The 262,197-nt window shown below is 44.7% G+C and overlaps 10 protein-coding genes and 186 non-coding genes across 200 annotated transcripts in view; 65 read left to right on the top strand and 131 right to left on the bottom strand.

Moving 5' to 3' along the window:
* The window catches only part of cept1b (choline/ethanolamine phosphotransferase 1b), a 9,025-nt gene extending 4,253 nt beyond the window's left edge, over positions 1-4,772 (top strand). The window contains exons 6-10 of the mRNA XM_070848102.1: positions 1,165-1,249; positions 1,959-2,090; positions 2,767-2,925; positions 3,263-3,388; positions 4,195-4,772. Coding sequence (XP_070704203.1) covers positions 1,165-1,249; positions 1,959-2,090; positions 2,767-2,925; positions 3,263-3,388; positions 4,195-4,317 — 625 coding nt within the window. The 3' untranslated portion in view covers positions 4,318-4,772. The remainder of the gene's footprint in view (positions 1-1,164; positions 1,250-1,958; positions 2,091-2,766; positions 2,926-3,262; positions 3,389-4,194) is intronic.
* A 3,954-nt stretch (positions 4,773-8,726) lies between these two features.
* On the top strand, positions 8,727-14,805 carry dram2b (DNA-damage regulated autophagy modulator 2b). The gene is made up of 8 exons (XM_070843542.1): positions 8,727-8,911; positions 10,087-10,299; positions 10,876-10,943; positions 11,791-11,933; positions 12,026-12,203; positions 13,125-13,207; positions 13,312-13,404; positions 13,574-14,805. The coding sequence occupies exons 2-8, from the start codon at positions 10,169-10,171 to the stop codon at positions 13,706-13,708; spliced, it is 831 nt and encodes a 276-aa protein (XP_070699643.1). The 5' UTR covers positions 8,727-8,911; positions 10,087-10,168; the 3' UTR covers positions 13,709-14,805.
* Positions 14,806-15,609: 804 nt separating this feature from the next.
* c2h6orf89 (chromosome 2 C6orf89 homolog) lies at positions 15,610-21,103 on the bottom strand. Its single transcript, XM_070851023.1, has 7 exons — positions 20,805-21,103; positions 20,416-20,581; positions 20,115-20,263; positions 19,361-19,512; positions 18,894-19,029; positions 18,406-18,529; positions 15,610-17,784 (listed from the first exon to the last, which is right to left on the bottom strand). The coding sequence occupies exons 1-7, from the start codon at positions 20,991-20,993 to the stop codon at positions 17,702-17,704; spliced, it is 999 nt and encodes a 332-aa protein (XP_070707124.1). The 5' UTR covers positions 20,994-21,103; the 3' UTR covers positions 15,610-17,701.
* A 3,122-nt stretch (positions 21,104-24,225) lies between these two features.
* nfs1 (NFS1 cysteine desulfurase) lies at positions 24,226-31,263 on the top strand. Its single transcript, XM_070847226.1, has 13 exons — positions 24,226-24,572; positions 25,993-26,069; positions 26,182-26,298; positions 26,489-26,572; positions 27,006-27,158; positions 27,259-27,352; positions 27,570-27,704; positions 27,937-28,094; positions 28,186-28,291; positions 28,525-28,606; positions 28,864-28,947; positions 29,442-29,531; positions 29,718-31,263. The coding sequence occupies exons 1-13, from the start codon at positions 24,467-24,469 to the stop codon at positions 29,779-29,781; spliced, it is 1,350 nt and encodes a 449-aa protein (XP_070703327.1). The 5' UTR covers positions 24,226-24,466; the 3' UTR covers positions 29,782-31,263.
* A 542-nt stretch (positions 31,264-31,805) lies between these two features.
* cpne1 (copine I) lies at positions 31,806-56,484 on the top strand. Of its 3 annotated transcripts, none has more exons than XM_070846898.1 (16): positions 31,806-31,897; positions 47,306-47,434; positions 47,543-47,722; positions 48,692-48,766; positions 48,997-49,068; positions 49,877-49,960; positions 50,497-50,586; positions 50,674-50,763; positions 50,857-50,943; positions 51,621-51,680; positions 51,981-52,114; positions 52,460-52,514; positions 52,761-52,815; positions 53,279-53,412; positions 53,496-53,732; positions 53,891-56,484. In XM_070846898.1, the coding sequence occupies exons 2-16, from the start codon at positions 47,306-47,308 to the stop codon at positions 54,008-54,010; spliced, it is 1,602 nt and encodes a 533-aa protein (XP_070702999.1). In that variant the 5' UTR covers positions 31,806-31,897; the 3' UTR covers positions 54,011-56,484. The 3 variants fall into 3 exon arrangements, with proteins under 3 accessions (XP_070702999.1, XP_070702986.1, XP_070702994.1); XM_070846893.1 differs by lacking the exon at positions 31,806-31,897 and adding an exon at positions 44,987-45,229; XM_070846885.1 differs by lacking the exons at positions 47,306-47,434; positions 47,543-47,722; positions 48,692-48,766; ... (10 more) ...; positions 53,496-53,732; positions 53,891-56,484 and adding an exon at positions 36,535-40,571.
* Positions 56,485-59,857: 3,373 nt separating this feature from the next.
* fer1l4 (fer-1 like family member 4) lies at positions 59,858-94,907 on the top strand. The gene is made up of 49 exons (XM_070839498.1): positions 59,858-59,961; positions 61,185-61,240; positions 64,103-64,191; positions 64,311-64,410; positions 64,499-64,593; positions 65,312-65,356; positions 66,989-67,147; positions 67,277-67,337; positions 68,127-68,258; positions 68,407-68,469; positions 68,573-68,657; positions 68,738-68,906; positions 69,154-69,334; positions 70,224-70,410; positions 72,076-72,155; positions 72,403-72,528; positions 72,803-72,869; positions 73,198-73,301; positions 73,784-73,892; positions 74,575-74,803; positions 75,606-75,738; positions 75,840-75,940; positions 76,079-76,166; positions 76,515-76,631; positions 76,742-76,894; positions 77,057-77,252; positions 77,405-77,529; positions 78,090-78,224; positions 78,324-78,497; positions 79,983-80,093; positions 80,230-80,391; positions 80,554-80,728; positions 81,848-81,960; positions 82,044-82,160; positions 82,920-82,959; positions 84,024-84,124; positions 85,070-85,204; positions 85,283-85,402; positions 86,473-86,600; positions 86,689-86,859; positions 88,213-88,367; positions 88,633-88,814; positions 88,929-89,014; positions 89,116-89,214; positions 90,105-90,222; positions 90,969-91,092; positions 91,783-92,081; positions 93,156-93,256; positions 94,299-94,907. Exons 1-49 carry the CDS (start codon positions 59,883-59,885, stop codon positions 94,477-94,479), a joined length of 6,156 nt encoding a protein of 2,051 aa, XP_070695599.1. The 5' UTR covers positions 59,858-59,882; the 3' UTR covers positions 94,480-94,907.
* A 2,380-nt stretch (positions 94,908-97,287) lies between these two features.
* trnav-cac (transfer RNA valine (anticodon CAC)) lies at positions 97,288-97,360 on the bottom strand. Its single transcript has one exon. It is a non-coding gene; the product is annotated as a tRNA-Val (tRNA).
* A 372-nt stretch (positions 97,361-97,732) lies between these two features.
* Positions 97,733-97,805, bottom strand: trnav-aac (transfer RNA valine (anticodon AAC)). The gene has a single exon. It is a non-coding gene; the product is annotated as a tRNA-Val (tRNA).
* Positions 97,806-98,229: 424 nt separating this feature from the next.
* trnad-guc (transfer RNA aspartic acid (anticodon GUC)) lies at positions 98,230-98,301 on the top strand. The gene has a single exon. It is a non-coding gene; the product is annotated as a tRNA-Asp (tRNA).
* Positions 98,302-98,632: 331 nt separating this feature from the next.
* On the bottom strand, positions 98,633-98,705 carry trnav-cac (transfer RNA valine (anticodon CAC)). Its single transcript has one exon. It is a non-coding gene; the product is annotated as a tRNA-Val (tRNA).
* A 372-nt stretch (positions 98,706-99,077) lies between these two features.
* On the bottom strand, positions 99,078-99,150 carry trnav-aac (transfer RNA valine (anticodon AAC)). The gene has a single exon. It is a non-coding gene; the product is annotated as a tRNA-Val (tRNA).
* Positions 99,151-99,574: 424 nt separating this feature from the next.
* Positions 99,575-99,646, top strand: trnad-guc (transfer RNA aspartic acid (anticodon GUC)). Its single transcript has one exon. It is a non-coding gene; the product is annotated as a tRNA-Asp (tRNA).
* Positions 99,647-99,961: 315 nt separating this feature from the next.
* Positions 99,962-100,034, bottom strand: trnav-cac (transfer RNA valine (anticodon CAC)). The gene has a single exon. It is a non-coding gene; the product is annotated as a tRNA-Val (tRNA).
* Positions 100,035-100,406: 372 nt separating this feature from the next.
* On the bottom strand, positions 100,407-100,479 carry trnav-aac (transfer RNA valine (anticodon AAC)). Its single transcript has one exon. It is a non-coding gene; the product is annotated as a tRNA-Val (tRNA).
* Positions 100,480-100,903: 424 nt separating this feature from the next.
* trnad-guc (transfer RNA aspartic acid (anticodon GUC)) lies at positions 100,904-100,975 on the top strand. The gene has a single exon. It is a non-coding gene; the product is annotated as a tRNA-Asp (tRNA).
* A 315-nt stretch (positions 100,976-101,290) lies between these two features.
* On the bottom strand, positions 101,291-101,363 carry trnav-cac (transfer RNA valine (anticodon CAC)). The gene has a single exon. It is a non-coding gene; the product is annotated as a tRNA-Val (tRNA).
* A 382-nt stretch (positions 101,364-101,745) lies between these two features.
* trnav-aac (transfer RNA valine (anticodon AAC)) lies at positions 101,746-101,818 on the bottom strand. The gene has a single exon. It is a non-coding gene; the product is annotated as a tRNA-Val (tRNA).
* A 424-nt stretch (positions 101,819-102,242) lies between these two features.
* Positions 102,243-102,314, top strand: trnad-guc (transfer RNA aspartic acid (anticodon GUC)). Its single transcript has one exon. It is a non-coding gene; the product is annotated as a tRNA-Asp (tRNA).
* Positions 102,315-102,629: 315 nt separating this feature from the next.
* trnav-cac (transfer RNA valine (anticodon CAC)) lies at positions 102,630-102,702 on the bottom strand. Its single transcript has one exon. It is a non-coding gene; the product is annotated as a tRNA-Val (tRNA).
* Positions 102,703-103,084: 382 nt separating this feature from the next.
* Positions 103,085-103,157, bottom strand: trnav-aac (transfer RNA valine (anticodon AAC)). Its single transcript has one exon. It is a non-coding gene; the product is annotated as a tRNA-Val (tRNA).
* A 424-nt stretch (positions 103,158-103,581) lies between these two features.
* On the top strand, positions 103,582-103,653 carry trnad-guc (transfer RNA aspartic acid (anticodon GUC)). The gene has a single exon. It is a non-coding gene; the product is annotated as a tRNA-Asp (tRNA).
* Positions 103,654-103,968: 315 nt separating this feature from the next.
* trnav-cac (transfer RNA valine (anticodon CAC)) lies at positions 103,969-104,041 on the bottom strand. The gene has a single exon. It is a non-coding gene; the product is annotated as a tRNA-Val (tRNA).
* Positions 104,042-104,423: 382 nt separating this feature from the next.
* On the bottom strand, positions 104,424-104,496 carry trnav-aac (transfer RNA valine (anticodon AAC)). Its single transcript has one exon. It is a non-coding gene; the product is annotated as a tRNA-Val (tRNA).
* A 424-nt stretch (positions 104,497-104,920) lies between these two features.
* Positions 104,921-104,992, top strand: trnad-guc (transfer RNA aspartic acid (anticodon GUC)). Its single transcript has one exon. It is a non-coding gene; the product is annotated as a tRNA-Asp (tRNA).
* Positions 104,993-105,307: 315 nt separating this feature from the next.
* trnav-cac (transfer RNA valine (anticodon CAC)) lies at positions 105,308-105,380 on the bottom strand. The gene has a single exon. It is a non-coding gene; the product is annotated as a tRNA-Val (tRNA).
* A 382-nt stretch (positions 105,381-105,762) lies between these two features.
* trnav-aac (transfer RNA valine (anticodon AAC)) lies at positions 105,763-105,835 on the bottom strand. Its single transcript has one exon. It is a non-coding gene; the product is annotated as a tRNA-Val (tRNA).
* Positions 105,836-106,259: 424 nt separating this feature from the next.
* On the top strand, positions 106,260-106,331 carry trnad-guc (transfer RNA aspartic acid (anticodon GUC)). The gene has a single exon. It is a non-coding gene; the product is annotated as a tRNA-Asp (tRNA).
* A 315-nt stretch (positions 106,332-106,646) lies between these two features.
* On the bottom strand, positions 106,647-106,719 carry trnav-cac (transfer RNA valine (anticodon CAC)). Its single transcript has one exon. It is a non-coding gene; the product is annotated as a tRNA-Val (tRNA).
* A 382-nt stretch (positions 106,720-107,101) lies between these two features.
* Positions 107,102-107,174, bottom strand: trnav-aac (transfer RNA valine (anticodon AAC)). Its single transcript has one exon. It is a non-coding gene; the product is annotated as a tRNA-Val (tRNA).
* Positions 107,175-107,985: 811 nt separating this feature from the next.
* Positions 107,986-108,058, bottom strand: trnav-cac (transfer RNA valine (anticodon CAC)). Its single transcript has one exon. It is a non-coding gene; the product is annotated as a tRNA-Val (tRNA).
* Positions 108,059-108,440: 382 nt separating this feature from the next.
* On the bottom strand, positions 108,441-108,513 carry trnav-aac (transfer RNA valine (anticodon AAC)). The gene has a single exon. It is a non-coding gene; the product is annotated as a tRNA-Val (tRNA).
* A 1,266-nt stretch (positions 108,514-109,779) lies between these two features.
* On the bottom strand, positions 109,780-109,852 carry trnav-aac (transfer RNA valine (anticodon AAC)). Its single transcript has one exon. It is a non-coding gene; the product is annotated as a tRNA-Val (tRNA).
* A 424-nt stretch (positions 109,853-110,276) lies between these two features.
* trnad-guc (transfer RNA aspartic acid (anticodon GUC)) lies at positions 110,277-110,348 on the top strand. Its single transcript has one exon. It is a non-coding gene; the product is annotated as a tRNA-Asp (tRNA).
* A 315-nt stretch (positions 110,349-110,663) lies between these two features.
* trnav-cac (transfer RNA valine (anticodon CAC)) lies at positions 110,664-110,736 on the bottom strand. The gene has a single exon. It is a non-coding gene; the product is annotated as a tRNA-Val (tRNA).
* Positions 110,737-111,118: 382 nt separating this feature from the next.
* On the bottom strand, positions 111,119-111,191 carry trnav-aac (transfer RNA valine (anticodon AAC)). The gene has a single exon. It is a non-coding gene; the product is annotated as a tRNA-Val (tRNA).
* Positions 111,192-111,615: 424 nt separating this feature from the next.
* trnad-guc (transfer RNA aspartic acid (anticodon GUC)) lies at positions 111,616-111,687 on the top strand. Its single transcript has one exon. It is a non-coding gene; the product is annotated as a tRNA-Asp (tRNA).
* A 315-nt stretch (positions 111,688-112,002) lies between these two features.
* trnav-cac (transfer RNA valine (anticodon CAC)) lies at positions 112,003-112,075 on the bottom strand. The gene has a single exon. It is a non-coding gene; the product is annotated as a tRNA-Val (tRNA).
* Positions 112,076-112,457: 382 nt separating this feature from the next.
* trnav-aac (transfer RNA valine (anticodon AAC)) lies at positions 112,458-112,530 on the bottom strand. Its single transcript has one exon. It is a non-coding gene; the product is annotated as a tRNA-Val (tRNA).
* Positions 112,531-112,954: 424 nt separating this feature from the next.
* Positions 112,955-113,026, top strand: trnad-guc (transfer RNA aspartic acid (anticodon GUC)). The gene has a single exon. It is a non-coding gene; the product is annotated as a tRNA-Asp (tRNA).
* A 770-nt stretch (positions 113,027-113,796) lies between these two features.
* Positions 113,797-113,869, bottom strand: trnav-aac (transfer RNA valine (anticodon AAC)). Its single transcript has one exon. It is a non-coding gene; the product is annotated as a tRNA-Val (tRNA).
* Positions 113,870-114,293: 424 nt separating this feature from the next.
* trnad-guc (transfer RNA aspartic acid (anticodon GUC)) lies at positions 114,294-114,365 on the top strand. Its single transcript has one exon. It is a non-coding gene; the product is annotated as a tRNA-Asp (tRNA).
* Positions 114,366-114,680: 315 nt separating this feature from the next.
* trnav-cac (transfer RNA valine (anticodon CAC)) lies at positions 114,681-114,753 on the bottom strand. Its single transcript has one exon. It is a non-coding gene; the product is annotated as a tRNA-Val (tRNA).
* Positions 114,754-115,135: 382 nt separating this feature from the next.
* Positions 115,136-115,208, bottom strand: trnav-aac (transfer RNA valine (anticodon AAC)). Its single transcript has one exon. It is a non-coding gene; the product is annotated as a tRNA-Val (tRNA).
* A 424-nt stretch (positions 115,209-115,632) lies between these two features.
* Positions 115,633-115,704, top strand: trnad-guc (transfer RNA aspartic acid (anticodon GUC)). Its single transcript has one exon. It is a non-coding gene; the product is annotated as a tRNA-Asp (tRNA).
* Positions 115,705-116,019: 315 nt separating this feature from the next.
* On the bottom strand, positions 116,020-116,092 carry trnav-cac (transfer RNA valine (anticodon CAC)). Its single transcript has one exon. It is a non-coding gene; the product is annotated as a tRNA-Val (tRNA).
* A 382-nt stretch (positions 116,093-116,474) lies between these two features.
* On the bottom strand, positions 116,475-116,547 carry trnav-aac (transfer RNA valine (anticodon AAC)). Its single transcript has one exon. It is a non-coding gene; the product is annotated as a tRNA-Val (tRNA).
* A 424-nt stretch (positions 116,548-116,971) lies between these two features.
* On the top strand, positions 116,972-117,043 carry trnad-guc (transfer RNA aspartic acid (anticodon GUC)). Its single transcript has one exon. It is a non-coding gene; the product is annotated as a tRNA-Asp (tRNA).
* Positions 117,044-117,813: 770 nt separating this feature from the next.
* trnav-aac (transfer RNA valine (anticodon AAC)) lies at positions 117,814-117,886 on the bottom strand. Its single transcript has one exon. It is a non-coding gene; the product is annotated as a tRNA-Val (tRNA).
* A 424-nt stretch (positions 117,887-118,310) lies between these two features.
* trnad-guc (transfer RNA aspartic acid (anticodon GUC)) lies at positions 118,311-118,382 on the top strand. The gene has a single exon. It is a non-coding gene; the product is annotated as a tRNA-Asp (tRNA).
* Positions 118,383-118,697: 315 nt separating this feature from the next.
* On the bottom strand, positions 118,698-118,770 carry trnav-cac (transfer RNA valine (anticodon CAC)). Its single transcript has one exon. It is a non-coding gene; the product is annotated as a tRNA-Val (tRNA).
* Positions 118,771-119,152: 382 nt separating this feature from the next.
* trnav-aac (transfer RNA valine (anticodon AAC)) lies at positions 119,153-119,225 on the bottom strand. Its single transcript has one exon. It is a non-coding gene; the product is annotated as a tRNA-Val (tRNA).
* Positions 119,226-119,649: 424 nt separating this feature from the next.
* trnad-guc (transfer RNA aspartic acid (anticodon GUC)) lies at positions 119,650-119,721 on the top strand. Its single transcript has one exon. It is a non-coding gene; the product is annotated as a tRNA-Asp (tRNA).
* Positions 119,722-120,036: 315 nt separating this feature from the next.
* On the bottom strand, positions 120,037-120,109 carry trnav-cac (transfer RNA valine (anticodon CAC)). The gene has a single exon. It is a non-coding gene; the product is annotated as a tRNA-Val (tRNA).
* An 879-nt stretch (positions 120,110-120,988) lies between these two features.
* Positions 120,989-121,060, top strand: trnad-guc (transfer RNA aspartic acid (anticodon GUC)). Its single transcript has one exon. It is a non-coding gene; the product is annotated as a tRNA-Asp (tRNA).
* A 315-nt stretch (positions 121,061-121,375) lies between these two features.
* Positions 121,376-121,448, bottom strand: trnav-cac (transfer RNA valine (anticodon CAC)). The gene has a single exon. It is a non-coding gene; the product is annotated as a tRNA-Val (tRNA).
* A 382-nt stretch (positions 121,449-121,830) lies between these two features.
* Positions 121,831-121,903, bottom strand: trnav-aac (transfer RNA valine (anticodon AAC)). The gene has a single exon. It is a non-coding gene; the product is annotated as a tRNA-Val (tRNA).
* Positions 121,904-122,327: 424 nt separating this feature from the next.
* trnad-guc (transfer RNA aspartic acid (anticodon GUC)) lies at positions 122,328-122,399 on the top strand. Its single transcript has one exon. It is a non-coding gene; the product is annotated as a tRNA-Asp (tRNA).
* A 315-nt stretch (positions 122,400-122,714) lies between these two features.
* On the bottom strand, positions 122,715-122,787 carry trnav-cac (transfer RNA valine (anticodon CAC)). The gene has a single exon. It is a non-coding gene; the product is annotated as a tRNA-Val (tRNA).
* Positions 122,788-123,169: 382 nt separating this feature from the next.
* On the bottom strand, positions 123,170-123,242 carry trnav-aac (transfer RNA valine (anticodon AAC)). Its single transcript has one exon. It is a non-coding gene; the product is annotated as a tRNA-Val (tRNA).
* Positions 123,243-123,666: 424 nt separating this feature from the next.
* trnad-guc (transfer RNA aspartic acid (anticodon GUC)) lies at positions 123,667-123,738 on the top strand. Its single transcript has one exon. It is a non-coding gene; the product is annotated as a tRNA-Asp (tRNA).
* A 315-nt stretch (positions 123,739-124,053) lies between these two features.
* Positions 124,054-124,126, bottom strand: trnav-cac (transfer RNA valine (anticodon CAC)). The gene has a single exon. It is a non-coding gene; the product is annotated as a tRNA-Val (tRNA).
* An 879-nt stretch (positions 124,127-125,005) lies between these two features.
* trnad-guc (transfer RNA aspartic acid (anticodon GUC)) lies at positions 125,006-125,077 on the top strand. The gene has a single exon. It is a non-coding gene; the product is annotated as a tRNA-Asp (tRNA).
* A 315-nt stretch (positions 125,078-125,392) lies between these two features.
* trnav-cac (transfer RNA valine (anticodon CAC)) lies at positions 125,393-125,465 on the bottom strand. Its single transcript has one exon. It is a non-coding gene; the product is annotated as a tRNA-Val (tRNA).
* An 879-nt stretch (positions 125,466-126,344) lies between these two features.
* Positions 126,345-126,416, top strand: trnad-guc (transfer RNA aspartic acid (anticodon GUC)). The gene has a single exon. It is a non-coding gene; the product is annotated as a tRNA-Asp (tRNA).
* A 315-nt stretch (positions 126,417-126,731) lies between these two features.
* Positions 126,732-126,804, bottom strand: trnav-cac (transfer RNA valine (anticodon CAC)). The gene has a single exon. It is a non-coding gene; the product is annotated as a tRNA-Val (tRNA).
* Positions 126,805-127,186: 382 nt separating this feature from the next.
* On the bottom strand, positions 127,187-127,259 carry trnav-aac (transfer RNA valine (anticodon AAC)). Its single transcript has one exon. It is a non-coding gene; the product is annotated as a tRNA-Val (tRNA).
* A 424-nt stretch (positions 127,260-127,683) lies between these two features.
* On the top strand, positions 127,684-127,755 carry trnad-guc (transfer RNA aspartic acid (anticodon GUC)). Its single transcript has one exon. It is a non-coding gene; the product is annotated as a tRNA-Asp (tRNA).
* A 315-nt stretch (positions 127,756-128,070) lies between these two features.
* On the bottom strand, positions 128,071-128,143 carry trnav-cac (transfer RNA valine (anticodon CAC)). Its single transcript has one exon. It is a non-coding gene; the product is annotated as a tRNA-Val (tRNA).
* A 382-nt stretch (positions 128,144-128,525) lies between these two features.
* trnav-aac (transfer RNA valine (anticodon AAC)) lies at positions 128,526-128,598 on the bottom strand. The gene has a single exon. It is a non-coding gene; the product is annotated as a tRNA-Val (tRNA).
* Positions 128,599-129,022: 424 nt separating this feature from the next.
* trnad-guc (transfer RNA aspartic acid (anticodon GUC)) lies at positions 129,023-129,094 on the top strand. Its single transcript has one exon. It is a non-coding gene; the product is annotated as a tRNA-Asp (tRNA).
* Positions 129,095-129,409: 315 nt separating this feature from the next.
* trnav-cac (transfer RNA valine (anticodon CAC)) lies at positions 129,410-129,482 on the bottom strand. The gene has a single exon. It is a non-coding gene; the product is annotated as a tRNA-Val (tRNA).
* A 382-nt stretch (positions 129,483-129,864) lies between these two features.
* On the bottom strand, positions 129,865-129,937 carry trnav-aac (transfer RNA valine (anticodon AAC)). Its single transcript has one exon. It is a non-coding gene; the product is annotated as a tRNA-Val (tRNA).
* Positions 129,938-130,361: 424 nt separating this feature from the next.
* Positions 130,362-130,433, top strand: trnad-guc (transfer RNA aspartic acid (anticodon GUC)). The gene has a single exon. It is a non-coding gene; the product is annotated as a tRNA-Asp (tRNA).
* Positions 130,434-130,748: 315 nt separating this feature from the next.
* trnav-cac (transfer RNA valine (anticodon CAC)) lies at positions 130,749-130,821 on the bottom strand. The gene has a single exon. It is a non-coding gene; the product is annotated as a tRNA-Val (tRNA).
* A 382-nt stretch (positions 130,822-131,203) lies between these two features.
* Positions 131,204-131,276, bottom strand: trnav-aac (transfer RNA valine (anticodon AAC)). The gene has a single exon. It is a non-coding gene; the product is annotated as a tRNA-Val (tRNA).
* A 424-nt stretch (positions 131,277-131,700) lies between these two features.
* Positions 131,701-131,772, top strand: trnad-guc (transfer RNA aspartic acid (anticodon GUC)). Its single transcript has one exon. It is a non-coding gene; the product is annotated as a tRNA-Asp (tRNA).
* A 315-nt stretch (positions 131,773-132,087) lies between these two features.
* On the bottom strand, positions 132,088-132,160 carry trnav-cac (transfer RNA valine (anticodon CAC)). Its single transcript has one exon. It is a non-coding gene; the product is annotated as a tRNA-Val (tRNA).
* Positions 132,161-132,542: 382 nt separating this feature from the next.
* trnav-aac (transfer RNA valine (anticodon AAC)) lies at positions 132,543-132,615 on the bottom strand. The gene has a single exon. It is a non-coding gene; the product is annotated as a tRNA-Val (tRNA).
* A 424-nt stretch (positions 132,616-133,039) lies between these two features.
* trnad-guc (transfer RNA aspartic acid (anticodon GUC)) lies at positions 133,040-133,111 on the top strand. The gene has a single exon. It is a non-coding gene; the product is annotated as a tRNA-Asp (tRNA).
* Positions 133,112-133,426: 315 nt separating this feature from the next.
* On the bottom strand, positions 133,427-133,499 carry trnav-cac (transfer RNA valine (anticodon CAC)). The gene has a single exon. It is a non-coding gene; the product is annotated as a tRNA-Val (tRNA).
* A 382-nt stretch (positions 133,500-133,881) lies between these two features.
* Positions 133,882-133,954, bottom strand: trnav-aac (transfer RNA valine (anticodon AAC)). The gene has a single exon. It is a non-coding gene; the product is annotated as a tRNA-Val (tRNA).
* Positions 133,955-134,765: 811 nt separating this feature from the next.
* trnav-cac (transfer RNA valine (anticodon CAC)) lies at positions 134,766-134,838 on the bottom strand. Its single transcript has one exon. It is a non-coding gene; the product is annotated as a tRNA-Val (tRNA).
* Positions 134,839-135,220: 382 nt separating this feature from the next.
* trnav-aac (transfer RNA valine (anticodon AAC)) lies at positions 135,221-135,293 on the bottom strand. The gene has a single exon. It is a non-coding gene; the product is annotated as a tRNA-Val (tRNA).
* Positions 135,294-135,717: 424 nt separating this feature from the next.
* trnad-guc (transfer RNA aspartic acid (anticodon GUC)) lies at positions 135,718-135,789 on the top strand. The gene has a single exon. It is a non-coding gene; the product is annotated as a tRNA-Asp (tRNA).
* Positions 135,790-136,104: 315 nt separating this feature from the next.
* trnav-cac (transfer RNA valine (anticodon CAC)) lies at positions 136,105-136,177 on the bottom strand. Its single transcript has one exon. It is a non-coding gene; the product is annotated as a tRNA-Val (tRNA).
* Positions 136,178-136,559: 382 nt separating this feature from the next.
* trnav-aac (transfer RNA valine (anticodon AAC)) lies at positions 136,560-136,632 on the bottom strand. The gene has a single exon. It is a non-coding gene; the product is annotated as a tRNA-Val (tRNA).
* A 424-nt stretch (positions 136,633-137,056) lies between these two features.
* trnad-guc (transfer RNA aspartic acid (anticodon GUC)) lies at positions 137,057-137,128 on the top strand. Its single transcript has one exon. It is a non-coding gene; the product is annotated as a tRNA-Asp (tRNA).
* A 315-nt stretch (positions 137,129-137,443) lies between these two features.
* On the bottom strand, positions 137,444-137,516 carry trnav-cac (transfer RNA valine (anticodon CAC)). The gene has a single exon. It is a non-coding gene; the product is annotated as a tRNA-Val (tRNA).
* A 382-nt stretch (positions 137,517-137,898) lies between these two features.
* Positions 137,899-137,971, bottom strand: trnav-aac (transfer RNA valine (anticodon AAC)). The gene has a single exon. It is a non-coding gene; the product is annotated as a tRNA-Val (tRNA).
* A 424-nt stretch (positions 137,972-138,395) lies between these two features.
* On the top strand, positions 138,396-138,467 carry trnad-guc (transfer RNA aspartic acid (anticodon GUC)). The gene has a single exon. It is a non-coding gene; the product is annotated as a tRNA-Asp (tRNA).
* A 315-nt stretch (positions 138,468-138,782) lies between these two features.
* Positions 138,783-138,855, bottom strand: trnav-cac (transfer RNA valine (anticodon CAC)). The gene has a single exon. It is a non-coding gene; the product is annotated as a tRNA-Val (tRNA).
* Positions 138,856-139,237: 382 nt separating this feature from the next.
* Positions 139,238-139,310, bottom strand: trnav-aac (transfer RNA valine (anticodon AAC)). The gene has a single exon. It is a non-coding gene; the product is annotated as a tRNA-Val (tRNA).
* A 424-nt stretch (positions 139,311-139,734) lies between these two features.
* trnad-guc (transfer RNA aspartic acid (anticodon GUC)) lies at positions 139,735-139,806 on the top strand. Its single transcript has one exon. It is a non-coding gene; the product is annotated as a tRNA-Asp (tRNA).
* A 315-nt stretch (positions 139,807-140,121) lies between these two features.
* trnav-cac (transfer RNA valine (anticodon CAC)) lies at positions 140,122-140,194 on the bottom strand. Its single transcript has one exon. It is a non-coding gene; the product is annotated as a tRNA-Val (tRNA).
* A 382-nt stretch (positions 140,195-140,576) lies between these two features.
* trnav-aac (transfer RNA valine (anticodon AAC)) lies at positions 140,577-140,649 on the bottom strand. The gene has a single exon. It is a non-coding gene; the product is annotated as a tRNA-Val (tRNA).
* A 424-nt stretch (positions 140,650-141,073) lies between these two features.
* trnad-guc (transfer RNA aspartic acid (anticodon GUC)) lies at positions 141,074-141,145 on the top strand. The gene has a single exon. It is a non-coding gene; the product is annotated as a tRNA-Asp (tRNA).
* A 315-nt stretch (positions 141,146-141,460) lies between these two features.
* On the bottom strand, positions 141,461-141,533 carry trnav-cac (transfer RNA valine (anticodon CAC)). The gene has a single exon. It is a non-coding gene; the product is annotated as a tRNA-Val (tRNA).
* Positions 141,534-141,915: 382 nt separating this feature from the next.
* trnav-aac (transfer RNA valine (anticodon AAC)) lies at positions 141,916-141,988 on the bottom strand. The gene has a single exon. It is a non-coding gene; the product is annotated as a tRNA-Val (tRNA).
* Positions 141,989-142,412: 424 nt separating this feature from the next.
* Positions 142,413-142,484, top strand: trnad-guc (transfer RNA aspartic acid (anticodon GUC)). The gene has a single exon. It is a non-coding gene; the product is annotated as a tRNA-Asp (tRNA).
* Positions 142,485-142,799: 315 nt separating this feature from the next.
* Positions 142,800-142,872, bottom strand: trnav-cac (transfer RNA valine (anticodon CAC)). The gene has a single exon. It is a non-coding gene; the product is annotated as a tRNA-Val (tRNA).
* A 382-nt stretch (positions 142,873-143,254) lies between these two features.
* On the bottom strand, positions 143,255-143,327 carry trnav-aac (transfer RNA valine (anticodon AAC)). The gene has a single exon. It is a non-coding gene; the product is annotated as a tRNA-Val (tRNA).
* A 424-nt stretch (positions 143,328-143,751) lies between these two features.
* On the top strand, positions 143,752-143,823 carry trnad-guc (transfer RNA aspartic acid (anticodon GUC)). The gene has a single exon. It is a non-coding gene; the product is annotated as a tRNA-Asp (tRNA).
* A 315-nt stretch (positions 143,824-144,138) lies between these two features.
* On the bottom strand, positions 144,139-144,211 carry trnav-cac (transfer RNA valine (anticodon CAC)). Its single transcript has one exon. It is a non-coding gene; the product is annotated as a tRNA-Val (tRNA).
* A 382-nt stretch (positions 144,212-144,593) lies between these two features.
* On the bottom strand, positions 144,594-144,666 carry trnav-aac (transfer RNA valine (anticodon AAC)). The gene has a single exon. It is a non-coding gene; the product is annotated as a tRNA-Val (tRNA).
* Positions 144,667-145,090: 424 nt separating this feature from the next.
* On the top strand, positions 145,091-145,162 carry trnad-guc (transfer RNA aspartic acid (anticodon GUC)). Its single transcript has one exon. It is a non-coding gene; the product is annotated as a tRNA-Asp (tRNA).
* Positions 145,163-145,477: 315 nt separating this feature from the next.
* On the bottom strand, positions 145,478-145,550 carry trnav-cac (transfer RNA valine (anticodon CAC)). Its single transcript has one exon. It is a non-coding gene; the product is annotated as a tRNA-Val (tRNA).
* Positions 145,551-145,932: 382 nt separating this feature from the next.
* trnav-aac (transfer RNA valine (anticodon AAC)) lies at positions 145,933-146,005 on the bottom strand. The gene has a single exon. It is a non-coding gene; the product is annotated as a tRNA-Val (tRNA).
* Positions 146,006-146,429: 424 nt separating this feature from the next.
* On the top strand, positions 146,430-146,501 carry trnad-guc (transfer RNA aspartic acid (anticodon GUC)). The gene has a single exon. It is a non-coding gene; the product is annotated as a tRNA-Asp (tRNA).
* A 315-nt stretch (positions 146,502-146,816) lies between these two features.
* trnav-cac (transfer RNA valine (anticodon CAC)) lies at positions 146,817-146,889 on the bottom strand. The gene has a single exon. It is a non-coding gene; the product is annotated as a tRNA-Val (tRNA).
* A 382-nt stretch (positions 146,890-147,271) lies between these two features.
* On the bottom strand, positions 147,272-147,344 carry trnav-aac (transfer RNA valine (anticodon AAC)). Its single transcript has one exon. It is a non-coding gene; the product is annotated as a tRNA-Val (tRNA).
* Positions 147,345-148,156: 812 nt separating this feature from the next.
* On the bottom strand, positions 148,157-148,229 carry trnav-cac (transfer RNA valine (anticodon CAC)). The gene has a single exon. It is a non-coding gene; the product is annotated as a tRNA-Val (tRNA).
* A 382-nt stretch (positions 148,230-148,611) lies between these two features.
* Positions 148,612-148,684, bottom strand: trnav-aac (transfer RNA valine (anticodon AAC)). Its single transcript has one exon. It is a non-coding gene; the product is annotated as a tRNA-Val (tRNA).
* Positions 148,685-149,108: 424 nt separating this feature from the next.
* On the top strand, positions 149,109-149,180 carry trnad-guc (transfer RNA aspartic acid (anticodon GUC)). Its single transcript has one exon. It is a non-coding gene; the product is annotated as a tRNA-Asp (tRNA).
* Positions 149,181-149,495: 315 nt separating this feature from the next.
* trnav-cac (transfer RNA valine (anticodon CAC)) lies at positions 149,496-149,568 on the bottom strand. The gene has a single exon. It is a non-coding gene; the product is annotated as a tRNA-Val (tRNA).
* A 382-nt stretch (positions 149,569-149,950) lies between these two features.
* On the bottom strand, positions 149,951-150,023 carry trnav-aac (transfer RNA valine (anticodon AAC)). The gene has a single exon. It is a non-coding gene; the product is annotated as a tRNA-Val (tRNA).
* Positions 150,024-150,447: 424 nt separating this feature from the next.
* trnad-guc (transfer RNA aspartic acid (anticodon GUC)) lies at positions 150,448-150,519 on the top strand. Its single transcript has one exon. It is a non-coding gene; the product is annotated as a tRNA-Asp (tRNA).
* A 315-nt stretch (positions 150,520-150,834) lies between these two features.
* Positions 150,835-150,907, bottom strand: trnav-cac (transfer RNA valine (anticodon CAC)). Its single transcript has one exon. It is a non-coding gene; the product is annotated as a tRNA-Val (tRNA).
* A 382-nt stretch (positions 150,908-151,289) lies between these two features.
* trnav-aac (transfer RNA valine (anticodon AAC)) lies at positions 151,290-151,362 on the bottom strand. Its single transcript has one exon. It is a non-coding gene; the product is annotated as a tRNA-Val (tRNA).
* Positions 151,363-151,786: 424 nt separating this feature from the next.
* trnad-guc (transfer RNA aspartic acid (anticodon GUC)) lies at positions 151,787-151,858 on the top strand. Its single transcript has one exon. It is a non-coding gene; the product is annotated as a tRNA-Asp (tRNA).
* Positions 151,859-152,173: 315 nt separating this feature from the next.
* Positions 152,174-152,246, bottom strand: trnav-cac (transfer RNA valine (anticodon CAC)). Its single transcript has one exon. It is a non-coding gene; the product is annotated as a tRNA-Val (tRNA).
* Positions 152,247-152,628: 382 nt separating this feature from the next.
* Positions 152,629-152,701, bottom strand: trnav-aac (transfer RNA valine (anticodon AAC)). Its single transcript has one exon. It is a non-coding gene; the product is annotated as a tRNA-Val (tRNA).
* Positions 152,702-153,513: 812 nt separating this feature from the next.
* On the bottom strand, positions 153,514-153,586 carry trnav-cac (transfer RNA valine (anticodon CAC)). Its single transcript has one exon. It is a non-coding gene; the product is annotated as a tRNA-Val (tRNA).
* A 382-nt stretch (positions 153,587-153,968) lies between these two features.
* trnav-aac (transfer RNA valine (anticodon AAC)) lies at positions 153,969-154,041 on the bottom strand. The gene has a single exon. It is a non-coding gene; the product is annotated as a tRNA-Val (tRNA).
* Positions 154,042-154,465: 424 nt separating this feature from the next.
* trnad-guc (transfer RNA aspartic acid (anticodon GUC)) lies at positions 154,466-154,537 on the top strand. The gene has a single exon. It is a non-coding gene; the product is annotated as a tRNA-Asp (tRNA).
* Positions 154,538-154,852: 315 nt separating this feature from the next.
* On the bottom strand, positions 154,853-154,925 carry trnav-cac (transfer RNA valine (anticodon CAC)). Its single transcript has one exon. It is a non-coding gene; the product is annotated as a tRNA-Val (tRNA).
* Positions 154,926-155,307: 382 nt separating this feature from the next.
* Positions 155,308-155,380, bottom strand: trnav-aac (transfer RNA valine (anticodon AAC)). Its single transcript has one exon. It is a non-coding gene; the product is annotated as a tRNA-Val (tRNA).
* Positions 155,381-155,804: 424 nt separating this feature from the next.
* trnad-guc (transfer RNA aspartic acid (anticodon GUC)) lies at positions 155,805-155,876 on the top strand. Its single transcript has one exon. It is a non-coding gene; the product is annotated as a tRNA-Asp (tRNA).
* Positions 155,877-156,190: 314 nt separating this feature from the next.
* Positions 156,191-156,263, bottom strand: trnav-cac (transfer RNA valine (anticodon CAC)). Its single transcript has one exon. It is a non-coding gene; the product is annotated as a tRNA-Val (tRNA).
* A 382-nt stretch (positions 156,264-156,645) lies between these two features.
* trnav-aac (transfer RNA valine (anticodon AAC)) lies at positions 156,646-156,718 on the bottom strand. Its single transcript has one exon. It is a non-coding gene; the product is annotated as a tRNA-Val (tRNA).
* A 424-nt stretch (positions 156,719-157,142) lies between these two features.
* Positions 157,143-157,214, top strand: trnad-guc (transfer RNA aspartic acid (anticodon GUC)). The gene has a single exon. It is a non-coding gene; the product is annotated as a tRNA-Asp (tRNA).
* Positions 157,215-157,529: 315 nt separating this feature from the next.
* Positions 157,530-157,602, bottom strand: trnav-cac (transfer RNA valine (anticodon CAC)). Its single transcript has one exon. It is a non-coding gene; the product is annotated as a tRNA-Val (tRNA).
* Positions 157,603-157,984: 382 nt separating this feature from the next.
* On the bottom strand, positions 157,985-158,057 carry trnav-aac (transfer RNA valine (anticodon AAC)). Its single transcript has one exon. It is a non-coding gene; the product is annotated as a tRNA-Val (tRNA).
* A 418-nt stretch (positions 158,058-158,475) lies between these two features.
* trnad-guc (transfer RNA aspartic acid (anticodon GUC)) lies at positions 158,476-158,547 on the top strand. Its single transcript has one exon. It is a non-coding gene; the product is annotated as a tRNA-Asp (tRNA).
* Positions 158,548-158,862: 315 nt separating this feature from the next.
* Positions 158,863-158,935, bottom strand: trnav-cac (transfer RNA valine (anticodon CAC)). Its single transcript has one exon. It is a non-coding gene; the product is annotated as a tRNA-Val (tRNA).
* A 382-nt stretch (positions 158,936-159,317) lies between these two features.
* Positions 159,318-159,390, bottom strand: trnav-aac (transfer RNA valine (anticodon AAC)). The gene has a single exon. It is a non-coding gene; the product is annotated as a tRNA-Val (tRNA).
* Positions 159,391-159,814: 424 nt separating this feature from the next.
* On the top strand, positions 159,815-159,886 carry trnad-guc (transfer RNA aspartic acid (anticodon GUC)). Its single transcript has one exon. It is a non-coding gene; the product is annotated as a tRNA-Asp (tRNA).
* Positions 159,887-160,200: 314 nt separating this feature from the next.
* On the bottom strand, positions 160,201-160,273 carry trnav-cac (transfer RNA valine (anticodon CAC)). The gene has a single exon. It is a non-coding gene; the product is annotated as a tRNA-Val (tRNA).
* A 382-nt stretch (positions 160,274-160,655) lies between these two features.
* Positions 160,656-160,728, bottom strand: trnav-aac (transfer RNA valine (anticodon AAC)). Its single transcript has one exon. It is a non-coding gene; the product is annotated as a tRNA-Val (tRNA).
* A 424-nt stretch (positions 160,729-161,152) lies between these two features.
* trnad-guc (transfer RNA aspartic acid (anticodon GUC)) lies at positions 161,153-161,224 on the top strand. Its single transcript has one exon. It is a non-coding gene; the product is annotated as a tRNA-Asp (tRNA).
* Positions 161,225-161,539: 315 nt separating this feature from the next.
* On the bottom strand, positions 161,540-161,612 carry trnav-cac (transfer RNA valine (anticodon CAC)). The gene has a single exon. It is a non-coding gene; the product is annotated as a tRNA-Val (tRNA).
* Positions 161,613-161,994: 382 nt separating this feature from the next.
* trnav-aac (transfer RNA valine (anticodon AAC)) lies at positions 161,995-162,067 on the bottom strand. The gene has a single exon. It is a non-coding gene; the product is annotated as a tRNA-Val (tRNA).
* An 810-nt stretch (positions 162,068-162,877) lies between these two features.
* Positions 162,878-162,950, bottom strand: trnav-cac (transfer RNA valine (anticodon CAC)). The gene has a single exon. It is a non-coding gene; the product is annotated as a tRNA-Val (tRNA).
* Positions 162,951-163,332: 382 nt separating this feature from the next.
* trnav-aac (transfer RNA valine (anticodon AAC)) lies at positions 163,333-163,405 on the bottom strand. Its single transcript has one exon. It is a non-coding gene; the product is annotated as a tRNA-Val (tRNA).
* A 424-nt stretch (positions 163,406-163,829) lies between these two features.
* Positions 163,830-163,901, top strand: trnad-guc (transfer RNA aspartic acid (anticodon GUC)). Its single transcript has one exon. It is a non-coding gene; the product is annotated as a tRNA-Asp (tRNA).
* Positions 163,902-164,216: 315 nt separating this feature from the next.
* trnav-cac (transfer RNA valine (anticodon CAC)) lies at positions 164,217-164,289 on the bottom strand. The gene has a single exon. It is a non-coding gene; the product is annotated as a tRNA-Val (tRNA).
* A 382-nt stretch (positions 164,290-164,671) lies between these two features.
* On the bottom strand, positions 164,672-164,744 carry trnav-aac (transfer RNA valine (anticodon AAC)). The gene has a single exon. It is a non-coding gene; the product is annotated as a tRNA-Val (tRNA).
* A 424-nt stretch (positions 164,745-165,168) lies between these two features.
* Positions 165,169-165,240, top strand: trnad-guc (transfer RNA aspartic acid (anticodon GUC)). The gene has a single exon. It is a non-coding gene; the product is annotated as a tRNA-Asp (tRNA).
* Positions 165,241-165,555: 315 nt separating this feature from the next.
* trnav-cac (transfer RNA valine (anticodon CAC)) lies at positions 165,556-165,628 on the bottom strand. Its single transcript has one exon. It is a non-coding gene; the product is annotated as a tRNA-Val (tRNA).
* A 382-nt stretch (positions 165,629-166,010) lies between these two features.
* Positions 166,011-166,083, bottom strand: trnav-aac (transfer RNA valine (anticodon AAC)). Its single transcript has one exon. It is a non-coding gene; the product is annotated as a tRNA-Val (tRNA).
* A 424-nt stretch (positions 166,084-166,507) lies between these two features.
* trnad-guc (transfer RNA aspartic acid (anticodon GUC)) lies at positions 166,508-166,579 on the top strand. The gene has a single exon. It is a non-coding gene; the product is annotated as a tRNA-Asp (tRNA).
* A 315-nt stretch (positions 166,580-166,894) lies between these two features.
* Positions 166,895-166,967, bottom strand: trnav-cac (transfer RNA valine (anticodon CAC)). Its single transcript has one exon. It is a non-coding gene; the product is annotated as a tRNA-Val (tRNA).
* A 382-nt stretch (positions 166,968-167,349) lies between these two features.
* Positions 167,350-167,422, bottom strand: trnav-aac (transfer RNA valine (anticodon AAC)). Its single transcript has one exon. It is a non-coding gene; the product is annotated as a tRNA-Val (tRNA).
* A 424-nt stretch (positions 167,423-167,846) lies between these two features.
* Positions 167,847-167,918, top strand: trnad-guc (transfer RNA aspartic acid (anticodon GUC)). Its single transcript has one exon. It is a non-coding gene; the product is annotated as a tRNA-Asp (tRNA).
* A 315-nt stretch (positions 167,919-168,233) lies between these two features.
* On the bottom strand, positions 168,234-168,306 carry trnav-cac (transfer RNA valine (anticodon CAC)). Its single transcript has one exon. It is a non-coding gene; the product is annotated as a tRNA-Val (tRNA).
* A 382-nt stretch (positions 168,307-168,688) lies between these two features.
* On the bottom strand, positions 168,689-168,761 carry trnav-aac (transfer RNA valine (anticodon AAC)). The gene has a single exon. It is a non-coding gene; the product is annotated as a tRNA-Val (tRNA).
* An 811-nt stretch (positions 168,762-169,572) lies between these two features.
* Positions 169,573-169,645, bottom strand: trnav-cac (transfer RNA valine (anticodon CAC)). Its single transcript has one exon. It is a non-coding gene; the product is annotated as a tRNA-Val (tRNA).
* A 382-nt stretch (positions 169,646-170,027) lies between these two features.
* Positions 170,028-170,100, bottom strand: trnav-aac (transfer RNA valine (anticodon AAC)). The gene has a single exon. It is a non-coding gene; the product is annotated as a tRNA-Val (tRNA).
* Positions 170,101-170,524: 424 nt separating this feature from the next.
* On the top strand, positions 170,525-170,596 carry trnad-guc (transfer RNA aspartic acid (anticodon GUC)). The gene has a single exon. It is a non-coding gene; the product is annotated as a tRNA-Asp (tRNA).
* Positions 170,597-170,911: 315 nt separating this feature from the next.
* On the bottom strand, positions 170,912-170,984 carry trnav-cac (transfer RNA valine (anticodon CAC)). The gene has a single exon. It is a non-coding gene; the product is annotated as a tRNA-Val (tRNA).
* Positions 170,985-171,366: 382 nt separating this feature from the next.
* On the bottom strand, positions 171,367-171,439 carry trnav-aac (transfer RNA valine (anticodon AAC)). Its single transcript has one exon. It is a non-coding gene; the product is annotated as a tRNA-Val (tRNA).
* An 811-nt stretch (positions 171,440-172,250) lies between these two features.
* trnav-cac (transfer RNA valine (anticodon CAC)) lies at positions 172,251-172,323 on the bottom strand. Its single transcript has one exon. It is a non-coding gene; the product is annotated as a tRNA-Val (tRNA).
* A 382-nt stretch (positions 172,324-172,705) lies between these two features.
* trnav-aac (transfer RNA valine (anticodon AAC)) lies at positions 172,706-172,778 on the bottom strand. Its single transcript has one exon. It is a non-coding gene; the product is annotated as a tRNA-Val (tRNA).
* Positions 172,779-173,202: 424 nt separating this feature from the next.
* Positions 173,203-173,274, top strand: trnad-guc (transfer RNA aspartic acid (anticodon GUC)). Its single transcript has one exon. It is a non-coding gene; the product is annotated as a tRNA-Asp (tRNA).
* Positions 173,275-173,589: 315 nt separating this feature from the next.
* Positions 173,590-173,662, bottom strand: trnav-cac (transfer RNA valine (anticodon CAC)). Its single transcript has one exon. It is a non-coding gene; the product is annotated as a tRNA-Val (tRNA).
* A 382-nt stretch (positions 173,663-174,044) lies between these two features.
* Positions 174,045-174,117, bottom strand: trnav-aac (transfer RNA valine (anticodon AAC)). The gene has a single exon. It is a non-coding gene; the product is annotated as a tRNA-Val (tRNA).
* A 424-nt stretch (positions 174,118-174,541) lies between these two features.
* On the top strand, positions 174,542-174,613 carry trnad-guc (transfer RNA aspartic acid (anticodon GUC)). The gene has a single exon. It is a non-coding gene; the product is annotated as a tRNA-Asp (tRNA).
* Positions 174,614-174,928: 315 nt separating this feature from the next.
* Positions 174,929-175,001, bottom strand: trnav-cac (transfer RNA valine (anticodon CAC)). Its single transcript has one exon. It is a non-coding gene; the product is annotated as a tRNA-Val (tRNA).
* A 382-nt stretch (positions 175,002-175,383) lies between these two features.
* Positions 175,384-175,456, bottom strand: trnav-aac (transfer RNA valine (anticodon AAC)). Its single transcript has one exon. It is a non-coding gene; the product is annotated as a tRNA-Val (tRNA).
* A 424-nt stretch (positions 175,457-175,880) lies between these two features.
* Positions 175,881-175,952, top strand: trnad-guc (transfer RNA aspartic acid (anticodon GUC)). The gene has a single exon. It is a non-coding gene; the product is annotated as a tRNA-Asp (tRNA).
* A 315-nt stretch (positions 175,953-176,267) lies between these two features.
* On the bottom strand, positions 176,268-176,340 carry trnav-cac (transfer RNA valine (anticodon CAC)). The gene has a single exon. It is a non-coding gene; the product is annotated as a tRNA-Val (tRNA).
* Positions 176,341-176,722: 382 nt separating this feature from the next.
* Positions 176,723-176,795, bottom strand: trnav-aac (transfer RNA valine (anticodon AAC)). Its single transcript has one exon. It is a non-coding gene; the product is annotated as a tRNA-Val (tRNA).
* A 424-nt stretch (positions 176,796-177,219) lies between these two features.
* Positions 177,220-177,291, top strand: trnad-guc (transfer RNA aspartic acid (anticodon GUC)). The gene has a single exon. It is a non-coding gene; the product is annotated as a tRNA-Asp (tRNA).
* A 770-nt stretch (positions 177,292-178,061) lies between these two features.
* Positions 178,062-178,134, bottom strand: trnav-aac (transfer RNA valine (anticodon AAC)). Its single transcript has one exon. It is a non-coding gene; the product is annotated as a tRNA-Val (tRNA).
* Positions 178,135-178,558: 424 nt separating this feature from the next.
* On the top strand, positions 178,559-178,630 carry trnad-guc (transfer RNA aspartic acid (anticodon GUC)). The gene has a single exon. It is a non-coding gene; the product is annotated as a tRNA-Asp (tRNA).
* Positions 178,631-178,945: 315 nt separating this feature from the next.
* trnav-cac (transfer RNA valine (anticodon CAC)) lies at positions 178,946-179,018 on the bottom strand. Its single transcript has one exon. It is a non-coding gene; the product is annotated as a tRNA-Val (tRNA).
* A 382-nt stretch (positions 179,019-179,400) lies between these two features.
* Positions 179,401-179,473, bottom strand: trnav-aac (transfer RNA valine (anticodon AAC)). Its single transcript has one exon. It is a non-coding gene; the product is annotated as a tRNA-Val (tRNA).
* Positions 179,474-179,897: 424 nt separating this feature from the next.
* trnad-guc (transfer RNA aspartic acid (anticodon GUC)) lies at positions 179,898-179,969 on the top strand. The gene has a single exon. It is a non-coding gene; the product is annotated as a tRNA-Asp (tRNA).
* Positions 179,970-180,284: 315 nt separating this feature from the next.
* On the bottom strand, positions 180,285-180,357 carry trnav-cac (transfer RNA valine (anticodon CAC)). The gene has a single exon. It is a non-coding gene; the product is annotated as a tRNA-Val (tRNA).
* Positions 180,358-180,739: 382 nt separating this feature from the next.
* Positions 180,740-180,812, bottom strand: trnav-aac (transfer RNA valine (anticodon AAC)). Its single transcript has one exon. It is a non-coding gene; the product is annotated as a tRNA-Val (tRNA).
* A 424-nt stretch (positions 180,813-181,236) lies between these two features.
* Positions 181,237-181,308, top strand: trnad-guc (transfer RNA aspartic acid (anticodon GUC)). Its single transcript has one exon. It is a non-coding gene; the product is annotated as a tRNA-Asp (tRNA).
* A 315-nt stretch (positions 181,309-181,623) lies between these two features.
* Positions 181,624-181,696, bottom strand: trnav-cac (transfer RNA valine (anticodon CAC)). The gene has a single exon. It is a non-coding gene; the product is annotated as a tRNA-Val (tRNA).
* Positions 181,697-182,078: 382 nt separating this feature from the next.
* trnav-aac (transfer RNA valine (anticodon AAC)) lies at positions 182,079-182,151 on the bottom strand. The gene has a single exon. It is a non-coding gene; the product is annotated as a tRNA-Val (tRNA).
* Positions 182,152-182,575: 424 nt separating this feature from the next.
* trnad-guc (transfer RNA aspartic acid (anticodon GUC)) lies at positions 182,576-182,647 on the top strand. Its single transcript has one exon. It is a non-coding gene; the product is annotated as a tRNA-Asp (tRNA).
* Positions 182,648-182,962: 315 nt separating this feature from the next.
* trnav-cac (transfer RNA valine (anticodon CAC)) lies at positions 182,963-183,035 on the bottom strand. The gene has a single exon. It is a non-coding gene; the product is annotated as a tRNA-Val (tRNA).
* Positions 183,036-183,914: 879 nt separating this feature from the next.
* trnad-guc (transfer RNA aspartic acid (anticodon GUC)) lies at positions 183,915-183,986 on the top strand. The gene has a single exon. It is a non-coding gene; the product is annotated as a tRNA-Asp (tRNA).
* Positions 183,987-184,301: 315 nt separating this feature from the next.
* Positions 184,302-184,374, bottom strand: trnav-cac (transfer RNA valine (anticodon CAC)). The gene has a single exon. It is a non-coding gene; the product is annotated as a tRNA-Val (tRNA).
* An 879-nt stretch (positions 184,375-185,253) lies between these two features.
* trnad-guc (transfer RNA aspartic acid (anticodon GUC)) lies at positions 185,254-185,325 on the top strand. Its single transcript has one exon. It is a non-coding gene; the product is annotated as a tRNA-Asp (tRNA).
* Positions 185,326-185,640: 315 nt separating this feature from the next.
* trnav-cac (transfer RNA valine (anticodon CAC)) lies at positions 185,641-185,713 on the bottom strand. Its single transcript has one exon. It is a non-coding gene; the product is annotated as a tRNA-Val (tRNA).
* A 382-nt stretch (positions 185,714-186,095) lies between these two features.
* Positions 186,096-186,168, bottom strand: trnav-aac (transfer RNA valine (anticodon AAC)). Its single transcript has one exon. It is a non-coding gene; the product is annotated as a tRNA-Val (tRNA).
* A 424-nt stretch (positions 186,169-186,592) lies between these two features.
* On the top strand, positions 186,593-186,664 carry trnad-guc (transfer RNA aspartic acid (anticodon GUC)). Its single transcript has one exon. It is a non-coding gene; the product is annotated as a tRNA-Asp (tRNA).
* Positions 186,665-186,979: 315 nt separating this feature from the next.
* Positions 186,980-187,052, bottom strand: trnav-cac (transfer RNA valine (anticodon CAC)). Its single transcript has one exon. It is a non-coding gene; the product is annotated as a tRNA-Val (tRNA).
* A 380-nt stretch (positions 187,053-187,432) lies between these two features.
* trnav-aac (transfer RNA valine (anticodon AAC)) lies at positions 187,433-187,505 on the bottom strand. The gene has a single exon. It is a non-coding gene; the product is annotated as a tRNA-Val (tRNA).
* Positions 187,506-191,860: 4,355 nt separating this feature from the next.
* On the top strand, positions 191,861-210,246 carry unm_sa1614 (un-named sa1614). Its single transcript, XM_070842091.1, has 28 exons — positions 191,861-191,989; positions 195,340-195,412; positions 195,491-195,636; positions 197,115-197,189; positions 197,509-197,558; positions 199,611-199,740; positions 199,966-200,051; positions 200,142-200,217; positions 200,729-200,812; positions 200,893-200,990; positions 201,085-201,154; positions 201,454-201,541; positions 202,311-202,359; positions 202,497-202,669; positions 202,793-202,926; positions 203,013-203,104; positions 203,206-203,392; positions 203,660-203,745; positions 203,845-203,960; positions 204,275-204,342; positions 204,429-204,536; positions 204,985-205,252; positions 205,757-205,927; positions 206,002-206,065; positions 207,271-207,314; positions 208,091-208,245; positions 208,543-208,668; positions 209,917-210,246. Exons 1-28 carry the CDS (start codon positions 191,864-191,866, stop codon positions 209,989-209,991), a joined length of 3,018 nt encoding a protein of 1,005 aa, XP_070698192.1. The 5' UTR covers positions 191,861-191,863; the 3' UTR covers positions 209,992-210,246.
* Positions 210,247-211,227: 981 nt separating this feature from the next.
* st3gal8 (ST3 beta-galactoside alpha-2,3-sialyltransferase 8) lies at positions 211,228-231,027 on the bottom strand. Of its 2 annotated transcripts, none has more exons than XM_070841871.1 (9): positions 230,988-231,027; positions 218,713-219,085; positions 217,470-217,605; positions 217,247-217,385; positions 216,422-216,615; positions 216,154-216,333; positions 215,878-215,923; positions 215,408-215,527; positions 211,228-215,136 (listed from the first exon to the last, which is right to left on the bottom strand). In XM_070841871.1, exons 2-9 carry the CDS (start codon positions 218,861-218,863, stop codon positions 214,969-214,971), a joined length of 1,134 nt encoding a protein of 377 aa, XP_070697972.1. In that variant the 5' UTR covers positions 218,864-219,085; positions 230,988-231,027; the 3' UTR covers positions 211,228-214,968. The 2 variants fall into 2 exon arrangements, with proteins under 2 accessions (XP_070697972.1, XP_070697981.1); XM_070841880.1 differs by lacking the exon at positions 230,988-231,027 and adding an exon at positions 225,582-225,618.
* A 3,846-nt stretch (positions 231,028-234,873) lies between these two features.
* Positions 234,874-247,529, bottom strand: LOC139213548 (protein SSUH2 homolog). Of its 2 annotated transcripts, none has more exons than XM_070844279.1 (12): positions 247,434-247,529; positions 246,573-246,653; positions 246,417-246,492; positions 246,159-246,288; positions 243,214-243,274; positions 242,570-242,691; positions 241,197-241,259; positions 240,981-241,063; positions 240,069-240,161; positions 238,778-238,883; positions 238,248-238,355; positions 234,874-237,042 (listed from the first exon to the last, which is right to left on the bottom strand). In XM_070844279.1, the coding sequence occupies exons 1-12, from the start codon at positions 247,444-247,446 to the stop codon at positions 236,905-236,907; spliced, it is 1,074 nt and encodes a 357-aa protein (XP_070700380.1). In that variant the 5' UTR covers positions 247,447-247,529; the 3' UTR covers positions 234,874-236,904. The 2 variants fall into 2 exon arrangements, with proteins under 2 accessions (XP_070700380.1, XP_070700388.1); XM_070844287.1 differs by having other exon boundaries at positions 246,417-246,489.
* An 8,697-nt stretch (positions 247,530-256,226) lies between these two features.
* Positions 256,227-262,197, bottom strand: part of rem1 (RAS (RAD and GEM)-like GTP-binding 1) — a 6,082-nt gene continuing 111 nt past the window's right edge. The window contains exons 1-5 of the mRNA XM_070847371.1: positions 262,126-262,197; positions 259,373-259,773; positions 258,033-258,115; positions 256,975-257,182; positions 256,227-256,871 (exon numbers count right to left, since the gene is read on the bottom strand). The exon at positions 262,126-262,197 is cut by the window's right edge and continues 111 nt beyond it. Coding sequence (XP_070703472.1) covers positions 256,594-256,871; positions 256,975-257,182; positions 258,033-258,115; positions 259,373-259,739 — 936 coding nt within the window. The 5' untranslated portion in view covers positions 259,740-259,773; positions 262,126-262,197 and the 3' untranslated portion in view covers positions 256,227-256,593. The remainder of the gene's footprint in view (positions 256,872-256,974; positions 257,183-258,032; positions 258,116-259,372; positions 259,774-262,125) is intronic.

The following is a 262,197-nucleotide window of genomic DNA, read 5'->3' as shown; positions in this document are numbered from 1 at the left end:
GCAGATCTGTCTAACAGGACTACAGATGCTCACAGCTACTGTGGGTCCCTGCCTGTGGAACACGGATGGTAAACCTCCTGGCTGTTGCCGTATTGCTCACTGCTGCCGCCATGACTGCTGACTCCGTCACATGGAGAATTTACATTCTGTTCTGCTTGAAACACGGCTCCTCAGTAACATCACCTGAAGGAAACTTCATAAACTTCATAATCTTTTACACACCCCCCATTGTTTTTTGCAAATTCTAAATTGGGATTGGATTTATTATATATGGATTAGAAAATGTAACTCTGACAAACATCAATGTCACTGAGCGCAGACTGCAACAGGTGACTTCAGCAAACTAAAGCAGCAAGACTATATTTCAGCTTGCTTTTAATTCCAAACATCACCAAGACAGGGCACCATGAGACATCTGCTGAATGTTTGTAAAATGTGAACAAGACGCCGTGGAAATCTGAAATCTACTACATTACATCGCTTAGCTAGATCGCCCCCCTCATCCAAACAGGATGATTTGCTGCTTTACTTTGTTTTATATCATTGTAAACTGAATATACTAAGATTATGGACTCCTCCTCAGACATAGCATTGGAAAACTTTTTTCATTCACCAATTCTGACTCATTAAAATACCAGTTAATTCAAAAAATTATAAAAATATTTATTGATATTGAAATTATTTGTTAGGTGCAGCTCTAGGAAACATGCGTGTCTGTTCAGAAAGCGTTATTTGGAGCGTTCCGCATTTTGGCAAATACACTCAAGACTGGAAGTGGGGGGGGGGCGTCTAACCTGGCTCTGTTTAAAGTTCAGAATTACATCTACCAACACCTCCAAAGCTTCATTTGTTTAATCAATGCACAAACACAAATGTTAAAACAACAACTTGTGGTTTGAAGGGGAGTTATGTGCTAGAACAAATGGTGACCTGAGACCAGCGATGACAAGACTCTAAAGTATATCCGCAGTCATTGAGGGAACAGAGGAGTGAGTTAAATGTTAGTGATGTTGAATCTTTTACCTCTAAATGAAACTTGAGATGTGCAGGAGAACACAGCAGTGTCCATAATGCAGCAGTGTGTGGAAGGAGGCTGTAGGATGACTGTGCTGGTAGATGTCACTAATCCTCCATGTAAACTTTCTGCTTTCTCCTCCCACTCAGCATTGATGTGACTGAGGTGCAAATCTTCATAATAATCATGTATTTGCTGGCCGCCGTGGGAGGATCTGCTTTTTGGCAGTCACTGGTAATTGTGATCGATTTTAATTCCTACAAATTGAGATTAATGAGATTGATGATGCCATAATTATGTAATCATGTTTATGTTGGTACTTAAAATGCTGCTCTAACATTCTTGTCTTGACTGTTGCACTTGCCATAATTGTGTAGCCTGACATCTCCAGACCAATGTGCTAACGCTAATTAGCGTGGAACCTCTCAGTTCTTTTTCGATTTTCCAACGGAAATTTAAATTTTAACGGGAGTTTAGATTAAACATACCGTACACTTTGTGTAATACTGACGCGACAGCACACTCGACAGAACATTCCACATCAGAGGCAGCTATCTTGGTTGTTTATGAAAATGAGTTATCGGCGCTCCTCTGTACAGTTATCGTATCAAACCGGCCCGACCCTGGTCCAGGTCTGCTGGAAATCTGTCTGAACCAGAGGGCGACCAGACGCATCTGCCACAGCAAACAAAATATGAACTCACACATTTGTCTGACTCCCAGACTAATCAGAAATACAAAGAATGTCACTGAACATTTTTACTATTCTCTAATATTACTCATAATGCTTTCATCGTGCATCATAAAGGATGATGTACTCACAAATGACAAAAATGGCTCTGAAATTACAGTATGACCAAAGCATCTGTTTGTCTGTGATGTATTACCATTCCTTAATTTAATTGTTTAATTGTAAATTAATTGTTTTAATGTCGTTTCCTAGATCCCGATCCTAAATATCCAGATGAAAATGGTCCCTGCCATCTGCACTTTTTTAGGAGCCATCTTCTCCTGCACCAATTACTTCAGAGTTATTTTTACGGGAGGTGTGGGCAAAAACGGATCCACGATAGCAGTAAGTCTGGAAACTTCTCCTGATAAATTAGTAATGAAAGAACTGATTGCTGTCTTTGCTCTCGGAGCCGGACATGTCTGAGGGTTCATCAGTGGAAAAATGTTTCATTGTGAGATGTTCGCACTTTGCTGGAAGTAGAAAACAAACCAGCATTACACATTTTAAATGTAATGGGTGGGAGAGAGTGTTATAAGAGTGTATAATTGGTTAATAGCATCACATGATGGTGGTGGATGGCTAAACTGGTGAGGAAGAGTACATTTCTCTCTCCCCGTCAAACTAACTTTGTGTGGTCTCATCGTATTACTGCTACCAGCTGATATTTCTCGCTGGACTTCCATTTATCATGTTAGCTAGCCAGAGCCAACTCTTCTTTTATCAGTGTGTATTTTTACTGGTTACAGATACCATTTTCCATTCCATCCAGTCTTTATCTATATATTATGATATATAGAATGTCATTCAATGGGTCCATTTACTCTTAACGGTATAAAGATTTATGCTTGAGTTAATTAAAAAACACACTTTTTATAGTTTTAATACTTTTAGTCCCGATACCGGAAGAAAAGTAGCAGAAAAAGTAGATGGCTGTACCGTCAGCATCAGACTACAGGTTCTGTCAGAGCAGCTCTACTGTGTTTCTACTGACACTAACCATCTGTGTCTCTGTCCTCAGGGAACCAGCGTCCTCTCTCCAGTCTTACACATTGGTTCTGTTATCATTTTGGCCATGATGATATACAAGAAGTCTGCTGTTCAGCTTTTCGAGAAACACCCATGTCTTTATATCCTGGCGTTTGGCTTCGTCTCGGCCAAAATCACCAATAAATTAGTTGTAAGTCAAACCTACTTTTGATAAGAGGGAGGATTAAACATAACATTGTGATCACATAATGAATAGTGTTATACTTTAAAAAAACCTGAATTTGGATTTTAAAATGTAAAAGTTAAAGGAGCATTCTTAATTTTTTGAGTGTCATTTCTATGTATCCTGAACATGTTTATTGTAATTTAGTACAAATACTGGATGCAGAGAAGCTGCTCACTCAGAAAAAACCTTCCAACAGATTTAGACTTCTAGATAATATGGAAGTGGAAGAGCAGCGATTTATATTTAAACATTTGTGTTTGCCGCTGACTGTGTGTGTGTTTTTCTGTCTGTCTGTCCACAGGTAGCACATATGACAAAAAGTGAGATGCATCTCCATGATTTAGCCTTCCTGGGGCCAGGACTACTGTTCCTGGATCAGTATTTCAATAGTTTTATCGATGAGTACCTGGTGCTGTGGATTGCATTGGTAAGTACACACATGATGCTAGTGTTGGATAAATGTACTCTGTGATGATGTATATAGTCAGTAGTCAGTTATCAATCAATCAATCTTTATTTATATAGCGCCAATTCATAACAGCGTTATCTCAAGACGCTTTACATAAAGAGCAGGTCTAGACCAAACTCTTTAATTAGAGAGAGAACCAACGATTCAGGAATTCAAAATTAAGGATTCAAGAATCCCCACATGAGCAGCATCAGATGTTATATTGAGCAACAGTGGCAGGAAAAACTCCCCTTTAACTGGAAGAAACCTCGAACAGACCCAGGCTCAATGTGGGCGGATTTCTGTAGGGGTCCATGTTGGGTGGAGTTTGGACAGAGAGAGAGAGAGTTATGTCTAATGATTGGTGATGGTATTTACTCATCATGGTTGCTCGCCTGTGTGGTACGGTGGCCTGTTTCTGTCATGAAAGGAAAATAATACTTGCAGTGTTTGGAATAAGAAAAATGAAAATACTCCTCATCAAGACATGAGACACAAAGTTATGAGTTAATAAGTAACAATTATTAAACTACAAGATACTAAGTCCCAATCATGAGGTAGTGAGTTAAACTTTCATGAAACACTGTAAAAATAACGTCAAAAGAATGAGAAGAGTGAACATGTGACGTGTGTCTAAATTCTGAGATAACAAGTCAAACATTTTGACTCAGTGCCTCTTACAATTTTATCAAACTTTTCATCAGTTTCTTTTCCTGTGTGTAATGTGTTTCCAGCTGCGGTTTTTCTGCTTGAAAAGAGTGACGGCGTTTCTTTCTCTCCCGCAGATCATTTCCTTCTTTGACTTGGTGCGTTACTGTGTCAGTGTTTGCAACCAGATTGCCTGCCATCTTCACATTTTTGTTTTCAAAATCAAGCCTTGTTCAGTGCTCAGCTCAGCTCCTCACTGAGGACACGCCGGCCATTACTGACTCTGTCCCTTCCTGTTAGTCGCACTCATCTTTTCTTCCCTGATTTCCACGTAGAGATGCAGGGGATGACATGGTGTAAAGTATGTGCTTCTGCCAACTGAATGTGAGGACAAATAATATATATTACGATACTGGAGTATTACTGTCATTGTTTTTTTGTTTTTTTTCACCAGTGCAGAACTGAATTTGTACCAGTTTCATCTTCTGCCCCCGTAATAAGAAAACTTCTGACAAACTCATGGTAACACAGAGCAAATATTTCAGGAGAGTACAGGTGCTACTCAGTGTGTTGGAGGACAGAAACTTAAACTTAAGTGTGTTTTAACTGTTCATGTGCAACGAAAATGTATAGGAAAAGGAATCACGCTCACGATTATAAGTTTTGTAATATTTGCATAACGTTACCGTTTGCTATTGTAAATATCAAACTGTTATGGTGTCTGTGCTTCTGTTTTAAGTTAAAAGCCCTGCTTTGGCACATTTATAAACCCTTCATGTATATGATTTTTAAATAACGATCTCCTGCACATCACACGAAACTTGTGCTACTGTTTCACCTCAGCAAAATGCGGTTTTGGAGGAAACTTAATGTTGACTTTATTACATTTTCTTTTACATATCTGAATGTTCTGCAAAATATTTACTGCCAATTTTTTCGTTTAGTTGAAACCACTCGCTTAAAGCTACGCATGGGATTTGTTTGGGTATCCTCACGTCTGGGCAGGGATTTATGTGTATTTATTGTCATATATAATGTTATTTGCTAATATTCACAAAGACGCTGGTGGAGTTTAGCTTCCTCTACACTTTATTCTTTTTACTGTAAATACATGATGACACATCAGGCACAAGACGAAAAGACACGGTCAGATTATTTAACACGTAACTAAAATAAACTCACAGGTCCACTACCAGCATCTCGAGTGATACAGAGCGATACCTCTGAAAGCTAGTAGGCAGGCCTTTCAGGTCAAGAATGAATTTTTGCCACATTTTGCAGCTGGCAGGAACAGAGCTGAAGAAGTGTTACAAAGTGAAGCGGCACGATGTAGACTCGTCTGTCCTCCCTCCTTCTGGCACAACTCATTTCAGCTCTGCTCAACTTTATTCATCTTTGCTGCTGTTGTTGAGTTAGAGATCACTTCACCAGCCATCACTTTCCGTCACCTCTCACCCGTCGTCTTCACTCGATATTATCATTCTATACTTTTCTTATTGTCAGTAAATCCCATGAAAGGACCAATACAGCTGACCAAATGAAAGAGGAGGGCATGACCCATTGGTAGGGACTATTACCCACTATGAATGTGGGATTGAGGCACTGATGTGTTTTTATTTGGTTTTGGACTTCAGTTGAGCTTAATGGCACAGAAGAATAAGATATCAGACTTTGTATGCACAGACAAAAAACTTGTTAGCAGAGCGATTCATTGTTGCTGGTTTGGGTCTATTCATGGGGTTTGATGACAGTAAGAATAACACAGAGTTTCAAAATTAACAACTTCCTGCCGCCATGACGGTTATCTATGTAAACATCATGCTCATCTGGTCGACATTGTGTTTCCCTCCCAAAACACTCGTGCTGAAGCAGAACAGGCGCACATGAACGGAGTGTGTAGGAGACTAAGTCACACAATGACGTCACAGTTTTAAAGGTAGTGACTGACGAGAATCAGATCAAACGTTTGTCCCTGACAGTTAATAAAAACCTGTTTATTTGAAGTGGCTGCTGCTCACTCCGCCTCCACATCCACCAACATCGTGTCATAGTGTTACAGCACCTCGTGCTGAGTGGGTGTTTAATGTTGCTGCTTCTGAAGACAACGTGTAGAAGATGGCCTGTATTAATGCGAAGAACATAGTTTCTTGCTTTTGCATATTGTGCCTGTTTTATTTATATTTAGTCTAAAAGTTCTATCTGCAAATACTGTACTAAAGCGCTAAAATTGGTTTAAAATGTTGGTCTACAATGCGAAGGGTTGACTGTAGTGATAGTCATTAATGTACACAAGCTTCAGAACAATGTCGCTGTCCTGACTGGATGAGTTCAGGTTCAGTTATCTGTTGAGAAAAAAGTCTGTCGGTCTGATTCATAGAAACAAAGCCTGCACAAGTGTTTCAGAGTCACTTCACTCAAATCACAAAACCTCAGCCCCCGAATGCCTTGTGGTATTTTAAGATGCAATATTATAAGAGTAATATTAGAAATATTATACAGTATATGGAATAAAGATGTCATATTCTGAGGAAAAGGTTGTATATCTTTTTTTTTTTTAAGAATAAATTAATTGTAATAGTAAGGTTTATGATTATAATTTGAGAATGTTAATTGTCAATGTCAATCATTTCTAATTAGTCACAATAGTAATGTTGTATATTATGAACAGAGAAAATATTACAAATGGTACGAGAAAGAAAATTGTAATATTTTGAGGTTGGCAAATCATAATTTAATGAGAAAAATGCTTCTGTTTCTTCTATTTCCTTTAATATCACAATTTGAGAGGGATTAAGACGTGTAACTATAGGTGTGATTCGTAATATGAAATCTTGTACAAGAGAAAGTTGCAACACTTCCGCAATTAAGCCATGATATTTTAGGAAAAAGACGTCTTCAGAATAAAGTTTTAACTTTGTGAAATTAAATAATAGAAAACTAAAGTAGCAATTATTATGATCATGCAACAATATTTCAAGAATTACGTTGAAATAATTTAAGATAAAATCTTAGTGCTATGAGTGCAAAGAGAAATTTTTCTGAAAAGACATTGCTGCTGAGTTTTTACCAGCTGGGGTTTAGTGGGAAAGTTATTTTTGTGATTTGTGTGAACTGCACCTTTAAGGAACAAATTCTGTCAAAAAAACATTTAAAGAGAAATTGACCTTTACTTATGTCCACGTTGAGCTCAATTTCTCTACGTGTTTTTTTGACAGAGGATGTGATTGTAAAAAGTACATTATACATCAAAAACAGCGTCGACTACAAACAGTCGTTCCTTGAATGTCACATTAGGAGTTTTTACCTTTGCTTTTCTACAGTGCTTCTGTTCACACTGGGTGTTACAGGATAAAATGGGAAACAAATGGATACCCTTACCTGCATGTGTCCAATACTGGTGTACAGTTTGTACTATAGCTGGAGATTCTTTGTATAAGCCTCTACCTGAAACCTACAACTGAACAACTTTTCATAATAACTATAAATCATCAGCTCATGTGCATATAGTTACTGATGTCGGGTCAACTCTCATTGTGGCTAGTAAAAGTTTGCCTTAAACGATTTTGCTTTCCATTGATTTGTACAGAGATGAAGCCTTTTCATGATGAGCATCTCGTCATCAATGTGTGCGTCTCTACTCTGGGATGCTTGTGTAAAAGTTTGTCTTCTGTTGGCCAGACTGGCAAGCTCAGGTATATCAACCAGTGTGCAGAACAGTGTGCTCTTAGATAAATACGGTACACAAGATCACCTGACAATCTCTCCTTCACCTACCAATGCAAATAAATTTCATACTCCCACCTGGAACCAGGTTTCTACTCGTGTTTTACTGGAAGGATTCGTGTCCTCCTTCCTGCACCTGTGTGGAAAAACAGAGTATGGAGCTCCTCAAGGTCCAAACATGGTATGTTTCTTACAGGAACAGTTCAGTAGTTTTGGAAATACACAAATGCGATTAACACGCTATATTTTCTTTGTTTATTCCAAATTAAAACCAAAGGGTAAAAATGCTACTTGGTTGTGGCAGAGGGACTACATGTCCCAAACATAAACTGAGTAATTCTTGGCCAAGGTTGGTAGCTTCCTGGTTCTCTGCCGGTTGCCTGGCAACTGTGCAGAGCCATATAATAGAACCTCATTGGATTCTGTTGGGATTAAACTAATTAAATGTAGCGTTAGATTTTATTATGCTGGATGGAACCAGGCTGTTTCCCCTCTGTTTCAAGTCTTCATGCTAAACTAAGCTAAAATGTTGCTGGCAGTAGCTTCATATTTATCAAAAAGTTAGTATGTGTGTTTTCCAAAAAAAAAAATTAACCTTACGCTTTGCTCGAAAACCACTATACATGACAAATGTATAAAATACTACAGTGATATTGACGATTATTAATGTAATATGGCTTTTACATATAACCAAGATTTAGGAGAAATGCTGCCTTATTTACTGTCTCTGCTGACTACCCCCTAATGATCAGTATAAGTACACCAAATGATGCTTTCTCAACACTTTAGAGGATCTTCGCTCACCTGCAGTCTGTACTGAGGGCACACCTGTCGCCTCCCCAGCTGTTCTCTCCTGACAGACCGTCCTCAGGACTCACTAATCCCTCGGATTTAGCCTGTTCATGTTTGGCGCATGCGTACTTCACCCGTGACTGGTCCACCACAACGACGGTGTGACAACTTTTAAACTTAATTTTGTTTAGATGGAAAGGTGGTGCATGACCACTGCAGCACAGCCAGGATCAGTGACATTTGAGCGGGGTCCGTGTACCAGAGTCAGGTTTGGGAATTGGTGATTTAAGGAGTTTTTCTGCCACAGGAAGATTATGGACGCTGGAGGACTGGAATAACGTGAGTGTCATTATGTTGAGTTAAAAAGTGACTTTCTGTCAGTGGGCTTGGCTCATGTGACCGCAGCTGCTCAGCCTGGCTGCTGTGTGCTGGTAAAACTGTAAAAACGCTTAAATATATGTTAACAGTGTCCGGTTAGGGCTATCAGGCGTAGCTAGCGGTATTTAGCTAACTGTTAGCTAGTGATAGTATTTGTTAAGGTGATGATCCGGAGTCGTTAACCATTTAGGGTAATGTGACTTTATGTTTGGTGTGTGACTATGTAAATCTTGTGTATTCAGGGTGGGCCCTTGTGTGTAAGCTTAGCGAAATAAAAACAATAACCTCAAACTGTCAGATTTGTCTAATGGGGTTTGGTGAGAGCAGTAAAACAGCTAATGTTACTCACTTCTGTCTGACTTTCTGTTTCACTTCCTCCCTGAGGACATTTCCTGCACGGTGCTTTACGCGATCCCTGAACATTTTTATCACATTAAGTCCCAGGTGAGGCTGTGGATGGAGGAGCTCCTCATCAGGCTCGTTTCAGATTAATTCCACTTGTCAGAAAGTCCCATAAATAGATCCCAGACTTAATTTACTGGTCTAATCTGTCCTTTTACCTACTAACAGGAGTTTTAACTGATGATGTGAGTTGGATCAGGGTATTAAAATGGCAGATAGTGATAATCATGACAGCACACGCTCATTGTCCTTCATATTTCTTATTGTAGGCTGTGAATCAACAAATTTGTGGCTAATTTTCTCAATTAATTACTTTGTCTGTTAAATAATAAAACATGACCATTGATGATCAAAATAGCTGCTGACTTTGTTGTTTCAGCTCTATTACATTATTTCAAACAGTGAAATAGTGAATGTTTGTCTTGTGTCATGTGTTGGTCATATGTTATATTTTGGTGATTATTACCAAAATGTCTTTTGTCCGTCCAACAGTTCAAAACTCAAAGATATTCAGGTTACTATGATATAAAATGGAGAAAAGCAGCAAATCCCCACACTGGAGAAACAGCAGCCTGATAATGGATGGTGTAATAAGACATTCTGCTTAAATGGAAAATAAACATTAATTAGCATCAATAATATTTAATAAATACAATAAAGCAGCAATGCGGATGATTATGGCCACTGTGTGCTGTATATCAATGCGTTTATCACTGTTTGTGTTTTGTCTACAGGGCAGAGGACCAGCAGCAGCGCACTCGCACACACACACACACACACACACACACACACACACACACACACAGTGAGGAGGACATGTGGTGGTTCCAGCAGGGTCTTTGCTTCTTGCCCGCAGCGCTGGTCATCTGGACAGCAGCGTCCTTTGTCTTCGCTTACATAACAGCGGTGGTGTTGAGACATGTGGATCCTCTGGTGCCTTATATCAGGTCTGGTCTGTCTGTCTGTCTGTCTCTCTCTCTTTCACACACACTCACACACATCAGTCAAAATAATCAAATTCCAATAGCCATAGATCACATGCCTCTCTATTTTTTGTTACATAAACATTTTAGCAGAAATCTTTCAAATTCAATTATATGATTAACTCTGTAAATCTGTAATTGTGTAAAAAGGTGATAAATTGGCAGGTTGTGTAGTCAAATAAAAAAATAAAAATGTACACTAATTTCTTTGTGAAACCTCACCACCTTAGTTACTGTTGCTATGCCTATCAATCTGTCAGTACCATCACACAGCACACGTGCAGTTTACACTGACAATATGATGAAATAATACATTTCTGAAACAAGTAGACAAAAGCTCTCAGTTTTTAGGATGTCACATGAATGTATTTGGACACTAGTGCCAGTCTGTGGTGTGAGATTCAGCACTGATGCCAGAATGAACCTTTCTCCATGTCTTACACGTCTGACAATAAACATGTTTTGTTTTTTTTGGTTTTTTTTGGCTATTTAACAAAATAAACCAAACTTCTCTTTAATTAACTTTGTTGTGTGTTACAGCGACACAGGAACTATGGCACCAGAGAGGTGTGTGTTTGGCATCATGCTGGATGTGTCAGCCTTTTTAGGTACAACACAAACACACACAGTGTGACACTACAATGTGTAAACGGTCTCATTCAGTGTTCTGGCTGTGATATTATTTGCTTCCTTCAGTGTCTTGTCAAGGTTCAGCCTCTTAATTTGTCAAATGCACTAAAAATGATGGTGTGGTAGTCAATGAAAGCTTTTTCACAACACTGCATAAGATTGAAAAAGTAATGAGTAATTATAATTAATATAATTCATATTCTAACAATGTAAACAGAGTGAACATTTAATCCATGTTGTATTTATCAATAGTTTAATTTTAAAAATTATTTTAAAAAGTACTCATAACTGGTATCTTACAGTTTACCGGAGCATAATGATTGGTGTACCAACCATTGAGAAATAGTTTTAATTGATTAGCAGAGAATTAATTGTAAACAGTTTTGATAAATGGTGAATTGGTCTCAGCATGTATGTTAAATGTGAGGGTTTTCTGAGGCTGATTACATTTTGGACTGATGACTGACAGACAAAACAAGACATTTGAGGATATCATCAGCAGATTATATTTTTACCCTCTTTTTCTGTTAGTTTTGTACATGTTTTTAGTTATCGATTGTAATAGCTTAATTTAATATCTGTCGTGGGTATTTTATTGTACAGCTATGGAATATTCTGTCTTGAAACTTGTCGTTATAACTGAATTTTAAAAAGTTTTGCCAAAATGTTTACATAACAAAAAAAATAGAGTGATATGTAATATATGGTTATTGGACTTTGACTATCTTGGCGTGTGTGTGTGTGTGTGTGTGTGTGTGTGTGTGTGTGTGTGTGTGTGTGTGTGTGTGTGTGTGTGTGTGTGCGCGCGCGTGTGCGCGTGTGCAGGTATGGCCACAGTTTACGTGCGTTACAAACAGGTGGAGGCTCTGACAGGTGAGGACGAGCTCAGACTCAACCGACTGAACCGCCTCGGGCTGCTGCTCGGCTTGATGAGCTCCTTTGGGATGTGCGTGGTCGCCAACTTCCAGGTGAGCGCTGCTGGTCCTGGATCAGTGCACACCTGTACAGTGTCTGAAGTGTTGAGCATGTCTGCAGTGAACGTGTTTGTTTGTCCGAGCAGAAGACCACACTGTTCTCCATGCACCTGGTCGGGGCGGTGCTGACCTTCGGGGTCGGGGCTCTCTACATCCTGGTTCAGACGCTACTCTCGCGCTACATGCAGCCTCATGTCCACAGCAAGACCACCTACCTGGTCCGCCTCGGCATCGGAGTCTGGACCCTGGGCAGCATCATCAGCAGTATCCTCCAACATGGTGACAGCCAGAAACTCAAGAGTCCAGATATGATGGGGTTGATTAATACTAGAGGTAGTAGGGTAGTAGTAGGTAGGGTTGTAGTGAGACCATAATTATTCGAAGAGAACGGTTTTACGGTTTTTAAGTCAAACCAGTTCTGTAACTGTATACATAGTCAGTGGGAAGATACACGTAGACCTACAAGTGAAAAGATTTTTAATAGCTATTTTCCTCAAAGGGAACTAAACCCATAACCCTGAGTTTCCTATAACCTGAACTTTTACAGGTGACGTTGCGCTAATTTTCAGGTTCATATTTGGGGATCCTACTGGAATAGTTTTACATCCTGTAATGTTAATGTAAATCATGTTTTTCCTCATGCTGCATGTGGCTCTTTTCACCCAGTTTTCACACTCTTTAAAGCCCCCTCCTGAAAAAGCCAAGTCTTCTCTGATTGGTCAGCACAACAGGCCTGAGCAGGTACCGCCCACCAATTCCTGCTTCAGCCCTGCCGGGATCCACATTATCTTCACTAACACCAAGTTAAACAAGTTAACCTGCTAAATAAACAGAAAAAAAATATCAAAAAACACAAGGACAGCTGGTATTAATCCATTCATGAGTTTATACCATCATCGGTCCTCTTTTAGAAGTAGTCCCCAGTAAAATCATGTTACACACACACACACACATTTCAGTTTTGCAGTCATGGTGGGAACATTTCCGTCACATTCACTTCACACAGTTTACATACACAAGGCAGCAAAACATGCATGTTGGATATTTTGAACCAGAATCTCACCTGTATATTAAAACACACCGTCCCTGCAGTGCTCAGCTTAACACACATCCTGTTTAATTAGCGGCGTTGCCGGTGTTGCCGAGCAGTGAGCTGTGATCCTTAACAGCGTCCTCTCCTGTCAGTGTTCGTATCATCAGTCATCATGTACAGCAGTCTGCCGGGAGTGGACGTGCCTCACAAACTGCACTGGACCCCTGGAGAGACGGTCAGTGTGTGTGTGTGATATATTGTATTATAATGGGGTAAAGGTTTTGATGCTGCTCTTTGCATCATCACTACAGCATTTAAGTCCCTATGTATCTTCTTCAGGGCTACACGGCTCACATCATCAGCACCGTGTCTGAGTGGTCTCTGGCCTTCTCCTTCATCAGCTTCTTCCTCACCTACATCAGAGATTTTCAGGTACTCACTCAGTCTTAATGCTAAGCTTCTAAACACAGACATGAGATCAATATCAATTTGAACATCGAGAATGAGACTATTTCCTTAAACGAGTCCTTTAAGATCTGGGTTGAGAAACGATGAACATTTCCTAACTTTTCATGGTCTTTCTCTTTTTTTTTTTATGAAGAAAATTAACTTGCGAGCAGAAGCAGATTTGCAGAGCAGCCACCTGTACGACTGGCCTCACGGTGGCATCGCAGCTTCACATAACAACAAGTTTGATGCCTCAGAGTCGTCGCCACTGCTGGCAGGAAGAACATGACCAGCAGCAGAGCATCCTGCTCCCAAGAACTGCTTTCATACAGCTTTTTATGGGGACTTTCTTAAAGTTGGAGTGGTTGGCTGTTAACACTCCCAAACTTATTCATCTAGTCAGACAGTCTCTCAGATAATACAAGAGAGAGAGATTTTTATATTTTTTTGTAGCTTGGTTGAACTGACCCTTTAATGCTTTGCACTTGACCCTCAAACTACATCGGTTCCACTTAGTGGCTCTGTCTACTTCAGTGCTCCAGTTTATATCACTTACACTTAATATTAAAACACTGCACTGTTTTACTTCCTATGAATGTGAGGGAAAGAATATTTATTGGAGCACCGAGATAATCAGTTATCAGTCTGATTTCATTTTACTGCATTATACTCATTTTTAAGGGTGTTTTTAGTAAATACCACTGAATATTGTGCATATTCCAGATGCTTTACTTCAAACCAAATTATAATCAATTAATATGAAGTATTATAAAGGTATTCAGTTTGTTTCTAAATGATGCAAAGCTTGAGACCTAACCAATGTACTAAATGCATTTTTTTCCCTCAAAATACTTGCAAAGTTGTTGTTTTTAAAGTATTTATAAAGTTTTTACGTTTACTGGTGAGAAATCTTCTTCACTGCCCTTGTTGGCTCATCGCTGCCACTTAGAGGAACAGCATGAACCTATTGGCAGAAATGTGTATCATGTCACGACAAAACAATGACATATACCTCATAAAAACACGGATCCCAAAAACTCCACAGGGGACCTTTAATGTAAAGACCAAGCAGCTCTGATTGGTCAGACTCCTGCTAACACACACACAGCTGGCCAATCAGAGCTGCTGCAGCCCCACATTGTTGTTTAGGTTGAAATACACTTAATCTTTAGGCTCACTGCTGGCACCTGGTTTCCTCACATTGTAAAGACGATGGTCTACAGATCATTGTATTCATTATTATCACACAGGCTATGATTATTCTGGTGGCACACTGCAGACCCCACAGGACCTGCTGTCTGGTAAATAATCTTACATTAATCGATTAAACCTACCAATAGACCCACTGTACACTGTTCACAGACTAATAAAGATTTATTTCTTGTTCATAGGGTACTGTGGTCATACTTTGTTTACTTCAGACCACAGCCAAGACTGTTGGACATCCATTCATCAGGTAGACACAAACACACCAACAATGTGATGCTAACGTTGCTCTGCGTCTGCAGGATAATATCAAAATCAGAACTGTTTGGCTTAGGTTGAGATTTACTCACAGCATTAACACGTGGAGCTCCTTCAGGTTTGTTGTCGGCTGTTCTCTGATCAGCTGCTCCCGACTCCTGCTGATTCTCACCTGAAAACATCTTACATTTAACAGATACACGGATCTCTAAGTGACATGAATGCAAAATATTAAGTATGTTCACTTACCAAAGCGTTCATCCTCCTCCAGTGTTTATTCATCTTCATCCAGGGCTATAGCCATAATTATACTAATACTGCGGTCAAATTATATTATAGTTTACACTGATTCAACTCTTAAGAGTTTAATCTTGGGACCTTGAGAGTCATTACAAAATACAAATTCAGGTGGTCCCTCCAGTATCCAACAAACTGGCAGGTGTCAAGGACAAAATAAGCTAATTAGTGGATTATTAATTTGATAAGATTTGTCAGCAATAACACAACGTTGTTTAACCCAAATTCACTCAGCCTACGATGACAGACATTCACGCTGGAGTCAGTAATCAGTCACACAGTAAAAAAATGTGCCAAAAGTTGGGTGAGGACTCCTATGGAAGCCCAGAGCTTCAGATTTTTCCTGTTAAACAACATTATGTTACTTTTGAAATCCCAAACAAGACTTCTTAACGAGCTTAAAAGAATCAATACGCCGGTGGAAGCAAATACATGACCAGTTTTAATTTTCTCATAAAACTATGACATTTCTATGCAAAGCAAACATCTTTGAGGATTCACTTCTAATTTTGTTTGAGCGCCCCGAACTGGTGATGTTTGGAAATTTGGAGATTTTTACAGCACCAAAACAAAAACACTGAACCTCAGATTTGACAGGCGTTGACTTTGGCAAACTGATTTAATATCATTCAGACTCTGTAAGGACCCACGGAAACCCTGATAACGCACAGAATAAATCCTCCACACGTTCATGGATGTTTGGATGCTTTGAGGAGAAGAAACCTCCCAATGCGTTGAAGACGATTTGATGTTAACTTCTGTCTGTACTGACAATCACAACAGATCAAGGTATAATAATATCATAACACCATTATTATCATTAAAATGGATGACGTGACCATATATACATACAATCATAATAAATAACGACGCAGCTCTGTCAGTTAAATCCAAAAATTAAGGATGAAAATAAATTAAAATCTTTTCTGCCCATGAGGTTGTGGTAGTGACTGTTTTTAAAGGGTCAGTTCACCCAAAATACAAAGATACATTTTCTCTCCAGTTAGATAATGTAGGTTTTTTACTTAAGAACTCATTTAGAAAAAGGGGTCTGGATAATCCACAGAATTTCAATTTCAATTTAAATAGTCAATTTAATCAGCTGTTAATTATGTTCGCGCCAAGGTGAAATTCTCAGCTGATGTCTGTAGAATTTACACTAAACGGATGATTTTCAAGAAACACAACTCTATCAGTGGACTGTTTTTTTCCACTGTTCAGAAACACCAGAGGGAAGATCTTAGCCTACATAAAATAGAAAAATGCTTTTACATTGTTATTTTTGTAAATTATTGGGTAGCAATGTCAAGTACAGGCACGAATGTCATAAACAGCATATAATTTTCACCGTTTTCTTCTTTGTCTTTCTAAGTACAAATGAGTTTGATTATTTTGGTGCAAACTTATCTTGTTTAGTAATATACAGAAAACCAAACTATTATTGTTAACTCCTAACGTAAACTGTTGATTGTTGTTGTGTTCTAGACACCACCAGAGATAACTGTGACTCTGAGAAAACTAACTTGGGTGATCTGGCCCTTTAAACTGGGGAGAAAGTGAAGGTGCAGGTGCGTCTCGCGGCTCAGAACAGGATGTATCAAATGACCAGCTACTTCTGACACCTAAATCATTCAATTACAGGAAAGTTCCCACAATGCACAGCAGAAAGAAGTGATGAGGATATGAGCAGGTGCTGGTTTGACTTGGGGTCTGGGGCGAAAGGTGAGCTGTGGGGCCTTTTAGAGCTCCCTATGGTCCTAAACTTAGTTTGGTTGATTAAATGCAGGAAGAATATGCACCATGTAAGCACAATATCAGCGGCTGAAGGAGCCCTGGTGATCACACTGAATGTCTACTTGGTTTCTCTGGTAGCAGAAAACATCTCGATATTTCACTCACTCTGTCCCAAAAAGATGACGTTCCCTACTCTTACCACCTATAAAGTTCTGATGGACTCGATTTTTGAACAGAGGAAAACAGCTGTTGATGAGACTCATCTTTGAATCACTGAACATATCGGAGATGTGGACTGTGACTCGGACGTCTGCAACCAGGTCAGCGGTGTTTCAGTACCTTCTGAAACAGAGACACAGCCAGTGGGTTCATGTTTCATGATGTTGTGTTTTTAATGCTAGAGATCTGCTTGAAGCTATGGCACGAGGACATCCAGAACATCTGAGAGCTGCGGAGAGTTTAAAGCCTGATGATGCTCCGCTGTTATACACGAGGACAAAGTCAAAAAGGCATTCCTCAATCCTCTGACCGCGACCCTCAAAACCTGCAGGAGATTCCTTTTTCCAAACTGTGCAGTGGTTTCCAGTCCTCAGAGGTGGAAGGATTATTAGATTTGCGGGGCGTCAGCAAAAAAGGCCGGAGAGTCATAAGGCATCAGTGGGCGGGGCCCCAGAAAGGCCGACGAGCTCTGAAAGCGCCTCAGCAGGAAGTGAAACAGTCACAGACGAACTGCACGTTGCCATCGGGTCCTAAACTCCGTCCTCCTGCGCACGGCTCCACCTGAAGGCTAAAAGGCCGATCCGTCACAGATGATGTTCTGGCCTCGCCCTGGGAACAGCTCCATCTGCCAGTACCGGGGGTCGGCATACACTACACAGGTCAGAGGTCAGAGGGGACAACCGTCAGACCGCACAACTTCAACAGCCACATATGACATTCACCTGACCTCACACATCAGGAGAGCAGATGCAGCATGCAAACACCTCAGAGACCATGAGGTACAGGCTAAACAGCAGCTAAATTTATTCATCAGTTATGCTTTTCTGGCGACAGTCGGTCTCCTGTTAATCAAACTTTTTTTTATTTTCTGTTTGATGTTATGGTAAAAAAAAAAATATATAAAACATATATACTCTATGTGCACACAAGATCATAACTTGCTTAGTTATGTAGACGAGGTAACTGCATTAATTAGTGTAGGGCGGCAGTGCAAAATCCTTAGCGTTGGCAAAAAATTCCTAAATCTTTTTTTTTTTTTTTTAAACACAAATTACTATTTTGTGCTCAAAAGATAATATCTGCCGTGAACAAGATAAAAATCTCTAGGTGCTCCATATAAAACACACATGGTGCACACAGGATACTTTATTCATATAAATGTTAATTCATTTAGAGGACAGTGGTGGGAAAGTATTTATTTGAACTGTCTAAAGATGTCGTTCTGTCCTGATAAATGTGTTTGTGGATAAAATTGGGCGCGGCGGGTGTTACCCATGTCTCCAGGTGTCAGCCACAAGTTGAAGGAGCTGCAGTGTTTCTGACAGCGTTGAACAGGCAGAACTCGAACTGTTGGCAGCCCCTCGCCCACCACCAGCCAGCCGAACACCCCGACACCCTGAAACACAGACAACGACTAAAGAGTTACGGCGGAGGCTGAGGGCTCATTTGTGGTGAATAACAGCACGCTACAGTTTTATCTACTAATCTCCACCCACAATTAGAGCAAAACTGCAATAAAGTGAGGAGAAGATTTTAATTTACTACACAACACCTGTCTGTATCTGTACTGATCAAACTTCACTACATCAACACACAAGTTTAAAATACATTTAGGAAAAAGTAATTGCACTTGACCCCCTCTAGGAGATGGTTTGTTATTTAGCCTTTTATTCTTTGAGTATTTCCATTTTCATCACTCAGTAAAAATAAATTTCCTGTCTGGTCCTCCAGTCCCTCTGTGCGGGGGCGTCTGGACTGACCTTGCTCTGAGAGTTTGTGCTGTGTGTGACCAGGCAGCGCTGCACGATGGTGCCGGCACTGTCCAGCAGGGGGCAGAGCTCAGCCTTCGGGAAGAGCCACCTCAACACCTTCTCCCTGGTCCCAGAGCTGAACCTCCTGCACAGACAACAGGACACACACCGCCGATCACTCATCACAATCAGTGAACACCACTTTTGGTGCATATACCAAGGTCGGTACCAGCTCAGATAGTGACCTGCTTAAGTGGATTATTTATCAGCCAAAAATACAGTTTTCTGTTCAGAAAATGACGCTTAAAGCTGCAAATGACACTGACACACTAAATGCATATTAATAGGAAGGCAGAGGTACGTCATTACTGTGGCAAACTGGCAGTGTTGACAAGAACTTTGGCATTATGCAATGACTCAGGTCCCAGGTCAGGCCTGTGCATGTCAGGACGTGTACTTTGAACACAGATGTGTACCAGAGCAGAGTGAAGTTTGCAGGTCCCTGTGGGAGGCCGAGGTTGTGGTTCTGCAGGCCGTCGTCCTCCTCCAGCAGAATGGACATTGAGCCTGAATGGGCCAAGTAGAGCTCCTCCAGCTGCTGCCGCTGCACACTGAGGGACTCCCCGCCCTGCAGAGACCAGTATGAACAAACAGGAACCAGTTCAAATAAACAGAAAAGGGTTGGATGGGGGCATTTGTCACCCAGTACTGCTCAACATCATGTCACTGTTGTCTGGCAACATTGCAAACAGACTAGAAAAGTCTAACAATGATGAAATTCTGATCACAATAAATCAATCATGATTCTTGGCATCTGACTCTGGAAAGATGACAACCAAATGTATTTTATAAAATGCTGTGCTGTTCCTTTAAAAGCTCATACTTATCTTGTCCAGTCTACACTGCCTAAGGACTGGACATCAAATATTCACATTAAAAGACGTTGATAAAACAGCCATTTAAATCACTTAGGGGTGAATTCAGTAACCATGGTCTTCTTCTCCATAGCAATGGCAGCTGAGACTTATCAGTGTCGCACTAATCGAGCCATCCACTAACCTGGCAGGAAAAACCTGATTTGTCGGAGACAACATGGAAACAATTCAAACTGATGGTTTTATATAATCAAGCAACCTCCTGTGGTGAAGAGCATGGAGGAGATCACTACAAGAAAACTAGTAACCTATGGGTGTTACAGGGAGGCCCATCCTGACTGTGTTGATCTCTGACCTTCAGCAGGACGAGCTGTGGCCCACGCCGCAGAGTGACCGTCCCCCTGAGGCTCTCTGGGACTTCCAGCACCGAGGAGATCTCCGCACAGCCCGAACAGTTGACCAGATTCTGCCTGAGAGAGCCGGCACTCCACCATTCATGAAAACCTGCAGCACACACACACATTTTTATGTTTCACTTAAGTTACAGGCCGTTAAATGTTTACATATGTTGTGTTTTCTCAGAACAGAACTGTTCAGGCACATTGTGTGTGTTTGTGAGAAAGCAGAAAGTGGGACACTGCGATCACGCTTCACACCTTGCAGGTTGTACTTCTTGGCGATGGGCAGGGACAGCAGGCGGACGTGGCTGAGGGGGGATGACCAGTTGTAACAGCCCAGATTGACCAGGCCCAGCTGGGGGGCACTCTGGGGGTAGGTGAAGGCCAGCACCACCACCAGCAGGAAGCCCACTGCCACCACAAACTGCAGAGACAACACCAACATTGAGAGCTGTGTCTCTCCTCTGGGCACACAAAGCATGAATGACCCTTTACACTCTTTTGCACTGTATTAGCTATGTATAGGCGATTTATTTCAGATGCTGTTATCTGCATGTTTTGTACTTTTACACAATTATTGATTCATGGATGTCATTCTCTGTCGACTCTTTCTGTTTTAGCAGTGTAATAATGTTGCTGGGCTTGACCTTTATGGTGGCTCTCAAGATGGGGAACTGGGGGGGCTCTCTCCTGGGCTCATTGGTCTCCAGGACCTGCTTGATGAACCTCTCTATCTCCCTCTCCGACATGCCATAGCGGTAGCCCGACTGGCGGAGGATGTCGATGCTCTCGGACAGCTTGTCGTAGATGCACGGCTCACTCATCGTCGTCCCCATGATGGCAGCAAGACGGCGGCCTCTCTGTCACACAAGTGGGTGGTGATCTGCGGCGGGCTGCAGGAGCATGGTGTCAGCTATGGAGTCACGGGCCCATGACTGTGACTTGACCGCTGAGCAGGGGATCACCAGATATCTGTATGACCACAGGGAGACGTGTAGAGTACATTAGCGGACTCAGTAAAGGAAAGTAGTTTCATTCTCTTCCTGCTTCGTTAAGTAGACACAGCAGACATCGGTCCATCTGTAGCCAAGACCCACCAGTCACTTTACATATTAGTGTCACTACGGGAGCAGAGACGGCAAATTCACCATAATTAAAGAAATGTGACATAACATTAGCGAAGGCTAAAACTTACTGAGTTGACACCGCATAGCAAACATTACCAACCAGCACTGACATGCTAGCTTGTGTTTTGCTAGCCTTGGCTAACACTTTAATCTAACATCGCTTGAAAATAAAACAGAAAACTGAGAGTTTCACCTTAATGTGAGATCTACCGCCGCAATGGGTGCCTCTTCTTCCTGGCGCTGTGCTCGAAAATAAATGTATTTTTTTTAAAAGAATAAGTGGCTGGCTAGTTATTGGGCATTGCTGCGACAACCTATAGCCATAGAAACGTAGGTGCCGCGGTCGTTCACGTGACCTGCGTCTGCGCCTCGCCATGTTTGTGAGGTCAAGATCCGGAAGTATAAACATCAGGAGATGAGGAGTTTACTACAAAATCAACTCCCAACACACCGAATACTGAACCGATTGTCTTGGAATTTGATTTGTAATAAATGTGAGGAATTGAACATGATACTGGTTATTTGTTGGAATCAAATTTAGTTACTGTGGGTGGATCTGATCAACTCTAAGCCAAATTAAACTCGCAACTAGCCACAACTTTCATGGGACATGCAGGATTATATTATATTATATTATATATATTATATTATATTATATTATATTATATGGGGAGAAAAAAATACCCTTATATATTGTGCATATATTCTGGCGGTTTTATAAGACTATCATAGATGCATAAATCTAAATTCTTGGAGAAACTCATAAAAGCAGACATTTTGGATAATTTACACATGATGTTGCCTGAGACCAGAGTTTACATGTCCCAGTATAAGTTGTGGCTACTCAGAGGGTTAGTACTACATATAATTAATTAATACATATAAGCAGCTGAATTTCTCATGTTTATGACGAACCTAATTTCATGAAAGTTGGCACAGAATTAAACGAGTTGGGGTCGTTTTTGTGGTGAAGTCCGCATTTATCAATACACATACCAATGGATCTTGACCTCCCCAATATGGCGGACACGTAGACACATATCGGCGACGTACAGCAGCGGCTAATAAGATATCAACAGTTCTATGGATGCGATCTGTGGCCACAAACAGGCCTGATACACTTTTCTTCTTCTGGTCGTTTTACAAATTCGCGCATTACCGCCACCAACTGGTCCAGAATATATATGACACGCAGTGAAGGACTCGGTCTCGACACAATTTCAGGAAGAGAAGCAGCTTTTCTGGCCAAATATGTGAACATGGAAATGGTAAAAAAAAAAAAAGAGGACAACAGTGCAAAGATGCTAAAATAAATATGAAATGATTTATGTAACAGGTTAATTTCTATACATGAGGTGGGTTGTGTTTAGATTTATATTTGACAGTGAGGATATATCTACCTGGTGAAAGAAAACTGCATTTAAACTACAATACAATGTAGAACTTGTAGGTACAGTAGGTGATTAGAGTTATATGACATCTGGGTTGTATTAGATGCTATAAGACTTATTGCTCATATGAGTTCATCAGTGAAGGTCTGTGGGGGGAAACTGTTCTTGTGTTGGCGTACAGTGCTCTGCAGTGCCTGCCAGACGGGAGGAGTTGGCAAAAGGTGTGTCCAGCGTTGGGTCTAAATGGGTCTATAGCGATGTTTCTTTCTCATTTCCTGGCTGTGCAGTCCTGAATGTCCATTGCAATCTGTCCCCGTCGTGTTTGGTGGCCGATCCAAATGCTTGCAGGTGCTGGATATGATTTTCTCCAGCTTCACCTGCTGCCTCCTGTCTGTCTGGGAGTTTGTGATCCACTGGCAGGTGAAGACTGGTGTAAGAACCCGCATTCTTTCATGGACAGCCCACGATTATTCACAGATCAGCCGGAGGGTTCAGTCGGGTCTCAGAAGCGCCTTTAATTCAGGTTCACAGGTGAAATACAATGCAATACAATGCTGGGGTTCAGGCAGCACTGGGCTCATGACAGACCTTGGGGCGGGGTGCTTGTCAGAGGAGCCCTGAGCTGAGTTAGCCAACAGATCTTAAAGGGTCCTGAGAGGATATCACACACAACCATGTTCAGCATCAGTCTCCACCAGCCGTCAGCGTTGTCTGCGTAGGCATGTATCTAGAAGGAATATGTTTACTAAACAAGCACTTTTGGTTTCTCACAATCAAAGATATTACATCTTTATCTATCTGCTTCTCAAAACAATAGAAGAGACACTAGTCTGTCAGGTCAGACTGACCTTTACATTTCCCATCTTCACCCTCACAAAGCAGTTTCAACGTTTGAGAAACATATAAAAACACTTTATGGAGATATTTAAAGTTCTAATTAACATTGCAAAACATTTTGTTGTAATATTCAATTCTAATGTAACACTGGCACAAGATTAAGTTTCATAACTGCACACAATGTTTATGAAAGCTTACTTCTACTGAATGAGTCACACATGAGACTGAAACCACGTTTCATAAACCCTGGGCTGTAACCAATCAGAGGGCAGAGAAAGGTCTTGGCCCCGCCTCCAACCAGACCAAAACAACGCTTGTTGGCCAATGAGAGCGCAGCATGTCCAGAGGAAGTCCTGCCCCCTGTTTCCGCTATTGTAAAACAGTGAAACAGCAGCGCCAGCGACCTGTGTCAAGCTGCAGAGAGTCACCGGATCAAGCAAGTAACAGGATAAATAAGACATGTTCGAAAAATGTTATGTATGTTTCGATTAGTGTCACTTCGGGAACAGAGAGACAGCACATTCACCACAATTAATTAATGAAATGTGATTTTAATTTCGATCACAAAATTTGAATTTCATTCAAAATAACATTCTAAAATAAAAATAAAAAATTTAATCTTACATAAACGTAAAAAACTTTCGCAATAGTCATTAGGACGACTTTATTTTGAAAGTCCCTATCGGAAGTGCTCTTTGTTAGTGTGTCTACTTTGACTAACTGAGTCTGCTACAACTCGGATACACTGACAGGCGGCAACGTTGCTCAAACCAAACCAAGCTTCGCACACACTTAAAACTCAGTCTTAGATCGTGAAGCATCTTCATTTTCCTCCACAGAAACCTCCAGGATAAGCTGGTTAGAGCCGGTTTACAGAGGAGTTTTGTTAGCAGGCAGCGTGTTGTTGTTATCGGAGGTCAGCGGGTCTCCAGGTGAAGCCAGCACACCGTCCAGATGCTTTCTCCGGGCAGGACCGTCTCCTCCCGGCTGCTCAGGCCGGCCTCGTGGATCCCTCTCGGGCTGGGCTCTGACCGGAGAACCGCCAGCACTTTGCATAAAGGTAACATCGGTGTGGAGTAAGTTAACCGGATGCCTGACCCTGAGCTGCTAGCATGAGGCTAGCTAATCCCAAAATGACGCAGTTTAGTGTTGAGACTGGAAACTTCAGCAGACCTGTGAGCTGGCTGATGAAATCTGACACAGTGACATGTGAGAGCCGTCTGTAACATCACAGTAGCACTATGAAATCAATTTAAACCTGTAGCTCCTCAGGAACTATTGATAAATAATTTATGTCAATTGTCAGGTGTATGGTTCCTGCTCTGCTTAGATTTAAAAAAAATAACTTTAAACTACCTGAATCTATTTTATGTGTTATTTGTTTTACCTTCATGTATGCCTTTCTTATATTATTTATTCTTTAAAATGTTTGTTGTTTCTCTTAATATTCTTTAGCTTTTGGACAGTTGGTCACTCAAAACAAGAAGTTTGAACATTATATATCATAAAGAGATAGATATTTTAGGTCTAATGTAAAAGCTTCTAATGAACCACAGTATGGATCCTCATCACTGCATGAGTGTTCACACTGTCAATGTATTAAAGTGTATTCAATCTTTTGATATATCGTTATGGTTTTTTAAATTCTGAAATATTAAAACTGGCCTCATAGTTCCAGTATTAGTCAGGCTGTAGGCTAAAACCACCACACTAATAAAGAAGCTGGAAGCAGCTCAAAGTTGCAGTTGAAATATCAAGGTCAAGGTAGAAAGTATTGTTGTGTGTGTAGGAGAAGGAAATTGCATTGATTCATTGCTCCAGTGAACACAATAGAAAAACAAACATGAAAGTAGGTGCAAGAATAACAATAGTTTGTGTATGAAAGGTTTCCTGTGGAATTTTTCTATCAGTTGGTCATCTGGTCCCCTGGCAGGTGGAGATTACATGTTAAAGTATGCTGCAATCTACCTGCAATGGCAGGGAAGAAGAAGAGTGCAGGCCAGGATGTAATATATTCTCGGTTTAAAATACCTCAAAAGTCACCTTTTGGTAATACGGACGTACACTTAACACACATGTAAGAGGATACATACAGAGTGTTTTGGTGAGGAACACAGAATGTAAAAAGATTTGTCTGTTGCAACACAGAAAACTGATGGGAAGATTGTAGTTTGCTGAAATTTGTACTAATGTTGTGCAATCTCGCATATAAAGATGTGCATTGTGTTTGTTAATATGTAAGAGAATTGACAACAAAAAGTATATTAATAAAACAAATATATTAATAATACATCGTTATGTTTTGATACTAACATGACTACCTCAAACTGTGTTCAACTTTCAGAACTCGGCTCTTTAGACATAGTTGCCGAATGACTCAACAAGCACTGGCCCATTGTTTCACTTCAGGATTGTAGGGATCTGATTAAACTCAGAGTGAAACCAGCTGACTGTCTGCCTGTTGTTGTTTTGTGCTGCAGAGTTGATAAAGAAGCAAGAACTGGAGAAAGATGACCTCCGACCCCTTTACATGGACTTCCAGGCCACCACACCCATGGTAACCTTTACCAGCCACGTAGTCATGGTTACAGGCTTTACCAGCTGATGTCAGAGAGAAAGTTATTTCCAAGTACACTTCATAACATTTACAGTTTCGTGTGTGTGTGTAGGATCCCCGGGTGTTGGATGCCATGTTGCCCTACCAGGTGAATTACTATGGTAACCCTCACTCCAGAACACACGCCTACGGCTGGGAGAGCGAGACCGCCATGGAAACAGCCAGGAAGGTAGAGAGATATTTGTGTACAGCGTGTAATGTGTAGTAACATGTAAACATTAAGTCGTCTTTTTTCTTATACTTTCTGAGTTTTTATTTCCTCATTGTAAACCTTATACAAGGTGCTGTGTGTTCATCATTCCTAAATTCTGAATTAGAGAGAGAGACACTGACTGTGTGTTGTGTCTCTCTCCGAGCAGCAGGTGGCTGATCTGATTGGAGCAGACCCGAGAGAGATCATCTTCACCAGCGGAGCCACCGAGTCCAACAACATGGCCATCAAGGTCACTCTCTCCTCCCCGTATTCATCACTCCCTCTTTGTCTCCCTCCTTTCATTACACCTTCTCTTCTCTTCCTCTCACCACTACCTCCTCCTGTTTTTGTTCACAATGAGAACAGATATGGGGACATAGTGAGAACTATCTGCTAATGTGCTTGTCAGTCACAATAGCTCCCTGAGCTTCTCCCTATTTTCTCGGTGCTGTTTACTCCCCCCTAGCGTTTTCTTTACCACTTACATTCCCTTTTGTTCAATCAAAAGTTATTGAAGAGGGAGTAGAAAATGATGAGACTTGCTTTACGTCTGTGAGCAGATCCACTGGTGGCACTTAATCTGTTGAATTTAATTGATGTTTTGAAAAGGTGCAGATTATAAAACCATGAGAAAACCAGTTTGTGATCAGTCAGTAGTGACCCCACCTCTCCCTCTCTTGCAGGGCGTGGCTAGGTTTTACCGGGCCAAGAAGCGTCATGTGATCACCACGCAGACGGAGCATAAATGTGTTCTTGACTCATGTCGAGTTCTGGAGGCCGAAGGATTCGACATCACGTACCTGCCAGTCCAGAAGAATGGACTGCTGGACCTGGAGGTACACATGCTGTGATCGCTGGCAGAGTGGACATGTGTGGCTCACATAGAACTCATTGTATGTATTAAAACTCGGTGTGTGGTTATGTGTGTGTGCTCAGATGTTGGAGGCCTCCATCCGCCCCGACACCTCTCTGTTGTCGGTGATGACCGTCAACAACGAGATCGGAGTCAAGCAGCCCATCAAAGAGATTGGTAACCATGCCAACTGAAACATGTTATTTACTTCCAGCGTTCAGAAATCCCATTTCTGAAACATCTGTGTATACGTAATTCAGAATAAAGCAGATCACCGTGACCATATACAGCCTTCACCAAGTTTCTGATGTTTATTTTGTCACTGGGACTCTCTGATCTGATGTTCTGATCTCTGAAGCATTAATGAATTGAGCTTTACCCTTCCTGTCCACAGGTCAGATTTGTCGTTCTAAGGGAATCTTTCTCCACACTGACGCCGCTCAGGCTGTCGGAAAGATTCCCATCAACGTCATGGACTGGAAGGTTGATCTGATGTCCATCAGTGGTCACAAGATCTATGGACCCAAAGGTTAGCTGTAACATTACTGTAGATATGACCTTCACTCTTAAGGTCAGAGCTCATTAGGCAAGACAATAGTTTCATAATGGGTTTTGGTTTTGACCCTTGTGGTACAAGGAGGTTATGCTGACCTGCTTGGAAGTTAAATTGACTGTGTGTGTGTGTGTGTGTGTGTGTGTGTGTGTGTGTGTGTGTGTGTGTGTGTGTGTGTGTGTGTGTGTGTGTGTGTACACGTGTACAGGTGTGGGCGCTTTGTACGTGCGCCGCCGGCCCAGGGTGCGGATGGAGCCGCTGCAGAACGGGGGCGGGCAGGAAAGAGGGCTGCGCTCCGGTACCGTCCCCACCCCGCTGGCTGTTGGTCTGGGAGCTGCCTGCAGCATCGCCCAGCAAGAGATGGAGGTAAAACAAACGTACCCAAACATCTGGAGACTCAACAAATGCACCCAAACTTCCTGGGACTTATTATGTGTGTATATATGCGTGTGTGCAGTATGATCATCAAAGAGTGTCCATGCTGGCTAATCGTCTGGTCCAGAGGATCATGTCTGCGATTCCTGACGTCATCATGAATGGAGATTTGCAACAACGCTACCATGGTACACACACACACACACACACACACACACACAGAAGTGAAACTCTTGTACAACAACACATTACTGTCAAATTCTTGAATTTCAACCAACAAGAACTTGAAGTGAACCTGTCAGTGAAACCCTATGAAGAGTTTGAGGTTTCTACACTCCTGTCTTATATTGACAAAATAACAGATGATGAGGCAGAGGCAGATGAATTTATCTGACTGTGTGTGTGTGTGTGTCCATTTCAGGCTGTGTTAACCTTTCCTTTGCCTATGTGGAGGGAGAGAGTCTGCTGATGGCGCTGAAGGATGTCGCTCTGTCATCTGGGAGGTCAGACACACACTTGTACTAAAATTGTTGTAAATGAAGAAGACTATTAGTTAGCAAACATTGATGCACACAATGCATGCCATGATTTATAACATCCGCAAAATGAAGGAAATGTATTTAACATATTTGTTAGACCTCAAGGATACACACAATGTGTGTTATTATGAGAAACAACGTTGTTAAATTAAACAAAGTTAAATCCATTGGGGAATTTGAACTTGTATATAAAAGATGAATGTCTGTGTGTGTTCTCACAGTGCATGTACGTCAGCTTCTCTGGAGCCATCGTACGTCCTCAGAGCGATCGGAGCAGATGAAGACCTGGCTCACTCCTCCATCAGGTAGGAACACACTTCATCCTCACTCACATCCTCAAGTTTAACTTAATTTTTTATTTCAATTTAATAACATTTCTTCAGGAGTATATTGGATCCTGTTAATAGTCCTGATTCTAATGTTAATTTGAAGCAGGATTTATTTGTTTAGTTAAAAAAAAAAAACTAGATTGAGTTTAAATGCATTCTTCAAGATTACAGTTTTAATTATAATAAGGAGAATGCCTTTAATTTTTTCTATGATCTCATAGATGATTCTCATTTATTGCTGAAGTATGTTGACACCAGACTGTATATTCTGACATTTCAGTGACAGACTGAGCAGCAGAGATTCACAAATAGGAAGACATACCTTATCACAAACTCAGCAGACTGAAGCACCAGTCTAAACATCTGCAGCTGGAGATGGTTCTCTGCAGCCTTTCTGTTCTCTGGTTTGGCTTCAGGTGATTCACATGTAGGTTAATGTAAACCTTTGTGTGTCTGTGTGTGTGTATTAGGTTTGGTATCGGCAGATTCACCACAGAAGAAGAGGTGGATTACACAGCAGATAAGTGTATCCAGCAGGTCCACAGACTCAGGGAGATGAGGTCAGTTCAGCTACACTGATAACTCTGCTCTTATTTTGGTAGTTCTTTTCCATTATTTCTATTATGTCAAGTTTAAGTTTATTTGTTTACATTAATGGGTGATGGTGCTACTATCTGTGATGTGTCCTATATGGTAATGGTTTGATGGGTAACACCCAATAACCTGTCCGTCTGTCTGTCTGTCAGTCCTCTGTGGGAGATGGTTCAAGATGGCATCGACCTGAAGAGCATCAAGTGGACGCAGCACTAGACCCCTCCTACTTCCTATTCGCTCACTTCCTGGCTGACGACAACGATGATTCCCAGGGATTTATGGGAGTAGACCAGCTTTTCCTTCCTGTACACAAACACGCACAAACTTCCTGTCTGACTTGAAGTCTGTTTGTAGTCTTGGCTCTGTGTCCCTGTAGAAGCACCTCTAGTTGCTCTATCAGGAGATGTTGCTCAGAGAGTTGGCCGATGCACGGCAACCTCTGCATGTTGTGTTTGGTCACTTGTTCATCAGTTGGCTTCTGCTGGCCAACGAGGTTCTTCTGTGTCTCCACTGAGAAGTCACCAGAGGCTGTGACACCTGGGTCCTGTATCACAAAGTCAGATCCTTTTAGTCTGGCTCTCTTTGGGCACATTAAAAGAGGAGTTTTTTAATTATAGCCAGTCACATGTAACCTCATAAGAACTGTGAAGGACCTTATATAAGGTGATTTACTGCAACAGAAAATAAACATAATCACACGGTGAGATTAAATTTGAGGCTGTTGTAGGATTAATGTTCAAATATTTAAAGAAGGGTAAGACGGTCTCATTACTTGTTACTTTATTCTTAACTCAGTACTTTTGGCCCTGTCAGGATCCTGTTGGACTCAATTCTTCCAGTGATCTGATTGGGCCGTCGCCAGGTTTTGATCTGATCTTGTGAAGTGAACTTGCTCTGGATCATGCCAGCCCTGCAGAGAAAGTTACCACGGAGATCTATCTAAGTTACAATGGTGATCTAACCCCCACAAAAGTGAAACAGTTTTGTCAGTAAAATGCAAAGACAGCTGGCTAAACTGCTAATCTTGCTGTGTGCTATGAGGCAACGACCACAGTGACTGCAAACAAAATAGGAGCTTTAGCGAGACTGGGGACGACACCTGAAGGCAGCAGACCTAAACTCACTGGGTTTATTTGATGATTCGCTAATAACTCTTTGTGTGACAACCTTTTCCTTGATTATTCACAGATCACCTCCTGCTCTGTTCACAGATGATGCACTGTCCTCTCCATCTCAGATCTCACTCTTTCAGTTTTTCCTCCCGTGTCAGTGATCAGTATTCAGCAAATCAGCAGCATTGTGTCAGTGTTAGCAGCCACAGTTTGATTATTTTGTTACAGTCTGGAACACTCTACAAGCTTCGATTTGACCACGATGGCTGAATTGCAAAATGTTGGAGAGTAACAACAGATCAGATCCAGAGTGTCACATATTTGTGTCTGAGGTTGTTGACGGGACAGGAATCTGAAGGCAATCCTGAAAGTAAAAAAAAAAAACATTTACAAAATTCAGTTGATCAACGTGGATCTCTGTCCTCGCAGTCTGAGAGGATTTTTAAAGTATTGTATTGTGTTCCTGGATGTAGTCAGCTGACGTATAAGGGTCATATTTATTAGACTCCAGCATCTACTGTCTATCACTGTTACTCTCATCATAAACATTACCCAATAAACTTCTGCTTCATTGTTATGCAATAAACCTTTGTTTTGTTTTACTTTTTTATTATCAAATCCTTGTTTTTATCAGGATGATTACATTTAATAAACAAATGCTACATACCACAGCATTTATAGCCTGAACTCATTTGCATTGTCCATCCATAGTGGTGGTCTTTACCCAAACACACAACAAACAGAACAACAGAGAATGAATAAAAAAATATCATAAACACTTAATAAATATCACATTGGTGTTAATAATAACATATAACATGAGCACCTATCAGAGAAAAAACTGCATTTTTTTCAAAGTAACTTTTTACAAAGTACAACTTAGTTAACGGATCCCTTTAATCGACGAGCATCATTGAGATCCAACACCGATGGTGGGCGTTAAGGCCGAAGGGTGCTGGATGGGATGGAGTTGAGGTCAGGCCGCTGCGTCCACTTACTTTTGGACATACAGTGTAAATATCTAGTTTCATTATCACAGTTCATCCGGTAGGGGGCAGTGTCGCTCTGACGCATGTTTGGCCGTAGTATCGCGTCATCACGTCGGGTAACTCGGTGGTTGCGCCGACATTTCGTGCAGCAGCAATCTGCAGAGAAGAGAGGAGAAGAAAAGAGCTTCGTTCATGAGTTAAACCTCAGTGTGTTTGTTGACTAATTTCTCGGTAAGAATCCAGCAGCGGCAGTCCGCTCAGTAACACATTCACACCGCGAGCCGAGCGCGAGAGGAGCCGATAAAAACGCGCATCCTGCTCGCTTCTCCGCCCCAACACACACACACACACACACACAAAGCAAGGCTCGGCTAGGTTAGCTAGGTGGCTAATTAATGCAGCGTTGGCCTGCTCAGGTAGCTAAGCTAAACTAGCTACGTTCGGTATTTCAGTTGTAAGCTAGCTAGTCAGCCATGACTGGACTATGCTGTAGGTGCTTCATGTCGGACATGTGTTTAATAGTAACCGCTTGAGTAAAACGTTCAGGCAGGTTTGTTCAAAATTGTGTCATGTACGTAGCTGCTAGCTGCCGTTAGCTAGCTAACCGACACATGAATTTTTAATATGGGCAATGTATAGTAATCACTGCATGAATGAGCTGAAATTAGAGGAGGGAGGAGCAGTATGAATTTTCTGCTCTGAATTGTGTATATTAGCTCAGTTTTGTTCGGGTGCGCTACGGACATTGTGTCTTCAGCCCCTTTCAGACATGGAATCTGTTAATGTGTTGGTACTTCAAAATTTGGGTCTCTGTTATTGAAATGAAGGAAATGCTTCTGTTCAGTCATGACAGAACCATTACAGATAGAGCTGCAATGCTTTATATCAAACATGTCTGGTTATTGTATGTTGATACTTTATTTATGGAAAAGAAGTTACTGTCAGCTGAAATATATAATCTTTTTTGATCTACAAATAAATTGTTGCATAAACTGTATAATTTATAAGGTAGACCACATAATTCTGCTGCATTTTATAGGTACAAACTCAAGAGTCTGCGGTTGTGACTTCTACAAAAGTAACTAGAGTTTCTACAAACATGAGACTGACTATGTAAGGACATGCATATCTGAAAGGGGCTATAGTTAAGTCGGTGAATCACACCTCATACGGTGAATCTGTATGGAAAATGGGCTAATCACCTCAGTACAGTGTTTTGTCCTGTGCAGGTTAGTGGAGTTGTATACAAACAGTCATTCTGAAAATAGGTGGAGGAACAAGGTCTCGAGAACTGAGCTGTAGTTTAAGGTTTAATAACGAGCATCAAAAGGCTGTGTGGTCAAGGCTTCATCACGGCAGATCCTGTCTCACTGGCTCTTCTATTGAGATTTGAGCTCCAACTTGGCTGATGTGTGGAGATTCCCTCATCCTTGTTTTGAAATAGACTGTGCCTTTGTGTTCAAGTTATTTCGTTCATGGATGGCGTTCCACTCTTCTCGTTCAGTTCCCTTCTTTTTGCTGTGTCTAAAGGTTGATGACACCATGTTGACAATTATGTATTCCATCTTTAATCTGAGAAATCAAGGCAGTGTTTTGCTCTTAAATTCTGAATTTTCCGTATTGAAAATCTCTTTCTGATGTTAATTTCTGTCTCCTTACAGCTGCAATTTGTTTCTTGGTTTATGTGAGTGCAAACTGCAGCCTCGGTTGAATCTTCTCACCTCACTGTGGATGCTCTGGTTGTCTCTGACACCATTAGCTGGTGCAGTTTTCCTCTCCTGCTTTGTTTTATCTTCTTTCTACTGTTGATGCTTCACATAGACTTTTAGCAGGTTGACACCCAAAAGTAACAGGAGGAGTGGATGTCCTTTAAACTTAAATCTGGGAAAAACCATTTGGTGAACTGCAAACCGTCATATGTCAGTGTTGTTTGATTTGTCTGTGCTGAGGTTGAGCACTGAAATCATTGATGATGTAGATGATGCCTGGCATCATGTTGAAAGCTGTGGTGAGCTGCACCCAGACCAATACCATATGCACATTTTCCACTGCATGGTAGTCCTCGGCTCGACTCTGCTTGTTTGGATCCATATTGGATGGATTATATATTTGTGGTTTTCCTCTGGGAAAACGTTGTGGATAATAGCTGTTACGTTTCATGTGACCACTGCTGTCAAGGTTCGGAGCAAGCTGATTCGATACTAAAAGGTGGAATGAAAACACTGCAGACTGATGGTCAGAGAATTGTCACTTGCCTGACCCAGATTTGGCAGCGAAAACATGCCGTGGTCAACTGAAGAAGTGTAGATGTATCACGAACACAGTCCCTTAATATCACCTGTTAAAAAGTAGCATAGCCTCTTTATAGTCTAAGGCAATGCGTAAGGTGTGTGTATGCAGCGAGTGAGACACAACAATTGTAGGAGTAAGACAATGAATAGAAGTAGATCTGAGGGAAAGGTTTGCAGTGAAGTCTGTTCGACTTGAGCTGATGTAAAAAAAAAAAAAAAAAAATGTGTTCACAAGTCAGATGCTGAAAACAAAGATCAGTACTCAGACCCTAGTGGCTCAATTTAAAGCCTAAACAAACAGGCAATCAGGAAACCCACCCAACCCTTGGTCCTGACAACCAAAGTAAAGCTCCTGCGTACTCTTTCCCAACTGCTGGAAAAGTTGTGTTGAAGATGATGTCATGGCAGTTTTCAGCAACGTCCATCTGAGAGGGGGTCCCTACGTTGAGGGGGTTCTATCTGCAGTGGAAAACAAAATCAAGAAGTACCTGGTGCCCAAAGCGAGTCAAGCCAAGCTGAGCTGCACCACATACTGGAAACACAGTAATGGTGTATAGTGTGACAGTCCAGGATCAGGGTTTGTTACAGCACAGAAAATTGAAGATGTGTGCGAGGATCCAGAGGCAATTGTGAAGCAGAAGATCATGGAAGCAGAGAGCATTGCTCCACGTGCTGTTGCTCAGTTTGACATGTTTTTATCAGTGTTAGGTAACATGTTGCTCTGCACCTCACTTCTGCTGGCTTTCTCTTCTGATCAGCTGCCGTCTATGGTGCTGTGCTACAATCAGCTGCTGATGTTGCTCTGGTTGATATACTGCCAATGTTGCTCTGGTTGACATGATGCCAATGTTGCTCTGGTTCACATGTACCTGTCATTGCTTTTTTTGAACATCTCTCTTACTGCTCTGGTTGATAAGCTACTGCTGTTGCTCCTGTTAACTTGATTATAATGTTTTGTTGACAATGTATTTCAGGTTTGCTGGTTGACATGCTGCTTGTGTGGTGGTGATCTACAACCAGTTGCTCACATGATGCCTGTCGACTTGGTGCTGCTTGAGAAATCAGGAGGCAGCAGGATCCATCCTGCTCACCTCCATATTGTCACTGGATGCCTAATTGGAAAAGTCCCAGGTTGTTGCTTGGTGTTTGCAGGATGTTGCTGGCTGGTTGCCAGGTGGTTGTAGCTCAGTAGGTCCTAATTTGGGCCGCTGCTGTACTTGTTCTAAAGGAGAGTAGTGTAATATCTGGTGTACACTGCCGGCTGTAGTCATGATCGATTTGGGTTTTGGACTGGTGTGTGTCTCCGCTGAAGTCATACATCTCACAATGCTTTGTTCGTATTCGACACTTTGTCCAATCTGAATGAGAGCCCGTTATTGACATTGATTAAGCGCAAGATACCAAGTGCTGAAAGCACACGTCAGTCACTGGAAGCTAACGTGTCTTCTGTGAATCATTGAATTCCATCAAATTGCTTTGGACAGGAATATTTTTCTGTCCTTTTCACCACGTTTCAGTGAAAGTCTCAACAGTTAGTTGCATTGGTGAGTTGCAGGTTGCATGAAATATTTCAGACGTACCTGAAACTACAAGTAATATCTTTGTTCTGCATGGTAGACAACAGTAAAGAAACAAGTTGCACTCAACTTCTCAGTTACATACTTGGGCTGATACAAAGAACACCTGTATTGAGATCTAATGTCCTCAGTAATCTTCAAATAGATTGGGTTGTATGATATGCATCTGACATTTTATCTGCTTGAAGTTACAAAAGATGTGGCCAAAAAAAAATCACATTTGGAAATGAGGTTTCAGGTAATTATAGATCATTAGGATGAAAGGATCTAACTATAACAAACCATGAGGTCCATCAAAGTCAGCATCAGTTGGATCAGACAGTCACCGTGGGGAGGAGAGAATGTGATATGGTCCTGATGCATTTAGCTAGCTAGTAAAAGTCTTGGCCAGACTCCGCAATGACTGATATCACATTATGGCAAATGTTTCAGTGTGTTTTGCACAGTGAAACACATTTTACCCTGTTTAAATTGGTGCGAATTTACAATACGCAATTAACACAGTTGCGGAGAGAATGTATGTTAATGCGTGCCATTCTTTACTTACTTGACATGTATTTCTTTTACAATACTTTACCAGCCAAGTTAATGCTTAAAATTGTTTCTGTGGGGGTATGACATTAAGTTTGATGTGCAGCCTGATCTTATATATTTTTAAAGATCTGAAATTGATGATCTGTTTATCAAACTTATTAAAAGCTGCAGATGGCTGGTGACTGTTTCTGTTTAGCTTTTGTGACAGTTTGCTGCAAATTTTGCAAATATCTCACCCACATCCCCCCCAAATCCCTTTCACCACTGGTTTCCAAATGTCAGGGCCCAAAAAATAGGCCATAACATTTCACATCTCTGGACTATTCTGAACAAACTGAGATGTAAGCATTGGCTAAGCCTTTATTGGCGTGCGAAGTCAAACCTGAGTTTCCTGGTGAAACATCTGGAAACCACTGGTCACCCTCTTTCTGCTCCTCATCTGACAGTAGTGTTGCTTTCTCCCCAGGTTGTAGGGCTGTTGTTTAGCAGTCAGTATGGCAGTAGTCATCAGGCTGCAGGGTCTGCCCATAGTGGCCGGCACCATGGACATCAGACACTTCTTCTCTGGCCTCACCATCCCTGACGGGGGAGTGCACATCGTGGGGGGTGAGCATGGCGAGGCCTTCATCGTCTTTGCCACTGACGAGGACGCTCGACTGGGGATGATGCGTACAGGGGGGTCCATTAAGGGCTCCAAAGTGTCACTGTTGCTTAGCAGCAAGACAGAAATGCAGAACATGATTGAACTTAGCCGCCGCAGGTTTGAGGCTGGGGCAGGCGCTGTGGAGACGGCTGCACCTACAGCAGGAAATGCCAACCGACAAGCAGCTGCTCCAATACCCACAGTGCAGCCAGGGGCAGGTGGGAGAAGTGGTAGTCATGGTAATCAGGGTTTCACTAACACCCCTGCCTCAGTGACAGCAGCAAGCTCATCTCAGGAGCCACCAAGCAACAAGGCAGCAGCCAGCGTAGTACCCAGCTTCCCCAACAGCTACAGCTCTGCCCCCACAATTACCACAGCACTGGCAGCACTCAATGCAGGCCCCCCACCCATTCCTCCACTTCCCAGCATGCCTTCCATGCCCCCCATGCCCACACTACCCACCATTCCAGTTCCTCCCCCAGTGTCTTCACTCCCACCTGTCCCTACAGTCTCTCCGCTGTCGCAAGGACCTCCAGTGCCTCCCATGTCCCACCTCCCTCACATGTCTTCCTTGCCTCCCTTCAACCCTTCCCTACCTCCCCCAGCAGGACTGGGCTCCGGCCTACCTCTAGGAACTCCCAACCCCATGCTGTTTAATCCTCTCTCCCCCCTGGCCTCTCTTGGCCTCCAGGCCCATATGAAGGCTGCTGCTGCTGCAGCCACTGGGGCAGGAGTGGCCAATCCCGATGAGTTTTTTGTTCTCTTGCAGAATCTTCCATTCTCCTGCACAGAGGTTGAGATCAGGGGTTTTTTCCGGGGTCTGGGGGTGGATGGAGTACGTTTCCTGAGGGATGTGCAGGGTCGGCCAACTGGCAGGGCTATGGTCAAGTTCTTCTCTCCTCAGGACAGCTTTGAAGCTGTGAAGCGAGGAGGTGGTATGATGGGCCAACGGTTCATCGAGATTAGCCCAGGCTCTGAGCGGCAATGGGCCAGCCTCAATGACAACACAACAAGCCATGCTCCTCACAATAGCAGTAAATCAATTAATGAGTCACAGGACCAGCAGCACCGCCGTGGTAATATTGGGTCAGGGGTAGGAGGCAGAGATCAGCGAGGAAGGTCACGATCTCCCCACAGGCAGGAGTACTGTGTCTACCTGAAGGGACTTCCCTACGAGGCCGACAAGAAACAGATAAAGGAGTTCTTTAACAATTTGGCCATCATAGAGGACAGCATCTATATTGCCTACGGGCCCAACGGACGAGCCACAGGAGAGGGCTTCCTTGAGTTCAAAACAGAACAGGACCACAAGACTGCTCTGGGTGCTCACATGCAATACATGGGTACACGCTTCATCCAGGTGCACCCAATCAGCCGGAAAGGAATGTTGGAAAAAATTGACAGCATCCGCAAACGTGAAGCAGCACAGGGTGATGGCAAGAACCAGGATGGCTTGAAAGCTCCTAGGAATTGTGCCCACATCACCAACATCCCTTACAATGTCTCCAAAAAGGATGTACGTGCCTTCCTGGAGGGTGTGGGGCTTTATGAGGACACCCTTAAAGTTCTGACAGATAGCCATGGAAATGGTTTAGGTCAAGCTATCTTTCAGCTGCGTACTGAGGAAGATGCCCGCAAAGCTGAAAGGCTGCACCGTCAAAAACTCAATGGCCGCGATGCATTTGTCCACCTGGTGACCTTTGAGCAGATGAAGGAGATCGAGAGGAATCCTCCTCCCCAAAACAAGAGGGGTCAACGCAACCAGAACCAGCTGAACCAAAATCAGAACCAGCACCACCAAGCACAGCCTACTCCCCAGCAACCCCAGATCAACCCTTTTGCTGGAATTAGTGGGGAGGAGTTTAACTTTCTTAGAAACACCATGGGGAACCTCAACACTGCCCCCTTTGTAACTCCATTCTCAGCCCCAGGGAACGGGCTGGCAGGCCCACCTCCTCTTCCACCTCTGGCAGCGGGGCTGGGGGATGTGAATTTGGGCGTGGCCCCCCCACTTGTTGCTGGCCTTCCTGGAGCTCCGATTCTGGAACCACCAGGCTTTAGGCCTGGAGCTGCAGGAGGTGCCGCGTTCAGCCAGGATGGATTGAGGGGGTTGGTACCCTTTGACAATGCCAACAGAAAAGGAGGAGGAGGAGGACAGAACAGAGGGGGAGGAGCTAACAACAATCAAGGACGTCCAGGGACCGGGGCTGCTGGTGGGCAGCAGGTGTTCACTCCAGGCGCAGATGGTCTCCGTAACCAGCCAACTCCTGGAGGATCTAGCAATCCCAACAGTCAACGCGGTGCTGCTGGCCCGACAATTGTAAAGCTTCAGAACATGCCGTTCACTGTAACAGTGGATGAGATCATGGACTTCTTCTATGGCTACCAGGTGCTGCCTGGCTCAGTCTGCCTGCAGTTCAGTGAGAAAGGCCTACCAACCGGCGAGGCCATGGTGGCTTTCCAGAACCATGACGAGGCCGCTGCTGCAGTCATGGACCTCAATGACCGACCTATTGGAGCACGCAAGGTCAAGATAAGCCTGGGTTAAAACTCCACCCAAAATAGATTCTGTAGATACAAGATTTTACATCTACCTGGATCAACCACCCAGGTCTAACAAAGCCAACGTATAACATACCTGATTCTGGGCTCAAAGTCAACTGTTTGAGCAGTGCAGCTTAGCCCTCACCCTGCCCGGTCACCGTCAGTCATTACTGAAGCCCCTCCTTCTGTGTGTAGATAATGGCAGGTATACCCTGCCCCCCACTGCCTGTCCAGTAGACTCTGATCCAGACTTGGCTCTTTTCTGCAGCTCCCTCACTGACTGGTAGCACAAACTGATGATGATGGTGATGCTAATGGTGATTCTGATATTGCAATTGGCAGGATTTTGTTCTTTATTACCCTGTTTCAAATGCAGCTGTTTGTCAAGTCATGTCCAGAGTTGACACAGTGAACATTCTCACCTATTCTGTTGCCAGGGAAACATGATGATTATAATGAGGCTGACAAACATTGTTGCTGTATGCGCTTAATGTGCTGTGCTGCTGTGGTTTAAAATGTACATGCTCTGGTATGGTAAGCTACGGTTATATCTTAACATGCTCTGTTGCTATGGTAAAATGATGATGATGAAAAGCCACAGTATGTTGCCATGATAAAATGTTTATGCTCTGTTGCTATGGTAAAGTCTTTACATGCTCTGTTGCTACGCTAAAATCTTGACATGCTCTGTTGCTATGGTAAAACCTGTTGCTGTGGTACAACATGCTGTAAATGAAAAGCTTTTCTACCACAGTGAAATGTTGTTGCTCTGTTGCTGTGGTGCAGTCTTCACATTCTCTGTTGCTATGGTAAAATTATGATAAGAAGCTATATTGCTATGATCAAACGTCTATGCTCTGTTGCTATGGTGAAATGTTGTTGTTGCTATGGTAAAAGTTATACTGACATCAAGCTCTGTTGCCATTGTAAAAGGCTGACACTGACACAATTTTGTGTTGCAGCAGTGCTATGCAGAGGGTGTGGGATGGACTGATTGTTGACTGGTGTTTTATTTTGTAAATAATGACTTTGGGCCGCTGATTCCTTTTCCTCTGTCACCCTTTTTTCTGATGTTGCTGTGTTTGAACCCCAATCTCTCCCTTTTCGCAGGACATTCTCTCAATAGGTGTTTGGACTATAGAGTACTGAGATGAAGTTAGTAGCGTTTTTAGTTTGGTAGCTTTTTGTTGTATGTATGTTTTGATAATGTTTTGGATGTTTTCATCTTAAAACTCATTTTTGTTTCTATTGTCAGTGTGAACAAACTTGTATGACCGTATAACCATACATGATGTGGAGTCTCCTTTGCTTTGGCTAATAAAAGGATGTTCCTGATGCTCCCCTGCGATCAGCTCTCTATGACTATCTGCTCTTCACTGTTTAATGATGGAAATGTATCTGATCAGTGGATTCATTTGAGCTACTGAGCTTCTTTACTTTGCAAAATCTGAATGGAAGACTGAGTTGGTTTTGCTAGAAATACAGATGACCTTCATGTCGACATCTTCAATGCACTTAAAAAGGTACTTTTAAGTAGCTTAAAGGTACTTCAAATGAAAGTGATCCTGAAAATGGCTCCAGGTTGTGCCTCAAGTAATCTTCGCTTTTATATTTGAGAGTGAGCCATAGATTTGATCAAAATTAAATCAAAACAAGACTACCATCTTGGCTAGCAGTTCAGCCCGATTAACTTATCTTGATGTTTAACTGAAACTGTGGCTGATGTCTCTTCTGTAAGATCTTGATTGAAGCCTTTTTTTTTTTTTGTATTTCTACAGTGACTGTAAATCAAACAATTAGTTTCTGTTGCGTTCACTCTGTGAATCCAGGCAAATTTAGCATTACCAACCCAGTTGAGCAGTTTCACCTGCGCTATTTCCCAGCATTGGTGATCCCCTCCACTCTGATGTGAACAGCTAGGCTAGTGTGCAGGCAGTTAATCTAGCAGGGAAACTAATGGCTGGCAGGCCAACATGGAGTCAAAGCTAGCACATATTCATTGGCTTCATTTGGCACGGTTTAGTGTTTCATGTTATGGGATGGGATTGCTAATGCGTCCTTTAGATCCCTTGCATTAATGATAGAGATTTGTATGTGAAATTTGTTTGTGAACTACCTTTCAGTTGGATTTAATGGTTAGGTTTATTTAAACATAACTGAATTGCTGTCAAAACAAATGTCATGATCTCATGATCTCTGTCCTTGATGTTCTAAGGGGGATTCGTCGTGGGGTCTTTTCCTTGACATCCAAACAAAGAGAGTGAAGCAAAAGTGATGAAAGAGAAAGACAGCGCTGCATAGAATGTAACTAACAGCATAATTCATCCACAGATAAAGATATTGACATTTATATGCACCCATTAGTCTTAAAAGTAACTATCCCAAGTAGTATCACAAATATGCCGACATCAATGGCCCAAATCTTACCAGTCACTGCAGCTGCTCTCAGCTTCTGTGATGCTTCATGCCGAAATAAAGCCTCACTTATTTCTGTTTAGTCCACACATGTAGTCTTTATGTGAATGTTGTAGCACTGAACCTAACTAGCATAAAGCATCAGTGAATGTAGTTGCACTGAAGAGGGGACCGTCTGCCGCTTTCAGGAAATGGTTAACCTCCAAACAGGTACTCTGTTGACTATGTTCACCTGGTTGTGCATGCAGTTTTGAAGTGTGCGTGTGTGAGAGAGAAAAGGAGAAACAGGCCTTAATAAAGTGAAGTGAAACACCATGTAGACTAATGGTCGGTAAAGATTATTGTTTTTGTGGAGATGAGGAAAAAATGTATTGGAATAAAAGCAAGATGACGACGGACTTGTCTTCTGCAAACGATGGGAGTGGGGGGTGATGGGGGTGTGGGACAGGGCTAAAATTATGGCTGAATGACACTGAGCCCCCTCCCCCTCAGACTGATCAGTAGACAGTCAGAGGGCAGGATTTGCAGGTGAGTGACAGACACAAAGATGCTTCATTCAAAACACGACTGATACGGTACAACAATGGCCTGTTAACATTCACTTGTAACTTGTCCTCATCATCAACAATCCTAGATTCACTTTGAAGGACCACAGAGCATAGATCTTATTTACAACAATACTGAGTGACAAAAAGGAGACGGTAGCCTGTACATGGTAGTCGTTAGGTGGTGGCCAGTAGATGTAGCATTTAGAATACAAGCATTAGCCTGTAGATGGTAGTGTTGAGGTGCTATGTGGTGGTCAGTAAATGGTAGATGTGGACCTATAGATGGTCACCTAAAGATGGTGATGAGAAATTGTGTCCTATAGATAATATACAATAGCCAGGAGATGGTCAACTATCTATGATTTAGCAATATATCAGTTTATCTATCAATCTGTTAGTTGTTTGTGCTGCTTTCGCAATATAGGTTTCTAAACGCTCATGCCTATAAAGCTTATTTCAATTAGAATTGTTCACAGCAGTGTTTAGGCAGTAGATAAGTAAGCGTTGTTGATTCCCAAAGGAGAAAATCAGTTGCTGCAGCAGCACAATGATAGAATAAGTAAAGTGAAATAGAGAAAGTAAAGAAATAAAAAGTATTGAAAACTAAGATAAGAACTGAAGTAAGAAAAAACACTAAACAAAAGCAATTAAAGACAATTACCAGGTGAAGTGACAGAGGTGTGATACTTGTATTTTTTCTGTATTAATACAGAAATATATTAGGTATACAATGTAATGAGACACTGTACATAATATTGTATAATATAGTATGGAATATAAGATAGTACAAGGTGAAATTGTAGTATAATATAACAATAGTACAGTAATAGAACATAGAATATTGAATATAATATGCTATAGTGTGAGTATCGTAATGCAATGGAGATAAATCCGCATGTGGTTGTATTTTTATTAGTTTGACTTTTTATGGTCCATTCTTAAAATCTTCTCACCATAGCTTTAGTCCTAGTGTGCAGCAATAGTGTAATTTGAGTAATAAACCCAGTTCTAATTACAGACTTGCTGTTTGAGGAAGTAGATTATTTGATAATTCCTCTTTACCTTTCCCCATAGATCTAACGGTAGTTCCTCTTAATGCACTCTGCCTTACAGGATTATATTAGTATGTTATGTGGAAACTTGTTCCAGCTCTTCATTGAAGCTGTAGCCCCAAGACTGCATGGTTTTAGACACATCTCCCTAAAATTCAGTCTGACGCATTTGGGAATTTGGCAATCGCTACCAGTAAAGCTCTGTGGGTTGGAGTGAAGTTTCACAAACAGCTTGAGTTTGAGCAGATGGAGACGGTGGAGGGCTGAGCAGAACTGAGGGGTTCTTTAAAGGGTGTGAGCATCTTTTTTCCAGGGCGGCAGATGAGGATGATTCGATGGTGTCAAAGAGGAGTTGTGTGTGTTGTGTGTGTGCGGATATGACTTGCATGTTTTAACAGAGCAGGATGGGTCTGTACATTATGCACTTTTTCTCTCTCAGGACTGTATACTTTTCTATGTTTGGGTCTTTTGGACTCTGTCCTGTTTCTCATGTGTGTTGTCACGCTCTGCTGCTTTTCCTGACTGCAGAAGATGAATAAAATTAATCTGTATTGCTCTCTGTGAGGAAGCTGGCTCATGCTGTGTTCAGTTTATTATGTTCCCCCCTCTGCTGTTACCTTTGACCACCACAGTACAGCTCATCATCACAGTTATCACACACAGAGTGCTTTTTGCTTCAGCAACAGTACTTCCGACTTGAGTGCATGCCCTTCAACATAAAAGCACAGAAAAGTACTTTGTGTAGTAGTAGTTTGACTATATGTTTATGAAATACCATTTTTAAAATGTAAAAGCTGCAGTTGATAGAGTGCCAATCATTTAGCCAGAACAACTTTTAAATGAAACTGTACAATTCATCTTGATTTCTTAATGCACTGTATGGATCCGACAAATGCGGCTCAATGAGTTGTACTAACCTGTGTTTATTTAGCTAAAAGTATTTTGGACATTTGGATAATGGCACTCAACTTTTTATCTGTTAAATAGGTCATATTATTGTACTGGGAAGCACAGACACCTGCATGTTTTAGCCTGGAATAATGGCTTAATGGAGTGGAGAGAGCAATCACAGTTTTACAAACAACATACAACAAGAACTATGAACAATAGCTAAATCTTGTTCTAATCCTACTTATTTTGGACCCTCTCTTGTTTTTTTGGCTCTCCTCCTTGTGTTACTTGCTTTATGGAAATATAGTGGGAATATGTGGCACAACTTCCCCTCCCGTCCAAGGTGCATGGAAAAGGAGTATTAGTGAAGATGTTCTTAATACTATAAGCGATGCTACAGTTTGGACCTCTTCTTATTGGCGTTAAGGCTCAGGCAACTTGAGGTTTAATTCATAAGCTAATGAAAAAGGTTGTTGTTATTTTTTATTTGGTATTAGTTGTCACACTGCAGAGTTTGTCTTGAAACTGTCAGTATATGATTGTGTGTATCAATGATCAAAGGTTGCAAAGCACTTGCTCCAAGGTGACTAATTACAGCCAATCCTGTTGCACGGTTTCGTTGTGATGCTGCTTTTATTCTGAAAGAGTCGGATCGGAAGTTTTGGCTTTTGTTTTGCTAACTGTACAGAAGCTAGAAACGTCACCCAGTTTCCCTGGAACCAGGGGGCGTGCCTGGCAGTCGTGTTGTCCAATCAGAGCGCGGTATTTTCGCTGCCTGTCCAATCAGAGTGCAGTCTGTCTGTCAGCCGCTCCCTGTTAGCTAAAACTGCTAAGCGGAGATAAACGCCCGTCTTCTGTCTCTGTTACAGACAAAATACGAACTACAGCTGTGGTTAATCTTAGTAGAGTCTTAACTAGTCTAACAGAGAGGTCAGGTAACCGTCAGTGCTCTCTCAGCTGTGTTGACTCTCACTAACAAGGTGTCGCTTCCTGTTCCTGACTAGTTTTCTTCGCCTTGCAGTTTCTTCCTGTGGTCTGAAGAAGATAAAATACAACTGCTCTGATAAGGTGATATACAAAATCTATATTGACACCGTGACGCGTGTGAGTGTGTGAGAGAGAAAGAGAGAGAACTGGTGTGTGTTTACTGTGCTGTTTTTTACAACCTCAGATAATCTCCATTCAGTCTAACGCTCGCGTTGCCTTCAGGTGCAGCTCGCTCAGTTAAAAAAAAAAGTAACAAACGTACAAATTCAAGCTCCTTATTGTCATATGCACAACAATTAGAGGAAGCAGCCAGTTGCAGGGAAATTGCTGAATCTCAGGCTCCTTACATAGTGGGGATTTGCTTCTTTTCTCTGTTTTTTTTATTTTTGTAAACTGATCACATTTGGGACTGTTGGCCAGACAAAACAAGACATGTGAAGGCATCACTTTTGACTCCAAGAAATTATGATGGACATTTTTTAATTAATTAATTAGGAAAATATTTGTTAAGATTGATAGTAAAAAAAAAAAAAAAAAAGGATAATGGCAGAAGCATGACTTGGACATAACAAAAAGAGACGGAATCCCCTCTAATGGTCCATCCTCAGATTGTAAGTGCTGTTGGAGGCTTCAGGTTCAGCTGTGGTTCAGTCTATTCAGTGTTTGCTTAAGAACTGACAGGATGAACAGTCATACAGCATTATCTCAACAGACTGTCACAGAGCGCTTGTGATGTAATGTAAGGTACATTTTATGCAAAACAGAGAGGTAGATAATGTGGCAGGAGCCTGTCAGCAGAAGTCATTATCTACCTGACTCCAGAATGACTTTCTTTCTGTGAAAAAGTGAAACTATGTGACACGAATTGCTTTGGTACAGAATGAGGTTTAAAGAAACTGTTGATTATATTTTTTGGGTGGTGTTGTGTGGGGCTGCCTCATTTATTAACATTATCACTTAATCCTCCATTAATTGTCATGATTACGCAATTCATCGTTTGGTCTGGCGACAAATGTCTGTCACGGTTCCGTGAAGCTCACTGCTTGTTTTGTGTGACCCGAGGAACGACTAATTGATTTATCGTCTCAGCTCTAATCCCCTGGTCTGCGTATTTGTCTCTAACTCTGATGTCCTGATGTGGCATTAAATGGTGGTTTGTGTTGGTTGTAGTTCTTATTATGACATGACTGTAGAAGATGCTAAGAAATCAGGATCCTTTACCTGAGCATAGCCACAAGCTGCGTCTGTAGTCTGTTCTGTCACTAGGAGACTGCCAAAAGTTTACTCAAAACATTAGTATGCAGGCAAAAATGTAGCATTTAGAAGCAGTATATAAACATTTGAATAATTGTGTAAAACACACTATGATTTAGCTGTAAGCAGATACAGCATATATCATTTATAGGTATTTATTAACTGCAACTCCTTTGGTGGTCACCCATAAATGGATAATTAATGACAAAATAGTAAGATATAGTTGAAATGTACATTTTGTCTTCATATTATTATATTTGTAGTTTGATCTGTTGTGTGAAATTCACTGACATTTGTATATTTGACTTCACTTTATATGTAAAAGTGCAACTAGGGACAAGAGTTGAAAATTAACAATAGCAATAAACTCTCTGCATCCCATCAGTGCCAAGCTTTGTATTGGATCTATGTTGAATTGCATCATACCTAGCAAGTCAGTCAGTCAGTAAGTAAGTGATTAAATAGGACAAGTAATAATTTCTTATATACTCATAATTACAGAATCAGTGTACATATAGCTCTGTTACACAGTGCAATATCTCTGTTAGTGCAAAACAGACATGCATACATACAATACATGATTTTTTTGTATACTAACTACAAAAACTGTATACTGTGAATGAATAAATACTCTCTCAGGGGATTACATAGAAACAGTGACTGCATATTGTGTTTCCTGCAGTAAAAGAATGAGTCTGACTGTTTGATCTCAGCTGTCTGTCAAATTTAAGCTTTTCCTAAAAGAGAATGTATTTAGGTAATCACTGAGACCTGCAGTTTTCTAACCTTGCTTGTTTTTTATTTACAGATTTTAACATGTACAGTCTGCTCTGACGTTTCCAACAATATTATATTGATGTGAACTGAATCCTGATCTGACGGTCTCTCTTTGTTCCCCCACAGATGGCGGACTGTGTCTCCAAGGTGGAGCTGAGTGTCTCCTGTTCTGACCTGCTAGATAAAGATGTCGGATCAAAGTCGGACCCTCTGTGCGTGCTGCTGCAGAGCTCAGGAGGAGACCACTGGACTGAGGTAACACGGAGGTCCCACTACAAGGCTCTTTGTTTTATTTTATTTGTAATTTTATGTGAGATAAATAAAACCAGCCCCACCTCCCCTCTCTGTCTGTCTCTCTGTCAGCTCGGACGTACCGAGCGTTTGAAGAACAACTCCAGCCCGTCCTTCAGTCAGCGTCTTAGGCTGGATTATCACTTTGAGACAGTCCAGAACCTGAAGCTGGGGATCTATGATATCGACAACTCCAGCGTTGACCTTGGGGATGATGACTACCTGGGAGGGGTGGAGCTAACACTGGGACAGGTAAACGCAAGACCAGGCCAGGAGAGGAAGCTGATTTGCTGTTTTGCACTAACGATGCTTTTCATTATTGACAATAGTAGTGATTAACATATTTGGCAAATGGTCCTGTAACTCAACCAGTTACTTTCACTTTGCTTTACTTATCATTTTAAACTGACTGTATATTTATTCAGAAGAGTACGCCTATGTTTTCACTTTTGATGGTTATTTAAGATGCACAATTAGCCTCAAATTTAATTAAATGGTGGCTTTAAATAGTCTTAAAGTCTTACATTTAACTTCCTGACTCATGTAGACACCCTGAAAATGAAAACAACCTGTGTAATTTCTCTAAGTCTAAGGTGACGTCTTCAGATTTTTGTTTTATCCGAAAACAGTCCGAAATCCTGACATTCGATAGGCTGAAATCAGAAAATGTTTGGGACGTTTGCTTGAAAAATGACTGAATCATTTAATCAAGATAGTTTTCAATGAACTTTCTGTCAGTCACCTAATTATTTAATTGTTTCAGCTCTTCAATATGTTGGAGATAATTTCAGCTGCTTCTTGAGCATGTTGTCCAGTGGAGCGTTAGCTCCCTCTGGAGGCCATATGGAGTCACGACTCTCACTAATATTTCAGATCATTGACCTGATTTGCTACCTCTTAAAATAGGTCTTTGGTGCAGGAGGTTCTTTTTACCATCGTAACAATTGAAAACCGAGTCAGACTGATGCTGCAGGTTGGAGGCAAATATCAACAATGGAGTTTAAAACGGATCATTTGATATTCAGGTCACAAAGTCATGAGGAATGTTTTTGCCAGACATCCTTTAAAACTGTTCAATTACAGAGTTGTTATCCAGAGGCAGAAAGTTTCTCAGGGGCACATAGTGTTTGTCCACAGCCCTCTGATGAACAGACTGTGATCAAAACATGATCTCTTGTCATGGGGTCAGCTGAAGACCGACCTCCTCTGTGTGTATTTCAGATAGTTTCCAGTAAAACGGTGACCAGACCTCTGCAGCTGAAGAAAGGCAAACCTGCAGGGAAAGGAACCATCACTGTAAGTAATGTAACTTTTAAGACATTTGTTTTAATGTAATGTGAGCTAAATGTAATATTACATCGTGGAGCATCAAAACAATCGTGATTATCAAAACAATATTCAGATTATTGTGACTACTAGTTAAAGACTCTTTGTGTGTGTGTGTGTGTGTGTGTGTGTGTGTGTGTGTGTGTGTGTGTGTGTGTGTGTGTGTGTGTGTGTGTGTGTGTGTGTGTGTGTGTGTGTAGATCACAGCAGAGGAAATAAAGGACAATAGAGCCATTGAGTTGGAGTTGGAGGCTAAAAACCTTGACAAGAAGGTAACTTCTCTTCCTCATTTCCTCACTTTACTTCATTGTCTTCCCTCTTATCTTATTCTTCCTCTTCCCATTTCGCATCTTCCTCTTCTCCACCACCAGCCCGTCAGAAAGCACTAAATTTGTGTGTGAAGGCTTTCGTTAGCTCTTGGTCTTTTAGCTCTCCATTGAAACTTAAGGACTGTTTTCTATCTAGGGAAGCTCACCTCTGAGCTTTTCTCTGGGGGGCAAACACCACTAATTACCATAACAATTAGGAAGTCACCACTTAGTTAACACTAATTATAACAAGGTCAAATTTAAACTTGTGAACAGCTGGTGTGACTGGCTGCTGATTATCCTGCCTGCACTTCCCTTCCTCCGCTTCATTGTACTTAAAGAATTAGTTCATGTACATGCACCCAAGAAATAACAGGTTACTCAGAAAAATCAGGTGATCTGGGAAAAATGTTCACATTCACTGTATGGATCTGGTTTCTGTAAACTCACATATACATGCAGCTGATCAGTAAGCAGATTTCTCCCATATCACAAACCTTATTTTGGAAGCATTTCTTATATTTATACTCGTGATAGAGGTACATTTTACAGTCAGGTGCTCAGTGGTGGAAACAGACATATTTAGACATCTACAGGAAACTTCATGTGAGTTTCAGTTGCACTCAGACTATATATATATATGACATTTTCAGAAATCAGAAACAAAAAAATCAGAAAGTTTTCAGAAACAAGACTTTAAACAAGACAGCTATTTTGATTACATTGAAACAGACTGAATAAGATGGCTGCACGTTGTCTTTTCTCTGTTCAGGATATGTTTGGGAAATCTGATCCGTTCCTGGAGATTTTTAAACAAGGAGACGATGGAAAGTGGCAGCTGGTCCACAGAACAGAGGTACACACACACAACACACACACACAACACACACACACACACACTATGTAGTGGATACATTAATGCACTCAGAATTCGGACACTCAAATAAAATGACGGACAGTAAATGTATTGCACAATATAAAAAATGACGGAGTGATTTCCGACTCAACAAGTAAATAATACCTCAGGATGTTTTTTTTTTTTGTTTGTTTTTTTAAACGTTAAAACATACATACAGTTTCCTGATCTGCTCAACCAATGCCGTAAACACTAGAAAAGCTGCGCCGGTTAAAATAGAAGCGTCTCATCAAAATTTAAAATTCCCTTATAATTTATTGATAATAGGTCCGGGTCCGTATAGGATGGCGTCTGGGTCCGGACCCGGACCTATTAGTGACCTATGTTATAGAGAAATAAGAAGTTAAGATTATAAACCATGTCTAAATCTGTAATTTATCTAATTGGAAAATACACACACAGAGGATGATGTCATTGTGATGAACATGATGGTAAACATTATGACTATGATGCAGTTTGTGTGTGTATGTGTGTAGGTGGTGAAGAACAATCTGAGTCCCAGCTGGAAGAAGTTTACTGTTCCTCTACAGACGTTCTGCTGCAGCGACCTCGACAGACCGCTGAAGGTTCCACCAATCAGAACCCACCTCCATTCAAAACAACCAATACAAATTTCAGCAGTTACATGAAATCTCCTTGTCCTCATCCTGTAGGTGGATTGCTCTGATCATGACAGTGATGGATCTCATGATCTGATTGGTTCTTTCACCACTAAAGCGTCCGAGCTGCAGAAAGCTGCACCGGTGAGCTCACCGATAATAAAATGTTTGAGGTCTATCTGTTTGCTTGTCAAAGGTCATGAGATCATTAAAACTGCCTGATGTGTGGTCCTCCAGGTGGTGTTTGACTGCATCCACCCAGAGAAACAGAAGAAAAAAAAGAGCTATAAGAACTCTGGAGTCGTCTCTGTGAAGAGCTGCAAGGTAGAGACCACATTACGCAGGATTCCCTGCCGGGAGTTGCTGCTTTGTCATTCTGACAGCAGGAAGCTGTTCACAGGCTGAAAGGAAGCTTTGTAACCTGCAGACACTGCTCAGGGCAGAAAAGTACCTCTCTATATGTGGTAATGTTTGATTGACAGGTGATAAGAGTCATAATACAGGTGAAGAAAAAGACACCAGAATTAAACAGAAATGCTGACTGAGGCAGTGAAGTGCGTTAGTGTCACAGTAAGTAAGTCCTTAGTTTTAGAGTGAAATCTAACTGGGACTCCCCACCAATGCAAACAGACCTTTAGGCCACATTAAACTTCGCCACGTGTCTTGAAGCAGGTCAGATATCTGTCTGATATTTGGAAAAAAACAAGTGTAAATCTGGCTCAAATCTGATGATGTCTCTCCATCCAATACACACATGTAATCTGTAAGTCTGTGGAAGGGGACACTAACTAGAAATCTTTCAGTGACCATCTCATGTGCCGTGGCATGTATAACAATTTAGGTGTCGCTCACTCTTCCATGTGTAACAACCACCTGAAGTTTATTTTTACACTTCACATCTATTTTCTTCTGACTCATGCGTGTATATTGGTTGTGTATTTTATGACATAGACATAGATGCATGAATGATTCTTACACTTTGTGTCTCTGTGCGTTTGCAGATAGTGACTCAGTACACCTTCCTGGACTATGTGATGGGTGGCTGCCAGATCAACTTCACTGTATGTCAACATCAACTAACACATACACATTTTGAATGATTTTTTTTTAATGTACCAATCACACTTAAGTATACATGACAGTAATACAATTTAAGATTGTGTTCTTGAGGTACTGAGACAATTGATCTCTGGATCCTTGTGGGCTGGGTTACATGAGTTTTCAGTTATTAATCATAACTTAATCTGTTAAAAACAGACCCGCTCTGGTTGACTAAATGAACTTATAAGCAATGTATTTGAAGAAAGAGTGAATGTTTGGGGATTTATAAATGAACAATACATTTTGTATGAACACTGTAGGTGGGGATCGACTTCACTGGCTCTAATGGCGATCCTCGCTCGCCCAACTCTCTCCACTACATGAGTCAAGATGGGTCGAATCAGTACCTTTCTGCTCTGTGGTCTGTGGGTCAGGTGGTCCAGGACTATGACACGTTAGTACACATGCACTTACACCTGAAAAACTATAATACGCACTAAACCCTAAGATACTTTTTATCATACACCCCACACTCTGAACCCAACAGCCTACACCCAAATACCCACACCCTTAACCATACAACCTACATTTTACAGCCTACATTCTTCATGCTAGATCATACATCATACGCCCTAACCCCCCCACCCCCCCCCCATCCCACCACCTATACCCTAAGCCCTAAACTCCACGACCTGAACCCTACACCCTTATCCCCACTGTCTGCACACTGAATTGTTGTCGAGAGTAAATTTCTATTAGTGTGATTGTAACAGTGATTATTTTGTGTTTCCTGTTTCAGTGATAAACTCTTCCCAGCATTTGGATTTGGAGCCAAACTGCCTCCAGACTACCAGGTCAACTCTCTAACCAATCATAACACGCCATTCTACAGGCTCTGGTGGTCTCCCAAAAGTGACCCCATTTTAAGCCCCGCCCAAAGTCTTTGGTTTAAAATGATCTTCTGATATTGCGATTTGGTTTAGATAAACAACCCTTTACAAAATCTGAAAGATCAAATGGAAGCATCAGTTTTTAGGCGGGCGATCAGCGTAGAGGTTGTAGGATGTCAGGTTTAATGAACTGTTGTGTTTTTCTTACAGGCTGCACACCACGAGTTTGCCCTCAACTTCAACCCCACGAACCCCTACTGCCAAGGTACACACATGCGCACATACACACACACACACACACATACACAATAAAAGTCCTATTGTCAATGTTTCAGTATGTATTTAAGTTTTTAACTTTTCTCTAATTAAGCTTTACTGTGAAATGGAAGTAGATGAAAAATTAAGTCACTGTACTAATGGCAATTTAAGGTAGGATTATGTCTACAAAGGTTGTGCGGTGTTAATGGGGTTGAACACATATGTTATACACTATAAGAACTCACCCGTTTGTGTATCTCACAGGAAACTGGAGCAGATTTTGCTGGAACTTCTAGCAATCTAGAAATTCGAGAATTCTTCAAATCTAGCAATTCTAGAAATCCACCTCATTCCACCCTACTTTGATATCTTGTTTCTCTATTTCCAAACTTGCCTGGATTGTTGCAGGCGCTCAACATATATAAGATGTTTCCGTCTACACTAAACTGTTTCCTCTCTGTCTCTCTCAGGTATTGAGGGGATCATTCAAGCCTACAGGATGGTTTTGCCTCAGCTGAGACTCTCTGGACCCACAAACTTCTCTCCCCTCATCAGTCACGTTGCTTCCCTTGCCGCCAACGGCGCACAGAGCAACAGTGCATCTGTGAGGACCCACACACACAAAACACACAAACCCACACAAAAATTAACCAAGAACACACACTCACACTCAGCATTTCTTTGCAGCAATACTTCATCCTCCTCATTCTCACTGACGGAGAGATCACCGATTTTGACCAAACCCGGGACGCCATCGTACGGGCGTCACGGCTGCCGATGTCGGTCATCATCGTGGGGGTGGGGCCAGCGGACTTTAAGGCCATGGAGCTTCTGGATGGAGACGATGGTGTGCTGAGGTCAACAGTGGGGGAGGCCGTTGCCAGAGACATCGTCCAGTTCGTCCCGTACAGACAGTTCAAAGATGTAAGTGTGTGTGTGTGTGTTTGATAATAGATCACAGCAGCGAATTTTTCTCTTAAAAGTGTAGACTCAGTAATGTGTTGTCCACACTGGTGGACAAGAATTGAAAACAAGTGATGGCACCAGGCACTGACATCATATCTCTCTGTATCTCTCTTTAGGCTCCCAAGTCATCTCTGGCTCAGTCTGTCCTTGCTGAGGTTCCCAACCAGGTGGTTTCTTACTTCAAAATGAGAGGCCTTGAACCATCTAAACCACAAGCGGCCCCCAAAGCTTCCTAAACACCACCCCCAAGTAGCCTATATCGCCCCGTGCACTCCTCAAACCCACCCATAATGCTGAAAGCCCTCCCTCATCTCATTCCAGGCTCAGATCACGCCACTCCACTCTGACCCCACCCACAAAGTTGACCAATCATCAAGGACCAACCTAATGTGTCTTCATGGCCAATTGCAATTCAGCACTGAGCTGTTAGCCAATCAGGATGCCATGGACAAACCTCCCTAGTTTCTTTTTTTAATCAGTTTATAATCACTTTGTTTCCGGAGGTTTCTCCTCAATATGTAGAATGATAATGATGTAGTATAGATAACCGATCACTGATCTCTCCTGCTGCTTCCACACCAACTATGCACATCACGTGTCTACTAACATGTGTTTAACAATCACAGAGCCACACACACTCAAAAAGGAAAAATTTCAGCCAATTTTGGCTCCACACTCTTAATGTTGCCATAGTAATAGACAAAGATCAATTACTTCCTGAGAGCTGAACCTGTGGAAAACTGTACTGACCTTGTATGTGTAGAGGCAAGTCAGGGGTTTGCCCATTCACTTCAATACAGTCAGAGTTTTATCACAGCAGCCTCTAGTGGGCATTAGAGGAACTGCGGCTGCAGGTATTTCACTGTTACCCTGTGGTGTCTGTGTTACCATGGTGACCCGCAGACCAGCTCTGTGTGTTTGTATGGCTCTGATGAGGTATTAATACTTTGCACTTTGCTCTTGCTCTAAATGCTGGAAAAAATATATTATGAATGAAAGCATATATTCTATATCATAGCTTTACTGCTAAAGCCTTACTATAACACTTTGTAATAGCCTTACTGTAGTTGTTAGTGTAACCGTAGTGACTTCAGCACGCTGCTTCAGCTGCTTCATCCTGAATGTCTGCAGACTGTTCTGGACTCTCAGTGGTTTGATAGTGCCGCCATCTTGGCTCCCAGTGTGCAACTAATTTCTACCAACTTGTGTCCTAAAATGAGGCTGACCCATGTTTGACCCCTAAAACAATGAAACTGATCACCTGCGATATTTTATACACAATGTCAGATCAGGCAGCATGCCATGTCATCATCAGTTAGTTGCTCATCACAAACCAACCAGCGTTATTATTATAGTTACATGCCCTGAAGGTTCAGCTGACAGTGCTATAGTATCCATCTGAACACAGCCCACAACAAAATTTACATAAAGCTGACCCTCACCGCCATTTGGGTCTGGAAAGTAGATTTGGGGTTCTGTAGCACAGGCAATGATAAATCTCACTGCAGGAGAAGAAAACTTAACATCATCATCAGAACAATGGCAGTGAAAGACTAAATTAGAGTAAAAAGAGAAAGTAAAAAACAACAACAGTAATCAGAGTGGAGTAAAGTATACAGGACTAGTCAGTTCTAAAAGTAGAGACGATGTCTCAGAGTTAAGTGCCTTCTTGAATAAACAGAAACACTCCTTAGTCTTGAGACTTCTATATTTCCTGGGATCCAACATGGCTGCCTCAGTCATGTTGTTGTGATGCTGTGTTCACGTCATGTGGAAGTCACCATAAATACTGTCAGCATCCAAGTGAGACTTTCTTTTCTAGTTGTAGGTAGATAACGTGTTCATGTCTGAAAAGTAAACAAACACCTTTTAGTTGACAATTCAACGTAGCTAATTTCTGACTTAATTCTGATTTGTTCACGTTTTACTCCCACATGACTTCTGCCTATCATACGTCACGTTATTGTTCATTAAGATGAGGTCAGAGTGATCAAGAGGAGGCCGTAACCATGGCAACCCTCCCACCCTTCGCGATCTGAACACCGCTTCCTCACATGGCTGAGCAGCATCACACTGAGAGCCAGTCTGAACATCTGCAGTGTTTCTTTACCAAAGATTGTCCTCTGATTGACACGACACCTCTCACCTGGGATATTGGAATGACCTTAACACACACACACACACACACACACAGGCTGTCTAAATGTGCTGTTAACAGCAGCAAAGCCACAGTTAATTTTTTTGAAATTCATTGTTAAATAGTTAATGCCAAGGTTTCATCTGCAATCACTTTGAACAACTTTAAAATCACTTTTTTAAACCACTTAAAATCTTTTGTAATGATGTTTGAAGGGTCCATGTTATTAGAGTGAAATATTTGCATTGCATAGCACTGAAATTTGTTTTTACCTTCAGCAAACATGTTTATTTTCCATGTTTTGGGAACAGTCTGTGTAACACAGTGTCTTTATTTGTGCCTTACAACAGCAACTGTGAAGCTCTTTGAATGGGGGAAAAATGTAGTAGTGCAATCCAACCACATCTCACAGTCTTGATCAGCTAATGGAGCTGGTTCAAACTGCTCCTCCAGCTGAGAGGAAGCAAACGTACAGGATGTTTGTTCTAGAGTGTGTATTTCCTCTGTACGTGTACACTTTGGCTGTGTAAGGCATGTTTCCACTGGGAATGGTATATGATCTGTGCTTGTAAAGTGCCCTTCTAGTCTTTTCGACCACACAAAGCGTTTTTACACTACGGTGACATTCGCCCATGCATACAGTGGAAGCAGTGTCACATTGATCAAATCACAATGTAAAGAAAACGTTAAACGTCATTGTTGCTCCTTTGTGAGCCTCTACGACCTTCAGTTAACCATAACTTAAAAATGTTATCGTGGGTCTAATAATTCCAGCTTCAGGCATCATTAAATGTGTTGTTTTTATTATTAACCACTTGACAGCTGCCGGAATGGTGTATGACATCATCATGACATCACATGTGACAGCTGTGGGTAACATTACATCACATGTTGTTGAACAAGTTTCATCTGCCAAAAGACAGAGATGTGGTTGAAAGTTCTGGGGAAAAACATGGAAGTTAAGTAAGTGAGTGAAGATTATTTTGTCAAACATATCAGCTGTGTTTGCTGTCTGCGTCCGTGGTGCCAACAGTGTCTGCTGCTTCAGACTGTGTGTTTGGCTGTTTTTGGGTGAAATTTGTTAAATTTTTCTCTTCAAGCAACAGAAGATAATCTCAGAGTGGCCCAGGAGTCACAAGGGATGGGGTGAAAAGATCCCAGTTTAGAGCATCTCCTTTGTCCTTGTTTTACATTTCTCAAACATCGCACTTTTGTTTTTGAATCTGAGGGTTGGATTTGAGCAGATTTTTATGATTTGACAGAATGTTCAAATCACTTTCCCAGAAAGTAGAGAGGATAAAAGTGTTGTCTGTCTCCTACAGAGTCAGGATTAATGAGAAGTTAAGGAGAATAACGACCTGATAAGGATACTGTCTAGTCGTGGCCAATTCATCCTTTGATTGAACAACATAATTACATACATATGTGCAGCATCAATAGTTGTAATCAGTTCAACCAAAGAATGAATTGCATCTGTTTTATTCAAATACTGTTTAGAGATACTTGGAGCTAAATTATGCTGTAATTCACAAGAAAAAGTAAAGATAGTAGAAAAGTTAAAAAAAGAAAAAAGACCTTTTAGTGACCTGTTTTGTGGAACCACTAGTTTACTTCAGTGTCAAATCTCTCAAGAAAACATTTTTGGCAATAAAAATGTTCAACTTCTCTACTTTCTGGGAAATTGTAAAATGAAAAATTAGAGACCTGCAGTGTTCTGTCACACCATAAAAACAGTTTAATTACGAATTAAATGGACACTTTCTCATTTTTGTTCAGTGATCATCCACTTTGACCATGGAAACTGAGTGAGATGCACTCCAGGAAAAGCTCATCAGGTGGACCATGAGTTGGGTTTTTTGTGTTTGTTTAATCTTTGATGCCAAATTGCAGCAGATTCTATAGATTGGAGTTTCTCCCTCTCGGGCTGCCATGATGTCTTTCTTTGTTTTCATCTTTGTTGCCAATTGTCTGTGCAGGAAATTCTGTTTTCACAAATGTGGTCTAAACATTTTGAACAGAGTTAAAATTTCCAGCCAAAATGGTGCACTTTTCCTTTTAAACAGACTGTCAATCAAGTAACGTGAATATTGTCAAACAAAATCGTTCTCGAAATCTGATCTGTGGCTGGACGGTCAAACCATCACAGGTGCGTTAATCAGCAGTTTGAAAAAGCCTCCGCTCATCTCGATACAGAACTACACCTCCCATAGTGCTTTGCTCCACAGTACTGATCACCAAGTCTCTAATCAGACAGTTTTTATTTCCTTTTACACACATTGTTCTTCACTCTTTAAATGCTTGTCAAACTGGTTGATCCACAGCATCATGTGACTCCACTGCTCACTTATTCAACCTGCTACTATCAACTAACCAGTATAACCAAACCAGTATAACCAGTAACATCATGTCTGTATGAATGCTCCCTGTTAGAATACAATAATAAAACAACTTTGGGAAGGAAAAAAAAAGTTTCTTTATTTCTTTACTGTTTCAGTGGACAGAGTTGCTGCATTTTAAAGGAGCATTCTGCTTGTTTCCAACTTGCATTTTATGTTTGTTGTTTTGACTCATTCCTGTCACCTGATCGTCTGACTGCTGGGGTTTCTCTACATGTGATCTCAGCTTGGTGAGTACAACAGATGCTAACTCTTGTCTCCATCAGATTAAATTTGGTTAATAGATCTATCTGTTTTTTTTTCTGTGTGGCTTTGAGCAGATTTAAACTGACAATCTTCTCCAATGATTAGAGTTCAAAAGGTGGGAGAGATTAGAAAATGTAATGGCTCTGAAATGTAACAGTTAACTGTAAGTGTACAGTTAACTTATTCAGTTGTTTACAGTTAACAGTTAGTTGTTTTTTCTGGGTCCAGTAAAGTAACAAAGTACTTTTACTCTACTACTGTACTTAAGTACAAATTTTAGCTTTACTTTGGATTTTTCTTTTCATGCTACTTTCTGCTCCCACTTCACTAAATATCAGTGGGAAATATTGTGCTTTTTACTCCACTGCAAGTATTTGTCAGCTCAAGTTCCTTTACAAATTGATATTTTTGCTAAATGGATAAATAAACAAACTAGTAGTTGCATTACAGCTTATACGGGTAGAGCTGAAACAGTAATGAGAGGTCATTTTTAATGTAAAAACATTTCATGGTCCCATCTTCACAATTCTGAGGATCTGCTGTTTTTCTTTTTAATAATTGAGGTTTATACTGTTGTTTGAGCAAAACCAGCATTGTGGAGTTGACACTTTGGGCTTTGGGTAATTGTGACGCCATTTCTCACTATTTTCAGACCCCAACAACCCAACAATCAATGAATTAATAAAAATAGATAATATAGTCCAGCATCACATTATTGTATGAGTGATAATAACCTAATGATGTAATAGTATAATGGCCACAGGAGACATTTTCCTGCATTTCCTTTATTTACTTGTAATACTTTTAGTACATTTTCCTGATTATATTGACATACTTTTCTGTAATAACATTTTAATGCAGGAAATTTACTTGGAACAGTATTTTTACAGTGTGATATTAGTACTTTTACTTAAGTAGAGTATCTGAGTACTTCCTCCAGCACTGACTAGTTCTTGTTTTCATGATAAAAAAATTCTTCTATCTTCTATCTAAGTATTTTTTCATTGTTTTACTGAATGAACTGAGTTTTGCTTCCACCTCTCTCTCTCTCTCTTCGTGCGTGCATGTTTTCAGAGAAGGAAACTAGTTGAGCAACTCTATTTGCTTTCTCAAACATTAGCAAGGACCTACCCTAACAGACACACACACATACGCACACTTCAACAAGCCTCCATGTACAGTTATGCGCGCACACACACACACACACACACACACAGGTACCTCCCATCACCCTGTTGGACATAAAACACATACAGCAGTTAGTTTCCAGCAGCTGAAGAGAGAAGGCAGAAGAGAGACACGATGTGAACAGGTGTGTCAGGTATCATCATGTCCATCAGTGTGAATCTCAGGAGGATCTCCAACCTGCCAGGACGGTCTGACAGAAAGGTTGAACTCTGCTTCAGAGGTCAGTAACACACACCGACATGTCTGTATATTCCATGGATAAAAAAAGCCTCCTTGCTTTAACTGGACTCTCTCTGGCCAAAAGTATGTGGACAACCCTGTCTTTAACACAATTTTCCCAGTTTGTTCTGGGACCCTTAATGAAACAACATACGATGATGTTAAAGTAGTGACTGATAGTTTGTATGTAAGCAGTATATGTAAGGAGTTTTCAGATCTTTTAAAAGTAGAAACATCACACTGTGAACTTTCTCCATGGCATGGAAAAGGTCCTGCATTCGGAAATGTACTTGTAGTCGGTTACTATTTCTGATACATTACTGCGTAAGTCACATTTATTGCTGCAGCTGGTCGGTGTGGCGCTCATTTTAACAGCTATATATCCTGTTAGGTAGCTTAATCTGTTAGTAATGAGTCATACTCTCTCAGCCAGTCATATGTTTTGTTTAATCTGAAAAGCTGTAAAATAGATTTTAGTGGAGTAAAAGTGCAAAGTAGCAAAGTAGTTTAAGATAGAAGGCAATGTGTTGTTGTATTCAGCTTTTTCTACTGGACTTTAACTTTAGAGGACATTCAGTTGATCGATTGCCTGGTTTAAGAGGACGTGAAAATACAAGCACGTGTCTCTATTGAGCTCATATCCTTGTTGGTTTTATTTAATTTCCACATAATGAACAATAAGTGGATCAAGCACGTATTACACTTAATAGAGACCTAACATATTAGTTTTCTATCTTTTTGAATTTTTAAAGAATGATCAAATCTCTCAAAATCATATACTGATATAATATTTATACTGACTGTGTCAGTTATGCAATATGTTCATTAGTCTCATCAAGAACAATCTAATATATGAACAACAGATGTTTATCACTTGATATCAAGTCTTTGTGTTGACATGGGACAAACTCACATGGCAACACATCTAAGTTTTCAGTGCTCCACAAGTGTGGGTATTACGATGGATTGTAGTCTCTCTTTCATCCAGTTGAAACATTGGTAAGTTTCTCGGATCCTCAAAGGAAAGCGCCTGTGGTCCCTCTCACTCTCTTTCTTTGCTCTCTGTGTAAATGAATACTGGAAAATTTAAACAATTAAATATTAACAGTCTGTCTGTTATCAAAGATATTTTAAAGTGTGTTTCTTGTCAGTTTAGGTTTAGGCTTGTTTTACCAGCCAGTCCGTTGTTAACACTGTTGCTATGGTTACTTGTCTGTCCTCCAGGTTTCACTCATAAAACCAGAGTCCTGCAGTGTGAGAACGTGGCTGTCTTCAACGAGGTCAGTAAGGCACGTCACTGATGTGATCTGTCCACTGTGGACACCTTCAGACCAATCAGAACAGGGTGGCGATGTCATCTTTACCAGTGTGCACTTCCTCTAATGTCCACCAAGTCTATATTAAAGTGAATGGGAGACAACCTCAACTTCTCCCACGTGAACACAAACTAAATACAGTTTTTAAACAAGGTCGGATCAGTGACATTCTTCTTCTTCAGTCTGAAGTTTATAGATGAGTCATGTTGTGAGGAATATCAGCTGCTGAGATTTAAGATCACGTAATCCTCAACATATTTGTTGTGTGTGTGTGTGTGTGTATTTCCGTGCATCATAGCAGGTAGCAGCAGTCTCCTTCATAATGAAACTATTTTAATAGTGCTGATAGGGAACTGTACCACTCCTACAGAACACACACATGCACACATAGCCGCTCCTTCAACACACACATACACACACGCACACCTACAGTTGACATGATTCTATTTCATTCAGCGGCACTTGACGGGGCCCACCGGGGCTCCCACAGAAGAGAAGAACAAACAAAAGAGAATCTAATTCTCTCTCAAATTAAAAAATCTAATGCAGCACATGTGGCACAGCTCTGTGGATGGCAATGTCTGTTGGTCACTTGATGCACTACTTTGGTCCAGACTGAAATATCTGAATTACTATTTGATGGATTACTACATTTGGTACAGACATTTATCCACAAGATGAATTGCAATAACTTTGTCACCAGCTAGCACTCTCATTAAGTCAAAAGTATCCGTTTTGTCTGATGTCCGTGAGATGGACGACTGAAAAACTGTAAGTCTGTTTCCTTTGGTCACTCATTCTTAACTCACTCTATACCTGACACTCAGTAATTGACCCTAAAGCACTAAATTAAGATTTCAGGCGCTTACTGAAACCATTCAACAGGTGTCTGTGAGAAACACTGATGTCAAACTTTTCATCATTCGACTCAAGATCTTCATCCATTGAAGACCATCTAACCACTTAGCAAACCCATCAAGAAGAACATTCAGCATGACTGCTGAAGACTTGGATGTCAGCCTCACCAATGTATTATGAATTCAGTGAAGCCATTGGCAGATTGATGCCCAGGATATCTACCAGACTGGACAACATCCCTCTGGAACTCATTCAAAATGGAGGTTTACCTTTAAAAACAGAGCTTTTCACTCTCATCCTCTGAATGTGGGAAGCCCAGAGAGTACCTGCTATTACAAAAAAAAATAACTCGCATGATGCAACAATCAGTACTTCAAGAACACATTGCTTTGGACCATCAATATTCAGAAAACCAAAGTACTTGGACAAGCCTCTCCAAGGTCGACCCTTCCAGTTTTCAACATCACCATCTCAAACACCTCTCTGGAAAAGATCGATGTTGTGTCCCAAGAGGGGCATAGAGAGCAGAATTTATAATGCCCATTCTGCTTTTGGAAGACTGTCCCGCCGTGTCTCGTGTCTGTAACACAACACACCAAACTCACGAAGTATCAAGTTGTCATCGCTTTAAGGAGGGCATGAGTGTCTCTAGCAAATTTCATGGCAATCTATCCAATAATTGTTGAGATATTTCACAGGATAAGAGAAAACTGAGATTTGCTGGCAGTGCTGGAGGTAAAGTCAGGATGAACATCTGTAGAGCTCTATGACTGTATCATCATTGAGACATATGAACAACAAACTGTTGAGTGAGGTTGTGTTTGTTTTCCGGCGGGATTTTTAGTCATTTGTGTTACTGTTATATGTCAGTGTGATTTTAAGGTTTTCTTACCTCTGAAACAGTACCTGGTGCCTTCACTTCAGCTTGATGTGGTGTCATGAAGTTAGAGGTTGAGAGTTACCAGACTATGACAGCTGTGAAAGGGACCATCTCCATAGCAACAGCTGCTGAGGCTCATGGGTACTGGAGTTTTTATAACCATGAGGTCGTGAAAAATGTTTACCTTATAATCAGAACAAAACTCTACAGCTTGGCCCAATGATCAGGAGACAAACAACCTTTATTGTGTTATGTTATTGTGTTATTATGTTTTAAGAAGGGAGACAATAATTGAGCCAAATCCCCCACCCACTTCACTACATCACTACCTGTTTGTTGACATAAGCACTGCTGAAGGTTTAGATAATGTAATTATGATGTGAACACAGCAGTAAGCTCTGAGTATCTGAGTTATATTTTTCTGTGCAGCTACTGAGTCAGATTGGTGTTTGTTCTTCAGGTGTGACCAGGTGTGTATGTGTGTGTGTGTGTGTGTGTGTGCGCGTGCCTAAACCTGGCACATGATGATAAATGGTTGAAGTAGAAAATGCTCAGGGTCAATACAGAAACAGTCTCTTCCTCCATGCCCTTGTTTGAGTTTTTTGTTTGCCTGATATTAACATTAATACAGCAGCTGTATCTCAGGATGTACAGTGTGTTGGCCGTTAATCATAGTGTCTGTGGTTCGATCCACAGCTCTAAAATGTCTTTGAGCAAGTCAGTGGACACCAAAAAAAGTTTGGTGAGAGAAGTCCATGACAAGGAGACAGAGATCAAGGAAAAATTGGTTACCATCTCTCCCCACATATAAGTATACAAGTTTTATACTGAGGTCAGAATGACCTACGCACTTGATTTTTCACATCTCTATCATTTTCTATTAATTATGTTGATAGCTGTTTGATCTTAGTTAAGTCACTTGTATTTAGTTTGGGTGGGGTGGGGGAGGAGTGATGTTGTACTTGCGTGTCTGTGTGTGTGGGGGGGGTGTTGCTTGAGCTTGTACTTGTTTTTCTTTTCAGATCATGTTAGAGCATAAATTTTACTAATGAGGTCACCTCTGTGTGTGTGTGTGTGCGCTCATGCAGCATTTCCGTTGGCCTCACTATGGTAAAGTGATCAGAGAAGAGGTTTTGTCCATCAGTGTTTACAACTGCAGTAAATTCTTCTCCAACAGGTGAAACACACACACACACACACACATACAAAACATACTCACAGATCTATTGTTTTCATATCAGCCATGCCAAAAATGTGTGTGTGTGTGTGTGTGTGTGTGTATATATATGTGTGTAGACTGCTTGGTAAGCTGGTTGTCAGTCTTCAGCATGTTGTTACCGCGGGGAGGCTGTTACTACGGGAACCACTCACTGATGCCAACTACAGCCTGACTGATGTAAGGACACACACACACACACACACACACACACTTGTTCCATTAGAGATTACTGTTGTTGGTTGATATCACTCTCTTCTCTCTGTAGATCTATGTAGAACTGGACATTCGATATCATCCAGTTGAGGGAACAGCAGGAAGCTGGGAGGGACTTGACTTCCTGCAAGTTGAAGACACAGATGAGTAAGAAACATCTTTTCCACTAAACCGTAAAATCAGTAGTCTCTGGTTGTAATGTGGGTGTTAAAGGAGCATTCCTTGTCTTCTCCAGAGTCATATGGGAAGACTTCCACTTGCCTAAGTACAGAGATATGGCTGCAGGTTATAGATCTGTTAGACTGGTCTGTCATGTTAAGCCACAGCCTAATGCAAGTTATAAATAAGTTAGACGCCCCAATGCTAACTCAGAACTAAGAAACATGTTTCTATGGTAACAATAAGTGGTGGCTACAGCCTCTCAGCTCTACTACAGATGTGCAGTGCAGTACTCAAAGGTTTTTTTATTGTTACACTGTGAATTTTCCAGTAAAATGTCCTTTAACCTTTGAATTCTTCCACAAGGGCTAAGAGAGAGAAGGGAGCTGAGCAGTTTGATGCTCCTGGTTGGTCAGCTGTGTTTTTTATTTTGAAATTAGTCTTAATTTATCCAGAATTTGTGGAAATTTAGTCTTACTTAAGCAACTGATGGATTTAGATGCCTATCTGAAGTCAGTTCAATGTAAAGCATAGGCAAAATGTATCTTTGTGAAAATGGCCTCAGGGTGTGTTTAGCCTAGCTTAACATAAAGATTTGCAGCAAGGGGAAACTGTTAGCCAAGAGACAAAAATCAACCTTCCTACAAATAGCCACGCTAAAGAAATGATTCTTTTCTCTCATGTAATTTTGTTTCTCTTACTTCAGATCAGCTCTGGTCATCAAGAATCAAGGATTTGATGACCCTGAGAGGTGAGAAGTTACACAATGTTCATTCTCTGATACTGATGTATGATGATACTCAACCTCATCCCCTGTCGCAATTTGAAATTTTGGTGCAATGTGATCAAATAATCTAAGTTTACTCAAAGCCCACAGTGGTTTGATTTTTCCCCTCATTTGCAACTGCTTGTTATCATGTAACCAAAGGTTTGTACTTAAGTACATTTGAGCAAGTACCATTTGCCCAAAAATTCATGGGATACCCCAGAAAAAGTTTGCAATTCAACCTTAAGTGGAAAAATGTAATCACAAAGAGTGATTACTCTGTTACAGTAGTGAGTTCCAGAGGTCAAAGATGAGCCTTCACGCTCAGGTTTGGTAGGCTTGTTCATCTGAAACTCTTGGCAACTTTTCCCTTGTAAATTTACTGCTTTAAATGGGATGTATTATACAAAATACACTTACATTGGGTTTTCACCATAAATGTGTGTCCCAGATGTGTCTAAAGAAAAATACCATCCTGCCTGCTTTTCTCCTGTCCCTAAAAACTCCCTTAAATATGGCCTTGTCTGTGACGTCACACGCAGGGATCTGTTGATCATGTGACCTCAGCAGGGTGACACTCACACCCACCAAATGCTAGCTCTAGTAATAAGATGTCGAAAGTACATGCAAAGCAGGCAAATTGTGAGACTGAGGAAGTGAAGACCCAGTGGATTTACCTTAGTTTTGTTGGAAATATGTTAGAAATGTCCTCATAGCAACAGCAAAACACATCTGCTGTGTCTGTATGCGTGTATGTAACGCTATGTTATTAGGGACTGCTCTCTTAACAAGGGTTGTAGGTTGTACAAGCTCCAGCATGGATCAATACTGGCTGACTTCAGACTTGGGAGATGAGTTTTATGTTGTTTTTTGGTTTATTTAGCAGGTCTAGTCTGTTGAATATGGTGTTAGCATGCCGCTCGGCTGATTCGGCTCCCCTTAGGAGCGGAGACTGTGCTTTGGAGATGACAGAACTGATGAGGGAGTCGATGGGCAGTGCCTGCTCAGGCTTGTGGAGCTGAGCAGTTGGAGGCCACTGGGCTTTTCCTGGAAGGGGGCCTTAAAATTGAGCATTCAGAAAGAATGCAAACATATTCTAGTAGGACCCCAAAATACAAGTATGAACCTAAAAAAGAGCATTATATGTCTTTCTGACTTTTGTCTTCAGAGCTGCTTAATGTGAAAAGATCTCTTAGTGGACTGATTGTATACATCAGACTCTGTTTACAGGTTTTGTGATGTAATAATGGATTTCTAAAAAGTTCTGGATGGATGGAGACCTTATTTCGATACAGCAAATCAAATCTCAAATATAAAGCAGTGATGTCAACGGTCTATCATAGAGCACATGGTCACAGTGCTACATAATACAAGAGCCATAGACTCTGAACAACAATCCACTTTTTTTTCCTGCTAAAGTCTCTTATTTAACTTACATAGATGAACACACCTCCTGCATAGTCAGGAATGTGGGACTCATCAGTGGTACCAACGCAGTGTTGCACATCCCACTTCCAGTAAAAGAAGTTTCAGGTTTCCTTTCAGCAGGTCATAAACTTCAATGCTCTGCAAGAGAGAACATTACTCTCTCTGTCTCATTCTCTGTCTGTCTGTCAGTCCACAGATTATCGATCGTCCAGGTAAACTGGAGAGAGAGGCTCGCCGTCTCGGGCGTAGCCTGGTGGGGACCGGGGATGAAGATGAAGACGATGATGATTTTGATGATGACCTGATGGACATGGACGACTCCAGCATCATCTTCACTCGTCTGCTGAGGTCTAGTTACTGTACTGACCTTTCTTTCTATTTGCCTGAATACTGTCTACTAGATCTACTGTCAACAAAATGTCTGTGTGTGTGTGTGTGTGTGTGTGTGTGTGCGTGCGTGTGTGTATGTGTGTGTAGTCGTAGTAGGCCAATGTTCCGAAGTGTTGCTGGGACAATGCCCAGACTCCAAAGCTTCCAGGTGAGTTCATTCATCCATCCATTTTTGACCACTTATCTAGGTCCATGTTAGAATAGCAACAGGTAGCAAGGTAGCCTAGACATTGTTCCTCCAGATTCCTGGAGGATCTTGAGGTGATATGTTATCCCCCCAGCATGTCCTGGGGTCTCTTCCCACTTGGATGGGCCTGGATACGCTTATATTATATATTCAAATAATTTGTATCTTTATAATCATTTTTACAGTTGAATAAATGACACTTTGTAATGCGAGTGGCATCACTAGTAGTGATGAACCTACAAACAATTATCACACACATCTGCAGCACCTCTTCACTTTATGGAGATTTATACCAACTTTCAGTTCATTGTTAGATCCACAACTTTAGTGCTTTGGTTCACTCTCACAGATCTCATAGTGTAGATTTCAGTTTCAGCATGCAGTTGTCTTTGGCTACGAAGCTCTAAAAACCCACTGTGCACTACCTGCTCAGCACAAACAGCAGACAGACACAGTTAGAGACAAGCTGGTGAACATATTGGAGCCGTTAGTAATTAAAGAGACAGATATTTCCCACTGAGAATGTGCTTTATTTTCAGCCTGAGCATATGGATTACTTTCACTGTGGTTATGTATAAGGACTGTGTGGCTTGTAGCAGTGGTGCTAGCACACTGTAGACGTTCTCCTACAGTAGCCCCACAAGACACCCAAGGCTCAGGGATGACCACATAGCATGCACTCTGGATGGGCAAACTCCCATGAACCCACCAGCAGCGTGTGTGTTTGTGTGTGTGTGTGTACGTGTGCAGGTGAATGTGAACATCCTGGAGGCTCAGAAGTTGGTTGGAGTGAACATCAGCCCTGCAGTTTTCATCAGGGTGGGAAATCAGAAAAAACACACAGCAACGCAGAAATCCACCAACTGCCCCTTCTACAACGAGGTACAGCAGAGACGAAAATACAGCAGAGGACTATACAATACAGTGGAAGACGGCACTTTAAAGTACAGTGGAATACTGTACAGTAGAGTAGAATAAAGTACAGTAAAATACAGTGCAGCTGTTTACCTCCTTTCCTCTCGTTTTTCAGTACTTCCAGTTTGAGTTTCAGGAGCATCCACAAATCCTCTTTGATAAAGTCATAGAGATAAAGGTCAGTTCCACTGTGTTTTTTCACTTCTGTTTCTACTGCTGTTACCATGGTGAGAGACCTTGGCCTGTCCAAAATGAAGATCTGTAATGTCACCTCCTCTCAGGTGTTCCACAGACGGACTCTGGCCTTCCTGATGACCCACATCGGAACCTTTAAGATTGACATCTCCACCGTGTACAACCAGCCAGGTACCAGTACCACTCACACTGCAGTACTCTGATCAAAATACTGCAGCACTCACTGGCCTCTGATCTCTCTGTGTCTCCAGACCACCGCTTCTACCAGAAGTGGGCTCCTCTCACTGACCCATCAGACACCAGGTCAGGGATCAAGGGTTATGTCAAGGCCAGTCTCAGTGTGCTAATGAAGGGAGACACTCTGAGCATGCCCAGTCTGCCACCAACCTCCTCGTCTGCAGCCAGTGATGACATAGAAAAGTCAGTCATAAATATCGTAATGTATCATCGTGTAAATCATTACTGTGATCACAGAAACATTTTCAAAAACACAACTACACATCAGTTAACAAACGACAAATAAAGAAACAGATGTGATGGCAAATGTCATGAATCAACACTGCCACGTTAACATGTTCTGACAAAAATGAGTTGTGGGCCATTGCTGACCTCCCCGAACCCCATTCCTGTGCAATTCGTGGCGACTAAGTCTGAACTTTTCTTGCAGGAACCTGCTGCTTCCTCGTGGTATGGCTTCTGAGCGCCCATGGGCTCGGTTCCGTGTCCGAATCTACAAGGCTGAGGGCCTGCCTACCATGGAGGCGGGGCTAATGGCCAAGATGTCAAAGGTCACTGACCGGACAGTGTTCATCGACCCCTACGTACAAGTGACCTTCGCTGGACAGCAGGTACTCAGACAAGTATATATGTTTGTGACATATAATCTCCTGCAGCAGCCCACATCCAGAAAGGTAACATTGCAATCACTTTAATTTAAGCTGCATAAGTTCTGGCCTAGATGGATTAGACAAGTGATCGTGGAATATTTTGTTATCTAAGTACTGGGTAACTCTCATATTAATGTAGTAATTAATATAGTAATTAATTGATGTCTTTAACCTTAAAGACAAAGTAAGGGTTTGCTCATTAGCAAACATTGTAAAAAAAAAAAAGAGCGACTTTTGTGTTTCTCCAATCATTTTGTGGGGTTTGTGCCAAACGCTCTACTCTTGGAGGCAGAGAACATATGAAAGATGAAAGAAAGACACTGTAATCAATATTATTTTCTCCATAGACATACATTCACTGCTGGTAAAGACAGCACTTTCTGATCCATCACCACGTCACTTTCTTCTTGCCAGTCTTTTGGCAGTTTAGTCTGTTGCAAGGCAATTTTTTTCCCTCATTTGCACCTTTTGCCCCCTCCCTTTGTTTGCTTCACCGGTCAGTGCTGTGTATTGCATGAAATCCTACAAATGCTTGGAAAGTCCCGTAAACAATGAATACAACTACAGCAAACTATGTGTTGCACTGCACAGCTCTCAGTGGGTCTTCAAGGTGACAGCCAGAGAGGGAACGAGAGAAATAGAACCTGTTCATGATTTGAATTGGCTTATCTTTAAGTTTCTTTAGAGGAATCACAAACAAGAATATGCAAAAGGGACTTATTGTTACTCATTTAGTTCTTCTGGTTTCATAATTCTCGAAAAATGCTTATTGCCTTTAAAAACCATGAGCACCCAAATCTGACAAAACTGACATTTTCTAATTGGACTGTGTGTCTGTGCGTGTATGCAGGGTGAGACATCAGTTGCCAGCGCCACCAACTGTCCAGTCTGGAATGAGGAGATCTCCTTCATTGAGCAGTTTCCTCCTCTGGCTCAGCGAATCAAAGTCCAGATTCTTGATGATGCTAAAATGGGAGACATCGCCCTGGCAACCCACTTCCTAGACCTGCAGCAGATTTCTGACCCCACCAGGAACGGTACGGCCTGCATTTCACACATGCTAAGTGGAACCATATACTGTGCACTTGTTTGTCTTTTTAATTTTAATGGTACTAACATCCGACCTTACCTGCTGAAACAAGCAGGTCTTTATCTACATCCATCCATTGTCTATACCGCTTATCCTTAAGGGAGGTTGGAGCCAATCTCAGCTGACACTGGGCGAGAGGTGGGGTGCACCCTGGATTGGTTGCCAATCCAATCAACAGTGCCAACACATCAAGATAGTCCACCGCTCACACTCACACCTACCGGCAATTTAGAGTCACCAATTAACCTGACCTGCATGTCTTTGGAGTGTGGGAGGAACCCGGAGTACCAGGAGAAAACCCATGCAAACACAGGGTGAACAAGCAAACTCCACACAGAACCAGGAAAATTCTTGCTGTGAGGCAACAGTGCTAACCACTGCGCCACCATGCTGCCCAGTCTTTAACTCACACAGGCTTATAATAGAGAGATGCATGTACAGTCAGAGACTGTTTTTGTCGGCTGTTGATGCTGTTTACTGATTCATAAGCTACCATCAAGAACTCAGCACCTCCTGCCCAGATTCACATTAAAAGCCTTTCAGTGTTTCAAATCTCATAATTCCTCCTTTTCCTGGCAGGCTTTTAATGTGAAAAAGAGGTATGGAGTTTATTTGAAAGTAGCTTAACAGTAATCAAAACTGAAAACTGAAAACAGTGAATGAGAACAATGTTAGTATTAAAAATGACAACTGAGTGTTACTGTACATTACTTTGTTGGAATTATGCAATGGAAATGACGTGTGTGCGTGCGTCTACATCATTATCTCCACCAGGTGTAAGCTTTGAGGAGATCTTGCATTTGGTTGTGTGTATGTGTGTGTATCTGTATGTCTGCAGCTAATCACACATCTTACAGGACCGATCAGCCTAATGTGTTTTGCGCACATTTAAGCCTGTATGCTGAACAACCTCTCATGGTTGTGTTGATTCTATTTTATTGAATGTTTTATACTCATTGACTGCTGACTCCTTAGTCCTCTTAAGCAGCCGATAGAGGCTGCAAGTGGTCAATAGGAGCTCCCAGGAAGTGCGCCAGGTTTTGAAGCAAATTTGCATATTGGCCAAATCACTGAATTGCAGCAATGCTATCTGTCGCATGATGCCGATGGGCCCAAATGGCCCAGGAATGTTGTGTATGTATATGTATGTGTAAAATGTATGTATAAAAAAGATCTGGATACAGCGTTGGAGCCAGGGGCCAGTTTGTGCCTTTTTATACATACACGCTAAAAATAAGCCTTAGCTAGTCTGTTGCAGGCCATATTTTGGCCTTTGTCTCAGCTCAAAAACTGACATCTTTAGAATAGCACAATATGAGATGAATCAATCCCTGCCTCTGTTATCTTGCTAACATCTTGACTGTAAGGGAACAGGTGTTAACAGGTGTTTTGGCGAAGTCTCATCTCCCCTCAGATAGTGTTTCCTGTAGCAGTACCCACTGCAGTTGGGCTTGCTACTTATTTAGGGTAGGCTATGGTTAGGCATAGCAGAGACTGCCTGACAGAGATTGTTAGCGCTGAATCTTCATTTTGTGCCTTTAATAAGTCTTTACTTGGTGAAAAGAATTAATTTTGAGAATTTAGTGTAATGATAATATTTGTCTGCCTGCAGGGTTTAACCCCACCTTTGGCCCATGTTGGGTTAATCTGTATGGTTCTCCTCAGAACTCTACCCTTGGAGACATCCACCAGGTAAACCAGACAGGACCAAATCAAACCTGACATTTGATGCAATAATCCAACATTTTAGGAAATACAATAATTTGCTTTCCTTCCAAAAGTTAAATGTTTTCATTGATATTACTCTTTTATCTGTACGGTAAATATGAGGATACCGCCAGCAGCTGGTTTTCTTAGCTTCTTTAAAATTTCAGAATGATTAGAGCAGACTAAACGAATCTGATCCAGACTGGACTAACTAAACCTCTCTCTTCTCCAGACTTTGAATGAGGGTCTGGGTGCAGGAATCTTTTATCGTGGGCGAATCCTCCTTGCTCTCTGCGTTGAGGTTTATACCTCCCCATCCACAGTCACCACGGAGAAAACCTCTGCTGCCTTGGGAAAGGTACCTTCTACTTCTCTAACTCCTGTTTTTCATAAGAGTTGCAGACTCAATGAAGACTTAAAAACATCACAGGATATGTTACAAGAGTCTTTCAACCACGGCAACATGTCAATTTATCAGCAGCAGGAGTCAAGATATTGTTACCTTGGCAACCCAATATCTATTAAAATTTTATGCAACCTTAATGATACTCACTTGATCTCACCAACCACCGTGTTGAATCTCATATGACCTCACTGGCTCTCAGCTGACTCCTTCTTGTGTGTCTTTGAAGGTAAAAGGAGCGCTAGGGAAGCTGGGACTGAGGAAGAAGAGGAGCAGCAAAAAGGAGAAGAAGGAAGGTCAGTCTACTGAGGAGAAGCTGGAGAAATGGAAAACTAAATTTAAAAGGGATGCGTGTAGTTTCCTAATAACACATGAATGATGGTGAAAAGGAGGTGCAGTTCAAAGGTAAAGATGGATACCAGTTTTGTGTGAGTGTCCAGTACTGAGATAGGTCCAAGTGTGCTTAGTACAAAGACTGGAATCAGAGGGAAACTGGTAGTGCTGCTCCATCAAAGGAGACAAAAACCTTAACAACTACAAAGCTTTCTAATTTATTATCTCATGATTGGAGATCTCTACATATATTCGTAATTAATTCATTGGTTTTTCTTTAACTTGCTGTAGCGTCTTCGGCTGCCAGTGGATTGGTTGATGAGTCAGGAGACACGGGAGTTGAGGTACCAGAGGCTGTTACCGTGGAGGTTGAGGAGACCCACCCACTCCCTGAGGTAAGTACCATCACCATCACCATCATCATCATCATCATCATCATCATCATCATCATCATTACTTGGCTATTTTAAACAAACTGTCTCATGTGTGTGGTATCTAATATTTTAGAATATATTATTAGATATTAATTCTGTTCTGCTTTTGGATATTGGGTATCAAAGAATATTTTCTTTGGGTTTCTTCCAGTCTTACTTTTTCTGTGTCCATATGCTTTTCCATCCTACCTTTAATGGAACTCAGTTGAGTTTAATTGAGTTTAGGCAGTTGAATAAAACAGACAACATCATCAGCATAACAATGGCAAGACTTCTAAAACTAAAGGCCATTATCTGCCCAAGTGGAAGGATATACTGTACAATACAAGGCAAACAAAAGGGGACCCAGGAGAGAACCTGACAGAGTTGCAGATGAGGAGTCCCAGGTAAAAAAAAAAAGACAACCTGCACCTCTGATTTTTCTTCATATGTTTCGTCCACAGGGTTTCCTGGGAGAAAGGGAGGATTTTCTGTTGTTTGGGTCTCTCTTTGAGGTCACTATGATGGACCCATCTGTAGGAACCAGACCACTGACCTTTGAGCTCTCCATTGGTAAGCAGTGTATTCTGCTGAATATGACAATTATTGACTTACAAACACATCTGTAATAGCTTACAAACACTTTATCTGTCTGATCCATCATTGCTGAATCATCGCATTTGACTGTGAATTAAATAATTGGATGGCCCCCATGTCTGTCTAACTACATACCTGCCTATGTGCACGCACTTTGTCTGTGCACTTATTGCGTATAACTAGAGTCTTCCACAAGGCTAGGCAGACTAGTCGTGCAAGAATGGCAGACAAAGTGCAGACAAAATTTGGGCTATGGTGCACCGACAGAATCTCACCCAGCACAAAGCACGCACCCGCTGAGCCAAAATGAAAATGAAATGAAAAAATGAGTGAGAGCAGTGGCTCAGCGACAGACAGTTCAGTGAGTTAACTCAGTAAAACACAACCATTCTAGTTGTGGATAATGCTTACATTAATACTATATGATGCTAGTTTTAATGCTTGCAGGGATTTTTTGACATATTTGTAGTAACAGTTGGAATTCAAGCTTTTCAACTTCGTCACTGAGACTGAATCGAAATCTGTAAATTACAATGCTTTTCCAGCACTGGAGGACCAAATGTGTACTTAAGGCCACTACTGAGTCAGACCATTTGGGTTATCTGGAGTTCAGATAGTGAATTGTATTTCGGAACATTAGCTGTTCTTTTTCTGGCAGGGAATTATGGGAAGGCAGTGGGGGTTGGGAGATCCAAGAAGAGCCAGAGCAAGGAGGAGCTGAGGAGGAGCAGGGAAGAGCTGAGGAGGAGCCAAGAGGAACTAAATGATGAGGTGCAAATTCTGCTGGAGTCAGAGGAGGAACTGGACAAAGAGGAGGTGCTGAGTCCTGAACCTGAAAACAGATCAGTGTCTGCTGCCATGAGACCACAGCCCACCGAGTATGACAGGTAAACAACCACTGCACCCACATCGCTAACTGCTACACAATTCATTCATCCATTTTCTGATGCTGCTCCGGCTACTGGTCGTGGTGATCCTAAAACTTTGCCAGATCAGAGGGGATAAATAATATCTCTAGTGTGTTTTGGGACACATTGGCACCCTGCTACGGAAAACCTTCCTCCAAGTTTCCCAACCCTGCCTCCTTCACAGAGGGGAAATCAGTAAGGTTTAAGGCGTTCCTCAAACAGCAGCACTTCTCGCTTCCTGATACTTTTCTGCCCTTCTTCATCTTGGCAGCTTTCTTTACTGTTGCTGTCTAAGTATCTGCCTCCACAGTGGAAGCTTTGATCAAAGCTAACTCCATTTCCATGTCCATGGATGTAGGGAAAATTCCTCTGGATGTGTGGATGAGTAGAAGAACTCACAGAAAAACAGCTATATGTTTGGACTTTGCCCTTAAGGAGAGGGCAGGGGAGCGTCCAGGCCAGGACCCAGACACTCAAAATCCTGATTCATAGATGTTCTTTAATTGCTCTTAGTCTGGCCTCTCACCTGGTACAAGTTTCCTTTAGAGACCCCACCAGGGTGTATTTCCCCCATCAACACATTTCTAATAGTCACAGGGACACACAAATCCTCCCATGGTTGTTGCTCAGCAGGTAGAGCCGGTCTTCCACTAATCACAGGTTCGACAGTTCGATCCCTACATGTCCATATGCCAAAGTGCCCTTGAGCAACACTGAGCTTGCATGGTAGTTTGCTGTTTGTGTAAAGGCAAATGATAAAGTCTGTCTGTCTATCTCTCAGGTCATTCCAGTGTATTCCTCTCCAGCCCCCCTCCATGAAACAGAAGCCTTGTCTGTTTGTTTGGAGTCAGTTTGAAGATCACAGCTTTCGTCTCTATCAGGCTAACTGGCTCAACAAGATGGCTGACAGGCTGGTGAGAGTCAAGTGATCATAAATTTCCGTTCATTAACACAGAGAAGAATTCCCTCACACTGTCACATTCACCCTTTCTTGTGCTCCCCACTCCTCTTTTAGGAGATTGGGCTTGATGAGGTGGAACGTCTCTTGAAGAGGCCAAGGAGTAACGTAAAGGCACGTTTGTTGGAGGTGCTGCTGGAGCTGGTGGCCTCCTGCAAGTAAGTCTCTCAACTTTCGGAAAATTTTATTTTGGATTTGGATTTTCGATTTGACTTCCCCATGCCCATCTCTCCTGGTTCTGGTTATCCTCTCTGTCTGTATGGCTCTGATCCTCCTGTCTGTCTGTCCCTTTGAAGACAGTTTAGTGGTTTCTCAGACAAGAGATCTCAGTCTCGTCCTAACAACCTGGACAGATGCAGGAAGGAGTTTATCAAGAAAAATTTGGTGAGTCTGTTCTAACCCGTGTTTCTTTGTACATGTCTGCCTCTCTGTGTGTCACCATTTACCTGCCTACCTATTACTTGTCTCCCTTAAATATCCTACGGTGTAAATATTTATTTCATTTCATCACAATCCATATATTTATATCTATATTTATATTTATATTTATATTTATATTTGCTATTTTTTGTCTTTTCTATTGCTTTTGTTCTTTCACTGTCCCTGTTTATATTGTTGCTGCTGTAACAAGAAAATTTCCCCCTATGGGGGATAAAATAAAGAAGTCTAAAGTCTAAAGTCTAAAGTCTACCTGACTGTCTCCTGTCTGACATAATGTCTGACTCTCTCCAGGTTTTGCTGGCCAGACAGGCAGTGAGGGCCAGGCGGAGGATTACCAGGCGGACGGCCAAACAGCGGCTGATGGATACCAGAAAACTCCTGAAGAAACTCCGCCTACTGGCTAAAGAGGTCAGAGGTCATAGAGTGTTCACCTTATGTCACCACAATGACGTCAAAAGTTGCAGTTTGTTCAGTATGCTTGAGGTCTGACACCCCCTCCCACACCACCCTCTCTATAGCCCCAGACTACCATCCCAGACACGTTTCTATGGCTACTGAGTGGTAGCAAGCGATTGGCTTATGTCAGGATCCCTGCTTACTCCATCCTCTTCTCATTGGTGGAGGAGCAGAGAGGGCGGGACTGTGGCCGAGTCACTACCCTCTACATGAAGGTAACTGTTCTAACACTGATGTCCATCTCTACGCTTACCATTGTGTCTCTAAGGTCCACCTTTGCCGTTCACTGCTCTGTCTTTAAAATCAGGGATTCAGTCAGGGATAGAGTCCTTCCTGTCTTTGAAATCATCTTTCTGTCTCCCTGTCTATCTTTCCAGTCTCCTGGAGGTTCAGCAAGTGAGATCTTTGCAAAGCTGGAGGTTTACCTGTGGCTCGGTCTAGCCAAGTACAGTAAAGAGGCCACCACCTGCTTGCCGGAGGAGTTTCTGCCAGTCTTTGAAGAGGAGGAGGAGGAGAACAAGAGGCTAGTCCCTACAGGGAAGAGAAAACTTCCTGTCAGTGTATCCTGTCAGGGTGAGTCAACTGACCTTATTCTGCTCGTGGCATTGCCTCTGCACAGGATAAGAAAAGTTTGCCCTTCAAAATAAAAGCCCAGTAATTTGTTATATTTTGACCTATTATACAGGTGAAGGTTGTCTTTTCTCTCTCTCTCTCTCTCTCTGCAGACAGCAGGTACTACCAGCTACGATGTCACTTGTACCAGGGGCGTGGCCTGATGGCTGCTGATGACAACGGCCTATCAAATCCCTTTGCCAAGGTCCTCTTTTCTACACAGTGCCAGGTCACTAGGGTATGTACAACTCTCCCACTGGTCAAAAGGTTACAATTGTTCATTCATTGAATAAGCACATTCATTTCAAATTCGAGTCTCATGCATCTACCTCATCAAGAACAAATCTTGCTTTCAAAATTACACATAGCTGTTTCCTGTCAAACAGTCTTCAGTGTTTGGCATCATATCAACATTAGTATTCGTTTCTTTCAAAACTTTAGCTAATTTTTTATCTTGTAGAAGAAGAATGGAAAGAAGGTTAAATGTTAGTGTGGTGATTCACTTATTAGATTTCTTAGTGGGGGTGAAGCTATAAATACCACTGGATCATATATTTACCATGATGTAACAGGATAGTGTCTTTCTTTAGACCCTGCCTGCCCGCTACATCTTCCTCTCACTCTACATGTCCAATTTGTATGCATACAAAATATTGTACAGCTGTTTTAAAATCCTAAGTATTACTAGCATGACCAATAAAGTGTACTCCATTAGTGAAATTGGTGGAGCGCCCCTTTAACACACCAATTTTTGCACAAATTCTTTGTGTGTGTTTTTGTGTGTGTGTGTGTGTTCAGGTGTTGTCTGAGACACTCTCTCCAGCCTGGTGTGAATGTTTGCTGTTTGACAGAGTTCTGCTGGAGGGAGTGAGGGAGGAGGTCCAACAAGATCCACCCCTCATCATCATCAACATTTACAGCTACGACGTCATGGTAACGCTGCAGTTCTTCTTCTTACTCTCTACATGCTGCTGTCTCTGTACATTTAGGAAGTGAAGTCATAACAGCCCATAAGTGTGTGTTTGTGTGCAGGGCACTCCAAAGCTTCTGGGTCGGGCTTTTGCTGAGCCAGAGTTCAAACCCGTGGAGCAGTTCTATCAAAAGCCCCACCTGAGTTTCTATGACATCAGCATTGGGAAGTCCCTCGTTGGTGAACTGCTGGCTGCCTTTGAGCTCATCGAGCTGGACTACTCTGTGTTTGGAGAGGTGACACCTGTCAATCAATCTGTCAATTTCTCTCCATAGCACTAAAAATATCAAGTACAGTTTAGAACTGTAGTTTTACCCGTCATTTATATCAGTTATAATAACATTGTTTGTTGCTGAGATCTGGGAAAATTGACACCACTAACAGGAAGTTTGACAGATCAAGATCCTACCTGGAAGTTTGACAGGGTTGCTTCTTCCAGGATCAAGCCTGGCAACAGTTCAGTCCTGGGCTCCCTCCGTTTCTCCCACTACACGAAGGACTCTTGGTGCTGTCAGCATGGACATAGCTTCACCTACCACTTCTATGCTGATGACACACACTACTATTCCTCTTTTTCCACTGTGAAAAATGAAGCAGAGACACGGAGAGTGATGTCATCTGTCTGACAGTGGAAACAGATACCATGTTTTGGGTGTGGAGTCAATGGCACAAGAAGTAGACTTAAGAAATGGGACTACTATTTTGAGCAAAATAGTATTAACTTCATTAAAACAGGGAAAGGTACTTGATGGGGGAGGGATAGGTTTGATTTGAACATGATCTGTTTGGTGATTGATAGCCTATCTGATCTAATATTACTCATTTAGTCTGAAAAAGATTAAGGTATGAGATACATCTAGGACGCGACCAACTGTTGAAAATAAAACATGATGAATTTTCCTTGTAATTTGAAACCTAAAAAATAATTTGTAGTCATAGATGCTTGGTGATATAGTGACAATTCTCAGGACTAGTTAGATAAATTCTGTAGCCAGCCAGCTAAAAGCTAACACGCTATCCAGTCTATCACTTGTCACAAGAGCTCTCTGACCACCTGTCTTTTCTCTTGGCAGTTTAATGTCCCATGGCATTTTGCTTTCATGATTTAACATAATTTCATTAAAAAATAAATTTACTCTTCTCCCATTAGCGAACCTAGTAATTGATGCAATTCCACTAGGATTAGCTTATGATAATGAAAATTGTAGTTCTAAATCCAGGTAGGAACAGTCCTTTAGATGCTATTTTTGGAGGGATGCACTTCTAATTTTCAGTGAATTGAGTATAGGTGAATTAGCTTATTTAAAGTCACTTTGAACAAAAGAACCTGCCAAATTGATGTACTATAAGACAGGAAACATGATCAATCAATAAACAACAGGTGAAACAAATGTATTCAAAGAGAAAATTAGAAAGAGAAAACTGCATTCTAAATATCCGTCCAAGTTAAGTTTTTATGTTCAATGAGAGATTGTTAACAACATTTCAGTTGCGCTTACTTTCAGTTTGAAAACCAAGTAAAGTGATTTTAATGATCTGACTAAACTGTTGCTTTGCTTCACACCTGTCAAATCATGACTGCTCATGATTCTTGACTTGTCAAATCACCATTTTCCCAAATCCCAGACAATCCAGAATTATCCTTAAGCAAAAACACACAAAATACAGTATGCATGAATCAGTTCTACCAATGAACTTGAAAATCATTTCACCTGCTGCAGCCCTGTCTCCCCAAAAGTTTGGAGCCGCAGGAACTGACCTACCTTGAGGAGCAGAGCTGTTATATCATCCCAGAAGGAGTCCGACCTGTTCTGAAGACCTTCAGGATCGAGGTCTCACACACACACACACACACACACACTCTCTTGACATGTAGCACATGCATTTATGTATTTATTTCAGGCTGTTGGATCTGTGAAGTAACTAAGTCCTACCTATGCATTTATGTATTTTTGTTTGTGTGTTCAGGTGCTGTTTTGGGGTCTGCGGGAGCTGAAGCGGGTGCAGCTGTTTGAAGTGGAGCGCCCCCTGGTGAGGGTGGAGTGTGCAGGGCAACAGCTGGAGTCTGAAGAGATTGAGAGCTACAAGACACATTCGAACTTCAAAGAGCTGGTCCGCTATATTGATGTGGTCAGTTACCAACATTGATTATGGCTATCAAGGTCCAAAGATCTGGCTTAAAGAAATGCAACTTTCTTTCACTGACTTTGGAGGACACACCTGGTGTTTCCATTGCATGTATATAGAGTAGTGACATGGCTAACACCCTCTTCCTGTGTTTGGTCAAATCAGGAACTGCCAGAACAGGCCTACCTCCACCCTCCTCTGACATTGTTTGTGGTGGAGCATCGGGCGTTTGGCCGGATAGCTCTGGTTGGGTCCCACGTAGTCCAGAGCCTCATGGACTATGCCCCGCCAGAGCTTGGGGGGGAGCCAGAGGAAGAGGAAGAAGAGCCAAAACCAAAAGGCAAGAGCAATGAAAAAAGTGATCATCATATACACAGTGGGAGTGTCCACTAGATAGTTGGGGATAGTGTCTTGGTGAAGACACTTTGATTGGTACTATAGATATTTCTCCACAACATTTTGATTGACCATTTTCTGCATCCCACCCCCCATAGTTAATGTTGCTATACTTGTCAAGCTTTCTGTTCTCACATAGCAAAATCATTAGTAATTGTTAAAGCAATGATTCTTTGACTTCGGGAAGAGGTAGATACGCTTAAAACTTCTCATTTCTATTTAGTGACTACTGATTTTGTCTGCTGATATGTCAACCATCACTGGCAGATTTTCTCAGCTGAAGCTAGCTAGTTAACATTGACTTTTTAATGTTTCCAATTGATTTGTTTTAAACTTGCAAAAAGGTCTCAAATCTACACTTGATTGCTGCATACATTATATCATGCCAAATCAGTGCTATGTAGTAATGGAAAAAGACTGAAGCTAACAGACTCTACTGTTCTTGTAATACATGGTTGCAAGTTGGCCAAGGTATACATTTTCAGATTTTTAAGCAGCGTGTTTCAATTTTACAAAAGAAGGGTTAGGGTTAGTAAGTCTTTGCGGATGAGGACTAACTGATGACAAAGAAATTACTCAAAACTTCCTCAAATCCAATAGCAAGTGGGACAGAGCTGCTAATGTTAATCTAAAATCTGACATAGTACCATCCTGGTCATGCTGTCATGCTGAAAGTATGAGCTATTTGTGACCAGAAGATTCTTTTTTGTAATGTGATCGGTAACCCCACAAAATAATGTATTAACTAATGGAATGACGTTTGAAGTAATTCTTAGCTACGACTGTAAATAGCATGCTAGTTAGCACTATTATGCAATGATTGCAATTGTTGTCTTGGGTAGATTGATGAGTAATTTATGTTTGTATTAACATGTTTATTTTTTCAGGGTTGAACTGATCCAAAATTGTTCTAAAATCCAAATGTGAATTGATTAAAAGTCCTACAAAATCAGTTTCTAACTTCACTTTTCCATTAGCCACACAACAACAGTTCTGTAACTGGACGATCATCACAGCTATACTGTTTCAGATTTTTATGCACTTTCTCTTTGTGTCCCTCCAGTAAAGCAGAATACGAACAAGGTCAACGCTCTGATGTCAGTGAAGAGTATCCAACTCAGCAGCCTGCCAGTTAAACAGTCAAAGATTCCCATCAACCCCATCAAGCTTGTTAATGTACGTATGTCAAATTTCAGATTTCCAGATTTCAACTATAAAGGATTAAATTATGAGTTGATGTTTACACTTTGGCCCCTCAGGATCCTCTAAAGAAGCTGATAAAGATGGGAGAGGAGCTAGAGGAGGAGCAGCCTGAGAAGGAGGAGCTGGATTGGTGGTCCAAATACTACACTTCACTGGAGGAGTTGGAGCGACAAGTGAGACATTGATTTACCTGTTTGTCTGAGCAAATGTGTTCAACGTTAAAGCATAAATGTATTAATACAAGGCAGTCCACAATGTTTACACATCTAGATCAGCTTACTAGTCCAACATAGACTGTGCTGACTAATCCATCACAGAAAGTCTGCTTTACAGAAAGACGTGAGTGTTTACCAGCTAGAAAATGTCTAATAAAAGACACTATGTAGTTGCATTATACAAAATGTGGGATACTACAGACTAAAATGCTGAATACCTCAGCCTCTGCTGCTTCAATTTTGTCAATTCTTCTGTCTCTCACAAGTCCAACACATTTATGGAAGTACAATATTAAATTGCTGGAGGGCACCTTAAAGAACACGTTTTTTTAAAGAAATTAGCTCCATTTGGAGGTCAGTTTCCTTCACTGCATCCACAAGAGAATTAAGCAGAAAAAAATTGGAGATATTTTCTCTTGTCACAAGATCTTTCTCTGTCATTTGTAATTCGGAGAAAATATCTCAATTCTTCATTCTTTTGTGAAAGCAATGTGCTTCCATAGTTCCATCTGTATCAGGACTTTTTTAAAAACGAGTATGTGAAACAAGACAGAATAAGACAGATCCCAGCTCAACAAAAGACGTCAAATGGAAATGTTAAACGTTAAAATGGAATTCCTTTACAGTTACATATGTCAGCTTTAAAGAAGAGAATAACTACAGTAATTAATAAATCAGTTCTTTACTTGACATGTCTGATGAAATCACTGTCTGCAGGCTGCTAAGGAGGAGGAGATGGAGGAACAAGCTGACACAGGTACAGTTTTAGCTCCATTGTCTTTCAGTCAAAATAATATGTATTTTTTTCATATTTGTTTATTTAATAAGAATATAAGGTTTATTATCCAAGTTATTGTAGAGCAACAACACATTTAGTAGCTGTTTCAAATCAGCAGCTGAGTGTTGAAGGCACGGCTGAAGTGTGTTCAGTTGCAGTTCCTTTAATGTTCACTGGATGCTGTTGTGATGACATCTGGCTATTGAAATGAATCGGAAAACCCAAACTTCTGTATACAAATAAAGTCAGTTCAGTTTTTACAGAAATTCAACTCTCAGGAGATCATTTACCTTCTGCTCGCCAGACTGAGGACAGAATTTCAAAATCAGTGTTCCATTAAGAGGTATACTACCGATCCAAGTAGTGTGTCCGATTATGTGAAAATGGGATCATTGCAGCCATATGTAATAGTTGTAAATGTGCAGTAATTCCAAACCCAAAGTCTTGAATCTTCTGCAAGCCAGAGAAGGTTTTGGAACCTGGGTGCAGAGGTTTTCTCTTATTCATTCACATGAGCATTAGTGAGGTCCAGCACTGATGTTGGGATGTTGGACCTGGCTCACAGTCGGCATTCCAGTTCATCCAAAAGGTGTTGGAAGGGGTTGAGGCCAGCACTCTGTGCATGCCAGTCAAGTTCCTCCATACCAAATGGGGAAAACTGGCCCTGGCTGTGTATAAAGGGGCACTGTCATGTTAAAATAGAAAAGGACCTTCACTAACCTGATGACACAGTTGAAGGAACATTATTGTCAAAAAATATAATTGCATTTCAAAAAAATTTTCCTGTATTGAAACTATGGGTCCCTAACCAGAAAAATACAGACCAAAACTACACTAAAGTGTGAGGGGAGGGTAGTACACATACGACATTATGCTAGATATTATACAGATGAAACATGGCTTGATGCATATGAATCAACAACAGTAAAACATTAAACCAAAAAATAACCAGAACCAAACCACAAATGAAAGTATTGACAGGAAAAAACAACTTTAACAGAGTTGTGTTTATTAGTGTTGATGGTGTTTCCTTTTTTGTTCAGATGGAGGGAATCTGACCATGGCGAACATTGAAGAGGAGGAGGATGAAGTCATGGTGGTGGAGGTTGAGCCTCCCAAACGCAAGAAAATTGCCACACTCAAGGTGTGAGGTCACTGTGACTGACACTTTATAGTCCAGTCTGCACCACCTTCAGCAATATAAGAACACTGTTTCACTATTGTTCCTTTTGCTTTTTTGATTTTGGTTTTACAACAGATGTACTTTAAGCAAAAAAGCTCACTCATAAACACACTGTACACTACCTGCACAGCAACACCAACATGAATTGAATGGGATGATAATGCTGTTCTGTGTCTGCTGGATGTGGAAGAAGGCAGCTCTTACCTAACTTTATAAGACACTATTATGTCAGATGTTGTGTTTCTGCAAGCTTGTTCTGAAGCTTTCCTGTATTTTAGAGGTCAGCCAACTATGACGGAGCAAACTAAAACAAAGATATTCTGCTGGAGATAACCTGTTGTGAGGACACTGATGTGAAAACATGAAAATGTTGTTGGCATTGGACTTCACATAGAAATCACTGATTGCCTTTTGCCCTAAAATGAGCCAAAAATACAAAGGAAGCTTCCTGTTTATCATACTGTACCTTACTGAGACTGAACAACACTGAGTCATAGAGGCTATCACAACATAAAGGTTTGCTGTAGAGGTCTTCATGCTTCCACACTTTGAGATGGGCTAATCTCATCTGGTTTTGGATTGCAGAATGTTTGAGCTCATCATCCTGTCCCTGAAACTGAGCCTAGAAATCTGGCTAAGGAAACTCATCTCAGCTTCTTTCATGCTCTCAGGCACTACCCAGAGCTCAGGACCACCTGTGTGGGTCGGAACTTAGATTGACAAAATTACAGATCAGGTCTCAGATACTCTGAGCTGAGAGATGAGAGCTGAGATAAAGACCTTTTAGTTTCCTGTTTAAGAATGAACTTAATTTTCCTGAGAGTCCGAACTATGATGTTGAAGTGAAGACAGAACAGATGTGGTGTAACTGTAGATTTTAATGTTTCTGCCCCTGTTTGTGTTCAGCTGTATGGAGGTGATCTGGAGTCAGAGTTCAGTCAGTTTCAGGACTGGCTGCAGATTTTCCCGCTATATAAAGGGAGAGCAAGTGGTGAGGACGACGAGGAGGATGAAGAGGAGAGGCTGATGGGAAAATTCAAGGTACTGTGGATGGAGAGCTGTTTGTCTGTCTGTTACTTTGCAGAGATGTGTTCATTATTCCATGGTCTCCATTCCCAGGGCTCATTCCTGGTATATCCCATTGAACCAGGAGACGAGGAAGACACCACATGTCAGATCACCAGTGGAATCCCCAAAAATTCACCAATCAAAGTCTTGGTGCGAGTCTACATTGTTAAGGTACCTGTCTTACTTCCTTGAAAAAGTTCAAGTTCCAGGATGCTCAGACATGTGAGGTATGAGAATTTTTCATGCAAAAAAACAATCAAATTCACATTCTGCCTTTTTACAATTCCCCTACTTACAGCTGCATTATGGCCTAACTGGGTATAAAGGGCAGATGCATTCTTTTTGAATTTCTGTAGGTTCACGTTAATATTCCATATGCATTCAATTTTGAAAATTCTAATTTTGGTCTAAGTATGCATGTTTGAGCATTGAATAGTTCCCAAGCACTTCTAAAGACTCTTTCCCATGTGACCTGATGTAGGTTTCTGTATGATGACAGTACTACATATACAGTAAACCCTCTAGCTCACTGCTTGAGCAAGGCGGGTGTGTTATTAATATTCCAAATGAGCTATTTAGCCATTAGATTGTGTTATTGTCCCTCCCCTCCATCTCACTACCAGTTACTCTTTGTTCTTCCCCCTCCCATAACTTTTTTTCTTTTAACTATATTGCTATTGTTTGATTAGCCTTCCACTGGGGACACACAGAGGCAGAAGCACCACAGGACACCATGATTCTCTTTATACATCTTTGGAATATTTCATGAGAGCAGTAGTTTGCCAGCTTGCCAACACATTTCTCTGTGTTAGTCTTCTTGTGTGTGTGTGTGCATGTGTGTGAGCGTGCGTGTGTGTTTATGTGTGTGTGAGTGACAAGCAGACATGGACATGCATATGCAAACAGACAGAGAGGCTGGGAGAGGCAGAGAGATATGTGCTTCTCTTGTGAACAGCCAGGCTGCTGCTTACCTGAGAAATGATATATCATGGCGCTCATGGCTTCTGCCTCCTGTCTGTCCCCACTGTCAGCTAATCACACGTGTGACTGTATGTGGAGGTGCAGTAGCGTAGGGCATCAGGGCTCTCACCTTTGCCACTGTTGAGGTTGAGTGAGCATTTCCAGTTTAAAAAACCCAGAAAAGAATTCAGGTGAAATACCCGTTTGAGCAAATTTAAACCTGGTTGGTACACTGCTTGTATTCTACTATGAGATCTACTATCTCTGGCTGTGTCCCGCAGGCCACCAGTTTGACTCCCACAGATCCAAATGGAAAAGCCGACCCGTATCTGGTCATCCGAGTTGGCCAGCAGAGTCTGGACACCAAAGATCGATACATCCCCAAACAGCTCAACCCCACATTCGGAGAGTCAGTACCTATCTGTCTACCTGTACCAGTCGAACACCTGTCTGTCTGTCTGTCTGTCTGACTCTGTCTGTCTGACACTGTCTTTCAGGGTGTTTGAGTTCACAGTGTCTTTCCCACTGGGGACAGATTTGGTTGTCACAGTTGTGGACCATGATCTTGTGGGGGCTGATGACATCATTGGCGAAACACGGGTTGACTTGGAGAACCGGTTCTACAGCCGCCACAGACCCAGTTGTGGCTTGGCTCTTTACTATGACAAGTTAGTACCACAATTATACAGTTCTAGGACATGTTAGAACCCAAACTATGACACCAGTGGAGGACATGTTAGCACTACTACTATCACACAATAGTATCAATACTGCAATATGTTAGCACTAACACATGTGAGGACCAGAACTTGGGCATGATGGAAACAACACTATGACATTTTAGAAGCAGTGTTGTGACAAGAGATGTGGCCTGTTTTTCCCCATCACATGGGGCTACGGTCCTATAGGGTAGCTCTGTGTATTTTGACGGTGCCAATGTGGCAGTCTAAAATCAGTGGTAAAATCGAACAAAATACTTTTACTCAAGTACTGTACTTAAGTATTGAGTAGTACTGGAGGTAACTTTAAACACAGTGGCTGGTTCCAAATGGTGATTCAAAGCACTGTCCATTTCATCTGCAAAATCCACCAATCCGTAAAAAATCCTAGGGTTCGCTGTGTCACAGCTCTAATGTTGGCCACATAATGTAAATTTTTGCTGTTTACTATTCAAGTTCTTTCGCTAGTGTGGTCCCATATTTTTCACAGTTGGCAATAGCTGGTCTGACGAGCTAGGTGCCGGCTGGCGCCTTCTAACTACTTCAGCAGTCTTGGCAGGTTGGGTCAAAAATGTCAGTGCTTGTCAAAAGAGAATAATAAGAACATTTGGCTCCTGATTAGCTGACGCCATTTCTTGGTGTCAACCAATCGGGGGCCAACAGGAAAAGCCTAACATATTCTACACATAGCACCATTGGACGGAGAGAAGATTGTAGGCAGTGATTTCTCAGTAGTAGTAGTAGTAGTAGTAGTTCAGTAGTATTTATACACACACACAACAGTAACAATCAAATTTTTATTCATCAAAATATGTATTTCACAATTGGAATTGCAGAAGAGACCCAGTGCCCTCAATAGAACACACACCACTGTTTAGTGACAAAACAAAGGCATTTTAATATGTTACTATCACTATGATAGGTTAGTGCCAGAACTACTGCATGTCTACTGCAACTATGACACATAAGTATCAAAAATATGGCACATTACCAACACATTCTTACCAGAACTAAAACGTGTGTAAACTAGAACTTGAACACATTAGAAACAATACTACATGTTAGTACCAGTTTTATGAGACTTTATTACCAGTACTATGACATGTTAGAACCAGTATTCTGGAAAATTTAGTATCAAAACTAAGACTAAGACATTACTACCCCTGCAATCCATAAGTACTAGACTTACAAAATATTAGTACAGAAACTACTGGGTTTTTTTATGTACTTTGTCAGTAGAGTACACGTCTCTTTAAAGGTTTACCTGTCAACCTGTGCATCCTTCTACTTGACTCTCTCCAGTGACGGTTACAATAAGTGGCGTGATGCAAAGAAGCCTTCAACCATTTTGGCTGAGCTCTGCAGGAAGAACGGCATCATGTGCCCAGAGTACAGATCATCTGAGGTCAAAGTCCTCAACAAAATCTTCAAGATCCCACCTGACGCAATACCTGAAGGTAATGCAGACAGACAGCTAGACGTAGCCAGATGCAGTTGGACATTAGGAAGAGATCTGTGTTATAAGTGCTCTTATATATATATCAATTAGTATTGCTACAACTTCTCACATAATACAACACATCCGCTACTTAGGTTATACTGACAAAATAGTATTATTGCTGCTCCTTCCAACCTGCAGTGACCTCCAGTTCTGCCAGCTCACTCGAATAACACTATCAGCAGTGTCAGTATTATATAATACAGCAATGTTGTTGTCGTCAGTTCTGCTAAAGAAAAACCAGCGGACTTTAGAGGAAGAGGCAGAGATGGAGGAGCACGCAGCGTTGAGTGTGCTGCACCGGTGGGGAGAGATGAATGAGTTCCTTCATGGAGCCATTCCTCTGGTCCCCGAGCATGTGGAGATCCGGTCCCTGCTGAACCAGGACAATCCTGGACTGCCACAGGTAACCACAACACAAACAGTAACTACAGTACAAACAGTCAGAACAACAGTGATTGCAGCACATTGCTACTGATAGTACTACTTGTCATCAGCTGTACATGTACGTGTGTTCTAGGGTTACATTCATATGTGGGTAGACATGTTCCCTACTGATGTGCCAGCTCCACCCCCTGTTGACATCAAGCCCCGCCTACCTGAACAGTAGGTCAACACACAGTCGAGTACAGTAGAGTCGAATACAATACAATAGAGTAGAGAAGGAGTTACAGTTATAACATTTGTTGTTGTTTCCATGACGACAGGTATGAGCTGCGTGTCATCATCTGGAACACTGACGATGTGTTTCTGGACGATGTCAACCCGTTCACTGGTGCCCCGTCTTCTGACATCTATGTTAAAGGGTTAGATTCACACGCACACACATACATCTGTTAATAGGCTTCTTTGCAATTACAGTTCTTCTGTACTTTATTCCTTGTTCAGTTCTATTGGTTGTAGATAACTCTGAGTCTGTAAGATGATTAACATGATATTAAAGAGGAAAAATTACACAAAAAACTACACTACTGAACAAGGTTTATTTTTTTCTAACTACTCTCAAATATTAGCTTTTTTCCCAGTTAAAATACACCCACCACTACCACCTATTTCTGCTTCATCAGGACTTTTGGAACAATCAAAATAAATAATTTTGAGACACTGTAGTTATTTTAGATATTCTCACTCTCCAGCAACTCCAGCTGACATTACCTGAGATAGCTTTATGTTTACCAAACAGATGAGTTAGTCATCATCATAAAAGCCTTTTCTCTTGTAATGTTAAAGATGAAAAAAAGGGGTTTGGTCAGAGCAACATAACAGTCTGATCTTAAATTTGTATTTATCATATGTACAATCCGAGGGCTAATTAGCTCTACACTGCCTTACAAGGACCTGTTAGTTTTAGTTTTCAGGCTGTTAGCATAATATCATGTATATACCAATCAAGTGCATATTTAAGTCTTCAACCAAACAAATTGTCAAGCAACCCATGGACCCTGGACAATAGACAGTATGCATTCAAAGCCTCATGTATGAATAATTCCTCCTTTACAACTGCCAGCTACAATTGTCATTTCAACTTTTGTTAACTTCTGTCTGAGATCAAGGAGACATTGTTTGAAAAAATACTGGGAATTTTGATGGTTGATCTTCCTTTATAATTGTAAACTGAATACACAGTAAATATCAATTGTCAATAGCCATTGCTTGGCTATGACCGTTTTACTCTTTAGTCTTGTTCTCTCTGCAGCTGGATAAAGGGAATGGAAGGAGACAAACAGGAGACTGATGTCCACTTCAACTCTCTGACAGGAGAGGGAAACTTTAACTGGAGATTTGTGTTCTGCTTCGACTACCTTCCTACTGAGGTACACACATACACACACCTACATTCACACACCTGGACCTGCTGATGGTCGATGTTTCCACTGATTCCTATATGAAATCTTATATCAAAGTGACTTTCTGACCTTTGCTCTTATGCCTTTAGGGCTACAACTAATGATTATTTTCCCTCTTGATTAATCTATCCATTATTTTATGTTTCGCAATTAATTGTTTAGTCTATGAAATTCCAAAATCAGAGAAAAACGTACATTGCAGTTTCCCAGAATCCATGGAGTTATTTTAGATTTATTTTAGATTTAGATTTTGCATGACTAACAGTCAAAAATCCAAAGACATTCAGTTTACAATGAAATAAAACAGAAAAAGCCAGCAGCCCTCACATCAGAGCTCAGTCAATTAATATTCTGTTGTCAATCTAATCAATTTTTTCAACGCCCTGTGTCACCATTAGGATCACATTTCCATTGTGCACAACAAATATCAATATTTAATCAAAATGTGTCAATGCTCTGATTCTATTCCTGTTTCCCAGAGGGTGCTTCAGCCTGAGCAGACTATGAATTGGTAAACTTGGATCCACAGACAGATATCTCAATATCTACTGGACATCTCTATCATATTATTTGCTGATCACATTCCTGCTCTTCAGAAGATGAACCTTTTAGATTTTAGTGACCACGTGAGCTTTTTCATCCAGCACCTGATCAAGGTGGTGTTTGTTCAAAGTGCAGTTAGTTGGAATAAATCTCCTCCCCATGTCTTGTAGAAAGAAGTGGTGTATAAGAAGAAGGAGTCCATTTTCTCTCTGGAGGCGTCAGAGTTTCGACAGCCAGCTGTTCTGACACTGCAGGTCTGGGACTATGACCGCATCGCCGCCAACGACTTCCTGGGTGAGACACGGATAGGGCTATAAACCCTCAAATATTTACTTTTACTCAAACAGGTTTATAGGAGAGATTGGCCACTGGCTAATTTTCAGCACTTTCTCAATGTTTACATCTTGCAAAATTCAATATATTTTCATATTAATATAACTTATATCCATTACTCTCAAACAAAAATACATACCTTTTCATTTGCTAATTAATTCCATTTGCTTCTACTCATTGTTTTCTAGATGGCTATAAAACTTCTGCCAATAATGTTCTCAGCATTCCCTGCAGATTTTTTACAGTAAAAGCAGCCCAATGTGCATAATCCTTGAGTTCCTAATACACTCTTGAACTGCAACACCTGCTGTGTTGCATTTTATTGGCAGTAACGTAACAGTGATTAGGAAGTCATTTGGACTAGTGGTAGATAGCACTTGCTTTTATCTGAAAATTTAGTTTGTATTTCACAAACCTCACTGTCAGCAATTTAAATTTATTTACTTGGCACTACAACACTACTTCTAAAAAAGTGAATGTTTAAACTTAATTTTTCCAGCACTGTGGGAAGCACAAATTAAAGTCCATTCACCAGGGTAGATATAACAACTTCACCAAAACCACAGTGTATACTCAGTACATCACAACACAAATACTCATGATACCAACATCCACTTAATCATCATCCTTCTTTTGTTCTTCCTCCTTCAGGCTCCATAGAATTACGTCTCAATGACATGGTGCGACCAGCAAAGTCATCCAGTAAATGTACAGTTCAAATGGCAAAGGATCGGGCTGGCCCTCGATTCTCCATCTTTCGTGCCAAGAAGATGAAGGGGTGGTGGCCACTGACACGCCTGAAGACAGCTGAGGACTTCGAGAGGGAGGAGAAGGAGAGGGAGGAGGCCAAGAAGAAAGGACGCAAGAAGAAGAAGAAGGACAAGAGGAGCAAGATGAGGCAGGAGGATATCCAATATACCGATCACAGTGGCAACACTTTCCTTCTAATGGTACAAAATACACCAATGTACTAATGCTAATGCTGTCTGTCAAAAATCAGTAACTGCATATTTGTTGAGATCTGAATCTGACATTTGACATCTGTTTTGCTTTATAAAAATACTATAACCTAATCTATATAAACAAATACCTGCATATGAATGCAGAATTTGTAGGTAATGGACAAGATTTTTTATACCAGAGACATCCTGATTTTCGTTTCCAGTCGGAGTAGTGGCAAAATGGAATCTCGGAACTCAGTGTCTATCTTCTGACAATGATTTAGCTTTTTTTAAATTCTGCATTCATGTGCAGATAACTGTTTATAAAGATTAGCCAAAATGACATCAGGTCATCTGATATTTGTTATTCATTATCCGGTTATCCACTGGCTACACTGGAAGCCCCAAAACATTGCAGTTTCCCCCACAGGCTTAAACCAAACCACACTTACTGCATTCTAGCTGTTTATGCTGCTCAGACTGCAAAAACTACATTATTTGTACACTATTTGGCATTTTTCAGATTGAAAATAGTGTCAAAATACACAATTTCAGTGTTTTGGTTATTTTGCAAAATGAAAAAAAGCAAGTCATAAAAATGCCTTTCAGCAGCTGAAAGAACATAATCCCTCCCTTTCCTTGTAGGCTTTTAATTGAAACAAATGCAAAGGAACTGTTGAATGTCACTGACTTTAGCTTAACAACACAAAAAATTGAAAAGTAGAAAGGACTGGGAATAATCAGAAAGTGAAAACAGTATTAGTGTTAAGCAGAAGAGTGATGAGCATGACATGACTCTGTTGTTGTACTGGTGGAATTAGTGCTGTGGAAATGTACATTAAACAAAATGTATCATGTGAGATGTGGTACAGGTGATTTCACCTCCATTAATATGTTTTATCAGGCCTTTTTAAGGGATTTGCCTGTATTTGTTAATGCTGGTCATTGTTTGAATAACAGCTTCATTTAGAGAATTTACAGTACTAATGTTAATACAAATGTAAATATTAATTTTAATTTAGACTTTAACAAGTTTAAATACTTGTGGTGACATTGAAACTAACACTGAAACTGTGTGTGAAGGGGAAGGTGGAGGCGGAGCTTCAGCTGGTAACACTTGAGCAGGCGGAGGCCAACCCTGTGGGACGGGCCCGCAAAGAGCCAGAGCCTCTGGATAAACCAAAGTACGGCACACACACAAAAACACACATCCACAAATTGGACATTAAACAATCCATTTATAATCAGCTTTCAGTGTTTTTTTGGGGGGGGGTCTACATACTGTGCGAAAATGTAAGTTCGTCTAAAGTTAATAGACTTCAGTAGTCTGAGTTAGACAAACAAAAAGGATATTTTCCAAAGGCATAAAAGCATAAAATGCTGAGCTGTTGTGCAAAGACAGCAAAACAAGGGAGTTACATATTAAATTGTAACTTTGAAGGAAATCAATTTTGATTTGTCTTAATCAGACTGCTGAACCCTTGCGATAACTTAAGATAAACTAATGAGAGTATTTTTGCACAAAACGAAGACTGCGGATTTTGTGCTCCGTATGACCAGCTGGAATGATGACTGCAAGTAAAAACTATTTCATCATTCATAAGGCCTGGTCACATCAAGTACAGTGAAATTCAGCCACACTTCTTTGTGAAATATGTGCTTTTTGCTGAATAGTTGGTAAGGTAATAGCTAACGTTAGCGAGTTGGAAACATTCGAGTGCTAGTTAGTTAATACTATATAACCTATACTATAACTACATTACAATAGTTCTCCAAGCTTCTCTCTGTTTCTCTTTGCTCTGCTGCCCCCTGGCAATTGGTTCTCAGGACTTTACACGGTTATATTCTACAAAGACTTGTTGAAGATGGGAAAAACTATTTGTTAGTTGGTGGGCAAGTTAACAAGTGTGTTACCACAGTTTATTCAGAATATTATGCATTAAGTATATTTATACAGTATATTAAGATGTATTTGTACCACCAACTCCATAAATAATAATAAATGATACTGTCCAACTGTCAGTGCTGTCAAGACTACTTGCCATCAGTCAACAGTGCAAAGTCTTCTGTCAAAGTTCACAAAAGTTAAAATCCATGTAATCCATGTAATGAATCCACAGATTGCAACAATTAATTTACATTGAACTGATTTAGCTTGGAAATTCTACCTTTAAATGCTGGTGTGACCCTCAGTATGCAGTAAACATTCTCCTGTCGTCCATCTAGGCGTCCCACCACTAGCTTCACCTGGTTCATCAACCCGTTGAAGACTTTTGTCTTCCTCATTTGGAAGAAGTACAAGAAATTCATCATTGCTCTGGTCATCCTTGCCATCCTCACACTCTTCCTTGTCCTCATCCTCTACACGCTGCCACAGCAAATCTCCTCCCTTATCATCAAAGGATGAAGAAACTTGCAGGATGTCTCCCTATCCTCTTTCTGGACATCACAAACTGTCTAAGGTCTCTGATTCTGAACTGATCCAGTTCACGACTGATTAAAACCAGATTTAAATTGTTTTCTGCAGTCCTAATCAGTAAAACTTTGAAAGAATTTAATATGTTCACACTGACTGTACAACATCACCCAGCATCATTGTTTATACAAGCACAACCTGTGTCATGGACGCAATAATCAGGGATCTGTTTTACGGATCCATCGGTCACCAGGGGAAATTACTGGACACGTATTACTACAGATTTAGGTCACATATTTATATTGTGTAAATTAATGATTTTTCTGACTCCTGCAGCACTGGATAAATCAGCACCTTTCTAAGGCATACACACTACTCTAATGTGAGTAATTTTGTCGATTAAATATAGCTGTGGTTGCCAAAAGCAAAATAAATAAGTATGTTCATTCTTTTTGTTTCATTTCTCACAGACTGAACAGAAGCTAATATTCACATTTGTACAAGTTTCATCCTTTTTTCAACTGAATAATCAATTATGCTTTTAGCTGTTACATTAATGAATAAAGGCAGTGAACAGACTTTAAAAAAACATCAAGTTTAAGTATCATTTGAAAATAGAGTTGTGCTCAGTACTCTGGGGCACCAATAAATGTTAGGGTTTGCACTATTTCTGGGGCAGTTGGGCTTTGCAAATAATTTACAATTATTAAAGATAATTAATAATTATATGTGGGAAGTGTTAAGTCCACCTCGATTAGGGCACTACCTTGATAAACGAGGAAAAAGATAGCCAATTTAACTGATCTCATAAAATACTAAACTGTCAATTTGGTATTATGATTAATAATTAACTAAAACTAAAACTAATAACTAAAACCAAAATTACCATATTGACAGCTAGTTGCAGGATTTTGGAGTTCTTGACAGAGTATAAAGGTTGGCAGCATTCATTCTTGTACAATATTGAAAAAGGCAGCATGTGGAGTAAAACATTTATTAAACATAACAAAATCAAACATACAAACAATCAAACTAAGTGTGACTAACTAACAAACAATAGGGAGTGTGTGTGTGTGTGTGTGTCTGTGAGGAGGTGTGTACACATGAACATGCAAGGAATGTAACATGGAAGACTAAAAAAGGGTGGGAGAACCAAATGTTGACTCCCTACAAAATGGCCACCAGACCCCCTGGTGTGTGTGTCGGAGGCAGACAAAGGAAAGCCATGTGCTGTAACTGTTAGCTTAGCATCATCTCTTGGTCAAAGCCTGTTTGTAAAACCGCATGTGTGAGTGTGTAGGATAAAGGTGCCAGGTTAGAAAAGGATGGTTAGTTCCATGAAAGACCCTGTGTCTGTGTGAGCAAACTAACTTTATGGCTGCACAGTAAACTACAACACATCACAAATCAAACTCAATGAACATTAAAGAAAATCAAAACCAATACATTCACAAGGTTAAACCATTGGCTAGCCATGTATATAGTTATGCTATGCTACATATACCCAGTTTGAGAGTTTGTTACCAGTCCTCAAAAGGGAAAAAGAAGGGTCCTTCAGTGTGCTGCTTTCTCAGCCTGTTGATGAGCCAGGCTCGAAGAAGGGTTGTGGTTCTTTATCCGTGCTGTCCTGGTTGCAGGCTGTAGGAATCTGATTGCTCCTTTGTTCCTTGCTGACAACTTGCTGGTATACTCCTGTTGCTCTGAAAGTCAACTGGCAGACTTTGGGTCATACCTGCGGGCACTGGCATGAAAAAGGTGGTCTGCTGTGGTACAGACCACACTGAGGCTGAAGCTGGAAGAGCAAGCTGCAGGCCTGTAACTCGAGTTCTCAGGAGGCCCGGTGAGATGAGGTGCAGCACTGAACTGGTCTCCAGCAAAGCCCAAGGTGGAAGAGAGCTGGACCCTCAGGGGGTAGAGGTGAGAGAGATGTTATGTGTGTGGTGACGTAATGCAGCATCAAGCAGATCTTGGAAGTTGCCGGAAAGGCTTTCACGCTCACGCTTGCCGTAATTCATCCGCTTGCTGAACTCCAAAGGTTAGGAATGCGGGATGATGAGTTAATTTTTGACATGGAGAGATGGGATGAGAAATTTTGGACTGGATTCAGCCACAGCTGCTGTGTCCTGGATTTGAGTGACAGTATGTTGTGGAGGCACATAAGCCATGAATGGACGGTCCTGCCACCCTTTGTCCTCACCCTCGACAGCTCAGGCTTGACATGCAAGTCCTGCTCTTGCCAGCTGCAGAAATTCCCTGAAAACTCTTCCATTGCGGGTTACATCAGCGAGGGGACGGAGGCTGAGCAAATGCTGACCTGCGCCTACCTGTAAATTCCCTGCCAATGCTGCAACAGTTCCCCCCACGCGACTCGCATGCCAAGAACCGCACTGCGCGAGTCCTCGTTAGTATAGTGGACAGTATCTCCGCCTGTCACGCGGAAGACCGGGGTTCGATTCCCCAACGGGGAGATTGACCTTTTCTGCCAGCCGCCCATTACTCGCCTGGAAAGACGGGAGTAAGAGGGCAGCATCGAGCGTCTTCCTTCTGTCCAAGGGAAGGCTAGACTAACCTAAACAAGCAGAAAAGAAAGTGGCACAAATACGCCAGGTATTTGCTCGCTACAGCCAAACCAAAGCGCCGACACCAGCGTGCGAGGGAACTCGGAAGTTGCCGTTCACCGTCTTCGTCGTCAACTTCTTTTCCACGGTGTACACGGTGCTACAGCTTGTGCGGTTTTCTGAGATAATGTCACCCAGTGCCTTTTCATCTCGAGACCACAAAAAAGAAGCGAGACACGCTTGTTTCCGCCCAGTTTCGAACTGGGGACCTTTCGCGTGTGAGGCGAACGTGATGACCACTACACTACGGAAACAGACAGCTGGCTGGAGACGGGCGTGCGATCTGCCGAGGGGGAGGTTAGCGCGTTCATCCGCCTGTTACTTGTTCGCCAAGAGAATACAGCAGCATAGCTCATGCTCACCTCATACCTGCACCTGACAAGCAGACGAGTCAAGAAAATGGCTTTAGCAGGAAATGCGCCACATATTTGCTAGGTGAAGAGAAACAGAAACAGTAGGTGAAAGCGTGAAAACAATTGTGTGAGTGAAGTCGCTAGTTGACACGTACCGCCTTTGTTATCCAGGTCTCTTCAATTGTGTGCACAACGCTTCACTTTGTGCAATAGTCTAAGAATGTCACCAAGTACCGTTTCATTTTAATCGTCAGACTAAAGAGCAACCAAACGTGTTTCCGCCCAGTTTCGAGCTGGGGACCTTTCGCGTGTTAGGCGAACGTGATAACCACTACACTACGGAAACTGACGCCAGAAAGGCTTTCACGCTCACGCTTGCCGCAATTCATCCGCTTGCTAAACTCCAAAGGTTTGGAATGCGGGATGATGAGTTAATTTTTGACATGGAGAGATGGGATGAGAAATTTTGGACTGGATTCAGCCACAGCTGCTGTGTCCTGGATTTGAGTGACAGTATGTTGTGGAGGCACATAAGCCATGAATGGACGGTCCTGCCACCCTTTGTCCTCACCCTCGACAGCTCAGGCTTGACATGCAAGTCCTGCTCTTGCCAGCTGCAGAAATTCCCTGAAAACTCTTCCATTGCGGGTTACATCAGCGAGGGGACGGAGGCTGAGCAAATGCTGACCTGCGCCTACCTGTAAATTCCCTGCCAATGCTGCAACAGTTCCCCCCACGCGACTCGCATGCCAAGAACCGCACTGCGCGAGTCCTCGTTAGTATAGTGGACAGTATCTCCGCCTGTCACGCGGAAGACCGGGGTTCGATTCCCCGACGGGGAGATTGACCTTTTCTGCCAGCCGCCCATTACTCGCCTGGAAAGACGGGAGTAAGAGGGCAGCATCGAGCGTCTTCCTTCTGTCCAAGGGAAGGCTAGACTAACCTAAACAAGCAGAAAAGAAAGTGGCACAAATACGCCAGGTATTTGCTCGCTACAGCCAAACCAAAGCGCCGACACCAGCGTGCGAGGGAACTCGGAAGTTGCCGTTCACCGTCTTCGTCGTCAACTTCTTTTCCACGGTGTACACGGTGCTACAGCTTGTGCGGTTTTCTGAGATAATGTCACCGAGTGCCTTTTCATCTCGAGACCACAAAAAAGAAGCGAGACACGCTTGTTTCCGCCCAGTTTCGAACTGGGGACCTTTCGCGTGTGAGGCGAACGTGATGACCACTACACTACGGAAACAGACAGCTGGCTGGAGACGGGCGTGCGATCTGCCGAGGGGGAGGTTAGCGCGTTCATCCGCCTGTTACTTGTTCGCCAAGAGAATACAGCAGCATAGCTCATGCTCACCTCATACCTGCACCTGACAAGCAGACGAGTCAAGAAAATGGCTTTAGCAGGAAATGCGCCACATATTTGCTAGGTGAAGAGAAACAGAAACAGTAGGTGAAAGCGTGAAAACAATTGTGTGAGTGAAGTCGCTAGTTGACACGTACCGCCTTTGTTATCCAGGTCTCTTCAATTGTGTGCACAACGCTTCACTTTGTGCAGTAGTCTAAGAATGTCACCAAGTACCGTTTCATTTTAATCGTCAGACTAAAGAGCAACCAAACGTGTTTCCGCCCAGTTTCGAGCTGGGGACCTTTCGCGTGTTAGGCGAACGTGATAACCACTACACTACGGAAACTGACGCCAGAAAGGCTTTCACGCTCACGCTTGCCGCAATTCATCCGCTTGCTAAACTCCAAAGGTTTGGAATGCGGGATGATGAGTTAATTTTTGACATGGAGAGATGGGATGAGAAACTTTGGACTGGATTCAGCCACAGCTGCTGTGTCCTGGATTTGAGTGACAGTATGTTGTGGAGGCACATAAGCCATGAATGGACGGTCCTGCCACCCTTTGTCCTCACCCTCGACAGCTCAGGCTTGACATGCAAGTCCTGCTCTTGCCAGCTGCAGAAATTCCCTGAAAACTCTTCCATTGCGGGTTACATCAGCGAGGGGACGGAGGCTGAGCAAATGCTGACCTGCGCCTACCTGTAAATTCCCTGCCAATGCTGCAACAGTTCCCCCCACGCGACTCGCATGCCAAGAACCGCACTGCGCAAGTCCTCGTTAGTATAGTGGACAGTATCTCCGCCTGTCACGCGGAAGACCGGGGTTCGATTCCCCGACGGGGAGATTGACCTTTTCTGCCAGCCGCCCATTACTCGCCTGGAAAGACGGGAGTAAGAGGGCAGCATCGAGCGTCTTCCTTCTGTCCAAGGGAAGGCTAGACTAACCTAAACAAGCAGAAAAGAAAGTGGCACAAATACGCCAGGTATTTGCTCGCTACAGCCAAACCAAAGCTCGGGAACTCGGAAGTTGCCGTTCACCGTCTTCATCGTCAACTTCTTTTCCACGGTGTACACGGTGCTACAGCTTGTGCGGTTTTCTGAGATAATGTCACCGAGTGCCTTTTCACCTCGAGACCCAAAAAAAGATGCGAGACACGCTTGTTTCCGCCCAGTTTCGAACTGGGGACCTTTCGCGTGTGAGGCGAACGTGATGACCACTACACTACGGAAACAGACAGCTGGCTGGAGACGGGCGTGCGATCTGCCGAGGGGGAGGTTAGCGCGTTCATCCGCCTGTTACTTGTTCGCCAAGAGAATACAGCAGCATAGCTCATGCTCACCTCATACCTGCACCTGACAAGCAGACGAGTCAAGAAAATGGCTTTAGCAGGAAATGCGCCACATATTTGCTAGGTGAAGAGAAACAGAAACAGTAGGTGAAAGCGTGAAAACAATTGTGTGAGTGAAGTCGCTAGTTGACACGTACCGCCTTTGTTATCCAGGTCTCTTCAATTGTGTGCACAACGCTTCACTTTGTGCAGTAGTCTAAGAATGTCACCAAGTACCGTTTCATTTTAATCGTCAGACTAAAGAGCAACCAAATGTGTTTCCGCCCAGTTTCGAGCTGGGGACCTTTCGCGTGTTAGGCGAACGTGATAACCACTACACTACGGAAACTGACGCCAGAAAGGCTTTCACGCTCACGCTTGCCGCAATTCATCCGCTTGCTAAACTCCAAAGGTTTGGAATGCGGGATGATGAGTTAATTTTTGACATGGACAGATGGGATGAGAAATTTTGGACTGGATTCAGCCACAGCTGCTGTGTCCTGGATTTGAGTGACAGTATGTTGTGGAGGCACATAAGCCATGAATGGACGGTCCTGCCACCCTTTGTCCTCACCCTCGACAGCTCAGGCTTGACATGCAAGTCCTGCTCTTGCCAGCTGCAGAAATTCCCTGAAAACTCTTCCATTGCGGGTTACATCAGCGAGGGGACGGAGGCTGAGCAAATGCTGACCTGCGCCTACCTGTAAATTCCCTGCCAATGCTGCAACAGTTCCCCCCACGCGACTCGCATGCCAAGAACCGCACTGCGCAAGTCCTCGTTAGTATAGTGGACAGTATCTCCGCCTGTCACGCGGAAGACCGGGGTTCGATTCCCCGACGGGGAGATTGACCTTTTCTGCCAGCCGCCCATTACTCGCCTGGAAAGACGGGAGTAAGAGGGCAGCATCGAGCGTCTTCCTTCTGTCCAAGGGAAGGCTAGACTAACCTAAACAAGCAGAAAAGAAAGTGGCACAAATACGCCAGGTATTTGCTCGCTACAGCCAAACCAAAGCTCGGGAACTCGGAAGTTGCCGTTCACCGTCTTCGTCGTCAACTTCTTTTCCACGGTGTACACGGTGCTACAGCTTGTGCGGTTTTCTGAGATAATGTCACCGAGTGCCTTTTCACCTCGAGACCCAAAAAAAGATGCGAGACACGCTTGTTTCCGCCCAGTTTCGAACTGGGGACCTTTCGCGTGTGAGGCGAACGTGATGACCACTACACTACGGAAACAGACAGCTGGCTGGAGACGGGCGTGCGATCCGCCGAGGGGGAGGTTAGCGCGTTCATCCGCCTGTTACTTGTTCGCCAAGAGAGACAAAAGCAATACAGCAGCATAGCTCATGCTCACCTCATACCTGCACCTGACAAGCAGACGAGTCAAGAAAATGGCTTTAGCAGGAAATGCGCCACATATTTGCTAGGTGAAGAGAAACAGAAACAGTAGGTGAAAGCGTGAAAACAATTGTGTGAGTGAAGTCGCTAGTTGACACGTACCGCCTTTGTTATCCAGGTCTCTTCAATTGTGTGCACAACGCTTCACTTTGTGCAGTAGTCTAAGAATGTCACCAAGTACCGTTTCATTTTAATCGTCAGACTAAAGAGCAACCAAATGTGTTTCCGCCCAGTTTCGAGCTGGGGACCTTTCGCGTGTTAGGCGAACGTGATAACCACTACACTACGGAAACTGACGCCAGAAAGGCTTTCACGCTCACGCTTGCCGCAATTCATCCGCTTGCTAAACTCCAAAGGTTTGGAATGCGGGATGATGAGTTAATTTTTGACATGGACAGATGGGATGAGAAATTTTGGACTGGATTCAGCCACAGCTGCTGTGTCCTGGATTTGAGTGACAGTATGTTGTGGAGGCACATAAGCCATGAATGGACGGTCCTGCCACCCTTTGTCCTCACCCTCGACAGCTCAGGCTTGACATGCAAGTCCTGCTCTTGCCAGCTGCAGAAATTCCCTGAAAACTCTTCCATTGCGGGTTACATCAGCGAGGGGACGGAGGCTGAGCAAATGCTGACCTGCGCCTACCTGTAAATTCCCTGCCAATGCTGCAACAGTTCCCCCCACGCGACTCGCATGCCAAGAACTGCACTGCGCAAGTCCTCGTTAGTATAGTGGACAGTATCTCCGCCTGTCACGCGGAAGACCGGGGTTCGATTCCCCGACGGGGAGATTGACCTTTTCTGCCAGCCGCCCATTACTCGCCTGGAAAGACGGGAGTAAGAGGGCAGCATCGAGCGTCTTCCTTCTGTCCAAGGGAAGGCTAGACTAACCTAAACAAGCAGAAAAGAAAGTGGCACAAATACGCCAGGTATTTGCTCGCTACAGCCAAACCAAAGCTCGGGAACTCGGAAGTTGCCGTTCACCGTCTTCGTCGTCAACTTCTTTTCCACGGTGTACACGGTGCTACAGCTTGTGCGGTTTTCTGAGATAATGTCACCGAGTGCCTTTTCACCTCGAGACCCAAAAAAAGATGCGAGACACGCTTGTTTCCGCCCAGTTTCGAACTGGGGACCTTTCGCGTGTGAGGCGAACGTGATGACCACTACACTACGGAAACAGACAGCTGGCTGGAGACGGGCGTGCGATCCGCCGAGGGGGAGGTTAGCGCGTTCATCCGCCTGTTACTTGTTCGCCAAGAGAGACAAAAGCAATACAGCAGCATAGCTCATGCTCACCTCATACCTGCACCTGACAAGCAGACGAGTCAAGAAAATGGCTTTAGCAGGAAATGCGCCACATATTTGCTAGGTGAAGAGAAACAGAAACAGTAGGTGAAAGCGTGAAAACAATTGTGTGAGTGAAGTCGCTAGTTGACACGTACCGCCTTTGTTATCCAGGTCTCTTCAATTGTGTGCACAACGCTTCACTTTGTGCAGTAGTCTAAGAATGTCACCAAGTACCGTTTCATTTTAATCGTCAGACTAAAGAGCAACCAAACGTGTTTCCGCCCAGTTTCGAGCTGGGGACCTTTCGCGTGTTAGGCGAACGTGATAACCACTACACTACGGAAACTGACGCCAGAAAGGCTTTCACGCTCACGCTTGCCGCAATTCATCCGCTTGCTAAACTCCAAAGGTTTGGAATGCGGGATGATGAGTTAATTTTTGACATGGAGAGATGGGATGAGAAACTTTGGACTGGATTCAGCCACAGCTGCTGTGTCCTGGATTTGAGTGACAGTATGTTGTGGAGGCACATAAGCCATGAATGGACGGTCCTGCCACCCTTTGTCCTCACCCTCGACAGCTCAGGCTTGACATGCAAGTCCTGCTCTTGCCAGCTGCAGAAATTCCCTGAAAACTCTTCCATTGCGGGTTACATCAGCGAGGGGACGGAGGCTGAGCAAATGCTGACCTGCGCCTACCTGTAAATTCCCTGCCAATGCTGCAACAGTTCCCCCCACGCGACTCGCATGCCAAGAACCGCACTGCGCAAGTCCTCGTTAGTATAGTGGACAGTATCTCCGCCTGTCACGCGGAAGACCGGGGTTCGATTCCCCGACGGGGAGATTGACCTTCTCTGCCAGCCGCCCATTACTCGCCTGGAAAGACGGGAGTAAGAGGGCAGCATCGAGCGTCTTCCTTCTGTCCAAGGGAAGGCTAGACTAACCTAAACAAGCAGAAAAGAAAGTGGCACAAATACGCCAGGTATTTGCTCGCTACAGCCAAACCAAAGCTCGGGAACTCGGAAGTTGCCGTTCACCGTCTTCGTCGTCAACTTCTTTTCCACGGTGTACACGGTGCTACAGCTTGTGCGGTTTTCTGAGATAATGTCACCGAGTGCCTTTTCACCTCGAGACCCAAAAAAAGATGCGAGACACGCTTGTTTCCGCCCAGTTTCGAACTGGGGACCTTTCGCGTGTGAGGCGAACGTGATGACCACTACACTACGGAAACAGACAGCTGGCTGGAGACGGGCGTGCGATCCGCCGAGGGGGAGGTTAGCGCGTTCATCCGCCTGTTACTTGTTCGCCAAGAGAGACAAAAGCAATACAGCAGCATAGCTCATGCTCACCTCATACCTGCACCTGACAAGCAGACGAGTCAAGAAAATGGCTTTAGCAGGAAATGCGCCACATATTTGCTAGGTGAAGAGAAACAGAAACAGTAGGTGAAAGCGTGAAAACAATTGTGTGAGTGAAGTCGCTAGTTGACACGTACCGCCTTTGTTATCCAGGTCTCTTCAATTGTGTGCACAACGCTTCACTTTGTGCAGTAGTCTAAGAATGTCACCAAGTACCGTTTCATTTTAATCGTCAGACTAAAGAGCAACCAAACGTGTTTCCGCCCAGTTTCGAGCTGGGGACCTTTCGCGTGTTAGGCGAACGTGATAACCACTACACTACGGAAACTGACGCCAGAAAGGCTTTCACGCTCACGCTTGCCGCAATTCATCCGCTTGCTAAACTCCAAAGGTTTGGAATGCGGGATGATGAGTTAATTTTTGACATGGAGAGATGGGATGAGAAACTTTGGACTGGATTCAGCCACAGCTGCTGTGTCCTGGATTTGAGTGACAGTATGTTGTGGAGGCACATAAGCCATGAATGGACGGTCCTGCCACCCTTTGTCCTCACCCTCGACAGCTCAGGCTTGACATGCAAGTCCTGCTCTTGCCAGCTGCAGAAATTCCCTGAAAACTCTTCCATTGCGGGTTACATCAGCGAGGGGACGGAGGCTGAGCAAATGCTGACCTGCGCCTACCTGTAAATTCCCTGCCAATGCTGCAACAGTTCCCCCCACGCGACTCGCATGCCAAGAACCGCACTGCGCAAGTCCTCGTTAGTATAGTGGACAGTATCTCCGCCTGTCACGCGGAAGACCGGGGTTCGATTCCCCGACGGGGAGATTGACCTTTTCTGCCAGCCGCCCATTACTCGCCTGGAAAGACGGGAGTAAGAGGGCAGCATCGAGCGTCTTCCTTCTGTCCAAGGGAAGGCTAGACTAACCTAAACAAGCAGAAAAGAAAGTGGCACAAATACGCCAGGTATTTGCTCGCTACAGCCAAACCAAAGCTCGGGAACTCGGAAGTTGCCGTTCACCGTCTTCGTCGTCAACTTCTTTTCCACGGTGTACACGGTGCTACAGCTTGTGCGGTTTTCTGAGATAATGTCACCGAGTGCCTTTTCACCTCGAGACCCAAAAAAAGATGCGAGACACGCTTGTTTCCGCCCAGTTTCGAACTGGGGACCTTTCGCGTGTGAGGCGAACGTGATGACCACTACACTACGGAAACAGACAGCTGGCTGGAGACGGGCGTGCGATCCGCCGAGGGGGAGGTTAGCGCGTTCATCCGCCTGTTACTTGTTCGCCAAGAGAGACAAAAGCAATACAGCAGCATAGCTCATGCTCACCTCATACCTGCACCTGACAAGCAGACGAGTCAAGAAAATGGCTTTAGCAGGAAATGCGCCACATATTTGCTAGGTGAAGAGAAACAGAAACAGTAGGTGAAAGCGTGAAAACAATTGTGTGAGTGAAGTCGCTAGTTGACACGTACCGCCTTTGTTATCCAGGTCTCTTCAATTGTGTGCACAACGCTTCACTTTGTGCAGTAGTCTAAGAATGTCACCAAGTACCGTTTCATTTTAATCGTCAGACTAAAGAGCAACCAAACGTGTTTCCGCCCAGTTTCGAGCTGGGGACCTTTCGCGTGTTAGGCGAACGTGATAACCACTACACTACGGAAACTGACGCCAGAAAGGCTTTCACGCTCACGCTTGCCGCAATTCATCCGCTTGCTAAACTCCAAAGGTTTGGAATGCGGGATGATGAGTTAATTTTTGACATGGAGAGATGGGATGAGAAACTTTGGACTGGATTCAGCCACAGCTGCTGTGTCCTGGATTTGAGTGACAGTATGTTGTGGAGGCACATAAGCCATGAATGGACGGTCCTGCCACCCTTTGTCCTCACCCTCGACAGCTCAGGCTTGACATGCAAGTCCTGCTCTTGCCAGCTGCAGAAATTCCCTGAAAACTCTTCCATTGCGGGTTACATCAGCGAGGGGACGGAGGCTGAGCAAATGCTGACCTGCGCCTACCTGTAAATTCCCTGCCAATGCTGCAACAGTTCCCCCCACGCGACTCGCATGCCAAGAACCGCACTGCGCAAGTCCTCGTTAGTATAGTGGACAGTATCTCCGCCTGTCACGCGGAAGACCGGGGTTCGATTCCCCGACGGGGAGATTGACCTTTTCTGCCAGCCGCCCATTACTCGCCTGGAAAGACGGGAGTAAGAGGGCAGCATCGAGCGTCTTCCTTCTGTCCAAGGGAAGGCTAGACTAACCTAAACAAGCAGAAAAGAAAGTGGCACAAATACGCCAGGTATTTGCTCGCTACAGCCAAACCAAAGCTCGGGAACTCGGAAGTTGCCGTTCACCGTCTTCGTCGTCAACTTCTTTTCCACGGTGTACACGGTGCTACAGCTTGTGCGGTTTTCTGAGATAATGTCACCGAGTGCCTTTTCACCTCGAGACCCCAAAAAAGATGCGAGACACGCTTGTTTCCGCCCAGTTTCAAACTGGGGACCTTTCGCGTGTGAGGCGAACGTGATGACCACTACACTACGGAAACAGACAGCTGGCTGGAGACGGGCGTGCGATCCGCCGAGGGGGAGGTTAGCGCGTTCATCCGCCTGTTACTTGTTCGCCAAGAGAGACAAAAGCAATACAGCAGCATAGCTCATGCTCACCTCATACCTGCACCTGACAAGCAGACGAGTCAAGAAAATGGCTTTAGCAGGAAATGCGCCACATATTTGCTAGGTGAAGAGAAACAGAAACAGTAGGTGAAAGCGTGAAAACAATTGTGTGAGTGAAGTCGCTAGTTGACACGTACCGCCTTTGTTATCCAGGTCTCTTCAATTGTGTGCACAACGCTTCACTTTGTGCAGTAGTCTAAGAATGTCACCAAGTACCGTTTCATTTTAATCGTCAGACTAAAGAGCAACCAAACGTGTTTCCGCCCAGTTTCGAGCTGGGGACCTTTCGCGTGTTAGGCGAACGTGATAACCACTACACTACGGAAACTGACGCCAGAAAGGCTTTCACGCTCACGCTTGCCGCAATTCATCCGCTTGCTAAACTCCAAAGGTTTGGAATGCGGGATGATGAGTTAATTTTTGACATGGAGAGATGGGATGAGAAACTTTGGACTGGATTCAGCCACAGCTGCTGTGTCCTGGATTTGAGTGACAGTATGTTGTGGAGGCACATAAGCCATGAATGGACGGTCCTGCCACCCTTTGTCCTCACCCTCGACAGCTCAGGCTTGACATGCAAGTCCTGCTCTTGCCAGCTGCAGAAATTCCCTGAAAACTCTTCCATTGCGGGTTACATCAGCGAGGGGACGGAGGCTGAGCAAATGCTGACCTGCGCCTACCTGTAAATTCCCTGCCAATGCTGCAACAGTTCCCCGCACGCGACTCGCATGCCAAGAACCGCACTGCGCAAGTCCTCGTTAGTATAGTGGACAGTTTCTCCGCCTGTCACGCGGAAGACCGGGGTTCGATTCCCCGACGGGGAGATTGACCTTTTCTGCCAGCCGCCCATTACTCGCCTGGAAAGACGGGAGTAAGAGGGCAGCATCGAGCGTCTTCCTTCTGTCCAAGGGAAGGCTAGACTAACCTAAACAAGCAGAAAAGAAAGTGGCACAAATACGCCAGGTATTTGCTCGCTACAGCCAAACCAAAGCTCGGGAACTCGGAAGTTGCCGTTCACCGTCTTCGTCGTCAACTTCTTTTCCACGGTGTACACGGTGCTACAGCTTGTGCGGTTTTCTGAGATAATGTCACCGAGTGCCTTTTCACCTCGAGACCCCAAAAAAGATGCGAGACACGCTTGTTTCCGCCCAGTTTCAAACTGGGGACCTTTCGCGTGTGAGGCGAACGTGATGACCACTACACTACGGAAACAGACAGCTGGCTGGAGACGGGCGTGCGATCCGCCGAGGGGGAGGTTAGCGCGTTCATCCGCCTGTTACTTGTTCGCCAAGAGAGACAAAAGCAATACAGCAGCATAGCTCATGCTCACCTCATACCTGCACCTGACAAGCAGACGAGTCAAGAAAATGGCTTTAGCAGGAAATGCGCCACATATTTGCTAGGTGAAGAGAAACAGAAACAGTAGGTGAAAGCGTGAAAACAATTGTGTGAGTGAAGTCGCTAGTTGACACGTACCGCCTTTGTTATCCAGGTCTCTTCAATTGTGTGCACAACGCTTCACTTTGTGCAGTAGTCTAAGAATGTCACCAAGTACTGTTTCATTTTAATCGTCAGACTAAAGAGCAACCAAACGTGTTTCCGCCCAGTTTCGAGCTGGGGACCTTTCGCGTGTTAGGCGAACGTGATAACCACTACACTACGGAAACTGACGCCAGAAAGGCTTTCACGCTCACGCTTGCCGCAATTCATCCGCTTGCTAAACTCCAAAGGTTTGGAATGCGGGATGATGAGTTAATTTTTGACATGGAGAGATGGGATGAGAAACTTTGGACTGGATTCAGCCACAGCTGCTGTGTCCTGGATTTGAGTGACAGTATGTTGTGGAGGCACATAAGCCATGAATGGACGGTCCTGCCACCCTTTGTCCTCACCCTCGACAGCTCAGGCTTGACATGCAAGTCCTGCTCTTGCCAGCTGCAGAAATTCCCTGAAAACTCTTCCATTGCGGGTTACATCAGCGAGGGGACGGAGGCTGAGCAAATGCTGACCTGCGCCTACCTGTAAATTCCCTGCCAATGCTGCAACAGTTCCCCCCACGCGACTCGCATGCCAAGAACCGCACTGCGCAAGTCCTCGTTAGTATAGTGGACAGTTTCTCCGCCTGTCACGCGGAAGACCGGGGTTCGATTCCCCGACGGGGAGATTGACCTTTTCTGCCAGCCGCCCATTACTCGCCTGGAAAGACGGGAGTAAGAGGGCAGCATCGAGCGTCTTCCTTCTGTCCAAGGGAAGGCTAGACTAACCTAAACAAGCAGAAAAGAAAGTGGCACAAATACGCCAGGTATTTGCTCGCTACAGCCAAACCAAAGCTCGGGAACTCGGAAGTTGCCGTTCACCGTCTTCGTCGTCAACTTCTTTTCCACGGTGTACACGGTGCTACAGCTTGTGCGGTTTTCTGAGATAATGTCACCGAGTGCCTTTTCACCTCGAGACCCCAAAAAAGATGCGAGACACGCTTGTTTCCGCCCAGTTTCAAACTGGGGACCTTTCGCGTGTGAGGCGAACGTGATGACCACTACACTACGGAAACAGACAGCTGGCTGGAGACGGGCGTGCGATCCGCCGAGGGGGAGGTTAGCGCGTTCATCCGCCTGTTACTTGTTCGCCAAGAGAGACAAAAGCAATACAGCAGCATAGCTCATGCTCACCTCATACCTGCACCTGACAAGCAGACGAGTCAAGAAAATGGCTTTAGCAGGAAATGCGCCACATATTTGCTAGGTGAAGAGAAACAGAAACAGTAGGTGAAAGCGTGAAAACAATTGTGTGAGTGAAGTCGCTAGTTGACACGTACCGCCTTTGTTATCCAGGTCTCTTCAATTGTGTGCACAACGCTTCACTTTGTGCAGTAGTCTAAGAATGTCACCAAGTACCGTTTCATTTTAATCGTCAGACTAAAGAGCAACCAAACGTGTTTCCGCCCAGTTTCGAGCTGGGGACCTTTCGCGTGTTAGGCGAACGTGATAACCACTACACTACGGAAACTGACGCCAGAAAGGCTTTCACGCTCACGCTTGCCGCAATTCATCCGCTTGCTAAACTCCAAAGGTTTGGAATGCGGGATGATGAGTTAATTTTTGACATGGACAGATGGGATGAGAAATTTTGGACTGGATTCAGCCACAGCTGCTGTGTCCTGGATTTGAGTGACAGTATGTTGTGGAGGCACATAAGCCATGAATGGACGGTCCTGCCACCCTTTGTCCTCACCCTCGACAGCTCAGGCTTGACATGCAAGTCCTGCTCTTGCCAGCTGCAGAAATTCCCTGAAAACTCTTCCATTGCGGGTTACATCAGCGAGGGGACGGAGGCTGAGCAAATGCTGACCTGCGCCTACCTGTAAATTCCCTGCCAATGCTGCAACAGTTCCCCCCACGCGACTCGCATGCCAAGAACCGCACTGCGCAAGTCCTCGTTAGTATAGTGGACAGTATCTCCGCCTGTCACGCGGAAGACCGGGGTTCGATTCCCCGACGGGGAGATTGACCTTTTCTGCCAGCCGCCCATTACTCGCCTGGAAAGACGGGAGTAAGAGGGCAGCATCGAGCGTCTTCCTTCTGTCCAAGGGAAGGCTAGACTAACCTAAACAAGCAGAAAAGAAAGTGGCACAAATACGCCAGGTATTTGCTCGCTACAGCCAAACCAAAGCTCGGGAACTCGGAAGTTGCCGTTCACCGTCTTCGTCGTCAACTTCTTTTCCACGGTGTACACGGTGCTACAGCTTGTGCGGTTTTCTGAGATAATGTCACCGAGTGCCTTTTCACCTCGAGACCCAAAAAAAGATGCGAGACACGCTTGTTTCCGCCCAGTTTCGAACTGGGGACCTTTCGCGTGTGAGGCGAACGTGATGACCACTACACTACGGAAACAGACAGCTGGCTGGAGACGGGCGTGCAATCCGCCGAGGGGGAGGTTAGCGCGTTCATCCGCCTGTTACTTGTTCGCCAAGAGAGACAAAAGCAATACAGCAGCATAGCTCATGCTCACCTCATACCTGCACCTGACAAGCAGACGAGTCAAGAAAATGGCTTTAGCAGGAAATGCGCCACATATTTGCTAGGTGAAGAGAAACAGAAACAGTAGGTGAAAGCGTGAAAACAATTGTGTGAGTGAAGTCGCTAGTTGACACGTACCGCCTTTGTTATCCAGGTCTCTTCAATTGTGTGCACAACGCTTCACTTTGTGCAGTAGTCTAAGAATGTCACCAAGTACCGTTTCATTTTAATCGTCAGACTAAAGAGCAACCAAACGTGTTTCCGCCCAGTTTCGAGCTGGGGACCTTTCGCGTGTTAGGCGAACGTGATAACCACTACACTACGGAAACTGACGCCAGAAAGGCTTTCACGCTCACGCTTGCCGCAATTCATCCGCTTGCTAAACTCCAAAGGTTTGGAATGCGGGATGATGAGTTAATTTTTGACATGGAGAGATGGGATGAGAAACTTTGGACTGGATTCAGCCACAGCTGCTGTGTCCTGGATTTGAGTGACAGTATGTTGTGGAGGCACATAAGCCATGAATGGACGGTCCTGCCACCCTTTGTCCTCACCCTCGACAGCTCAGGCTTGACATGCAAGTCCTGCTCTTGCCAGCTGCAGAAATTCCCTGAAAACTCTTCCATTGCGGGTTACATCAGCGAGGGGACGGAGGCTGAGCAAATGCTGACCTGCGCCTACCTGTAAATTCCCTGCCAATGCTGCAACAGTTCCCCCCACGCGACTCGCATGCCAAGAACCGCACTGCGCAAGTCCTCGTTAGTATAGTGGACAGTATCTCCGCCTGTCACGCGGAAGACCGGGGTTCGATTCCCCGACGGGGAGATTGACCTTTTCTGCCAGCCGCCCATTACTCGCCTGGAAAGACGGGAGTAAGAGGGCAGCATCGAGCGTCTTCCTTCTGTCCAAGGGAAGGCTAGACTAACCTAAACAAGCAGAAAAGAAAGTGGCACAAATACGCCAGGTATTTGCTCGCTACAGCCAAACCAAAGCTCGGGAACTCGGAAGTTGCCGTTCACCGTCTTCGTCGTCAACTTCTTTTCCACGGTGTACACGGTGCTACAGCTTGTGCGGTTTTCTGAGATAATGTCACCGAGTGCCTTTTCACCTCGAGACCCAAAAAAAGATGCGAGACACGCTTGTTTCCGCCCAGTTTCGAACTGGGGACCTTTCGCGTGTGAGGCGAACGTGATGACCACTACACTACGGAAACAGACAGCTGGCTGGAGACGGGCGTGCGATCCGCCGAGGGGGAGGTTAGCGCGTTCATCCGCCTGTTACTTGTTCGCCAAGAGAGACAAAAGCAATACAGCAGCATAGCTCATGCTCACCTCATACCTGCACCTGACAAGCAGACGAGTCAAGAAAATGGCTTTAGCAGGAAATGCGCCACATATTTGCTAGGTGAAGAGAAACAGAAACAGTAGGTGAAAGCGTGAAAACAATTGTGTGAGTGAAGTCGCTAGTTGACACGTACCGCCTTTGTTATCCAGGTCTCTTCAATTGTGTGCACAACGCTTCACTTTGTGCAGTAGTCTAAGAATGTCACCAAGTACCGTTTCATTTTAATCGTCAGACTAAAGAGCAACCAAACGTGTTTCCGCCCAGTTTCGAGCTGGGGACCTTTCGCGTGTTAGGCGAACGTGATAACCACTACACTACGGAAACTGACGCCAGAAAGGCTTTCACGCTCACGCTTGCCGCAATTCATCCGCTTGCTAAACTCCAAAGGTTTGGAATGCGGGATGATGAGTTAATTTTTGACATGGAGAGATGGGATGAGAAACTTTGGACTGGATTCAGCCACAGCTGCTGTGTCCTGGATTTGAGTGACAGTATGTTGTGGAGGCACATAAGCCATGAATGGACGGTCCTGCCACCCTTTGTCCTCACCCTCGACAGCTCAGGCTTGACATGCAAGTCCTGCTCTTGCCAGCTGCAGAAATTCCCTGAAAACTCTTCCATTGCGGGTTACATCAGCGAGGGGACGGAGGCTGAGCAAATGCTGACCTGCGCCTACCTGTAAATTCCCTGCCAATGCTGCAACAGTTCCCCCCACGCGACTCGCATGCCAAGAACCGCACTGCGCAAGTCCTCGTTAGTATAGTGGACAGTATCTCCGCCTGTCACGCGGAAGACCGGGGTTCGATTCCCCGACGGGGAGATTGACCTTTTCTGCCAGCCGCCCATTACTCGCCTGGAAAGACGGGAGTAAGAGGGCAGCATCGAGCGTCTTCCTTCTGTCCAAGGGAAGGCTAGACTAACCTAAACAAGCAGAAAAGAAAGTGGCACAAATACGCCAGGTATTTGCTCGCTACAGCCAAACCAAAGCTCGGGAACTCGGAAGTTGCCGTTCACCGTCTTCGTCGTCAACTTCTTTTCCACGGTGTACACGGTGCTACAGCTTGTGCGGTTTTCTGAGATAATGTCACCGAGTGCCTTTTCACCTCGAGACCCCAAAAAAGATGCGAGACACGCTTGTTTCCGCCCAGTTTCAAACTGGGGACCTTTCGCGTGTGAGGCGAACGTGATGACCACTACACTACGGAAACAGACAGCTGGCTGGAGACGGGCGTGCGATCCGCCGAGGGGGAGGTTAGCGCGTTCATCCGCCTGTTACTTGTTCGCCAAGAGAGACAAAAGCAATACAGCAGCATAGCTCATGCTCACCTCATACCTGCACCTGACAAGCAGACGAGTCAAGAAAATGGCTTTAGCAGGAAATGCGCCACATATTTGCTAGGTGAAGAGAAACAGAAACAGTAGGTGAAAGCGTGAAAACAATTGTGTGAGTGAAGTCGCTAGTTGACACGTACCGCCTTTGTTATCCAGGTCTCTTCAATTGTGTGCACAACGCTTCACTTTGTGCAGTAGTCTAAGAATGTCACCAAGTACCGTTTCATTTTAATCGTCAGACTAAAGAGCAACCAAACGTGTTTCCGCCCAGTTTCGAGCTGGGGACCTTTCGCGTGTTAGGCGAACGTGATAACCACTACACTACGGAAACTGACGCCAGAAAGGCTTTCACGCTCACGCTTGCCGCAATTCATCCGCTTGCTAAACTCCAAAGGTTTGGAATGCGGGATGATGAGTTAATTTTTGACATGGACAGATGGGATGAGAAATTTTGGACTGGATTCAGCCACAGCTGCTGTGTCCTGGATTTGAGTGACAGTATGTTGTGGAGGCACATAAGCCATGAATGGACGGTCCTGCCACCCTTTGTCCTCACCCTCGACAGCTCAGGCTTGACATGCAAGTCCTGCTCTTGCCAGCTGCAGAAATTCCCTGAAAACTCTTCCATTGCGGGTTACATCAGCGAGGGGACGGAGGCTGAGCAAATGCTGACCTGCGCCTACCTGTAAATTCCCTGCCAATGCTGCAACAGTTCCCCCCACGCGACTCGCATGCCAAGAACCGCACTGCGCAAGTCCTCGTTAGTATAGTGGACAGTATCTCCGCCTGTCACGCGGAAGACCGGGGTTCGATTCCCCGACGGGGAGATTGACCTTTTCTGCCAGCCGCCCATTACTCGCCTGGAAAGACGGGAGTAAGAGGGCAGCATCGAGCGTCTTCCTTCTGTCCAAGGGAAGGCTAGACTAACCTAAACAAGCAGAAAAGAAAGTGGCACAAATACGCCAGGTATTTGCTCGCTACAGCCAAACCAAAGCTCGGGAACTCGGAAGTTGCCGTTCACCGTCTTCGTCGTCAACTTCTTTTCCACGGTGTACACGGTGCTACAGCTTGTGCGGTTTTCTGAGATAATGTCACCGAGTGCCTTTTCACCTCGAGACCCAAAAAAAGATGCGAGACACGCTTGTTTCCGCCCAGTTTCGAACTGGGGACCTTTCGCGTGTGAGGCGAACGTGATGACCACTACACTACGGAAACAGACAGCTGGCTGGAGACGGGCGTGCGATCCGCCGAGGGGGAGGTTAGCGCGTTCATCCGCCTGTTACTTGTTCGCCAAGAGAGACAAAAGCAATACAGCAGCATAGCTCATGCTCACCTCATACCTGCACCTGACAAGCAGACGAGTCAAGAAAATGGCTTTAGCAGGAAATGCGCCACATATTTGCTAGGTGAAGAGAAACAGAAACAGTAGGTGAAAGCGTGAAAACAATTGTGTGAGTGAAGTCGCTAGTTGACACGTACCGCCTTTGTTATCCAGGTCTCTTCAATTGTGTGCACAACGCTTCACTTTGTGCAGTAGTCTAAGAATGTCACCAAGTACCGTTTCATTTTAATCGTCAGACTAAAGAGCAACCAAACGTGTTTCCGCCCAGTTTCGAGCTGGGGACCTTTCGCGTGTTAGGCGAACGTGATAACCACTACACTACGGAAACTGACGCCAGAAAGGCTTTCACGCTCACGCTTGCCGCAATTCATCCGCTTGCTAAACTCCAAAGGTTTGGAATGCGGGATGATGAGTTAATTTTTGACATGGAGAGATGGGATGAGAAACTTTGGACTGGATTCAGCCACAGCTGCTGTGTCCTGGATTTGAGTGACAGTATGTTGTGGAGGCACATAAGCCATGAATGGACGGTCCTGCCACCCTTTGTCCTCACCCTCGACAGCTCAGGCTTGACATGCAAGTCCTGCTCTTGCCAGCTGCAGAAATTCCCTGAAAACTCTTCCATTGCGGGTTACATCAGCGAGGGGACGGAGGCTGAGCAAATGCTGACCTGCGCCTACCTGTAAATTCCCTGCCAATGCTGCAACAGTTCCCCCCACGCGACTCGCATGCCAAGAACCGCACTGCGCAAGTCCTCGTTAGTATAGTGGACAGTATCTCCGCCTGTCACGCGGAAGACCGGGGTTCGATTCCCCGACGGGGAGATTGACCTTCTCTGCCAGCCGCCCATTACTCGCCTGGAAAGACGGGAGTAAGAGGGCAGCATCGAGCGTCTTCCTTCTGTCCAAGGGAAGGCTAGACTAACCTAAACAAGCAGAAAAGAAAGTGGCACAAATACGCCAGGTATTTGCTCGCTACAGCCAAACCAAAGCTCGGGAACTCGGAAGTTGCCGTTCACCGTCTTCGTCGTCAACTTCTTTTCCACGGTGTACACGGTGCTACAGCTTGTGCGGTTTTCTGAGATAATGTCACCGAGTGCCTTTTCACCTCGAGACCCAAAAAAAGATGCGAGACACGCTTGTTTCCGCCCAGTTTCGAACTGGGGACCTTTCGCGTGTGAGGCGAACGTGATGACCACTACACTACGGAAACAGACAGCTGGCTGGAGACGGGCGTGCGATCCGCCGAGGGGGAGGTTAGCGCGTTCATCCGCCTGTTACTTGTTCGCCAAGAGAGACAAAAGCAATACAGCAGCATAGCTCATGCTCACCTCATACCTGCACCTGACAAGCAGACGAGTCAAGAAAATGGCTTTAGCAGGAAATGCGCCACATATTTGCTAGGTGAAGAGAAACAGAAACAGTAGGTGAAAGCGTGAAAACAATTGTGTGAGTGAAGTCGCTAGTTGACACGTACCGCCTTTGTTATCCAGGTCTCTTCAATTGTGTGCACAACGCTTCACTTTGTGCAGTAGTCTAAGAATGTCACCAAGTACCGTTTCATTTTAATCGTCAGACTAAAGAGCAACCAAACGTGTTTCCGCCCAGTTTCGAGCTGGGGACCTTTCGCGTGTTAGGCGAACGTGATAACCACTACACTACGGAAACTGACGCCAGAAAGGCTTTCACGCTCACGCTTGCCGCAATTCATCCGCTTGCTAAACTCCAAAGGTTTGGAATGCGGGATGATGAGTTAATTTTTGACATGGAGAGATGGGATGAGAAACTTTGGACTGGATTCAGCCACAGCTGCTGTGTCCTGGATTTGAGTGACAGTATGTTGTGGAGGCACATAAGCCATGAATGGACGGTCCTGCCACCCTTTGTCCTCACCCTCGACAGCTCAGGCTTGACATGCAAGTCCTGCTCTTGCCAGCTGCAGAAATTCCCTGAAAACTCTTCCATTGCGGGTTACATCAGCGAGGGGACGGAGGCTGAGCAAATGCTGACCTGCGCCTACCTGTAAATTCCCTGCCAATGCTGCAACAGTTCCCCCCACGCGACTCGCATGCCAAGAACCGCACTGCGCAAGTCCTCGTTAGTATAGTGGACAGTATCTCCGCCTGTCACGCGGAAGACCGGGGTTCGATTCCCCGACGGGGAGATTGACCTTTTCTGCCAGCCGCCCATTACTCGCCTGGAAAGACGGGAGTAAGAGGGCAGCATCGAGCGTCTTCCTTCTGTCCAAGGGAAGGCTAGACTAACCTAAACAAGCAGAAAAGAAAGTGGCACAAATACGCCAGGTATTTGCTCGCTACAGCCAAACCAAAGCTCGGGAACTCGGAAGTTGCCGTTCACCGTCTTCGTCGTCAACTTCTTTTCCACGGTGTACACGGTGCTACAGCTTGTGCGGTTTTCTGAGATAATGTCACCGAGTGCCTTTTCACCTCGAGACCCCAAAAAAGATGCGAGACACGCTTGTTTCCGCCCAGTTTCAAACTGGGGACCTTTCGCGTGTGAGGCGAACGTGATGACCACTACACTACGGAAACAGACAGCTGGCTGGAGACGGGCGTGCGATCCGCCGAGGGGGAGGTTAGCGCGTTCATCCGCCTGTTACTTGTTCGCCAAGAGAGACAAAAGCAATACAGCAGCATAGCTCATGCTCACCTCATACCTGCACCTGACAAGCAGACGAGTCAAGAAAATGGCTTTAGCAGGAAATGCGCCACATATTTGCTAGGTGAAGAGAAACAGAAACAGTAGGTGAAAGCGTGAAAACAATTGTGTGAGTGAAGTCGCTAGTTGACACGTACCGCCTTTGTTATCCAGGTCTCTTCAATTGTGTGCACAACGCTTCACTTTGTGCAGTAGTCTAAGAATGTCACCAAGTACCGTTTCATTTTAATCGTCAGACTAAAGAGCAACCAAACGTGTTTCCGCCCAGTTTCGAGCTGGGGACCTTTCGCGTGTTAGGCGAACGTGATAACCACTACACTACGGAAACTGACGCCAGAAAGGCTTTCACGCTCACGCTTGCCGCAATTCATCCGCTTGCTAAACTCCAAAGGTTTGGAATGCGGGATGATGAGTTAATTTTTGACATGGACAGATGGGATGAGAAATTTTGGACTGGATTCAGCCACAGCTGCTGTGTCCTGGATTTGAGTGACAGTATGTTGTGGAGGCACATAAGCCATGAATGGACGGTCCTGCCACCCTTTGTCCTCACCCTCGACAGCTCAGGCTTGACATGCAAGTCCTGCTCTTGCCAGCTGCAGAAATTCCCTGAAAACTCTTCCATTGCGGGTTACATCAGCGAGGGGACGGAGGCTGAGCAAATGCTGACCTGCGCCTACCTGTAAATTCCCTGCCAATGCTGCAACAGTTCCCCCCACGCGACTCGCATGCCAAGAACCGCACTGCGCAAGTCCTCGTTAGTATAGTGGACAGTATCTCCGCCTGTCACGCGGAAGACCGGGGTTCGATTCCCCGACGGGGAGATTGACCTTTTCTGCCAGCCGCCCATTACTCGCCTGGAAAGACGGGAGTAAGAGGGCAGCATCGAGCGTCTTCCTTCTGTCCAAGGGAAGGCTAGACTAACCTAAACAAGCAGAAAAGAAAGTGGCACAAATACGCCAGGTATTTGCTCGCTACAGCCAAACCAAAGCTCGGGAACTCGGAAGTTGCCGTTCACCGTCTTCGTCGTCAACTTCTTTTCCACGGTGTACACGGTGCTACAGCTTGTGCGGTTTTCTGAGATAATGTCACCGAGTGCCTTTTCACCTCGAGACCCCAAAAAAGATGCGAGACACGCTTGTTTCCGCCCAGTTTCGAACTGGGGACCTTTCGCGTGTGAGGCGAACGTGATGACCACTACACTACGGAAACAGACAGCTGGCTGGAGACGGGCGTGCGATCCGCCGAGGGGGAGGTTAGCGCGTTCATCCGCCTGTTACTTGTTCGCCAAGAGAGACAAAAGCAATACAGCAGCATAGCTCATGCTCACCTCATACCTGCACCTGACAAGCAGACGAGTCAAGAAAATGGCTTTAGCAGGAAATGCGCCACATATTTGCTAGGTGAAGAGAAACAGAAACAGTAGGTGAAAGCGTGAAAACAATTGTGTGAGTGAAGTCGCTAGTTGACACGTACCGCCTTTGTTATCCAGGTCTCTTCAATTGTGTGCACAACGCTTCACTTTGTGCAGTAGTCTAAGAATGTCACCAAGTACCGTTTCATTTTAATCGTCAGACTAAAGAGCAACCAAACGTGTTTCCGCCCAGTTTCGAGCTGGGGACCTTTCGCGTGTTAGGCGAACGTGATAACCACTACACTACGGAAACTGACGCCAGAAAGGCTTTCACGCTCACGCTTGCCGCAATTCATCCGCTTGCTAAACTCCAAAGGTTTGGAATGCGGGATGATGAGTTAATTTTTGACATGGAGAGATGGGATGAGAAATTTTGGACTGGATTCAGCCACAGCTGCTGTGTCCTGGATTTGAGTGACAGTATGTTGTGGAGGCACATAAGCCATGAATGGACGGTCCTGCCACCCTTTGTCCTCACCCTCGACAGCTCAGGCTTGACATGCAAGTCCTGCTCTTGCCAGCTGCAGAAATTCCCTGAAAACTCTTCCATTGCGGGTTACATCAGCGAGGGGACGGAGGCTGAGCAAATGCTGACCTGCGCCTACCTGTAAATTCCCTGCCAATGCTGCAACAGTTCCCCCCACGCGACTCGCATGCCAAGAACTGCACTGCGCAAGTCCTCGTTAGTATAGTGGACAGTATCTCCGCCTGTCACGCGGAAGACCGGGGTTCGATTCCCCGACGGGGAGATTGACCTTTTCTGCCAGCCGCCCATTACTCGCCTGGAAAGACGGGAGTAAGAGGGCAGCATCGAGCGTCTTCCTTCTGTCCAAGGGAAGGCTAGACTAACCTAAACAAGCAGAAAAGAAAGTGGCACAAATACGCCAGGTATTTGCTCGCTACAGCCAAACCAAAGCTCGGGAACTCGGAAGTTGCCGTTCACCGTCTTCGTCGTCAACTTCTTTTCCACGGTGTACACGGTGCTACAGCTTGTGCGGTTTTCTGAGATAATGTCACCGAGTGCCTTTTCACCTCGAGACCCAAAAAAAGATGCGAGACACGCTTGTTTCCGCCCAGTTTCGAACTGGGGACCTTTCGCGTGTGAGGCGAACGTGATGACCACTACACTACGGAAACAGACAGCTGGCTGGAGACGGGCGTGCGATCCGCCGAGGGGGAGGTTAGCGCGTTCATCCGCCTGTTACTTGTTCGCCAAGAGAGACAAAAGCAATACAGCAGCATAGCTCATGCTCACCTCATACCTGCACCTGACAAGCAGACGAGTCAAGAAAATGGCTTTAGCAGGAAATGCGCCACATATTTGCTAGGTGAAGAGAAACAGAAACAGTAGGTGAAAGCGTGAAAACAATTGTGTGAGTGAAGTCGCTAGTTGACACGTACCGCCTTTGTTATCCAGGTCTCTTCAATTGTGTGCACAACGCTTCACTTTGTGCAGTAGTCTAAGAATGTCACCAAGTACCGTTTCATTTTAATCGTCAGACTAAAGAGCAACCAAACGTGTTTCCACCCAGTTTCGAGCTGGAGACCTTTCGCGTGTTAGGCGAACGTGATAACCACTACACTACGGAAACTGACGCCAGAAAGGCTTTCACGCTCACGCTTGCCGCAATTCATCCGCTTGCTAAACTCCAAAGGTTTGGAATGCGGGATGATGAGTTAATTTTTGACATGGAGAGATGGGATGAGAAATTTTGGACTGGATTCAGCCACAGCTGCTGTGTCCTGGATTTGAGTGACAGTATGTTGTGGAGGCACATAAGCCATGAATGGACGGTCCTGCCACCCTTTGTCCTCACCCTCGACAGCTCAGGCTTGACATGCAAGTCCTGCTCTTGCCAGCTGCAGAAATTCCCTGAAAACTCTTCCATTGCGGGTTACATCAGCGAGGGGACGGAGGCTGAGCAAATGCTGACCTGCGCCTACCTGTAAATTCCCTGCCAATGCTGCAACAGTTCCCCCCACGCGACTCGCATGCCAAGAACTGCACTGCGCAAGTCCTCGTTAGTATAGTGGACAGTATCTCCGCCTGTCACGCGGAAGACCGGGGTTCGATTCCCCGACGGGGAGATTGACCTTTTCTGCCAGCCGCCCATTACTCGCCTGGAAAGACGGGAGTAAGAGGGCAGCATCGAGCGTCTTCCTTCTGTCCAAGGGAAGGCTAGACTAACCTAAACAAGCAGAAAAGAAAGTGGCACAAATACGCCAGGTATTTGCTCGCTACAGCCAAACCAAAGCTCGGGAACTCGGAAGTTGCCGTTCACCGTCTTCGTCGTCAACTTCTTTTCCACGGTGTACACGGTGCTACAGCTTGTGCGGTTTTCTGAGATAATGTCACCGAGTGCCTTTTCACCTCGAGACCCAAAAAAAGATGCGAGACACGCTTGTTTCCGCCCAGTTTCGAACTGGGGACCTTTCGCGTGTGAGGCGAACGTGATGACCACTACACTACGGAAACAGACAGCTGGCTGGAGACGGGCGTGCGATCCGCCGAGGGGGAGGTTAGCGCGTTCATCCGCCTGTTACTTGTTCGCCAAGAGAGACAAAAGCAATACAGCAGCATAGCTCATGCTCACCTCATACCTGCACCTGACAAGCAGACGAGTCAAGAAAATGGCTTTAGCAGGAAATGCGCCACATATTTGCTAGGTGAAGAGAAACAGAAACAGTAGGTGAAAGCGTGAAAACAATTGTGTGAGTGAAGTCGCTAGTTGACACGTACCGCCTTTGTTATCCAGGTCTCTTCAATTGTGTGCACAACGCTTCACTTTGTGCAGTAGTCTAAGAATGTCACCAAGTACCGTTTCATTTTAATCGTCAGACTAAAGAGCAACCAAATGTGTTTCCGCCCAGTTTCGAGCTGGGGACCTTTCGCGTGTTAGGCGAACGTGATAACCACTACACTACGGAAACTGACGCCAGAAAGGCTTTCACGCTCACGCTTGCCGCAATTCATCCGCTTGCTAAACTCCAAAGGTTTGGAATGCGGGATGATGAGTTAATTTTTGACATGGAGAGATGGGATGAGAAATTTTGGACTGGATTCAGCCACAGCTGCTGTGTCCTGGATTTGAGTGACAGTATGTTGTGGAGGCACATAAGCCATGAATGGACGGTCCTGCCACCCTTTGTCCTCACCCTCGACAGCTCAGGCTTGACATGCAAGTCCTGCTCTTGCCAGCTGCAGAAATTCCCTGAAAACTCTTCCATTGCGGGTTACATCAGCGAGGGGACGGAGGCTGAGCAAATGCTGACCTGCGCCTACCTGTAAATTCCCTGCCAATGCTGCAACAGTTCCCCCCACGCGACTCGCATGCCAAGAACTACACTGCGCAAGTCCTCGTTAGTATAGTGGACAGTATCTCCGCCTGTCACGCGGAAGACCGGGGTTCGATTCCCCGACGGGGAGATTGACCTTTTCTGCCAGCCGCCCATTACTCGCCTGGAAAGACGGGAGTAAGAGGGCAGCATCGAGCGTCTTCCTTCTGTCCAAGGGAAGGCTAGACTAACCTAAACAAGCAGAAAAGAAAGTGGCACAAATACGCCAGGTATTTGCTCGCTACAGCCAAACCAAAGCTCGGGAACTCGGAAGTTGCCGTTCACCGTCTTCGTCGTCAACTTCTTTTCCACGGTGTACACGGTGCTACAGCTTGTGCGGTTTTCTGAGATAATGTCACCGAGTGCCTTTTCACCTCGAGACCCAAAAAAAGATGCGAGACACGCTTGTTTCCGCCCAGTTTCGAACTGGGGACCTTTCGCGTGTGAGGCGAACGTGATGACCACTACACTACGGAAACAGACAGCTGGCTGGAGACGGGCGTGCGATCCGCCGAGGGGGAGGTTAGCGCGTTCATCCGCCTGTTACTTGTTCGCCAAGAGAGACAAAAGCAATACAGCAGCATAGCTCATGCTCACCTCATACCTGCACCTGACAAGCAGACGAGTCAAGAAAATGGCTTTAGCAGGAAATGCGCCACATATTTGCTAGGTGAAGAGAAACAGAAACAGTAGGTGAAAGCGTGAAAACAATTGTGTGAGTGAAGTCGCTAGTTGACACGTACCGCCTTTGTTATCCAGGTCTCTTCAATTGTGTGCACAACGCTTCACTTTGTGCAGTAGTCTAAGAATGTCACCAAGTACCGTTTCATTTTAATCGTCAGACTAAAGAGCAACCAAATGTGTTTCCGCCCAGTTTCGAGCTGGGGACCTTTCGCGTGTTAGGCGAACGTGATAACCACTACACTACGGAAACTGACGCCAGAAAGGCTTTCACGCTCACGCTTGCCGCAATTCATCCGCTTGCTAAACTCCAAAGGTTTGGAATGCGGGATGATGAGTTAATTTTTGACATGGAGAGATGGGATGAGAAATTTTGGACTGGATTCAGCCACAGCTGCTGTGTCCTGGATTTGAGTGACAGTATGTTGTGGAGGCACATAAGCCATGAATGGACGGTCCTGCCACCCTTTGTCCTCACCCTCGACAGCTCAGGCTTGACATGCAAGTCCTGCTCTTGCCAGCTGCAGAAATTCCCTGAAAACTCTTCCATTGCGGGTTACATCAGCGAGGGGACGGAGGCTGAGCAAATGCTGACCTGCGCCTACCTGTAAATTCCCTGCCAATGCTGCAACAGTTCCCCCCACGCGACTCGCATGCCAAGAACTACACTGCGCAAGTCCTCGTTAGTATAGTGGACAGTATCTCCGCCTGTCACGCGGAAGACCGGGGTTCGATTCCCCGACGGGGAGATTGACCTTTTCTGCCAGCCGCCCATTACTCGCCTGGAAAGACGGGAGTAAGAGGGCAGCATCGAGCGTCTTCCTTCTGTCCAAGGGAAGGCTAGACTAACCTAAACAAGCAGAAAAGAAAGTGGCACAAATACGCCAGGTATTTGCTCGCTACAGCCAAACCAAAGCTCGGGAACTCGGAAGTTGCCGTTCACCGTCTTCGTCGTCAACTTCTTTTCCACGGTGTACACGGTGCTACAGCTTGTGCGGTTTTCTGAGATAATGTCACCGAGTGCCTTTTCACCTCGAGACCCAAAAAAAGATGCGAGACACGCTTGTTTCCGCCCAGTTTCGAACTGGGGACCTTTCGCGTGTGAGGCGAACGTGATGACCACTACACTACGGAAACAGACAGCTGGCTGGAGACGGGCGTGCGATCCGCCGAGGGGGAGGTTAGCGCGTTCATCCGCCTGTTACTTGTTCGCCAAGAGAGACAAAAGCAATACAGCAGCATAGCTCATGCTCACCTCATACCTGCACCTGACAAGCAGACGAGTCAAGAAAATGGCTTTAGCAGGAAATGCGCCACATATTTGCTAGGTGAAGAGAAACAGAAACAGTAGGTGAAAGCGTGAAAACAATTGTGTGAGTGAAGTCGCTAGTTGACACGTACCGCCTTTGTTATCCAGGTCTCTTCAATTGTGTGCACAACGCTTCACTTTGTGCAGTAGTCTAAGAATGTCACCAAGTACCGTTTCATTTTAATCGTCAGACTAAAGAGCAACCAAACGTGTTTCCACCCAGTTTCGAGCTGGAGACCTTTCGCGTGTTAGGCGAACGTGATAACCACTACACTACGGAAACTGACGCCAGAAAGGCTTTCACGCTCACGCTTGCCGCAATTCATCCGCTTGCTAAACTCCAAAGGTTTGGAATGCGGGATGATGAGTTAATTTTTGACATGGAGAGATGGGATGAGAAATTTTGGACTGGATTCAGCCACAGCTGCTGTGTCCTGGATTTGAGTGACAGTATGTTGTGGAGGCACATAAGCCATGAATGGACGGTCCTGCCACCCTTTGTCCTCACCCTCGACAGCTCAGGCTTGACATGCAAGTCCTGCTCTTGCCAGCTGCAGAAATTCCCTGAAAACTCTTCCATTGCGGGTTACATCAGCGAGGGGACGGAGGCTGAGCAAATGCTGACCTGCGCCTACCTGTAAATTCCCTGCCAATGCTGCAACAGTTCCCCCCACGCGACTCGCATGCCAAGAACCGCACTGCGCAAGTCCTCGTTAGTATAGTGGACAGTATCTCCGCCTGTCACGCGGAAGACCGGGGTTCGATTCCCCGACGGGGAGATTGACCTTTTCTGCCAGCCGCCCATTACTCGCCTGGAAAGACGGGAGTAAGAGGGCAGCATGGAGCGTCTTCCTTCTGTCCAAGGGAAGGCTAGACTAACCTAAACAAGCAGAAAAGAAAGTGGCACAAATACGCCAGGTATTTGCTCGCTACAGCCAAACCAAAGCTCGGGAACTCGGAAGTTGCCGTTCACCGTCTTCGTCGTCAACTTCTTTTCCACGGTGTACACGGTGCTACAGCTTGTGCGGTTTTCTGAGATAATGTCACCGAGTGCCTTTTCACCTCGAGACCCAAAAAAAGATGCGAGACACGCTTGTTTCCGCCCAGTTTCGAACTGGGGACCTTTCGCGTGTGAGGCGAACGTGATGACCACTACACTACGGAAACAGACAGCTGGCTGGAGACGGGCGTGCGATCCGCCGAGGGGGAGGTTAGCGCGTTCATCCGCCTGTTACTTGTTCGCCAAGAGAGACAAAAGCAATACAGCAGCATAGCTCATGCTCACCTCATACCTGCACCTGACAAGCAGACGAGTCAAGAAAATGGCTTTAGCAGGAAATGCGCCACATATTTGCTAGGTGAAGAGAAACAGAAACAGTAGGTGAAAGCGTGAAAACAATTGTGTGAGTGAAGTCGCTAGTTGACACGTACCGCCTTTGTTATCCAGGTCTCTTCAATTGTGTGCACAACGCTTCACTTTGTGCAGTAGTCTAAGAATGTCACCAAGTACCGTTTCATTTTAATCGTCAGACTAAAGAGCAACCAAACGTGTTTCCACCCAGTTTCGAGCTGGAGACCTTTCGCGTGTTAGGCGAACGTGATAACCACTACACTACGGAAACTGACGCCAGAAAGGCTTTCACGCTCACGCTTGCCGCAATTCATCCGCTTGCTAAACTCCAAAGGTTTGGAATGCGGGATGATGAGTTAATTTTTGACATGGAGAGATGGGATGAGAAATTTTGGACTGGATTCAGCCACAGCTGCTGTGTCCTGGATTTGAGTGACAGTATGTTGTGGAGGCACATAAGCCATGAATGGACGGTCCTGCCACCCTTTGTCCTCACCCTCGACAGCTCAGGCTTGACATGCAAGTCCTGCTCTTGCCAGCTGCAGAAATTCCCTGAAAACTCTTCCATTGCGGGTTACATCAGCGAGGGGACGGAGGCTGAGCAAATGCTGACCTGCGCCTACCTGTAAATTCCCTGCCAATGCTGCAACAGTTCCCCCCACGCGACTCGCATGCCAAGAACCGCACTGCGCAAGTCCTCGTTAGTATAGTGGACAGTATCTCCGCCTGTCACGCGGAAGACCGGGGTTCGATTCCCCGACGGGGAGATTGACCTTTTCTGCCAGCCGCCCATTACTCGCCTGGAAAGACGGGAGTAAGAGGGCAGCATCGAGCGTCTTCCTTCTGTCCAAGGGAAGGCTAGACTAACCTAAACAAGCAGAAAAGAAAGTGGCACAAATACGCCAGGTATTTGCTCGCTACAGCCAAACCAAAGCTCGGGAACTCGGAAGTTGCCGTTCACCGTCTTCGTCGTCAACTTCTTTTCCACGGTGTACACGGTGCTACAGCTTGTGCGGTTTTCTGAGATAATGTCACCGAGTGCCTTTTCACCTCGAGACCCAAAAAAAGATGCGAGACACGCTTGTTTCCGCCCAGTTTCGAACTGGGGACCTTTCGCGTGTGAGGCGAACGTGATGACCACTACACTACGGAAACAGACAGCTGGCTGGAGACGGGCGTGCGATCCGCCGAGGGGGAGGTTAGCGCGTTCATCCGCCTGTTACTTGTTCGCCAAGAGAGACAAAAGCAATACAGCAGCATAGCTCATGCTCACCTCATACCTGCACCTGACAAGCAGACGAGTCAAGAAAATGGCTTTAGCAGGAAATGCGCCACATATTTGCTAGGTGAAGAGAAACAGAAACAGTAGGTGAAAGCGTGAAAACAATTGTGTGAGTGAAGTCGCTAGTTGACACGTACCGCCTTTGTTATCCAGGTCTCTTCAATTGTGTGCACAACGCTTCACTTTGTGCAGTAGTCTAAGAATGTCACCAAGTACCGTTTCATTTTAATCGTCAGACTAAAGAGCAACCAAACGTGTTTCCGCCCAGTTTCGAGCTGGGGACCTTTCGCGTGTTAGGCGAACGTGATAACCACTACACTACGGAAACTGACGCCAGAAAGGCTTTCACGCTCACGCTTGCCGCAATTCATCCGCTTGCTAAACTCCAAAGGTTTGGAATGCGGGATGATGAGTTAATTTTTGACATGGAGAGATGGGATGAGAAATTTTGGACTGGATTCAGCCACAGCTGCTGTGTCCTGGATTTGAGTGACAGTATGTTGTGGAGGCACATAAGCCATGAATGGACGGTCCTGCCACCCTTTGTCCTCACCCTCGACAGCTCAGGCTTGACATGCAAGTCCTGCTCTTGCCAGCTGCAGAAATTCCCTGAAAACTCTTCCATTGCGGGTTACATCAGCGAGGGGACGGAGGCTGAGCAAATGCTGACCTGCGCCTACCTGTAAATTCCCTGCCAATGCTGCAACAGTTCCCCCCACGCGACTCGCATGCCAAGAACTGCACTGCGCAAGTCCTCGTTAGTATAGTGGACAGTATCTCCGCCTGTCACGCGGAAGACCGGGGTTCGATTCCCCGACGGGGAGATTGACCTTTTCTGCCAGCCGCCCATTACTCGCCTGGAAAGACGGGAGTAAGAGGGCAGCATCGAGCGTCTTCCTTCTGTCCAAGGGAAGGCTAGACTAACCTAAACAAGCAGAAAAGAAAGTGGCACAAATACGCCAGGTATTTGCTCGCTACAGCCAAACCAAAGCTCGGGAACTCGGAAGTTGCCGTTCACCGTCTTCGTCGTCAACTTCTTTTCCACGGTGTACACGGTGCTACAGCTTGTGCGGTTTTCTGAGATAATGTCACCGAGTGCCTTTTCACCTCGAGACCCAAAAAAAGATGCGAGACACGCTTGTTTCCGCCCAGTTTCGAACTGGGGACCTTTCGCGTGTGAGGCGAACGTGATGACCACTACACTACGGAAACAGACAGCTGGCTGGAGACGGGCGTGCGATCCGCCGAGGGGGAGGTTAGCGCGTTCATCCGCCTGTTACTTGTTCGCCAAGAGAGACAAAAGCAATACAGCAGCATAGCTCATGCTCACCTCATACCTGCACCTGACAAGCAGACGAGTCAAGAAAATGGCTTTAGCAGGAAATGCGCCACATATTTGCTAGGTGAAGAGAAACAGAAACAGTAGGTGAAAGCGTGAAAACAATTGTGTGAGTGAAGTCGCTAGTTGACACGTACCGCCTTTGTTATCCAGGTCTCTTCAATTGTGTGCACAACGCTTCACTTTGTGCAGTAGTCTAAGAATGTCACCAAGTACCGTTTCATTTTAATCGTCAGACTAAAGAGCAACCAAATGTGTTTCCGCCCAGTTTCGAGCTGGGGACCTTTCGCGTGTTAGGCGAACGTGATAACCACTACACTACGGAAACTGACGCCAGAAAGGCTTTCACGCTCACGCTTGCCGCAATTCATCCGCTTGCTAAACTCCAAAGGTTTGGAATGCGGGATGATGAGTTAATTTTTGACATGGAGAGATGGGATGAGAAATTTTGGACTGGATTCAGCCACAGCTGCTGTGTCCTGGATTTGAGTGACAGTATGTTGTGGAGGCACATAAGCCATGAATGGACGGTCCTGCCACCCTTTGTCCTCACCCTCGACAGCTCAGGCTTGACATGCAAGTCCTGCTCTTGCCAGCTGCAGAAATTCCCTGAAAACTCTTCCATTGCGGGTTACATCAGCGAGGGGACGGAGGCTGAGCAAATGCTGACCTGCGCCTACCTGTAAATTCCCTGCCAATGCTGCAACAGTTCCCCCCACGCGACTCGCATGCCAAGAACCGCACTGCGCAAGTCCTCGTTAGTATAGTGGACAGTATCTCCGCCTGTCACGCGGAAGACCGGGGTTCGATTCCCCGACGGGGAGATTGACCTTTTCTGCCAGCCGCCCATTACTCGCCTGGAAAGACGGGAGTAAGAGGGCAGCATCGAGCGTCTTCCTTCTGTCCAAGGGAAGGCTAGACTAACCTAAACAAGCAGAAAAGAAAGTGGCACAAATACGCCAGGTATTTGCTCGCTACAGCCAAACCAAAGCTCGGGAACTCGGAAGTTGCCGTTCACCGTCTTCGTCGTCAACTTCTTTTCCACGGTGTACACGGTGCTACAGCTTGTGCGGTTTTCTGAGATAATGTCACCGAGTGCCTTTTCACCTCGAGACCCAAAAAAAGATGCGAGACACGCTTGTTTCCGCCCAGTTTCGAACTGGGGACCTTTCGCGTGTGAGGCGAACGTGATGACCACTACACTACGGAAACAGACAGCTGGCTGGAGACGGGCGTGCGATCCGCCGAGGGGGAGGTTAGCGCGTTCATCCGCCTGTTACTTGTTCGCCAAGAGAGACAAAAGCAATACAGCAGCATAGCTCATGCTCACCTCATACCTGCACCTGACAAGCAGACGAGTCAAGAAAATGGCTTTAGCAGGAAATGCGCCACATATTTGCTAGGTGAAGAGAAACAGAAACAGTAGGTGAAAGCGTGAAAACAATTGTGTGAGTGAAGTCGCTAGTTGACACGTACCGCCTTTGTTATCCAGGTCTCTTCAATTGTGTGCACAACGCTTCACTTTGTGCAGTAGTCTAAGAATGTCACCAAGTACCGTTTCATTTTAATCGTCAGACTAAAGAGCAACCAAACGTGTTTCCGCCCAGTTTCGAGCTGGGGACCTTTCGCGTGTTAGGCGAACGTGATAACCACTACACTACGGAAACTGACGCCAGAAAGGCTTTCACGCTCACGCTTGCCGCAATTCATCCGCTTGCTAAACTCCAAAGGTTTGGAATGCGGGATGATGAGTTAATTTTTGACATGGAGAGATGGGATGAGAAATTTTGGACTGGATTCAGCCACAGCTGCTGTGTCCTGGATTTGAGTGACAGTATGTTGTGGAGGCACATAAGCCATGAATGGACGGTCCTGCCACCCTTTGTCCTCACCCTCGACAGCTCAGGCTTGACATGCAAGTCCTGCTCTTGCCAGCTGCAGAAATTCCCTGAAAACTCTTCCATTGCGGGTTACATCAGCGAGGGGACGGAGGCTGAGCAAATGCTGACCTGCGCCTACCTGTAAATTCCCTGCCAATGCTGCAACAGTTCCCCCCACGCGACTCGCATGCCAAGAACTGCACTGCGCAAGTCCTCGTTAGTATAGTGGACAGTATCTCCGCCTGTCACGCGGAAGACCGGGGTTCGATTCCCCGACGGGGAGATTGACCTTTTCTGCCAGCCGCCCATTACTCGCCTGGAAAGACGGGAGTAAGAGGGCAGCATCGAGCGTCTTCCTTCTGTCCAAGGGAAGGCTAGACTAACCTAAACAAGCAGAAAAGAAAGTGGCACAAATACGCCAGGTATTTGCTCGCTACAGCCAAACCAAAGCTCGGGAACTCGGAAGTTGCCGTTCACCGTCTTCGTCGTCAACTTCTTTTCCACGGTGTACACGGTGCTACAGCTTGTGCGGTTTTCTGAGATAATGTCACCGAGTGCCTTTTCACCTCGAGACCCAAAAAAAGATGCGAGACACGCTTGTTTCCGCCCAGTTTCGAACTGGGGACCTTTCGCGTGTGAGGCGAACGTGATGACCACTACACTACGGAAACAGACAGCTGGCTGGAGACGGGCGTGCGATCCGCCGAGGGGGAGGTTAGCGCGTTCATCCGCCTGTTACTTGTTCGCCAAGAGAGACAAAAGCAATACAGCAGCATAGCTCATGCTCACCTCATACCTGCACCTGACAAGCAGACGAGTCAAGAAAATGGCTTTAGCAGGAAATGCGCCACATATTTGCTAGGTGAAGAGAAACAGAAACAGTAGGTGAAAGCGTGAAAACAATTGTGTGAGTGAAGTCGCTAGTTGACACGTACCGCCTTTGTTATCCAGGTCTCTTCAATTGTGTGCACAACGCTTCACTTTGTGCAGTAGTCTAAGAATGTCACCAAGTACCGTTTCATTTTAATCGTCAGACTAAAGAGCAACCAAATGTGTTTCCGCCCAGTTTCGAGCTGGGGACCTTTCGCGTGTTAGGCGAACGTGATAACCACTACACTACGGAAACTGACGCCAGAAAGGCTTTCACGCTCACGCTTGCCGCAATTCATCCGCTTGCTAAACTCCAAAGGTTTGGAATGCGGGATGATGAGTTAATTTTTGACATGGAGAGATGGGATGAGAAATTTTGGACTGGATTCAGCCACAGCTGCTGTGTCCTGGATTTGAGTGACAGTATGTTGTGGAGGCACATAAGCCATGAATGGACGGTCCTGCCACCCTTTGTCCTCACCCTCGACAGCTCAGGCTTGACATGCAAGTCCTGCTCTTGCCAGCTGCAGAAATTCCCTGAAAACTCTTCCATTGCGGGTTACATCAGCGAGGGGACGGAGGCTGAGCAAATGCTGACCTGCGCCTACCTGTAAATTCCCTGCCAATGCTGCAACAGTTCCCCCCACGCGACTCGCATGCCAAGAACCGCACTGCGCAAGTCCTCGTTAGTATAGTGGACAGTATCTCCGCCTGTCACGCGGAAGACCGGGGTTCGATTCCCCGACGGGGAGATTGACCTTTTCTGCCAGCCGCCCATTACTCGCCTGGAAAGACGGGAGTAAGAGGGCAGCATCGAGCGTCTTCCTTCTGTCCAAGGGAAGGCTAGACTAACCTAAACAAGCAGAAAAGAAAGTGGCACAAATACGCCAGGTATTTGCTCGCTACAGCCAAACCAAAGCTCGGGAACTCGGAAGTTGCCGTTCACCGTCTTCGTCGTCAACTTCTTTTCCACGGTGTACACGGTGCTACAGCTTGTGCGGTTTTCTGAGATAATGTCACCGAGTGCCTTTTCACCTCGAGACCCAAAAAAAGATGCGAGACACGCTTGTTTCCGCCCAGTTTCGAACTGGGGACCTTTCGCGTGTGAGGCGAACGTGATGACCACTACACTACGGAAACAGACAGCTGGCTGGAGACGGGCGTGCGATCCGCCGAGGGGGAGGTTAGCGCGTTCATCCGCCTGTTACTTGTTCGCCAAGAGAGACAAAAGCAATACAGCAGCATAGCTCATGCTCACCTCATACCTGCACCTGACAAGCAGACGAGTCAAGAAAATGGCTTTAGCAGGAAATGCGCCACATATTTGCTAGGTGAAGAGAAACAGAAACAGTAGGTGAAAGCGTGAAAACAATTGTGTGAGTGAAGTCGCTAGTTGACACGTACCGCCTTTGTTATCCAGGTCTCTTCAATTGTGTGCACAACGCTTCACTTTGTGCAGTAGTCTAAGAATGTCACCAAGTACCGTTTCATTTTAATCGTCAGACTAAAGAGCAACCAAACGTGTTTCCGCCCAGTTTCGAGCTGGGGACCTTTCGCGTGTTAGGCGAACGTGATAACCACTACACTACGGAAACTGACGCCAGAAAGGCTTTCACGCTCACGCTTGCCGCAATTCATCCGCTTGCTAAACTCCAAAGGTTTGGAATGCGGGATGATGAGTTAATTTTTGACATGGAGAGATGGGATGAGAAACTTTGGACTGGATTCAGCCACAGCTGCTGTGTCCTGGATTTGAGTGACAGTATGTTGTGGAGGCACATAAGCCATGAATGGACGGTCCTGCCACCCTTTGTCCTCACCCTCGACAGCTCAGGCTTGACATGCAAGTCCTGCTCTTGCCAGCTGCAGAAATTCCCTGAAAACTCTTCCATTGCGGGTTACATCAGCGAGGGGACGGAGGCTGAGCAAATGCTGACCTGCGCCTACCTGTAAATTCCCTGCCAATGCTGCAACAGTTCCCCCCACGCGACTCGCATGCCAAGAACCGCACTGCGCAAGTCCTCGTTAGTATAGTGGACAGTATCTCCGCCTGTCACGCGGAAGACCGGGGTTCGATTCCCCGACGGGGAGATTGACCTTTTCTGCCAGCCGCCCATTACTCGCCTGGAAAGACGGGAGTAAGAGGGCAGCATCGAGCGTCTTCCTTCTGTCCAAGGGAAGGCTAGACTAACCTAAACAAGCAGAAAAGAAAGTGGCACAAATACGCCAGGTATTTGCTCGCTACAGCCAAACCAAAGCTCGGGAACTCGGAAGTTGCCGTTCACCGTCTTCGTCGTCAACTTCTTTTCCACGGTGTACACGGTGCTACAGCTTGTGCGGTTTTCTGAGATAATGTCACCGAGTGCCTTTTCACCTCGAGACCCAAAAAAAGATGCGAGACACGCTTGTTTCCGCCCAGTTTCGAACTGGGGACCTTTCGCGTGTGAGGCGAACGTGATGACCACTACACTACGGAAACAGACAGCTGGCTGGAGACGGGCGTGCGATCCGCCGAGGGGGAGGTTAGCGCGTTCATCCGCCTGTTACTTGTTCGCCAAGAGAGACAAAAGCAATACAGCAGCATAGCTCATGCTCACCTCATACCTGCACCTGACAAGCAGACGAGTCAAGAAAATGGCTTTAGCCGGAAATGCGCCACATATTTGCTAGGTGAAGAGAAACAGAAACAGTAGGTGAAAGCGTGAAAACAATTGTGTGAGTGAAGTCGCTAGTTGACACGTACCGCCTTTGTTATCCAGGTCTCTTCAATTGTGTGCACAACGCTTCACTTTGTGCAGTAGTCTAAGAATGTCACCAAGTACCGTTTCATTTTAATCGTCAGACTAAAGAGCAACCAAACGTGTTTCCGCCCAGTTTCGAGCTGGGGACCTTTCGCGTGTTAGGCGAACGTGATAACCACTACACTACGGAAACTGACGCCAGAAAGGCTTTCACGCTCACGCTTGCCGCAATTCATCCGCTTGCTAAACTCCAAAGGTTTGGAATGCGGGATGATGAGTTAATTTTTGACATGGAGAGATGGGATGAGAAACTTTGGACTGGATTCAGCCACAGCTGCTGTGTCCTGGATTTGAGTGACAGTATGTTGTGGAGGCACATAAGCCATGAATGGACGGTCCTGCCACCCTTTGTCCTCACCCTCGACAGCTCAGGCTTGACATGCAAGTCCTGCTCTTGCCAGCTGCAGAAATTCCCTGAAAACTCTTCCATTGCGGGTTACATCAGCGAGGGGACGGAGGCTGAGCAAATGCTGACCTGCGCCTACCTGTAAATTCCCTGCCAATGCTGCAACAGTTCCCCCCACGCGACTCGCATGCCAAGAACCGCACTGCGCAAGTCCTCGTTAGTATAGTGGACAGTATCTCCGCCTGTCACGCGGAAGACTGGGGTTCGATTCCCCGACGGGGAGATTGACCTTTTCTGCCAGCCGCCCATTACTCGCCTGGAAAGACGGGAGTAAGAGGGCAGCATCGAGCGTCTTCCTTCTGTCCAAGGGAAGGCTAGACTAACCTAAACAAGCAGAAAAGAAAGTGGCACAAATACGCCAGGTATTTGCTCGCTACAGCCAAACCAAAGCTCGGGAACTCGGAAGTTGCCGTTCACCGTCTTCGTCGTCAACTTCTTTTCCACGGTGTACACGGTGCTACAGCTTGTGCGGTTTTCTGAGATAATGTCACCGAGTGCCTTTTCACCTCGAGACCCAAAAAAAGATGCGAGACACGCTTGTTTCCGCCCAGTTTCGAACTGGGGACCTTTCGCGTGTGAGGCGAACGTGATGACCACTACACTACGGAAACAGACAGCTGGCTGGAGACGGGCGTGCGATCCGCCGAGGGGGAGGTTAGCGCGTTCATCCGCCTGTTACTTGTTCGCCAAGAGAGACAAAAGCAATACAGCAGCATAGCTCATGCTCACCTCATACCTGCACCTGACAAGCAGACGAGTCAAGAAAATGGCTTTAGCCGGAAATGCGCCACATATTTGCTAGGTGAAGAGAAACAGAAACAGTAGGTGAAAGCGTGAAAACAATTGTGTGAGTGAAGTCGCTAGTTGACACGTACCGCCTTTGTTATCCAGGTCTCTTCAATTGTGTGCACAACGCTTCACTTTGTGCAGTAGTCTAAGAATGTCACCAAGTACCGTTTCATTTTAATCGTCAGACTAAAGAGCAACCAAACGTGTTTCCGCCCAGTTTCGAGCTGGGGACCTTTCGCGTGTTAGGCGAACGTGATAACCACTACACTACGGAAACTGACGCCAGAAAGGCTTTCACGCTCACGCTTGCCGCAATTCATCCGCTTGCTAAACTCCAAAGGTTTGGAATGCGGGATGATGAGTTAATTTTTGACATGGAGAGATGGGATGAGAAACTTTGGACTGGATTCAGCCACAGCTGCTGTGTCCTGGATTTGAGTGACAGTATGTTGTGGAGGCACATAAGCCATGAATGGACGGTCCTGCCACCCTTTGTCCTCACCCTCGACAGCTCAGGCTTGACATGCAAGTCCTGCTCTTGCCAGCTGCAGAAATTCCCTGAAAACTCTTCCATTGCGGGTTACATCAGCGAGGGGACGGAGGCTGAGCAAATGCTGACCTGCGCCTACCTGTAAATTCCCTGCCAATGCTGCAACAGTTCCCCGCACGCGACTCGCATGCCAAGAACCGCACTGCGCAAGTCCTCGTTAGTATAGTGGACAGTATCTCCGCCTGTCACGCGGAAGACCGGGGTTCGATTCCCCGACGGGGAGATTGACCTTTTCTGCCAGCCGCCCATTACTCGCCTGGAAAGACGGGAGTAAGAGGGCAGCATCGAGCGTCTTCCTTCTGTCCAAGGGAAGGCTAGACTAACCTAAACAAGCAGAAAAGAAAGTGGCACAAATACGCCAGGTATTTGCTCGCTACAGCCAAACCAAAGCTCGGGAACTCGGAAGTTGCCGTTCACCGTCTTCGTCGTCAACTTCTTTTCCACGGTGTACACGGTGCTACAGCTTGTGCGGTTTTCTGAGATAATGTCACCGAGTGCCTTTTCACCTCGAGACCCAAAAAAAGATGCGAGACACGCTTGTTTCCGCCCAGTTTCGAACTGGGGACCTTTCGCGTGTGAGGCGAACGTGATGACCACTACACTACGGAAACAGACAGCTGGCTGGAGACGGGCGTGCGATCCGCCGAGGGGGAGGTTAGCGCGTTCATCCGCCTGTTACTTGTTCGCCAAGAGAGACAAAAGCAATACAGCAGCATAGCTCATGCTCACCTCATACCTGCACCTGACAAGCAGACGAGTCAAGAAAATGGCTTTAGCAGGAAATGCGCCACATATTTGCTAGGTGAAGAGAAACAGAAACAGTAGGTGAAAGCGTGAAAACAATTGTGTGAGTGAAGTCGCTAGTTGACACGTACCGCCTTTGTTATCCAGGTCTCTTCAATTGTGTGCACAACGCTTCACTTTGTGCAGTAGTCTAAGAATGTCACCAAGTACCGTTTCATTTTAATCGTCAGACTAAAGAGCAACCAAACGTGTTTCCGCCCAGTTTCGAGCTGGGGACCTTTCGCGTGTTAGGCGAACGTGATAACCACTACACTACGGAAACTGACGCCAGAAAGGCTTTCACGCTCACGCTTGCCGCAATTCATCCGCTTGCTAAACTCCAAAGGTTTGGAATGCGGGATGATGAGTTAATTTTTGACATGGAGAGATGGGATGAGAAACTTTGGACTGGATTCAGCCACAGCTGCTGTGTCCTGGATTTGAGTGACAGTATGTTGTGGAGGCACATAAGCCATGAATGGACGGTCCTGCCACCCTTTGTCCTCACCCTCGACAGCTCAGGCTTGACATGCAAGTCCTGCTCTTGCCAGCTGCAGAAATTCCCTGAAAACTCTTCCATTGCGGGTTACATCAGCGAGGGGACGGAGGCTGAGCAAATGCTGACCTGCGCCTACCTGTAAATTCCCTGCCAATGCTGCAACAGTTCCCCGCACGCGACTCGCATGCCAAGAACCGCACTGCGCAAGTCCTCGTTAGTATAGTGGACAGTATCTCCGCCTGTCACGCGGAAGACCGGGGTTCGATTCCCCGACGGGGAGATTGACCTTTTCTGCCAGCCGCCCATTACTCGCCTGGAAAGACGGGAGTAAGAGGGCAGCATCGAGCGTCTTCCTTCTGTCCAAGGGAAGGCTAGACTAACCTAAACAAGCAGAAAAGAAAGTGGCACAAATACGCCAGGTATTTGCTCGCTACAGCCAAACCAAAGCTCGGGAACTCGGAAGTTGCCGTTCACCGTCTTCGTCGTCAACTTCTTTTCCACGGTGTACACGGTGCTACAGCTTGTGCGGTTTTCTGAGATAATGTCACCGAGTGCCTTTTCACCTCGAGACCCAAAAAAAGATGCGAGACACGCTTGTTTCCGCCCAGTTTCGAACTGGGGACCTTTCGCGTGTGAGGCGAACGTGATGACCACTACACTACGGAAACAGACAGCTGGCTGGAGACGGGCGTGCGATCCGCCGAGGGGGAGGTTAGCGCGTTCATCCGCCTGTTACTTGTTCGCCAAGAGAGACAAAAGCAATACAGCAGCATAGCTCATGCTCACCTCATACCTGCACCTGACAAGCAGACGAGTCAAGAAAATGGCTTTAGCAGGAAATGCGCCACATATTTGCTAGGTGAAGAGAAACAGAAACAGTAGGTGAAAGCGTGAAAACAATTGTGTGAGTGAAGTCGCTAGTTGACACGTACCGCCTTTGTTATCCAGGTCTCTTCAATTGTGTGCACAACGCTTCACTTTGTGCAGTAGTCTAAGAATGTCACCAAGTACCGTTTCATTTTAATCGTCAGACTAAAGAGCAACCAAACGTGTTTCCGCCCAGTTTCGAGCTGGGGACCTTTCGCGTGTTAGGCGAACGTGATAACCACTACACTACGGAAACTGACGCCAGAAAGGCTTTCACGCTCACGCTTGCCGCAATTCATCCGCTTGCTAAACTCCAAAGGTTTGGAATGCGGGATGATGAGTTAATTTTTGACATGGAGAGATGGGATGAGAAACTTTGGACTGGATTCAGCCACAGCTGCTGTGTCCTGGATTTGAGTGACAGTATGTTGTGGAGGCACATAAGCCATGAATGGACGGTCCTGCCACCCTTTGTCCTCACCCTCGACAGCTCAGGCTTGACATGCAAGTCCTGCTCTTGCCAGCTGCAGAAATTCCCTGAAAACTCTTCCATTGCGGGTTACATCAGCGAGGGGACGGAGGCTGAGCAAATGCTGACCTGCGCCTACCTGTAAATTCCCTGCCAATGCTGCAACAGTTCCCCCCACGCGACTCGCATGCCAAGAACCGCACTGCGCAAGTCCTCGTTAGTATAGTGGACAGTATCTCCGCCTGTCACGCGGAAGACCGGGGTTCGATTCCCCGACGGGGAGATTGACCTTTTCTGCCAGCCGCCCATTACTCGCCTGGAAAGACGGGAGTAAGAGGGCAGCATCGAGCGTCTTCCTTCTGTCCAAGGGAAGGCTAGACTAACCTAAACAAGCAGAAAAGAAAGTGGCACAAATACGCCAGGTATTTGCTCGCTACAGCCAAACCAAAGCTCGGGAACTCGGAAGTTGCCGTTCACCGTCTTCGTCGTCAACTTCTTTTCCACGGTGTACACGGTGCTACAGCTTGTGCGGTTTTCTGAGATAATGTCACCGAGTGCCTTTTCACCTCGAGACCCAAAAAAAGATGCGAGACACGCTTGTTTCCGCCCAGTTTCGAACTGGGGACCTTTCGCGTGTGAGGCGAACGTGATGACCACTACACTACGGAAACAGACAGCTGGCTGGAGACGGGCGTGCGATCCGCCGAGGGGGAGGTTAGCGCGTTCATCCGCCTGTTACTTGTTCGCCAAGAGAGACAAAAGCAATACAGCAGCATAGCTCATGCTCACCTCATACCTGCACCTGACAAGCAGACGAGTCAAGAAAATGGCTTTAGCCGGAAATGCGCCACATATTTGCTAGGTGAAGAGAAACAGAAACAGTAGGTGAAAGCGTGAAAACAATTGTGTGAGTGAAGTCGCTAGTTGACACGTACCGCCTTTGTTATCCAGGTCTCTTCAATTGTGTGCACAACGCTTCACTTTGTGCAGTAGTCTAAGAATGTCACCAAGTACCGTTTCATTTTAATCGTCAGACTAAAGAGCAACCAAATGTGTTTCCGCCCAGTTTCGAGCTGGGGACCTTTCGCGTGTTAGGCGAACGTGATAACCACTACACTACGGAAACTGACGCCAGAAAGGCTTTCACGCTCACGCTTGCCGCAATTCATCCGCTTGCTAAACTCCAAAGGTTTGGAATGCGGGATGATGAGTTAATTTTTGACATGGAGAGATGGGATGAGAAACTTTGGACTGGATTCAGCCACAGCTGCTGTGTCCTGGATTTGAGTGACAGTATGTTGTGGAGGCACATAAGCCATGAATGGACGGTCCTGCCACCCTTTGTCCTCACCCTCGACAGCTCAGGCTTGACATGCAAGTCCTGCTCTTGCCAGCTGCAGAAATTCCCTGAAAACTCTTCCATTGCGGGTTACATCAGCGAGGGGACGGAGGCTGAGCAAATGCTGACCTGCGCCTACCTGTAAATTCCCTGCCAATGCTGCAACAGTTCCCCGCACGCGACTCGCATGCCAAGAACCGCACTGCGCAAGTCCTCGTTAGTATAGTGGACAGTATCTCCGCCTGTCACGCGGAAGACCGGGGTTCGATTCCCCGACGGGGAGATTGACCTTTTCTGCCAGCCGCCCATTACTCGCCTGGAAAGACGGGAGTAAGAGGGCAGCATCGAGCGTCTTCCTTCTGTCCAAGGGAAGGCTAGACTAACCTAAACAAGCAGAAAAGAAAGTGGCACAAATACGCCAGGTATTTGCTCGCTACAGCCAAACCAAAGCTCGGGAACTCGGAAGTTGCCGTTCACCGTCTTCGTCGTCAACTTCTTTTCCACGGTGTACACGGTGCTACAGCTTGTGCGGTTTTCTGAGATAATGTCACCGAGTGCCTTTTCACCTCGAGACCCAAAAAAAGATGCGAGACACGCTTGTTTCCGCCCAGTTTCGAACTGGGGACCTTTCGCGTGTGAGGCGAACGTGATGACCACTACACTACGGAAACAGACAGCTGGCTGGAGACGGGCGTGCGATCCGCCGAGGGGGAGGTTAGCGCGTTCATCCGCCTGTTACTTGTTCGCCAAGAGAGACAAAAGCAATACAGCAGCATAGCTCATGCTCACCTCATACCTGCACCTGACAAGCAGACGAGTCAAGAAAATGGCTTTAGCAGGAAATGCGCCACATATTTGCTAGGTGAAGAGAAACAGAAACAGTAGGTGAAAGCGTGAAAACAATTGTGTGAGTGAAGTCGCTAGTTGACACGTACCGCCTTTGTTATCCAGGTCTCTTCAATTGTGTGCACAACGCTTCACTTTGTGCAGTAGTCTAAGAATGTCACCAAGTACCGTTTCATTTTAATCGTCAGACTAAAGAGCAACCAAACGTGTTTCCGCCCAGTTTCGAGCTGGGGACCTTTCGCGTGTTAGGCGAACGTGATAACCACTACACTACGGAAACTGACGCCAGAAAGGCTTTCACGCTCACGCTTGCTGCAATTCATCCGCTTGCTAAACTCCAAAGGTTTGGAATGCGGGATGATGAGTTAATTTTTGACATGGAGAGATGGGATGAGAAATTTTGGACTGGATTCAGCCACAGCTGCTGTGTCCTGGATTTGAGTGACAGTATGTTGTGGAGGCACATAAGCCATGAATGGACGGTCCTGCCACCCTTTGTCCTCACCCTCGACAGCTCAGGCTTGACATGCAAGTCCTGCTCTTGCCAGCTGCAGAAATTCCCTGAAAACTCTTCCATTGCGGGTTACATCAGCGAGGGGACGGAGGCTGAGCAAATGCTGACCTGCGCCTACCTGTAAATTCCCTGCCAATGCTGCAACAGTTCCCCCCACGCGACTCGCATGCCAAGAACCGCACTGCGCAAGTCCTCGTTAGTATAGTGGACAGTATCTCCGCCTGTCACGCGGAAGACCGGGGTTCGATTCCCCGACGGGGAGATTGACCTTTTCTGCCAGCCGCCCATTACTCGCCTGGAAAGACGGGAGTAAGAGGGCAGCATCGAGCGTCTTCCTTCTGTCCAAGGGAAGGCTAGACTAACCTAAACAAGCAGAAAAGAAAGTGGCACAAATACGCCAGGTATTTGCTCGCTACAGCCAAACCAAAGCTCGGGAACTCGGAAGTTGCCGTTCACCGTCTTCGTCGTCAACTTCTTTTCCACGGTGTACACGGTGCTACAGCTTGTGCGGTTTTCTGAGATAATGTCACCGAGTGCCTTTTCACCTCGAGACCCAAAAAAAGATGCGAGACACGCTTGTTTCCGCCCAGTTTCGAACTGGGGACCTTTCGCGTGTGAGGCGAACGTGATGACCACTACACTACGGAAACAGACAGCTGGCTGGAGACGGGCGTGCGATCCGCCGAGGGGGAGGTTAGCGCGTTCATCCGCCTGTTACTTGTTCGCCAAGAGAGACAAAAGCAATACAGCAGCATAGCTCATGCTCACCTCATACCTGCACCTGACAAGCAGACGAGTCAAGAAAATGGCTTTAGCAGGAAATGCGCCACATATTTGCTAGGTGAAGAGAAACAGAAACAGTAGGTGAAAGCGTGAAAACAATTGTGTGAGTGAAGTCGCTAGTTGACACGTACCGCCTTTGTTATCCAGGTCTCTTCAATTGTGTGCACAACGCTTCACTTTGTGCAGTAGTCTAAGAATGTCACCAAGTACCGTTTCATTTTAATCGTCAGACTAAAGAGCAACCAAACGTGTTTCCGCCCAGTTTCGAGCTGGGGACCTTTCGCGTGTTAGGCGAACGTGATAACCACTACACTACGGAAACTGACGCCAGAAAGGCTTTCACGCTCACGCTTGCCGCAATTCATCCGCTTGCTAAACTCCAAAGGTTTGGAATGCGGGATGATGAGTTAATTTTTGACATGGAGAGATGGGATGAGAAACTTTGGACTGGATTCAGCCACAGCTGCTGTGTCCTGGATTTGAGTGACAGTATGTTGTGGAGGCACATAAGCCATGAATGGACGGTCCTGCCACCCTTTGTCCTCACCCTCGACAGCTCAGGCTTGACATGCAAGTCCTGCTCTTGCCAGCTGCAGAAATTCCCTGAAAACTCTTCCATTGCGGGTTACATCAGCGAGGGGACGGAGGCTGAGCAAATGCTGACCTGCGCCTACCTGTAAATTCCCTGCCAATGCTGCAACAGTTCCCCCCACGCGACTCGCATGCCAAGAACCGCACTGCGCAAGTCCTCGTTAGTATAGTGGACAGTATCTCCGCCTGTCACGCGGAAGACCGGGGTTCGATTCCCCGACGGGGAGATTGACCTTTTCTGCCAGCCGCCCATTACTCGCCTGGAAAGACGGGAGTAAGAGGGCAGCATCGAGCGTCTTCCTTCTGTCCAAGGGAAGGCTAGACTAACCTAAACAAGCAGAAAAGAAAGTGGCACAAATACGCCAGGTATTTGCTCGCTACAGCCAAACCAAAGCTCGGGAACTCGGAAGTTGCCGTTCACCGTCTTCGTCGTCAACTTCTTTTCCACGGTGTACACGGTGCTACAGCTTGTGCGGTTTTCTGAGATAATGTCACCGAGTGCCTTTTCACCTCGAGACCCAAAAAAAGATGCGAGACACGCTTGTTTCCGCCCAGTTTCGAACTGGGGACCTTTCGCGTGTGAGGCGAACGTGATGACCACTACACTACGGAAACAGACAGCTGGCTGGAGACGGGCGTGCGATCCGCCGAGGGGGAGGTTAGCGCGTTCATCCGCCTGTTACTTGTTCGCCAAGAGAGACAAAAGCAATACAGCAGCATAGCTCATGCTCACCTCATACCTGCACCTGACAAGCAGACGAGTCAAGAAAATGGCTTTAGCCGGAAATGCGCCACATATTTGCTAGGTGAAGAGAAACAGAAACAGTAGGTGAAAGCGTGAAAACAATTGTGTGAGTGAAGTCGCTAGTTGACACGTACCGCCTTTGTTATCCAGGTCTCTTCAATTGTGTGCACAACGCTTCACTTTGTGCAGTAGTCTAAGAATGTCACCAAGTACCGTTTCATTTTAATCGTCAGACTAAAGAGCAACCAAATGTGTTTCCGCCCAGTTTCGAGCTGGGGACCTTTCGCGTGTTAGGCGAACGTGATAACCACTACACTACGGAAACTGACGCCAGAAAGGCTTTCACGCTCACGCTTGCCGCAATTCATCCGCTTGCTAAACTCCAAAGGTTTGGAATGCGGGATGATGAGTTAATTTTTGACATGGAGAGATGGGATGAGAAACTTTGGACTGGATTCAGCCACAGCTGCTGTGTCCTGGATTTGAGTGACAGTATGTTGTGGAGGCACATAAGCCATGAATGGACGGTCCTGCCACCCTTTGTCCTCACCCTCGACAGCTCAGGCTTGACATGCAAGTCCTGCTCTTGCCAGCTGCAGAAATTCCCTGAAAACTCTTCCATTGCGGGTTACATCAGCGAGGGGACGGAGGCTGAGCAAATGCTGACCTGCGCCTACCTGTAAATTCCCTGCCAATGCTGCAACAGTTCCCCGCACGCGACTCGCATGCCAAGAACCGCACTGCGCAAGTCCTCGTTAGTATAGTGGACAGTATCTCCGCCTGTCACGCGGAAGACCGGGGTTCGATTCCCCGACGGGGAGATTGACCTTTTCTGCCAGCCGCCCATTACTCGCCTGGAAAGACGGGAGTAAGAGGGCAGCATCGAGCGTCTTCCTTCTGTCCAAGGGAAGGCTAGACTAACCTAAACAAGCAGAAAAGAAAGTGGCACAAATACGCCAGGTATTTGCTCGCTACAGCCAAACCAAAGCTCGGGAACTCGGAAGTTGCCGTTCACCGTCTTCGTCGTCAACTTCTTTTCCACGGTGTACACGGTGCTACAGCTTGTGCGGTTTTCTGAGATAATGTCACCGAGTGCCTTTTCACCTCGAGACCCAAAAAAAGATGCGAGACACGCTTGTTTCCGCCCAGTTTCGAACTGGGGACCTTTCGCGTGTGAGGCGAACGTGATGACCACTACACTACGGAAACAGACAGCTGGCTGGAGACGGGCGTGCGATCCGCCGAGGGGGAGGTTAGCGCGTTCATCCGCCTGTTACTTGTTCGCCAAGAGAGACAAAAGCAATACAGCAGCATAGCTCATGCTCACCTCATACCTGCACCTGACAAGCAGACGAGTCAAGAAAATGGCTTTAGCAGGAAATGCGCCACATATTTGCTAGGTGAAGAGAAACAGAAACAGTAGGTGAAAGCGTGAAAACAATTGTGTGAGTGAAGTCGCTAGTTGACACGTACCGCCTTTGTTATCCAGGTCTCTTCAATTGTGTGCACAACGCTTCACTTTGTGCAGTAGTCTAAGAATGTCACCAAGTACCGTTTCATTTTAATCGTCAGACTAAAGAGCAACCAAACGTGTTTCCGCCCAGTTTCGAGCTGGGGACCTTTCGCGTGTTAGGCGAACGTGATAACCACTACACTACGGAAACTGACGCCAGAAAGGCTTTCACGCTCACGCTTGCTGCAATTCATCCGCTTGCTAAACTCCAAAGGTTTGGAATGCGGGATGATGAGTTAATTTTTGACATGGAGAGATGGGATGAGAAATTTTGGACTGGATTCAGCCACAGCTGCTGTGTCCTGGATTTGAGTGACAGTATGTTGTGGAGGCACATAAGCCATGAATGGACGGTCCTGCCACCCTTTGTCCTCACCCTCGACAGCTCAGGCTTGACATGCAAGTCCTGCTCTTGCCAGCTGCAGAAATTCCCTGAAAACTCTTCCATTGCGGGTTACATCAGCGAGGGGACGGAGGCTGAGCAAATGCTGACCTGCGCCTACCTGTAAATTCCCTGCCAATGCTGCAACAGTTCCCCCCACGCGACTCGCATGCCAAGAACCGCACTGCGCAAGTCCTCGTTAGTATAGTGGACAGTATCTCCGCCTGTCACGCGGAAGACCGGGGTTCGATTCCCCGACGGGGAGATTGACCTTTTCTGCCAGCCGCCCATTACTCGCCTGGAAAGACGGGAGTAAGAGGGCAGCATCGAGCGTCTTCCTTCTGTCCAAGGGAAGGCTAGACTAACCTAAACAAGCAGAAAAGAAAGTGGCACAAATACGCCAGGTATTTGCTCGCTACAGCCAAACCAAAGCTCGGGAACTCGGAAGTTGCTGTTCACCGTCTTCGTCGTCAACTTCTTTTCCACGGTGTACACGGTGCTACAGCTTGTGCGGTTTTCTGAGATAATGTCACCGAGTGCCTTTTCACCTCGAGACCCAAAAAAAGATGCGAGACACGCTTGTTTCCGCCCAGTTTCGAACTGGGGACCTTTCGCGTGTGAGGCGAACGTGATGACCACTACACTACGGAAACAGACAGCTGGCTGGAGACGGGCGTGCGATCCGCCGAGGGGGAGGTTAGCGCGTTCATCCGCCTGTTACTTGTTCGCCAAGAGAGACAAAAGCAATACAGCAGCATAGCTCATGCTCACCTCATACCTGCACCTGACAAGCAGACGAGTCAAGAAAATGGCTTTAGCAGGAAATGCGCCACATATTTGCTAGGTGAAGAGAAACAGAAACAGTAGGTGAAAGCGTGAAAACAATTGTGTGAGTGAAGTCGCTAGTTGACACGTACCGCCTTTGTTATCCAGGTCTCTTCAATTGTGTGCACAACGCTTCACTTTGTGCAGTAGTCTAAGAATGTCACCAAGTACCGTTTCATTTTAATCGTCAGACTAAAGAGCAACCAAACGTGTTTCCGCCCAGTTTCGAGCTGGGGACCTTTCGCGTGTTAGGCGAACGTGATAACCACTACACTACGGAAACTGACGCCAGAAAGGCTTTCACGCTCACGCTTGCCGCAATTCATCCGCTTGCTAAACTCCAAAGGTTTGGAATGCGGGATGATGAGTTAATTTTTGACATGGAGAGATGGGATGAGAAACTTTGGACTGGATTCAGCCACAGCTGCTGTGTCCTGGATTTGAGTGACAGTATGTTGTGGAGGCACATAAGCCATGAATGGACGGTCCTGCCACCCTTTGTCCTCACCCTCGACAGCTCAGGCTTGACATGCAAGTCCTGCTCTTGCCAGCTGCAGAAATTCCCTGAAAACTCTTCCATTGCGGGTTACATCAGCGAGGGGACGGAGGCTGAGCAAATGCTGACCTGTGCCTACCTGTAAATTCCCTGCCAATGCTGCAACAGTTCCCCCCACGCGACTCGCATGCCAAGAACCGCACTGCGCAAGTCCTCGTTAGTATAGTGGACAGTATCTCCGCCTGTCACGCGGAAGACCGGGGTTCGATTCCCCGACGGGGAGATTGACCTTTTCTGCCAGCCGCCCATTACTCGCCTGGAAAGACGGGAGTAAGAGGGCAGCATCGAGCGTCTTCCTTCTGTCCAAGGGAAGGCTAGACTAACCTAAACAAGCAGAAAAGAAAGTGGCACAAATACGCCAGGTATTTGCTCGCTACAGCCAAACCAAAGCTCGGGAACTCGGAAGTTGCCGTTCACCGTCTTCGTCGTCAACTTCTTTTCCACGGTGTACACGGTGCTACAGCTTGTGCGGTTTTCTGAGATAATGTCACCGAGTGCCTTTTCACCTCGAGACCCAAAAAAAGATGCGAGACACGCTTGTTTCCGCCCAGTTTCGAACTGGGGACCTTTCGCGTGTGAGGCGAACGTGATGACCACTACACTACGGAAACAGACAGCTGGCTGGAGACGGGCGTGCGATCCGCCGAGGGGGAGGTTAGCGCGTTCATCCGCCTGTTACTTGTTCGCCAAGAGAGACAAAAGCAATACAGCAGCATAGCTCATGCTCACCTCATACCTGCACCTGACAAGCAGACGAGTCAAGAAAATGGCTTTAGCAGGAAATGCGCCACATATTTGCTAGGTGAAGAGAAACAGAAACAGTAGGTGAAAGCGTGAAAACAATTGTGTGAGTGAAGTCGCTAGTTGACACGTACCGCCTTTGTTATCCAGGTCTCTTCAATTGTGTGCACAACGCTTCACTTTGTGCAGTAGTCTAAGAATGTCACCAAGTACCGTTTCATTTTAATCGTCAGACTAAAGAGCAACCAAACGTGTTTCCGCCCAGTTTCGAGCTGGGGACCTTTCGCGTGTTAGGCGAACGTGATAACCACTACACTACGGAAACTGACGCCAGAAAGGCTTTCACGCTCACGCTTGCCGCAATTCATCCGCTTGCTAAACTCCAAAGGTTTGGAATGCGGGATGATGAGTTAATTTTTGACATGGAGAGATGGGATGAGAAACTTTGGACTGGATTCAGCCACAGCTGCTGTGTCCTGGATTTGAGTGACAGTATGTTGTGGAGGCACATAAGCCATGAATGGACGGTCCTGCCACCCTTTGTCCTCACCCTCGACAGCTCAGGCTTGACATGCAAGTCCTGCTCTTGCCAGCTGCAGAAATTCCCTGAAAACTCTTCCATTGCGGGTTACATCAGCGAGGGGACGGAGGCTGAGCAAATGCTGACCTGCGCCTACCTGTAAATTCCCTGCCAATGCTGCAACAGTTCCCCCCACGCGACTCGCATGCCAAGAACCGCACTGCGCAAGTCCTCGTTAGTATAGTGGACAGTATCTCCGCCTGTCACGCGGAAGACCGGGGTTTCTATTCCCCGACGGGGAGATTGACCTTTTCTGCCAGCCGCCCATTACTCGCCTGGAAAGACGGGAGTAAGAGGGCAGCATCGAGCGTCTTCCTTCTGTCCAAGGGAAGGCTAGACTAACCTAAACAAGCAGAAAAGAAAGTGGCACAAATACGCCAGGTATTTGCTCGCTACAGCCAAACCAAAGCTCGGGAACTCGGAAGTTGCCGTTCACCGTCTTCGTCGTCAACTTCTTTTCCACGGTGTACACGGTGCTACAGCTTGTGCGGTTTTCTGAGATAATGTCACCGAGTGCCTTTTCACCTCGAGACCCAAAAAAAGATGCGAGACACGCTTGTTTCCGCCCAGTTTCGAACTGGGGACCTTTCGCGTGTGAGGCGAACGTGATGACCACTACACTACGGAAACAGACAGCTGGCTGGAGACGGGCGTGCGATCCGCCGAGGGGGAGGTTAGCGCGTTCATCCGCCTGTTACTTGTTCGCCAAGAGAGACAAAAGCAATACAGCAGCATAGCTCATGCTCACCTCATACCTGCACCTGACAAGCAGACGAGTCAAGAAAATGGCTTTAGCAGGAAATGCGCCACATATTTGCTAGGTGAAGAGAAACAGAAACAGTAGGTGAAAGCGTGAAAACAATTGTGTGAGTGAAGTCGCTAGTTGACACGTACCGCCTTTGTTATCCAGGTCTCTTCAATTGTGTGCACAACGCTTCACTTTGTGCAGTAGTCTAAGAATGTCACCAAGTACCGTTTCATTTTAATCGTCAGACTAAAGAGCAACCAAACGTGTTTCCGCCCAGTTTCGAGCTGGGGACCTTTCGCGTGTTAGGCGAACGTGATAACCACTACACTACGGAAACTGACGCCAGAAAGGCTTTCACGCTCACGCTTGCCGCAATTCATCCGCTTGCTAAACTCCAAAGGTTTGGAATGCGGGATGATGAGTTAATTTTTGACATGGAGAGATGGGATGAGAAACTTTGGACTGGATTCAGCCACAGCTGCTGTGTCCTGGATTTGAGTGACAGTATGTTGTGGAGGCACATAAGCCATGAATGGACGGTCCTGCCACCCTTTGTCCTCACCCTCGACAGCTCAGGCTTGACATGCAAGTCCTGCTCTTGCCAGCTGCAGAAATTCCCTGAAAACTCTTCCATTGCGGGTTACATCAGCGAGGGGACGGAGGCTGAGCAAATGCTGACCTGCGCCTACCTGTAAATTCCCTGCCAATGCTGCAACAGTTCCCCCCACGCGACTCGCATGCCAAGAACCGCACTGCGCAAGTCCTCGTTAGTATAGTGGACAGTATCTCCGCCTGTCACGCGGAAGACCGGGGTTCGATTCCCCGACGGGGAGATTGACCTTTTCTGCCAGCCGCCCATTACTCGCCTGGAAAGACGGGAGTAAGAGGGCAGCATCGAGCGTCTTCCTTCTGTCCAAGGGAAGGCTAGACTAACCTAAACAAGCAGAAAAGAAAGTGGCACAAATACGCCAGGTATTTGCTCGCTACAGCCAAACCAAAGCTCGGGAACTCGGAAGTTGCCGTTCACCGTCTTCGTCGTCAACTTCTTTTCCACGGTGTACACGGTGCTACAGCTTGTGCGGTTTTCTGAGATAATGTCACCGAGTGCCTTTTCACCTCGAGACCCAAAAAAAGATGCGAGACACGCTTGTTTCCGCCCAGTTTCGAACTGGGGACCTTTCGCGTGTGAGGCGAACGTGATGACCACTACACTACGGAAACAGACAGCTGGCTGGAGACGGGCGTGCGATCCGCCGAGGGGGAGGTTAGCGCGTTCATCCGCCTGTTACTTGTTCGCCAAGAGAGACAAAAGCAATACAGCAGCATAGCTCATGCTCACCTCATACCTGCACCTGACAAGCAGACGAGTCAAGAAAATGGCTTTAGCAGGAAATGCGCCACATATTTGCTAGGTGAAGAGAAACAGAAACAGTAGGTGAAAGCGTGAAAACAATTGTGTGAGTGAAGTCGCTAGTTGACACGTACCGCCTTTGTTATCCAGGTCTCTTCAATTGTGTGCACAACGCTTCACTTTGTGCAGTAGTCTAAGAATGTCACCAAGTACCGTTTCATTTTAATCGTCAGACTAAAGAGCAACCAAACGTGTTTCCGCCCAGTTTCGAGCTGGGGACCTTTCGCGTGTTAGGCGAACGTGATAACCACTACACTACGGAAACTGACGCCAGAAAGGCTTTCACGCTCACGCTTGCCGCAATTCATCCGCTTGCTAAACTCCAAAGGTTTGGAATGCGGGATGATGAGTTAATTTTTGACATGGAGAGATGGGATGAGAAATTTTGGACTGGATTCAGCCACAGCTGCTGTGTCCTGGATTTGAGTGACAGTATGTTGTGGAGGCACATAAGCCATGAATGGACGGTCCTGCCACCCTTTGTCCTCACCCTCGACAGCTCAGGCTTGACATGCAAGTCCTGCTCTTGCCAGCTGCAGAAATTCCCTGAAAACTCTTCCATTGCGGGTTACATCAGCGAGGGGACGGAGGCTGAGCAAATGCTGACCTGCGCCTACCTGTAAATTCCCTGCCAATGCTGCAACAGTTCCCCCCACGCGACTCGCATGCCAAGAACCGCACTGCGCAAGTCCTCGTTAGTATAGTGGACAGTATCTCCGCCTGTCACGCGGAAGACCGGGGTTCGATTCCCCGACGGGGAGATTGACCTTTTCTGCCAGCCGCCCATTACTCGCCTGGAAAGACGGGAGTAAGAGGGCAGCATCGAGCGTCTTCCTTCTGTCCAAGGGAAGGCTAGACTAACCTAAACAAGCAGAAAAGAAAGTGGCACAAATACGCCAGGTATTTGCTCGCTACAGCCAAACCAAAGCTCGGGAACTCGGAAGTTGCTGTTCACCGTCTTCGTCGTCAACTTCTTTTCCACGGTGTACACGGTGCTACAGCTTGTGCGGTTTTCTGAGATAATGTCACCGAGTGCCTTTTCACCTCGAGACCCAAAAAAAGATGCGAGACACGCTTGTTTCCGCCCAGTTTCGAACTGGGGACCTTTCGCGTGTGAGGCGAACGTGATGACCACTACACTACGGAAACAGACAGCTGGCTGGAGACGGGCGTGCGATCCGCCGAGGGGGAGGTTAGCGCGTTCATCCGCCTGTTACTTGTTCGCCAAGAGAGACAAAAGCAATACAGCAGCATAGCTCATGCTCACCTCATACCTGCACCTGACAAGCAGACGAGTCAAGAAAATGGCTTTAGCAGGAAATGCGCCACATATTTGCTAGGTGAAGAGAAACAGAAACAGTAGGTGAAAGCGTGAAAACAATTGTGTGAGTGAAGTCGCTAGTTGACACGTACCGCCTTTGTTATCCAGGTCTCTTCAATTGTGTGCACAACGCTTCACTTTGTGCAGTAGTCTAAGAATGTCACCAAGTACCGTTTCATTTTAATCGTCAGACTAAAGAGCAACCAAACGTGTTTCCGCCCAGTTTCGAGCTGGGGACCTTTCGCGTGTTAGGCGAACGTGATAACCACTACACTACGGAAACTGACGCCAGAAAGGCTTTCACGCTCACGCTTGCCGCAATTCATCCGCTTGCTAAACTCCAAAGGTTTGGAATGCGGGATGATGAGTTAATTTTTGACATGGAGAGATGGGATGAGAAACTTTGGACTGGATTCAGCCACAGCTGCTGTGTCCTGGATTTGAGTGACAGTATGTTGTGGAGGCACATAAGCCATGAATGGACGGTCCTGCCACCCTTTGTCCTCACCCTCGACAGCTCAGGCTTGACATGCAAGTCCTGCTCTTGCCAGCTGCAGAAATTCCCTGAAAACTCTTCCATTGCGGGTTACATCAGCGAGGGGACGGAGGCTGAGCAAATGCTGACCTGTGCCTACCTGTAAATTCCCTGCCAATGCTGCAACAGTTCCCCCCACGCGACTCGCATGCCAAGAACCGCACTGCGCAAGTCCTCGTTAGTATAGTGGACAGTATCTCCGCCTGTCACGCGGAAGACCGGGGTTCGATTCCCCGACGGGGAGATTGACCTTTTCTGCCAGCCGCCCATTACTCGCCTGGAAAGACGGGAGTAAGAGGGCAGCATCGAGCGTCTTCCTTCTGTCCAAGGGAAGGCTAGACTAACCTAAACAAGCAGAAAAGAAAGTGGCACAAATACGCCAGGTATTTGCTCGCTACAGCCAAACCAAAGCTCGGGAACTCGCAAGTTGCCGTTCACCGTCTTCGTCGTCAACTTCTTTTCCACGGTGTACACGGTGCTACAGCTTGTGCGGTTTTCTGAGATAATGTCACCGAGTGCCTTTTCACCTCGAGACCCAAAAAAAGATGCGAGACACGCTTGTTTCCGCCCAGTTTCGAACTGGGGACCTTTCGCGTGTGAGGCGAACGTGATGACCACTACACTACGGAAACAGACAGCTGGCTGGAGACGGGCGTGCGATCCGCCGAGGGGGAGGTTAGCGCGTTCATCCGCCTGTTACTTGTTCGCCAAGAGAGACAAAAGCAATACAGCAGCATAGCTCATGCTCACCTCATACCTGCACCTGACAAGCAGACGAGTCAAGAAAATGGCTTTAGCAGGAAATGCGCCACATATTTGCTAGGTGAAGAGAAACAGAAACAGTAGGTGAAAGCGTGAAAACAATTGTGTGAGTGAAGTCGCTAGTTGACACGTACCGCCTTTGTTATCCAGGTCTCTTCAATTGTGTGCACAACGCTTCACTTTGTGCAGTAGTCTAAGAATGTCACCAAGTACCGTTTCATTTTAATCGTCAGACTAAAGAGCAACCAAACGTGTTTCCGCCCAGTTTCGAGCTGGGGACCTTTCGCGTGTTAGGCGAACGTGATAACCACTACACTACGGAAACTGACGCCAGAAAGGCTTTCACGCTCACGCTTGCCGCAATTCATCCGCTTGCTAAACTCCAAAGGTTTGGAATGCGGGATGATGAGTTAATTTTTGACATGGAGAGATGGGATGAGAAACTTTGGACTGGATTCAGCCACAGCTGCTGTGTCCTGGATTTGAGTGACAGTATGTTGTGGAGGCACATAAGCCATGAATGGACGGTCCTGCCACCCTTTGTCCTCACCCTCGACAGCTCAGGCTTGACATGCAAGTCCTGCTCTTGCCAGCTGCAGAAATTCCCTGAAAACTCTTCCATTGCGGGTTACATCAGCGAGGGGACGGAGGCTGAGCAAATGCTGACCTGCGCCTACCTGTAAATTCCCTGCCAATGCTGCAACAGTTCCCCCCACGCGACTCGCATGCCAAGAACCGCACTGCGCAAGTCCTCGTTAGTATAGTGGACAGTATCTCCGCCTGTCACGCGGAAGACCGGGGTTTCTATTCCCCGACGGGGAGATTGACCTTTTCTGCCAGCCGCCCATTACTCGCCTGGAAAGACGGGAGTAAGAGGGCAGCATCGAGCGTCTTCCTTCTGTCCAAGGGAAGGCTAGACTAACCTAAACAAGCAGAAAAGAAAGTGGCACAAATACGCCAGGTATTTGCTCGCTACAGCCAAACCAAAGCTCGGGAACTCGGAAGTTGCCGTTCACCGTCTTCGTCGTCAACTTCTTTTCCACGGTGTACACGGTGCTACAGCTTGTGCGGTTTTCTGAGATAATGTCACCGAGTGCCTTTTCACCTCGAGACCCAAAAAAAGATGCGAGACACGCTTGTTTCCGCCCAGTTTCGAACTGGGGACCTTTCGCGTGTGAGGCGAACGTGATGACCACTACACTACGGAAACAGACAGCTGGCTGGAGACGGGCGTGCGATCCGCCGAGGGGGAGGTTAGCGCGTTCATCCGCCTGTTACTTGTTCGCCAAGAGAGACAAAAGCAATACAGCAGCATAGCTCATGCTCACCTCATACCTGCACCTGACAAGCAGACGAGTCAAGAAAATGGCTTTAGCAGGAAATGCGCCACATATTTGCTAGGTGAAGAGAAACAGAAACAGTAGGTGAAAGCGTGAAAACAATTGTGTGAGTGAAGTCGCTAGTTGACACGTACCGCCTTTGTTATCCAGGTCTCTTCAATTGTGTGCACAACGCTTCACTTTGTGCAGTAGTCTAAGAATGTCACCAAGTACCGTTTCATTTTAATCGTCAGACTAAAGAGCAACCAAACGTGTTTCCGCCCAGTTTCGAGCTGGGGACCTTTCGCGTGTTAGGCGAACGTGATAACCACTACACTACGGAAACTGACGCCAGAAAGGCTTTCACGCTCACGCTTGCCGCAATTCATCCGCTTGCTAAACTCCAAAGGTTTGGAATGCGGGATGATGAGTTAATTTTTGACATGGAGAGATGGGATGAGAAACTTTGGACTGGATTCAGCCACAGCTGCTGTGTCCTGGATTTGAGTGACAGTATGTTGTGGAGGCACATAAGCCATGAATGGACGGTCCTGCCACCCTTTGTCCTCACCCTCGACAGCTCAGGCTTGACATGCAAGTCCTGCTCTTGCCAGCTGCAGAAATTCCCTGAAAACTCTTCCATTGCGGGTTACATCAGCGAGGGGACGGAGGCTGAGCAAATGCTGACCTGCGCCTACCTGTAAATTCCCTGCCAATGCTGCAACAGTTCCCCCCACGCGACTCGCATGCCAAGAACCGCACTGCGCAAGTCCTCGTTAGTATAGTGGACAGTATCTCCGCCTGTCACGCGGAAGACCGGGGTTCGATTCCCCGACGGGGAGATTGACCTTTTCTGCCAGCCGCCCATTACTCGCCTGGAAAGACGGGAGTAAGAGGGCAGCATCGAGCGTCTTCCTTCTGTCCAAGGGAAGGCTAGACTAACCTAAACAAGCAGAAAAGAAAGTGGCACAAATACGCCAGGTATTTGCTCGCTACAGCCAAACCAAAGCTCGGGAACTCGGAAGTTGCCGTTCACCGTCTTCGTCGTCAACTTCTTTTCCACGGTGTACACGGTGCTACAGCTTGTGCGGTTTTCTGAGATAATGTCACCGAGTGCCTTTTCACCTCGAGACCCAAAAAAAGATGCGAGACACGCTTGTTTCCGCCCAGTTTCGAACTGGGGACCTTTCGCGTGTGAGGCGAACGTGATGACCACTACACTACGGAAACAGACAGCTGGCTGGAGACGGGCGTGCGATCCGCCGAGGGGGAGGTTAGCGCGTTCATCCGCCTGTTACTTGTTCGCCAAGAGAGACAAAAGCAATACAGCAGCATAGCTCATGCTCACCTCATACCTGCACCTGACAAGCAGACGAGTCAAGAAAATGGCTTTAGCAGGAAATGCGCCACATATTTGCTAGGTGAAGAGAAACAGAAACAGTAGGTGAAAGCGTGAAAACAATTGTGTGAGTGAAGTCGCTAGTTGACACGTACCGCCTTTGTTATCCAGGTCTCTTCAATTGTGTGCACAACGCTTCACTTTGTGCAGTAGTCTAAGAATGTCACCAAGTACCGTTTCATTTTAATCGTCAGACTAAAGAGCAACCAAACGTGTTTCCGCCCAGTTTCGAGCTGGGGACCTTTCGCGTGTTAGGCGAACGTGATAACCACTACACTACGGAAACTGACGCCAGAAAGGCTTTCACGCTCACGCTTGCCGCAATTCATCCGCTTGCTAAACTCCAAAGGTTTGGAATGCGGGATGATGAGTTAATTTTTGACATGGAGAGATGGGATGAGAAATTTTGGACTGGATTCAGCCACAGCTGCTGTGTCCTGGATTTGAGTGACAGTATGTTGTGGAGGCACATAAGCCATGAATGGACGGTCCTGCCACCCTTTGTCCTCACCCTCGACAGCTCAGGCTTGACATGCAAGTCCTGCTCTTGCCAGCTGCAGAAATTCCCTGAAAACTCTTCCATTGCGGGTTACATCAGCGAGGGGACGGAGGCTGAGCAAATGCTGACCTGCGCCTACCTGTAAATTCCCTGCCAATGCTGCAACAGTTCCCCCCACGCGACTCGCATGCCAAGAACCGCACTGCGCAAGTCCTCGTTAGTATAGTGGACAGTATCTCCGCCTGTCACGCGGAAGACCGGGGTTCGATTCCCCGACGGGGAGATTGACCTTTTCTGCCAGCTGCCCATTACTCGCCTGGAAAGACGGGAGTAAGAGGGCAGCATCGAGCGTCTTCCTTCTGTCCAAGGGAAGGCTAGACTAACCAAACAAGCAGAAAAGAAAGTGGCACAAATACGCCAGGTATTTGCTCGCTACAGCCAAACCAAAGCTCGGGAACTCGGAAGTTGCCGTTCACCGTCTTCGTCGTCAACTTCTTTTCCACAGTGTACACGGTGCTACAGCTTGTGCGGTTTTCTGAGATAATGTCACCGAGTGCCTTTTCACCTCGAGACCCAAAAAAAGATGCGAGACACGCTTGTTTCCGCCCAGTTTCGAACTGGGGACCTTTCGCGTGTGAGGCGAACGTGATGACCACTACACTACGGAAACAGACAGCTGGCTGGAGACGGGCGTGCGATCCGCCGAGGGGGAGGTTAGCACGTTCATCCGCCTGTTACTTGTTCGCCAAGAGAGACAAAAGCAATACAGCAGCATAGCTCATGCTCACCTCATACCTGCACCTGACAAGCAGACGAGTCAAGAAAATGGCTTTAGCAGGAAATGCGCCACATATTTGCTAGGTGAAGAGAAACAGAAACAGTAGGTGAAAGCGTGAAAACAATTGTGTGAGTGAAGTCGCTAGTTGACACGTACCGCCTTTGTTATCCAGGTCTCTTCAATTGTGTGCACAACGCTTCACTTTGTGCAGTAGTCTAAGAATGTCACCAAGTACCGTTTCATTTTAATCGTCAGACTAAAGAGCAACCAAACGTGTTTCCGCCCAGTTTCGAGCTGGGGACCTTTCGCGTGTTAGGCGAACGTGATAACCACTACACTACGGAAACTGACGCCAGAAAGGCTTTCACGCTCACGCTTGCCGCAATTCATCCGCTTGCTAAACTCCAAAGGTTTGGAATGCGGGATGATGAGTTAATTTTTGACATGGAGAGATGGGATGAGAAACTTTGGACTGGATTCAGCCACAGCTGCTGTGTCCTGGATTTGAGTGACAGTATGTTGTGGAGGCACATAAGCCATGAATGGACGGTCCTGCCACCCTTTGTCCTCACCCTCGACAGCTCAGGCTTGACATGCAAGTCCTGCTCTTGCCAGCTGCAGAAATTCCCTGAAAACTCTTCCATTGCGGGTTACATCAGCGAGGGGACGGAGGCTGAGCAAATGCTGACCTGCGCCTACCTGTAAATTCCCTGCCAATGCTGCAACAGTTCCCCCCACGCGACTCGCATGCCAAGAACTGCACTGCGCAAGTCCTCGTTAGTATAGTGGACAGTATCTCCGCCTGTCACGCGGAAGACCGGGGTTCGATTCCCCGACGGGGAGATTGACCTTTTCTGCCAGCCGCCCATTACTCGCCTGGAAAGACGGGAGTAAGAGGGCAGCATGGAGCGTCTTCCTTCTGTCCAAGGGAAGGCTAGACTAACCTAAACAAGCAGAAAAGAAAGTGGCACAAATACGCCAGGTATTTGCTCGCTACAGCCAAACCAAAGCTCGGGAACTCGGAAGTTGCCGTTCACCGTCTTCGTCGTCAACTTCTTTTCCACGGTGTACACGGTGCTACAGCTTGTGCGGTTTTCTGAGATAATGTCACCGAGTGCCTTTTCACCTCGAGACCCAAAAAAAGATGCGAGACACGCTTGTTTCCGCCCAGTTTCGAACTGGGGACCTTTCGCGTGTGAGGCGAACGTGATGACCACTACACTACGGAAACAGACAGCTGGCTGGAGACGGGCGTGCGATCCGCCGAGGGGGAGGTTAGCGCGTTCATCCGCCTGTTACTTGTTCGCCAAGAGAGACAAAAGCAATACAGCAGCATAGCTCATGCTCACCTCATACCTGCACCTGACAAGCAGACGAGTCAAGAAAATGGCTTTAGCAGGAAATGCGCCACATATTTGCTAGGTGAAGAGAAACAGAAACAGTAGGTGAAAGCGTGAAAACAATTGTGTGAGTGAAGTCGCTAGTTGACACGTACCGCCTTTGTTATCCAGGTCTCTTCAATTGTGTGCACAACGCTTCACTTTGTGCAGTAGTCTAAGAATGTCACCAAGTACCGTTTCATTTTAATCGTCAGACTAAAGAGCAACCAAACGTGTTTCCGCCCAGTTTCGAGCTGGGGACCTTTCGCGTGTTAGGCGAACGTGATAACCACTACACTACGGAAACTGACGCCAGAAAGGCTTTCACGCTTGCTGCAATTCATCCGCTTGCTAAACTCCAAAGGTTTGGAATGCGGGATGATGAGTTAATTTTTGACATGGAGAGATGGGATGAGAAATTTTGGACTGGATTCAGCCACAGCTGCTGTGTCCTGGATTTGAGTGACAGTATGTTGTGGAGGCACATAAGCCATGAATGGACGGTCCTGCCACCCTTTGTCCTCACCCTCGACAGCTCAGGCTTGACATGCAAGTCCTGCTCTTGCCAGCTGCAGAAATTCCCTGAAAACTCTTCCATTGCGGGTTACATCAGCGAGGGGACGGAGGCTGAGCAAATGCTGACCTGCGCCTACCTGTAAATTCCCTGCCAATGCTGCAACAGTTCCCCCCACGCGACTCGCATGCCAAGAACCGCACTGCGCAAGTCCTCGTTAGTATAGTGGACAGTATCTCCGCCTGTCACGCGGAAGACCGGGGTTCGATTCCCCGACGGGGAGATTGACCTTTTCTGCCAGCCGCCCATTACTCACCTGGAAAGACGGGAGTAAGAGGGCAGCATCGAGCGTCTTCCTTCTGTCCAAGGGAAGGCTAGACTAACCTAAACAAGCAGAAAAGAAAGTGGCACAAATACGCCAGGTATTTGCTCGCTACAGCCAAACCAAAGCTCGGGAACTCGGAAGTTGCCGTTCACCGTCTTCGTCGTCAACTTCTTTTCCACGGTGTACACGGTGCTACAGCTTGTGCGGTTTTCTGAGATAATGTCACCGAGTGCCTTTTCACCTCGAGACCCAAAAAAAGATGCGAGACACGCTTGTTTCCGCCCAGTTTCGAACTGGGGACCTTTCGCGTGTGAGGCGAACGTGATGACCACTACACTACGGAAACAGACAGCTGGCTGGAGACGGGCGTGTGATCCGCCGAGGGGGAGGTTAGCGCGTTCATCCGCCTGTTACTTGTTCGCCAAGAGAGACAAAAGCAATACAGCAGCATAGCTCATGCTCACCTCATACCTGCACCTGACAAGCAGACGAGTCAAGAAAATGGCTTTAGCAGGAAATGCGCCACATATTTGCTAGGTGAAGAGAAACAGAAACAGTAGGTGAAAGCGTGAAAACAATTGTGTGAGTGAAGTCGCTAGTTGACACGTACCGCCTTTGTTATCCAGGTCTCTTCAATTGTGTGCACAACGCTTCACTTTGTGCAGTAGTCTAAGAATGTCACCAAGTACCGTTTCATTTTAATCGTCAGACTAAAGAGCAACCAAATGTGTTTCCGCCCAGTTTCGAGCTGGGGACCTTTCGCGTGTTAGGCGAACGTGATAACCACTACACTACGGAAACTGACGCCAGAAAGGCTTTCACGCTCACGCTTGCCGCAATTCATCCGCGTGCTAAACTCCAAAGGTTTGGAATGCGGGATGATGAGTTAATTTTTGACATGGACAGATGGGATGAGAAATTTTGGACTGGATTCAGCCACAGCTGCTGTGTCCTGGATTTGAGTGACAGTATGTTGTGGAGGCACATAAGCCATGAATGGACGGTCCTGCCACCCTTTGTCCTCACCCTCGACAGCTCAGGCTTGACATGCAAGTCCTGCTCTTGCCAGCTGCAGAAATTCCCTGAAAACTCTTCCATTGCGGGTTACATCAGCGAGGGGACGGAGGCTGAGCAAATGCTGACCTGCGCCTACCTGTAAATTCCCTGCCAATGCTGCAACAGTTCCCCCCACGCGACTCGCATGCCAAGAACCGCACTGCGCAAGTCCTCGTTAGTATAGTGGACAGTATCTCCGCCTGTCACGCGGAAGACCGGGGTTCGATTCCCCGACGGGGAGATTGACCTTTTCTGCCAGCCGCCCATTACTCGCCTGGAAAGACGGGAGTAAGAGGGCAGCATCGAGCGTCTTCCTTCTGTCCAAGGGAAGGCTAGACTAACCAAACAAGCAGAAAAGAAAGTGGCACAAATACGCCAGGTATTTGCTCGCTACAGCCAAACCAAAGCTCGGGAACTCGGAAGTTGCCGTTCACCGTCTTCGTCGTCAACTTCTTTTCCACAGTGTACACGGTGCTACAGCTTGTGCGGTTTTCTGAGATAATGTCACCGAGTGCCTTTTCACCTCGAGACCCAAAAAAAGATGCGAGACACGCTTGTTTCCGCCCAGTTTCGAACTGGGGACCTTTCGCGTGTGAGGCGAACGTGATGACCACTACACTACGGAAACAGACAGCTGGCTGGAGACGGGCGTGCGATCCGCCGAGGGGGAGGTTAGCACGTTCATCCGCCTGTTACTTGTTCGCCAAGAGAGACAAAAGCAATACAGCAGCATAGCTCATGCTCACCTCATACCTGCACCTGACAAGCAGACGAGTCAAGAAAATGGCTTTAGCAGGAAATGCGCCACATATTTGCTAGGTGAAGAGAAACAGAAACAGTAGGTGAAAGCGTGAAAACAATTGTGTGAGTGAAGTCGCTAGTTGACACGTACCGCCTTTGTTATCCAGGTCTCTTCAATTGTGTGCACAACGCTTCACTTTGTGCAGTAGTCTAAGAATGTCACCAAGTACCGTTTCATTTTAATCGTCAGACTAAAGAGCAACCAAACGTGTTTCCGCCCAGTTTCGAGCTGGGGACCTTTCGCGTGTTAGGCAAACGTGATAACCACTACACTACGGAAACTGACGCCAGAAAGGCTTTCACGCTCACGCTTGCCGCAATTCATCCGCTTGCTAAACTCCAAAGGTTTGGAATGCGGGATGATGAGTTAATTTTTGACATGGAGAGATGGGATGAGAAACTTTGGACTGGATTCAGCCACAGCTGCTGTGTCCTGGATTTGAGTGACAGTATGTTGTGGAGGCACATAAGCCATGAATGGACGGTCCTGCCACCCTTTGTCCTCACCCTCGACAGCTCAGGCTTGACATGCAAGTCCTGCTCTTGCCAGCTGCAGAAATTCCCTGAAAACTCTTCCATTGCGGGTTACATCAGCGAGGGGACGGAGGCTGAGCAAATGCTGACCTGCGCCTACCTGTAAATTCCCTGCCAATGCTGCAACAGTTCCCCCCACGCGACTCGCATGCCAAGAACCGCACTGCGCAAGTCCTCGTTAGTATAGTGGACAGTATCTCCGCCTGTCACGCGGAAGACCGGGGTTCGATTCCCCGACGGGGAGATTGACCTTTTCTGCCAGCCGCCCATTACTCGCCTGGAAAGACGGGAGTAAGAGGGCAGCATGGAGCGTCTTCCTTCTGTCCAAGGGAAGGCTAGACTAACCTAAACAAGCAGAAAAGAAAGTGGCACAAATACGCCAGGTATTTGCTCGCTACAGCCAAACCAAAGCTCGGGAACTCGGAAGTTGCCGTTCACCGTCTTCGTCGTCAACTTCTTTTCCACGGTGTACACGGTGCTACAGCTTGTGCGGTTTTCTGAGATAATGTCACCGAGTGCCTTTTCACCTCGAGACCCAAAAAAAGATGCGAGACACGCTTGTTTCCGCCCAGTTTCGAACTGGGGACCTTTCGCGTGTGAGGCGAACGTGATGACCACTACACTACGGAAACAGACAGCTGGCTGGAGACGGGCGTGCGATCCGCCGAGGGGGAGGTTAGCGCGTTCATCCGCCTGTTACTTGTTCGCCAAGAGAGACAAAAGCAATACAGCAGCATAGCTCATGCTCACCTCATACCTGCACCTGACAAGCAGACGAGTCAAGAAAATGGCTTTAGCAGGAAATGCGCCACATATTTGCTAGGTGAAGAGAAACAGAAACAGTAGGTGAAAGCGTGAAAACAATTGTGTGAGTGAAGTCGCTAGTTGACACGTACCGCCTTTGTTATCCAGGTCTCTTCAATTGTGTGCACAACGCTTCACTTTGTGCAGTAGTCTAAGAATGTCACCAAGTACCGTTTCATTTTAATCGTCAGACTAAAGAGCAACCAAACGTGTTTCCGCCCAGTTTCGAGCTGGGGACCTTTCGCGTGTTAGGCGAACGTGATAACCACTACACTACGGAAACTGACGCCAGAAAGGCTTTCACGCTCACACTTGCCGCAATTCATCCGCTTGCTAAACTCCAAAGGTTTGGAATGCGGGATGATGAGTTAATTTTTGACATGGAGAGATGGGATGAGAAATTTTGGACTGGATTCAGCCACAGCTGCTGTGTCCTGGATTTTAGTGACAGTATGTTGTGGAGGCACATAAGCCATGAATGGACGGTCCTGCCACCCTTTGTCCTCACCCTCGACAGCTCAGGCTTGACATGCAAGTCCTGCTCTTGCCAGCTGCAGAAATTCCCTGAAAACTCTTCCATTGCGGGTTACATCAGCGAGGGGACGGAGGCTGAGCAAATGCTGACCTGCGCCTACCTGTAAATTCCCTGCCAATGCTGTAACAGTTCCCCCCACGCGACTCGCATGCCAAGAACCGCACTGCGCAAGTCCTCGTTAGTATAGTGGACAGTATCTCCGCCTGTCACGCGGAAGACCGGGGTTCGGTTCCCCGACGGGGAGATTGACCTTTTCTGCCAGCCGCCCATTACTCGCCTGGAAAGACGGGAGTAAGAGGGCAGCATCGAGCGTCTTCCTTCTGTCCAAGGGAAGGCTAGACTAACCAAACAAGCAGAAAAGAAAGTGGCACAAATACGCCAGGTATTTGCTCGCTACAGCCAAACCAAAGCTCGGGAACTCGGAAGTTGCCGTTCACCGTCTTCGTCGTCAACTTCTTTTCCACGGTGTACACGGTGCTACAGCTTGTGCGGTTTTCTGAGATAATGTCACCGAGTGCCTTTTCACCTCGAGACCCAAAAAAAGATGCGAGACACGCTTGTTTCCGCCCAGTTTCGAACTGGGGACCTTTCGCGTGTGAGGCGAACGTGATGACCACTACACTACGGAAACAGACAGCTGGCTGGAGACGGGCGTGCGATCCGCCGAGGGGGAGGTTAGCACGTTCATCCGCCTGTTACTTGTTCGCCAAGAGAGACAAAAGCAATACAGCAGCATAGCTCATGCTCACCTCATACCTGCACCTGACAAGCAGACGAGTCAAGAAAATGGCTTTAGCAGGAAATGCGCCACATATTTGCTAGGTGAAGAGAAACAGAAACAGTAGGTGAAAGCGTGAAAACAATTGTGTGAGTGAAGTCGCTAGTTGACACGTACCGCCTTTGTTATCCAGGTCTCTTCAATTGTGTGCACAACGCTTCACTTTGTGCAGTAGTCTAAGAATGTCACCAAGTACCGTTTCATTTTAATCGTCAGACTAAAGAGCAACCAAACGTGTTTCCGCCCAGTTTCGAGCTGGGGACCTTTCGCATGTTAGGCGAACGTGATAACCACTACACTACGGAAACTGACGCCAGAAAGGCTTTCACGCTCACGCTTGCCGCAATTCATCCGCTTGCTAAACTCCAAAGGTTTGGAATGCGGGATGATGAGTTAATTTTTGACATGGAGAGATGGGATGAGAAATTGTGGACTGGATTCAGCCACAGCTGCTGTGTCCTGGATTTGAGTGACAGTATGTTGTGGAGGCACATAAGCCATGAATGGACGGTCCTGCCACCCTTTGTCCTCACCCTCGACAGCTCAGGCTTGACATGCAAGTCCTGCTCTTGCCAGCTGCAGAAATTCCCTGAAAACTCTTCCATTGCGGGTTACATCAGCGAGGGGACGGAGGCTGAGCAAATGCTGACCTGCGCCTACCTGTAAATTCCCTGCCAATGCTGCAACAGTTCCCCCCACGCGACTCGCATGCCAAGAACCGCACTGCGCAAGTCCTCGTTAGTATAGTGGACAGTATCTCCGCCTGTCACGCGGAAGACCGGGGTTCGATTCCCCGACGGGGAGATTGACCTTTTCTGCCAGCCGCCCATTACTCGCCTGGAAAGACGGGAGTAAGAGGGCAGCATCGAGCGTCTTCCTTCTGTCCAAGGGAAGGCTAGACTAACCTAAACAAGCAGAAAAGAAAGTGGCACAAATACGCCAGGTATTTGCTCGCTACAGCCAAACCAAAGCTCGGGAACTCGGAAGTTGCCGTTCACCGTCTTCGTCGTCAACTTCTTTTCCACGGTGTACACGGTGCTACAGCTTGTGCGGTTTTCTGAGATAATGTCACAGAGTGCCTTTTCACCTCGAGACCCAAAAAAAGATGCGAGACACGCTTGTTTCCGCCCAGTTTCGAACTGGGGACCTTTCGCGTGTGAGGCGAATGTGATGACCACTACACTACGGAAACAGACAGCTGGCTGGAGACGGGCGTGCGATCCGCCGAGGGGGAGGTTAGCGCGTTCATCCGCCTGTTACTTGTTCGCCAAGAGAGACAAAAGCAATACAGCAGCATAGCTCATGCTCACCTCATACCTGCACCTGACAAGCAGACGAGTCAAGAAAATGGCTTTAGCAGGAAATGCGCCACATATTTGCTAGGTGAAGAGAAACAGAAACAGTAGGTGAAAGCGTGAAAACAATTGTGTGAGTGAAGTCGCTAGTTGACACGTACCGCCTTTGTTATCCAGGTCTCTTCAATTGTGTGCACAACGCTTCACTTTGTGCAGTAGTCTAAGAATGTCACCAAGTACCGTTTCATTTTAATCGTCAGACTAAAGAGCAACCAAACGTGTTTCCGCCCAGTTTCGAGCTGGGGACCGTTCGCGTGTTAGGCGAACGTGATAACCACTACACTACGGAAACTGACGCCAGAAAGGCTTTCACGCTCACGCTTGCCGCAATTCATCCGCTTGCTAAACTCCAAAGGTTTGGAATGCGGGATGATGAGTTAATTTTTGACATGGAGAGATGGGATGAGAAATTTTGGACTGGATTCAGCCACAGCTGCTGTGTCCTGGATTTGAGTGACAGTATGTTGTGGAGGCACATAAGCCATGAATGGACGGTCCTGCCACCCTTTGTCCTCACCCTCGACAGCTCAGGCTTGACATGCAAGTCCTGCTCTTGCCAGCTGCAGAAATTCCCTGAAAACTCTTCCATTGCGGGTTACATCAGCGAGGGGACGGAGGCTGAGCAAATGCTGACCTGCGCCTACCTGTAAATTCCCTGCCAATGCTGCAACAGTTCCCCCCACGCGACTCGCATGCCAAGAACCGCACTGCGCAAGTCCTCGTTAGTATAGTGGACAGTATCTCCGCCTGTCACGCGGAAGACCGGGGTTCGATTCCCCGACGGGGAGATTGACCTTTTCTGCCAGCCGCCCATTACTCGCCTGGAAAGACGGGAGTAAGAGGGCAGCATCGAGCGTCTTCCTTCTGTCCAAGGGAAGGCTAGACTAACCTAAACAAGCAGAAAAGAAAGTGGCACAAATACGCCAGGTATTTGCTCGCTACAGCCAAACCAAAGCTCGGGAACTCGGAAGTTGCCGTTCACCGTCTTCGTCGTCAACTTCTTTTCCACGGTGTACACGGTGCTACAGCTTGTGCGGTTTTCTGAGATAATGTCACCGAGTGCCTTTTCATCTCGAGACCCAAAAAAAGATGCGAGACACGCTTGTTTCCGCCCAGTTTCGAACTGGGGACCTTTCGCGTGTGAGGCGAACGTGATGACCACTACACTACGGAAACAGACAGCTGGCTGGAGACGGGCGTGCGATCCGCCGAGGGGGAGGTTAGCGCGTTCATCCGCCTGTTACTTGTTCGCCAAGAGAGACAAAAGCAATACAGCAGCATAGCTCATGCTCACCTCATACCTGCACCTGACAAGCAGACGAGTCAAGAAAATGGCTTTAGCAGGAAATGCGCCACATATTTGCTAGGTGAAGAGAAACAGAAACAGTAAGTGAAAGCGTGAAAACAATTGTGTGAGTGAAGTCGCTAGTTGACACGTACCGCCTTTGTTATCCAGGTCTCTTCAATTGTGTGCACAACGCTTCACTTTGTGCAGTAGTCTAAGAATGTCACCAAGTACCGTTTCATTTTAATCGTCAGACTAAAGAGCAACCAAATGTGTTTCCGCCCAGTTTCGAGCTGGGGACCTTTCGCGTGTTAGGCGAACGTGATAACCACTACACTACGGAAACTGACGCCAGAAAGGCTTTCACGCTCACGCTTGCCGCAATTCATCCGCTTGCTAAACTCCAAAGGTTTGGAATGCGGGATGATGAGTTAATTTTTGACATGGACAGATGGGATGAGAAATTTTGGACTGGATTCAGCCACAGCTGCTGTGTCCTGGATTTGAGTGACAGTATGTTGTGGAGGCACATAAGCCATGAATGGACGGTCCTGCCACCCTTTGTCCTCACCCTCGACAGCTCAGGCTTGACATGCAAGTCCTGCTCTTGCCAGCTGCAGAAATTCCCTGAAAACTCTTCCATTGCGGGTTACATCAGCGAGGGGACGGAGGCTGAGCAAATGCTGACCTGCGCCTACCTGTAAATTCCCTGCCAATGCTGCAACAGTTCCCCCCACGCGACTCGCATGCCAAGAACCGCACTGCGCAAGTCCTCGTTAGTATAGTGGACAGTATCTCCGCCTGTCACGCGGAAGACCGGGGTTCGATTCCCCGACGGGGAGATTGACCTTTTCTGCCAGCCGCCCATTACTCGCCTGGAAAGACGGGAGTAAGAGGGCAGCATCGAGCGTCTTCCTTCTGTCCAAGGGAAGGCTAGACTAACCTAAACAAGCAGAAAAGAAAGTGGCACAAATACGCCAGGTATTTGCTCGCTACAGCCAAACCAAAGCTCGGGAACTCGCAAGTTGCCGTTCACCGTCTTCGTCGTCAACTTCTTTTCCACGGTGTACACGGTGCTACAGCTTGTGCGGTTTTCTGAGATAATGTCACCGAGTGCCTTTTCACCTCGAGACCCAAAAAAAGATGCGAGACACGCTTGTTTCCGCCCAGTTTCGAACTGGGGACCTTTCGCGTGTGAGGCGAACGTGATGACCACTACACTACGGAAACAGACAGCTGGCTGGAGACGGGCGTGCGATCCGCCGAGGGGGAGGTTAGCGCGTTCATCCGCCTGTTACTTGTTCGCCAAGAGAGACAAAAGCAATACAGCAGCATAGCTCATGCTCACCTCATACCTGCACCTGACAAGCAGACGAGTCAAGAAAATGGCTTTAGCAGGAAATGCGCCACATATTTGCTAGGTGAAGAGAAACAGAAACAGTAGGTGAAAGCGTGAAAACAATTGTGTGAGTGAAGTCGCTAGTTGACACGTACCGCCTTTGTTATCCAGGTCTCTTCAATTGTGTGCACAACGCTTCACTTTGTGCAGTAGTCTAAGAATGTCACCAAGTACCGTTTCATTTTAATCGTCAGACTAAAGAGCAACCAAATGTGTTTCCGCCCAGTTTCGAGCTGGGGACCTTTCGCGTGTTAGGCGAACGTGATAACCACTACACTACGGAAACTGACGCCAGAATGGCTTTCACGCTCACGCTTGCCGCAATTCATCCGCTTGCTAAACTCCAAAGGTTTGGAATGCGGGATGATGAGTTAATTTTTGACATGGACAGATGGGATGAGAAATTTTGGACTGGATTCAGCCACAGCTGCTGTGTCCTGGATTTGAGTGACAGTATGTTGTGGAGGCACATAAGCCATGAATGGACGGTCCTGCCACCCTTTGTCCTCACCCTCGACAGCTCAGGCTTGACATGCAAGTCCTGCTCTTGCCAGCTGCAGAAATTCCCTGAAAACTCTTCCATTGCGGGTTACATCAGCGAGGGGACGGAGGCTGAGCAAATGCTGACCTGCGCCTACCTGTAAATTCCCTGCCAATGCTGCAACAGTTCCCCCCACGCGACTCGCATGCCAAGAACCGCACTGCGCAAGTCCTCGTTAGTATAGTGGACAGTATCTCCGCCTGTCACGCGGAAGACCGGGGTTCGATTCCCCGACGGGGAGATTGACCTTTTCTGCCAGCCGCCCATTACTCGCCTGGAAAGACGGGAGTAAGAGGGCAGCATCGAGCGTCTTCCTTCTGTCCAAGGGAAGGCTAGACTAACCTAAACAAGCAGAAAAGAAAGTGGCACAAATACGCCAGGTATTTGCTCGCTACAGCCAAACCAAAGCTCGGGAACTCGGAAGTTGCCGTTCACCGTCTTCGTCGTCAACTTCTTTTCCACGGTGTACACGGTGCTACAGCTTGTGCGGTTTTCTGAGATAATGTCACCGAGTACCTTTTCATCTCGAGACCCCAAAAAAGATGCGAGACACGCTTGTTTCCGCCCAGTTTCGAACTGGGGACCTTTCGCGTGTGAGGCGAACGTGATGACCACTACACTACGGAAACAGACAGCTGGCTGGAGACGGGCGTGCGATCCGCCGAGGGGGAGGTTAGCGCGTTCATCCGCCTGTTACTTGTTCGCCAAGAGAGACAAAAGCAATACAGCAGCATAGCTCATGCTCACCTCATACCTGCACCTGACAAGCAGACGAGTCAAGAAAATGGCTTTAGCAGGAAATGCGCCACATATTTGCTAGGTGAAGAGAAACAGAAACAGTAGGTGAAAGCGTGAAAACAATTGTGTGAGTGAAGTCGCTAGTTGACACGTACCGCCTTTGTTATCCAGGTCTCTTCAATTGTGTGCACAACGCTTCACTTTGTGCAGTAGTCTAAGAATGTCACCAAGTACCGTTTCATTTTAATCGTCAGACTAAAGAGCAACCAAATGTGTTTCCACCCAGTTTCGAGCTGGGGACCTTTCGCGTGTTAGGCGAACGTGATAACCACTACACTACGGAAACTGACGCCAGAATGGCTTTCACGCTCACGCTTGCCGCAATTCATCCGCTTGCTAAACTCCAAAGGTTTGGAATGCGGAATGATGAGTTAATTTTTGACATGGACAGATGGGATGAGAAATTTTGGACTGGATTCAGCCACAGCTGCTGTGTCCTGGATTTGAGTGACAGTATGTTGTGGAGGCACATAAGCCATGAATGGACGGTCCTGCCACCCTTTGTCCTCACCCTCGACAGCTCAGGCTTGACATGCAAGTCCTGCTCTTGCCAGCTGCAGAAATTCCCTGAAAACTCTTCCATTGCGGGTTACATCAGCGAGGGGACGGAGGCTGAGCAAATGCTGACCTGCGCCTACCTGTAAATTCCCTGCCAATGCTGCAACAGTTCCCCCCACGCGACTCGCATGCCAAGAACCGCACTGCGCAAGTCCTCGTTAGTATAGTGGACAGTATCTCCGCCTGTCACGCGGAAGACCGGGGTTCGATTCCCAGACGGGGAGATTGACCTTTTCTGCCAGCCGCCCATTACTCGCCTGGAAAGACGGGAGTAAGAGGGCAGCATCGAGCGTCTTCCTTCTGTCCAAGGGAAGGCTAGACTAACCTAAACAAGCAGAAAAGAAAGTGGCACAAATACGCCAGGTATTTGCTCGCTACAGCCAAACCAAAGCTCGGGAACTCGCAAGTTGCCGTTCACCGTCTTCGTCGTCAACTTCTTTTCCACGGTGTACACGGTGCTACAGCTTGTGCGGTTTTCTGAGATAATGTCACCGAGTGCCTTTTCACCTCGAGACCCAAAAAAAGATGCGAGACACGCTTGTTTCCGCCCAGTTTCGAACTGGGGACCTTTCGCGTGTGAGGCGAACGTGATGACCACTACACTACGGAAACAGACAGCTGGCTGGAGACGGGCGTGCGATCCGCCGAGGGGGAGGTTAGCGCGTTCATCCGCCTGTTACTTGTTCGCCAAGAGAGACAAAAGCAATACAGCAGCATAGCTCATGCTCACCTCATACCTGCACCTGACAAGCAGACGAGTCAAGAAAATGGCTTTAGCAGGAAATGCGCCACATATTTGCTAGGTGAAGAGAAACAGAAACAGTAGGTGAAAGCGTGAAAACAATTGTGTGAGTGAAGTCGCTAGTTGACACGTACCGCCTTTGTTATCCAGGTCTCTTCAATTGTGTGCACAACGCTTCACTTTGTGCAGTAGTCTAAGAATGTCACCAAGTACCGTTTCATTTTAATCGTCAGACTAAAGAGCAACCAAATGTGTTTCCGCCCAGTTTCGAGCTGGGGACCTTTCGCGTGTTAGGCGAACGTGATAACCACTACACTACGGAAACTGACGCCAGAATGGCTTTCACGCTCACGCTTGCCGCAATTCATCCGCTTGCTAAACTCCAAAGGTTTGGAATGCGGGATGATGAGTTAATTTTTGACATGGACAGATGGGATGAGAAATTTTGGACTGGATTCAGCCACAGCTGCTGTGTCCTGGATTTGAGTGACAGTATGTTGTGGAGGCACATAAGCCATGAATGGACGGTCCTGCCACCCTTTGTCCTCACCCTCGACAGCTCAGGCTTGACATGCAAGTCCTGCTCTTGCCAGCTGCAGAAATTCCCTGAAAACTCTTCCATTGCGGGTTACATCAGCGAGGGGACGGAGGCTGAGCAAATGCTGACCTGCGCCTACCTGTAAATTCCCTGCCAATGCTGCAACAGTTCCCCCCACGCGACTCGCATGCCAAGAACCGCACTGCGCAAGTCCTCGTTAGTATAGTGGACAGTATCTCCGCCTGTCACGCGGAAGACCGGGGTTCGATTCCCCGACGGGGAGATTGACCTTTTCTGCCAGCCGCCCATTACTCGCCTGGAAAGACGGGAGTAAGAGGGCAGCATCGAGCGTCTTCCTTCTGTCCAAGGGAAGGCTAGACTAACCTAAACAAGCAGAAAAGAAAGTGGCACAAATACGCCAGGTATTTGCTCGCTACAGCCAAACCAAAGCTCGGGAACTCGGAAGTTGCCGTTCACCGTCTTCGTCGTCAACTTCTTTTCCACGGTGTACACGGTGCTACAGCTTGTGCGGTTTTCTGAGATAATGTCACCGAGTACCTTTTCATCTCGAGACCCCAAAAAAGATGCGAGACACGCTTGTTTCCGCCCAGTTTCGAACTGGGGACCTTTCGCGTGTGAGGCGAACGTGATGACCACTACACTACGGAAACAGACAGCTGGCTGGAGACGGGCGTGCGATCCGCCGAGGGGGAGGTTAGCGCGTTCATCCGCCTGTTACTTGTTCGCCAAGAGAGACAAAAGCAATACAGCAGCATAGCTCATGCTCACCTCATACCTGCACCTGACAAGCAGACGAGTCAAGAAAATGGCTTTAGCAGGAAATGCGCCACATATTTGCTAGGTGAAGAGAAACAGAAACAGTAGGTGAAAGCGTGAAAACAATTGTGTGAGTGAAGTCGCTAGTTGACACGTACCGCCTTTGTTATCCAGGTCTCTTCAATTGTGTGCACAACGCTTCACTTTGTGCAGTAGTCTAAGAATGTCACCAAGTACCGTTTCATTTTAATCGTCAGACTAAAGAGCAACCAAATGTGTTTCCACCCAGTTTCGAGCTGGGGACCTTTCGCGTGTTAGGCGAACGTGATAACCACTACACTACGGAAACTGACGCCAGAATGGCTTTCACGCTCACGCTTGCCGCAATTCATCCGCTTGCTAAACTCCAAAGGTTTGGAATGCGGAATGATGAGTTAATTTTTGACATGGACAGATGGGATGAGAAATTTTGGACTGGATTCAGCCACAGCTGCTGTGTCCTGGATTTGAGTGACAGTATGTTGTGGAGGCACATAAGCCATGAATGGACGGTCCTGCCACCCTTTGTCCTCACCCTCGACAGCTCAGGCTTGACATGCAAGTCCTGCTCTTGCCAGCTGCAGAAATTCCCTGAAAACTCTTCCATTGCGGGTTACATCAGCGAGGGGACGGAGGCTGAGCAAATGCTGACCTGCGCCTACCTGTAAATTCCCTGCCAATGCTGCAACAGTTCCCCCCACGCGACTCGCATGCCAAGAACCGCACTGCGCAAGTCCTCGTTAGTATAGTGGACAGTATCTCCGCCTGTCACGCGGAAGACAGGGGTTCGATTCCCCGACGGGGAGATTGACCTTTTCTGCCAGCCGCCCATTACTCGCCTGGAAAGACGGGAGTAAGAGGGCAGCATCGAGCGTCTTCCTTCTGTCCAAGGGAAGGCTAGACTAACCTAAACAAGCAGAAAAGAAAGTGGCACAAATACGCCAGGTATTTGCTCGCTACAGCCAAACCAAAGCTCGGGAACTCGCAAGTTGCCGTTCACCGTCTTCGTCGTCAACTTCTTTTCCACGGTGTACACGGTGCTACAGCTTGTGCGGTTTTCTGAGATAATGTCACCGAGTGCCTTTTCACCTCGAGACCCAAAAAAAGATGCGAGACACGCTTGTTTCCGCCCAGTTTCGAACTGGGGACCTTTCGCGTGTGAGGCGAACGTGATGACCACTACACTACGGAAACAGACAGCTGGCTGGAGACGGGCGTGCGATCCGCCGAGGGGGAGGTTAGCGCGTTCATCCGCCTGTTACTTGTTCGCCAAGAGAGACAAAAGCAATACAGCAGCATAGCTCATGCTCACCTCATACCTGCACCTGACAAGCAGACGAGTCAAGAAAATGGCTTTAGCAGGAAATGCGCCACATATTTGCTAGGTGAAGAGAAACAGAAACAGTAGGTGAAAGCGTGAAAACAATTGTGTGAGTGAAGTCGCTAGTTGACACGTACCGCCTTTGTTATCCAGGTCTCTTCAATTGTGTGCACAACGCTTCACTTTGTGCAGTAGTCTAAGAATGTCACCAAGTACCGTTTCATTTTAATCGTCAGACTAAAGAGCAACCAAATGTGTTTCCGCCCAGTTTCGAGCTGGGGACCTTTCGCGTGTTAGGCGAACGTGATAACCACTACACTACGGAAACTGACGCCAGAATGGCTTTCACGCTCACGCTTGCCGCAATTCATCCGCTTGCTAAACTCCAAAGGTTTGGAATGCGGGATGATGAGTTAATTTTTGACATGGACAGATGGGATGAGAAATTTTGGACTGGATTCAGCCACAGCTGCTGTGTCCTGGATTTGAGTGACAGTATGTTGTGGAGGCACATAAGCCATGAATGGACGGTCCTGCCACCCTTTGTCCTCACCCTCGACAGCTCAGGCTTGACATGCAAGTCCTGCTCTTGCCAGCTGCAGAAATTCCCTGAAAACTCTTCCATTGCGGGTTACATCAGCGAGGGGACGGAGGCTGAGCAAATGCTGACCTGCGCCTACCTGTAAATTCCCTGCCAATGCTGCAACAGTTCCCCCCACGCGACTCGCATGCCAAGAACCGCACTGCGCAAGTCCTCGTTAGTATAGTGGACAGTATCTCCGCCTGTCACGCGGAAGACCGGGGTTCGATTCCCCGACGGGGAGATTGACCTTTTCTGCCAGCCGCCCATTACTCGCCTGGAAAGACGGGAGTAAGAGGGCAGCATCGAGCGTCTTCCTTCTGTCCAAGGGAAGGCTAGACTAACCTAAACAAGCAGAAAAGAAAGTGGCACAAATACGCCAGGTATTTGCTCGCTACAGCCAAACCAAAGCTCGGGAACTCGGAAGTTGCCGTTCACCGTCTTCGTCGTCAACTTCTTTTCCACGGTGTACACGGTGCTACAGCTTGTGCGGTTTTCTGAGATAATGTCACCGAGTACCTTTTCATCTCGAGACCCCAAAAAAGATGCGAGACACGCTTGTTTCCGCCCAGTTTCGAACTGGGGACCTTTCGCGTGTGAGGCGAACGTGATGACCACTACACTACGGAAACAGACAGCTGGCTGGAGACGGGCGTGCGATCCGCCGAGGGGGAGGTTAGCGCGTTCATCCGCCTGTTACTTGTTCGCCAAGAGAGACAAAAGCAATACAGCAGCATAGCTCATGCTCACCTCATACCTGCACCTGACAAGCAGACGAGTCAAGAAAATGGCTTTAGCAGGAAATGCGCCACATATTTGCTAGGTGAAGAGAAACAGAAACAGTAGGTGAAAGCGTGAAAACAATTGTGTGAGTGAAGTCGCTAGTTGACACGTACCGCCTTTGTTATCCAGGTCTCTTCAATTGTGTGCACAACGCTTCACTTTGTGCAGTAGTCTAAGAATGTCACCAAGTACCGTTTCATTTTAATCGTCAGACTAAAGAGCAACCAAATGTGTTTCCACCCAGTTTCGAGCTGGGGACCTTTCGCGTGTTAGGCGAACGTGATAACCACTACACTACGGAAACTGACGCCAGAATGGCTTTCACGCTCACGCTTGCCGCAATTCATCCGCTTGCTAAACTCCAAAGGTTTGGAATGCGGAATGATGAGTTAATTTTTGACATGGACAGATGGGATGAGAAATTTTGGACTGGATTCAGCCACAGCTGCTGTGTCCTGGATTTGAGTGACAGTATGTTGTGGAGGCACATAAGCCATGAATGGACGGTCCTGCCACCCTTTGTCCTCACCCTCGACAGCTCAGGCTTGACATGCAAGTCCTGCTCTTGCCAGCTGCAGAAATTCCCTGAAAACTCTTCCATTGCGGGTTACATCAGCGAGGGGACGGAGGCTGAGCAAATGCTGACCTGCGCCTACCTGTAAATTCCCTGCCAATGCTGCAACAGTTCCCCCCACGCGACTCGCATGCCAAGAACCGCACTGCGCAAGTCCTCGTTAGTATAGTGGACAGTATCTCCGCCTGTCACGCGGAAGACCGGGGTTCGATTCCCCGACGGGGAGATTGACCTTTTCTGCCAGCCGCCCATTACTCGCCTGGAAAGACGGGAGTAAGAGGGCAGCATCGAGCGTCTTCCTTCTGTCCAAGGGAAGGCTAGACTAACCTAAACAAGCAGAAAAGAAAGTGGCACAAATACGCCAGGTATTTGCTCGCTACAGCCAAACCAAAGCTCGGGAACTCGCAAGTTGCCGTTCACCGTCTTCGTCGTCAACTTCTTTTCCACGGTGTACACGGTGCTACAGCTTGTGCGGTTTTCTGAGATAATGTCACCGAGTACCTTTTCATCTCGAGACCCCAAAAAAGATGCGAGACACGCTTGTTTCCGCCCAGTTTCGAACTGGGGACCTTTCGCGTGTGAGGCGAACGTGATGACCACTACACTACGGAAACAGACAGCTGGCTGGAGACGGGCGTGCGATCCGCCGAGGGGGAGGTTAGCGCGTTCATCCGCCTGTTACTTGTTCGCCAAGAGAGACAAAAGCAATACAGCAGCATAGCTCATGCTCACCTCATACCTGCACCTGACAAGCAGACGAGTCAAGAAAATGGCTTTAGCAGGAAATGCGCCACATATTTGCTAGGTGAAGAGAAACAGAAACAGTAGGTGAAAGCGTGAAAACAATTGTGTGAGTGAAGTCGCTAGTTGACACGTACCGCCTTTGTTATCCAGGTCTCTTCAATTGTGTGCACAACGCTTCACTTTGTGCAGTAGTCTAAGAATGTCACCAAGTACCGTTTCATTTTAATCGTCAGACTAAAGAGCAACCAAATGTGTTTCCACCCAGTTTCGAGCTGGGGACCTTTCGCGTGTTAGGCGAACGTGATAACCACTACACTACGGAAACTGACGCCAGAATGGCTTTCACGCTCACGCTTGCCGCAATTCATCCGCTTGCTAAACTCCAAAGGTTTGGAATGCGGGATGATGAGTTAATTTTTGACATGGAGAGATGGGATGAGAAATTTTGGACTGGATTCAGCCACAGCTGCTGTGTCCTGGATTTGAGTGACAGTATGTTGTGGAGGCACATAAGCCATGAATGGACGGTCCTGCCACCCTTTGTCCTCACCCTCGACAGCTCAGGCTTGACATGCAAGTCCTGCTCTTGCCAGCTGCAGAAATTCCCTGAAAACTCTTCCATTGCGGGTTACATCAGCGAGGGGACGGAGGCTGAGCAAATGCTGACCTGCGCCTACCTGTAAATTCCCTGCCAATGCTGCAACAGTTCCCCCCACGCGACTCGCATGCCAAGAACCGCACTGCGCAAGTCCTCGTTAGTATAGTGGACAGTATCTCCGCCTGTCACGCGGAAGACCGGGGTTCGATTCCCCGACGGGGAGATTGACCTTTTCTGCCAGCCGCCCATTACTCGCCTGGAAAGACGGGAGTAAGAGGGCAGCATCGAGCGTCTTCCTTCTGTCCAAGGGAAGGCTAGACTAACCTAAACAAGCAGAAAAGAAAGTGGCACAAATACGCCAGGTATTTGCTCGCTACAGCCAAACCAAAGCTCGGGAACTCGGAAGTTGCCGTTCACCGTCTTCGTCGTCAACTTCTTTTCCACGGTGTACACGGTGCTACAGCTTGTGCGGTTTTCTGAGATAATGTCACCGAGTGCCTTTTCATCTCGAGACCCAAAAAAAGATGCGAGACACGCTTGTTTCCGCCCAGTTTCGAACTGGGGACCTTTCGCGTGTGAGGCGAACGTGATGACCACTACACTACGGAAACAGACAGCTGGCTGGAGACGGGCGTGCGATCCGCCGAGGGGGAGGTTAGCGCGTTCATCCGCCTGTTACTTGTTCGCCAAGAGAGACAAAAGCAATACAGCAGCATAGCTCATGCTCACCTCATACCTGCACCTGACAAGCAGACGAGTCAAGAAAATGGCTTTAGCAGGAAATGCGCCACATATTTGCTAGGTGAAGAGAAACAGAAACAGTAAGTGAAAGCGTGAAAACAATTGTGTGAGTGAAGTCGCTAGTTGACACGTACCGCCTTTGTTGTCCAGGTCTCTTCAATTGTGTGCACAACGCTTCACTTTGTGCAGTAGTCTAAGAATGTCACCAAGTACCGTTTCATTTTAATCGTCAGACTAAAGAGCAACCAAATGTGTTTCCGCCCAGTTTCGAGCTGGGGACCTTTCGCGTGTTAGGCGAACGTGATAACCACTACACTACGGAAACTGACGCCAGAAAGGCTTTCACGCTCACGCTTGCCGCAATTCATCCGCTTGCTAAACTCCAAAGGTTTGGAATGCGGGATGATGAGTTAATTTTTGACATGGACAGATGGGATGAGAAATTTTGGACTGGATTCAGCCACAGCTGCTGTGTCCTGGATTTGAGTGACAGTATGTTGTGGAGGCACATAAGCCATGAATGGACGGTCCTGCCACCCTTTGTCCTCACCCTCGACAGCTCAGGCTTGACATGCAAGTCCTGCTCTTGCCAGCTGCAGAAATTCCCTGAAAACTCTTCCATTGCGGGTTACATCAGCGAGGGGACGGAGGCTGAGCAAATGCTGACCTGCGCCTACCTGTAAATTCCCTGCCAATGCTGCAACAGTTCCCCCCACGCGACTCGCATGCCAAGAACCGCACTGCGCAAGTCCTCGTTAGTATAGTGGACAGTATCTCCGCCTGTCACGCGGAAGACCGGGGTTCGATTCCCCGACGGGGAGATTGACCTTTTCTGCCAGCCGCCCATTACTCGCCTGGAAAGACGGGAGTAAGAGGGCAGCATCGAGCGTCTTCCTTCTGTCCAAGGGAAGGCTAGACTAACCTAAACAAGCAGAAAAGAAAGTGGCACAAATACGCCAGGTATTTGCTCGCTACAGCCAAACCAAAGCTCGGGAACTCGGAAGTTGCCGTTCACCGTCTTCGTCGTCAACTTCTTTTCCACGGTGTACACGGTGCTACAGCTTGTGCGGTTTTCTGAGATAATGTCACCGAGTGCCTTTTCATCTCGAGACCCAAAAAAAGATGCGAGACACGCTTGTTTCCGCCCAGTTTCGAACTGGGGACCTTTTGCGTGTGAGGCGAACGTGATGACCACTACACTACGGAAACAGACAGCTGGCTGGAGACGGGCGTGCGATCCGCCGAGGGGGAGGTTAGCGCGTTCATCCGCCTGTTACTTGTTCGCCAAGAGAGACAAAAGCAATACAGCAGCATAGCTCATGCTCACCTCATACCTGCACCTGACAAGCAGACGAGTCAAGAAAATGGCTTTAGCAGGAAATGCGCCACATATTTGCTAGGTGAAGAGAAACAGAAACAGTAAGTGAAAGCGTGAAAACAATTGTGTGAGTGAAGTCGCTAGTTGACACGTACCGCCTTTGTTGTCCAGGTCTCTTCAATTGTGTGCACAACGCTTCACTTTGTGCAGTAGTCTAAGAATGTCACCAAGTACCGTTTCATTTTAATCGTCAGACTAAAGAGCAACCAAATGTGTTTCCGCCCAGTTTCGAGCTGGGGACCTTTCGCGTGTTAGGCGAACGTGATAACCACTACACTACGAAAACTGACGCCAGAAAGGCTTTCACGCTCACGCTTGCCGCAATTCATCCGCTTGCTAAACTCCAAAGGTTTGGAATGCGGGATGATGAGTTAATTTTTGACATGGAGAGATGGGATGAGAAATTTTGGACTGGATTCAGCCACAGCTGCTGTGTCCTGGATTTGAGTGACAGTATGTTGTGGAGGCACATAAGCCATGAATGGACGGTCCTGCCACCCTTTGTCCTCACCCTCGACAGCTCAGGCTTGACATGCAAGTCCTGCTCTTGCCAGCTGCAGAAATTCCCTGAAAACTCTTCCATTGCGGGTTACATCAGCGAGGGGACGGAGGCTGAGCAAATGCTGACCTGCGCCTACCTGTAAATTCCCTGCCAATGCTGCAACAGTTCCCCCCACGCGACTCGCATGCCAAGAACCGCACTGCGCAAGTCCTCGTTAGTATAGTGGACAGTATCTCCGCCTGTCACGCGGAAGACCGGGGTTCGATTCCCCGACGGGGAGATTGACCTTTTCTGCCAGCCGCCCATTACTCGCCTGGAAAGACGGGAGTAAGAGGGCAGCATCGAGCGTCTTCCTTCTGTCCAAGGGAAGGCTAGACTAACCTAAACAAGCAGAAAAGAAAGTGGCACAAATACGCCAGGTATTTGCTCGCTACAGCCAAACCAAAGCTCGGGAACTCGGAAGTTGCCGTTCACCGTCTTCGTCGTCAACTTCTTTTCCACGGTGTACACGGTGCTACAGCTTGTGCGGTTTTCTGAGATAATGTCACCGAGTGCCTTTTCACCTCGAGACCCAAAAAAAGATGCGAGACACGCTTGTTTCCGCCCAGTTTCGAACTGGGGACCTTTCGCGTGTGAGGCGAACGTGATGACCACTACACTACGGAAACAGACAGCTGGCTGGAGACGGGCGTGCGATCCGCCGAGGGGGAGGTTAGCGCGTTCATCCGCCTGTTACTTGTTCGCCAAGAGAGACAAAAGCAATACAGCAGCATAGCTCATGCTCACCTCATACCTGCACCTGACAAGCAGACGAGTCAAGAAAATGGCTTTAGCAGGAAATGCGCCACATATTTGCTAGGTGAAGAGAAACAGAAACAGTAGGTGAAAGCGTGAAAACAATTGTGTGAGTGAAGTCGCTAGTTGACACGTACCGCCTTTGTTATCCAGGTCTCTTCAATTGTGTGCACAACGCTTCACTTTGTGCAGTAGTCTAAGAATGTCACCAAGTACCGTTTCATTTTAATCGTCAGACTAAAGAGCAACCAAATGTGTTTCCGCCCAGTTTCGAGCTGGGGACCTTTCGCGTGTTAGGCGAACGTGATAACCACTACACTACGGAAACTGACGCCAGAAAGGCTTTCACGCTCACGCTTGCCACAATTCATCCGCTTGCTAAACTCCAAAGGTTTGGAATGCGGGATGATGAGTTAATTTTTGACATGGACAGATGGGATGAGAAATTTTGGACTGGATTCAGCCACAGCTGCTGTGTCCTGGATTTGAGTGACAGTATGTTGTGGAGGCACATAAGCCATGAATGGACGGTCCTGCCACCCTTTGTCCTCACCCTCGACAGCTCAGGCTTGACATGCAAGTCCTGCTCTTGCCAGCTGCAGAAATTCCCTGAAAACTCTTCCATCGCGGGTTACATCAGCGAGGGGACGGAGGCTGAGCAAATGCTGACCTGCGCCTACCTGTAAATTCCCTGCCAATGCTGCAACAGTTCCCCCCACGCGACTCGCATGCCAAGAACCGCACTGCGCAAGTCCTCGTTAGTATAGTGGACAGTATCTCCGCCTGTCACGCGGAAGGCCGGGGTTCGATTCCCCGACGGGGAGATTGACCTTTTCTGCCAGCCGCCCATTACTCGCCTGGAAAGACGGGAGTAAGAGGGCAGCATCGAGCGTCTTCCTTCTGTCCAAGGGAAGGCTAGACTAACCTAAACAAGCAGAAAAGAAAGTGGCACAAATACGCCAGGTATTTGCTCGCTACAGCCAAACCAAAGCTCGGGAACTCGGAAGTTGCCGTTCACCGTCTTCGTCGTCAACTTCTTTTCCACGGTGTACACGGTGCTACAGCTTGTGCGGTTTTCTGAGATAATGTCACCGAGTGCCTTTTCACCTCGAGACCCAAAAAAAGATGCGAGACACGCTTGTTTCCGCCCAGTTTCGAACTGGGGACCTTTCGCGTGTGAGGCGAACGTGATGACCACTACACTACGGAAACAGACAGCTGGCTGGAGACGGGCGTGCGATCCGCCGAGGGGGAGGTTAGCGCGTTCATCCGCCTGTTACTTGTTCGCCAAGAGAGACAAAAGCAATACAGCAGCATAGCTCATGCTCACCTCATACCTGCACCTGACAAGCAGACGAGTCAAGAAAATGGCTTTAGCAGGAAATGCTCCACATATTTGCTAGGTGAAGAGAAACAGAAACAGTAGGTGAAAGCGTGAAAACAATTGTGTGAGTGAAGTCGCTAGTTGGCACGTACCGCCTTTGTTATCCAGGTCTCTTCAATTGTGTGCACAACGCTTCACTTTGTGCAGTAGTCTAAGAATGTCACCAAGTACCGTTTCATTTTAATCGTCAGACTAAAGAGCAACCAAATGTGTTTCCGCCCAGTTTCGAGCTGGGGACCTTTCGCGTGTTAGGCGAACGTGATAACCACTACACTACGGAAACTGACGCCAGAAAGGCTTTCACGCTCACGCTTGCCGCAATTCATCCGCTTGCTAAACTCCAAAGGTTTGGAATGCGGGATGATGAGTTAATTTTTGACATGGACAGATGGGATGAGAAATTTTGGACTGGATTCAGCCACAGCTGCTGTGTCCTGGATTTGAGTGACAGTATGTTGTGGAGGCACATAAGCCATGAATGGACGGTCCTGCCACCCTTTGTCCTCACCCTCGACAGCTCAGGCTTGACATGCAAGTCCTGCTCTTGCCAGCTGCAGAAATTCCCTGAAAACTCTTCCATCGCGGGTTACATCAGCGAGGGGACGGAGGCTGAGCAAATGCTGACCTGCGCCTACCTGTAAATTCCCTGCCAATGCTGCAACAGTTCCCCCCACGCGACTCGCATGCCAAGAACCGCACTGCGCAAGTCCTCGTTAGTATAGTGGACAGTATCTCCGCCTGTCACGCGGAAGACCGGGGTTCGATTCCCCGACGGGGAGATTGATCTTTTCTGCCAGCCGCCCATTACTCGCCTGGAAAGACGGGAGTAAGAGGGCAGCATCGAGCGTCTTCCTTCTGTCCAAGGGAAGGCTAGACTAACCTAAACAAGCAGAAAAGAAAGTGGCACAAATACGCCAGGTATTTGCTCGCTACAGCCAAACCAAAGCTCGGGAACTCGGAAGTTGCCGTTCACCGTCTTCGTCGTCAACTTCTTTTCCACGGTGTACACGGTGCTACAGCTTGTGCGGTTTTCTGAGATAATGTCACCGAGTGCCTTTTCACCTCGAGACCCAAAAAAAGATGCGAGACACGCTTGTTTCCGCCCAGTTTCGAACTGGGGACCTTTCGCGTGTGAGGCGAACGTGATGACCACTACACTACGGAAACAGACAGCTGGCTGGAGACGGGCGTGCGATCCGCCGAGGGGGAGGTTAGCGCGTTCATCCGCCTGTTACTTGTTCGCCAAGAGAGACAAAAGCAATACAGCAGCATAGCTCATGCTCACCTCATACCTGCACCTGACAAGCAGACGAGTCAAGAAAATGGCTTTAGCAGGAAATGCTCCACATATTTGCTAGGTGAAGAGAAACAGAAACAGTAGGTGAAAGCGTGAAAACAATTGTGTGAGTGAAGTCGCTAGTTGGCACGTACCGCCTTTGTTATCCAGGTCTCTTCAATTGTGTGCACAACGCTACACTTTGTGCAGTAGTCTAAGAATGTCACCAAGTACCGTTTCATTTTAATCGTCAGACTAAAGAGCAACCAAATGTGTTTCCGCCCAGTTTCGAGCTGGGGACCTTTCGCGTGTTAGGCGAACGTGATAACCACTACACTACGGAAATTGACGCCAGAAAGGCTTTCACGCTCACGCTTGCCGCAATTCATCCGCTTGCTAAACTCCAAAGGTTTGGAATGCGGGATGATGAGTTAATTTTTGACATGGACAGATGGGATGAGAAATTTTGGACTGGATTCAGCCACAGCTGCTGTGTCCTGGATTTGAGTGACAGTATGTTGTGGAGGCACATAAGCCATGAATGGACGGTCCTGCCACCCTTTGTCCTCACCCTCGACAGCTCAGGCTTGACATGCAAGTCCTGCTCTTGCCAGCTGCAGAAATTCCCTGAAAACTCTTCCATCGCGGGTTACATCAGCGAGGGGACGGAGGCTGAGCAAATGCTGACCTGCGCCTACCTGTAAATTCCCTGCCAATGCTGCAACAGTTCCCCCCACGCGACTCGCATGCCAAGAACCGCACTGCGCAAGTCCTCGTTAGTATAGTGGACAGTATCTCCGCCTGTCACGCGGAAGACCGGGGTTCGATTCCCCGACGGGGAGATTGACCTTTTCTGCCAGCCGCCCATTACTCGCCTGGAAAGACGGGAGTAAGAGGGCAGCATCGAGCGTCTTCCTTCTGTCCAAGGGAAGGCTAGACTAACCTAAACAAGCAGAAAAGAAAGTGGCACAAATACGCCAGGTATTTGCTCGCTACAGCCAAACCAAAGCTCGGGAACTCGGAAGTTGCCGTTCACCGTCTTCGTCGTCAACTTCTTTTCCACGGTGTACACGGTGCTACAGCTTGTGCGGTTTTCTGAGATAATGTCACCGAGTGCCTTTTCATCTCGAGACCCAAAAAAAGATGCGAGACACGCTTGTTTCCGCCCAGTTTCGAACTGGGGACCTTTCGCGTGTGAGGCGAACGTGATGACCACTACACTACGGAAACAGACAGCTGGCTGGAGACGGGCGTGCGATCCGCCGAGGGGGAGGTTAGCGCGTTCATCCGCCTGTTACTTGTTCGCCAAGAGAGACAAAAGCAATACAGCAGCATAGCTCATGCTCACCTCATACCTGCACCTGACAAGCAGACGAGTCAAGAAAATGGCTTTAGCAGGAAATGCGCCACATATTTGCTAGGTGAAGAGAAACAGAAACAGTAGGTGAAAGCGTGAAAACAATTGTGTGAGTGAAGTCGCTAGTTGACACGTACCGCCTTTGTTATCCAGGTCTCTTCAATTGTGTGCACAACGCTTCACTTTGTGCAGTAGTCTAAGAATGTCACCAAGTACCGTTTCATTTTAATCGTCAGACTAAAGAGCAACCAAATGTGTTTCCGCCCAGTTTCGAGCTGGGGACCTTTCGCGTGTTAGGCGAACGTGATAACCACTACACTACGGAAATTGACGCCAGAAAGGCTTTCACGCTCACGCTTGCCGCAATTCATCCGCTTGCTAAACTCCAAAGGTTTGGAATGCGGGATGATGAGTTAATTTTTGACATGGACAGATGGGATGAGAAATTTTGGACTGGATTCAGCCACAGCTGCTGTGTCCTGGATTTGAGTGACAGTATGTTGTGGAGGCACATAAGCCATGAATGGACGGTCCTGCCACCCTTTGTCCTCACCCTCGACAGCTCAGGCTTGACATGCAAGTCCTGCTCTTGCCAGCTGCAGAAATTCCCTGAAAACTCTTCCATCGCGGGTTACATCAGCGAGGGGACGGAGGCTGAGCAAATGCTGACCTGCGCCTACCTGTAAATTCCCTGCCAATGCTGCAACAGTTCCCCCCACGCGACTCGCATGCCAAGAACCGCACTGCGCAAGTCCTCGTTAGTATAGTGGACAGTATCTCCGCCTGTCACGCGGAAGACCGGGGTTCGATTCCCCGACGGGGAGATTGACCTTTTCTGCCAGCCGCCCATTACTCGCCTGGAAAGACGGGAGTAAGAGGGCAGCATCGAGCGTCTTCCTTCTGTCCAAGGGAAGGCTAGACTAACCTAAACAAGCAGAAAAGAAAGTGGCACAAATACGCCAGGTATTTGCTCGCTACAGCCAAACCAAAGCTCGGGAACTCGGAAGTTGCCGTTCACCGTCTTCGTCGTCAACTTCTTTTCCACGGTGTACACGGTGCTACAGCTTGTGCGGTTTTCTGAGATAATGTCACCGAGTGCCTTTTCATCTCGAGACCCAAAAAAAGATGCGAGACACGCTTGTTTCCGCCCAGTTTCGAACTGGGGACCTTTCGCGTGTGAGGCGAACGTGATGACCACTACACTACGGAAACAGACAGCTGGCTGGAGACGGGCGTGCGATCCGCCGAGGGGGAGGTTAGCGCGTTCATCCGCCTGTTACTTGTTCGCCAAGAGAGACAAAAGCAATACAGCAGCATAGCTCATGCTCACCTCATACCTGCACCTGACAAGCAGACGAGTCAAGAAAATGGCTTTAGCAGGAAATGCGCCACATATTTGCTAGGTGAAGAGAAACAGAAACAGTAGGTGAAAGCGTGAAAACAATTGTGTGAGTGAAGTCGCTAGTTGACACGTACCGCCTTTGTTATCCAGGTCTCTTCAATTGTGTGCACAACGCTTCACTTTGTGCAGTAGTCTAAGAATGTCACCAAGTACCGTTTCATTTTAATCGTCAGACTAAAGAGCAACCAAATGTGTTTCCGCCCAGTTTCGAGCTGGGGACCTTTCGCGTGTTAGGCGAACGTGATAACCACTACACTACGGAAATTGACGCCAGAAAGGCTTTCACGCTCACGCTTGCCGCAATTCATCCGCTTGCTAAACTCCAAAGGTTTGGAATGCGGGATGATGAGTTAATTTTTGACATGGACAGATGGGATGAGAAATTTTGGACTGGATTCAGCCACAGCTGCTGTGTCCTGGATTTGAGTGACAGTATGTTGTGGAGGCACATAAGCCATGAATGGACGGTCCTGCCACCCTTTGTCCTCACCCTCGACAGCTCAGGCTTGACATGCAAGTCCTGCTCTTGCCAGCTGCAGAAATTCCCTGAAAACTCTTCCATCGCGGGTTACATCAGCGAGGGGACGGAGGCTGAGCAAATGCTGACCTGCGCCTACCTGTAAATTCCCTGCCAATGCTGCAACAGTTCCCCCCACGCGACTCGCATGCCAAGAACCGAACTGCGCAAGTCCTCGTTAGTATAGTGGACAGTATCTCCGCCTGTCACGCGGAAGACCGGGGTTCGATTCCCCGACGGGGAGATTGACCTTTTCTGCCAGCCGCCCATTACTCGCCTGGAAAGACGGGAGTAAGAGGGCAGCATCGAGCGTCTTCCTTCTGTCCAAGGGAAGGCTAGACTAACCTAAACAAGCAGAAAAGAAAGTGGCACAAATACGCCAGGTATTTGCTCGCTACAGCCAAACCAAAGCTCGGGAACTCGGAAGTTGCCGTTCACCGTCTTCGTCGTCAACTTCTTTTCCACGGTGTACACGGTGCTACAGCTTGTGCGGTTTTCTGAGATAATGTCACCGAGTGCCTTTTCATCTCGAGACCCAAAAAAAGATGCGAGACACGCTTGTTTCCGCCCAGTTTCGAACTGGGGACCTTTCGCGTGTGAGGCGAACGTGATGACCACTACACTACGGAAACAGACAGCTGGCTGGAGACGGGCGTGCGATCCGCCGAGGGGGAGGTTAGCGCGTTCATCCGCCTGTTACTTGTTCGCCAAGAGAGACAAAAGCAATACAGCAGCATAGCTCATGCTCACCTCATACCTGCACCTGACAAGCAGACGAGTCAAGAAAATGGCTTTAGCAGGAAATGCGCCACATATTTGCTAGGTGAAGAGAAACAGAAACAGTAGGTGAAAGCGTGAAAACAATTGTGTGAGTGAAGTCGCTAGTTGACACGTACCGCCTTTGTTATCCAGGTCTCTTCAATTGTGTGCACAACGCTTCACTTTGTGCAGTAGTCTAAGAATGTCACCAAGTACCGTTTCATTTTAATCGTCAGACTAAAGAGCAACCAAATGTGTTTCCGCCCAGTTTCGAGCTGGGGACCTTTCGCGTGTTAGGCGAACGTGATAACCACTACACTACGGAAACTGACGCCAGAAAGGCTTTCACGCTCACACTTGCCGCAATTCATCCGCTTGCTAAACTCCAAAGGTTTGGAATGCGGGATGATGAGTTAATTTTTGACATGGACAGATGGGATGAGAAATTTTGGACTGGATTCAGCCACAGCTGCTGTGTCCTGGATTTGAGTGACAGTATGTTGTGGAGGCACATAAGCCATGAATGGACGGTCCTGCCACCCTTTGTCCTCACCCTCGACAGCTCAGGCTTGACATGCAAGTCCTGCTCTTGCCAGCTGCAGAAATTCCCTGAAAACTCTTCCATCGCGGGTTACATCAGCGAGGGGACGGAGGCTGAGCAAATGCTGACCTGCGCCTACCTGTAAATTCCCTGCCAATGCTGCAACAGTTCCCCCCACGCGACTCGCATGCCAAGAACCGCACTGCGCAAGTCCTCGTTAGTATAGTGGACAGTATCTCCGCCTGTCACGCGGAAGACCGGGGTTCGATTCCCCGACGGGGAGATTGACCTTTTCTGCCAGCCGCCCATTACTCGCCTGGAAAGACGGGAGTAAGAGGGCAGCATCGAGCGTCTTCCTTCTGTCCAAGGGAAGGCTAGACTAACCTAAACAAGCAGAAAAGAAAGTGGCACAAATACGCCAGGTATTTGCTCGCTACAGCCAAACCAAAGCTCGGGAACTCGCAAGTTGCCGTTCACCGTCTTCGTCGTCAACTTCTTTTCCACGGTGTACACGGTGCTACAGCTTGTGCGGTTTTCTGAGATAATGTCACCGAGTGCCTTTTCACCTCGAGACCCAAAAAAAGATGCGAGACACGCTTGTTTCCGCCCAGTTTCGAACTGGGGACCTTTCGCGTGTGAGGCGAACGTGATGACCACTACACTACGGAAACAGACAGCTGGCTAGAGACGGGCGTGCGATCCGCCGAGGGGGAGGTTAGCGCGTTCATCCGCCTGTTACTTGTTCGCCAAGAGAGACAAAAGCAATACAGCAGCATAGCTCATGCTCACCTCATACCTGCACCTGACAAGCAGACGAGTCAAGAAAATGGCTTTAGCAGGAAATGCGCCACATATTTGCTAGGTGAAGAGAAACAGAAACAGTAGGTGAAAGCGTGAAAACAATTGTGAGTGAAGTCGCTAGTTGACACGTACCGCCTTTGTTATCCAGGTCTCTTCAATTGTGTGCACAACGCTTCACTTTGTGCAGTAGTCTAAGAATGTCACCAAGTACCGTTTCATTTTAATCGTCAGACTAAAGAGCAACCAAATGTGTTTCCGCCCAGTTTCAAGCTGGGGACCTTTCGCGTGTTAGGCGAACGTGATAACCACTACACTACGGAAACTGACGCCAGAAAGGCTTTCACGCTCACGCTTGCCGCAATTCATCCGCTTGCTAAACTCCAAAGGTTTGGAATGCGGGATGATGAGTTAATTTTTGACATGGACAGATGGGATGAGAAATTTTGGACTGGATTCAGCCACAGCTGCTGTGTCCTGGATTTGAGTGACAGTATGTTGTGGAGGCACATAAGCCATGAATGGACGGTCCTGCCACCCTTTGTCCTCACCCTCGACAGCTCAGGCTTGACATGCAAGTCCTGCTCTTGCCAGCTGCAGAAATTCCCTGAAAACTCTTCCATCGCGGGTTACATCAGCGAGGGGACGGAGGCTGAGCAAATGCTGACCTGCGCCTACCTGTAAATTCCCTGCCAATGCTGCAACAGTTCCCCCCACGCGACTCGCATGCCAAGAACCGCACTGCGCAAGTCCTCGTTAGTATAGTGGACAGTATCTCCGCCTGTCACGCGGAAGACAGGGGTTCGATTCCCCGACGGGGAGATTGACCTTTTCTGCCAGCCGCCCATTACTCGCCTGGAAAGACGGGAGTAAGAGGGCAGCATCGAGCGTCTTCCTTCTGTCCAAGGGAAGGCTAGACTAACCTAAACAAGCAGAAAAGAAAGTGGCACAAATACGCCAGGTATTTGCTCGCTACAGCCAAACCAAAGCGCCGACACCAGCGTGCGAGGGAACTCGGAAGTTGCCGTTCACCGTCTTCGTCGTCAACTTCTTTTCCACGGTGTACACGGTGCTACAGCTTGTGCGGTTTTCTGAGATAATGTCACCGAGTGCCTTTTCATCTCGAGACCCAAAAAAAGAAGCGAGACACGCTTGTTTCCGCCCAGTTTCGAACTGGGGACCTTTCGTGTGTGAGGCGAACGTGATGACCACTACACTACGGAAACAGACAGCTGGCGGGAGATGGGCGTGCGATCCGCCCAGGGGGAGGTTAGCGCGTTCATCCCCCTGCTGATTGTTCGCCAAGAGAGACAAAAGCAATACAGCAGCATAGCTCATGCTTACCTCACACCTGCACCTGACAAGCAGACGAGTCAAGAAAATGGCTTTAGCAGGAAATGCACCACATATTTGCTAGGTGAAGAGAAACAGAAACAGTAGGTGAAAGCGTGAAAACAATTGTGTGAGTGAAGTCGCTAGTTGACACGTACCGCCTTTGTTATCCAGGTCTCTTCAATTGTGTGCACAACGCTTCACTTTGTGCAGTAGTCTAAGAATGTCACCAAGTACCGTTTCATTTTAATCGTCAGACTAAAGAGCAAACAAATGTGTTTCCGCCCAGTTCCGAGCTGGGGGCCTTTCCCGTGTTAGGCGAACGTGATAACCACTACACTACGGAAACTGACGCCAGAAAGGCTTTCACGCTCACGCTTGCCGTAATTCATCCGCTTGCTAAACTCCAAAGGTTTGGAATGCGGGATGATGAGTTAATTTTTGACATGGAGAGATGGGATGAGAAATTTTGGACTGGATTCAGCCACAGCTGCTGTGTCCTGGATTTGAGTGACAGTATGTTGTGGAGGCACATAAGCCATGAATGGACGGTCCTGCCACCCTTTGTCTTCACCCTCGACAGCTCAGGCTTGACATGCAAGTCCTGCTCTTGCCAGCTGCAGAAATTCCCTGAAAACTCTTCCATTGCGGGTTGCATCAGCGAGGGGACGGAGGCTGAGCACAGGGGCGTAGTGGACTATTTTGATCAGTGGTGTGCCCTTAACCACCTCCAGTGTAACACTGGTGAGCGTGGGCGGTGGAGTCCATCAGGCCCGGAACACCACACACAGCTATTTCCGTCTGAGGAGTGGATGCGGACAGTATTTAGGGCTACAATACCTGTGAGAACATTTGGACAAGCAGCTGGACTGGGCTAAGAACACCAAGGCTTTGTACAAGAAGGGCCAGGGCCAACTATACTTTGTGGTGAGGCTCTGGACATTCACTGTCTGCAGTACCAAGGTGAGGATGCTCTGCCATTCTGTGGTAGCCACTGCTGTTTTCTGTGATTTCACATGCTGAGGCAGCAGGGTGAGGGCAGTTGACAGCAATACAATCCTTGGGGTGGAGCTCGATAATTTGGTAGTGGTGCTGGAGAGAAGGATGCTGTGCAAATGGTACCTTACCATTATTCTGACAGCCCACAATCGTGAAACCCCATTAGTTTGAGAAATGACTTATTGGTGCAGACACCTGGCTCACTGTGTTCTGGGGATGTGCAGCAAAGCAAGGCAACATGGAGACCCCATGCGTTTGGGACTCTGCTAAGAGTTTGAAAAGCATCATGCTTGTCAGAGGAAATTGGTAGTTAGGCCTCTGGACTTGGGAACATGCAACTAAGTAATGTTTTCTGTTTTAGGACAACAGGGGTTTTGCAAGGGTGTGCACATGAGTGGGTATTTGTGTCTGCCCTGCAATTGATTTGCGAGCAGTCAAGGGTGTACCCCTCCCCTTTTTGTATTTCTTCTTAGATATTGTGTTTTCAATACCTATTATTGATTTAGTTTTTGAATTATTTTTTGTAAAGCATTTTAGCTGCATTTCATGTATGAAAGGTTCTGTATAAATAACATTGTTATTCTTATTATCATTTTTATTATTATAATAGTAGTGTTATTACTATTACTACTATTGTCATTGTGAGCATGTTAGTTTGCTGACATTAATATAGCTAGATGCACTGTTGTGCCTAACTAAGCCTACACATAGCCGCTAGCATTTTCTAGAGTGGCATTTTTATGATTTTATAACATTATATGTGTCTGTATGTGCATATGTGTGGTGTTGTACAGAGCATGTGTATTTATGCACAGCATATATGTATATATATATACACTGTTGCCCATAAAGTTGGAAAAAAAAGTTTTTTACCTCTTCTCCTGAAATGATTGTGACAATGTGATTTATTCTTGATAAATAAAGTGTATATCTTCTCAACTTTATTGATCAAACTCTTCCAAACATATCACAGTGAAACTTAAACCACAATTAACCTTTGCAAACTGTGTATTCAGGCTTTAACAAAATTGGGGGTATTGAACAATTATTTCAACTTTATGGGGTGTATATATATATATATATATATATATATATATATATATATATATATATATATATATATATATATATATATATATATATATATATATATATATGTATGTATATACACATACACACACACACACACACATATTAATGTAAATAAACATTTGTGCATTCATATTATTTATATCACTTTGTTTTACCACTGCTCTGCTGCAATAGTTATTTTGCTTTTTTTCCCTTCATTTATCGTATTTTCTTGAGAGGTACTCTGTAACATCTGTTTGGAAAAGTTCTATGTAAACAAATTTATTTATTTATTATTATTATAATTATTATTTTATTATGAGAGCCCTGTGATTGAACCATTAACCAATTTTAAGGTTATGGTGGCCTACTTTCAGAATAAGTCCTATTTTTATGTGTGGCCTTTTCCTTATTTTTTGTAATGTAAATGAAAAAAAATCAAAGGTGGTCTAGAAATATCTAAATCGCAGTTTTAACTTCTTTTAACTGACCGTTAGTAGGTCTAACCTGAATGAAATCGACACTGGTGATGTGGGGTTTTCAGTCCACCTCTGTGCTCAGTCAGCGGTGCGCGCTGCCGCGGAGGAGCCTCGCCGCCGCGCACCGTGAACGCGCATCACCATGCGGTTTGAATAAAGAAGGAAAAGCAGAAAAAAATCAGCTGATGATGAAAAGTCATCAAAGTGATCCTGGAGCGGAGAGCAGAGACCGGTTTGATTCTCTCATCTGAACCTGGTCCCGGTGTCTGGGCTGGGGGGGGGGGTTCCGCTCAGCCCCTCCGCCCTTTGTCAGCCGTTTCACACACGGTGGAGACCCGGGATGGGTTGTGGCTTTTTCTTTGAATGAAACCGATCTACTGGAGAGAGGATCGTGGGTTTTAACACTTCAACGACTCTGGGATGTTTTAATCATTTGGCTTTCTGATTACCCTATGATGTTTCATTTATTTCCCGCTGGATTTGATCACCTTTTGTTTGGAGGAAGAAGCGGCTGATGCTGCGGTTCACACTGAAGTCACCGAAGCAGGTCTTTAATTGTCGTCTGTATCAGCTTCTTAATGCTCATTTATCTGCACGGGACTGTGGACACCGCGCTGATGGGATTATTTCACCTTAAATTATTATTAATATTTTTTGTCATAATTGGCTCTGGAGGACGACTCTGAGGTTCCGCCTGGTTTCCTCTGTCTTTTGTGTGGACCTGCCCTGTCGGTCCCGGACTCTGTTAGACTGTTCCGGTCCTGCTGCGGGTGGTCTCGGTGTGTCCCAGGTTGACGAGCACCATGCCGGAGTGCGTGTCCGTGTCCGAGTTCTTACAGGAGGTTCATGAGGACTGGAGCTCCCCCACCACCTCCTCCTTCACCTCCAAGATGATCAGCTGCAGGAACACCGTCTACCTGCTGGAGGAGGTCAGTGCTGTCAGGGTGGTAGTACTCTGTCGGGCCCTTTAATTGGAACTGGTCTGCAGTAGTAGTCTATAGTAATACCATTTACCTGCTGGAGGAGGTCAGAGTGGGAGGGGAAGATAGACCTCTGTAATAGCCTTAAAACAGACTACTACCACAGAATACTACTACTATAGTAGCCTGCAGTGGTCTATAGTAGTAGTCTTAAGAGTAGCCTAATAGAAACACCTTTTACCTGCTTGAGGAGGTCAGTTATGATAGTTTGTAGTTGTAGTATTCTGTAGGAAAAATAAGCTGCAGGGCCCCGTTCTGCTCCTCTTCTCTCAGCACTTCTTACAGTTTTTCTAGATCCGCTCAGTTGGCAGAATTCAGTAATCTTCAAGAAATTACATTTATATTCTTTTAATTTACCACAGGAAGTAAATGAGAACAGAAAGTTTTCCCTTTACATAATCATGAAACCTCTGCAAAGATGCATAATCCTCTGAACGAAAGGTATCTGCAAAATTTTCACTTATAATCACAGTCAAAAGTTTACAGTCCTGAAAACAAAAGCATGATGGAGGTTCTGTGTAGCTTGTGGTCAAAGTGTCTCAGTATGTAATTCTAACCACATTCGAGACTTCAATCCTGGTTTCTGGTGTCAAAGTCCTGATCTTTGCACGTCAAGCCATCAAACCCCAAACTTTGATCTGTGACTTAAAAAGAATGAATTCATTACTTTATAAATTAAATTTTTTCACGCCACAGTACAATTTACTTTCACACAGAGAGGCCCAAAATGCAATTATGGGTTCAGCACCTTGCTCTCCAGTCCAGTTGAACCAGCCACCCTCCTGCAGTTCGCAAGTGGACTGAGCTGCTGCTGCCCAACTTCTGTTATATACAAGAACTAAGCACTTTGTGGACTGAAAGAAACACTGCCATTGAAAATAAGAAGTTACATTCTAGTCTCCCAACACCCCTACATATGGATGTATTTTTTTTGTTATTTTTGTCATCTGGTGTTAAGGAATATAAAAAATTTCTCAGAAATGATTATAGTCACAACATTTGCACATTATCTGTGGAGCTGTACAAGTGACACTTTTACAAACATATGGTGTCCTTGTTGATGTCAAAAAGCTATCTTTTGACAACCCCATAGTCATCCATGAACAGGATACCACTGGAGAATAAAATGTTTTTCCTCACAAGTCTACAAATTCGACAAAGTTTGCATCACTCCTGTCGGGTTAATCCAGCCTTTCTTTAGTTCACATTCACGTCTTCAAATGTCTTGTTTTGTCCAACGGTTCGTCAAAGAGTCAATTATCAATAGCTGTAAAATATTTTTTACAGTTTTTTTTCTACAAAACAAATGATCAACTGACAGTCAGTCAGTTTGTGTAGCTTTGAAGTTGCTCTGCTGCTGTGTGATGTCCGTTTCCACAAGTGTTTTGGTGGGGGTGGGGGATCGTTGGAAAGCAGCAGGCACACGCACACACACACACACACACACACGCACATACGCTGTTGGTCAGTGGAGTTGTTGACCCAGAGACTTAATTTACTTGACCCTGAAAAACAGACACCCAAACTGCCCCCACCTCGCGCCCCCCCCCCCCCCTTCTTTTTTTACCCCCAACAGAGTCTGCATATGTTTCCAAGGCAACAGGTTAATCCTCATTAGTATTCATTGTTATTGTTATTCAGTGGTAATGAGGAGGAGCCAGAGAGATTATTATTAATAAGGATATGAACTGATCTGCACCCTGCATGCTGATTCTGCATTCATGGGACGCTAATAAGTTGGAAACTACAACATTTATGAGAAAACATTTGTAATGCATAAAACCCCCCATTTGTGTTACATGATGATACTGTAAAATGGACTGAGTGGATCCAGACAGCATGGCCCATAGTTCCCGATTGCTGTTGAAGATTTGCTGCAGCCCCACAGTCCTCATTTATCAAAGCATGAAGAACAAGTGAAAGAAAGCATTCATAAAAACAAAAAAGCTGGTGTTTATATACCTAACATGCATGTCACTATCCAGTCCAGATGTCCTGCCTGATTGGCATTGCGCATGTACTACTCTCAACAGAGATGAGAACGAAGCAAGGTGGCTCACTCGTGAGATACTTCCATCACCAGCTCCTGACAAAACAATGTCTTTAATACAGAATATTATCGATTAAGACAAAAGAAAAACATGTTCAATGAACAATAAAAAAATCTTGCCTATTCTACATCAGTCTGCCTCAGACTAATTTAGATAAAGAAACGCCCCTCAAATGCCAAACATGCTCAACCACATCACCTTAGAGGTCCAAGCTGCCTCAATGCAGGGTTATCTGTTGGGATAAATGCGGCAAATGAGTCTGATGAGGACAAAAAAACATCTATGAGTTTAAAATATCGTCCAGGAGCAGGTGTGTAAGAAAGCCTCCCTGCATGCACTGAGACAAAATATCACCTCATTTGTTGATATACAATTAATTATTATGATCCAATACCTCCTATTTTTATTTTAATCTAATTAAGGAATTGGTTAACCCGCCCTTATAGTTGTACCAAAAGATGTTTCGTTGGTCCTCAAGACATAAATTGAACTCAATGTGTATAAATGAGCACATGATTGATAAATTAAACCCCTGAAGTGTGAAAGTAGAGTGGGCAACACAGATCAAATCAGCTATCATCATATCATGATACAGATTTTCTGTAAATTTATTGAGGAACTGTTTATGGAGAAAATACACTGAGAGGAATGTCTAGTTTTGATTAGGGCAGTCCAGATCATTTAATTGTAACAATACCAACATGTTTTTCACCAAATACATTCTAACATGTCACAGTAGGAAAAGTACAGGTGTGCATAATGGAATTCACGATGGCTGGATTCCATTTAGTTGCTTTGGTTTTAGGGTCCTGTTATTGTTCATGTTAACTCAGTGTCTCAATACCATGGCTTACTGGGACACTTGTATAGAACAGAGCCATTGTTAATGTTATTTACTGTGCTTTTCCTGCCATAATAAAACAAAATGTCTGCTGTAAAAAAGGCCTGGTACAGCCAGAAATAAAGACGGACATCTCGTAATAAACTGTGCTGCAAAATCTCTGAGGATAGACTCACACAGGAATGTAGCTGTCTGTTGTCAGAGAACAAAGCTCGTCCTCTGTGTGTGTGTTGAGTCAGCAGGTCAATTAGTGCCTCTCCACACACACACACACACACACACACACACATTCAGCAGCTTCACATAGTGATGATTAAAACATCACTGAGGTTTGAATGGATGAACGGTTTAATGTGTGTGTGTGTGTGTGTGTGTGTGTGTGTGTGTGTGTGTGTGTGTGTGTTCAGGCTCTGGACAGTGACCGCTTGGTGTTGCAGAAGATGAAGAAAGCTGCCAAAGCCAAATACACATCAGGACAAGGTACACACCTGCACAGACACACACAGACACAGACACACAGGTTACTAACCCTGTACTAACACGACCTCTCTCTGTCAGACCACGTGTCTCAATGGGAGCAGTACATTCATTCGATGGAAAAGCTGTCAGTCAACTGCCACTCAAACGGAGAGACAGAGGTTGGTTCAGCCTTCTGCCGACTGGCGGACTTTTCTAAAGAACTCCTCTCTCCCATGAAGAACCTGGTAAGTCATCAGTGACAGCAGAACGACATCACAGAGGACAGCGGGCATAGCACCTGTTATCAGTGGTGCCAGAATTAGTTTTGAAAGGGTTGGGGGGGCATCCAGCTTTGGATGAGGTAATAGGCCACTGAACTTCCTTTCAATACCAGCCCACCTGACCATTTTTGTATAACTGAAATATAGTAAGAAATGCGTTCCCTCTTCTCTTCAGGGTATGTCCAGACCACAAAGGTAGCAGCTTTTCTTTTCTTTTTATAGGTACTTTTCTTTTTAACGTGATAGACATAATCACCAATGTTCAATGACCGTGATACCAGACTTATACGCTAAAAAAACTGTACAACCATAACAGCTGAAAGTGGGAGGACAACATTTCCTGCTATCCTCTCTCTTATGGCGTCTTGCACCTTGCACCTGAACAGTCGCAGCCTCCATTTAATCTGAAGCTGGTTTAGAGCTTCCAGTCTGTTACCTTATTAAGCTTTTCACCAGCTGGGAAACTATCTGTTGAAAACTAACTGGGTCTTAACTGGTTGACTGGAACAATGTCTACTTTACATAATATGATTAGTGCTTAACTGGTCTTACCAGACTTCCATTAGAGAAATCTCCAATTATTCAACTTGACTACCTAGTCCACTCCAAAGTCCCTTTAGAAACCCTCTAAACTAAAACGTCTAGTTGGCTCTTAATAAATTAAATTAAAACCAATAAGAATTGCTGCATTTTAAACATCCATTGGAAAAACATTTTGAACAGGTTGAAAAACCCTCTAATTAAAATCTACAATTCCAAGTAGCAGGTCCATTCCAAACTTTAAGAGTTTAAAAAAAACAATACAAACGTACAATACAAACCAATTGTACCTTAACTAGTCCCTTACAAACTCCATCAAGAAACCTTCGTGACCCTCTTAAAAGCCAGTTGGCACTGGTCGCTCCTCGTCATCTTTTTATTCTATATTTAACTTATTCCTAGTTTTTCTTTTAATTAAACAGTTACATTAAATAATTTCCTTCGGGATGAATAAAGTTGATCTTATCTTATCTTATCTTATCGTTTCCAAACTTCAACTGGAGAAACCAATTGGTTGTAAACCGTCGATTCCAAACTCTATTAGATACGGTCTAATTAGGGATCTATGATTTTTTGTTTTTACCTGTTTCATTCCATACCTGCTGGGAAAACCTCTGATTTAAGAACCAACTGGATGTGGTTGGTAATCACCTATTACCATCTTTGAACATACAGCACTCTGGGTGTTATCCTTTCTTATTTTTAATTTTTGTTGACAACCTAAATTTCATGAATTGTATTTTCCAAGCAGATGTGCAAAATTCAAAAATCATCATCTTACTGTTGTTCATGTTGAACAGTATTATCCATGATGCCTGTTAACTATGAATTTCTCCACCATAGATGACCTCTGTGCATGTGTGTTTCTGTGTCTGTGTCTGTCTGTCTGTGTGATTGCGCAGTTAAAGAGCATGCTCCACAACATCAACTTCTTCCTGGAATCTCTGGTTAAAGGAGACCTGAGAGAGGTGAAGGGGGTGAGGACTTTACCTTTACTAACTGCTGTCATATTACTTGGATGATACATAGAAACTGTGATGGATGTGGCCTCAGGGTGATGCTGTGTGTCACCAGACTGAGTGGAGTCCTCAGTGACATTCATGGTAGTGATCAGATGCTGGATCTTTGTGTTTACATTCTGTCATAAATCTCCCTGGGAGTCCAGATGAAAGCCGTTTCATCCTCAGGAGTAGGAATGTGTCACTGTTAATGACAATAATGAAAGCGTTTACAGCCTCATCAGCACAGCGGGTCTTAAATCCTGTTTCCTCCTCTGTTACTCTGTCTGTCCTGTAGGATCTCAAGAAACCTTTTGACAGAGCGTGGAGGGACTACGAGAGCAGATTGTGAGTGATGAATAATCTGAATTGTCACTGGATAATCTCTTAGTAGTATACTGAGATTACTGTTTATATGTGCACTAGTATCTGTTTATTATATTATGTGTCCTGGCTTTGTGTTTGTTCATGTAAACATCATGATTATGGTTTCAGAAACCTGGATAGGTTCTTGTCTAGGTTTTGAGAAACCTGACTGTGTCTGCTGGAGCACTGTGATAGAAATCTGCATGCTCCCTGGACTTGAGCTCTGGGTGCACGAGTGGTGGTAATAAGTAAAGCAAAAAATATGATGACCTTCATGGTGAAATGAAAATATAGTCAATATAATATAACATGTCCACACCAGCTAACTCAGAACTCAATCTGGAGCTTCAACAGACTGTAGTCCAGTTCATTCCTTATCAATATGGATCAGGGAAGTGCAGTATAAAGGACTTCACAGGCTCCAACTGAACAGCAGCAAACTGGGCTAGTTGAGAATTATTTAAGATGCGGGCGCCCACAGCAATGTTTTGACTTTAGAAACCTTTTCAAATGCATGTGGCACAGTTATGGGTGAAAACCCTTTTGATGGCCATATTCAGTCCAGTCTCTTGAGGGCTTCAAAATCACTGATAACCAAGCTGCATTCGAGGCTTCTTCCCCTCACTGCTCAACAAAAGTCTTTTAGAAAAAGACTGCACCACTATTTCACAAATAGTCGGCTAGAGGCTGCAATGGCACACTTTAAACTTTAGCAGTTAAAGCGTATGACGTATGTCCAGCTTCCTTTTTGTATTCATCTAACTTTGATGTAATGCATTTATGAATGAGACGGCTGTAGGTTAGATATGAAGTCGTTATATGTGGTAAGTGAGTCAATTTGTTTCTTAATTTGTAATGTGAAAATTTAATGAATGATATATGCATACAAAGCTCATGCTATAACTGCTCTTACTATTACCATGCACTCCAGATCCTTTAATATTGGTAACAGCAGACAATTTCACTTGTTGTAACGGTCATTGTTAATACAGGTAACATTGAATATGTGTGGGACATCGTTGGTGAAGGCACGTGTGTTGGATTTTTCGTCACTATTGTTGCCTGATGCTTGCTCATGTGGGGGCTCTAGTGTCCTTAATTTTGAATTCTTGAATCATTGGTTCTCTCTTAGTTAAAGAGTTTGGTCTAGATCTGCCCTCTATGAAAAGTGTTTTGAGATAATGTTTCTTATGAATTAGCACTATATGAATAAAGATTGATTGATTGATTGGCCTTTAAACCAGGCTCGATCAGTGGCTCAGTCTATAAACAACAAGTGCAAATGGTTCAGCTCGACGAGACAGAGAACCTCCAGGAAGAGGAAGAGTTTGAGATTCACAAGCGAGCTAATACTTGATGTGACTGTAATGCTGTCAGGAATGAGATATAAATACGTACTAATTCTCCTGATGCTGTTTCAGTAGATGATGAAGAGGAGAACTTATAATTGTACAGATGTTTGATCTGATAAACTGATCCAATATCAGTCCCTGGTTACAGATATCACTGAGCAGCATATGACTGTTGGTTAGTGATATTGACGTTTAGCAGACTGACTATCAATGGTGGAAGAAGTGTTCAGAACATTTGCATAAGTAAAAGTACCAATACAACAATGTAAATGTCTGTTGTCTAGTCTATAGAAGTATGTGTTCATTTACTTCTGTAAAACTACAGAAGTATTAAAAGCAAAATGCTGTCGATTTAAAGCAAGTGAAAGCACTTCTTTGGTCCTTGTGACTGATATATTATTATATTATATATCATTATCATTGGATTGTTAATATTGATTCATCAGTGTGTCAGCAGCATTTTACTGTTGTAGCTGCTTTAGGTGGAGCAAGTTTCGACGACGGTGTATATAGAGTTTGGTTTAATGCAGTGGTTCCCAACATAGGAGTCACAAGGGTCACAAAATTAATCTGAGGGGCTGTGAAATGTAAGTGGAAAGTTCTGCTACACATTTTTCGGACAAAACTTTTCATCTTGAACAAAGTTTATCATATTTGTGTGTGTGTGTGTTTGCTGGCACAGTAAGCAGGTGGAGAAGGAGAAGAGGGAGTTGGCTCGTCAGTATGGGATGGTAAGGAGCGAGGTGAGTGGAGGAGAGATTGCCGAGGAGCTTGAGAAGGAGAGACGCTCCTTCCAACTGAGCATGTGTGAGGTCAGTGATCCCGCCTCCATCTGCTCCCTCAACTTTCCCAGTTTTTTCCTCTTCTTTCGCTTCTTTTTTGTCTTTATCATCTTCTTCTTTTTCTTCCTTCTGCTCTATCTATCTATCTATCTATCTATCTATCTATCTATCTATCTATCTATCTATCTATCTATCTATCTATCTATCTATCTATCTATCTATCTATCTATCTATCTATCTATCTATCTATCTCAGTATCTGATTAAGGTCAATGAAATAAAGACGAAGAGGGGAGTTGACCTGCTGCAGAACCTCATCAAATACTACCACAGCCACAACAAGTACGAGCACCCACCTGCCCACACATGAAAAAGCCTACATGCAGTAAAGTGACATGTTTGTACTTACTGTATCTGCGTGTGTGTGTGTAGTTTCCTGCAGGAGTGTGTTTCCACCACTCAGAGGTTGAAGCAGTACATGGAGGAGCTGAATGGAGTCCTGACGACGGTAATAGTAGTACATAGTAGTACAGTACATTGCAGATGTCGCTGGCAGACTGTTTTTATTGTGTTTTGGTAGATTATTTCCAGGGCCCACGCTCATTGTATGTGGATAGCCGAGTTATCCAGGTCATATTCACTGTTAATGTCTGACTGTTGAACAGTGATTAAAGTGTGGAAACCATGGAAATATTATCAAACACAATGAAGAACAAAATGACACTCATAATAATGCAGTAGCACAAAAAAATGGATCTATTGGCCCAGTGCATCATGGGTGGGTTCTCGACAAGCCTACCACATGCAGCTGCAATCACATGATCAGCACCCAGCCGATCATATGAATGATAATAATGAATTATCCCGGATTAATAAATCAGTCTTCAAACTGTATTCAAAGAATCAAATGAGCTGGATGAGCATTAGCAGGATTATTTTAGCCTGTCAGCAGCATGCTAATCTGAATTAGTTGAGCCACATTTGAAGAGCAGCGCTCAGAAATTGTTGTGTGTGTGCAGGTGAAGCAGAGTCAGGAGGAGGAGAAGAAGCAGCTTGTGTTTCTCAGAGATCAGCTGAGGCCGGTCGTCCACACAGAGACACAGGTCAGAGAAACAAACACTGACATGGACCCGATAATACTATTCAACAGGAGTGTTCAACATTAGTGTGTGTATTTGTGTAGGACTCTTTACCTAAGCAGGTGTACAGTATGCATCAGCTGCTGGGAGACAAACAGTACGGGACAGAAAGAACAGGATTCCTCTACAAGAAGAGTGATGGGTGAAAACACACACTAACACACACACACTTAAACAATGACCGATCGGCATTAGTATAACTGGTAGAACTGAACCTGTGTGTGTTTGTATTTCAGGTTGAGGAAAATGTGGCAGAAGAGGAAATGTTCAGTTCACAACTGTTACCTGACCATCGCACATGCCACTGTGAGCTCACCTGTGTGTGTGTGTGTGCGTGTGCTTATGTGTGTGTGTGTGTGTTTGCACAGTTCATCCAACTGAAGATCCAACTGAAATCACATCAAGGCATGCCCTTTTATAGTGAAAAATAATGTTACCATGTTTTTTAAACGTACTGTTTACACTTTTTTGTTGTGTAGCTTGTTAGTCACCTGTAAATCACTCTAATCTGCACTGCCAGGTGAATGAAATGTGTTGTATAAATAAGGATTTAATTGTCTAAGTGATTGATACTGATTAACTCCTCGTCTCCTTCGCTCACTCAGCCAAATAAACCTCCTACTAGACTCAACCTGCTCACCTGTCAGGTTAAACCCAGTGTGGAGGACAAGAAATGCTTTGACCTCATCTCTCGTAAGACACACACAGTGAATCATCATACGGATAGCCAATAATAAAACAAAGGTTACAAACCTATGTACAGAAATGCATTGTCCTTGAGCAGTGAGCATAAATGTATGTTCACAACCAATTGTGCTGTTTTCTGATATTCCAAATCAAAGTGACATACAGATCCAGTGTATCTGAAATGTTCATCTATAAATATACTGTATATATATGATGAATGTGATCAAGCATAGAGTGAACATAAGTAAACATATAATATTAACAAATAAGTATACTTGCAATAACAGTTTGATATTAATACATTTTATATAATTGTGTCATGTATAAGGGATAATATAAGTTTCTCTGTGGGGGATTATAACCACCCATGTTATAATCATACAGTGTATAAACTAGCATGGTATTATCTTACATCAACTTTGGCCAAAACAAAATTGCCACATCAAAAATATCAATTTTCCATTTGCTCATAATTATTGTCACTTTTCGGTTTTTAGTTTTTTTTTTTAACTACGTCCATTTACTATATTTTAGTACAATTTTAAGACCTCAAACTAGAGTTTAATGGTGGCACATTCATTTACAACTGCAAACAAACACGTATGTCGTACTGTAGGTGTCCTGTTACGTTGTGATATTGTGACTAAAAGTAAATCCACACCTTCCAGCCAATCAGAATCCAGAAATTTCATTGATCACTGTACAAATGCACATAACACAACTATACATGTTAATATAAAATAGCATAATATACAACGGACATTTTGTCTTCCAGATAATCGGACCTATCACTTCCTGGCTGAAGATGAAGCTGAGTGTGTGGCGTGAGTTAAAAATAAACTTTATTCTCATCACATGTTGATTTATTGTCATCTGACACTGGTATAATCCAGTATTTATGTTGCTTATCATAAGAATTAAAAGATAAAGCGTTGTAATGTGTATCTGTGTTTGTGTTCAGCTGGATCTCGGTGCTTAGTAACAGTAAGCAGGAGGCTCTGAGCATGGCTCTGGACGGGGGGAGGAGAGGGGGAGGAGCTGGGGAGAACAGTGTGGAGGATCTGACCCGGGCCATCACTGATGACATCAGACGGATGCCAGGAAACAGCAACTGTTGTGACTGCGGAGCTCCAGGTAATTGATCAATTAATTAATCAGTTAATCAGTGCATCTTGTGTGCTCTTTCATCTCTGCCCTCCTTTGGCCAAACATGGATGTACGAGCTCCAGTACAAACTTAAAATCTCTCTTTCTATAGATCCTGGATGGCTCTCGACCAACCTGGGCATCCTGACCTGTATAGAGTGCTCAGGGATACATCGGGAGATGGGGGTGCACGTCTCCAGGATCCAATCTCTGAGTCTGGACAGTCTGGGAACCTCAGACCTGCTGGTAGCACAGATTTGTTTTGTAACTGAATTTGATGTATGCACTAGAGTTGCATGTAGTGATAAAATTCCCTCCTCTCTCTCTCCCAGTTGGCTAGAAATGTTGGTAATTCAGGTTTTAATGAAATACTGGAGGCAAACCTGCTGAGTCCGTCACTGAAGCCTTCCCAGCACAGCCACATGTAAGACAGACAGAAGTATGTTACTGTTGTAGTTATTTTTCTTTTCATTTTATACCTTTTGTATTTAATACATTTGTTTGTGTGTATGTGTATGTGTGCAGGGGGGAGCGTAAAGATTTCATTCTATCCAAGTATCAGGACGTTCATTTTGTGAGGCGGAGCCACAACTCTGCTGCAGTGCAGCGACTCGACCTGCAGGAGGCAACCAAGAACTGCGACATCTACAGTCTGATCCAGCTGTTTGCTCAGAGGACGGAGCTGAGCCAGCCGCTTCACGCACACATACAGGTACACACACGTAGCTACACACAAGTACATACAGGTGCACACACGTACAGTTATACATACATACAGGTACATAGAGGTACAGGCACGTTTGTGGACGTGTGTGTGTGTGTCTGTATGGTACACACACATATACACATACATGTACAAACATATATACATTGACAGGTATACACATGTACAGGTGCACACAGAAACACACCACCAAACAATCGATTAAACTCGCATGAACACACACACACACTAAGCAGTGTGTTTCCATGCCAACAGGAGAAAGGGGAGACGGCACTCCATCTAGCCGCCCTACTGGCTGACAGAACGTCGCTGCACATCCTGGACTTCTTAGCTCAGAACTGGTCGGTCAAATGCTTTGAAAATGTTAACGAGTGATTATGTGTGTGTGTGTTAATGTGTACACCTGTGTGTTAACTTACATGTGTTTTTTTTTTCGTTAGCACCAATGTGGACGCGCAGACGTTATCAGGAAATACGGCTCTACACTACAGTTGTCTGCACAACAAGAGCGACTGTGTGAGGCTGCTCCTGAGAGCCCGGGCCAACACACACATCAGTAATACATATACACACACATACTCATACACACCCACACATACGTTTGTATACTACTTGAGAGGACCCATGCTGATGTTCACCACCCCCACCCATTATCCTTTACCTGAACCCTAATCCTCAGCAAAACAGCAAAAACATCATCTTTCTTCCTAAAAATACTTTTACTTTTGTTTTGAAAATTAGGACATTTTTAGAAAGCTGACTCATTCTCAGCTGGTCCTCACAAATGCAGAAGTACATTAACTTTTCCTGTTGATGTTTATGGAGACAGAGAACATCTTGGTAACATTTCAACTGCTTGTGTGTGAGCAGAGAACGAGTTAGGGGAGACCCCTCTGGACGTGAGCCGCAGGTTGAAGTACGGCCAATGTGAGGCGCTGGTGAGGTCATCTCTCCCATCGTAGCCACACTTTGCCACACCTGACCATCGATGTTACCATCACTGTAACCGTGTGTGTTTGTGCAGATGCAGAAGGCCCAGTCCAACCAGTTTGACCATCACGTCCATGTGGAGTACGAGTGGAGGCTTCGTCATGACGATCTCTATGACAGTGATGATGACTTTGACGACAAGGTAACCATGGCAACATACAGCCTGCTGATTTATCTGATATATTCCTTATTTTTTCGAGATCAAAAAACAATAGGCTGACACTTTCTTTCAGGTGGAGACTGCAGTTTTTTACGTTGCTTTTTCTTTGGGCTGTTTTCTTGTCTTTTCTTCTGCCTTTTTTTTTCTTGCCCAGCCAATACTGATCATTGTTCAGTCATTGTTCTTGATTGTTGGAGGAACTGTGTTGAAGTGGGTGTTATTCATCCCAATATATTTTATTTTGACTTCTTTGGAGGATAACAGTGTCTATGTGCATGAAGACTTGATTGTTTTATATATTTGCCAAATTGTAGTTTAGTTCAAAACCATTCCATGCACCAATAATGCTCGTAATTTTATAAATACAGTAATAATACGTAGTGAAGTAAAAGGTCCATGAACTCACTTCACGTCTCCTCTTCTGTTTCAGAATGGTCCAGTGAAGAAGGAGCGCTCCTCTTCCTCATCCTCCTCCTTCACCTCCTCCTTCTCTTTCTCCTCCCGTCCCTTCAGTTTCAGTCAGTCGTCCTCCTCCGTCACCCCGTCCTCCTCTGGAGCAGCCGGAGGAGGTCTGCTCAGTGTGGGGAGGAGGCTCGCCATGGCCATGGAGCTCCACAGTCGGCCGGCCGGCTCAGCCTCCAGCCCCCCTCCTCCTCCTCCATCCTCCCCTGCACCTCCGCTGCCCCCCAGGGTCAAAGGTGAACTCAGTCTCTGTGTTTTCATTGTTAAATGTTTCCAGGCGTGTCATCTGCTGTCCGACTGGAAAACAGCACACCTTTCCTCCTTTCATTCAGTTTTTGCTGGATATACTAGCTGTTAAATGCCCAACTAAAAACACTCAAATAATGGCTGAAATAACTGACAGCATGAACAAATAAAGGTCAATCGCCATGACCGAAATACCTACAAAAACTGATGACATTACCAGCAGTTTCAACTGCCATTTGTGGTTACTAATTAGCAAGTGTTAGCATTTAGCTGGAAGCACCTCTGTGCTTGAGTAAAGCCTCACAGAGCCGCTAGCATAGCTGTGGACTGTTAGTCTTGTTTAAAATCATCCAACCAGAAGAAATCACCCGAAATTAAGGACATTTTACTAATTCAGGGAGGCCTCTCATTAAAATGTGGACAAAATCTGAAAAAAAGACCCAGTTTTGAAAACAAAAATCAATCTTCCGTCTCTGCTGTCTGTCATCTCTCAGCTCCCAATGTTCCTCCTCCTCCTCCTCCTCCTGCTGGAGGGGAGCGAGGTGGAGAGGAAGAAGAGGAAGAGGGTGAGGTCTTCTTCCCCCTGACAGGAAACAGAAAGTCGACCCCTCCCCCTCCCATCGCCGTCCGAAACAAGAGGAGCTGCTCCGAGTCCAGCAAGCACGGTAACATCTGAGAGACACACTGCAATTATTCTGTCACAGTGATAAAGTGTTATTAACTGGGTGTGTGTGTGTAGATTATGGGTTGCCGACCAGTCCTAGGATCTACAGCGGCCCAGACTCCTCCTTTAAGAAGTGTGTGTGAGTATCTAAGACACAATAACACTGAATTTACACTATGACAATATTTAATACAATAAACACAATAAACAAGGCTTCTGATTGGATCCGTTTTGGAATGATGTCACAGCGGCATAAGCGCCATACAGTCTGGACTTCCCTTTTCTATAGACAGCACTGTTGGTGCTTACAACCACACTTAATGAAAACAATCTTTCCAGCAGCATTAGTGGAATTAATCAGACAAACAAAACTCATACTATTAAAAAACTCACAACCAACAAACCACAGCAGTGTGTGTCCATTAACAGATCAATTGGAAGTGCTGACCTGGTCAATACAACACCGTGGTGGTGATCACACTGGATGTATAGAAAGTGAGGAGTACTGTGATGGTTTTCACTCTGATCAATCACCTGAAGAAGTTTAGATGTGGTTATAACGAAAGATGAACAAAACGTGTTCATTATTTCTGAATTGTATTTATTCCGTGGCAGAAGAAATATTAAAAGTAGCACCATGATAAATAAATAAATAAATAGTCCATCACAAGTAAAAGTCCTGCATTCAGAATAAGTAAGTAATACTAAGTATTATCAGCAAAATGTACTTCACTTTTTAAAACAAAAGTACTCAAAGACAGCAGATATGCATGTGGTGTTATATCGGTGGTATCTGTAACGGATCATCCACCAGTCAGAAGATTGCAATTCAATCCCCGACTCCTTCAGTCAGTATGTCAAAGACACTGGGCCCCAAATTGCCCTGAGTGTGAGTGAATGAGTAATTTCCTCCTTGATGGCAGGATTGTCAACCTCCCATCAGGCTGTGCGAATGGTGTGTAACTGGGTAAATGTGAATTGTAGCGTTAAAGAGCTTTGAGTGGTTGAAAATACTAGAAAGGTGCTACACAAGAACATTGCAAATCACTGTACTTTGTTATTATTAATTATGCATAAAGGTGCATCTTAATGCTCTTTCATATATGTGCTGTTGTGTGGTTATGACCTGGTCATATGTTTTTATGTAACATCTTAAAGTACAATGTTTCCCTGTATAAAGTAGCTTAAAACCTAAGTACTCAAGTAAAGTACAAGTACTTCAAAATTGTACTTAAGTACAGTACAGTACAGTACTGACCTCTGGTGGACTGAAGCTGAACAACACCTCAGATAATAAACCTGTCTCCTTCTCCCCGTCTGTCTCTGTCTCTGTCTCTCCTCCAGTCCGGCGTCTCCTCTCAGCTCCGTGACTGAGCGACCAGAGAGAGGTACTTCCTGTCCAGAAAACATCCGGCTTCCTCCTCTCAGTCTGTTTTATCTGTCTGGAGTCTGATGAATCGATAATGAGTAATTAGATTTAAGTGGTAGCTCACTGTGTGGGCTCAGGAGCTTTTAACAGTAGAGGACGAACAGCAGCAGGCCCATAAAGTTACACTGTAAATTCTAGTTTTTAATCTAGTACCTTTTTTCGTTCATTTTTTGAACAAAAATGCCCCAAATTTTAAGATTAAAGCTTCTCCGCTGGGAGAAGTTGCAGATTTTACATGTACATTATAGCAGGCAGATAAAAACAATAAAAAACAGATAAAAACAATTTTAAGAGGTCACTTTGGATATATAATGTAGAAATAACAATTATATATTAAAATGTATTAACCTCTTTACCTTTTTCACATTGAAATCATTAAATCCACCACCTCCATCACTCCATGTCTTGTTATTCGCCCCATTATTAAAATCCTCTCTGTCCAGTTTTAAAGGGTGCAGTAGGCTGAATAAGTACTTTTTTTCTAGACGTAGCTCAAATGGTGTTACTTTTAAAATGGTACATTATGGCAGAAAACCATGCTTAAGTTGAAATATTTTCATATTTAAGTTTATAACAGAGTCTATGACACTGTAAATAGTAACTGTGACCTATTTTTGGCCTGATAAAAAATGAGAGAATGAAACAGATGATTATCTTTGTTTTATTAGCATAATCCGTAACAAAACATTGACACTAGAATATGTATATTAACTTTTCTGTTTGTCTGTCTTTGAGCTTTTCGGAGGGCAGATAGTGACGGTAGCTCCTCCCACATCCTGCACCCTGTCAGTAAAGCTCCGCCCAACGGGTCTCCCTCCAGTCAGCGCTCTCAGAGCTTTGAGAATGATCGCAGAGGCCCCGCCCCCCAGCCGCTTCCTCGCAGATCATTGGTGAGATCTTCAAAATCCTCTAACTCCTTAGCAAACACTTCGAACATTAAAACCACACCAAACACACCACATACCATAGCAACACTCCAGTAACTCCTTAGTAACCCCCTTCTACTACCTTAGCAACCATGCAGCAACACCTTAGAGACAACTTTATGAATCTCTGCAGCCACCACTTACACTTGCTTTGGCAGAAACATTTTCTTTCTTCAGAACCATTTTCTGATAGTTATAAATATGTTATTATTATTACTATCAGTAGGAGCATCTGCAGTATTATTTGTCAATGTCCCTCAGCCTCGGGGTACAACGAGTCGTCGGGTTGAGGCGCTCTACGACTGCCAGGCCGACCATCACGATGAGCTGAGCTTCTCTGAGGGACAGGTGCTGGTGGTCCTGGGACAGGAGGACAACGATTGGTGGGTACGTGTCAACATCCTGCACTCGCAGGAAACTTTTGGCCTCAGCTTCCTCGGAGCGGAGAAGAAGTATTCTTTAAAAACAAAAACCATGATGAAATATATTACTGTCCTTTTAATATATTATTTTCGTCAATAATACAAATGAAGTTATTACTATTTAATACAAATTCTCATTCAAAAACCTTCATGAATCTGCAGCATTACAGTGCACTCTGTAGCTCTTTATGTGGTTAAAGTATTCCTCCACCACCCAAAGCAATCCGCTATTCAGAGGCAGATTTAGTTGTTCATCTGTTGCACTAATAAAAAGCATCTGAAGCTGTCTTTGCCAGTAATGTTAGCCAATGTTATGAGTTCTTGGAAGGAAAAAAGGGGTTTATGGACTTAATGCATTCATCCACTGAACATTAGACAATAAGCAGCAACACAAAAGCTGAGACAAACCACAAAAGACTGGCTTTGCTTTTTGCAAATGTCAGTGTGCCCGCCTGCCAATGTAACATTATTCTCAGTCAGCTGTTCAGAATACTGCTCTCAGTGGGAAACAGTGATTGATGTTGATGGTCAACCGTCTGAATGTTCCTCTAGATCTTCAGAAAGATGGCTGTGTTAATGTTATGAGACATTTGAGCTGCTCCCCAGTCTGAACGCAGACAGCGAACAGTATTTTAGTGAGCAGCTTCAGTTCTGCATTGGGGAGAGCAGGTAGCTACAATACTAACAAGTGAGCAGAGATGACAGAAAGTGAGTGGATCTGTTTGTAATGACAGCTTGCATTAGTGCTTCCTTCACTTAACTCATGATAGACAAGAACCTGTAATCGTGGTAACTATACACAACAATGATAACGGTAGCCTCAGAATGCTTAGAAGACATAAGTATGAATGGATGATGTCACGGTTTGTCTTGCACGCTCACTGTGCATTATCCCACCTATTATACAGCCTCCTACCGAAGAAATCAATAGTTTGACATTAAATATTGATGTAAAATGATGTTATTGATTTAATGATTGTATTGCTTCTGCTATCAGAATTACGCCCATAGCAACAGTCTGCTATACAGACATAACAGTAATTGACCAGCCAGAATTGAAAGCTGTGTAATAAAAATGCATAATAATTAATGAAAACTAGACTAACATGTCTTTAGTTTTTTGGGACTAAAACTAAACTAGAGTTTATGTTCAAGTGTCTCCAAATGGTCAATGAATAAATAAATGTTGATTAATGGATGTGTTTGTGTGCAGCATGGCTATATAGAAGACGAGCCGGACCAGAAAGGATTGTTTCCGTCCTCCTTTGTCCAGCTGCTCTCAGATTGACACAAACCTGGACCGAGCCAGACCAGACCAGACCAGGACCAGGACCGGTGCAGACCCTGGACTAGTACAGATCCAGACCACATCAGTCCGAGAGGACCAGACTCTGAAGCTCAGCAGAACCAAACCAGGTCAGCACTGAGCAGCAGAAGCTGAACCTCCGATCTGCGATGGACCAGGTCAGACTTTCAGGCTTTGTCCTACACCACCTTCCAGGACCAGGCTGATCTGGTCCACACCATCTCTGGCATCCTGTAATTTCACGTGTTCATGGTCCAGCCACAGCCATGTCGTCGTAGCAACCAGCATTTCTAATGCCTTCTATTACCATGGAAACATTACAGATGACCTTTCAGTGAGGAATCTACACCAGACCAGATCCTTAGGTGACTTGGATCATGTGATAATGTTGCCATGGAGACAGCCTTGCACACACCAATCAGCGGTGATTCAAGGCTGATACTTCTATTTATTTATTTATTTATTTATATATTTATTTATTTAAATAGTATTTCATTAAGCACACAGATGGCAGGTCACTTCAAAATAAAACAATCCTCTGGACTTTTATTTTGAACTTCAACTGAACAGCCTTTTCCTGTTTTCATTTATTCTACTGTATTTATTGTTATTGATCCTGTGGCAACGCCACCGCACAAGCCCCTCCTGTCCCATTTCAGGCCCTGCCTCCTAAGAGGGACAGGGCTTGCAAGGTCCAACTCATGACCAGAGCACAAAGGATTGTGGGATACTAAAAACCAAAGGATAAAGACCAGGTGTCTGCTCTACATTCAGGTAACATCAGTTGGTCTGAGCCTGAAATGGGACACAGCTGATGCCTCCAGCTGCCTTTCATGTCACAATGCCTCAATGAATACATACAGCACTAGACTAATGCTACTATTACAAAAGTAAATTAGCTCAGTTTCTCATTTTAACAAGAGCTTTTTCACACTATAATGTTTTTCATGCTATAACGACATACTTTCTTGTTATCACTATATACCAATATTCAACAAGAAACTTATGTAGTACAGTTTATCATATAATTTATAAGTTGTACCACCAAACCTTTTGTTATTACAAAATGCCAATATATCTCATCTTCTCATGTTGTAACGAGAAAAAGGTTCATAATAAAACAATATACATTCATGTTGTAATAACAAAAAGCTTCTTGAAAGAATCATTTGGTATATAGTAACCACAGGAAAAAATAACATTGCTTATAGTATCTTGTACTAAACAATGAGCTGAATGTTTTTTGTTTTTTTTTTAATCCTGTTGGCAGTAATTCACTGTCATGGGAAAACTTACAGGCATCAGATTTCTCTGCAGAACTTTTCTCATCTGGATTTGACTTTGTCAACTTTTACCTCTAGAGTTTTTATTAGAAAAAAGACCTGGTTTTATGTTTTAGTTTCATATTTTTTATTTCATTCAAAGTGACAGAGGTGGGTTTGCGTTGTGTTGAAATATCACAGTGCTTCTGTCTGTTTGGCAACTATGAATGAATGAACAGATGATTGTTAACTGAAACTGACATTTCTTTCTCTTTTATCAAATAGAGTCACAGTTTTAAACACAATGAGCTGAATTAAAGCTATGATAACTGAACATACATCATTCATACATCTTGTTTGGTCAGTGGGTATCGCTCTGTTCTGAATCTACAGATCAAATACAGACGCTTATGATGGAATTACCAGCAGTTGATTGGTTAACTTGATGTAATCTGCACCTTCCTGCATTCATGATGGAAATAATGTCTATATTTCCAGACTGCAGGGAATCTAATAAGCACAATTTTGGATTTATACTTAGAACAAATGTTTTTTTTTGCTGTCTGCAAGTTCCAAAACCTTTTTTCCAGATGTTAAATCCAGCTCAGGACTCCAGAGGGCTGCTGCTCTTTCATTTAGTGGCTGAGCATTCCTCATAAAGTGGATAACTTCCCCATTTACCAGCAGGAAGTTTTCAGGAAGTCAACAAAGTGTTAAATCTCAGCAAAACGCTATAAAAACAAGTTGCACATGTTTCCGATTACACCACAGCTTCTGATGATTCAGCAGTTGTGTTTTGAGAGACCATGCAACTTGTTCCAGACAAACAGGGTTAAACTCTTAACTGCAGCTGAACTAAACACGGAGCAACAGCCTCCAGATGATCATTCAGCAATTATGATTATTTCTAGAGGCCTCAGTTTGCTTCAAACAAAGTGCTTATGGGATCGTCCGACAGCGTGCTAAACCTCCCTGTCTGACAGCTGCATCTGACACTTGGAGGACCGACTGAAAATGTGCTCCATTACCCCCACTTGTACGATTGAGGACTACAAAGACCCAGATTGTTGGACGGAGCTCAGTGAGGTGGTGGGACGTAGAGGGAGTCAATGACTGCAGGCTCTGCCCTCCAGTATCACTGTTGGGGACAACTGTAAATACTTTTACCCAGACGCTGTACCACGAAGCATGTTTGAAGCAGACTGAGCTCTTTACTGAGCGATTTCACACTGGCAGGTTGGTCTGAATCTGAATCGCCAGAAATTTGGTTTTTCCGATCACATATCTGAGTCAACACCTCCAGTCTTCATTTGTGGCATTCTTGGCAAGAAAAAAAGACAAGTTAGAACAATAAGCAACTAAAAGCAGAGCGCACAGGCCAAAGCGCTAATATAGCCTACTTGATTTTACCAACTTGTACATGTCCACTAGCAACTGCAGTACAAATGACATTGTACTTTGTGAGCGCATGAGGAATTAAGCAGTACATCCACTAAGGGGAAGATCAGGGCGAAGCTATCACTTAAAAATACTTTATTACAAGAGTACAAAAGTTAATCTTGAGACTGTGGATGCATCTACTCATTATTCTCTACTCTTTAGTATCATTAGCTAACATTACCAGCAAATATGCATCACATCACTGAAATATCAAATGCTAGTGCACCATGAAAGCAGCTTTATCAGTTTCTGTTCATTTTGAACTGTTCATTTCGGTCAGTGACAGATAACTTTTGCAAGATGTCAGAGCCGCAGTGTGTGCAGATTCTGCAGCATGTGATATGCGTTTTTGATACTGATTTTGCATGAGCAAACACCTGTCTTAATTCTGAAAACAAAATCTATAATAAAATATTTGTTGTTGACCTTTTTATGCAATGAAAATGAGAACAATAAACCGTTAAAAAGTGACATTAGCAAAAAAGAATTATTAGACAAACATTATTAACATTATAAAAACATAAAATACATTATTATGGTATTACATGCAAAAACAAAAGCACAATTATCGGAGCACTCTAAGAGGGACGATCAGATTCAGACTCAAACTAACTCAGTGTGAAAACCTCCTGAAACACCTCATTGTGTAAACAAAGCCACAAACATTCAGACGACTGTGATTGACAATCAGCAACAGTTTTTGAACATTCACAGTAAAGGTATAACAGCCCTCAGCACGCTGCAACAGGAAGTCCAGCAGACAGCTGAAAGACTCCTCTGCTACCCGCTGGACTAGTCACTCTCTTCATTCATATGGTTGGTTATTTTTGGTTGGAGTTTTGACTTTTTTGAAAGTACATTGCACTACATCTTCCACTCATCCATGCACCGCACACACTGGTGATGTTACTGATTGTTTAACTTTGTCCTTGTTATGTTTTGTTTAATAAATCTTTAGTTAAAAGTCGTGCACAGTCTCCTCATCTTTGTCACTCCCGTCAGCTGAGCTGTGACTCAGAGGAGTTACATCAGGTCTAGTCCATCAGGTTCAACAGTCTGCAGCTTTACTCACCGAGACACACATTAAGTTATGTTGTAGAGTTTGACTTTACCACCACCATTAACTTTGTCAGCTACTGGAGCCAAAAAACTGGTCATGTACAACATATTAAATACTAATAAAAGGTTCAGTGTAATCAGCTGAAAACCTGCAGACTGCTGAATCATGGAACATATTAAGAAGCTCAAACACAGGCTGAGAACCTCACACAGGTTCCTCCCACTCCTCCGACTCGGTGCCTCCAACTCCGTATATGGTCGAGAGAGGAAATGTCATTGGTGACAGAACAGAAAAACTTTCAAACTTTGTTGTCCTGTTTCCAGTTCAAGTCTGTCAGGACAGAAACATTCCCCAGACCAGGACCGTTGGCATTCAGATTCATTAGAATAAATGGATGGATTATAAATGATATAAAATACAAAAAGTCTTAACATGGATGGACAGAGAAGCAACAACATAACCTCTTTGCGCTGTTTCTTCTTCAGGACAAAGTGCTTTGATTCAAAAAGAGGTTATCCCTGCATAATGTCTATAAAATCCAATAGAAAAAAAAAGTATAAAAAGTCTGTGGTTGTTTCCCGCTCAGAGCAAAACATGTGCGGTCGATCCTCGCAGTCACAGACAGCGGGACAGTCTGTGTGTTCAAGTTGAGCTGGAGCTCATTTAAACCAGCAGGAGTCTGCACAGGGAGGATAACTGAGCCCCGCCCACCAAGTGGACATGTCAGGTTTAGCTTCTCCCACCCCCAAAGGCAGCTCCATCCACAGGTAATCCAGATATGTAAAAATGTCTTTTCCCAACACCGGCTTCAATCCGCCAGACCTCAATGTCTGACTTAAGGCAAATGTGATGATTGACATGTAAGGAGCACACAGGTTTGATTCCCGTCAATGTGTCCCAAAAACAAGCCAAATCTGGCAGCCATACAATGCCCAGTGTCGGCTTGAATGTGGTTTTACAGAAGACACTCGCTTGGAAATCAACCAGTCTCAGTTAAGTAACAGACGAGATGTAGATGGTTCTTGGTCTCAACAATTAAGTGGTGAATGACCAGTGGTCAAGTAAGCAGATCAGTCCGTCAGTCAGCAGGTCTGTAGGTCAGTTTGGAGGTCAGCCTCCAGAGTCTAGTGTAAGTCTAATGTAAGTGTAGGTGAGTCACAGGTCAGTCAGTAACAGGTCTGTAGGTCAGTGGTTGTGTCACAGATGCAGACTGATCTTGCCCTCCTTGGCGAGCTGGTGGATGATCTGCGTTTCAAAGTCCGCGCTGTGGACGCCGGTCTTCCTGAAGGCTCCAGCATAGCGATTCTCCTCCCAGTAATGATGCCAGTTCCCCTGCTGGTCAGCACCGTAACCAAACACGGACACCTGAACACAGACAGGAAGTGATGCCATGACATGCTGCACCATACATACTGTGGCACACTACATAAGGAAGTACGCTTCATGTGCTCTACTGTCAATAAATGTATCCTGCGTTTGTGGCATGTAAAGACGTAGTCCGATACGTTATGATGGAGATGAAAATGTTGTTAAAATGTCTCAGTGTCCCTGAATGTACCATCAGGACAAGTTTTCCCATTTGATGGATATGAGTATGTGGGTGTCAGAGACACAGACTCCACCCCCATCCTCCTACCTTGTCACAGGTATGCAGAGCAAAGATGATGGCCAGCATGCCGGTGGAAGGGTAGCGACCGTGATGCTCGGTCCAACGATCATGAACATACTTAAAGAAGACTGGATTCAACACCAGAACCTACACACACACACACACACACAGTTACCATGGTAACATGTTTAATATGTTAGTGTTCATTGGCTCTCTAGCAATTTGTACAAGCACTTTTTTATTTTTTACAAAAAAGAATAACTTTAATAAAGAAAATCAATATTTGTCCTCAGATTGAAGGGGAGAACAAAAATGAGCTGAAATTAACTAAATTAAATAAATATCATCATCCATTAATAAAATTTCATCATAATAAATCACACGTTTAAATGAGTTTAAATGAACTAGACTGAAACTGAAAGTCAAAATAAAAAAATTGGCTGATACCAATGACAGACAGTGTGAAGTGGAGAGAGCATGATGGAGCATTATTTTACCTTGTCTTTATCAGCCTCCACCCGCTCTTTCACCCTCATGTAGGTCCTGAACATGAGGAAAGAATTACATAAAGAATCACTGGTCATAATATACTTAAAGTAAGTAAGTATTGCATATGAGAATATACAGTATTTTACGTTTCTTTTAATCAATCTGCCTGTTTGTACATTTATGTATATTCTCACATTTTGTCATGTCTGATCTAAATATTCAACTTCTTATATATGTTATATTCAGGCATGTTGTTGAGTATATTTGTATTCATTATTTCGTACATTTTGACTTCACCGGTGGACAGCGCGCTGGTCAGCCACTCAAGGTCTCTCAGCTTGAATGGCAGCAGGACGAGGCTGACGCCGTGTTCAATGTCCACCGCGCTCTCCGGGTACAGGAAGTGATGCGTCGTCCGATTCCCGACATCGCTCTCAAATCCTCGAGTCACCGCTTTGTTCATCCTGTGGAGGAGAAGGGTGAGGATGAGGAGGAGGAGGAGGAAGGTGAGGGTGGTAAGACGCATGTATGCATTTGTGTGTAGACGTGTACCGGATCACGGAGTCGTGGGAGTTGATCAGGCTGCCGTGTCCTGACTGCCGCAGGTTGCCGGAGTTGCCAACCACCGCGCAACTACGGCAGCGGGAGGGGAGGGGCCTGAAGTCCACAGTGGGTGGAGAAATTACCCGGAACATCTCTGACATCACTTCCTCTAGAGTCTGGTCGTTACCTGACCGCTGAAGACCCTGTAGAGAAGTGGAGAGTAATTTCTTTTCATATTTTGTTTTTTGTTAATGTAGTTACATAAAGATTTTATATTATTCTGTTGGTCTGGCTCTTTCCAACAGCTCTAAAAGCACTTTTTCATTATCATTTTTGTTTTAAACTGTCGATGGTTTTACATCTAAAACCACTGACAAACACACACACACACACACACAGAATTTACAGCATACTATGGATAAGACTGATGATGATAGCAGCATTTCCACCCCACCCTCACTTTTCACTGCCCTCCTTTAATCTACTGATGGTTTCTGCAGGAGGACTTAATTCTTAAATGCAGGAAAAAGAGTGATACGGTTGTCTATTCATCCAGACCGCTGACAGCTTCTACATAACAACGTTAAGACTCTTCTGAATTACTTTACTGTAAGAGAACACATCTAAAGCTCAGACCCACACTTTGGTTCAAAGAATAGCTTGGCCAAACTAAAATGATTTCAGCAAGCAAAACCTTGATGACAATTGTGATAATAATTTTTTCAAATCCAATCTGACTTTTTAAATTGGATATCAAACATCAGGCTGATAAATAATCATGAAGGAATTTAGTTTTATAGTTTCATAATTCTAGTAGTAGGTTTTTGTCCTTACCAGCCACCATTTGAGCGCTTCAGGGTCAAGGTTGTTGTTGGTGTCCCGGAGGATGGGCTGCTGCTTTTGGTCGTAGCGTTGGCCGAACCAGACTGACCCCCCCACGTCTGCAATACAGGACTCTGCACAACCACACGACCTGAAAGAGGACGACACTGAGGAATCAGACAGGGACAGAACAGGGATTCATGGGATACAGAATCCATGACCTCCTGTGTGTTACCTCACGTCATGCTGGGAACCCTCTAAAGGCTCCTCCTCGTTTTCAGGTATGGTAGTGCTGGGAGGAGGAGGAGGAGGTGGGGGAGTCCTGGGAGGGTCAGGGATCAGATCACCAGGAGGTGCTATGGATTCAACTACTGGAACACAAACAGACTTTTTGTCAGAGAACACTGCATCATGGGAGCTCGGCAAATCACAACCCCACTACTCTTGATGATACTACTGCTACTGCTATCCTGATGGTAATGCTACTGTCAAATACTACTGCTACTAATACTGCTACTACTGTTACAATTAAGAAACTACTATTGCCACTACCATTCTACTGCTAGAATCTATACTTATACTACTGCTACTACTACTAATGCTGCTGCTGCTACGTCTATTAACTGCTAATATTAGTGACAATTCTGAATGATACTCCTCCTTCTACTGCTCCTAAAACTGCTACTTCTAATACTACTGTGGCGTCTACCAGTACTCCTGATGTTATACTGCTAATATTAAAGCAACATTCAGTATTTCTAATTGACTGTATAAAAGAAGTGGACGTAGCTTCTGGGTCTGTAAAGTGAAGCAAGTGCAGAAGTGATGTAAACCTGCATTCAGGCTCCAAAAAGAAGTCTGATTGTTTGGATGTCTATGAGAAAATGAGCCTACTTCTCACGTTGTCCTAATGAGTTTATGGTCTCAGTCGCTAGTTACAACACAGCATGATGTTTATTCATTAAATTTGTATCCTATTTAGAGTAAAATACATGATACAGCAGGGTATGGTTTAGGGCGGGACTACCTTGTGACTAACCAATCACGGGTGGTCCTCCTGGAATGAACATTACTTCTGGCTCCAAAAAGCAAAGATGGTGACAGCCATGAAACCAAGATGGTAACGCCAATAAGGCCAAACTCAAGGCTTCAAAACAGCGGTCCACAAACCAATGGGTGAATTCACGGTGGCTAAGTCCACTTCTTATATACAGTTTATATACAGTTTTTCTTATATACAGTCTATGATACTACTACTATTAGTGCTACTACCCCTAACACCACTGCTGCAAATACTACAGCAGAATGCAATATTATTCAATATTATAATATGCTGCTAATATTACTACAACTACTGCCAACTATCTGGATGACTGAGTTGATCGATTCACAAAACTTTGAACATCACTGCTAGGTTTTCTCTCACTTGTGGTTTCTGAGATTTGTTTTACCCCAGAGATGATGACATCACCCCTCACCTATCTCCCTGCCGGTGGGCGTGGCCCGGCTGATGGGCAGGGCTAATGACAGAGGCAGGAAATGTCCCCTCTGAATGCTCTGACTGGCAAGCATGAGGAAGAGGATGGCAGCGATCACCACGGCAACGCACAGCTTCTTCCTCAACAACATGGCTGGATGAGTGGGCGGCGGCAGGAGGAGGGATGTGTTTTTGAGCTGTCAATCAATCAGCCTGCTATGTCAGCATGTTTGGACTGTGTCATCTGGTGGCCATCGTCCTCCGTTCTGGCATCTCTCCACTTAGCTTCATCTCCATGAGGTCCGAGTGTGCAACTTTGTGTCCTGTGAAATACGCTGCTTTCTGATTGGTGGAGACAGGATCTATGGTTACACCTGGGTCAGACAGAAAGACACGGCGACATCAGCATCACCAGAAATAAAGTCAGTCAGTCATATCCATCCATGTCCGTCATGCTATGAAACAGGTTAAACAAATTTAGCCAGATAACTGGACAACTTTTTTTTTTAGTTTAATCATTTACTTGGAGTTTTACTTCAAAGCCATTCGGCTTTTATTCAGTGCAGTTATCCAGATACCTGCTCATTGTAATTCTACATTAGTGACTTAATAATAATCTAACAAACAATTATCCATCAAAATCTAATTATGTTCAACACCACAAAAGACAAATGATCCATAACCAGTCAAATTATCTTCAACAAGATGAAAATAATTCAAATGATTCATCAAAATAAACAACTATCCTTGAACAATTTATCTCCAACAAACTCAACATTTACAAATCAAACAAATGTTTGAGTTTCATAACAAACAAGTTTTCCAAACAAATAATAACCCATTACCAAATATACAAACACACTAATTATGAAAAAATTAATCATGACAAATCAATTATCCATAACAAACACAACAAACCAATTAACCACGACAAGGTAGCAAACTAGCAAAAACAAACTAATTCAATGTCAATAACATAAAAAAGTATCTCTAACAAACGAATGAATCGTCTATACAACAGACAAATCATCTTAAACAATATAACAAATCATCAATGAAAAATAAATTATTTCCAACACTATTAAGTTATTTTGATAATCACATTTTTTATCAAAGTTATTTAATAACAATCTAAGTCCTTAAACTATTATTAACATGCAAAACAAACAGCACAACAACAGCACACAGGATCATCACAGCTTCCCCTCACACCAAGAAAACTTCAGTCAGAACCAGGAAGTGAACGACAAAGAGCTTCAGCACAAACAGCGTCCAGCCTGTGTGCTGTTGTTGATTACAACAAAAACAACACCGCACACACCGCCTTCTACCTTGAGAAACACAGGAAGAAAGAGGGAGGTCCAGCTTTTGATTTTTGCTGATGAATGGAGTCACCCTCTTCCTCCCTCACTCTCCCCCACCTCCTCCTCCCACACCACACCTCCCCTCTCCTCCTGCAGGAATGTCTCCCTGCAGACACACTCGGCCTCTGAATACCAATCAGATCTGGATTCAGTTCAGCTTCTCCTGTTTCAGCTCTCTTTCTCCCCCTGTCTGCTTCAATGTCTCTCTCACTGTGTGTGTGTGTGTGTGTGTGTGTGTGTGTGTGTGTGCGCGTGTGAGAGAGAGAGAGAGAGAGAGTCTCTGAATCACCTGACTTTTGTGTGGTTCCTCACTACTGTGTTGTGTAAGTGATATTTATTTCATAACGAATGTGGTAACTGGTTCACCCCCCCCCACACACACACACACTAGTGCTAATAGCATTACTTCCCCCTCTAAAAGAGAACTAAAGCTCTTTTCAAACGTGCACCTTGTTAGAGAAATGTGATGGCAATTTCACATCTCATGTCTGAATAAACTTTAACTGCTCCTTTAATTACTTAATTATCTCCTGGTGTTTCTGGCATTGATGGAAATCTCTCTGTGAAGTACTCCAGTAAGCATTTGTATTCTTGCCAAGTGTTTGATAAGATCAGTATATTTTTGTTCAATAACAGCATCTCCAAGGTCTCCAAGCATCCTACAGGAGCCATGAATGTCTGAAGCAATTTACAATCCATCTAACAATTGCTGAGATATTTCTGTCTGGGCCAAAGTAGTGGACCGACCAACAGAGCATCACTAATACTACACTATTACCTGACGGAAACTCTCACCATGGGTTGTTTAAAGTCTTTTTTGAGTCTAATCTACAACAACCTAATCATATGCAGTTCTTTACATTTTCAGATTTTACCATCAAGTAAAGCCACACATTTTAAACTCAGCGTGACAAACAGCATTCTCATATTTCTGTATTGAACATCAAGAAGTAACAGCAGCGCTTTTATTTTTTATGTTTGTTATTCTGGGGCTTCTCACTGCTTGCAACTGCGGGAAATGATTTGATTCAGCTCATTTCTAGAGAAAGCGTGATCTGTTTCCTTCACCTTTCTTCGGAATGACAAAAAGATGTCACTGTAACAGAGTGATGTGCATGACCTGTCTGAAAATGGGTTCAATACCACTGTAACCACTCAAATTATAACTGCCATTACCACAACATTTCAACAAGCACGGCAACTATGATTTTGGAAAACAAGACCCGAAGAGACGAGTCCGGACAGATACTGTTAAACAAATAGACCCACTCACACGTGTTTGTTCAAGTTATCAGTATCCTCGCCCTGCGGGAACAGGGAACACTTTCCAGAGAAAGCCTGGAAGTTCCTGACACGAAGCCAAGATCCTGGATTAGCATCTGCATTAGATTGTGTGCCATGTTGATTGTACAAGCTCGTCCAGGTACAAGGGGCTTAAACACAGAGGCCGTTCAGAACAAAGTGATCGGGTGAGTATTTCAGCTGGATTTGAGTCCAAAAAGGAAACGGGAATCAATAGCTATCAAAAATGTATTCTAACTGTACATGGCGTTATGCAAGGAGTCATCTGAGCCCTTTTCAGAGTTCAAAATACACAGCAATCACCAAGCTGTTTAAATGATGGCTTTTCGCCACTCAGACTTTTATGTAAATGTTCCCTACAGACATAATATGGCTAGAATCATCCACCGAGACGCCAAGTCAACTCACTGCAGTTTTGTTGTTTTAGCTGTGTCATTGTACGCAGAGAGTAAGCAGAACACCAGCAGGGCAGGCTGGAAACTTACAACAAACAAACGGAGTCTTGCGTAATTTTCATTTCACTATAAAACTAACTGTGATGAAACTAACTGTGAGTCCTGAATGCAGCAAAGACGGCTGAACTAGTTTTCTGCCGTCCGATGTGATTAACTCTTCCATTCCATGTCTAGGACGCACAGTTTTATTTATTTCTTTGACTGTGTTGAAATCACTCAGTGTTTTCACGTCCCAGATGATGATTAAGACACTAAAATGTAAAACGCTGCATGAGTTTTTCATGTCTGTTCTGCAGGTGTACTGGACTGTAACTGTGTGGAGGAGTGAATAATGATTTGTAATATTTGTAAGATAAGTATTTGTTGAGTAAAACTGAAGGTAACAGTCAATCCTATCTGCTCACATGCTGCATCTGAAGCCTTCTGCTGGATGTTCCTGCACTAATCCATGCAGTTGGCTTGAATGAGAGTTGCAAAATTGAGAAGGGAGAGAGTCGGTCGTCTGATCTGAGATCAGAGGAGTCTCATTCAGTGTTTCCTGGTTTATTTCACGGATTTTCTTTGAGCTTGATAGATAATACCAATGTGATACATTACAGTGATCATAATTAGGTGAACAAAGTGTGAGTCTGTGCACATTTAACCTTGTGCTGCTTGAGTCTTTACGTCAGTCATAAAGCTGTTGTTCAGCTGAACTCAACTGGCCACGTGTACATTTTACAGACCCTCTGCTGTACAGCTTTTCAAATGTTTCCACCTCGTGAAAAGTTTAATTTTCTTTAATAATTTTTCATATGCGTTATGAAAGTTAATGTTACTCATTGTATATTTTTAGAATAATTTTTAGCAGGTTGCACTTTCTTGGAACGATAAAACTATGTTCCATTCAGTTTTATGACAATATGGTTGGATTCATTTGAAGATTTGTGCCGTGTTGAAAGTGTTACAGTGATGTGGAAAGGTCCAACCTCGTGACTTTTCAAAGAGACTTATTCAGACACAAGGTCAACGTGACCAAATTGCCAGAACATTGAGGTTTAAGATGATGTTAGGTGACTGACAGTAGTGGCACTCTAAGGCTTGAATGGACATAGACTCTTCCAGTGAATCGTCAGTACAGAAGGATAAACAACTAAAGGCAGGGGTGCCCACACTTTTTTTTTCGGCTTGCGAGCTACTTTTAAAACGACCAGGTCAAAATGATCTATTTACATTAAAAATGCTAAAAATATATTTATTTCTATATATACTGAGTATACTGCATCCTGCATAACTACAACGAATGTAACCCTTGGTATTACACATAAAAACTGACTGCAGTAATGCACATAGGTGACAAACAGTGATGTAGCCATCAATATTGCACACAAGTTACAAGAGTAATTGGAACATTTAACACATTTATGGTCACTACCTTACTCTGATGACTTGCACTGAATGAAGTCGAATATCCCTTCCTATCCTGTTCCCTATCCCAGAATATCCCTTCTTTAGTCGATATAAATTGGAAGGCTAACTTTTGCAGCTTTGCAGTAGTTAGCTGTTTTTACTGCGCATGTCCCTGCCCGTGACCCGTAGCAGAGAAGAGACTGGTCGTCCTGTACGTCAATCAAGTCGCAAACGCCACAGGGAGGATACATACATTCATTCATTTTCTAAACCGCTTTGTCCTAATTAGGGATGATAGATGATAAATAAATAAATATAATAAATAATAAAAAATTTTTTTTCAATGTCACACGTCTACCTGCACTACCTTCACGATCAACCAGTAGATCTCGATCAATGTATTGGGCACCACTGCTGTAAGGTGAGATGTTACCTACGCCTCCCAGGGGGCAGTTCAGTAAGAAACATCAAGCATGACATAGCTTTAAAGACTGCTCTGGGATAAATTCAGTAACTATGCCGACATATTTAAGCATGCTGAATTTACTACAGCTCAGATTCACACCTCTGAATGCCTTCCTCTCCATAGCAACAGCAGCTGAGGCTCATGGGTATTGTGGTATTTAGAGCTGTCCAACTAAACTGACAAAATATAAACAAACAGATTTCTCTGAGACTGAAGTTAAAACATTTCAAACTGATGGTAAGAACAGAAATTTCAGAACTTAAATTTAAGGGTGCTCTGATCAATTGGCCACCGGTCTCTTTAAAAGCCAATCAGAAGAGCTGATCAGATGATGCAAAACAGCTCCGGTTCGGCCGAGAGACTGAAGCTGGCGACAAAGAGACAGCTGCAGCATCCTGGTGGAGAGGCGAGCAGAGGCATGGTGGCCTGATGTTTGTTTTTACCCTCAGACGTTACTGCAACAGGGATCAAGCATCTTGCCTGTGAACACAGCGTCTAATGTCCAGTCTAGTACAAATGGAAGATGTTACTGGTTAAAACCCCAAAACTAACAGATACACAAAACCTCAGAGGGAATCAGTCTGAGGTCTTTTCCAGTAAAATCCTCAGTTGTTACTGGACTGATCTTTATACTTTATGCACACACAACAGACTCAGCGCGCTGTACTACGAAGCCAGATTAGTGGGTCAGTGAGGTATGTTGATCTTAAAGCTGGGATTTTCAATGTCAGGTGAGGTGGCTCTGTTTTAAACTAAATCACCATTACTTACACTGCAAACATAACCTGCTCTGGAGGAGGTTGTGTTTAGGCGGAGGGAACGCCTTATACAGGTAAACATGTTGAGCTGTATATTAGCAATGCCACTGAACAAAGCCACGCAATTACAGTACTGCAAACTGTAGCAACGCGTTGCCACGGGAACCTACAGCATTCAGCTGATGTGCAGCTGAAAATCAGTGATGTCAACACACACACTAACAAATGTTACACAGCAGATCATCCAGCTGCAAGCTGTCTCTGAGAGAGATGTTACACATGTTGTCTGCCAATAAATAGTAGTTTTTTTTATTGTAATACTTGATATACAATAAATAGAACACATCACATAGATTTTTGGGGCTGATCACTGATACCGATCCCCATGATCAGCAAAAATCCTGATCAGAGCACCCTCGTAGTATCATTAAATGGTCCTTTTTCCACTTGAACTTTTATTAGTTTATCCAACAAAGACAAAGGAAACTACATATTTTACATGCTGTTAAAGACACCTATATAAAGGTGAAAAAAAAGAGTTAATAAAAAAGGATTGTGTGTAGCTTAGTGTACTCTAGTGTAGTCTAGCTGAAGCTATCTAGCCCATAGATTAATAAAGGAAACACTCTAGGAGTGTTTGAAGGCTCAGACGCTCTTTCAGCTCATCTGCGTCCTTCCAATTCGTTGCCATCAGTCTCTTAGCTGTCAGGAATGCGGTTGTTAAAGTTTGTTAGTTGTCTTTGGACCAGATTCCTTCAACAGTGTAATTCAAAAGGCTCACTGCTGGATGACAATGATCAGTGTAGTCAGTGATCTTTCCCAGGGACTGTGGAACATCTTCCCAGGATCTTTTTACTTTAGTGCAAGCCCATTCCATATGATACAAAAAGTATCAATAAATTATCCTTAATTTCTAAATGTGATTAAAAGAAAACTAAAAAACTTAAGTCGCCCGAGCAGAGTACCAGGAGGACAGACAGAGCAGTAGACTTTACAGGACAATAGAGGGTTAATAATTATCAGCAGAGTCACAGTGTCTGTATGTTATTTTAAGGTTTGGAGGGAGGGGGGATGGGGGTACAGGTTAAAAGGCCACATGGTTTCCTGTACAGAGAAAACCATGTGACAGCACTCACTCTCTCTGTGACCTCTGACCTCTGTGTTGACACCAGAACGAAACCAGCTGCTCTGCTGATGAAGCGCAGCGACGAGCTGGAAAACAACGACACCACAGAAGAAGAACGTGTCAGTTCTCACACAGACTGCCGTGGTGATGAAGACTAAAGCTTATTTTTCCGTTTGTTCTGTTGACACAGATTGACCATCCACAGGGAAGAGGCAATGCCTAAACTCTGCTGCCTGTTAAACTGTTGGAGTTCACATATTTTTGGATTTATAGATAGAAGAGGGATGACTTTCAGTTGTTTTGTTCAGTTTAAGTTGACTTGTTCAATTACTTTCTATCCTGTAACATCAGGGGACTAAACTGGGTGTCAAACCTCAGTAAGTTTTGATACCAACCAAAATGTGTTGGTAGAACAGAGAATTTATTGGTGTCAAGTGACTAAAGTGGACCTCACTTTTCTGGTGAGATTCATAATCCTTGGTTTTGGAGCCAGCAGTGACACAAGTTTTTTTTTGTATCCAGTCTCTGATTGGACACTTGAAGAAGACTTGAAACTAGCGACTGAGACCATAAACTAATAAACTTTACTGAGGTAATAAATCAAGTGTGAATTAGGGTGATTTTGTCATAGACTTCCGTACAATGAGACCTCTTTTTGGAGCCAGCAGCCAGCCCTGCTGGACTTAAGGAAGAATGCAGGTTTAAGGTACTTCCACAGTGGCTTCACTTTTCAGACCTGGAGGCTATATCCACTTCTTTTATAGAGTCTAGAATTAAAACAGCCAGCTATAAAGTGAATTTTAGCTTCTTTTGTTCAATGAAAATACATGTTTATACTTTTCAAAGTAAGTAATCTCTTCACCATTTAATTTCTAATCAAGTGTGTTGGAAAAATAAAGCAAACACAAAGACATTACTGTCTAAGACATGCATTAACACCATAATCTACAATATGTGTTGGTGTGACTGTGCTATACACGTCCACCACACTGAGTAATGAAGGACATGAAGTTTCCAGGTCCAGACGAGACAGATTATGTCTATAAATAAAAAACAACTCAGCGTCTTTTACTCATTTAGTCTTACATTTGCCTCTTCACATATGAAGTGACGCTTGAAACAAGTTGAGTCTATTTTTCCTCACTCCAAACTACAGCTGTCAGAAAACTGCAACATGTCATTTCGACTTTACAGCGGAGTGTGTGGTAAAAACACACCGAGAAACAGCAATGCCTCACTCTTTCTAAGGAGCTAATCTGTTCCTGCTGAATGTCAGTGTAGGATTCCCAATTGATATACAATAATTCATGAAAAAATGTCACAGAATCCTGAGACACTTCATAAATGGGTGATCATGTCTCTTCTGTGGCTAATTGAAATCATGATGTGGTGCATCCACAATCCCCTTCTTCTATTCAGGGAGACACAAGTGCATGTGCAAGTACATGAATGTTTTGGTTCCCATAAAGACAGTAGGTAGAACCAGGACACGGTTATTTCTCTGTGTCAGTGTCCCTGACCAGACGCAGGATGGAAAAAGATGAAAAAAGGAAAAAGCTGAAGCTATGAAAGGTTTAAAAGGGACCAGAGGAAAAAATTACACACACACCCACAGTGTTGAATAGTGACTTCAGAAACTGCTTCCTGTTACAATACTGATGGACAGACAGACAGACATCAGACTCTTCACTTAATTAGAATTTTGGGCTCCTACTAGAATCTTTTAAACATGCTGTCATGCTGTACTGCTCAAAAACACGTTATTTTCATACTGTCTCCTGTCCTGTCTCTTTAAGCAACAACCCCCCCCCCCCACCCCATCCCGGAAAACCCAGTCTGCACTGATTGGTCAGCTCCCTGAGCAGGCACCGCCCACCAACTCCCACATCAGCTCTGCCGTCTCCCAAGGGGGAAGACATCACAGCGCAACAAGCTAATGCTGAACATGGTCATATGTTCAAAAGACCCCAACATGTGACATCACGAGCTGTGCCAGAAGTAAACAGAGCATTTTTACACATATTTACTGAGAGATGAAGGAGGAGAAAGAGAGAGGATGATCTTTTTTTTATATAGTCTGAGAGTTTGTAGACACACCAGGGAGACATTTTATGTTGAAAAGACATTAAAAAAAGTGCATTTTGCATTACATGCCCCCATGAATATATATTTATACTCTGCATCTAGAGACTGTCCTCATGGTTCAGCTGCCTACTCTGAAAAGATGAAGCCTGTTTCCTGTGTGCCTGTCCTGGAAAAGGGGTCTCCTCCTTTGTTGCTCTTCCTGAAGTTTTGGACAGACTGTAAACTGAGAAAGATAAAACTGACCTGAGACAAGCAGACAGTCAGGTCTGTAACAATCTGTTTCGGTAGGTCAGATTTAGAACCAGGCCTCTACAATTACATCTGTCCAAATACAGAGGAGGAGGTTTGCTCACACTATCTATAATTATGCTTACGTGTCTCAGTATCTGATTTCAGTTGTCACATTTACCTAAATATCATGAACACATTACATCAAACACCACTAGACTGTTATAAACAGCAACACACAGCTGAAGGGAGAACCAAAAGCACACTTGGCATAAAGACTACAGGACATCAAAAAAGAAGCAAGTAATAAAATGGTCACCATAAAGCAAAATTGTCTTATATGGGAACACAAAAATTGGACAAAATAGCAAATATGTACTGCAGTCATTAGTATTCATTCATATTACTGTTCATTGCTGAACTGTAGGAATACCACAGAAAATGAAAATAGGTCAATAAAGTCAAACCAGAGCTGACAGAGTGAAATGTTATAGTACCACTAGAGTACAATAGAAGATTGCAGAGAAGTACAATAAGGTCAAAATGTTCCAGAGACTTTTTAAATGTTCTGTCTGACCAACTATTAAAGGAGCATTATGATATAATACAATAAAGTAAAAATGGAACAACTAAGTACAACAGACTAGAGCTGCAATGATTAGTAGTTAGTTCAATCTCTTTAAATACTGTTGTTAATTCATCGTTTTAGTCAGAAACTGACAATTATCATCTGATTTTAGCTTCCAAAATGGGAATTTGGTGCTTTTCTCTGTTTTGTTACTGAATCTCTTTGGGTTTTGGACTGTTGGTTGGACAACACAAGCCAATTGAATACGTCATGTTGATCTCTGGGAAACTGTGATGGATGCTTTTCTAGATTAGCCGATAATGAAAATAATTGTTGGTTGCAGCCCTCTGGCAGAGACACTGTAAATACATTAGGAGACAGCAGGAGTCGTGACAAGCTATTAAACAGTAGCAGTGTTAAGTGAGATAATAATACAGCAGGCCTAACACAACACAAAGAACACACATACTATCACAAATCACTGTCGTTACTTATAGAAGGGATAATACACATCTTGTATGAAGGGAATGAAGAATTCTTAAAATCCAAAAGTTAACTTTATATTGTACATGTATTGTGATGTATTTACTGGGGCAACTGTCTGTTTTAGTTGATCCAGCAAATTAAATTGACAAATCAAGACCCTTCATCAGATTGATTAAAAACATCATAGAAATGTCGATGAATCAGTCAGACCATCAATCTAAAACTTTGCTCTCAATGTCCAAACACATCCAGACGTATCAAAGGTATGGGCATCTATGTACCAACTGTACAGCAAAATGTTGTTGACAACTTTATATTGTGTGTATATTGTTTATATCTGAATATCATACTGCAGAAACAACTAACTTGCCAACTCATTTTACAGTGATATTACAGTCCAGTCAAGTATAACCAGGTCAGCAAACAGCAGCTGAGTGAAGAACATAAAAACTGCAGGAGACGTTATAATGAAGTAGACCTACAATCAGCTAACTACCAGCTGTGACTTATCATAAGAATACACTCATAGATAATAATACAGCAGAGCACCACAAAGTGAAAATAGACTTACTGAGTACTACAGACATACTTTTAACTAAATACTGGAAGCATTGCTATGGTAACCTCTGAATTACAGGGAAGGACAATAAAATGATGACACACAACTGCCACGCTGTAACCGAAAACTGTAGGAGATACCTACAATAAAATAACTATGGGCTACCATCAAATGAACTGAGGATACTGTAGATGTTATAATGGAGGTGGTCTACAACAAGATAACTATAGGGATACCGCTAGGTGAATATTATAAAACACTATGAGAACAAATAATAATGACAGTAGAGTCCTAATAGACCAAACTGTGACTGGAAGACACGTTATCATAGAGTAGGCAACTCCGGGCTACTAACTTGCAAATATTACAGGAGTGATAAGACAGATAATAACACGGTGGTGTGCAGTAAAGTCTAAGTGAGCCACAAGTCCTTTATGTGGTTCTATAAAACACTGTAATAATGTTGCAGAAATACAACAGGGGCCATACTGTTCAAATATTGACCTGAATAGTACAGAAACAACTGACAGAGTACAGTGACGTCAAGAGACAATAATACAGTAAAGTAGAATAAAGTCAAAAGTCACATCTATAAAAAAGAACCGGACATTGAATTAGAATAAAATCACCCAGGAGAAGCTCTAATGTCACAGACGTACAATAGATAAAACCACAGACAAACCAAAGAAAACATTACAGGAGTAAATCATGTGGTTGTATACAAACAGAACATGTAAGAATATTATAACTATAGAAAATTACAGTGGGCCTAAAGAACATTATGACCACCAAAGACCCTGTAAGCATACTACCACAGATATAATGAGGCCAGATCAGACTATTTAACCCTTATGAATACTGTGAAAACCACTGACTGACATTACAGTACAACCAAGTTAAAACAGGCTGCGTGCTTGTAACGGTGAAGCTGAAGCTGAAGCTGGCCTACAATAAGGTGACTGCAGGCTACCAGCAGACAGACAGACAGACAGACAGTCAGACAGACACTACAGGAACATGAGAAGAGCTCAGCAGTGACTTCCACACGGACCACAAGCAGAGACAGACCAGGGAAGTGACACAGTATAGGAGCGCTGTGCAGTTTGTGGTTGTAGTATTATAGAAACGCTACGGGACAATGACAGGAAGTTGAAAGAGAAAGTCTTGAGATAGTTGGCTCCCACTCCCCCCCATCTGTCTCTCTTTCTCATCGATCCTGTGCTCCATTTCACACACAAAACCTACAACACCGACGAGGAAGAAAACAACCCGCAGTAAAATCAGCAGAAAACTGCATGAAGTTTGGCGGAAACTTTCCGAAGTTTCCAGCTGAATTTCCATACACGCTGCCACACACCCACACACACACACACACACACACACACACACACACTCACGGAGCTGTACCCGGGAAGAGACGCACACAGAGCCGGTAAAGAGCCGGTTAAAGACCGGAAAGCTCCGTTCACGACAAACTGAGGAGGACTCACATGAACCAGACCCGCCGGAAGGTTTTTCTTCTTCTCTTTGTGAAGCTGAAGAGTTTCAGAGAGCATGATGATGCAGAACGGAGAGGCCCCGCCCACCGGGGTAGGGAGGGTTGTGCGCGCGCGCGCGCGCGTGTGTGCACGCGCCATGTACTACTCATGTTGTATTTCTAAATCTATATATTCAATATATTCAGCGACATTGTGGGGACTCGGTTTTCTTATGGGAATAAAGTGCAAGTCCTCTAGATATACTAAAAATATAAAAACATGTTAGGAAAGTAGTAGTCATGTTTAGGGTTAGGTTAAGTCTACAGGAAATTAATGAAAGCATGACTGTGTGTGTGTGTGTGTGTCAAACAAAACAGGCTAGGCCAGCAAGACGAAAGAGATGGTGGTCGACTTCCACAAGAAACCCTCCATCACTGCACCAGTGAGCATCCAGGGACTTGGCATCGAGAGAGTGAGGACATACAAGTACCTGGGTGTTCACCTTAATAATAAACTGGACTGGACAGACAACACTGACTCTCTCTACAAGAGGGGTCAGAGTCGACTATACCTGCTGAGGAGGCTAGGATCCTTTGGAGTGAGCAGACCACTCCTGAGGACCTTCTTCGAGACTGTGGTGGCATCTGTGGTCTCATATGCAGTGGTGTGTTGGGGAGGGGGGTGCTCTGAGCGGGACAAGAACAGGCTCAACAGGCTAATTAAGAGAGCCGGCTCGGTCTGTGGCTGCCCCCTGGACCCCATAGAGGTGGTTGGAGAGAGGAGGACCTTGTCCAAACTGTCCTCCATCTTGGACAACACCTCCCACCCTCTGCATCAGACTGTGGGGGCCTTAAGCAGCTCCTTCGGTCACAGACTGATACACCCCAGGTGTAAGAAGGAGCGCTTCCGCAGGTCCTTCATCCCGACTGCAGTCAGACTGTACAATGCTGCATTATAGTCTGCTGCACCAACCACCACCACCACCACCTGTGCACTTTACTATAACATAAACTGTACAATAATTCTCACCCCACTTCACTTCACCCTGTTGTTGTTGTCTCTGTAATTACATTTTTTTGTGTACATAGGTTTTTACCACTGTATATATTATATTATATTCTGCTATTTAATTTTTCTAATTCTTAACTGTGTGCTTTTATTCTTTTTGTCTGTCCCTTTGAGCTGCTGTAACAGCAAAGTTTCCCCACTGAGGGATCAATAAATAAATATCTTATCTTATCTTAGGCTGTTTAAAATGGCACCACAGAGTCTACAGATGTATAAGTAATCACAATTTGTCAATCAATAAAAACAGAAACCAACAGTCATCATCACATTAATTCTAAATCTAAATAAGTAGAGGCTAAAGCTAACAGATCCCGGGCAAAAGGTTAGTCAGTCCTAGCATGAATAATATGATGAGGGGAAATGTGAACTCAGACTGTTGTTTCAGTTTGGCTGTTTCACTTTTAACGTGACATAAGAAAAGGCTTTGAGGACGAGAACTCACTAATGTGCTTGGCAGGGTATTGCCATCTTCTTGAGTAATGTCACCTGAGGTTGATACAGTATCATACACTTCTCTGTCAGCTGTCACATTAAAGCCAGAAACATGAAAAATACATTCATAATAAAGTCATAAATACAAATCGCTGCATGTCGTCCTCTTAACGAGTCTCTCCCTCATGCATTGGACTTCCTGTGAGCAGCAGGATGGATGGAAATTAGATGTTTATCGGACAAATGAGATCACGTTAAAAGCCTCAGAGGTCAGCTGAGAAACATGTCTTCTTTATCTGGCAGGACATGAGACAGGAAGAGGGACGGGCTTGTCCAGCAGCGATAGGGGGTTTCACACAGGAAATACAACACATCGAGAAAACTGCCATCAGTTGTTGCTGAGAGGACGAAAAGAGGAGTGCAATGTAGTTTATGTCCAACGTGTTTGTGTTGTGGTCTCGCTGCTGCGCAGCAGTGCATCCTGGGATGGGCTCCAACTCTGAGTGTCTGAGATGATCTGACGATGTGATAGTGACATCAGCAGAATGTCAGACCGCACAGAGTGACGTGATTGGTGGATTTAGACTACATGAATTAACACTGACTGACAGGACCAGAAGAGATAACAGACACGGAGAGACGAGAACCACAACGTTCGTCTTCTTCTCTACATTTTCTGTGTGATTCACTAAATACCTGAGGCATACTGTTGATGTGATGTGTGTGTGTGCGTGTTAGTGTACATATATTAGTGCAGCTTTAAAGTCTGCACCCTGAATATTTAAGTTAAGGTGCATTTGGCAGCACAGATCTGCATGGCCCCCTGACACAACAATACAGACAGAAATATACAATAAAAGCACAATATCAAATATGATAAACAACAACAAAACAATCTTTTTAAACAGGACTCTACCGAGCCACACTAACTACACCTCTGTTACATGCATGATCTACACAAAACTCTCTACCTCAATATAAAAAACAGTGACAACTGACAAATAAAATGATGCTGATGGCACTGAGAAATGAAACTTATTGCGACAAAAAAAAGAAACAAAGAGAATAATAGAAAAATAATAATAATAATAATAAGTTATTCCAGTCTGATGGTGTATTAAATATAAAGGTCCCCTCGAGACATGTTTCAAGACATATAAAAAACACTTTGCTCTGAATAATTAAAAATTGTTAAATTACCCCATTAAAAATTCTGTTGCCAATACTTCTATCCCAATGAAAACTCCAATATCCACGACAATCCAAATATTTTTCATTTCAAAGGTTTATGTCTGTGTCCACTCTGTGTATGTATGCGTGTGTATGTGCACTGGAGGTTTCACCATCGCACACGTCATACGTACAGAGTGCAGGTCTGCTCCTGTGGCCTCAGAGTGAAGTTCGATGTTTGGTGGTGTTGAGGAGAGAGTGACTCAGCCTCTGTGATCTCTGTAACCCTCCACACTGTGTTCAAACATGACTTTCAGCGGTCAGGCCGAGACCGTAAACAACTTTAAGCACTGAGGAATATTCTCAGATAGTAAAATTAGTTTCTCTGTGCATGTGGATTATGTTTAAGAAATATATGAAAGTTTGGCAGGTAGTCTACAAATCTGTTATTTTATGTCTTCTGTGATACAGTATAACTGCTTGGTAAATTAACTGGAACAGTAAATACAGGAGGACGCTGGCGAGGCTCATCAGTGTGGCCAGTGAGTTAATGAGAAGACGACAGAGCCTTATTACTAAGAGGATTAATTATGCCAGTGAGTGTGTATGTTTTGATGTTTTAATGATATGCCAGATGGGCTAAGGACAATTTCTTCTTTTATAGACGACATTTTTTACAGTGTATCTCTTCTGGAGCCACTGTACTTCCTCCTCCGCTGTCAGCTGATATATTAAGTTTCTTCCTTGAGGAGTCAATGCTTTGAATTTTGTTCTTCTTTCTGACAAAGTTCAGATCAGGCTGAACAGGATCCTTGATGTGTAACCATCTGTTGTTTACATTCCAAGATAAGATGGAATGAATTAACATAAGATAAGCTTTTATTGATCCCCAGAGGGTAAATTCAGGTGTTGCAGCACTACAGTCTATGTGTTTCTTCGACATATATGTATAAAGTACACATACAGTATAATGTATGTTTCTAAATAACGTGTACAACACAGTTTGTCATACAGCACACACTTCCTTTAACCTCCATTCAGATGGTGAGGGAGCAAAGACCATTTTATATTTTCTTCCCTCTTAATTACTTTCAATATTACATTAACATTATTTGTTTAAGCATTAAGTCATATTTTTAACCCGCCTCATAACGTTTTACTGGATTTTGTCAGGGCTCCGTCGTGTGAGTGTTTCACGTGTGTGGTTGTGGACAGATGGGACAGAAGCTGGTGAGTCACTGAGTTTATTTCAACAGTAACATATGATTGATTATCTACTGTAACAACAGAACACTACTAAGGACTAACAGTAACAACATCAGGTACATCAGGTTAGTAGCAGACAGCTGTTAGTTGAGTATTGTTTTAAGGCAGTTGCAGATAAAGGGGCATTCCCCACAATGATAGAGGTTCAATACATTCCAGCACCATCATTAGTTTGAGACAATAAACATCAAAGTCACATTAACAACATGTTTGCTCTGTTTAAAAGCGCTCTGACATCCGAGTACTAACAGTTGGACGATTAAGTGTTGCAGACAGAAAAAATAAAACTTCAACTAAATAATCAACCCCATGATAAACAATAAGTAACATGTAGAATGTGAATTTGTTCTTTTAAAAAGGACCCTGTTCAGCAGCTGGCTATCTTATATTCTATGAAATGCAGGAATGGAAGAATACATTCTATTTAGTAAACAAGCTAATATATTCAAACACATGCAAAGGCAGTTTACACATTAACAGTAAAACCTGTAAACCTGAAGTGGCTTCGTCCTGTTTGTCCCAGATACGCTGGGCTGTACTGAAGTACTGAAGGTAGTCAGCAGAGTCTGTTGAACACCTGACTCACACACAAAGCGCCCTCTACTGGAGCACTGCTGTACTGCAGGAGCACGGCGCTTTGAAAGGGACAGGTTGTGCATTTTTGGCATGACGTAACTGTTAGTGTCAGCTGAAAGTGAAGACAATACAACAAAAGTTTCTGCAAAGACCGTTTTCAGATTTCAGAATTCCTAGCATCAAAACAGCTGATTAAAAAAAAACCTGAATGAGCCCTTTAACTGTAAGAAATCCTGTGATCTCGGCCTCTGATTGCATTTTCTGTCCATGTTTATTCCTGTGATTCTGACCGGACTAATGAAGCTACAATTTACTTTCTCTCTACTGAGTTCCAACGTTAAAGCTGTTCAATACTGTGGTTGTCAGGTGGAAAAATCTCCAAAACCTTTCAAGATCTGACAGTAAAACACCTTGTTTACGCATCAAAGAGCTTTGATGAGGCTAAGAAATGATCATAGCTCACTGATCCTAATTTTCTTCGCACAACTGTTTAAAAAATGACTGAGAGATACAAGGTCTTCTCTGGACATCAGTTTCTGGTTGCTGCAGGAATGTTACATGTCAACACAGTAAAATCATCTTCATAACTTCAACTCTCTCCAAACCACAAAGGACAATGCCTTTTAGCACCACAGACTGTCACACATCCCCTGAATGAACTGTATGACCTTCGACAGCTCTTTACTGAATATAATGATCATTACGATCCAGACTAGCACAAGTGTGTTAGCTCTTAGCTTACCAAGTACAGAAGTTCATCAACTAGCCCTTTAGTGAGGACATGTGGATTCATTCTACTTTGACACATTCATGAAAATCCTGACCTGGTTATTTAAACGCTGAAGTGGTTATTACCTCCATGTAACATTAAACCACAGGAATAACAACACCAGGGCCAGTTACACCAACTGGTCTTTTCTAAAAACTGAATTTCTTTTCCCCCAACAGGGCAGCGGTTAACGTCATAAAATATTATATAGCACGAGGTTTCATGAGAAGTTATCAGCTAAAAATGAGGTCAGACATCAGAACTTAAACTCCTGCTTGTTCCTGAAACAGCAAAATTATGGCAATGAGGTTTTTGTTTTTGCAATATTGAGGAGATTAAATGGCATATAGTGGTAAATAAACATGGCACCTAGTGGAGCAGCGAGGCGTCCTAAGAGGAGGTAGAACTGAGCAGATAGTTTGGGAAACGCTGAGGCAAGCAGATAAATCCCTCCAGGATGGTTTAGTTAGTGTGGAGCACTTTTTATGTTACTTATGAGTCACAATAATTAGACCATTTATGTGGAAGAAACTTAAGGTGTGAGCAGTGATTGGTTAATAATGAGATCAATAAACATTTTGGGTCAGTTGCGCTGTGTGTGTGTGTGTGTGTGTGTGTGTGTGTGTGTGTGTGTTTGTGTGTGTGTGTCTACTGGATGACACAGCAGCAGCTTGCTGGGTAATCGGCGCTGACTTGGTTCTCGTTGCCGTAGACGATGTAGACATAAGAGTTGCCTTTCCACTTGTAATTCACATTCATGATGGGGATCAACTCCACCGTCTGCCTCTGAGAGAGAGAGGGAGGGAGTTATGTTAAAGGAATAGTCTTAACATTTATTCTTTGTAGGCATTCAGATGGATGTCACCTCGTAGCTGGTGTCAGGACGTGGAGAGCTTAGCTTAGCATAGCATAGCATAGCATAGCATAGCATAGCAGGGAGAAAATGGTAGCCTGGCTCTGTCCAAAAGTTAAAAAATACACCCAACACTTACAAGCTCAGCCTCAACTGACTCAACTGCTCTCACATCTTACATTTGGTCTGACATATCAACTACTTACAGTGAACATACTTTAACTTTCTCTCTTGTTTTGACTGAAATCTCACTTTTCACATTTTGTTTGACATTCCAATTTACATTTTTGACATGACACTGACACTTCAACTACTTACAGTAAGTACATGTAAACTTCCTCTAGCATTTAAGTGAAATTTCAACGCATGAAACAATGGAAACAAAAGACAATTCTCGAAATGAGTAACAACAATGCACACATTCAGTGTCCAAAAGAGAAAATAAAAGTAACTAGAAAGAAGGAATAAATGAAGGGTGAGGGTGGGATTTTATTGATTGGATACTTTAAAAAAGTTGCTATTCTTGTGAGTTTCTCCAAGGTTTCTGCCTTTGGTCTTCTACAGAGGTTTCAACTGCTTTCATCTCTTACATTTTGGGGATTTTGATGATCACACTGGTTTCAGTGCAGATGTGTCAACTTACAAACCAACTGCTCTCACTTGAGTGATGCAGGATATAAACTATGCTGACCTGCTCATTGTATTTATTTCATTAATAGCAGTGTGACGTTTCTCACTCATACTGACATTATCTGTTCCAACCTTACTGTCCCTCACAGAATCAGTCGTGTGTGCGCTGGTCATCTTTACAGGCAGAATGAGATACATTTTTACTTGCTCACTTTTGCTTGCCTGGCCTGATAACCACATATGACAAAAAATTTAGTGTCTTAGACTATAGAAATATCATTTCATTTACAGAAACGACCAAACAAAAAGAGCAGCCTGTGGTAAAAGGCCTGGATGTTGAGGTCTTCAGTGGTTGCCCATCTCTGTTCTGGACACACAGAGATAAAACTAAAATCCAACTTCTGATCTGACCCTGGAGAGGACAGATGATATGTTGTCTCCTCCTAAATGCATTTGACGTACATTTCATCTTAGATTTTCTTTAAAACAAAGTTGCCTGCGGGCCTACCTGCTGCAGGATCCTGGAGGTCTGGGCGTACTTGCTTTGATGCTCTCTGATCAGACGCTCGGAGGCCTCAGAGATTGCCGAGTTTGGGAACCCGAACAGAGGGTAGCACTGAGAGGAGACAGACAGAGAGACTAACACACAGTGCTGACAGTGAAACAGCTAACGTTAGCAAAGTCCTTTAAGTTCTTTGACTTCCTACAGTGTATCATAATAACCTGAAATAGACAGTGCCCCCCAAACATCAGAAGAAATTATTAAACTTTTACAAGATATCAAATTAGACTTATTAAGATGAAAGGAAAAAAAGCAGCGGAGCTACATCACAGCAGAAATCATGCATTCAGAGAGAGAGGGGATTGTTCAACCCGTCATCTCATAATTATACTGATAACAAGATGAGCAGTGCTTACAGACACCACGACCTAATTTTCTGGGAAAAACCCTGACACTCTACATTAAATAAGTGCAGTTTTATAATATGTGCATGTGTGTGTGTGTGTGTGTGTGTGTGTGTGTGTGTGTGTTTGCACCAGGTATTGGCTGTTCTTGAACAGCTCCTTCCCGCTAACTGAGCGAAGGTCATCGACCTGCAGACCAGAGTTCTGCTGCACCACGTGGTCTTCCACCTGGTTAGTCCTGAACACACAGATACACAAATATGTACACATTAAGCACCTTCAACCACATATAATCACATATAAACATACACACATGGAAAATAACACATAGACATACATAGTGTCATCAGCTTATATTTTCATTACACAGCTTTGCTGTATACTGGATACCGATTGGTCAGTTACAGGATTTTGCAGTCTGTTGTTTCAGTGTAGTGGATGAATCAATAAAAGCGTTTTAAGTCGGTAGTTTGTGTCAAATTGCTGATTTCTCTAGTATGGGTCCATGTAATGCACATTAAATGAATGTACAGTACATTATCCTTGACATATCAATTTAAATTCCCATCATGCAGGTTTAGAGTTGTGCATGACAACATGACGTAATAATACATTTAATATGAAGCTGCAATGAAGCCACTACATGTAGAAGAAGGTCGCTCTGTATATTTTAATGTTAAACTGGGACTCCCTGGTGGCTCAACTGGTAGAGCACATACCATTAAGGCTTGGGTTTGATCCCCCCCCCCCAAAAAATGATGACAACTGGTCTGTGATCAGTTGTAGTTGTAGAACACCCTCAAGGACCATCTTATAGGACGTCTGGAAACTCTTCAAGGACGATTTGAAACCCTTGGAAACACTTAAGAATTTCCTCACAGACCACAGGAACATCTTCAAGGATCTATGGAACCCTAAATGAGCCCTGGGAGCTCTTTATGGCCCCATGGGTTTGCCTCAAGCACCACTGTCATGTCCTCCAGGATCATTGAAACATCTTTAAGGACTCAGGGACACTCCTCAAGGACCACTATGACATCTTCATGGCCTCAGCAAATCTCCTCAAGGACCTTTAAAATCCTCAAAGACCCCTGATAACCTTTCAGTGTCCTCTAAAACTCCCTCAAAAACTATTTGAACCTGGAAACCCTTCAGTGACCCGATGGAACGTCCTCAAGGACCTCTGGAATGAACAACGACCACTTGAATCTCTTTAAGAGGAAATACTTCAAGGACCACTGTAACATCTTAAAGGTCTCAGGGAATCTTTTTTAATTTCGTTGTACTTGTTACAATGACAATAAAGTTCTATAAAGATCTTCTAAAGGAGCGTTAGAAACTCTTCAAGGGCCTCTACAGCTTCCTCAAGGTCCATTTGAGCCTTCTGAGTAAAATCTGAGTGAAAATCTTTTTCAGTACTCACCACTCCACTTTGAGCTGGATGAAGGTTAGCAGTTGTCGTTTTCCTTTACAGGTTTCACACTTCTTTGTTCCCTTCGAATCACACTCTCTGCACCTAAACACACACACACACACACACACAGTCAGATGGCCTGAATGATGATGATCCAAAGAGTACTGACTGGACAGTGTCATCTAAAGGGTCATACTACAGTTTTTCATGTTCTAGTTCATTAACTTTAAATGCTGTATAAGTTATTATGACTTAATTTCTAAACTGATTTCCTTCCTTCCAGACAGCCATTAAATCAGCCACTCCTTTAACTGAAAATCACTTTTCAAAAAACTTTAAGGAGCTTTATGTTTAAGTTAAATTACGTTACAGTTATTTGATCTTCATGTTGTCACTCTCTCCGCTGGTGTGTTCAGGGACAATCTGATACCAGATATTTCAAGCTGCTCAATACAAATATTTCAAGAATTTCTAAATTCACCAAATCATTTTGTGTCCATGTTTACTGATCTTTTTGCCTTTGGGGGTTTGATGTTCTGATGATGGAACTCAACTTGCTGACTCAGACTCAGTCCCTGAATGCACCCCTGCAGAGAGTTTGCTGTTGTATGGTGTCGCCAAATCAACCAAGACTATAATGTTACAGTTTACAGTTTTAAACCTTTAAGTCAGTGGTTCCCACTCAAAGGAGTCTTGAGATATATCCGTGGTCATTAGATTATTAAAATGACTTTTCTCTTTTATTGTGAAAACCAGGATAGCTTTATTACATCAGACCTCTAAAATCTATTTAAAAAAGAAAAATCTAAGGAGGGAACATCACTTGAGCATGTGTGTAGACTTTGATTTAAGGGTCAAAAGCCAAAAAGGTTGGCTGTCACTGTCACTGAGCTCTTGAACGCCCCGTCCCCCCTTCAGGACCTGTCTTTGCCTGTAGCATCACAGTTAGTGCAGTTCTCCTCATCACTCTTCTTCCCAGAGCCGTTACACACAGAGCACGGTTTCTACAGAGACACACTTGCAGGATTATTAACATGGAGTTTCATTGTTAATCCCCATTAAATTACTTTTCACTGATTTGACCAGTTTTACAATTATTACGGAATTTATTAATTTTCAGATTGATTGACTTCTTACATATCCATTTCCATGGCACTTGTCACATTGCAACGTCCCTGCGGCATGGCAGCTGTGGCAGTCCTATAAACACACACACACACACACACAGAGTTAAAAATAAGTGTTGGAGTCACACCGAAGCTGACGGAATGCTCCACACCAGAATCCTGCTCTCTGATTGGCTCACAGCCTTCTGTTAAAACCAAACACAGTTAAGGTCAACAGTTGGTTCTAAATCAGAGCTCCAGGCTCCATTGCACCGACTGGTCTTTACTAAGCCTGGTCCTATTTGCTAAGTCGGTCTTTGTTAAGACCGATCTTCAGTATGGACTTTAAGGCGGTTGCACCAAACAACCTGAAGCCTGGACTTAGTTATCGTTAGTCTTTAACGAGTGCATTCGTGTGAATGCTCACATCGCAATGGCTGTTGCCTAGCAACCCACGTGCAGCTAGGATACACTCTTAACAATCTACTGCTGTCTAGCATAAGACAACACATTATAACAAATGAAACATTAACATGAGATGATGATTTAAAGGAAAAAAAGTGAAAAATAAATGATTTACACAGGGGCCACACTGCCTACCTGTGCAGCAGGGATGCTACTCTCCACTGAGTTTGCCTCTGATTATGGCCATCAAATAAAAACCTTGCTAACAAATGAAGGGATCCTGTCCACAGAAATAAAAGTTTTCATGTCTGTTACATATTCTAAAGGTAGAGACATTGAAACTGTAATGAAAGGTGTGTAATTTTGCTGCTATGACGTTGAAGATAATTTAAGATCTATTTTTGCTGTCAACCGCACATGTATTTTGGAAAAAATAGGCAAGTATCTGACTCTCTGGATGAGCTGCTGTCAAACTGTGTGAGGGCCACACCTGCTGTTCACGCAGGCTGCTCTAACCTGTTGACATGGACTCCACGTGCTGCTTAGGTAGGCAGTGTGTGTGACCCCAACACATCAACCAAAGGCTCTTTAAACCTCTCTTGAAAGACACCAGTAAGGACCCCATGGAAGCTCTTCAAGGAGCCCTGAAACATCTCAAAAGATACTGGGACCCCAACGGTCCCTGGAGCCACTTCAAGGCCCTACAGACCAGGTCCCCTGGAAGTTACAGTATGTAAGGGCTCACTGAACCTCCAAAAGAACCACTGTAACCTCTTCCATGACCCCTATATCAATATCAGCAAATGCCTCATGGAATCTCCTCAAAGACCCTTTCGACGACCCCTGGAAACTGTTTAAGACCCCAATGAATCTGGAATAGTTTTAAGAGCTTCTGGCACCTCTACAAGGACATCATTTGAATCATCTCAGCAATCCCCGTAAAGGTAAATTAAAGGTAACCACAGCAACTTTAACAGACAGCGCCTTTTGTCCAATCACCTTGATGGAGGAGGTGTAGGGCACACGGATCATCTGTGTCTGATTGGTGAAGAGGCTGGGAGGCGGGGCCTGGATCTCCCAGGGCCGCGGTGCGGTTTGGGTGTAGAAATCAGCTGGCTCACCTGTCAGTCACACAAGAGAGACATCACACCCACTTGTCAATCAAAAACCACATGAAAACCTGTTGCCATGTTGATGTCATCAGGCAATGAAAGATGCTATTCAAATGCATTATGGGAAACGTAGGATCCATCCTATTCTTTTTAGAATCTGTCTCTCCCATGTCCAACACCTTTATGGAAATGAAACACTGAATCTCGGGAGGAGGACTGATTTAGTGTGACTCACAGTGGTTTTTCCTACTGGTGTGTTCAACGACACTCCTACATTATGGTGTGATCTTTAAAAAGCAACCATTTTAAAGCAAGAAACAATCAAATCCAATCAATCAATTCACTGAAGTGTTAAACTTTCTGCCTGTCTAACTAGAGCAAACATCCACCTGCTTTTGTCTCCATAACTGACCCACTGGTTTATAAATAAGTGATGGTATGGTCACTAAATTTACAGGAATTAAGTAACATTAAGAATACAGTGGTACTTATGAATTCAACAAAGGCGTGTGCGTGTGTGTCTGTGATTACCTTCATGAGGTTTGTTAGCCCACTCAGTTGACCTGGACTCAGTGAACGTCTCCAGTCGGTACTACAGAGCAGAAGACACCCTTCAGCTTGTGCAGTGGTGATAACATTTTAACTGACTGAGAGAACATATTAAGGGGCTGATCAGACAGAGAAAGATGTTTTCCTATGGTACGGCGCTCCTGTTTTGTCCTACCAGCACATTTTTCTGGCGTCATCTTTCAGTGGAAGAGTGGCACCGCTCAGGAAAGCAACACTCTGCCGAGGCAGGCAATCAAAGCAAGTAAGAGGCAGGCTTTACTACTTTATCACTTCTTTCCTGTTATACTGCCGATACTGACGAAAGATTGATATTAGCTGTCTTTAAATTCTATGAATGATATAATTCAAAGCCTTGCTCCATTTTCACATTTGATCGTCCCGGCTGTGAATGCAGCCCTGCTCTGCAAAGCCTGACGTGCTTTGCAGATTTGGCTCTTTGTGATTGGCCCCTTTAATATCTAAAGTAAAAAATAATTATAAAGAACAATGACAGAACCATTAATTAGTAGTAATCACAGTAATGTATAATTCTATATATATATATATACAGGGTTCACAAAAAGTTAGGGATATTCGACTTTCAGGTGAAATTTATGGAAAATGTAAAAAGTTAATGCTACAGTGATATTATATCATGAAAGTATGGCATTTAAGTATCAGCATGCAATGGTAGTTTCTTCATCTTAAACAATTTATTGAAAGAAAATCTACCAACAGTGGAGGGTAAACGAGGGTAAACGTAAAATTAGGATGTGGCCAAAGGACGTCCACTCCTCTCCTTTCTGTGACTTCCAGTCTCTGTATCTCTGTTGCAACATGCTGATGACACTCTGTGACCGTCTAAGTTCAGTGGACACTTCTGTCTGAGGACTTCCTGTTTGAAGCCTCCAGTTTTGAGGTGCTGCTGATCAATAGTTAGGTGTCGTCTTGGTCTCATGATGTCAGAATGTGAACAGCATGATGAGGAGGACTGTTAAAATACCAATTCTAACTGAACCAGGAAATGTATTGGTGGTGGTTCATCCTGAAATTTCACCTGAAAGCCGAATATCCCTAACTTTTTGTGAGTAGTGTAATATATAATGGCAAAATCACTGAATTAGAGAAACTAAAAAAGAATCTGATTCTGGCAGACGCTCGGATCAGTCAATGATCAATACAGATGACTTGATTCTGATCTTACATTCTGCTCAGCTCAGAGCTATTTTACAGATGAAAACAGGATTTTAGTTGGATTATTATTTGAGTATTAATTCTGGATAAACAAGTGTTTTGTTTATCTACAACGAATCTAGACATCTTCTCACTTGATGTGTTTTAACAACAGAAACAGCAGACGTCAGTTTGACTGTGGAGACTCTCAGTCAGAGTCCAGCACACAGTCACTGTTGATATGCAAAGAACAAGTGAGGAAATACACTTGCAGTATAAACATAAACTTTAGGTCACAGCTAGTGTAGACAAATATAGCACAAGTGAAATTAGAGCCGTTGCTTGGACAGCTGGATTCATTAAAATAGACACAAACATAACATGCAGAAAATCCAAATAAGTGTCAGAGTCAAAGCAAACTGGATTCACTGTTTCAGTTCTACACCTTTAAACTATTAGGGCTTGTTCACATTTTAATATCACATGACAGTTTCTGAGGAGTCATGTGAGAGTCACTGGAGTCACATAATTAAAGCATTTACAGGCTGGTGTGGTGTCATACTGTCAGACTCTGATCAGAGGCGTTTCCAGACTGTCCTCTGTGTGGACAGTCTGGATGTAGAGCACCAGATGTAGAGCACCGACCGACATCAGAGTCAACAAGTGGATCGTTTTAACAAGGCTGACAGTTAAACCCATGTTCCCCTGGTAAGAACCCACGCTCTGTGTCTGCATATGTGATCTGGACCAAAATTCATGTAAATGCAGGTTTAAATGGAGACGGTCCAGACCACATTGTGATCATATCCCAACAGTTATAAATTACAGCTGTACTGTTTGATAAAATTAAGACAAAGTCTGTCTGCAGCAACACCAGCAGCTCTGTGGGGCTGTATGTCAACACACATTTACTGAAAGATGGAGCAGGAGCAACAGAGAGAGGACGGTCTTTTCTCATAATTTGGTCTTTAGGCATACCGTGGACACATATTTATGTTGAGAAGACATCAAAAAGTGCATGTTGCATAAATTGGGACTTTAACTAAATGCTAACATGCTCACAATGACTCATATTTAGCAGCTATAATGTTAGCATGCTGAACATAAACAAGCACTGATGCCACTCACATGGCGAAAAGTACATACAGATAGTATATACAGAAGTCACAAAAGTTCTGAAAACATCGACAAACTGAAGGCGGAGCAAAAGACGAGGAGAAGGACAGGAGCTGTCTGTAATTTAGGAACGGGTGATAGTTTTTAGGTAATCACGGTCAGAAGTGGATCTTATACAGCAATGGAACACTAAAACTACATATACAGTAACTTTAATACATTATTAATTGATCCTGGTCCCATTTTAAAGTTTTTATTGGGCTAGCGGTTATTTTCCAGAGAAAATCCCGTAATTCTGTCCTCTAGACCATTCCTACATACAGGAAGAAGTTGATTCATTGTTGATTAACAGGGACGTTAAATGAGGCCCAGCTGAAAATACAAAGGCCTGTGATCATCTTTCATTACCATCCAGATAACATAACGAGAAACAAATTGCGGGTTCATACCAGATGATGGGGTCTGAAGACATGAGGCAAACTGTTTGAGTCTGTTTAAGAGAATCTGTCTGTGAAATACAGTGGACCCAATCAGTGATGATTGTCTTCGATTAGCTGCCGTCATCAGCCCAACAGGACATGACTGGAGCATCTTTGAGGAACACAGTAGTAACACAAAAAGTGTGAACATCACTTCACCCTGAAAGTGTTGAACGGCTCCATGCTGGTGATGACTCCATCTTTGGCAGGACCATCTCTGTAGCAGCAATGAGACGACACAAAGCTCTTGAACGCCTCACTGGCCGCATCCTCCGACAGAGAGGGGATGCTACAACACACACAAACACACAAACAGACTCACATCACTAGTTAAACCAGAGTATTCATAGAGCAGAATGACCGCCCTGCTGGCTGTGATTGGCTGGTTGTTACAGGCCCACTCAGCGGATGTCTTACCTCCAATCCTCAGGTACAGGGCCCGGTTGGGGCGGAGCTACAGGCTCCATGGGCATCGGAGGGGGCAGGTAACCTCCTGCAGCAACAGTGACAAACTTTAAGTCGTTGCAATAACATAAATATTAAGCGAAGGGCTGTGGGCTGGACTCCTCTTACCTCCTCCTGCCACAGTGCCTTCATAGCCAGGCACATTGCCGAACATGTTGTCCGCTGGGGCCATCAGAGGGGGATACACGGCTGGAATAAACAACACCAGCAGACAGTACATCAGAGTTCAGGATGAGTTAACAAGGAGAAATTACCACAGAGAACTGAGTGTGCATCAGCTTGATTCTCCTTATTTCCTGGTATTTTCCTTTCTAATCAGGCTGACAGGTGAGAACACCTGTGTACTGTAGGTGAAGCATTGATTTGGAAGGCCTTCAAAGGAACAGTTCACCATTTTGGGAGATAGACGGAGATTTAGATGAAAAGTCTGATGTAACACTCACGTCTGTACATTAAATATGAAGCTGGAACCAGCAGCCAGGTAGCTTAGCTGAGCTCAAAGACTGGACAAAAGGAAGGAAAGGAAAGGAGGTGCTAATGAAGGGGAGGATGAGGAAAGACGGGAGTGAAGGAGGTGGGAAAGGAAGAGGGGAGGCAGAGAAGGAGAGGCAGATGTTGAGGAGGAAAGGGGATGGAGAAGGTGTGGAGGATGCAGGTATGGAAAGAAAGAAAGGAGATAAACAAGAAAAGGAGTAAATGGGGAAGGAAAAGATGAGATAGAGAAAGAAACAAGAAAGCAGGTACCGAAGGAGAGACTAATGTAGGAAAGGATAAGAGGAGGTAGAGAAGAAGAGGAGATGGGAAAGCAAGAAAGTGTGGAAGGAGAGAGGAGTTGGAAAGGAAAGGATAAGCTCAATGTAGAGGAGGGAAGGAGAGCAGGAAGGAAGGAAGGAAAGGAAAGGAAAGGAAAAGAAGAAGTAGCTGTGTGAGCCTAATGTGTCTCCTCCTGTCGCGCGTTTCAGTTCCTACCTGCGCTGTTCATCCTGCTGCTACTGCTGCTGCTCTGCTTGATATTAGTTATGTTAAGAAATCAATCCTCTCACCGCCGTTACACGCTGCTGCAAGAGTCCAAGCAGCGACAATGAAGCATTGAGCTTCCGGTACAACCTTCAAAATAAAAGTCTAATAGCTTTTCGGCTTTCTTACATCTGCTTTTTTACTACATAAGTGAAATAATGCGGTTGTTTGATCATCCACAAGGATTTTTGTATACAAGATGCCTGATATATATGATGAAATAAATATAGACGCCCCGCCATGTGGATAAAGTTAAATTAGATAGTAAAATGCAATCGTGTAAAGTACAAATGAGCAGTTTGCATATTAATGACAGGGAACAATATTGGTTACAAATTGCAAGCAATAAAAATGTAGTGAGTGAATGACTATAATTATAAAAAACTTCACTTCACATCCTGCCGCGTGGTCTACATTATGTATGAATTAAGTCTGACTCTCCCACACAGACTATGGAATACACATTTTACTCAATGTAATCAGATGAATATGGATGAGTGAAGTCCTCTTTGCAGACTGTGTAAGTGTAAATTAAATCTACTTGCTTATTACACATTTTGTCTTTGGTTTTAATTACAGATTGATATAATACTATATGTAATATCTCAGGTTGTTTTGGTTACAACACTATGCAGCCACGCAAAGGTCATTCTATAACTCTGGCTGGACTGGAACGCCTGAGTCAACATTTGAAACTACTGCGGGCTTTTGTTTTGAAGGATACAGGCATAGAGTCTGATGTTAACGTGTCACTTCAGTACCTTGACCCCACTGGCCTGCAGGAATGTGAACCACGCCCCATCTGTAAGGAATTATGGAGCTGAGCGGATAAATCGGGGAAAAGCACCCACGGGGGGGTGGACAAAATGACACGAAGACCTACATGCTGAACGTTAGAGGATTCAATGAACGATTTATTATCTGTTATTTGTTTTTGCTGCATCTCCGAAGCCCTGTTCAAAACCGATCTGTCATCTATATTTAATAAAATGTCAGATTGGTACTATAACATGAGTCTAACACGTCTGGAGCTGCTCTCTGACGATCGGACATGCTCAGGCAGTTTGTTTCTCTTGAAGGTACATACTTCTCAGGTCAACAGGAAGCAGCTGCTCTGAGGATCCTGACAGCTGACAGGTTAAAGGTCTGCTTGTCTGCTCTGAGCCTGCATGGGTGGATCAATAATCAGAGAGGAGCAGGGTATCTCTTCATTCAGGTTTGATGTTTTAGATGTTTTTGCAGCAGTAAAGTCTGCGTCTGAGGCACATAAACAAGGCTGGATTAACAGATTTGGAAATTTGATCTATTACATTAATTTGTAAAAGAAATGTCAGAAATTACTTAAAGAATGTAATTTTAAAAGGTCATTATTATGGGACAACATGTCGAAAGAATCTCATAGAGATAAATAAAAACTGACCTTATGTAGCTGATCAGTGAGGCTGCTAGAATAACTTATCCCACCTGGGCTCAAATAGATCTAATATTTAGTAACAGACCTGAGAGCTTTGGAAAGTCCTTTATGTTAACTGGTCTTTCTGACAACCACCTGACTCTGGTTGCCAGACAACTAACCAACAAGTGATTTAGCCAGTTTGTCAGGGAATATGATTCATTCAGAATCACTAAAAACAAACAGGAGATGTGTAGAAGTGCTGCTGGGTACAGACCTTGAGGACAACTGTTGAATATTCTCAACAGCTTTTAACTACTCATGTGCAGAAACTGCAGAAACACTGTCCCTTGAATAAATGCAGATATTTTAAAACTAATGCCAGAATGGGATGTTGTCTTAAAAACTGGTATTAAAACTAAAGTCAGCCATGACAAGCACTATTAAGCCATGTTAAGGAATAAGGTGGTAAAGAAATTCAGAAAACCTGAGGCGGATTTTTTCTTGATTGTTACAGGAAAAGGCCAGAGGGAAGACTAAAATTATCTGGAGACAGTGAAGAAGCTAACAGACATCACAATAAAGAAGGGAAGCTGCTTGAAGTTGAAGCAAATGGAGAGTTTCCAAACAGATCAGCTGAGGAAGCAGAAGCTCTCAGCCATTACTGTATTGATTCTGTAGTTTGCACACAGCGTTTTTCATCAGAGTGCATGAATGTTTGTCCAGTTAATCAATGGAGTTGACTGGATGTATATGGACACATTTAGGTTTAAATAGCTCAGCATAATACTGAAGAATCCTTTAACCAAAAATGACTAACCCCCTGTTTCCAGATATTTAGAAGTTGCCTGTTGTTGTTCCAGTATCCAAAAGTGGAAATCCACTGTGGCTCAGCAAATCATCAGCCACCTCCCTCAGCCAGTTTGGCTTCAGAGCCAATAACCATAATATTGCCGTCTGCTGTCGCCTGTCACTGTCACCAGCCTGTCTTCTTGGGCCTGCATACATGTTTTTTTTTATTTTGGCTTTGGTTTTACTGAGTCAGAGTAATTTTATATTCTGTATGTGCTTGTCATGTCTGTGCTTCTGCTTTGCATGGTTCATTTGCATGTTTTAAATAAAACCTGACAGTGTGATATAATGGAATGACATTTTGTTATATAACATCTACAGTGGGTACGGAAAGTATTCAGACCCCTTCACTTTTTCCACATTTTGTTATGTTACAGCCTTATTCCAAAATGGATTAAATTCTTTTTTTCCCTCATCAATCTACACACAATACCCCATAATGACAAAGTGAAAAAAGTTTAGAAATTTTTGCAAATGTATTAAAAATAAAAAACTGAAATATCATATGTACATAAGTATTCACACTCTTTATTCAGTACTTTGTTGAGGCACCTTTGGCAGCGATTACGGCCTCAAGTCTTCTTGGGTATGATGCTACAAGCTTGGCACACCTGCATTTGGGGTGTTTTCCCCATTCTTCTCTGCAGATCCTCTCAAGCTCTGTCAGGTTATGGGGAGCGTCGCTGCACAGCTATTTTCATGTTCAATGGGGTTCAAGTCTGGGCTCTGGCTGGGCCACTCAAGGACATTCACAGACTTGTCCTGAAGCCACTCCTTCGTTATCTTGGCTGTGTGCTTTGGGTCGTTGTCCTGTTGGAAGGTGAACCGTCGCCCCAGTCTGAGATCCTGAGCGCTCTGGAGCAGGTTTTCATCCAGGATCTCTCTGTACTTGCTGCATTCATCTTTCCCTCGATCCTGACTAGTCTCCCAGTTCCTGCCCCTGAAAAACATCCCCACAGCATGATGCTGCCACCACCATGCTTCACCGTAGGGATGGTATTTGCCAGGTGATGAGCGGTGCCTGGTTTCCTCTAGACGTGACGCTTGGCATTCAGGCCAAATAGTTCTATCTTGGTTTCATCAGACCAGAGAATCTTGTTTCTCATGGTCTGAGAGTCGTTTAGGTGCCTTTTGGCAAACTCCAAGTGGGCTGTCATGTGCCTTTTACTGAGGAGAGGCTTCCGCCTGGCCACTCTACCATAAAGGCCTGATTGGTGGAGTGCTGCAGAGATGGTTGTCCTTCTGGAAGGTTCTCCCATCTCCTCAGAGTAACGCTGGAGCTCTGTCAGAGTGACCATCGGGTTCTTGGTCACCTCCCTGACCAAGGCCCTTCTCCAACGATTGCTCAGTTTGGACGGGCGGCCAGCTCTAGGAAAAGTCCTGGTGGTTCTGAACTTCTTCCATTTACGAATGATGGAGGCCACTGTGCTCTTCGGGACCTTCAATGCTGCAGAAATTTTTCTGTACCCTTCCCCAGATCTGTGCCTCGATACAATCCTGTCTCAGAGGTCTACAGACAATTCCTTTGACTTCATGGCTTGGTTTCTGCTCTGACATGCACTGTCAGCTGTGGGACCTTATATAGACAGGTGTGTGCCTTTCCAAATCAAGTCCAATCAATTGAATTTACCACAGGTGGACTCCAGTCAAGTTGTAGAAACATCTCAAGGACGATCAGTGGAAACAGGATGCACCTGAGCTCAGTTTTGAGTGTCATAGCAAAGGGTGTGAATACTTATGTACATGTGATATTTCAGTTTTTTATTTTTAATACATTTGCAAAAATTTCTAAAAAACCTTTTTCACTTTGTCATTATGGGGTATTGTGTGTAGATTGATGAGGAAAAAAAAGAATTTAATCCATTTTGGAATAAGGCTGTAACATAACAAAATGTGGAAAAAGTGAAGGGGTCTGAATACTTTCTGTACCCACTGTATATCCTCTTTTTTGTTTTTATTCTTGTTCTGCATTCTCAATAACTTTGCTATTTTCATGTTTAATGATAATTAAATAATAAAATTTTGTTTTTAGGGTGACTTCGTAACATCTAAAAAAAAATAGCCTCTTGGTTAAGTAACCTATGAAATAATGAATAAATAAATAATAAACGTTTTGAAACTAGAATGTGTCACAGCACCTCAAGCTCAAGTAATGTGCATAATGATACACATCAGTTTTGACTCTTGTTTCTGCCCTAAACACATTTCCGCTTACCTGGAATTCATGATGGTTATCTGTATGGCACAAAGGACTTCATAGAGCATGTTTCACAGAGTGGGTGCAGTATCCGGCATGTTAAGACAATTCTGCAATGGTGACATTGAGCTGGCATTTCCCAAGAAAGCACCAAGGTTTATCAAGAAAACCATACAATGGCCTTACCCCTGTGACAAAGCACCTTAGAAGGGAGTGTCTACGTGTGAAACCTGTGAAACTGAGAAGCAGGCTTATAATTCTAAGGCTGTTGTCCATCATCTGCATATGCAGTGGTGGACTCTTCTGACTGAGGGGTGAAAAATAAAAAGGGCACTACCACTCAGAAATGCGTGATGCATCTAACAGTTTCAAACCCTAGTTTAGATTAAAATTGGCCCTTGCCCTTAGAGGACACTTTATACTATTTTATCTACTGTGGGGGTTTAAAACCGACACTTTTGTAGGTACATTTTTTAAAACTCCAACAAAGTCCAGCTATGTGCATTTGAAAATACATTTACAACTTCTTCAGTGTCAGACATCTTTTTTGAGATATACATATAACTCCCTTACAAAATGTAGATGTTTTTCCCTCAAAGTCTTTTTTTTTGTTTAACTTTGTATGCAGCAGCTGACAAAATGATTTCCAAAAGGTTAAAAGGCATCTTCTCTCTCAAGTTAAGAAAATTAAACGTAGGACAACGACAGGATTAGAAAACTACATTCCTAAAACCGTTATATAGGATATTTCTAGTGTTTTGTCATGGGGTGAATATAATATGTACACTGCTCAAAACATCACCTGCTCAAGAAATCCACCAACTCCAACAAAGAAAAACATACCTAAAATCAGGCACTTTTTTTAAATGTGGACATTTTCATTTTCCACCCAAAGTGCAACGTCTATTGTACAGTATGCCTTTATATCACCCCTTTTTAAGGCTGTGGTCATCTGCTTTAAAAGCAAGTTTCAAACAGCACAAGACTAATTAAAGTTTTTATAACACGCAATATTTTGATACCAGTTTGTTCTTTTTCTGGGATTTCTGGGATGTCCTGAGATGTTGGACTGTCAGCAGACATCATTTAGCCAGAGGAGGGAGCCACAGTCTCACACACACTCACTGCTGGCGGGATCCTCAGTTTACATTCCTGTAGATCTTGGCAGTGTTCGAGTGTGTGTGTGTGTGTGTGTGTGTGTGTGTGTGTGTGTGTGTGTGTGTGTGTGTGTGTGAATAAAGAGGCAGAGTTACAGTACTCAGCTTTTGACACCGAACCAGGCACAGACACAGAGGAAACTGAGCAGTTTAAATAAACACAGGGGGCTGTTTGATTTTCTGTGTCCTCCTCTCGTTCTCTGTAAAATTAATGCATCTCAAATGGCCTGAAATGTTTAGAATGTCCTTTAGAGTGATGTTCAGGTCTGTGGTGGTGTCTTCAGACCAGACTGTAAGTTCAGATACAGACAGTTTCTCTCACATTGTCTAAACTGTGAATGTTTCTGTACAGCTCAGTAATTAGCTGTACAAGCTATCGGACATCACTATTGGAAGAGAATCAGTTAATCTTTTTTTAAATGTTTATTTTAGGGAAAACTTTGTTTACAATATCTACCTGAGCTGAAAGTCCTGTGACTTTAGGCATAAGACCCCCTGTTAGCATGCACTCATGCTCGTGTTAACCCAACTTAAAGGCAGGGTATGCAACTTATTTTAGAAACAATTTTTGCAGAGATTTCCGCAACAACCGCACAGCAATCCATTAATCAAATGGTTTGATAAAAAAAATAAAAAATTATTGTCTATGGCTGTCTGTCATAGAGAGGTGAAGTCCCTTCTCTTCCTGTAGACTACTATAATACTATACTAAAATATGTACAGTTGTCAATGCCGAGAGACAAATTATTTTTTGATCCTGTGTGAAATCTGCCATGAATTTCACGGATGCTGTTTGTCAATTTCAAAGATCATTTTGCAGGTCAAGAAAGTCACCGTCATAAAACTGTTGAAGTATGTGAAAATACACAATTAGAAAAACTACGCTTTCGTCAAGTTTCGTCAAGCTACTCAACTACATTGTCTTTGTGTTTGGTATCACGATGCAATCACAAGAGAGCAGGTAGAGGTGTGTGCTCGTTCTTTGGCTTCCTAAGTAACCAGTAACCAGTCCACTGCGAGCCTTGTCGTCACACCAGATTAGTGGAACCTTAGTCTATATTAGCTGATTTTATTGTGTTTTATCAACGTTTATTTTAATAGCTGCATTAGTGTGTGAAACCAGTGTATATTTAACTCATTTTACATCAGCTATATCTACTGTATTAGTGGTAATATTTTCTTTGTTATCTGCCAGGTATGCATCTAATTCTCTGCCTGTTAAACACTTGACACTTGAACACAACCTTGAACAGACAAGTCAAACTCAAACTGTTCTTTCCACGCAGCTATGCTGATGTGGAAAGAACAGTTGGCCTCTCAAATCTTCTCCACAACTTTTATACCTCAGAGAGAAAACACTAAGGAGGAGTTTCTTTCCAACAGACTCAGGAGGGAGCTGAACTCACAGCTCTGAGCCTCTCGTCCTCCACTGAGAGGATGTTTACACATTGCTGAGTGTGTGTGTGTGTGTGTGTGTGATCCGGGTTAAGCGGAGTCATGCATTTTTTCCATTACCCTCATCAAATCAATGTTAAACATTCCTCCTCCATCTACTGTCCCTGTACAACTCTGTGTGTGTGTGTGTGTGTGTGTGTGTGTGTGTGTGTGTGTGTGTGTGTGTGTGTGTGTGTGTGTGTGTGTGCCACTAAAATGCCAGATCAATAAGCAGACAAGATATTTGATCAGTAAAAACTGGGTCAACCAGTTTGACAACCAGATGTGGTTTCCTGATACCGTTTATCACACCACAGATGGCAAACTGATGATTTAAACCAGTTTGTTGCTGCGTGTCCTTCCTGTCTAGTGCCACCAGCAGGATGATATCTAAGTGAAATGTCGCAGCAGTTATTAGACGGATACCATTATATTTGATGTAGAGGGAGTTCATGTCCCCCTCAATTGTACCAAATCAATAGCTTTGCTTATGACCAAACACCTGCAAAAACTGATGACATTCCCATCAGCCTCGGCTGTACTTTGTGTTTACTACTAATTAGCAAGTAGTAGCATCCTAACACACTAAACTAAGAACATGGTCAATATAATGCCTGCCAAACTTTAGCATGTTAGCATTGTCCTTGTGAGCATGATGATGTTAGCATTTAGCTCAAAGTACCACTGTGCCTAAGTCCAGCCTCATAGAGTTGCTAGCATGACTGTGGGCTCTTACTTGTTTAAATGTAACCTCTAGAAGAAGAGGTCTCATATTAAGGCCAACGACACAGCCAATCAGGCTGCATACAGCTCCCAACAGTGTTTGTATGTAGCCTGAGAGGCTAAACTCAGGGCAGAAAACTCCCACATAGAGACCCTGTCTCATCTACCAGCCTGTGTTTTGTCAACCACACAGAGGTGTCAGCATGCACCCCTGTCGTTATGACGACCGCTCAGTAAAACGCCTCTCCTTCAACTGTGGCTAACGGCTCACAGGTCACCGTGGCAACAGTAAACATCCAGGGGCCCAACGGCTGATGTAGCGACCTGAGAGTGTGTTTATGTGAAGTGGAATACACAGGTCTGATCCCTGCAGCTCCTGCAGAAAGAACATAACAACTCAAGAAACAAAACACATGAGAAGATTAGTAACTTTACATTTGGTTAATTAATAAAAATAATAAATCTAAATTATAATAAATAATTAGTTCTTAATAAAAAAAACAGATTAAGGGAATGAGTAAAAAAAAACTGCCCCTCTTCGTTACTTTTTTCCCTTTTTTTTCTGCTTATTTTGATAGAAAGAGAGAGGGGGTGACATGCAGCAAAGTCAGAAAGGGCACAGCCTTTACTGTATGTGCACTACCATGTGAGCTCCTAGGGTGCTCTGTTGGCTGATTTCTAATGTTAATAGATTTTTAACGTTAGCGTTAACTCATTACTCACTAATCTAGTATCATCAAGTAATGGCCCCTCCACAGTGAAAACAGCCGCCATGATTAGATAATCACTGTCGAATGATGAGTTTAATCAGTGGTCAGTTGTCATTCATAAAAATAAAATGATGATGATGAATAAAAATGAACTAAAAGTAATAAAATAAATTGAAATTAAATCCATATTGATATCATAGTGGTGGCCATCTGTGTTGGACGTCTGTAACACATGATTTTGAGAGAACTGTTCCTTTAAGACTTTATTCTGCACAGTGTTGAACTGGAAACAGTACCTCAGGAGAACAGTACAGTGGACACAGTAGGAACGACAGGACATCATGAACAGTCATCTGTTCACACACACTGAACACTCATACAACCTTTAACCCTACAGTGATGATCCTTCACAGTCAGTCTGTTTCTGTCATCTGGAGGAAAAGTCACAAAAGGTTTGAGACCAAATTTTTTAACAGGAAACGGGAACAGCGATGTTCGTAACTGTCCACCGACTCTATTCGCTGATGATCATTTTTGTTATCGCCTCGCTGAACAAGCAGAAGCCATCGTCCCCGACATCACAACCAGAGAGCACTTCGACGAGTCAAAGACAGTCCAACCTGGCGCTCTTTGTGGACACGTGTCCTCAGAGGACAGCCAGGTCGTGGCAGCTCTTGGATCTCACTTTGACCGCCATGCGCTGGTTGTTGCGTGCTACCAGTCGGTCCAGAAAGCGCCGGGCCTTCTGGGTAAGGCTCTGTTTGCGTTTGTAGACAGAGCGTTTGCGCTGGACGGCCTCGCTGCCGTCCCGACGGAGGCGAATCTGTCGGACGACGCCCTCGAACAGCTCGGCGACATTATGCTGAAGAGACGCTGACGTCTCAATGAACTTACAGTCAAACACCACCGCACAAGCTCGGCCGTCTGTGGAAAAAGACACAGAGAGAAAATAAACTATCATAATAGCTTCACTCAGTCAATGTATATTGATGTGCAGGTATGCAGCCCTGTGACCTTTGACACCCACCTTCAACAGCGACTTCTCTGGAGCGGACCAGGTCGCTCTTGTTGCCCACAAGGATGATGGGAAGGTTTTCAGACTGGCGGGTGCGTCGCAGCGTGATACGGAGCTCAGAAGCAAAGTCAAAGCTGGAGCGGTCGGTGACAGAGTAGACGATGACATAAGCACTCCCAACCTTCAGACAGTCGTCCTGAGAGGAGCCGCCCTCCCCCTCCTCACAGGTCGAGAGACATGGACGCAGAGAGGAAGAGAAAGAAAAACATTATTCATGTTTAAATCCAGATTTTAAGAAACAATAGTATTCAGAGCTAAGAATTAATTTGGAATACAAATTTAATTTTTCTGCTGTTTCTGTTCATTCATGAGCATTTATTTGTTGTGCTGTCAGAGCTTCGATGCAATATGGTGCTGTTTAGACACCACAAATGTAATCTGCTGCTGTTTCACGATAAGAGCCCCCCTGTGGTGGCCCACTACAGGGCATTTATTGTGGGGGAGCAGCAGGAAGTTTGCCTTAATTACAGCGGTTACCAACCAAGGTCATGAATAGTGATCACATCAACATTTGGACGCTTGTTTGACAGCGGAAATACAATACATACTACAATTTGAGCAAATCCAATGCTGATGCTCAACCATTTAAAAAAAAATAATTAAACTTTTATGCAGAGAAACAGTATGTGTCTTTTAAACTTTTGGAAAGTTTACGCCATTAAGGATTCGGAAATTTCCAAACTCAGACTTTCATATAAAATTACAGGTTTTCAAGACAGTATTCAGTAAAATGCAGTTAATCCAATTGCAGTTAATCCAATTAAAATAAAAAATTTCAACATAACAAGCTTATGTTATAGCAACCACAAAATAATGCTTTTGTTATAATAACAAAAAATAATTTGGCTTTTTACTTCATGATCTCAGCATAACTAATGAAAGAACTTTGAAATCACCCACAGCAGGGTGCATTCTACCCATAATTCTCTGCTTCCAAACTAACAAATGCTCCACAGCTGTACTTTATCAACACACACACACACACACACACACACACACACACACTGTACCAGTTTGTCGTTCTCCCAGGTATCCATGACGATGAGTGTAGTTTCCTCTCCATCTACTGTCAGTGTCCGCTCGTATGTGTCCTCTGCAACAAACAATGAACACACGCAATAAACAACACAGCTGAGAATCTGCAGCCATGCTAGCGAGGCTCAGTGAAGTTGTACTTAAACACAGCAGTGCTTTGAGCTAAATGCTAACATCAGCATGCGAACATGCTCACAATAACAATGCTAACATGCTAATGTTTAGCAGTTATGTTTACAATGTTCATCATCCAGTTTAGTTAGAATGGTCACAATTACTAATGAGTACTAAACTCACACTGAGGATTGAATGGTGTCAATGTGAGATATTAGATCTTAATTCACAGTTAAAAACTCAGAGAATCACCAGAGTTACTGCTTTTATAAAATTCCCGGCATTTCATGATAATCTATCCAACACTTGTTGAGATATTTCAGTCTGGACCAAAGTGGTGGACTGCCTGACCAACACTTTCATCCCTAGAGACACTATGTGAGCATGTATAAAAACAATAAACAAAATGGAGGACGAACAGGAAATCACAGCTGCCCTTTATGTCTGTGATTATAGAGACAAACAACAACCTGGTAAACAACAATGACAAAACAGTTATTGAAGCATGCACTACATGAACAATAAAACATGTAAAACTAAAGCAGGCATGAAGCTCAGTCACCCTGAAAAACAACAGCAGGCTCTGGCCCCTCACACCATGTCACACTATCAAGGATCAATACAGGTTGTCAATCGTGGCTTCAGGCCAATCAACGTGTGACACAGAAACGGATCGGTGGTGTCAGGTCAAGGTTGTCAGAACAAAGTCGGAGGCAGAAAGTGAACACTGATCTGCTGAGGACTGAGTTGGAGTATGAAAGCTACGACACAACAACAAAACATGGCAGAAAACCCTGCAGGGGTACTTCAGTGACTCGTCTGTCACTTCTGTAAAGATGCTGGACATGTGAGGCAGATTGAAATCTGTGCAGCAGAGGCTGAGTAGAAGTAACAATGACCAGTAAACTTAGTTTCATGTGGAAAATCGGTGAAGTGTTTGTTTAATACATTCATGATTAAGACTCTTGACGGAAAAATCTTTTTTCTGTTTCTGAGTCAGAAGCAGTTGCCTGTCAACCAGCAGGAAATGCAGGAAGTTGACAAGGTAGCTTTAGAGGTGCGCGAAGGTGCCTCAACCAAAAAGCAGCTCATATGAGTGTCATCAAGAAAAGTATAAAATATGGTATTTGTTAAAAGTGACTGTTAAGGATCAACAGTTAAACTAGATAAACTAATCAGACAAACAAAAGCAACATCCCACCTCCATGCTGTTCATCTTTCTCTGTGATCCCAGCAAAGATTCCTGCAAGACTGGTCTTTCCAACGCCATGGTCGCCTAGCAACACCACCCTGTAAACACAGTCAGAGTCGCTCTGCGAGTCATCGTCCGAGTCTGAACTCCACTGGGCGCGGTAGTGGAGGGACTTGTCTCCAGGGTGGTAGGATGCTGACTGTCCCAGAGGAGGGTGGCTGCGCTGGGGGCGGGGCTGCTCAGGGTCGGGCTGGGTGCTGCTGGGGAGCCGGGGGTCTCGAGTCCCGGACGGGTGCTGGCAAAAGTGGCCTGGAGGTATTGGGGTGCTGCCTCGCCGCCGCAGGGGCTCCTTCTCTCTCTGGGTGTTGAGGGTCATGCTGCTATGGTGACGGCATCAGGACAGGACCGGCCTGACGGAGGAGAAGACTGCGATCACCAACCTTTTACAAGCAAAGATCAAATCCGCTGACCTTCAATGGTTTAACTTTGCTGCAGTGATGTAGAAGTGCACACCAGGGGGTGTCAGTACACTGTGATGTCACTGTTAGGAGTGGTTATGAGTTCAACAGACTGGAAACTTTTAACAAGAGAGGGCGGTGAAACACTGGTAGTGGCGTGACATGATGCCATTTTGGCCAAGTTTTTCTTCTATAAGAGATGCTGAATCTCTACAGACTTTCTGTTGTAAATTAATGGTTAAACAATAAAAAATAAATTAAATCATATCCAATGGAGAGAGCGACTGTGCTCTCCTGATTTCATGCCTGGCTTTAGGGTCAAAATTTGAGCCTCACAACGTGCATCCAATGGGATTCCAGCACTGACAGAAGAAGTTAAGCTGGCAACAATTTTGTTTGCCGTCTAAGGCCATGCCCATTCTGCTCCAAATGGAGTGTAAGAGAGTAGACACCATGACGGACAGGCTGTTTTGATTCTGGAGCGGTGAGGAGCCACCCCTCTCTCAAAAAATGTGTAAGTACAATCTGTAGCTAGAAACAACAGCCCGAGAGCAATTGTATAGAAGAAGTGGACGTAGCCTCCTTTTTATGTTTTCATGATTTATTACCTCAGTAAACACTTTCCTATTGAATTTATGGTTTCAGTCGTTTCAAGTCTTCCTAAATACAGCTTTCATTTAGTAAATTTTGGTCCCAATTAGAGGAAAATAGATGATAAAGCAGGGTATGGTTTAGAGCGGGACTACCTTGACACTAACCAATCAGAAGCAGTTTTTGTGGAACAAATGTTACTTGTGGCTCCAAGAAACCAAGATTGCGACGGCCATGAAACCAAGATGGTGATGCCTACAAAACCAAACTCCAGGCATCAAAACCAGAGTCCACAAATCACTTGGTGATGACATAGTGGCTCTGTCCTCTTTAAATATACAGTTGCCCGAGAGCCAGCATAAGTTCACTAAATGGGACTTTTGCTGGTAAATTAGCTCAGAGCTCTGCAGGCAGTGTGGAGGAAATTTAAAAAAAAGTTAATTTGCATATATTATCCACACAGTTTTGATGCGAAGCTGGTTAAAAATCATCAAAGTCCTTTAAGTTCAAAGCTGAGCTGAGCTGAGCAGAGTTTGGGAGTTACACTGTAACTAAAACTGGGCACCACACAGGATAGTTACAATGCAGACTTAAGATGGAATTCAAAATGTACACCCTCTGAACAAGGGAAAGTCTTTTCTTATTAATGGGATGGAAACTGTTAGAAAGATGGGAGAGACTGAGGTTATAGGAGCCAGATTCATGTTTTTTTCCAACACTTACATTGGGACCACGTTTCCTTTGACATACTACATCCATCTATATTTATGGTGACATGCTTAGTAGGGAGTTGCAAAGTTATTGTTACTTGGATTACCCAAGGTTACAGGGTTATCTCATACATTCCTTAATCTTGATAAAATAACACGCTTTTCACAGCGTCAGACTTAGCCTTAGACTAAACAACATAGACTGGGACCAGAATCGGTTGACTGCACATATACAGTCATTTAACAACTCAAAAAAGTTCAAAACTGATTAGACTGAATATGATTTGGAACACGATTGCCACATCCAATCTTGGTTACTAGAAACCGAATGGGCCCATGAGGACCTCTGGCATGCATAAGAGAGCAAGACACACACCTCCTGCAATAAATAATTCAAGTATTTAAAGGTGCCAAGAACAACAGTCAGTGATGGAGAGGACGAGTTAGACCAAGTCAGAGCTCCTGCCAGTGGGTAGTTAGTGAACAAGTTACTGTAATTTATTTTGGGTGAACAGAAACAGCTTAAAGAAATTCTTTAAAGTCTTTCATAATTACTGTTCATCACCGGTAATTTGAAATGTCCTCTTCTTCATTCACAGCAAAACTACACAGTTTGGAGGTCAGAGGTCACAGGTCTGTCATGTTGTATAGTATATGGCAGGTAGTTAGCTAGTTGAAATAGTTCGTGAACTACATCAGGTGTTTACGGAAAGTGAGATCAACAATAACTTGAAATGTATGTTTTCACATCTCTAAATTACGCTTTACATGTGCAACGTCCAAAACACATGAGCCTCCATATAAATGTATATGTTTCACGTATTGTATTAAATGAGAAATCAATGTTTTTGCATGTAAAATATCAGAAAATGGCATGTACTGGTATCATGTGAATACGTTTAGGAAATTCCATGAGTTAGATATAATAATTAATATGTCACAAAGCCGAAAAAGAAACAAAAACATGAGCAGAAAATAACATGCAGTCGATAGAGTAACTTACCATACACCCCATGAACAGTCTTGTTTCTGTCCAGCCTCAGTAAACAACGGAGCTGAAGTGAACCCTGTCTCT

Source organism: Pempheris klunzingeri, chromosome 2 (genome assembly GCF_042242105.1).
Source record: "Pempheris klunzingeri isolate RE-2024b chromosome 2, fPemKlu1.hap1, whole genome shotgun sequence".
Taxonomy (NCBI): Eukaryota; Metazoa; Chordata; class Actinopteri; order Acropomatiformes; family Pempheridae; genus Pempheris; species Pempheris klunzingeri.
Note: the sequence above shows the minus strand (reverse complement) of the source record. Positions and strands in the feature narration are given on the sequence as shown.

Excerpts from the sequence above, each read along its gene's own strand:
- fer1l4 (XM_070839498.1), top strand. The coding sequence starts at position 59,883 with ATGTCCATCAGTGTGAATCTCAGGAGGATCTCCAACCTGCCAGGACGG. Across the intron at positions 61,241-64,102 it reads ACGTGGCTGTCTTCAACGAG|CATTTCCGTTGGCCTCACTA; the intron begins GTCAGTAAGGCA and ends GCGCTCATGCAG. Across the intron at positions 73,302-73,783 it reads AGACCCACCCACTCCCTGAG|GGTTTCCTGGGAGAAAGGGA; the intron begins GTAAGTACCATC and ends TTTCGTCCACAG.
- dram2b (XM_070843542.1), top strand. The coding sequence starts at position 10,169 with ATGTGGTGGTTCCAGCAGGGTCTTTGCTTCTTGCCCGCAGCGCTGGTC. Across the intron at positions 10,944-11,790 it reads GGATGTGTCAGCCTTTTTAG|GTATGGCCACAGTTTACGTG; the intron begins GTACAACACAAA and ends GCGCGTGTGCAG. Across the intron at positions 13,208-13,311 it reads ACTGGACCCCTGGAGAGACG|GGCTACACGGCTCACATCAT; the intron begins GTCAGTGTGTGT and ends TATCTTCTTCAG.
- nfs1 (XM_070847226.1), top strand. The coding sequence starts at position 24,467 with ATGCTTTCTCCGGGCAGGACCGTCTCCTCCCGGCTGCTCAGGCCGGCC. Across the intron at positions 26,573-27,005 it reads CCAACAACATGGCCATCAAG|GGCGTGGCTAGGTTTTACCG; the intron begins GTCACTCTCTCC and ends CCTCTCTTGCAG. Across the intron at positions 29,532-29,717 it reads CACAGACTCAGGGAGATGAG|TCCTCTGTGGGAGATGGTTC; the intron begins GTCAGTTCAGCT and ends TCTGTCTGTCAG.
- st3gal8 (XM_070841871.1), bottom strand. The coding sequence starts at position 218,863 with ATGTTGTTGAGGAAGAAGCTGTGCGTTGCCGTGGTGATCGCTGCCATC. Across the intron at positions 217,606-218,712 it reads GCCCACCGGCAGGGAGATAG|TAGTTGAATCCATAGCACCT; the intron begins GTGAGGGGTGAT and ends TTTGTGTTCCAG. Across the intron at positions 215,528-215,877 it reads TGGAGGCTGATAAAGACAAG|GTTCTGGTGTTGAATCCAGT; the intron begins GTAAAATAATGC and ends GTGTGTGTGTAG.
- LOC139213548 (XM_070844279.1), bottom strand. Across the intron at positions 243,275-246,158 it reads AGCCGTTCAACACTTTCAGG|TACCGACTGGAGACGTTCAC; the intron begins GTGAAGTGATGT and ends TCTGCTCTGTAG. Across the intron at positions 238,356-238,777 it reads TCAAGAACAGCCAATACCTG|TGCTACCCTCTGTTCGGGTT; the intron begins GTGCAAACACAC and ends GTCTCCTCTCAG.
- unm_sa1614 (XM_070842091.1), top strand. The coding sequence starts at position 191,864 with ATGCCGGAGTGCGTGTCCGTGTCCGAGTTCTTACAGGAGGTTCATGAG. Across the intron at positions 200,991-201,084 it reads CTCTACAAGAAGAGTGATGG|GTTGAGGAAAATGTGGCAGA; the intron begins GTGAAAACACAC and ends TTTGTATTTCAG. Across the intron at positions 203,393-203,659 it reads CGCTTCACGCACACATACAG|GAGAAAGGGGAGACGGCACT; the intron begins GTACACACACGT and ends CCATGCCAACAG.
- c2h6orf89 (XM_070851023.1), bottom strand. The coding sequence starts at position 20,993 with ATGGGGACGACGATGAGTGAGCCGTGCATCTACGACAAGCTGTCCGAG. Across the intron at positions 20,582-20,804 it reads TCTTGAGAGCCACCATAAAG|TTTGTGGTGGCAGTGGGCTT; the intron begins GTCAAGCCCAGC and ends TTGTCTCTGCAG. Across the intron at positions 19,030-19,360 it reads GCAAACTTCACTCTGCTCTG|GAGGTTCAGCTCTGGGACCA; the intron begins GTACACATCTGT and ends TTGTCTGTGCAG.
- cpne1 (XM_070846885.1), top strand. The coding sequence starts at position 36,563 with ATGGCAGTAGTCATCAGGCTGCAGGGTCTGCCCATAGTGGCCGGCACC.